The 288,358-nt window shown below is 44.1% G+C and overlaps 4 protein-coding genes across 5 annotated transcripts; 2 read left to right on the top strand and 2 right to left on the bottom strand.

Annotated features, from left to right (window-relative positions):
* Positions 1–101,185: 101,185 nt before the first annotated feature.
* On the bottom strand, positions 101,186–243,466 carry snd1 (staphylococcal nuclease and tudor domain containing 1). 2 transcript variants are annotated; one of them, XM_076111852.1, is made up of 24 exons: positions 243,195–243,461; positions 240,992–241,141; positions 240,488–240,608; positions 239,885–239,966; positions 236,434–236,594; positions 234,889–234,980; positions 234,000–234,158; positions 233,792–233,898; positions 233,136–233,226; positions 228,441–228,545; positions 219,752–219,853; positions 214,429–214,529; positions 213,245–213,355; positions 211,523–211,595; positions 208,220–208,361; positions 199,708–199,817; positions 154,938–155,126; positions 135,413–135,554; positions 122,849–122,972; positions 121,177–121,246; positions 119,174–119,287; positions 114,432–114,635; positions 103,739–103,783; positions 101,186–102,168 (listed from the first exon to the last, which is right to left on the bottom strand). In XM_076111852.1, the coding sequence occupies exons 1-24, from the start codon at positions 243,267–243,269 to the stop codon at positions 102,103–102,105; spliced, it is 2,736 nt and encodes a 911-aa protein (XP_075967967.1). In that variant the 5' UTR covers positions 243,270–243,461; the 3' UTR covers positions 101,186–102,102. The 2 variants fall into 2 exon arrangements, with proteins under 2 accessions (XP_075967967.1, XP_075967968.1); XM_076111853.1 differs by lacking the exons at positions 101,186–102,168; positions 103,739–103,783 and adding an exon at positions 114,905–114,940 and having other exon boundaries at positions 114,500–114,635; positions 243,195–243,466.
* lrrc4.1 (leucine rich repeat containing 4.1) lies at positions 178,304–181,254 on the top strand. The gene has a single exon (XM_076111851.1). The coding sequence runs from the start codon at positions 178,399–178,401 to the stop codon at positions 181,252–181,254; it is 2,856 nt and encodes a 951-aa protein (XP_075967966.1). The 5' UTR covers positions 178,304–178,398.
* A 4,725-nt stretch (positions 243,467–248,191) lies between the features above and the next one.
* pax4 (paired box 4) lies at positions 248,192–250,368 on the top strand. The gene is given in 8 exon segments (XM_076111913.1): positions 248,192–248,222; positions 248,414–248,544; positions 248,701–248,916; positions 249,011–249,101; positions 249,234–249,374; positions 249,466–249,548; positions 249,623–249,689; positions 249,692–250,368. Coding segments are annotated over 8 exon segments (1,179 nt in total). The 3' UTR covers positions 250,111–250,368.
* Positions 250,369–254,406: 4,038 nt separating this feature from the next.
* Positions 254,407–272,099, bottom strand: LOC142971246 (hepatocyte growth factor-like). The gene is made up of 18 exons (XM_076111912.1): positions 271,606–272,099; positions 267,229–267,388; positions 266,972–267,084; positions 266,185–266,299; positions 262,697–262,839; positions 262,472–262,592; positions 262,177–262,295; positions 260,118–260,289; positions 259,782–259,915; positions 258,753–258,846; positions 257,450–257,589; positions 256,576–256,608; positions 256,226–256,334; positions 256,060–256,134; positions 255,319–255,456; positions 254,981–255,087; positions 254,739–254,872; positions 254,407–254,583 (listed from the first exon to the last, which is right to left on the bottom strand). The coding sequence occupies exons 1-18, from the start codon at positions 271,667–271,669 to the stop codon at positions 254,407–254,409; spliced, it is 2,148 nt and encodes a 715-aa protein (XP_075968027.1). The 5' UTR covers positions 271,670–272,099.
* Between the last annotated feature and the right edge of the window lie 16,259 nt (positions 272,100–288,358).

The raw sequence follows: 288,358 nt of genomic DNA, 5'->3' as shown, positions 1-288,358 counted from the left end.
GCACATGACTCATCCTCTCCCCTCCAAAGCAGCATCTGATTAACACCAATACCGCAGCCATGGCATGTGTACGGATGCTGGCAATGAGAAGCGCCTGTAACTCTCACTGCCTTGGGCAGGCTTTCCACTTCCTAAAGTTAGATTTTTGGAGCTCTAGCCAAGCCTGCTTCTGTGGTATTTTATGGCAGAGCTTGGCCTCTTGATCATGGGCTGGGTGCAGCTGAGCAGCCTTGCCAAGGGCCCGAATACAACGCCCAGAGCTTGGAATCTGCGCACGGAGCTCCACTTGGCAGTATTTATTTTGAAAGCAGTAAGCATATTCTCCTGTGAGCCCCCTCGGCTGTCCGCAGGGGGTCCATTACTTCAGGACCATCTCCATTTCTTTCTGTAGACGGAATCTGAACTGAACCTGCGGACTGAAAACGGAGACTTGAGTGAGAGTGAAAATGTTGTTATTGTGTGTCTCTGCGGGGACGGGCAAGTCTTTCTCTGTATTCCACCTGGATATCCATTTGGTAATGACATTTTAATCCGTCATTTGAGAGGTATTACATGTAGCATTTTGACATCAATAAACCATTACCACATTCATTTTGATAAATTAGTATAATCACTGTGAACAAATGAGAACATCACTGAGAAGACTGGCTGTTGTTGTTGTCTGTTGCACTTTATTTGCATTCCACAAGACATCAGCTGGCTTGCTCAACAGCATGAAAGAGAAATCATTGATAATTTGCAAATAAAAACATCCTGCTAAGTGTACTTCTTGGCTTCTATCTGTCTACTTATTCATCAAAAGCACGACTCCACGAGCACGACTCCAGAGAGAGAGAGAGGACAAGCAGCTCCTCTTTTCAACAACACAGTTGAAAGGAAATGTAGTGTAGCGTTTTGAGAAAGAAAGTGCCACACTTGCCACCAGCAATGCAAATGGGAGCCCATCTAATCACAAGCCTCGCTACTCTTTCATGCTGCAGTCAGGTGTGCGCGTGGAGTGTGTGATGTCAACCAATTTGACGACGAGGTCAAAGGTTGACGCAGTACAAAGACAAGGCTGTCTCATTTTGGTCTGCGCGGCCCTATCTGTATCCTCATGTTTTATTCACCATGCAGGTGGTTCACCTCCATCTTTCCTCCATTCAAATAACAGTCATTCCAGTCACCACATCTGCAGTCCAATTTGGCTTCATGTCTTGTTTCGTGCTCTGTTCTTGTCACAACAGTGATTAAGACTGGAATATTCAGATCATCAAAGTTAAATTGACTTAGATAGTTTTATATCTGCAGGCTGGTTCCCTAAAGGTGGTTAAACCGTAGTAACATATGAGCAGATTTTGGCTTATCGCCACAGTTTCCTGGACATAAAACACTCCGGATCGGTCATCAAACTCCCTGACAGAAGAGGCGTTTTTATGGCAAAGAAGAGTTTATGGCAGAAGGTATCCATATGTGCTGCCCAGATACGAGTCCCAGCACATTCTGCTGCACCTTCCCCTGGCCCTCTACCATCCAAACCACCACGGTTGTAAACCTCAGTGTCCCAATTTACTTCCCCTTGATGAGCCATGACCATGTCACGTTGTATGCAAAAAAAAATTAAAAAAAAGCTTAAGTGGCTTACTCCCTTAATCTACGGCGCAAATATCTGCCTTCCTGCATGCCTGCCCACTCACCCAGCTTCTCTCGTATATAACACTGAGCACACAGTGGTTTCTTGACCAAAGCCAGTGTGCTGTACAAGTTTCATATCCTGACAGTCACAGAGAGGGCCCCAGACACGACGTGAGAAAGGAAAACACAGAGATAGAAATATACAAACTGATGTTTCACTTGGCCTGTAGAACTCACACAGGGGAGTGTTTACTTAAATGTGTCGTGTCTACCTTTTTCTGAGCTTAGCTTCTGAAAGCAGTTTTTTTTTGTTTTCTTTGGGCCATCAGCTTGCTTCTCCGTCATGCCTCCTTTCCTTTGCTGTGCTCAGAGACTGTGAATGGGCAGGTTATACAATCTGAACTGCATTGAATTGAACCTTTCTACGTAGACCTTTTTTGGCAGATGTAGCAGAGAGGTTATCTTTAAAGTACAGAAAACAACAAAAGGCACCTCTCACCTCTGTCTCCAATCTTCTAGCCTTAACTCGTAGCCAATTCTGCCTACGCGCAAGCTTCTGCCCGGCCTCAACCTCACCTCCAACACTTTTTTCTCCTTTTCTGTATTTTCTAGCTTTCTCTTGTTATTCTTTGTTTTTCAGCCCATCTTTTGTGTGGAGCCTAACTGCCTCTGCCATAGCTCGGGTCCACGCCTGCAATGACACGTACATCGATTTAATTATAATAAACAGGTAGGGGAGCTTGCCAGTGACTAATCTCAGTCAGCTGATTAATGATGTTTGTGTAGCCAGAGTCTGAAATTAGCAAGAGATCTAGAAGAATGGTTCTCTTTCTTTCCCTGTGCATTTGTGTGTATACATATGTGTTTGGTTTATTATAAGTGTTGTGTGTCAGAAATGGGTGCACTCCAGTTGAATGCACAGGGGCAACTCCCCTCCCTAATCACTGTGCAATCTGTGTGCATCACCGCTCTGGGAAAAACAATCCATGAATCATCATTAGTTATTATTTTACGCACATTCCCTACCAAAAATCAGTAATGGCTCTCCCAAAGCTGCATGAACCACTCAGCGTAGCAGAAGTGTTGATTTCAGAATATTTTCTTTATCTCCAGCACCTTCTCACCTCTGGTGCTACAGAGCTTGATAGGTGATGTTTAGGAAACATCCGTACATGTATGCAAATACATTTTTTCACTCCTCTACTGAATGAAAGATGATTGCGTCGCAATTACTGTTCATTACAGCAATTTCTCTGAAGCTTTCAATGCCGTCTGTAACCCTCACTGTTCGTATTCTACTGAGATTCTTAAATTACTTTGAAAGAGCATGACGCTGGAACAACCGAATCACAAGAAGTAGATACAAATAACTCTCATATACTAAACTACTAAATTATTACAGTGAAAATATTATTTTTTAAGTAGTGATCAAAGGGGATTCAGATTTGGAGGTGAGTTGGAGTTGGAGCTGCAAACCACCAGGGGGTGATCAATATGTTTTGGCGTCACCTTTGGGGAACTGCCATGTCGTCCTTCTTTATATACAGTCTATGGTATAACCACTTAACATTATGCAGACGATGTGGTGGTATGACTGTTCTGGTTATACATTATTTAGGCGCAATATGCAAATGTCAGCTTGTGTGGATATGGATGTAGTCATCCACGTGTTATTTGCATATATGCAAATGGCTGCACATAAGACTGCATGTATAAATAGAACAATGGTTACTCAATGGGTACACTCTTGCATTGTTGAATGGCTGCAAATTTGCTAATGCTCAGCAGTCTGCACACACCTGTTTCTGTGCACTTTTAGTAGCACTCAAATTATCCTTTCATGGCGGTTAATGGAGGAAGAAAGTCAAAGAGAGCACGACGCATCCCGTCTCACTCCCTCCCTTGTCCTACACACAGATAAGGAGATGCTGTACGCCAGGCTAATGTAAGCCCTCAAGATATACTCACCATTTCCCCCCTAATGTTCCACCTATTAGTTATTAATGGAGGAGCTACACACACTGAAAGTGAGCTGGCGAGCCCTGGGATTGGCCGCTCTGTCCTAGCCCTGGCTGTGTTTTCACTTCGTAAAGTGGCAGCAACAGATGATATCCCTGATAGTTATCCCTTAAATTAGTACAGCCTTTAAAAAGAAAAACATGTTCAGGCCGAGTTCATGTTTGGCGTTCTCTAAAAGGCTACATGATGAATACTTTATTCTGTACTCCAACAACACCACTACATCCCCTCCTTTGTTCGTGTTTGTTTCCGTCTTGCTGAAATAAAAGAAAAGCCTTACTGAGTAGGGAAAATAACAGCTATGTGGTTTGAACAGTCCTTTTTGTTTTGTTTTCGCATCCTGGTTGCATCGTGGTAGCACTATCTACAATATTGTGAACGAAGGTCAGTCTGGAGCCATGATAGACCTCCATATCTCTTTGCCACCACCTGCCCCGCCCCCTCACCCGTTGCCTCCTCTCTCAGCCTTCCTTCGTGCTTATCGGCAGCGCTCACACCTGTGGTGGGCTGGCTGCTCTCTTCAACTCTCGCCAGAGGCCCCAGACAGAATGGCAGCAGATAACCTTTAAATCCAAGAAAAAAAAGATGGTCGGGGACAGAGTAGGAGGGAGAAATCTCTCCATCCACTGCTTGGAATTGTGGGGCCTGCTGGCAGGTGGCCTGGCTGGGAATGTGCCCAGGCTCAGCTTCATCCCTAAGACTTGGGCCACGGGCCAGTTCTGTAGCTTGACCTAGCAGTAATAAGGGGGGCCATAAAATAAGGGGGCTAGACTCTGTCTTCTGGCTTTGTAGAGTGCAGTGTTAGCGCTGGCATAGGCTCATGCATCATGCGTATTAAGAGTGAGTTGTGAAGATGGGACTGTGTGTTCATCTCTGCTGGCCTTTCTTTTGGGACAGGGCGCCCCATGTGCAGCCTGTAACGATGTGTTTCAATTGACAGCAACCTCTTCATCCGTACCTGGCCACGCAGGGGGGAGAAAGACAAAGAGCAATAAGTAAAGAAAAGGGAATGCAAAGAGCAATTTCTGAGGCCCTTTGGTTCAGAATCACTTTGCTTTTGCAATACAGGCAGACCATAATAAATTTGAGGAGAAAGGGTTGCTGTGACGACAGCCCCGGGGTGAAATGTCCAATAGAAACAACAGCCCAGTGTGTGTATACTATACTTCCTCCGCCTCTTGATTCGGCGTCATTACTCATCCTTCGCAGCGTGTGCCTGCCAGCCTCACCACCTCCAAATGCAGATGCTCAGGAACTTTCCAGCCGGTGATTTATCGGGCCCTCCAGAAACATCTATAGACCACTGCTGTTATTTAACTCGAATGAGACAAATTGATCAGGATGTGTGCAGGACATAATCATACGTTATTGCAGAAGTGGTAGATGTAAACCCTACTGTGCTGTGAAGGTGCAATGTTTTGTCAGTTACTGAAATGTCTCTGTGTACAGCTGAACTCAGCGTAGACTGGACATTAAAGGTTACAGGCATCCACATACAGTAATGTGGGCAGTGGCTGAATGCCAGAAGAATGCTTCCTACTATTGATTGATTACAAACAAATCAAGTCAATGACAGCTCCTCATGTCTTGTATATATATATATGCGGCTTTTTAATAATCCTTTTAATTAAAAACCAATCCAAGATAAGCTCTTCAAAAATAATTTAAACATGTCTACTATTAACTAGCACACTCATCTCTGTCCATTCACAATCATATGCATACATATTATGTTATGCAGGCTTTTCTTGGCATGTGCCTTCCGTCACATTGATTATGGGTAATAAAGAAGCCTCTTTTTGACTGGCTGTATAAATGCAACATATTCAAAATTAATGTTTTCATTATTCTTGAATTGGTTGTCCTTCCCAAACTAATTACTATTATCCTGAACACTTAAGGTGTTAAGGGCAGTTCTCCAGACGCTGTGTTCTCCCCGTGTCCTTGCGCCAAGGTTTACAGGTGCTTGGACTGAGATATGACAGCTAATGGTTGCTCATTAGTATTGGAGTGTCAATATAGCAAGGGCTAAGTTCATCCCGGAACAGCGGAGAGGAATCCATGAGAAACCATGCGGCAGCCTCCGTCATGTAGCATCTATTTGCGCGGTGAAGTGAGGCCACCAGGTGATTGTGAATGGCTGATGAGGTCTGCGGTGGAACCTTGTAGCAAACATAACAAGTTACCCTAAGTTAACCCGAACCCTAACCAGACACACTTGGGGCTCAGCGGGCTGCCACTCACTGCCGGAGGAGGGATGAAAGAATCTGCAGGGAGAGCCAAGATTGCAGCACGGTCGCCGTGTACGAGTCCTAATGAATAGAAGAATACAGCGCTGCAATACATGATACAATATTGCATGATAGCTTTATGTCAGGGGTTCTTAAACCTTTTGGGGCTAGGGACCCCTTACAAGGGAAAACATTTTCCAAGGACCCCCTTTGTTCGCTAGCACCTGACGACACATGCCATATTTTGGTCTCCCGGCGCTATTCTCAATAGAACCAAACTCGAACTGTCGCCGTATTTTTTTCAATTCAGCTAGTTTGGGCTGATTAACTAAGCTTTGCAGCAGCAGGAATGATCCGTTGCACCCTGAGTGGAGTGACTGATTCATGACAGATTGATGTGATGAGTTTCTATTGGCCCAAAGCTAACGTGAGTAGGAGTAATGGTCACAGTTTGCTTGTTTTATTGGTGCAAATGGTCCCCATTTGTAGATATGTAATTATTAATGATACGGCACAATTTTGTTATTAATTGCAAGTGCCTGCGACCCCAGTTTTATAATCACTGCCATATGTAACAAAAAGCATGTTGCAATGTTTGGAATATAGATATAGGTCAGACCTGACCTTAGGCTTATACATATATTGTATTCAAAAGTAAATGTCTTTACACTGTTAATCAATCAAACTTTCATAAATCCACGCTCTAGATTTCCTTCCATCTACTGTAACTGGTTACATGGTCACTTTGGTCTTTTCTGGCACAGATTAAAAACAATTGTGAACCCAGCTCAAGCTGTCTTAAGAATAGAAGGAACAACTCGGAGGCCTTGGCACACAAGGAGGAAAAAGAAAATGGGATGTTCTAATGTACTCTGCAAACAAGGGGTTTAGCTGAATCATAACACCACTTTGGTCCTAAAACGAGCAGACAGTCCGATTAGCCCAACGGGTCACATAAATCACTCACCCACTTAACTAAAGTCAGTGGCAGCAACAATGCTATCTCGAAACAGGGAGAATCCCCTAAATGGACTGGTACAGCTCATGGGAGAGAGTCCCGAGCACAACGGAATAGACAGCTGGTGCGGATCTTCATGGGGATTCAGGAAAACCTGCGGGAATTGAATGTTCTGCTGTGAGGAGGATAGAATCCACTTCTGCTCGCCTGATTCATGTCAAGATCCAGCTCATCTAAGGTTGTTCTGCCTCTGAACACAACGCCATTACTGACCTAAGAGCCCGAAACCCCATGAGATTGCATCTCCCAGATTTGTCCACCACTCTAAAAAATCGCAGGAAACTGGTGAGTTTGAAGCTTTGACCTTTTGAGGCACCTGGCTTGCCTGTCACTGGCCTGGAGGCGCCTACAATCATAGGGTTGACCTCGGTGGAGAACGGGGCAGCAGCATAGGGAGGCTTTGTGTCGGACTGGAACACGTGACATGAGGATTATTTAAACTCAAGGGAGAGACTGCATTTGCAGAAGTGGAAGTCGGTTGATGTTGGACAAGGTTAGATGCCTAGAAAAAGTCATTCATGGATGGATAGCTGGACACTCACCAAATCAATTAGTACATATCGAGCCTTGTTTATCCATCGTTGTTTAGTCTCAGATGAGCTTGTTTTCAACACGACTACTCAATTTCCTGGCAATACCAACACAATGAGGAGGGAAAAAAGTGTGTGCCAAGCAATATGAATCCTCACAGGATTAATTTGCAGCTGATCATGTCTCGAGCTTGGCGAATCGTACCGTAAACTTCCAACTTCCAACTTCCAAATAAACAACAAACATAATTGACTTTGCTGACTTGGCAGGAGTAGAATATGTTGGATCATGCTTTGCATAAACAGGCTACGACGTCATTTAAAAGAGGGCAGGGAGAGGATCGTGAAACAGTCAACAGCAGCCACAAATAACACTCCAAACAGACAGCGGTTGTCAACCCGTAGTGACGGCTGTTAATGGACACTCTCGTGCACCATTGAGGCCGTTGGTTAATATTAATGAAAGGTGCATGCAAAAGGCCATATTTATTCTCATATTTGCTCAGTGAACCAGGCAACTGCGGACGGGCCTCCATCAATATCACTTTGCCCCACCCGCAGGGCTCCGCTCTCTTCTTATTGGATGTTAACGATGTATACACCTGCGCCTGTGGCGGCAGACCCCCACTTTGGACTGCGGCCATCGCTCATGATGGTGCTGGCCCACAGGCCCGGGACGCAACTGGCAGGCCAAACCAGCCGGCATCTGTTAGGGTTCGTCTGGGCCACGGCTCTGAAGGGCCCGGCTGCCTGCAGCGATTTATTACCGGACCCAAGTCGTTTCTTTCCCCCCCCGCCCAAGAACTCTATTCTACAGGCTGAGTGCAGGCTTAATCAGAGCTGACATGCAGTGTGTCCTTGGGTGGACTGACATAGCGATTGCAGGTGTGTGTGTGTGTGTGTGTGTGTGTGCAGGTTGCTGTGGCAGTCTGGAGGCAGTGAGAGACGCATTCTGTATTATAAGCAGCAGAGTGAAAGGATACAGCAACAAATGTCTTACGCAATCCTCCCAAAGTTCCTTGACTGGGCCAGGAGCACAGCCGGTTGAGCAGTGACAGGGAGATGATAACGTGATGCAAATGAGGCAGCTCTTTGTGTCTGCATTTGTGTGACAAACCCGTGTTTGCGCCCGTATATATATAAACGTATATGCAAATGTGTTTACATCTGCAAGCCAAATTAACATAAATGTGTGCACTTCATTGATAGCTGAGCTCTGCCTCCATTTGGGTATTTCCCGTGTGCGTCTGTTATTGTTGTTCTCTCTCTCTCTCTCTCTCTCTCTCTCTCTCTCTCTCTCTCTCTCTCTCTCTCTCTCTCTCTCTCTCCCTCTCTCTATCCTTCTCTGCTTGGTGTGACATAATCACACACTGCAGCAAAAGAGAATACTTTTGGGACATCTCCTAACATCTGCCTGCGTTTCTCTGACCTTCCCCTCAGTGCTCTAGGTCTTTCTCTCTTCCTCCATGTCTCTCATTCCTTCCCTCTATTTCTCTATTTCAACAGCAAAGAATTTGCATGTATCCCTTCAAATTATTAAAAATCAATTCCTCATTTTTTTTCCATCCAATTTAATTAGCAAATTATTATTATTATTATTATTTTATAATACAAACAAGTGGAAAAGTCTGATTCTTTTCAGAAAACTTTTATCCTCTCACATGAGATATCGTTTGAAATAAGTTTACACGGGTTTTGTGTCGGACGACCTTGGTCCCTGAGGAGTATGAGGTGCAGGTTGCTGTTGTGTACTATTCGTTAGCGGTATGCTGTGAGCAAGAGCATGCTGATTATGGGCACTGGGCAAGGGTGTGCCCCTTGTCACCTTTTATGTTTGCTAATGTTTATGCAGAGGATATCAAAATGCAGCCAAGGACTGGACAGTGTCCAGTCAGTGGACACTGTCCAGCTGGATGACATTAAAGTGTCATCTCGGTTGTTTCCCAATGATGTTGTCCTTCTGGCTTTGTCAGATCCTCACCTCGAATATGCACTGGGGTGATTTAAAGCCCGGGTGCGATGCAGTCAAGACAATAATCAGGCCGTGCAGGGCCAGGATCATGGTTCTCTCATCTGACAAAAGGTGGATTACTCTGTGCAGGTCAGAGCGAGGCAGCTTCCCCAACGGAAACTTGATTTCTTTTCTTTTTTTTCTTGTGTTCATCACCGTTTAAAAGATTGTATTTGCTTCCGTCCATTATTCCCTCTGTGAAACAAAGTTTTTTATAGCTCTGATGCCGGGCTTGTTATAAGCGAACATTGCATATTACCCAGGCAACACGCTCTTGTACTCCGAATGGTACAGTTCTGTTCTACCTCATTTTCTGAGAATTGAAATGTGACTGAATTAAAAATGGATGGATAAGAAAATGACCTCACTGCAGATTATATCTTATTTGAACCCCACTTTATTCTTCTTCCCCCTTTTCTGAATTCTCTTCAGTTCATCGCTTGTCTTCTATTCTTCCTGCCAATCTTTACATATGTTTTGTTTTTACAATTTGTTTCTACTCTCTCTTTTAAAAGCAGTCTTTGTTGCCTCTGCGTCCCCAACATATTTTCTCTCCATTGTCCCTCTGCTCTCTCTACACTATTGCAGCATTTTGCTGATGTTGCATGTGTTTCCTGCCAATATGAGGCATAGCTATCAGCACAGCTTGATCGCACTCATCTGTTGTTTTCTTACCAAGATCTCCAAAATGTGGCAGTGTGACAGAATATATATCCAGTGTTTTGTCGGAGGATCTGTATCGACACTTCATTACCAGCTGCTGCTTTGAATTGGTCAAGTCTCTCATATGATTGTTCCCTGATGACCTGAACGCAGCATTTGTTTTCTAAGTGGTGGCTTACTCCCTTCTTTCATTACGATAGATCAGCCTTCATTCGGAGGTTACTCTTTAGGGGTGTTACTCACCAACTCTGGGCAGGAAGGAGGGAGGCAAAGAGTAAGACACAGAGAGAAGGAGTAACTGAGAGGTATAGTGACAGAGGAGAGTGGGTGGCTTTGAGATTTTTGCCACATCAGCCCCCCCTGGTTGTTAGGTGCATGTTCTTGCTGTAATGAGGCAGCCGAAAACCTCAGTGGCCGTTAAACACCGCAATTAACATGTATGAGCACGCTGGTCCCGACGAGACGGCTGTCAAACTGAGGGACGCTAATTGGCTCTCTGGCGTAATAGAACAGCGTCCTGCAAGCAAATGGAGAAACACTCAAAGAGCGACACAACGGAGTAGCACACACATTCACGGACGCGTAACGGCCCAGATCTCATTTCACCTGTGGGTGACCCTTGGTACAGTCTCAGTCAAAGTAGGAGAATTATGGATGAACAATTATATTCATTCCGTATGTTGCATTGTTTATACCCGCAGCTTATTGAACCCTTTGTGTCTTTGTGTCTGTATCTGTGTGCACCAGGTCAGCGAGTCTCCCTCACCCACCTCCACTCATATGTACGGCACTGGGCAATCCTCCATTAATGAGAGAGAGTGTATCAGCAAGATTAATGCCGCTGATGAAGAAGTTACGAGTTGCTTCGGGTTAATGTGACGTTCTTTTAAGCCCGTGAAGAGAGACCTTGGGAACATCTTGGATTTTTGCATTAAAAAAAAAAAGATTTGGAAAGTTTCTAGAGTTTTCAGAACAGAACTCTGAAAAGTCACAGTCGGGCGTATACAGACCTGACCCTCTCTGTCTTTTTCTTCCATATTTGTTTTTATTTGGATTTGAATGTTTATCCTTTTGTCAAATGAGTTATTATCAGCCGTGCCAGAAGGTTAGGCTTTCAAACTACCGGTTCGTACTGGAGAATTTAATGGACAAGGCGGTATTGTGGTAAATTCAGTGTCTGGACGCACAGATTGGGGCTTACTATTTGCGTTTAGGGGCGGGAAGCAAAGGCAGAGCTAAATGCAATATCTGTGTCTGGTGTGCATGTGTGTGAGTGCTTGCACATCGATAAAAGAGACAGATGGCATGGTCAAGAGACCTGGGGAAATACCAAATGTTTCAGTCATAAATTTCCCAAATGCTGCACGCTCTGATGCCCCATCCCCGAAAAAGACAAAAATCCGACATTATCTTTTATGGAACGTATTACAAGTCGATACATTTTTGTGACTTAGCAAGGCAATAACTTGTCCTCCAAGATGCGCTGCTGTGATGTATTGTTTTATTTCCTATTGTTCTTTCTGTCGTACGCTGCCCAACAAGTCTGCACTTATCTGATCCTTACTCTCCTTCACATTTATCTCAGCCCCCCCCCCTTTTCCCTCCTGAAGCTGGGTGACCTCTCTTCTACTTCTATGTCTCTGTGGAGTTTTATACAGATAGCTAAGGAAAAGTTTAACGTGCCTTTAAGGGATAATTATCAAACAGTAAAACTCCCACACAGCTCTCGCTGGGTAATTACATTTCCCCCATCTCGCCTCTTTTTTTTCCTGAAATGAAACCATCAGTTTTTAAAGCCTTGACAATTGACAATTCCCCGACGTTGTAGCCGCTCAGACTTCTGAATGAAAACAGTGAGGAGTAAATGCTGCCCATTATGCTGCTGCTTCAAGATGTTTCCTTCTCTCTTTCTCTCTCTCTCTCTCTCTCAGAGCACTCTTCTCTTGCTTGATCTCACACAAAACACACAAATAACAGCCCAGACCATTTGCATTCTGGGCAATTACATTCAATTTGTAAACTGGCGCTGAACTTTAGTGGAATTATATTTTGCTAACAGGCCTAATGACATTTAATGGAGCATGATTTATTCATTTCTCTTTCATCAGGTCAAGATATGCCACAACTGGGAATTGAATAATAGCAGATGTTTTTGTTTGCATTTTTCCCTGATGTCAGATGCTCTGCCTGTTATTTGCGCACCAGTAAACTTGTTACCAAGATGTACCCAGGCTGCACCCTAATAACCTCCCTATATTTTTTGATTTAACAATCCAGTATGCAAGAACTTTGATTTTTTTTCAAGTGATGATTCTCAGTGTGTCATTATGCATATGCTTTGTGATCTATCATTCTCTCAGAAAATGTCTTCTCTTTCACATACTCTGATGTTTTTTGCAGAATTGCTCTATTACTCTTGCAAAGACAACTGGTACACTCAGCTGGCTACACGAGTATTAATCTCTACATCTCCATACTGCTTCCTTAAGCACATTTTACCTCAGTGGGGAGAAAGCTAACCAACAAAACAGTGTTGTTGTTTTAAAAAAAGAAAGAAAAGAAATTCCAGTAAAACAAAAAAACAAAACAGATTGGCAGTGTAGCTGGCTGATGGAGTGGAATCAAACAATGTGATCAGGACGGGGGGGGACTTGTGCTTGGCCGGCAGCAAGTGCCAGCCTGCTCGCTTGCCAGGCCAGCCGGCACCCGAATGCATTCAAATGATATTCTAGCATCTGTCTTTGAGATTTTCGGGCACAAATCAAGTATATTAAAGATGGATGTGCCTCCTTCACTTCCTCCGCTCACACACACACACGTTCTCCCTCTCTGGTGCTTTTGTGTACACATTCCAAGGCTCTTTTAGTTTCTTTTCTCCAAGCAGCGTCCCTGCTCCCCCGGCACCCCCCTTCATTTTCCAAGGTGTTGTCATTTAGGGAGATGATAGCGCTTTGGGATAGAGTCAGGGAGGCTGGCAGACGTACAGCAATGTGCTCGTCTTTTAATTTATGGAGACTCACACACCTACATTCATACTTTCTGTGCATCTGTATACATTCCCTCGTGTTGCACACTCATACACTCTGGAATTCTTCTCTTGAATTCTGTTTCCATGTTCCCTTTTTCTCCCTCTTTGTGCCCACACATACACTTACATGCACACTCCTAATGCACATACATTAATTCCCCTCAGACTTTTATCCTCATGCAGCAGTGCAGAACATTCATCTACATTGATCAAGGCAGTCTATCTGCACCTCTGTTCGTCCTTCCCCTCTCATGCTGCTTAATGAACTTGCTGGGGCTTAATGCAGCTGAACAGACCCCTATGCTCATACCAATGAGCCACTGCAGGCCCCTTCCCCATCAACTTTTGATGTAGTTACCCCCAGATATGCGCAGGCATACTCCTCCAGGCCGAGGATTGAGGGTCTTAAGGCGACGTGATTGCCAGACGGATTTAGAGCCTTTCATTAAGTCCACATCAACATTATTGGGACAGTTTAGCTCCGCTCAATTCTGCGGGATTCAGTAGACCTCCGTGGAGTGAATGCTCGATTGTGACTTAACTATTTTTTTTCCTCCACCTCTCTCTGCCTGATTGTTTCTGAAATGAGACAGATTGTGGGTTGCAGGTATGGATGGCACCTGCCTCCTGCCATCTGTGTTGCCGCCACAGACAAACGTGTGTACCTGTGTGCTTGCAAAGTATTCATGCAAAATGTGAAGACCAGTAGGGTTATATACATTTTGTGTCTATTTTCTATCGTTAAAAAATGTAATGTTGTTTGGGTTTTGGACTGTTGCTTGGGGGAAATTATCAACTTCAACATGTGACCTGCTCTGGGAATTTGTGTTTGGCATTTGACCTCCACCTACATCATTCATGCCAGCACGGGGCGATGTGTCTAACTGAGGACGTCGTGTTGGAAGGTGAATTAGGCCATAAACCTGTGACATAATTACAACACATCTCTATTGCTCCCAAGGCGATGGCAGTGTCCATTCACTCTCATTATGCAGTTGTCAGACCTCTTCATGAGTGGCGTTAACCAAGCATTTGTTATCGGTGAAGTATTGCAATTAGCCCTGTCCACCGCAAAGATATTGATGACTCATCCAGGTGGAGAGGGCTGTGCTCTTTCGTTACTCATCCACCTGCACTCGCAAAAAAACTGTACATGCGTGCGCCAAGACACAAATAACACACACAAAGCGTGCTGTCATTCTGTGGGCCGTAATTGCACTGGCTGATGGGTCTTCCTTTCTCCCACTGTCTGCCTCTCCATTTATATCACCCTCCAAGACCCAACGCATCCATCCGTCTCTGACCTCCCTCCTTACCGTCATCTACTCTGTCACTCTCCTCTCTCACGCAGTGTGCAATACGTGTATGGCAAATAAAATGTTCATGGAAGTATGTGTGTGTGTGCACATGGTGGGGTGGGGGAGTTAAAAGAGAGGGAGATTCATCCGGTTCCTTTTCTATTATCGCCTCATTACAAAAGTCTGGGCTTCTCTTGAGTGTACGGATGAACTGCGGGGAGTATTCCATTTGAAAATGGAACTAATGCCCCGATTCAGACTGCAAATTACTCTGCAGATTCTCATCACTGCTGCCTGGCTGCCAGACTTGAACCAGTGAACTCTGGCCTGTTGGACTAGTTCACATTCTTGTCTTGCTTCAAGATGCTCTGACATTTGGTACTTGCAGGAGAAAGTGGACAACCTACTTATAATGTCCCAGTGTAGTTGGGATACAACTGCATAGTTTAACGGAACAAGCTTTGTTGCAATTTTCTGATGCGGTCGGCCCTATTAAGATGATTTTTAGTGCAATATATGTTCAGTTATGTTTCTGTCCAAATGCATTCAGAGCTATGAGCCATTCACTTACTCACAAGTCGCATTGTTGGATAGACTATAATCGCATTATAGTCTTGATAGGTTTGCTGTCAATACAACATCAGGCAAATAGGGATTGTTGTCAGTATTGTGATGATTTGTATGTGAATGTATTTAGTCATTTATGTTGATGATGTTATGAACAGTATATTCTATTGGTTGCAGTTGTCAGCCAGATATTTCATGCCCTCTATTAGCTCTTTGCGTATTTATTTCCACCCTGTATCTATTCCATTCTCCAGTAAAGACCCAGTTTTTCCCCGAAGGGATCATTAGAGTTTAATCTAATCTCATCAAATACCGCCATTTAGAACCAAGGTATTTAGTCCCAAAGCATTTTGGGCTCATCACATGTTTTTCTATTGTAATAGGCCGTGTGGAATAAACACTGTGAACAAATTGCCGTCAAAGAAGAAAAAGCCCAATAAATAATCACGGATGGCAAATAGTGCTGCACATTTTCTCCTTAAACTTTAAGAATACAACCTTCCTCCATCTCAGGTGCGCTTGCTCACACCCAAAGTACCAGTTAGGTTTTGACACCGAGACTGCCTTCTTTGTTCATTTACACTCTCCGGTACAAGCAGCAGAAGGACCAGAACGTAGGAGGTGGAGTGGGAGAAATTCAAGGAATAGGCCAAAACTAAGACTGCGAGTTAAAGTGCACGGCTGCAAGAGAGAGCGAGAGGGAGATAGCTGCGAGATAAAGACAACTGAAAAGGGTTCTAGAGACGGACAGAGAGAGGAAGCGTAACGCTGCCAGAGTGGAGCAGAGATAAAGAAAGAGACAGACAGTGAGGGAGGCAGGAAAAATGGAGGGAAAAAGGGAGAGAGGGAGGGGCGAGGGGGAGCAACAGTGAAACTCTGGTTGGGTCAGAGACGTTTGACACAGGGGGGGGGGGGGGATTGCTGCGAGGAGTTAGCAAGTGATTTATAGGTAGGTGGCCGGGCGCTCACAGTCAAGAAGCCTTATTCATTCCTCCCCTAATTTAGCTCACCCCAGCCAGACGTGCTTAAGGTAATGGGCACAGCTAGCTGTCTGCAAGGCCACCGGCACCGGCTCAGCCGGGCGAGACCGCTGCATATCGAGGCAACCGGCGCAGAAATGAAACCCATATAAGAAATAAAAATACTCGTTTCAGGGTTGTTTCAAAATCAGAAGTGGCTGACAAATGTATAAACAATTCCACATAAATGTCATTTAAATGTACGAACGCTGTAAATCTCCCGCCACAGATCTTTAAAGGTATTCCGATGTGTATGTAGAATGTTTTGCGCAGTTGGGAGGTAACAGCTGGAAAGGAGAGAGAGAGAGTGATGAAGGAGAATGGCTCAGGTGAGAGCAAACTAATATGAAGAATGGGAGTTTAGATGGAGGAAGAAGAGGCAGAGGGAGTGATGGCAGGCAGGAGCGAGAGAGAAATTGAAGGCGGAGAGACAATCAGAGTTGGAGGAGGGTCATCATAGGAGGAAAAGGTATCGCTCAGAGATGAATGCAGTGTGAAAGGGATGCATGCACCGAGTAGAATGTCAGGGGCCTAACTCTGCAGCTGAGATCTCATAAGTGATGATTCTCTGGCTTTTTTTATTTGAGCCTTTCACTGTAGTTCTCTGCTTATCTCTTCACCTGATTGAAGAGGCTGGCAAAAGAAGTCCCACTGTTTTTCCTCTTTGTTCTCTCTGTTTTTCGCTTCTTGCTCTCCATTTGTCCTCTTGTTTGTTTGATTTGCTGCCTGCCAGAAGGAGAGACAATATTTTGGATGAGCCCAGCGCTGATAAATTGATGCCAGCGGCCGCCCTGTAGTGCAGACTCTTGTTCTGAGTGGCAGATCATTTTGTGCCACAGAGAGAGAGTGTGTGTGCGTGTGCATGTGTGTGTTTGTGTGTGTGTGAGAGAGAGACAGAGATGTTGGCTGTCTGTCTGTCCTTGCTTGTAGCATCTGTGATTGCAACAGCGAGCCATTTGCATCGATCCATTCCGGAGAAAGTCTGGCATCTGGGTGGTTATGTCGTCCAAATACGGCTGGGGAGACAGACCACATATGTTATACAGGCGTAGTGTTCGTAAACTGCAACACACGCACATTTTTTATGTCCCTTTTATGACAAAAACTTTCCTAAAACCAATTAATTCTTTTGATATTCGTATGAACCCAGCAGGGTGTTTTTTTCTTGGTGCGGTGGGAGACAATAATGGATCTGCAATTTAGGGCTCGCAGTCGGAGAGGAAGCTTGGTATTTCGATTAATTTGATTCCAGAAGGCCAGAACAATACCACTGGCTGAATATTATTTATTGCGCAGGAGTGCTCATTATACAGATTCTCAAGTCTTTTCACAACACTGGAGCCGCCGCCAAATTTGCACCTCCATTGTCTTCTTAATTATGATTTAACACAATTAACAACTAGAGATTGCATTAACAGGGTGCCACAGTGTAGAAACATTATTGAGCTTAATCATTTGTAGCTTTGTGTGATTCATATTTCACAATGTCTGACTTACACATTTGATAAAGCATGTGTGAAGACATATTTAAGTATTAATGAATTTGGATGCATTTTTAATTTGTGGATATCTTGTAAATTGCCTTGCAGACGTTTGTGTGAGGTCAGAAAAGATGGAGTTTGTATGTTAAGTCCAAATGTGTTCTTTTCAAATTTTTGTGACTGATAGATGAATACTATGAAATGTATTAAACTTGATGAAAAAAAACATCTCTGACTCAAATTGTCAGCTATGTAAGCAGTGCTCTTAAAGGAAGACTGTAAAAGAGACATTTTCATTGTCTTGAAAACCTGGCAGTTTCTTGAAGGGCTTCCTGCCTCTGTGTCATGCATTATTAAAAGCACATCTCACTGAATCTCATCCCTTAGGGTCCACTTATAAAGCTCCATGTCTTTAAGTATAACCAAGGAAGCCATCAAAAAATGTCGGGTTAACTTTTACAACCTGACTCAAAAATGACTTTTTAGGAACTCAATTCCCAATTTTTACAATATGATCTTGTTAAAGTAGGACTAGCAGGTGTGAGAGATTATTATTATTAGCAAAAATAAAGTTTATCATTGTAGGAGACTGTCTGAGTGAAAGGGGAAATGTTCTTCTCTGTTTATTGTATGTGAGAGATGAGATCTTCTTTGTTGTCCCAGTGCAGGACCAAGGTCTCCTGACCGTTCAGTTAATGTACTCTCCAATTTTCACATTATTTTGCTCGCTAGAATGACTTTAATGGGTTCCTGAGAGAGACGGGATAACAACAGAGATGAAGGGCAAGGTAATTATAAAGAGTTGAATCACAGGATTGAACCTAGAAATACGTTACAGATATAACTTAACATTTTTGATGTGACAGTACTTCAGTAGAGACCATTGTAAAGCTACTCTGCAATTATTGGTTGTGCTTCAACCATCCCCCCCCCCCCCCCAAAGGTTCTCCGGATTAACCGCAAAATGTTTTGTTTGTACATGCACTCTAGAATGACACACAAGCATGCTCTGATCTGTCCCTACCTGCAGGGACAACATGCGTTTGTGTCTTCCAAAACTGTTGCCAAACAAATCGCTGTCAAACAATCGGTTTTATGCTGTGTCACCACTATGGCGAAGGTGTGGTTGGGTTTAGCTTTAGGAAAACATACAAGTCTGGGCTGAAATTAGGGACTTTTGTCGCCAATAGTGATCATACTTTCAAAAAGACAACGCCGATTGCCGGTTCCAAACCGGAAACGCACACAGGTCTCCGGTGTTGCAGTCCAGTGTTGTGTTGACACGTTCACTGCAACCTCCTCCCATGCGGACGTTGTCTCTTAATCACATCCCCTCAGGGTATTGTTACTTTTCAGGGCACTTGCTGAAACAACTGATACTGTGGATCTTCTTGGGAAGACAGTGTCAGCATCCCTAAAGTTCACTTTGTTCAAACCGTGTATTGGCTTACTGGTTTACTGCCTGGACTGAACCACTGGAGTATCTGCCTTTGTCAGTCACAAACTGCTGCACAATAAAATCCATTGCAACAAAGGACCTGAGGCAATGTTCATTAAGTCAATCACTTCAGAGCAATAAGGATAGGAAGGTGTTCTCAAGCTTCACACTGTTTTGTAAGTGCTCGGGGAAGGAGCTGAAGTTCTTGTTTCTGTCGCATTGCTTTTGATAGTTTCAAATCTCAGACATTCTTGAGTGCTCGGAGTGAGACATTGACAGATTTTGTCTCAATAAGCTGTAGGAAAAAAAAAAAAGAGATCATCAAAAAAAATCATTGTTAAAGTAGTATTCAGAGTATGAAAAGCAGCACCATTCCTCTGTCACACACGTTTTTATCCAAAAATGGTGTCATGTTGAGTCCACGAGTGCTGGTTTTCACACCTCATGTAGATGGTGCACACATGCCTCCGTCCACACTCAGCGTCTCGTCTCCTCATCCCTCTCTGTGTGTGTGTGTGTGTGTGTGTGTGTGAGTGAGTGAAGACGTACCTCAAAGTCACGTCTGCAGGCCATCTCCCGCTAAATGGCGGCGTTATGAGGCTGCTGTGTCCGGGCATCGTGAATTGGTGTGAAACCACCTGGGAAGAGATGTCAAGACAGCAATCCATGTTGGTGTCAGTGGTGTTGTAGCATCTCTCTTCTGTTCAGGAGTGGCTCTTCCATTTTGGCATAGATGGCCTCCTTTGTTCCTTCAAACCATCTTTTTCTTTGTTGCTTTTGACGATGTGTATTACCTTTCAAAGGGTTGAGTTGATGTTGGTACTGGCGAGACCATTGAAGGTTATTGTAAGGGGATGTATTGCCTTTATTATAGCAGCTGAAGAATGACAGGAAATGTTGTAGAGAGGGGTTGACAGGGAATTCTTTCCACTAAGACACAGTACAGTAACTGCAGTATTTCTGCTTTTCCCTATTCGTTGTCATGCCAGTCTGCCTCTCTCTGGATACCCCCATAAGCGCACACGCAAGCGTTTAGTATCACTGGATTGAAAACAAAAAAGCTTTTATGTAGCCAATATTTAATGCATATATGATCTGTGTCTATGCCCATCAAATGTAAGCCGAGCTCATATCTCATCTGGAGAGTGATCGCTGTTGACATATTTCCTTAGCTATGAATAAATCCTTTCAAGCGTCGCCCATTGCCCATTCTAATCGGCATCTATACTTATAATAATACATAATACATTCTCTTCACTCAAATGACAGTTTGTAATATTCTGGAATGATATTAATATATAATATTTCCCTTCGAGGTGACCATTGTTTGTTCAACACTGGCAAACAATTGGCATGTCATCGAAGTGTCAGACTACTCCGTAGCCTCGTATCTCTCAGCGTGGGTTTCACCAATTGTTTCTAAATTAGTTTTTTTTTTTTTATATCTCATCTTTTTCCTCTGATATATTATTTGAAGAAAAGCTTTTGTTGTGAGGAACAAAAAAAACAAAACAATGTTGAGTAAGCTTTTGCAATGACGGCGCAAGGAATTTGAGATGTGATTTTGTTAATGAAACACTTTAGAGTAAAGGATGATTAGCGAGCACCCTGCGGAGAAAAAGCTGACAAACTAGACAAAAGCAAAGATGCATTAGGTTTATATCCAGACAAGTCGGCTGAGAAGCTTTTGTGTTTTTCTGCTTCATTATGAGAGACTCATTTTCTGTACTGCCGGGAAAGAGAGAGACTTGATGCTGAGGGGGCCTTGTTTGATAGTGAGCCATGAAGTCATTTCAAAACTTTATTTTTTTTTTTTTTTGCCTTCGCATCATTACCACAGGAAGACGAGGGAAGCAAAGTGTGATAGCAGAACAGGAGGAGGAAACTGAATAAGACTATGGATATGGATATCATAGACTTTAGGGTCATTTCGCTTCCTCAACAGACGGAGGACAATGTCACCTTTTCAAGAAAGTAAAAAGTCACGGTTTCCCGCTAAAAACATGTATATGCTACAGAGTGTTGGTGATGCTTACTTAGTTACAATGAATGTGCCCCAAGAATAGCTTTTATTCAGCATGTTTAGAAGTAAACTAACAATCAAGTTTGAATCTTAAAGATATGTTTCTGCTTTTACTGACAGGTCAGTCTTCTCACTTTTAACAAGCGCACAATTCGACAATGCTAATTTACATAATCATATCATTTACATCCTGGCTTGCATACACTGGCTTATTTTTAGCCATAGCATCTCCTCTCATCCTCTTCTCCACATTTTAGATGAGCAAGGGAAAAGCATTTCTCTGTATAAGCAGCTCTTTGTGGGTCATAGATGAGAAGTGATTGCGGCCAATTAAACAAGACATGATTCCAGGATTATTGCTTCTTCTATGCAAAACTGTTGAACATAACCATAAAAAAGATGTGACTAGAGAAATGGAGCAACGGAGACCGTTTCAGGTCTGGCTGAGTCGACGCTCCACATTTCGGAAGAAGTGATACAGTTTAATTAATTTGATTAATCTCATTACATTTTTACCTTAAGGGCTCTCTATCAGCTGGCCGCAAAACTGACTCCGACATCAGACTTATCAGGTGTGTCATTAGCGAGATCCTTTTGGAGGGAAATTATTAATCAGGGAAACATTACAAGAAAAGGGCACAGATGAAGATGTGTGTGTGAGCACGAGATTGGGGACAGAGCATCTTAAATACTTTGCTGCTGGAATAATCGTAAACATGCCCGTGGTCTACCACCGCTGAGGGTTGAGTGGGGCCGCGTTGCACCATGTCCTATTTCAAGCCACATAGCGAGTATTGTTATTGTTATCATCACAGCCCTGGCATCCTTCACAACCCAAGGGGCTCCCATTGTGTCACAGGTACACAGCACATTCCATTACCTCCCTCAGCGCTGGCACAAACACACCATCCGTGTTTCCCCATAGAGCACGCTGGCGCTGCGTTAGCCCGCCTGAGTGTAACCTAGCCGGCCCGCTATCGCTCGTCTCATCCGTTACACTCCGCTCCCATTCAATCAGAGCCACGCGCCTCGGAGGAGCTGCAGATAAAAATTCTCATTATCTTAGCTCACAGAATTAAAGGGACCAGGACTGAGGGGGGGGGGGCACGCACATGCATACAAACACATGCACTCACAATCCGAAGAAGGCAAATCTCACACAAAGAAGTACAGTAGACTGTTATCTCACTCCTGCACACACACACACACACACATGCTTCACACAGGGACTTCTAACTCATGCTGAGTCTCTTATCTAATTTGTGCACCAAGGGAGGCTTTATTGCAGCAGCAGTTTGTTTCCATCTCAATTCTCTCTCTCTTAAGGAAAGTCTGCTTCAAATAGATTGTTACAAAGATCTCTGCAGTGGTGTACTTGCAGGCTGTTTGTGTTCCTCTCCCTGTGTGTATTTGTGTGCAACACCATTATCTTAACTTTCACTGTGACACTGTAGTGTGCTGTGAGCAAGTAATTTTGTGCTCCCTATCACCACCGATAAAACTATGCGGTTGCCAAAGTCTGCGAGACAGCGCGCGTGTGTGTGTGTGTGTGTGTGTACGCTTGTAAAGTGTGTGTCAATGAAATCCAGCCAACTTTTTTTTTCTTCACTTTCTATGTGTCAGAGTATCTCTGTGAGGGGAAAGTTAGTGATTTGTGATATTGTGTGTGCACAGATGTCTCACATCGCGTCAGTGTTTATGCAACTAAATATCCGTATCAGTATCCGGAGCCTGTGTGTGACCCACAGAGCGAGCGCGAGTTCCACGTGTGTGCAAGTGTATCGTGTGTGAGTGAACGTCGCCAGGGGAAATTTCTTCAGCACATGGAAGCCCCATTGTTTATTCATGCTTTCTAAATTGAAGTGTGCATCCCTGTATTCTCCAGGCTGTGCTCTCTTGTGTATAACAGACAGTGAAGGAGAGAGAGAGAGAGAGAGAGAGAGAGAGAGAGAGAGAGAGAGAGAGAGAGAGAGAGAGAGAGAGAGAGAGAGAGAGAGAGAGAGAGAGAGGCAAAAGCGGGGAAGAGATACAGAGCCCTCTTGAATCAGATTTCCTTTCTTAAAGGCCTACTCCAGTAACTGCTATTCAATAGAGAAGAAGATAATGAGAGTCATTTGTCCATATTAGAGGTGATTCTGAGAAGTTCTTTCTACTTCAAATAAGAATCCAATCCAGGCTCAAATTTAGAGCTGCTGCTCCATATTTTTTTCTAAGTCCTCTATAGCCAGCAGGTATTGGATTGACACATACCTCAACAGCAATCTGAAATGGATTGCGCATCGGATTGCTTTCTCTCATTCCCTCTTCCCAGAATGTTACTGATATGGATTGTTTCCATTTACAATGGCATCGATGCATCGCCTCCCTTCCGTCATCTCTGAATTGTCAATATTCGTGCTGCGCCAAGCCCTTGATTTCAAGCCGGGCTTTTTTTTCCTCCACTTGAATGTTCAATCATTTGATGACGGCCGCACTCATCAGTGGTTCAGCGACAGAGCTTTCAGGAGGTGTTAAGTGATGAAAGTGTTCATCGGGATACCATAATATGATTAGGGTTATAAACGTCTTTTGGTGCGACAGAGGAGCAGACTCGTCTCGTTCGCTGTGCCGAATGCAAATCGAGGGCTTATGATGAATGCCTTTGTTACCGCAGCTGACGTGTGAATTGAATAAATCAGCAATCAGCATCAGCGTAATTTAAAAGCATTGCTTTCACTTGGGGGATACCGAGGGCTCTAAAATATTTGTACCACACTATAAACTGAAGGCACAGCAAGGACAAATGGCTCCTTTTGGCAAGGCAGCCTCAAATCCTCCTCACATCCTCCCGGTCTTCTATTCATTAAAACAGAAGTAGGTCACCTACAAAATGGCCGCCACTTGGCCACCCTCTCCGTCCCCCATCCTGTCAACATATGCTTCTCTTTGCCTCGGCCAACAAGAGCCTCCTGAATAATACACTCAAACAAAGCACCCTAAAGATCGACACGCAGGACATTTATTTGCCCATATTTGGGGCTCTATTCAATATGCATTTCTTGGTCAATTTATCTTTGCGCCGCCTTTAATTACCTGTCCTAATTGGATCCCTGTAAGAGTGGCGGGATGTCTTCACTAATGTCTACTTTAGAGCCGCGGGATAATTACACAGCCCTTTGCAGAGATGCCTTTCAAAAGTAAGAGACGCGGGGGAGGCGAGGGGTGTACAACGGCGACCGCTCCTCTTTTTTTTTTTTTGGTCCTCATAATTTGCATTGTCCAATTTACCGAGCGTAGCTTTTAATTAGGTTATTCATGTTGCCATTGTTTAGTTCTACGGTGCGAGTGCACTTGTGCATTTCTGTGTGAATTTGTAAGTCCATCGTTGTGTGTATGAGCAGCACCGGCATTTGCTTGTGTTTGTAAGTATTCCTGTTGTATATTTATATGTGCGAGTGTGTATGTGCGCTATTGAGGATCTCCTGTTGAAAGAGCCTTTCTCAGTTCTCCTCAAGCAGTAACCTAAATTCTGACTCCAACTAGCACAAACATGACACACAGGCCCTCATGTTTATTTATTAATTTTCGTTTTTGTTGATATTCACCTTTTGAACCCATGTTCATGCTCCTCTGTCATAAACCGCCCACACGTGGAAAACTGCAAAGACATGCTCAGAAGAACCGTGCAGTTATATTATTTGGACTTTATTTCTCATTCCTCACATGCAATGTGTCTTATTTATGAGCCCACACTCCACATGTAAATCTGATATAAACAGTCTTCAAATTTGACACTTTGAAGATGTATTAAAAGTAAAACATTGTGGTCCATGAAGACAGACCACCCCAGAGTGAAGTGTGCAGCACGGCAGCAGGGCTATGGTATGGTATGCAGGAAGACAGAGGCAGGCTGCTCTCCTCCTGACACATTTTGGTTTCTGTCACAAATCCCCTTGCCGGTGCGATCAGACCATGACAGGCCTGACCTCTGTCCAACTGCTCTTCCCACTGGCAGGCTGACTGACTGACAACCCGCCCTCTCACCCCCTGAAACTTACTTTACCTTTGTTTATTTACACTAGCACACAGCCAGTAACACGCCAGGTGTGTTTCCATCAATGCATATGAATATAGTGTCTAATTTATGCATTAGATTGAATGCAAATAAGGCATAGTGAGTCTTCAAATATATGAAAAAAAAGCCTGCTTGACCTGCACGGAAATATTTGCACCTACAGTAATACAAAATCAGGCATAAGAATGTTGCGCTGTTTCAATGCAAGTCATTTCTCTTTGAGTCTTACCCTTGAAAAAGCATCTCAGCTGCTTACGCATACTGTAATCATCCTGCCCTCTCTGCATACAGTATCTACATTAACGCAGATATTTAACGTAAACAGCCAGCCTGCAGACAGGTGCCATGTTTGTCCCGGAGCATAAATATGTATAAGACGCTGTTGCAGCACTCAAACAATTAGCATAAAAGATGATGGCCGTGTAACGTAAGCATGATTTGCAATGCAGGGGGAGTATATGAAGGTTGCGGGCCTCATCCCTCCTCAGCGCGCTCAACCGCACTCTCACATTCTCCTACGTTCTGCTTTCCTTCCCTCTCCCTTGTCCACTGTCGCTCCCTCTTTCTCCCTTCCTCGCTAACCTGACGAAACAGATTGACAGGATATTTAGCCTTGATATGCTTTGTCTCGTTTCCAATGTGCTACACCTTGCACTGTCATGACTCTCTCCTGGATAGTTGTGGGAGAAGGGAGTGTTTTTTTTTTTTGTTTGTTTTTTTTTCTCTCTAAACAAATCTGGAAGGAAGTGGTTTATAAATAAGGAGAAGTCAAGAGGATCACTTGCAGTGTTCAACGGGGCCGCTGGCGGGACAGCTGGTAATTCACAATAGATTGGTGTGCTGAAGAAAGCCAGCTGCCCTGCAGGGGATGGGGAAATGTGCGTGAGAAAGAGTGAATGGGAAAGCGCGTGTACACCTTTTATGTATGCATGTAAGTGTGCGTCTGCGGAGCTGACCAAAAGTCCTCACAGTCCTCCAGGGAAAGCGGCTAATCCGAGCGAGTATCGGGAGTGGATGCACACTGAGTTGGAAGTGTGTGAGCGTCTCAGTTTGCTGGGGTTTGATTTCTACTTCAGATGTATTGATTCTGTCAGTGCTCCAGAGGCATGCAGGGGCTTGCTAGGATCACACCTCAGCTTTACAGAACATTGGGCAACTGTGAAGCTCCCTGTTGAATGTATACACACAAATACCAATATACGTACATGTCGCGCTCTTGAAATGACTCGCACACTTTTTCACCCCAACCACAAACAAACAACTAAAGGAAAGACGAGATTATTAAATATATGTGATCGCAAGAGATGAGTATCTTTTGATGCCTCCGCACCAGCGACACCCGTGGCCAGATTCCACACAAATATCTATTAGGATAAAATGATGAAGTGATGACATTTTAGATAAACATGGATGTAAACTGCAACATGGCTGTTTGCTGGAGGCATAAAACGGTAAGGCTGTAATTCTAGTTTATTCTAATGTCCTTATCCCGCTACTCTTTATTATCATATTATATTTCCTATAATTATATAAAATATTACAATAAATGAGTACTTTCATTTTTGATACATTACGTACATTTTGCTTTTACTTATGTAGAATTTTGAATTCAGGACTGTAATTAATTACAAGAAAGAATAGTCTCTCTTTCTTTTTCTTATCAACATTCAAAGATGCAACATCGATTCATTCTAATGTTCTAGAACATGATTTGGATGCAGTGCGTTTGCAATAACAACAAATGTTATCGCTATTTTTCCCTCCCATCCTGACACAGGAAATCATTTGTCAGTGAGAAAATATGTCGAATCATTGTCTCCTTTTGGATCGTGGCCAGAAGGTTTTCCATGGTTCTCCTCAGCAGCAGATGAGCTCCCAGTGGGAAACTAATTTAGTGCTCACACCGTACGTAGACAGGCTCCCACCAGGCTGTCTTTATTATCGGGTGTATTTTCTCTCCCTCGCTCACTCTCTCTTCTCTTCAAATGCTTCGGCAGTCTCCAATCTGCCTCTTTCATTCTTCTCTTGCTTTTTGTCTTCTTTTGCAACTGTTCTCGTCACGGTGTGTTGCATTCATCGTGCTTTTTCAAAGCTATACTTATCAACACTCTTTTTCTCCTTTTTGTCAAACCACAGTATTTATGTCTTACTTCACTTATCTCGTCCCTTCTTTACATCTCTCTTCATCTCTCTGCTTCTTATTTTTCCATCCCGCAGTAGCTCCACCCACCATCTCTCTCCCCATTCCTCTCACTTACTCAGTAAGCAGCTTGGGTTTTTAAACTCTAGGTTATGGCAATAGCACACTGCCCATCTGTCACGGCAGAGAGTTGCCATGAAATGGCCAACTCCTCAGCATCGCTGTGTGATCTTCTTATGTGCTGTGAGCATGGCACTCGCCCATCTCCCTTTGGGAAGAGTGAAAAAAGAAAGAAATGTCCCCTCCTCACCCTGTAAGGCAAAGAGAGACTGTCAGATTTCGACTGAGCAGTGAAGGGATGGGCTTTCTCATCCTCTCAGACTCGTACTAGAGGGCACAGCTTAAGGGGAGCATGTGGCCCACGGTTATGGAATTATAAAAAAGACGCCCAGCACATCAGGTTAAGTCTTTGACAGAGGATTGTGGGTAAACCGGAAGTGTCCTTTTCCCACAACAAAAACCTAGTTTAATTTCCTAGCTGGCAGGCAAACTGAATAAACGGAACTGTAAACCATGAAGAACTGCACCCGTACATAAATCATTTCAAAGCACACCCAGATACACATTCAAACACAAAGACCCATCTCAATGTACGATGTGTCAAGTCTCACTGCAGATAAACTGCTGGGTTTGTCCCTGTGCGAAGAAATATTTCTGTTTACGTATCCAACAACACACGATTACCCTCTCATGCTTGACCGCAATGAATTGAAGTGCATGTGGATAAAATTATCCGGAAACAAAGTTAGTGCCCAAATTTTTCTCCATTGGTACAAACGTGATTCACAGCTGGAATTCTGCACCATTTAGCTGAGATGATTATTCGGTTCCTACTTGCTTTCGTTCACTTTGAGCGGGCACCCGGGGAAGAAAAAAAATCAGGTTTGTTTGATCGAAGAAGGAGGTGGAAATTGGTAAGAGTGAATTGCATGAAGTCAGAATGATCGGCAATGAGTCAAGACAATTGCCTCTTGGAGGCGGGGAGGCTTCCCTGAGTTCAAAGTTGGCATGTTTGCAAGGTCGCTTTCCATTTTCCATCTCTGTAACCGGTGGCTTATTCAAGGAGCCTAATCGAGTGTAAATTGTTTGTCCAGAGAAATTGGATATAAACACATTCAGTAAACTCTGAATCATGTTCAAATTACATTACATGCAGTAGTTTAGAGAGCTGGCTAACATGGAACGCTGATAATGTGGCTTCTGCAAAATTGCCACTTTGCTTTAGTATACTAGCAGCAGACAAATATCCACATTCTTTAATAAATTTATTCAAGCTGATATTTACACAAGGTCAATAGCATTCCAGCTCCATACTTTGGATGCCATTGACCTTTACATCAGTTTAAACTCTACATTGAATTTTATCACCAGGTACATTGCAAATATGCCCTGGAGATGCAGTCTTCATCTGTTAGCTGCTCCATAATTTATAATACTTGTCTTGCCGTGAACTGTGGCTGCATCTGGTGTGTAATCTAGGGAGGATCGATGTCTGACAGCTGACGTTGGGACAGAATACCTGTCCTGTCTACCCCTCAGAGGTCCGGTGGGAAATACGGAGGAGACATTTTGAAACGGCAAATAAAATTTGTTGGCACCTTAATCAAAATGTCAGCTTGTTCCTCTCTGCCCTTCTATCCCTCCCTCCAACTCTCTGCAATAAAATTCTCTGCAGTAAAGCTTGGCATACTGTAAGTGATGCTTAGCTTGTGCACCTGTGTGTTAGACACACTTCTGGCAGAAGTGTGCCTTTTATATGTTACAAGCATGCAGCTTAGAGAGGCATGAGAGCTGAAGGCACCACTCAAGGGCAGATGTATGCTTAAAGTATGGTGCCAGGCTATCAGCTTTAAAGAGGATAGTTCTACGTCAGACATGCAGTACAAACCTTGAGCAAATGCAGGGCCAGGAAGACACACTTCTCTGTGCTGTCTTACATTTTGGAAAGGAAAGAAAATATAACGAGGGCTTGGGAATTTCCTACCGTAGTCCTTCTGCGGCGTTTTCCCCTGTGACATAATTTGGTTCTGATGAAACACGAAAGGCCTTGTGCGCCCCCACGCTTTGTTAGCATTGTTCAAAAGCAAAGAATATCAGGTGGACTGGCAAGTTTGGGGAATTGGAGCTCTGCTTCTGCAGCTTCAAAACTCACGAAGAAAGCAGTACCTTGAAGCTAGAACCCATACGCTCAGCCGCGTTGCTTTGTTGACAGTTTCATATGTTAATCACATTTTTTCCCTTTTTTTACCTGTGCATTTGTGTGCTGATGCCCGGTTTAATTGATTTCCAAGGAAAAATTCTGGATGCTCCAAAAAAAAAATTCTGGTTTACTCCAACGAAAGTCAGAGCTGTGTATAGTAATGTCCTGCGAGTTGGTCCAGTTGGTGTTCTGTAATGCGTCCAAGCTTGGCAAGGTCATTTCTGTTGTCTTGGAAGAATACAGGATGCACAGTTGCAGAGCTAATGTTGTAAGATGTACGACATGTTTACCCTTATTAGAGTTGTGTCGTGTAATTTAGTGATAATATCCTTCTGTTCCTTTTTACTGTCCGCCTGGCAGTTCGGTCTGGCTTCATCAATTGAAAAAAATAGAAAAGCAAAAACATACTCCAACATAATCCATACTTACATGGCTGCTCAAGACTAAGCTGTGCCTTTGCCATAAATGGCTTCTTTCGACACAATAACAGATGAGAACGCTTTTCGTTTGTAGCCGGATTTCCTGAAACCAGATTTTCTATCTCTAAAGCCCCGTTAATGCTTCCTGCCATGTCTCTGTTTCAGCCCTTGTTGGCAAAGGGCTCGCACTTTTTAGCTGCAGGCCACACCACGGTGCAGCCGTTATCTTCATAGTTCCCTGATCAGGCCCAATTTCAAGCGCAGCCACATTATAAGATGCCATTTGTTTATTGCCAATTGTCTGTCCTGGATGCAGAGCTTTTAAAGTGATAAAAATGACAGGAGCATAGCCAGTAGGATGCTGAATATGTCTCCTGGTGCATATTGGGATATGTAATTACCACACTTATTACGTTGGCATCGTTTTTATTTATTTTATTGGTCTAAACTTTGGTCAGACTTTTATGCTCTGAACAAAAAAAATCTGGTGTCATTTTGGTGTTTAACAACCACCAGGGACAAAAGAAGCTTATTCATCCAGAGAGAACTGGACTCATCCGCATTACTTTCTTTTCGTCTCTCATCCCCTCGGTGTATATAACAGTCAAAGGTCGGGTGACATGAACATGCTGTGAGCTGATGTCACATTAAATATTTTCTGGGTCTTGAAATTCAAACTTAGCATTGGCAGCTCTTCAGTGACTTTTAAGCAGCCAATGTGCGCCTATGGGAGGCCAACTTGTTTTATTTGGCTCAGGGTTATCTTTTCGTCAGTGTAAGCCAGCATTTCTTTGGGTATGTGTTTAGTATGCTTGGAGTATTCCTTGTTGGTATGTCGTTCTGTAAACACTTGTAATCCAAGTTATTTAATGTAGAATTTGAGATCTATGTTTTATGACGGTCCCTGCCTGATAACCCTTCATAGCCCCTTGTTCTATACTTCTCTCTATAATTCTTCTTTTGAGATCTTATTTGTCCTCTTGTTGATCTGGGGATCTTTGAATAACAATGGATCAAACCTGATCTCTCTCAAAGCCCAATTTACTATGTAATGAAATTATATGATGTTGCTATTGGGTGCTCCCTGATTGCATATGTTTTTTGTCTCTATACACTGTGCTCCACTACACCTTTTTTCTGTTGTGTAAGTGTGGCATCCACTTGTAAACTTCTCATGACTACATTCAGCACTTTAAAGCTTTAGCAAACAGGAGGCGGAGCCTCTACCACCAGGGTGTGCACAGTTGCTCTGCATACAGTGATTGGGCTGTGATTTGTTTGTTTCTACACCTGCCATTCCAGCTGAACCATGTATGCTCTGGTGACGGTCCTTTGAACCCAAAGGTAAAGATAATGTGTTCTCTGCAGATTTAAGTGTGCGGACATCGATTCTACCTGTCTGTTCTTTAAACACCTACAATTAAATAATATTGTTGCAATCCAACTTTTTCCCTCCAGATTCCAATTCCTGTACTTAAACCTAATCTCCCCGTACTAAATACTGATCCGATACCAGTCATTTATTTGTGATTCAGTAACAACCATTCTCTCCAAGCAATACTGCTTTTTATTCTTCTTCTACCTGCCAACTTCTAGTGTGACTGTAGAGTAGCGGGGTAACCGACCATGCCCTAACATGTGGGCCTCCCTCTTGTCTCTTCCGTTTGCTCTGCTCTGCAGTGTTCCTTCCTCTCCCTCCAAACTAAATGTCCTCACCTCCCTGCTGTCTCTCTCCCTCTCTAACTCTCTCCTGTCTGCCATGCTTGGGTAGCTGCTTGCGTCCCCCATGGGGTGGTCCATCAGCCTGCGTTGCTGAGCCCTGACTGGGCATCAGTGCCTGGATTCCTCAGCAGTAGAGTTCAGGTATTATCTGTTAGCACAGAGTTGCCCCCCTAGTCCCACAGCTGCATGCCCAGTGAATCAATGAGGAGACTGTGTCCTGAATCTGCTTTACAGGGACAAGGAGCCAATACCAAACAGAGGTAGATGAAGTCCGAAATGATTGTTGTTTGGAGGTGCATTCGCTTTAGCAGTTAAATTGAGCTTTTATGAAATGATTATTGCACAGTGGATGATACTTTTATAGGGCTTTCAGTTAACAGACTGTCCCATGTTGAGATGTTGATGATCATGATGATGATGAGATCAACTAAAACAGCGTGTTGCATTTTCATTTTTTTTCCAAATCAAATATTCTCAATGGAAAGGACGTTGGCTTTAAAAATATGAAGAAAAAAAAAGCGATGTTATGAGGACACAAACTTAAACATTGTTTAGGATTAGGGTTCAGTCAAATAATCGTTGGTTCGATCCCCGGCTCCTCCAGTCCATGGACAAAACACTGAACCCCAATTTGCTCATGTAGGCTGTGTCTTTGCGATGTATGAATGGTTAGATAGTCCTAAGGGGCAGATGGCTTCTTGCATGATAGCCCCTACCAGTGAATGACATGTAGCGTAGAGCACTTTGAGTGGTCGGAAGACTAGAAAGGCGTTATACAAGTACAAGTCCTTTACCAATAGGGTTGGGTTCCATTTTCATGTTGTCCACTTGTGGGTACTCCAGATTGATGATTGGCGATCCGATTTCCAGTGGGGCGGTGGTCTGGCTCAGCGTCTGACGGAGATGTGGAATAATAGAACCTCTAAGCTATGCGAATAAGCATTTGTAAAAGAGTGTGACTATTTTATTTTCAATATCTAAACATAAAAAATAACAATATCTCCTCTATTCAAACAACGGCTCCCTTTTAAGTCTTTGTGTATGTGCTTGGTGCGACTTAATCACAGCATCGTTGGCCTTTGTAGTTTGAAGTTTCAAGGCTTCATTCATGACGTTGACATTTTAAATACTATTATCATCAATAACCTACAGAAACATTGCTTGCAATAGTCCACCTTCTCTTCCTCTCTCTCTGTCACAGTGAGCGGTGCGGCGCTTCTGGTCTCTGTAATTGTCTGTCCAAAAGTCGAGATTTGCTGAGAAAAGATAGATGTAATCATTTACAAAAAGTTCTCAATGTGTTTTTATCGAACAAGATATTCTGCTTTAGTCCATTTGTTGGTGTTAAGCCTTTCAAAAATCACATTTTTGCTGCTGTCAACAAACTGTGTGAGGTACACACCTAATCAAAAACCTCAATCAAAGCTTTGAATATTAAAGAAGGACATTTGATAGAAACCCTTTCCATAATGATAATTACTTATATGGAGCACAGATCAAAGTTTTGCTGAACATGCATATGGAGAACAGAGTTGCAGGGCATCAAATCAATGGAGAAGAGACGGCTAATTGGTTTGTAATTAACGATTTTTAATTCAATCATCACTTGTGATGTTTAACAGGGCTGAGCAGGCTGAAATGCCGCTCTACAACATCTCTAAATGCACAGTAGGGCACAGATTCCAGAGATCTCTTTTAGTTCTGATAGTAAGTTAGTTAAAACTGCCTTAATATGGGTCGATCGTCAATATACGATCTGATCGCCAATCGGCACAGGCATATAACAGAGTATATTGCAATTCATCTGCTGCTGCAACCTGCTCTTGACTCTAACAGCGTTGCCAACACTTACAACCTTGCTGTATTAAAGCAGCAGTGCAGTGGCAATTCCAAATAAGCAGTGTAGTAGAAAGGTCTTAATCAAAAGCTGCCCTTCCTCAGACCTTGTCTGGTACCTTGCACTCTTCCCACCGTGCTGATACCATCCCGCTGTGCCCAGCTCCCCTTGACCCACTAAATCCACAGAGGCAGCACTCGCACACATTTGAAGGACTCTTAGATGTCTTTCACACTATTTGGCTGTATTGAGCTGAGCTGAATGTATTGAATTTGCTTTTAGTTTAGAAAAAAAAAGGTTGATCAAAAAACAGCCAAATCTGGTAAAACATTTAATGGCCCATAAAATTAATTTATATTTACGTGATTTCACTAAACATCTCTGTCATTTTGACTAAACCACCACATGCCATTACTCTCAACATGGAAAAAGGTTGGAAATGATCCAAAGAAATGCCTTCCTCGCTCTTTTCTCTCCTCCTGCCATCCTGAAAAATTATATTTCATGCATGATAAGCCCCAGCAAATGATATTATGTTTGTATATCATCTGTTTGTGGTGTGTGCTCAGATCATAATGATGGATAGCTCCTTAGATATGCCAAGGCGCTCTCTCTGTTCGCCTATCCTCCAGGCTAAGGGATTTTTCTAACAGATTCATCTGCGGGTGTCAGTTTGTTGGCATTGATTGGGTCTAACGGGCTTTACGTGAAGATAGAAGTTAAAAAGATAAAATTGCGAATCCGCGCTGGCAGTTTATGTTTACTGCTTGCTGAGGAAGAGTGTGAAGTAGTTTCATTGGGGAAATGAAAACAGGAAGTACCACGGAGGGTGTAATTTTCTCAAAGTCATTTACATCATTTTAGACTTCACAAAACATGCATACGTCTCTATTTTTTTGGAGATTCTGCTTTAAAATGACACCCCTCATCATTCAGCAACGTGTATGTAGCTATATGCACATTCCAATCTTTAACCTCCTGAGTTGAAAATGCTTCTTCCTTCAAAAAAATCACCGGACTTAATGTGCAGAGCTCAGCTCAATTAAGGGTGCATCCCATTTACCACATTAACCACATAGTATACCTCCCTGCTTATGAGACGTCATTAAAACATTCACCTTCACAGGTCAATAAAGACTTTTAAGCCCTGTAAGAATGCTGAAGGCTGGTCTCCGTAGGCTCACCACTCATTGACCACTGGTTACACACATACACACACATTCATACTCAAACAACACACAATTATACTGGTCTATCTGGGATCAAACTCAACCGTTTTGGCTCCCAATGGGAGGCTGTCCATTAGGCAAACAGGTTGATCTCATTAATACAGCTTGGGTCAATGAAGTATACGATCGGTGGCTCTAATTACTTGACTTCTCATCTGCAATGCAGTACATGATGGCAGATCTGATTTAAAGGCACAGGCTGCAGACAATTTAGATTGACTCCCTCGCACTGACTCAGTGTGAAAAATGTAACGGAGCTCTCCCGCCTTCAAACGTCTCCTCCATAATTCACTCAAACAGTGTCGCGATGTATTTTTTATTTTTATTGCATTTATTCATAATCACTAACGCTGATGAACGGTGTCCCATAAACATATTTAAGATTATGAGAAAATCATTTGATGTATTACATTTTTTTTTTTTGATGACTTACAGTGCCGGGTTATCTTCTTGACAGTAATGCTCGTGTGCGTTTTTCATCATATTATTATATGCCAAATGATAAGCGGCTTCTGTCTAGTGCGATATTAAAATTCTCAATATTGGCAGCATGCAGGACTGCAGGTGTGTGTGTGTGTGTGTGTGTGTGTGTGTGTGTGTGTGTGTGTTTATTCACATTCAGACCTCCTATGATTATTTTTGTGCACTGATATAATATCAGACCAGGTATGCATGCAGGTAGTTTAAAAACCAACCAGTCTATCGTCCTCTCTCTGCACGATTGCTGCTTATATGCCAAGCTGGTTTGTGTGTAAGCATGTGTCCCACCGGGTTGTGACACCGGGGAATCCATCAAGCTTCTTTTCTTGTTTTGCGTGTCTGAGCACCGACTAATCAATCACCCCTACCTTTGATGTCTAACCTTGGTCCAATTGCTGCACTCCCCGTAGGAACCTCTAATTGATCTGAATATATCAAAGAGACATTGTGACAGCACTCCCCAGAAGGTCAAAGGTCATGAGCTTTGATCCCCGGACACATATGCAGATCACGTAGGGTGTTAAGTTGGGTCCATGATTCTGCGCTTGATATTCACCTCACATGCATCCTATGCTGACGTTTTAAGAATTCTCTCAACATCTGCGCGTGGCAACTATGGTATAGTTAAGATTAAGGGATGAGGGAAATTGTTATGGCAAATAAAGTATGCTCAGGGTTTAAGATCAGCCAACTCAAATATTTGGGTAGGGTTAGAAAACAACTGTAGTTCTGGTTAGCAAATACGCAAACTTCAATTGTATTAAAATCAGATATGCTACATAACCATCCTCCACACCGACCTCCAGATCCTTACTGTTTTCCTCGCTTCATAAAGGGAATAGGACCTCCTGCGTTGACATTGAACGCTGGCATTGGTAATACTGTACATTGTGAGGTGCCGAATTGTCCAATACAAATTGAATTCCTTGATATACTTCATATGTGGGTTCTGCCACTGTGTGTTAGGGACAGAAAATTTGACTGAAAATGAATTTTTGAACTTCAACTATGTGTTTTTGTCCAATTTATTTAGCATCTTATTTTTTTTACTATAGCGAGAAACCTTGGCATGTAACACATTTTCAAGATGACTCGATGACTCGATTTTGTGGCTCCTCCTACTCTTCTTCGAGCTCCCTTTCACACTTTTGATTCCTGTCCAATGGGCCTGACAAGCCCTGAAAAGAGACCCCGCTTATCTCTCCTCAAGCGTCAGCACCCTCCTCTGTTCTGCCTCTGAAAAGATGCTGTTTATCTGACCAAAGCTCTTCGCAGTGCCATTTACGCTGTGGGGTGCTTATCGACCATGAGATAATTCAAAAATCCCCTCAACTAGCTTCTTGTTCATTAAAAGTTTCCTCAGACTCCTCTTCAAAAGTGCATCCATCTGTCTGGTAAGAGAGACGATGGAGGGAGATGTGAAGAGCGATGTGTGTGTGCGGGGAGGGGGTGTGGACATTATCTCTCTATCTGAGTCCTTGTGTTGTTGCCTTTGATTTAATTTCCTTTGACGCTCCTCCTCTCGTCCTGTTCCTATCCCTGATGGATTGGGTCTAGGGCCTCGGTTTAAGATTTGTTACCCTTTTGCTTGAGTTGGCTCGTTATTTGATCAGCTTTGTTAACTTTGGCATCTTTGTCTGTGACCTAGATCTTCCACTAATTTGCTGCGGTAGACCTGACCAGCATTTACAGTCAAAACTTTGACTTTAAGGACGTTGTTTTGCATCAATTTCACTTAGATCCACTGTGTTGCATTTGATTCTAGTGAACCAAGACATCAAAGCGACCTGAACATTGCCTCTGAATTTAACTAGAAGTTCCAGTCCATATTCTAATGCCAAACTGATATTTGTAGCCAATAAAACAAACAGTCTGAGTAGCTTCCAAGCGGACAGTACTTCAAACCACCACTTCAGATTAGCTCTGAGTAATGCTCAAGGATGCAAAAAAAAGCGAGGAGAGGAGTTGAGAGATTTATGCTTTTCATGTGGCCATGTGTTTAATTTATCAATAAAGCTGTCAAGCCTCCACTAAACTGGGCGGGTGTGGCCTGGCATTAATCAACACCCCAGCATCAATCAGATGGTCCAGAGCTGCCGTAGCAAGGTTGTCCCTAAGCCAAAGTTTGATGACGGATGCCGATCCTTCTGAACAAGACACGATGAGAGAAACATACTAGGGCGACCCACAACTATCTATAGCAAGAGGAGAGACTGAAAAACATGTTCAAGTGGAGGGACTTCCTCCCCTGGTCCACTGTGTTCTCTCGCCTGTTAACAAGCAGGTAATTATGGATAGTGGTTTGGGCCATCCATCAGGGGCAGGCAGCGGGCAGATTGATACCAGCAGAGTCCCATCCTGTTTTCGTCTCCCTTGCTTTTAAGATCCTCAGGACGTGATTTGGGAAATGGCAAGCTCCGGCCCACTCATCCATCAATTTCCGACTTGTTTCCCCAGTGGAGAGAACCAACATAACCCTCCTTGGGAAGACTGTTTGTCAAGGGGTTCTGGGAGAAGTGGAGGAAATACACAGTTACAGTACAGAGACAGAAAGAAAGGATGCTGGTGGTGGTGGTGGTGATGACGATGATGATGCAAGAGGAGAGGGGGAGGTGAATATGGACTTAATTAGAAGACAAAAACCAGTTCCAATTCGGTTAGCTTAATTACTAGCAGAATAGTAGCAAGATAATGACTTCCTCTATCTTTCATAAGTGGATTTGGACCAAGCCTTCCAGTCAGTTGTAATCGATACAATGTCCAAGGCGCTGCTTTTAAACAATAATCGGGTTGTCACACGGCTGTAGACAGTGAATCGTAATGCAATGGCCAGTGTCAAGTTAGCGTTTGTATGACAGGATAAGCTTCTTACCTGTTAAAGCGTTCATGTGAAAAATAATTAAGTCTCAGTGAGTCAGAAAACAAACACAGCTTTGGCACAATTTTCAATTAAAAGAAAGCAAATGAAACATTGTCCATCTGCTTCGTACCACCTCAACGCTACTGTTTCGGAGCTCTACTGTCTCCAAGGCGACAGGTTGCAGCCTCACCATGGAGGCTGGAGGGACACAAGGGAGTAAGGGTTGATGAGCAAACGGCACTTGAAAGCCATGATTTGTTTGTGGATAATCGGCCACAATCGTTTGGAGGTTTTTGATTTATTTTCTGATCCAAAATTATCATTTTTGATTAGATACTTGTTTACCTAATTTATTCAGCATCCGTCATTGCGGTGTATTAATTTCCTCGTCAAATAATGCAGATACATTGTTTACTGGCACGGCTCGTTAGCTCAATGTGAGTCTTGGCATTCTCTCACATTTCACGCCTTTGTTGAATGTCCTTTTTGTCCTTGTCAGTGTTGCTCGATTGATGACCAAGACAATTATAAGCCAGTCAATCAACAGCTCGCACATGAAACCCATCTGAGGAGCTCCTGAGATCTATCTCATGAATATTGTATGTGCATTGCTGTCACCATGTTAAAGCTCCTTTGCACAAATAGTACCGCGGGTGAATTGTTTTGACACCGGCCTGTCATTTTTCTGACTGTTATTTTCTTTCTTTTCTTTTTGACATCTCTTTCATTCTGTAATCAGTCCTCGAGCAAGAAAGCTGGGGGAGGAGGACGAGCGAGTGAGAGAGAGAGAGTAAGGACGATGGACTCTGCTTTGCCACCCCATGAATCACCAGTGGGGAAAGAAGTTGAAAGACTGACGGCAATTTAATTAATCGCAATATCTGGAGCTCCATAAGCGAGTATTGGATTTTCAATTTAGGACAGAAGTCCGTGGTTGATAGATAGGAATGCATTGCAGCTCAAGCTGAGGCCCAGTTCCTCTGAAAGTGCTGGCAGGTATCGATCAGTTATCATTTACATATGCCCTTAACTTTGCCAGCCATCAAAACAAGTCAACAACACAGCACTGACATGGGAGAGTGAAAAGAAACCAAAAATGTGTGGATGTCACGACGGCCCCCGCATGTCTCGTTAACATCACACTCAATTTCACAGTTTTTCTCTCTGTGTGGGGCCCTCCTCTGCCAAATAGATGTGATGCACAGGCTCTGTAAACTTAACCAAGCCCAGACAGAAGTGTTGGCCAAGACCCAAGGGGAGCCATGTCCAATTTTGCACTTCATAGCCAATGAGCTTCACAGATAAGGCTGTATTCAGAATATCTAATAGTCTGTCATGAAATAACTTTGTACTTTATGCAGACAACAAGCTGTAAGTAAGAAAAGCAAAAATCGAGACAAATACCACATGGTGCAATCCAAATAAATATGCCAATAGCTATTGAGAAACAATTGACAGTTTTGTTTTAATTGAAGCTCAATCTGTTTGGTATAATGGACTATACTCCTTTTTAATCCCTTCGTTTTTTTTGTAGTTCAAGAAATGCACCATAAAAACTTTCTTCCCTCCCAAAAATAAACCAAGGGCTGATATGGAGTCCTCATAGCAGTGGCCAGTTTACCTGTCAAAGAGCTAAGTAGAACCGAAGGCCTCTTGTGTTTTTACTTGATTATATTTGAGGTGATTTCGAAACCAGCTAGTCCCCTTGCACTTGTCAAACGCTTCATGAAATCTGCATTTAGAGTGGATCTCAGAAGTATCTTCGCTGATGACAACAATCCTTATTCCAAGAACACAGCAGACCTCCTAATGGCCACCAAATAATTCACTCACCTTGGGGTATGGGAAGTGCTTGCTATACGAGTGCGGTGGCAGTGATGATGAGGCATGACAGCTAAGTTCAAAGCGGGAATCGTGTCAGAGGGCTCCAGTGTACCGAGCCTTGCCCTGCGATGACGTTGCCCGTGTGCACTGATTTTATTTTTACTCTTCATGATGGGTGACAGAAACGGAGATATTTCCGGGAATGTGACCACCGCATTAGTTTGTGGAGTCATTGTCCTAGGGGCATGTGATGATGAGTCTTGCATTGGTACAAATGACTGGACAGGAAACGCAACATTTCCCCCCAAAAATCAGAATAAATCGCTAGGGAATTGCTGTCAATCCTTTCCTGGGCTTCTTTTGTGGGGATGCCACTCACAGCTGGTGAGTCACTCTCAGATGTCAGTAGCTGGACAAAATGCCATCTTTAATTTGAGTGTAGAGTCCTTTTGCTCTTCACGAGCGTCGACCTTCTTGTTGCGGAGTCCGTCCCTTCAAACGTTTGCCCCAGTTTGATCCTTTTACAGCATACAACTCTAGTTATGCAAGACTACTGCAGAATGGGCTGACAACATAGATGATTGGCATGTTCTATTGCTTTCATAACCTGAGAAAGTAGAGTGAAAAATAATGATGTACTGCATTATAGAGTAGATAATGTGTTGCGTGGGTATCAGCGCCAGTCGCCCCATTAATGAAAGCCACATGAGCTCATGGGAGACGTATGTATAGCACAGAACAGCACTTAGCGCATGATTATGCAAATTTTTCATGATCCCTACATTGAAAAGACAACTTTATGTTAAGTATGTCCTAATCAATAACGGAGGCATCTTTTCCATTCACGATGCAGCCGAACTCGTCCATGCAAAGCCGCGTATTTTCAACACTCCTATGAACATGTGTAATGTAAAATGTCTGTCGTTCATATTCATTAACTCCTATAAATGAGGCTGACATCTGCTGTATTAAAAAACGTAATTATCAGAATACATAAATATGTAATTGCTGCCACCTGCATAATTGATGTACACTAACGCACAGTGTTGAAGGTATGAACCTCCACTTAGCGGGCGCATGCCACCTGAACAATACGTGGGCTCCTGAGTGATAATTGAACCCACAGACGATTCCCGGGCCTGGGAAAATGTTAATCACAGAAGATGGAGCCTTCATTAGTAGGCTCATCCATAAAAGCACCATTCATATCTGTGAAGTAGGGAGAAGTGGCCGGAGAGAGAGGGAAAGGAGAGACATTCCCAATATAAGAAGACGTGAGGGATAGCCCCTAACACTTCCCCAAGCTCACATTCCTGCTGGGGGATCGGTGGAGAGAGAGAGAGATGACCTCAAATTCACACCAAGAAGTGAAACATCAAATCATGCATGCACTAGGGGGAAAATCTAATTATATTTGAGTCATCTTTATGGTGATTAATATGTTAGCTAATGCATGATACATGACATTGCAACCAAAGGACAGACAGTTTGTACTGAAGAGATGTGGCTCTGTATCTAAATGCAACTAAGAAACGGGGCCACGGAATCTCTCCGGTTCTCAATTAATCATGCCTTGCATTAAACTAATGTCACTCCGTCTGCTTGATAGTTGTCCTGGTAAGCATTTCTGAGGCTTTTGCAGAAATCTGCAAGGAGCCCGAGGTTATGAATGTATGCATGCTTGCAAAGATATTATCATTGAGTGAGGAAGAAGGACTTGTACAGGGAAAGGAGACCAAGGTAAATGTGTGTCTACAGTGTTTTTTAAATATTTTAAGTACATTTTTGTGGACATGGATGTCGTAGAAGAGCCGCCACAGCCTAATCTCAGCTGGCCATTCCTGAAAACACGGATGTACACATTTGCGTTACCACAAACCCTATGCCACAATTACTTCGAGGCTTTTTATTGAAGAGATAAGGGGATGTGTGTAATGATTGTGCAGTAGTTGATGCCTGAAGGGAATGATGATTCAATGAAGGTTGGAGACTTGGAGTTGTGTGTTTATTCCCACAAGTGCTTTTGTTGCAGCGCACACACCTGAACTTGTTGACTATTTATTCCTGCAAAAACACTCTTAGATCATACGATGACCGAAAGGGAAGTAGTAAAGAAAAGGTACAGTTTGTGTGGATGCAGAAGACGAGATCTTGTCCAATTCTATCGTGGTAATGAAACCACGCTATCGCCTGCTGTTGATAAATGCTTTGTAGCGTAGTCTTGGCTGCTTGTCGACCTTAGTCTGAGGACGAACGTGGATAGGCTGCCTCCAGACACACTGCAGCCAATCAGAAACCTCCGCCATGACCAATCCCCCCTGTGAGCTCGCCGGCCCAATCAGAGCAGCCAGTCAGGGGGCCACTGAGCTGTGACTGTCGGACCGCATTACCCAAAATTCCCTGTTTATCCCCAAGGCTCTGCTGCGTTGGGAGTGTGTGGTGTCGTCTGAGGCCTGTCTGCTAGGATGCCTCATTTTTCATCTGGTGTTCTCCCCCCACCACCCCCCTCTCTTACTGTGACCTCTCAGCTTGCCTCTCTCTTTCTAAATTTGGCATATATCCCTTTTGTGTATGCCTTTGTGGCCCTGTGTATGTGTTTGTCTTTGGTCTGCTGTCCTTTCGCTTTCCCCTACAGTACCTTTCTCCTTTTTCCGTCTGACCCCCCAAAGGAAACCATTGTTGGGGTTTGTGCCCATGTGCTGTCCTCTCTGAGTAATTGAACATCTCTTTGAAATAAACATAGCCACACATACACATACACTGCCCCCCCCTTCCATTTCCCAATTATCTCTGTGTCTTAATTAGGCCCTCATACTGTGCGGAGACCCTGGTGACTGTGTGTAAGTCTGCGACTGTGAGTATGTTTGCAGGAGAAGCTAGTTGTTCTCACATGCCATGGGATGTTCTGTCAGGCTGACTAATTACCAACCGGTATATGTGTGTGTGTGTGTGTGTGTGTGTGTGTGTGTGTGTGTGTGTGTGTGTGTGTGTGTGTGTGTGTGTGTGTGTGTGTGTGTGTGTGTGTGTGTGTGTGTGTGTGTGTGTTCCTCTATCTTCGTGCATTCGCTGTGCATTAATGCAATTCAAGGCACCTACTCGGTAGTGAGCTCTGCTGTCACTGTAGCTCGGAACATCAATATCGATCACTGTCTTGTCAACACACCCAGGCGACTTGGCCACAGTCAATGATTTCTTATTTTTGAAGAATCAATGTGTGGAAGAGAGTGTGTGCCTGAGAGTGTGTGGGAGATTTTGTGACATGAAAGTTTGTCCGTGCACAGCGTGCAAATGCCAGCCTGTATGTATGTCCCTTTGTGGTTATTGCTCTTCGGATACAGCACTCCTTCAGGCAGCTGACTGACAGCAAGTCATATCCATGGCAGAAAATCCATGGCCTCCTCCCCTCACCTTTACTCCGACTGCTGTGTCTCTGCTGCTGATTTATTGTGATACTAATTTGATTTCAGCTCACTGGTCTACTATTCCCTTTTGCGATCACCTTCAGAAGGCTTGGCTCATGCTCCTTCGGCTGGTCTAGGTGTTATACTCATACAGGGCAGCCTGGGAGTTTTTGGAGTTGTTTTGTTGCTGTTATAACAACCCTGTTAAAGGTTTTTTTTTGCGGGAGTTATTCATGTACCGATGTGAGGGTCCCGGGACAGAGGATGTCGCATGTGTACAGATTGTAAAGCCCTCTGATTTGTGGTTTTGGGCTAGACAAAACAAATTGATTTATGATCCATTGATCTGCATCCATGTATCGATTCAATGATCAACAATAGAATATCATCGACCAGACCTCCAACAACAGGAGGTCCATTTATATTGTTGCTGATTGTGTTAAATCGGCATTTGATATTGAGTGATATTGATTGCATGCCCCTGAATTGAAACAAATCAAAAATCATATTATGTTGTACTAAAGTGCATTAGATTTGAAACGGAACAATGAATTTGAGGGTTCCAAATACAATTGTAGGCCTTTTATGCATGGTGACCAAGATTTGTCCAAAAGTAATTAGAATTAACATAAAATAAAGTCATAATTTCTTGGCATTTTATGGCTTTAATGGACAGACAAAAGAAGAAGATGGCAGGAATCGATTGGAGACTATTCATAGAAATGTCATTATGCCAATATGTGAACGACCTCTTACGCCCTCAAAGCTGAAAGTCAGCAGTTTAACCTCCATAATCATTGTTTCAAATACAGTGTGCTGGAGTAAATCCAAAACAATGAAAGGAAGACAAATGTTTCATTGTCCAAATACTTACAGACTGCACTGTATATCTGAGGAACGTATCAGAAAAAAACAAAATGGATTATGTTGTCAGTGGGCTGCAAAATCACGTTGTTGTGGTTGCTCTTGTGTTTTTATGGTTTCTTTTTTGGGTCAAGTGATATATAAAACTCCCCGCTTTGAAAACTTGCTGCGTCTTTGCCTCCGTGCAACGCCTGTTTGTTGCATCATGTCGCTCAAATCAAAAATCCCACCAGCTGATAGACCTGCATGGTATTTACCAATGATACATGTCCGTGCACATTTGTATTCTATGCCGTCTCAACCATGGTGGCATTGCCGTTTTCAGATAAGAGCATCTATGATGGGGGGGCCCAAGATAAGAGGCAACTACAGGGTTCCTCCTCTTCCTCTCCCTCTATGTCCCTCAATCTTTCTCCCACTCTCTTTGTCAGTCTCCCAGTGGTTTGATGGGTGTAGCTGACGGATGACAATCTCAATTCCATTCAGGCGTGGCTTCCTGCTATCTGGGGGCAAAGCCATGCAATAGCTATAAGTGTCACATTAAATCCCAGGCAGGGAGATGGGAATGGCAGAGTGACAGAGGAGCCATTCACAACCGCCATTATCTATGCGTCTATGGGGTGACACCCACAGATAGAAATGTGCAGCTGCGGTGTGCCTGTGCGGAAGCTAAGACATGTTTAGGTAGCCATGATCTTTACAATGTCCCAGAGCGATCTCCTACCTGACACTGACTGTGATTCACTTCACAAGTGATGCGAGTCCCACACTTGAAAGCGATGGTGACAGCGGTGATGATGACAGTGATTAGGATGGTCAATGATGATGATGATGATTGCAGTCAAAATTGTTTTTTTCTGATGAGTGGGACGGCAATGACAGTAACGGGTGAGGATCAATATTGGTAGCCATGTTGGGAGTGATGGTGATGATGACGCATGTTAATCATGATGGATTTGTCAAGAAATTACCCCAATTATCAGGGAAGAGAGAATAGATTTAAACATGTGTAAATGAAATCCATGACATTTACAGCAGGGTGTTATTTCCTTCGCTCAAATGCACAGATAGAGGAGGCCCCAAGAATTTGAATGTTCACACGGCGGGCAGCTCTGTTGTGAATTGCTATTAAATCCACCATTCAACTGAAGAACTATTATTAATTATTCCAACCAGTACACATGGGAATCCAAGTCCTATTGTTCATCCACTTACAGATTGCAAGCATTAGGTTTCAGACCTCTAATAGGCTCCATTATAGCCGAGGGCATAAATAGCATGACACTCTCGTTGTCTGGCACCCATACATACACTCAACAACCAAAAGCTCCTTTTCCCCCCCCCAAATTAATCAGCGCAAGAGAACAATACCACCTGGAAAAGGGCAGCAAAAACGTCACATGGCAGTCGAAGACAATTACTCCGAGAAGAATGCCGTCCTCTGCATTTAGCTGATGAGATTTTGGTGAGGTGCAAAAAGAAGAAGTGGAGGAGAAAGAAAAAAAGAAAAAAACAGTCCAATTACTGCGACCCTGAAGAGGATTCGGAGGCTCTCTCGATAGTGTGCGAGGGGTCGTTTGAATGGAACAGTGGCAGAAAAGGGGAAAATGAATTATCGATTCTAATTACACAGGACTGCAATTCTCTGCTCTCTGTGTGACGGGACTCTTTTTGGTTCAGTCATTGTAGACCCTGTTTATGGGAAAGGCTGAGACATTAACATTGTGCACTGATTGGGGTTGTTAAGTGACTGAAGTTGTTAGCATTGATTATTTGGTTAGCGTTTGAGTTGAATGGTGGTTCATGGTTTTTAGGGTTACCGTGCAGGGGCAGTCCTTAACTTTTCAGTGCCACATTTTAAATACTGTCCCAGTGGCTATTCTTTTTTTATATATATATTGTATTCCATTTTCAACACACAAAAAATATATAATTTTTCAAACAAAATTACAACCCACATCCAAAAACAGAACAGAAATTAAAAGAAAACTCCAAAATCTAGATTAGACAGAGATAACTACAATCATGTTTTGGCCTTTATCATTTTATAGAACAGCAAAACGGAAAACCAAGACCTTGAGACCAGTTCCCTTAATCATCTGGAGAAACAAGGAGCGCTGGTAGCCTTCCATTACATGAGTCATCCTCTTTGCTACTAACATACCGACCATTCACAACAAAGTGGCTATTTCAACCAGCGCTAAATACCGTTGGTACATTACGTTTTGCAGCACTTCTTTTATTAGTAAAAAAGAACAAGTTATAAAACCGGGTTGAATATCACTGCTCCCAGCTTTACAGCTGAGCTCAGCTGTGTCTGCCTTGCATATGTTAAGTGTACAACATATTTGCATGTAATGCTTTTTCAAAAAGTTCAGCAACGAACTGCAGGGGACTCTACCCGGGTTTGTGTTATGTAATCCTCAAATTCAATCTAGAGATTTAAATGCAGTAATCTACAGTTTTCACATCCATGCCATTAAAACTTAAATACAAGGTTTCTTTTGATTTTTAATTGCATAAAACAAATGTAATACACCCACTTTCTTAAATGTCTACGATTTTCGGTACAAATCTACATTTTTTTTTTTTTGCTTCATTACTCACTTCATCACATTGCAGTTTTTTTTTTTCCACTTGTCTCAAAGCTGACTTGTTAACACACACCATGCGTACGCATGCCTCTGCGCAGGGACACTATACGTGCTTTGCATCATCAGAGATCGGAGCTCGAGGGTGGGCACAAGCGTCTGATGGAAACAGGACACACTCAGTCAGAATACTGATGAGATGCGGTGCGGATTCCTCAGATGCGCAAGTCAAGACACACATACACGGTCATCTGCACGCATACACAACCTCCACCTTTGTGATCCCTGTCATGACTTGCTCTCCCTTTGCATTTATCACTAATATACTTTGACATGAAGTCCATTGTGTCATATGAATGCCAACTAAACTCAGAATGCCTGGAGTAGTTCTCTCCCACGCTTAGATAGCAGAGAAGAAGACTCAATTCACCCTCTATTCATTATAGAATAATGGAGCTTTCACCGCTCAAGTCTTGTTGGATGTGTCTTGAATGGGGGTGGTAATATTTTAGATAATAAATATAGAATATAGAAGTTATCCCCACTCAATATATTATATGTAAATCCTGATAATATTTCTTAGAGCAGGTGAATAATATAAAATTGTTCATAATATCTTATTTCACTTCCAAGAACTTGCACAGTAAATCTCAGGTCTCTTTTTCTTCCGTCCAAATGCTAAAGATTGAACCTAGTTTCAGTACTTGCTAGTTGCTACACAACCACAGTTGCTTCACATATCCAAGTTTCCTTCCTGTCACATTCAGAGTCCTTGATCTGGTCTATGTTGGTATCTATTTACTCTTTCACACAGGAGCTTTTTCAGGAAGGCAGGAACATTTTGGGGGATTCAGGAACTTTCTCTATTCATTCTTTTGGGATAAATATTGGTCCCTGCTGTTGGGGTGTAATTTGCACAGCCGTCACTAAACGGTCAAACACAAACTCTGGTTTTACAATTTGTGAACAGCATTCATACACAAACAAGCACTGGCTGCCAATACTATTGATATCAAGATGAGGAATGTGACTTTCTTTGCAATGTTTGATATAGCTGACTCCTGTAGAAGTTAATATGGAAATGCTGAGAGGAATGTTCCTGTTTAGTTCCCGATTCACTGCCTGACTAAAGACTATTTGGAAAAAGGGATAGCAGATTTGATGAATTTCCTTTCTTGTCCTGCCGATAGATGTGGTGATTGGGTCACTGTCATCAACTTGCTCAATGTTCAGACAAAGTGCCAGGGCGAGTGGAAAATAGTGTATGAAGATGTTGCATCCTAAAGACAAGACAAGACAAAGCAACCAAACCAGGAGATCCCATGCTAGCTGCGAGAGCTGAACCGGCCAGCTTTGTAGGCTCCCAAGCTCATCAGCCCAGGTGAGCCAGCTCACTAACAACCGGCACTGCCAGCCCCTCTACCTGCGAAGGGTGGAGAAAACACGAGCAAGCCAGGCAGAGCACACACAAAGGAGGGGTTGTCTCAGTCACGGGTGCACACTTGGTATGCGTGTGCTCTGATGTATGTACGAGTTCTGTGTAATTCTACTCGGTGCATGTAGGGAACCAGAGACCACACATTCAGCGCAGTATATGTGTGCAGCTGTGTTCAACTTAGACAAGGAGACATAATGGAGGACAACATGGCAATGATAGGGGACAAAATTGTGTGTGTGTGTGTCTGTGTGCATGTTCTGAACAGGGTATGTGACGAGATAGGGTGGATAAGATCTCATTTCTATTTCTTGGCAGAGCAATGTTAGAGATTGAGCAGAGCGAGCGTTGTGGGGATGTTGCAGGGGGGGGGGGGGTTGTGAGGTCGTGAGTGCACTACCAATCCCATATTTACTGTACCCACTGATTCATTACATCACATGCAGTACTGTATAATCCTAGAAAGAGGAAGGGGAGAGGAGAAGGAAGAAGTAAAAGGGAGATATCGCTGAGGAAACGCAGTCCCTCTGTGTCTCTATGGCGGCCCTTTGAAATGGGGAAAAGGAGATAATACTTTAAAAGCATTACAGAAATAGTGAATATCAGCCGTATGAGCTTCATGTTGTCAGATTGAATGTGTCCCTAATATTTCATTTTCTTTGTGTCACTTATTAATTCCCTTTAGAAATTTGCAGAAGAAGGGCATATAAAAAGAATTCAAACATCCGCTGAGCCAGTACGCTTGCATGCACAGATTTACTGATTTCATGACACCCCCCCCCCCACCCCCGCTTGCTCTCTCTCTCTCTCTCTCTCTCTCTCTCTCTCTCTCTCTCTCTCTCTCTCTCTCTCTCTCTCTCCCTCTCTCTCCATCTCTCCCAATCTTTCTATCTATCTCTCTCTCCCCTTCCCCTTCTCTCCCCCAAAATTCAATCTTGCATTTGCTAGTGATGGAGAGGAGCTCGGCAGTTTTATGCCAGGCGCAGTAGAATATATTAAACTGCAGGACAAATATAAATAAATAAAGGGGTGGACCTATCTGTCCCAGTTTCTTTTCATTGATTGAGCATGATTTGGTCTAGCATGCTGTTTGGTTTACTTATTTATTTGTTTTCTTTTCACCGAATGCAATGCGGTATTCAGTACAGTTTGTGCCTGAATATTGAAATTGACTGCCTGAAGCTTGTGTGGAAGGTGGTGATACGGGGGGGGGGGGGGGGGGGGGGAAAGGGTTCACTATGCCGTCGAGCAAGACAAGAGAACCTTAAATTATGTAACATAATCTGCACTGGACGGAAGCAGAGTAAGGTGTCTCGAAAGGGAATCGTTTTGGGTGTGACAGCTACCGTGACATCAGGTCAGGCAGTGGCAGACTGCAGCCAAGAGCTAAGACCAGGTCATTTAAAGAGAGATATCTTCTAACAACTTCTGTAAAGGGAGAAATGTTGGTGAAACATCTCCTTTTGCTAGAAGAAAAGCTAGGATCATAGTATGTTGAATTACCTTAAATTAACTTCTCTTAGTGCTTCTGTATGGAAAATAGACATAGACTGCTTCTGACTTGTAATAGAGCTGCGACTTACTATTTTCAAATACAATTATTTCAGTCATTTTTCCAGATTAATCAGTCAATCATTTCATCTGTGAAATCTGTAAAACAGTGTCCATCCCAATTTCACAAATAGCTTCTTTTTGCTTGTTAAAACCCCCAAAATATTATGTTTACAATGAGATAACACAGAAGAAAGCAGCAAGTCCTCACATTTAAGATGCTGGAACCAGTCAGTGTTCTGTACTTTTCTCATTGTCCACAAATCCCATGAAAAGACCAAAACCTACAATGAATGGATCTTAACAAGTATTTATTGTGTAACCAAAGCCTTATATAGCATATTCCTCTGTGCCAAAGACCTCCATTGTTGTTCAAAAACTATTAAAAACACGTCAATAAGCCGCATCGTTTCTCTGGCTGACATGTTCCTTTGTTACGATGAACATGGGCATCGTGGTTTATTTTGAGTCAATCCCACATACACCGTACTGCTGCCGTAAATACTCGCTAGAGCACCAAATCCTCGGCTGAAAATAATCCCCAACAAATGCCCTGTACTCCTGTTTAAGTTTGCATAAATACTACAGTGCCCAGGTGTTTTTCTTTTAATTAAAGTACATATTAGTGATTTGTTTTTAAAGATTAACATACTAGAAAAGAACACACACCAAACCAGTGTGTGTGTGGTGTTACCTAGCTTGCCATAGCGCCCACAGTATATCTTGTAACCGCACTTCTCAAGAAAAGAACCGTGACACGGCCACACTTCTGATGGGAGGGCTGTTAACCCTGAAATATCACCTTGAGTGGAGAATGTAGCAGGAAGCTTGTCTGTATGGGTTTGAGGCTTAAGTAGAATTTAGTTTGCACAATATGATGTTCTTCTCACTCTTTATTTGAAAAGCAGGAAATGAAGCATGAATGAATGGGTCACTTTTTTGCGTGGGCTGCTGACTCTCTGGCAACAAATACTGAGCCTCATAGAATCTTTTTTTTTTTTTTGATGCGGATTGGAGCAGCGGATGCAGTGATACAGCGATGAAAAGAGGAGGTGGGAGAGCGGAAGACAGAGAGATTGGATAAGGGTGTGAAAGCCAGGCAGCAACAAGAGATAAAAAAGAAGCCTCTGAAGCAAGAGAAGTGGCTGAAAATCAGGTTTGGGTGTCTTAAATGTGTTACAGAAGATGGAGAGAAAATGTGAAAGAAAGGGAGAAAGAGAAAAAAAGAGGGCAAGATAGAAAGACAAACACGAAAAACCACAAACTTGGCTGACAGAGCTGATTGATGGAGGAGAGCTAGAGGGAGATGGGTAGCGGTTATTGAAAGAGATTGCAGCCAATAACCTCCCGTGGGTCTGTTGTGTCAAGTCCATATCCACTGCCAGCAAGGCAGCAACTGTAATAGGAATTGCCTATTGACCGGTCAATGGGAGGCAGGTGGGAGGCCGTGGATCTATTCTCCTCTTCCTGGTGGGATGAGAGCACCAGCTGACACCGGCTGCATTTATCAAATCTTCCCATCTTGCTCTTCCTTTGTCGAGCCCTTTTCCTTGTTTCCCTTCCTTTGTTCCTCCTGACATCCTCATTCCTCCCCCGCCTGTCTCTTCCCCCCCTCACTCTTTCCGTTCCACCACACAGATGCAGCCATGTTGAGAGGCTGTGATCAATACCTCGTGTCACATCTTTGCAGCCTTGATATTGCTGTGAAATGGAGGAAGCAGCAAGAGAGCAAGAAGACAGACGACGGCTGACGGTTGTTTTAATTCAGGTGAAGGTTTGAGAGTAACGTAAAAGGTGTCACAGCTCGGAATAATGCTTTACTCAGTTTAAACTCCGTTTGACCCACCTCCATTCCTGGAATCCAAATCTTTTTTGTTGCACACCATCTGAACGTGTTATAAATCCCTCAAGTTGATTGTCAGTCAAATGTCAACCCATGCCCACTCACTTCCCCACTCTCAGATTTACACTTTGTTCTTCTCTGCCTGACACAAAACCCAACTTCTTGTCATTCGTCTTTTCTTATTTGTCGGATGCTCAAAAATTCCACCGAACTTCCGTCGCTGTCGACAGGGTAGATGCTTCGCTTCCCCGTCCCTCCCTGTTGCCGTGGTAGCCCAGACGCAGCCTAGAGATCGTTTGATTGACGCACTTGCGGTATCATGGCTGACATGACAAGACAAGTGACGGGTGACACTCTGACATCAAAGTCTCACGCCAGCGACGGCAGAGCATCACGGATGACAACACACTCTCACAAACTTCCTTTAACTCGCTGTGATGTGCACAAATGTACATTTTCTAAAGAATATTCATCATGTATCGATCACGTGTCATACACATACTGCCAGCACATACACAGAGTCCATTTCTCTGTTGAATAGGCTCTGATGCACAAGTTATCTCTCTCATACACTCTCTCTCACACACACACACACACAAACACCATCCCATCTTCTAAATCCGTCTTTTCCACGGCTCATTTCCTCCCTCCTCTTCTCTAAAAATGACAGTGGCAGATATTTCCACTCACTCGGAAGGAGAAAGAGCAGATATATCTAGTTGAGTCACAAAATTGGGTTCAAATTATATTGCTCTGTCAAGGCAGCCTTGACTTCTTCTTACCAGACCTGACATTTGGAGTGTATCCGCAGGATACCAATTTTGCTCTCTTCCTCCCATTCAACACTGGGCTGAGTCACTTTGTTATGAATTTGGGATGCACTCGTGGCCTATTAGATATTGTTTTGCTGGCAGGATGTTTTCTTTGAGGAGGAACTTGTTCACACCTCTCCTCAGGTCATGGATAGTACATTTGATAAACTGTTGCTGCAGCGCTAAACTATGCACTTTTGACTTCTGTCAGTCTGTTAAGAGTGTTGGTTTTGAAATGTGTTCACACCCGCTTGCTGAGGTGACGCTGAGCATTCTGTCCCCAATTCGCGCCGCATTTATTCAACATTGTTTTGACAGAGTATCTGGTCAGCACCGTTTAAAAATAAGCCAGTAAAAACGAATTCAATTGTTCCTACATGTCAGGGTTTAAGGCTGAGGGACAATGAAAGGGCTAAGAAATGGAGAGTTTTTGTGGGCTGAGGTCGTGAGAAACTTAACAATAGACCCGGATCAGCACATTTCATTGTTGCTGCGACTTCATATATTTGACCGCACTCCCTACTCCTGCTGACATAGTCAGTGTAGGCCTATTGTCTTAATTCGTCAGTGCTCATAGTGTAAGTTGTTATGAGCTGGTGATGTACTATTTCTGGTGCAATGAATATTGAACAGAAACTTGTTATATCACGCTGCAAATACATTCTTTCTAGGGGTTTATAATTGTGGTTTATCGCTTACTTTCAACACTTTAGCCGTTGTGAAATATACTGCCTGCCAACCTGCAGGGCCCGACCATGTCACCAACTTCCTTCCAGTTGAAACCACTGTTGAATGCTCTTTTCCCAAGCTAAGATTAACGTCAGTGACACTCCTGAGCCTGGTTGACATCACCTAAAGGAAGAAGCAGAGAGACGGCTTTATTGAGAAATAGCAGATCCCCCCCCTCAGGATAGGTTAATGCTAATTCTTGCGGTTGACATTAAAGAAGTGGTTCGTCCTTTCTTTTAGCCCGGCTACCACTCTTCTAGCTTCTACTGGACTGACTGTAATTCATGATGATGCTGAACTTTTTTTGTCAACTGTGTGAGATTGAAAAAGAGGGTAAAGGAAGCGGAGAGAACGTGTTTTTCAAATATCAACAGAATCACATTTTATTCCTGAACTTTTTATTGATAGAGGCTGAAAGAGAAAATGGGACACACACTCACACACACACACACTCACTGCTGCACATGCACACTTACAGAAAACAAGCTGCTGAAGTGGTGAAAACCACCTTATATACAATCCCCAGGCTTTGACCTGGTACTGAAAGGATGCAGGGACTTATAGTACCACAGCTGTAGGCTAAACCTTACAACCTTCTCTTTTGATTTTGGATCTCCTCCACATAAACACAAACTTAGAGTTAAATAGGTGAAGGGCTTAAACCGTTCTTCTCACTATTACCTTCAGATAAAATGGAAACGGACAGGGAGAGAAAGTCTCTGCATGTTTTTTCAGACTCCCAGTCCTCCTTCTGGAGGAAACAACCCTTCGCAATACAAGAGCAATTCAAATGTTCCTCCTGCAAGTCTCTAAGGCACAGAACAAAATACTGGTTGTGACTTCTGTGTAAAATTTCAACCCTGTTTAGTGTTTTGTGGCTCAGCAGACCGCTCCGCTGCATTGCCTTTTCAGATTCCTGAGGTCAACGCATTGAACACATGGTGCAACATTTAAACAGCTCTATTTGACTTTGAATGTTACTCTATTTTTTTTGCATCCCGCCGAGATGACAATATTTCGCCTGTCCGACACAGTTGTGCCTTTGAACTCTCTCTGGTACTGACTCCAGCTGGAGAGAAACTGCTGAGTTGTGGAGACCAGTAAACACTCTGTGTGTGCGTGTGTGTGTGTGTGTGTGTGTGTGAGAGAGATGTGTAAGTAATGTGTGCGTGACAGCAGAGGAGGCTGTTGGACAGCAAGGATGTGGCATAATGACAGCTCCATTAGTGGCCTCCCTGGGGCTCTATAGGGGCCCTCGGATCAATCTGGACCCTGCTTGGCCCTTGGCCTTGCTCGAAACATCCACAAAAGATGCAATATGTATGCATGCACTAACCTAAAGGCACCTGTATGCAGATGCAAACGTGTTGTGAATATGCACATAATGTATTTCCCTGGTAATTATTGCATTATTATGCAAATACAGGCTTTTACAGACACAAACATTGCACATATAGAAGCAAATAATGCACACACACACCTTTTACACCTGTCAGTATAAGACATTCACAAGTGATACTTTAGAAGGAGATATGTGTTTCTAAAACGTTACTTTCTACGTAACAACCTGTGGAACTAACATTAGTAGATTGTGTTAGCACATCATTAACTAGCTAGCCACTGAAGGTGTATGTTACTGAATGTGTGCTGCTTTTGCTTTTTAATGACAGTGCTTGGGCGGTGGGGATTGGCTCTCATAACAGGTTTGGTGGGTGCACCCCGTGCATCACTTTTTGTTAGGCTTTGAATTTTTGATCTAATAAAAACCGAAATGTTTTGTTTATGATATAAACTGCAGGCACATCTCCTTGCGATAGCTTTGGCGGCTTTTTGTAAGTCACATGATAATGGGAAAGGTTGGCTTTAGGTCTGTATTATTAAAGTTAAAATAATTAGTTTAAAAATAATTCAATATGCTACAAAAAGCTTTTTATATTTCTTTTTAATGTATTTTGGCTACCAGGTAGAGTGCACAGTGCACTCTGGCTATTTAGCAAATACAGAGTAATGTACAGATTTATTTTTCCCCATCATGATTGCTCGAAAGAGTAGGTAGAATTTCAGCCGACCAAGATGTTCTTTGGTTGACTACAGCCCCGGTAAAAGTGTGATCCCGGACAGCAACAACCGATGATCTACCAGCCTGTTTTCACCCTAGATTTGTCAAGCCACACTGTTGGATCATAGCAAGGTCAAAATGTACAGTCCACAGGTCAGCTGGATCAATAACTAAGTGGTTTCCTGTCCCTGTTTGATTGTTTGGCGGTGCACAGCTGCTCTGTGTGTGGCAGATTGATCTCCAGAAAATGTGAAGTTGTCAACTACTGCGTACCATCAAATTGCCTGTCGGGGCCATTTGTCTTGTTTATTCGTGTCAACAGGGGACACTTGTAGACAGGACAAACCCACAGTCTTTGAATTGCTCGAGTTCTGGGATTTCCTGTGGTGGACAGTTGTTTGCCGATGTCTTTGTATTGATCATTCCATTGGCCAGTGCATGTAAGTAGTATTGCTGAATCAATGACTAAACAGAAAGCATGCGGTTTACATGCAGAAAAGGTAAAATGCTCTCAGCAGGTATCTGCTTTCTCCGTTCCCACGTCTTTCCCAGGTTATGGGGCTAATTCCTCACGTCTCCTCTTATATCTCCAATCTCCTTCCTCAGGTGTTAAATTATGGATGAAACTTACCTGACAAGGCGCAGAGTTGCATAAGCCTCCCTCTGTCCTCTCACCTGGATCCCAGCGGCTTCATTATTCTGTGTGAGGATCATTTGGCTGTGAGTAAGCCCTGCCCCGCCACATGGGAGCTGACATTAATATTTATTAGAGAGGTTTTTTTGGGAGAGAGGAGATATCATGAAAAAGGGCGCATAGATGGGCAGAAAAGGATAATGTGTGCATGTTTGTGTGCACAACTGTGTGTTGCAAGTGCAGGCAATTGTGAAAATTTCAGGTCACAGACAAAGGTTGCGAGAGCTGGACAGACCTGACAAATAGAGGACGATGCAGCCATCTGTTTCAGGCTATGCTGAATAACAGGGTTGTTTTTTAAATTCTTTTTTTAAGCTAATAGTGTGTGTTTTATCCCCAAGCTAACAGCATGTTGGGTTATTTATTCATAATTTGATACAGTGTGCCAAGAGCGTACCCCATTTATTCTGCAGCAGGTGGTACTCTCTTGGCGTTTCTCCTTGAACTGAGCATATGGAATAATACAATTGGTGTCACAAGATTAAAATATAAAGTCACAGGAAATTAGAGTAAAATGAAATATGAAAGAAAGTAGAAATGAATTTCCCTCTCATAGGACCGCCTTGCAGAATGTATATTATTGTCCTATAAATCTTCTTTTAACTAAATTATTTAACCCAGCTAGCTCCTTTATATTTTATTGTATATAGATGTATTACAGTGAATACCATTCATTATATTATATTCATGCAAATGTCTTCATACAAGCGTTATATCGAAGCTGTGTCCAGGTATTAGAGCTTGTTTTTATCTTGTCTGAGCAGTTTTACATTTAGGTATTGGATGACAAGTTATCATTGACAATCACTTTAGCATCACTTGCCCCTGCTTCTCAATTATGTAGAACCACCTCGTGTTGGGATGCATAATCGTATGTCTAACTGCAACAGCATTGAGTCTTGCTCCGACCTGTTTGCAGTGGCTCCATACCGTGTAATCACATTTGTTGTTTGGGCCTATCGGCTTTCCGGCCAGCAGATATTCAGAACAGACATCCTTTAAGGCCTGTTTGGCTCCCTTTGCAATAACAAGATGCAATCAGAGAGCATGATTACATTTGAGTATGTTTGCAACCAGGTCCATGTGTTTATGAACTGTATTGTATATGCAATCAAGGTGTAGAGCAAAGCTACGGTAATCTTCATATAATCATCTTTTTCATATGTGGATGCACACTGGTAGTGATGATAATAAACAGATGTTAATGGTTCCTTTTTAAAAAAAGCAAGGAAAAATAGCAATCATACAAATCAATCAGTGACCAATTATAATTCCAACTTGATACCAATATGATTTTATTTGTAACAATATTTGTACTATTGCATTTTATTTTCATTGACATTTTCAGCTATTGAACATTAATATTGTAGCTCCCCAAATTTTGCCGATTCAACAGTTTGTATCCGCGGCAAAGAGATTTTTCTGCCTATCAAAAATAAATAACTAAATACTAAGGCTTAGAGCAGTTATTTAAAAGTTATAGCTCAAAGTGGCAACAGGGAACTTTTCAACTTTTCCCTACGCAGCGTTCCCAAATGTTATTATTGTTGGTGCTGCTGTCATTAAGACAACTGGATTGTCTATAACAGAATATAGTAAGCTCATTTTAAAAAGGCTGCCCAACAACTATTCTTTGTATACAATGTCAAGGGGGGTTGAGCACACAGCCCTGCGAGGCTCCGGTGTTCAACACTAGAATGGAGGAGGTGTGGCTGCCAATCAGATCTGCCTTCGGTCTGTTTGTGAGGAGGTCTAATTGCCTAGTTGCAGATTATTCAACAAGTCCAGAGTGCTACATTTACCAATCAGTTTCATGAGGGAGATTGTGTTGATTGTTGAGCTGAAATCAACCAGCAACATTCTGATCTAGGTGTTGTTGTTTTCCTGACGTGTGAGGTGGGCAGAAGAGACGACCTCCCCAAACCAGCTGGCAAACAAGTTTTAGTTTTATTTTTTTTCATTTTTATTTCTCATCAATTATAGCCTGGCTGAACAGATTCAAAAACACAATTATTCCCCACTTGTTTCACAAAGCCTCTGAACATACTATAAATGCAAGCGATGACTCATTGGAAAGCCAAAAGGGGAGCACAGCAGGACAGCTTTTAATTAAATGTAGTCTCTGGACCAAACTCTGGCAGCAGTATTGCAAAGAATGTAGAGTTTACCTACAATTTATACGGCACATCTGACCCTACTTGTGTAATATTTATAACAAAACAGCATCAAATGCTCAGGATATGTGACTTGGATGGTATGTGTTTAACAGCATCGTGGAATCATTCTGTTGAAAAATCTATCTGCAATGTATGTGAAAACATAAAAAAACTAAATTGTAAAAGAGCAAGCAATCTGTGTTGGTAAACATTGGTCATCGGGATTTATTTTGTCATTCAGAATAGTGTTCATCATCACTCACAGATGCTGAGGCATATGGGCGACCCAAGCAACAGCCATCTTTTCTCAAGAGTGATGCGTTTCCTCTTTCCCAGCTGCTTGGCGTATAGCACTCTCCCAAAAACTGCGCTTGGAGATGACAACAAATCAACACTGAAATCGGCTCTTACGGAGCGACCCTTGTCCCGCACCCCTCAAAGAGAATGCTGAAAAGCCATTTTTACCACTTTGCCTGTAATTCCAGGTGCATATAAACTCACCTTTTAAACTCTTGACACTCAAAAACAGATGATTTCATTTCAAAAGTTACTGTTGGTTAGATATTGAGTCATTTTTGTCTATTTTTTTTACTATGTGATATCATGTCACAAGAAGTGAACACATTGTTTTCGCCAGAATTTTAATTAGCAACATGCTAAAATGTAGGTTAACGGTAGCACACGCAATATTAGCTACTACTCATACCACATCAAATAAGACCATAGCAGCAAAACCCATGCAATGTTCTCAACCCTTAGAGTACCATATTAAAGTTGGTAAATAATTAATATGCTCAGTGCTTTAACAGTAATGCCTATATTATATAAAAGAGCTGTAACACCTTGAGAACCCATATATATGCAATATGATGTTGAGAAAAGATTATGGATTTGTCACAAACCTGACAGATTGAGGTTAGACCTGCAGCTATGGCTAAGCTAAAGTCCTGTGTAAAACGTGCAGTTCAATAGAATGACACTGTCACAGATGAAAATAGGATTGCCGAGAAGTGTTTACAATTCCGAATAGATTTCAGGCGTTTCCCTCTGCGCCACATGTTGATATAATGTATGCTGCATATTGAATAAAATCCCTGGAGCAAGTTGGGAGTAAATTCAATATGCACTCAAACACCTTTGCCAGGTTGAAATTAATATAAATGCGGTTTGTTAGTTCAAAGGTCCTCTGTTGATACCTCGTTGCTTGCGTCAGTGCACCTTCCAAAGCCTCTACTGTGCATATGTGAAGCTGGTCTCTGGAAAACGTCATCTCCTCTGGCCACATGCCTGGAGGCCTGCAGCACTGAGAGTCTCATTAAAAATATATAGTAGGTTCATGCCACGGGGTTTAGGGGAGCATTCTTTCCACTTTAAGCCTATAAACCTCCCTCTCTTCCCGGCGACTGCTCTGCTGATGCTTGAAGGTAGCCCGGGGACAGCTGTACCAGGCTTTGACCACGGTTACCTTCTGAAACACTGGCAAACACTAGCGAGCGGTTGTGTGGAAGGAAAAAAAAAAAAGAAGCAAAGTTAGTTCTCCAAAGGGACTCGAAACAATCATGAAATGAAACCACACACATGGTGAAACAAGCACACCCATGTCCATGTGTGCACTGCGCTCGCACACAAACACACACCCATAGTTCATGCATGCTGATGAGCTTACAAAGTGGTATTTTTTTTTAGGCTTTCTATTCCAGCTGCTCATCATAACACCTGTGGGTTTATTACAAAAGTACTTTCCTCTGTGAATACAGACTTCAGTCTTTTCTCTTCCTGTCAGATATCCCGTGCAGAAGCAAATGTTTAGCGATTTCTACCGAGGATAAATGAACTGGTAATTATTCCCATTTTCTTGCAGCAGCCTGTGGTACAAATGTTTAGGCATTGACCACTCCTGAGGCTGTAAACTAGTCTACAATGGTAATGAGGAAAGATCAATAGCAAAAGATCTAAACATGAGTATTCGAATGGAAAATGTGTAAATCAGTTTGCCTTCTATGCTTTTTTGTTTTCATTTTAAACAACTGACCATGAAAGCGTTATATACTTGACTGTGCCAAAACTAAAAAAAGCACCTTATTGTTGTTCATCAGCATGTAGATGAGAGGTAAATGTATTCATCTCCTACTGAGCAGAAGCCTGATCTGTATTCATATCTTTATTTGCATATTTCCCAATGATCTCTCTTCATCTACACACTCTCTCTCTCTCTCTCTCTCTCTCTCTCTCGCTCTCTCGCTCTCTCTCTCTCTCTCTATCAATGGAGCATGGGGGTTCTTTGATAGTATACATGTGAAATAAGGTAATAACATTTCCTTCCCAACACTGCTAGATAATATTGAGAAAGGAGGGTGTCACAGTTCTACCTTATGGCTTCAATATGCATGTAATATATACAGTATATATGTAGAAAATGTAACATGAAAAGCCAACTCAGGCATATTGATCTACATGCTTAGTTCTGATTAATCATTAGTTGCATATTTCCTTTATGTTCTCATTTTAGAAATTGGACTGAAGAAAGCCATTTCCTCTCAGTGGACCTGTTGAGATGACCTATTTACTCGCCACACTCGTTCCACCCCAGCCCTCCTCTTTAAGGTACAGTAAAGCCGTGTTATACATTCATTTAGGGCTCCTTATTTCAAATTTTTTACTTTTATACATTAAGGTGACAAAAACTCCCACAGCTCCCTCTCGCTTTTTTTTTTTTTTTTTTACATATCTGAGTCTCTGGCTTCACATCAAAGATTGCCACTGTGCCCGACTCTGGGAGCGCCACCGTTAAAGTGAATGTGTCTGATTCCAATACATTATTCAAGACTCACTCCTATACATATTCTCCAATCTGGAGTCAATTGAGCTGCAAGCCTGTAAAATTGCAGCGATGTTCCCAGTCAACCAAATAAAAGAACTCTTAGACAAGCTGCTGAGAATAGTCAAACACTGATAAAATTCAATGAGAACCTTTCCGTCAAATGCCATTCAGAAGAAGTTAGAGTGCTCTTTGTGTGGGTTTTCTTAAACCACTGACCATGAAAAATATTTCCGCTTACCAAAACTGTTAAACGTTACCTTATGAAGTCGTTAACGGCGTTCATAATTTGTCCTTGAAGGCATTTATCTACTGTACAGTTTTAGAGGGACATTTATTGCCGTGTACAACGCAAGGTACGACATGGTTTGGATGAATAGGCATGAAAGATTTCAGAGGAAAATGAATTGTCAGTTATGATCCTCTTTTTCATGACCGATGAGACCAGTAGTGCACTTTAAATGAAAAGTCCCAACGTTAAAAAGATCCAGCGAATGCTGTTTGTTCCCATTTTGCAACCTCTACCTCACACGTCGTTGTGTCGTTGCGTATGTGCGCTCCACTTCCCAGCATAAATCGATATACTTTGAGCCAAATGTCAACATTGGTGAGAGGGAAAGCGGCGGGCAGAGGAGACAAAAATACAGAGAAGGCGCATCGATTCCTTATATAAGGTGGTATGTGACATTATACAGCGTATCTCTGCTCAAAAGTGTAAGTCGCTAAAAGGGCATTCCAATTCATTTACCAACACGACAGGAAAACTTTTGGGCTACTTTGGTCTGGGTGTTTAATAAATCATATATCACATCCAGCTATTCATTTCAAAGTGGCTCCCTTTACTTATATCTTAAGAGATATTGGGCTCTGGCTTATTGATTGCTTCGTATTCAGCCGACTTCATTAGAGCAAGGCTTACTAGTGGCGCCATGTTTTGTTTGATCAGTCATTAGCAACTAATCACTAATGTGTCTGAACATTTTTCCTTTTATCTTTTGGAAAGCCTTATCTGGGGAGGCATTCATTCAGTTGATCCTGGCAAGGTTGAGGAATACATTTGTGCCTTTTGTGATCAAAACGTATTATCTTCCACGCTTGTGCATCTACCCGAGTGCGTTCTTGCTGTTGTTCTTTGATCTTGAGGAGGTTGAGATAGAGCAAAGTCAATGAAAAGGCGTTGTGACTCAAAGATTATTTATTTAGGAGAGGGAAAGACAGGTTCTTTCCGTCTCTTATCAGCAGTGGATGAAACCTTTTTAATGTGCCATCAGATTTTTCCAAATGGTACTTCTAAGCCAGACAATTGATTTGCATCAAAACCCTTTTCTTCCTTGTTGTACACAGGGTATCGCAGATCAGTTATGTTTGGCTTCTGCTTCATATGTGTTGAATGCTGAATTAATCAGTTTGCATGCACATGAGGTGAGGCAGACAGAGAGAACGACGTGGGGATAATTAATTGGATCTCAGTTGTAGTTGACATTGACGCACAGCATTAGTAATGTGATGTTTTACATCTGTAGTAGGATCATGCAAGCATTATTGCATGTTGACTACATCTCCCCTCACCTTAATTGGCTTATGTATCAAAATGACAGCATCTGGAGCACTGTGTTGTATCAAAGACATTCACAAATTGCTTCTTTTAATGATTTTTCTCTCAGGCTATTTCTGTCTTCTGTTCTTTTCACTGTTTCATTCTTCTCTCAAAACGTTTTCTTTCCTCTGCAAATCCTTCTTCCTGTCTTGCAGCTCTTTCCCCAACACCTAATTTTATCAATCTTCCTTTTCCTATTTTCATATATTTTCCAGATATTCACATCCCTTTTACCTGCCCATTTACTCGCATGCTTTCTTCAACACCTCTTCAACCTTTTTTAGAAAAGCACAGGCAGTCTAAGTGAGCAAAAGCTGCAGCCCTGAGACTCTGTGATTGATAAATCCCTCCTTGCCAGTGACAGGGGGCTCCTCAGCTCCAATCGCTGTACAAATTGGCTAAAATCCTGCTGGTGTTTATGTACAGCCACAGCTAGTAGGCTGCTCTCTGGTTTAATATAAAACAGAAATAATGAAAATCTGAGCCAGAAATGTCTGAAGTTGTCTTTTCCATCCGGTTAGATTCAGAAAAATAGCTATCTGTAATTGCATGGTTGACTTAGGGTTGAATGTTGATAAGGGTGCAATCATCGTGCGATTTGTTTGATGGGGCATCATTAATAAGGCCTCAGCAACACAAAGAGCTCACGCTTTCCATAGTGAGTGAGCCTCTACCAGAACAATTGCCACGCATCCATAAACTGGCATGTTAATAGAAAGCCCTCTGCTCTGCCACAAAATGATAGGCTTTATGGGAAATTTAATAAGCCCCTATCCGAGCGTTGGCCACATGCCTTATCGCAGCCAATACAGAAATATCTATTTGGCCTCTGACATCTTCTGAATTATGAGTCCTCGCCATTTATGAGCCCATCCCTATTTTTTTTTTACCCTACATCCTGCACTGCCCACCCGCCCATCTCACATCCTGACTTACTGCATCTGTGTCACCCTTTTTCCTCCGTCTCATCTCCTCCCTTATGTTTTGAGGGCCAGGGCAAGCATTAGCCGATCAGCCAGTTAAGCCGAGGGTCTCGAAGTGGTGGGGTGCCTCTGATCTGGATCCTCTGTAAATAATATCTTTGAGAATAGTCAGTAGCAACAGGACCTGGCACGGCCTTCTCCACTGATCAGTGTTGCGGGGGGGGGGGGGGGCGGGGTGAAATGGGCATAAGCACGGGCAGGGAAGCAGCATTTACATACTTCTTTGCCAAGAGCTGATATTTAATTACCAGCCTGCCAAGGCGGTGGGATCAGTTTGCGTGTTGTTCCCTTTCTGATCACTGCCATCTCATGAGACTGCTGCCTTGCAGGAAGGGCCGAGGACATTGGCAACAGAACACCACAGCGAGTTACTGGTGTGCACATGTGTGTGTGCCCAACACAGGGATTTGGTCGCATAGTTATATAATTATGAATCACACCAAACCCAAGCTTTCAGTTCTATTCCATTATTGGAGCGTGGTCTTTATTCCTTCTTCTTATGTGTCACTCAGTCCTGGAAAAAAAAAGTAATAAAAATAGTCTCTGGTATTTTGAATACAATTTCACAAGCTCTATGTCGTTGTCAGTTCATCAAATCAGGTCTCATTGTTCATATATGACAGCAGCAGCTTTGAGCCGTTGCCTTTAGGGCGGAGTCTCTTTGGATGAAAATATACACACTCATAGACACGCTCTCGCTCGCTCTACCCTCTGTCTTGCTCAGCTCCTTTGCTTGTGTAATGACGCACAGAGCAAAGTGCCAAGAATAGAACAGTTCAGTTGCATTCTCCCACAGTCCTTCCAGGATTAATGGACTCAATTGGGCAAAAACAATCATGTAATGCATGCAGGTCAGTTAGCAAGCTTTGTCTTTTTAAAAGGGAGGCACTAGTATTGGGCACAGGCTCAATTACTTCAAAGTAAATTCAAATAGCTCCGGTGTTGTGGTCATTTACTTAATTTTTTGGAGAAGCAATCAGTGTCTCAATGTGCATAGCTAGCGAGCAATGTAGCTACACACAAGAACAATAGCGGTAGAAAAGTCACCACAAAAAGTTTGTGGACTTTATATGCCCTCAGTATTGCCTCTGGCTGAATACAGGACTTGCTGAACATACTAAAAAGAAATCTCTGATAATTCATTTTTCTCTTGCATTAAGCCAGAGACGAGCCTCAATAATGTACGATTCATTTTTAGGCAGAACCTAATATATTTAGAAAGCCAGAGAATCGAGGTTCGTAATCCAGTAATGAAACCGCTCAAACATGACAAAGATGGAAGAGCACTAAGAAGGGTTGTATGGTTAAAAGGGTCCGGGGAAGGTGAGAGGAAGGCAAGCGCTCATTGACATCTTGAGTCTCATTATACAAAGTGTTGGGACATTAGTGGCTCTCCAAAGTCAAAATTTAAGTCATTTTAATTTTGCAATTAAATTAAGAGGTAAGCAGAACTTGATGTAATTTGACAGATTCAGTCCAGAACCTAAAGCATGACATTCAGGACTCAGAGGTTCAAACAGTACTTGATGGAAAATGCGGGGAATTGCCCATATTAAGCTACTTTCATTTTAATCACAGTGGAATGTCGTTAGTGTACCTAGTTGGATCTGTTGAGCTTTCATTTGTTTTCCATGACATCCTTTATTAACTTTTTTGTAAGTGAAATGTAGTGCCAATTAGTGGAAAAATATATGTAACCTGCAGAGTCCTTTACCTTTTTCCTCCACTTGACCAGCTACTTCCATCTTTTTCTCTTTTTTAACCAGACAAAACTAACTCTGTTGACCTGACCACAAGCATTTTTTCACATCACAGAGAAAATGAAATGTTTTTCATGCTTGAAACAGACATCTGAAATGTACAGGTTTTGGAAAGGGGGTCTGGTACTGCACCATCTCTTTGAAAGACTCTTCTGAAGTTTGTTTGTTTTTCTCGATCAAAGTACATGAAAGCACACGCCTTGAAGAAATAAATGAAGTGTCAACTTGTTTTGTTTGGTAGCCTTGGAACTTGTGAAGAGCACCCAATGCTTTCCTTAAAACGGGCAATTTAACACCTGCAATCACAAAGGCTAGATTACTGCTGCCACACTGCTTTCAGGGATTTTGAGCTTTCACGCATGTGGCGATGTCATAGCGCTTTTTGTTACCTTTTGACATATTAAGAAAAAAGCCTGCAATGACGTCATTGATTGGGGGGTGTGGCCATCACCATAACTTGCTTGCAAGTTTCAACCCTTAGAGAGCAGGGCATCAGCAGTTTTCCTGATCAAATTAATTTTCATTTTACACATGGTTAGCTTCATACTCTATATTGCTTTGCTGATCGTATTTCCCTTGGTGTGAAATAATGCATACTTGTTATGGTGGTAGAAACGGTTGGAAACTCCAGTCTAAAACTATTGGTATTGATTTCAGCAGCCCGAAACCCACATAGGTAGACCGCCACTGCTCATTGATTTTGTGTACGTTTGTTGCACCACATCCATCTTTTTTTATATTGGAATGTGTGTGTGCTCCTTCCTATGCATGCATCATGATGTTTGTGCATCACCACATCTCCTATTTATGTGCCATTTGCTGTCTTGGGCTGTTTCTGTTCTTTCTCCTGCACAAACGTGAGTAGGCAGATCTGACGGGGCCGGACAGAGCTGGCAGCCAGCCCGTGTATCTTAGTTAAAGGGCAGTGTGTGCATAATGCTGGCGCGGCGGAGTATCAGGGTCTATAATCTCTTCTGGAGCAGTGTCATCATGGCGGTGGGGTCAGAGTCCCCTCTCCCTGGCACGGTGGGGAGAAGGAGAGCGGAGTTGACAGCCTGGACACCGTAGGCCATGCTCAGTGGAGCTGCAGGCCAGCTAGGCACAAGGACAAATGACATATTGCAGCACACATTAGCATTTTTAGTCTGGCATAGCATTTAGTGTTAGAGTTGGGAAATAATGCAAATTTGCCTTATGCATGTGATTGGTGGGGAAGAATTAGCATATTAACTTTGTGTACGTAAGGGTAGCTGTTCCTGCTAACCCGTAACACATTGGCACTTTTCAAAGTATCGAAACAATCTGTGCATTTCTGCTCTCTGCAAAGTCTCAGTGGGGCTATTGTGAATGTTAAACCATTGCACTGCTTAGGGTTGCATAGAATAGGCTGCTGTTACACAGCTTACTCTAGCACTTACCTCAGCGCAACCATGAAAGCGCTCTGGAAATAGAAATGCAACAACTGCAGATGTTCTAACAATGTCGAGGTACCGGCCCCCAGTTGCCATATTTGTATTTTCTCTTCTTCAGATGATTACCCCAATAAGCTGATGGCGCACTCCACCAGGCAGGAGGAAATGTACACAGAGTCAGCCTTTAACAGATGCCGCCTGCTCATGTACTCCGAAAAACTCCTCTTTTTGCAAGTCAACAAATTGAACCATCGCTAGAGCTGCTTGTTTTTTATTCTTTCTCTTACTCGTCCCTCTCCTCCTTGAGAGAGCTTGCTTCTTTAAATATTCATCCCCTTTTTTCCCCTCTTACTTCTCAACTAACTTTTTGTCAGGAGAACAGTTTTAGAGCCTTTTTCCCCCTCTGTCTTTACAGCTCTCTCTCTCTCCCTCCTCTGCGTGGACTGTTTTGTTTGCCCCTCCAGACTTTCTGTTGTTGTTGTTATCTGGGTCAGTTGAGTTTCTCCTTAGCTTTTTCTTTATTTATTTCCCCGCCCCCCAAAAAAACAAAAGGGGGTTACATCTATTATTGGCGCTACACCAGTAACAGGGGTTGTCCTCCTTTCATTGTGCTAGGTGACATGAATATTGCAAACAAGAGGATTTACTGTGTAGGAAATGAATTTGTGCTATTTTTCCACATGAAAAGGGCCTGTCAGTCGCTGTCACACATGTGCGTCTGATTTTCTTGCGCTCCTTTTCTCACTCCCGCTCTCTGTTTCCCTTTTTCTTAAAGCTCAGCATTACATTATGAAAGATGAATGTTTTATTATATTATTTCCATGTTCCCATAGTTGCCAGGAGGTATACACAGGAGGCATTTCGACAGTGCCTTTGTGACATTCCCCCAGGGTTTGACAGAGGGTTGAAGCACAGCAGAGAAGATTAACGCTTGCATGTTTTGTATTATTCATCTAAACCCTGGAAGGTGAATGTGGAAGGTCACCATTGTATACTGTACAATATAAAGTACGCCTGCCATTGTCAAGGATCAGGGCCTGTCCAATGGAATTATAATAGCTACCATAGCGTAACATACTAGGAGCGGTTTGTGATGTCTTAAACACAGATAGCTATAAATCATGTCGCATTCTAAAATGCAAGTCAGCATTTATGCTACTTTTCATATATTGAAAGTAATAAATGCTTCACTGAAGCGTTCATTTCTTTACTTTATGTCATAATGGCATTTCAATCAAGGGAATCTGAATCTAATTTTAAAACCGTTTTAAAACCATCATCGTGCTACTTAAAACCTACGCAGAGCTCTAGGATTACCTTAATGAAAGGTCAAACAATTAGAGATAAATTCCACTCTATTTCAGTGTTTCACATGTACTGTAGTTGATCAAATTCAACTCTCATCCAGTGTCCTCACCTAAACTCGAGGTGACGTTGTCCGATTGATTGTGCTTATCTGCAATGCCTGGTTTTTTTTCTCCCTTCTTAACTCCAACTCCTCCCTTTTTACCTGATGTCTTCGCCTCACTTAGGAAGATTCTGTGTACCGTCGATATTTTTAGTCGGAGATTAATTTCACCTGCCGAATCTAGGCACTGGAAAGCTCTCAGCAATCAGATAACATTTATAAAGCCATGCTTGACCCTGACCGACGAGGATGAAGGGAGAGAGACGGAGAGGGCAGGAGATTTGGGGGGGGGGGGGGCATTATTGAGTCTCGCAGCTCATCACATTCACCTCAGACGTTTTCAAACTAATGGGATCCTCATCCTCTGGTTTGACAGAATGACCCCCACGTCCATGTTAACTCATTACAGATACATTTCCAACCTGTCTCGCCCCAAAGTTCTTGTCGAGCAGATTCCGTCCACCCTCCCTCAGTACTTCCTATTTCACCTCTGTTTCATACCTTTAAGCATACTGTTGACTTCTCTCATTTTCAGGCAGCATCACGTTAATCCTTTGCTAAGACTGCACGGTCAATCATATTAAATCCTAATACTTTCAAGGTGACCCTGGGCATGGATTCACTGGGCATATGGTCCCATTTTAAGCCTTAAAACAGCAACGTGCCTCAGAAGAGGGAGGGGGGACTTTTATTTTTACATTAAATTCACATCAACACAGTTTTTATCAGCTTAGAGCTGTAGATCATGGTGAATCACTTTTCTTTTCTCTTTTTTCCTCAGACTGAAAACCATGGCTCTAGTCCAGGGCTCTACTCCCTGTGATGTTGCCCTTTCTATACCTTTTGTTAGTTGTTTTTCCCAAATTATTTAGCAGATGGATTAACCGAAAGATCACACAATGCGTCAGTCGAGAAAAAAACAGTAAGCCAATAAACGAACACACCCTTAGAGCCACCACCATCATCAATTAGTTTGCTTTGAAATTGAGATTTTCCTCAATTAGGGCTTTATTTGTCAACCTGGAGTGGAATAAGTGGGATTTGAAAATGCCCTATTATGACAAGAGAGTGCATATCCAAACAGGCTACCAAAATATACCCCCATTACCGCTCATTTATTATGGCTACCAAGTGTTGCTGGTGCACTTAGCCCAACAAAAATGCTATATGGCACTACTAATAAATATTGATTGCACAGGCACCTATACATCGTTTCATTATCGATAATTTTGTTCAAGGAGAATGGTCCGTATTTGTGGAGTGTAAGGCCCAGTGTGGGGTCTTTATCCCATCACGGTGTGAATGATTGAGGAGTTTTTCTGTAAACAGTGCAGCAGCCCAAGGTTGCCTTCATTGGCTGTGACTAAGATGCTAAGGTGTCGCAGAACGCTCTGTGCCGTTGCTGTACTTATGGATTTCCGAACATGATTCATGCTCTTTCTGCCTGATGTAATCGTTAGGAGACACTTGAACATTCACAGCCTTTCGGGTCAATGAATTGGTTCTTCTGTCAGGAGCCAGCAAGCTGCAAGCTTGGTGTTATTCTCCTTTCACAATAGTTCAGTGTTAGTGTAGCTGGGCGAATTGTGTTCCAAGGGCACATTCGATACCACACAATTTTTCCATTGCATCTATCATCTACTTATGCAATGATGAACATAATTGTAGTTCATATAGGCTTTGCCCTCAAACAGGGCTTAGCCACTCAATGTCATATGTGCACTGAAAATGTGCATGTTATGGACATGCTCAACCAATGAGGAGGAGCTGCACCTATAAAAAAGCACTCCACAGATCCAGAAAGAGATAAAAACCTACTAGAAATAAACATCAATTCCTACGAAAGAGAAAAAAAAATGTTTTTACTGTGCGGCAGGCAGCACTGCAGTTGCAATGCGACATATCCAACAACATGAGCAGATATGGACAGTGGTAAATCAATAGTCAGTTGGACGCATCAGAATGCCGTCCCACTTAAAAATCAATCAATGACCGACAAAAGGCCATCGCAGAGTTCCACTGTATAACAATTCCCAGATAACTTTCAGATGACTGGCTGATCAATCAGATTCTTGAAAATGAAAGCAATGGCCATCGAGATGATGACATTTGTTTTCCCAACAAACCACACCAGAAGAATTGAGTGGAGAAGCTCAAAAATGCATTATTCCAAACTATCGATGCACAGCCCACGACTAGGCCAGAGGTTACGATTTCACACCATCTACCATCATACAGGTCTGGGGCTGGTGTATTGATCTCTTTTCATGTGCTGCCTGTTGTTAAATGTTAATACCTGCTGATGACAGCTGGGATAACTCATATCCTCGACGCCATTTAATAGCATTGAACTTGGCATAATTGGCAAAATAATGGAGTCAGCCTCTAGTCAGCTTGTGCTGCAGAAACACTCTCGCTCATTATATTTACTCTGCATCATCATCCTGTTTATCTGATTTCCCCTACCCACTTTCTCTTGAATGTCATTCAAACTTTACCCAATTTATTTACCTGATGAAATCAGCACTCGCTACTATTTCTTCAAAAATCAATAAAGATAAGACAGAGTTTTGATGTACTTTTGATATAACAGAAGGCCTACTTTTTGTTGCTTTTCCCAAAAATAAATTCTTCAGGAAATAACTGGTTGACGGACAGCCATCCGAAGCTAGTAGTCCGGTAATTCCGAAATTAAAAGACACTTCTGCCTCTAGAACCAATGCAGAATGGATACAGCATGAATGTTTAACAGTGGACAATTAAAAAGGCTAATTGTGCACCTAGTCCTGTCATTGTTTGAAAACGATCACAAGAATTACTGCAAAATGAATCGGTAATGAATGCATAGGTGCACTGAATCTCAGTCGCTGGGATTTTCATCATACCTTTTTAATCGTGTGCACACACTGAATAACCTACACCAGCAAGTAGATGACTGATTGGCCTTCCCATCTCCACATCAGGCTTTAACAACAGCACATAACTCAAAGATCTCACACACACACTGCCTAAACAGTGGATATGCATGTCCTTGATGCATTACAGTACCATTAACGATTACTGACCCACAGTGATTTAGATTACTGAAGGAGTGATGACTCATCTCAGTGTGGTATGATTGATGAACTAGATGCATTTAGTACATTGTTTGGCACTTAGCACACACACACACACACCATATGGTGGTCATTTTAAGGTGCTAAAATTGAAATTCAAAGCGTTAATATAGCAGGAAACAACTATTTGTTATTTAAATATATAGTGAAGTAATTTTTCATGTAGCTGGTGCGGCCGTGTGTGCATGTTCATGTGCGTGTGCCCCACTAAAAAGCTTTGCACTGCGCTCATACAGCGGTTACCGCTGATAACGCACCGTTATCTCCGGTTCCCCCCCCTCGGGTAAACACTGTTGGCTCTATCAGCACTGTTGCCTTTGTTTGCACTCTTCGGGCTGTTAGCACCGTTAGCTGCAAGCTACCGGCTCAGCCGTTTTCCATGTTGAGAGCCGTGTGAAGGCCATTCCTCAATCATAGATATTCTCTCTGAATTTGGAATTTAGCAACTTTAAGGAGGGAGTTATTTTCTTAATGCCTTGAGGATTTATCCATATGTTCGAAGAAGCCCAAAATTGTCTATGGAATAAAACTGATGCCATTAGCAGTTTATTACTGATATTGCCTCGTGTCTTTTACTCGGCAGTGTTATTTATGCTCCCAGATTTGAGTCATAATTGCCATCGCAACTGTCTTGAATGAATCACACAACAGCAAACTACGGCAATAAAGAACAGAAAGCTTTAGTATTGCACAGTTGGAAGGGAAACTACTACCACTGTGACTGTGCCGCCACTGCTCCCCTCTCACTCTCAAACGCCTAAGATTGATGTGTTCATTTAACATTAGCCTCCAGCACCACAAAGAGGATAAGCACCTGGGCTCTAAAAATACCTCCTTTTCAGATCATGCAAGGAAGAGAAAATCAGATGAGTGAAATTACACTTCAAATGGAACCACATTCATAGTGCGCCAGGCTCCTCGCCAGCATTCCACTGTGTTCACAGTAACGCCTGGCCTGCCACTGAAATATTGATATTCATATGGAAATGCTACCCTTTATTAACATAATAACATAAACAAATTGGGGATTTGATTTGGGTCCAAGGATTGAGGCGGTGGGGCCCTTTTGGCAAGCTTACTAATCAACAGCTGTGCATCTCATCCCAGCATGATGTATCCTTATGCAGCTGCAGTCAAGGAGCTTTTGGAGCTGAATTATTTGTTTAGAAGACAATGTGTGTGTGTGTGTGTATGTGTGTGTGTGTGTGTGTGTCGTTTCTTGAGGGGGTGAGTGGAGTGTGATTATATATCTATAAGCTTGTTGTCATAGTAACAGTGCCAGGCAGGGCTTACTTTTTTTTTCTTTTCAACATCCCCCGGTAATCAAAGGCCAACAATTAACTGAGCTACTTAGCCATTTAAGGCTTTTCAAAATTACATGTTAATGAAAATAGTATCACAGGGGGTAAAAAAAATGGCGACTGCTCCAAACTGACCTTTTTTCTTTAAAGGATTTTTACATGTATGCAGATAATCCTTCGCTAACATCTGTTCATTTACATTAAAAGTGCATGTGTTTGTGTACCCACATGCATGTGTGCGGTATTGTGGCACATACACAATTCAACAAGTGCACAAGTTGCTACTATTTTGCTCAATAACTCCTCAATTCCACTCGCTCCACTGGAGATGAGGTAGCCGGTAAAGGTCACACACTTAAAATAGATCCTACCTAGTATGGGCAAAAAAATGACGAAGACTAAGAAAAAACAAGTCTTTTGTCACTCCTCCAAACAGCATGTGTTTTATCTTTTTATGGAGATATTATTCAGCAGCCACGTCCCCTCTCCTCACTCAGTGCTTCTCTCCATGTAAGTGAGATGGAAAGATGGGGATGTGGTCAGTCAGTCATGTCTAAGAAGACCTTGGAGGACCAGGGAGCTTTGCCGCCGGGACTTGACAGCACGGAGCTGATAGATTGGTTCAACCAGCAAACAAGTTCAGGCAAAAAAATAAAAAAACCAAGACACCGTGACCACACCTGGGACTTTAAATCGCACTGGAACATCATTAGATTGATTCCTCTTGGGGACGGGCGCTAATAGGTCCATTTCACACTAAGACAACTTGGGGGGAGAGTATATCACATCAAGGTAAAATCAACGTGAATTGCAAGAGCATGCCATGTGAGTTGCTGAGGAAAAAGAGAATTGAAATGTAATCGCACTTGAAGATGCGCTCCAGGAGCAGCATATGCAGACAAAGCAACTGCATCAGACATGATAAATGTGCAGTACCACTGAAACTGGGAATAAATTAAAATAGAGCGGTGAGGTTTCAGACAAGTACTCTGTATTAAGGCTGCAAGAAACAATATTTTTCACGATGATTGAGCTGGCAATTATTTTCTTGATTAATCGTTTTTTTTCTGTAAAATGTCAGACCTTTGTGAAATATGTTAATAATAACTCAGAGTCCAGAGTGATGTCTTCGCACTGCTTGTTTCGTCCGCCGAACAGCCTGAAACCCAGACCAGCAAACCTATCAATATGTGTTATGCCATCAAACACCTGTAAAATCAACCAAAATAACAGCCTGGTTTTGAGTTTTTCGTAGAGAGATAATTTCTTTTGTTGCACATATGAAATGACACCAGTGACTTTGTAGTCACGCCACCCCGCAGCTTCCTCGGTGTTCCCATCATTCTTGCATTCAGCGGCCATCAAACAGGCTGCAACAGACGCAATTCCATCTGCCCGACGCGAAGGACAAATGACAGCGGTGCGTTTGATTCATGTGCCCTCTGGTGAGAGAAGCCCCATGCCGTTCCACCGTTTATCCTGAAATCTTATCTGTGTCATAAGCTCCAGGGGTACCACTACTTCTTCCGTACTCATCACTCCCTGTGGCATCTAATGGAAGGAAGAAAAGCAGGAGATCAGATTTGCTAATTAGGCTGATTTTAGCATGTTCACTCTCTGTTCGCTCGAACCAACAGCCAAATGACCTCTGTGGGGGTATTAATTGCAATCTCCTAGTTATACATCTTAATTAACCCCCACCTCACCCTGCAACACCACCAAAATACACCCTTTATTCTGATACGATACAATTTATAGCTGAAAGTGTCTCTTTTTTTGCTGTGAGTGAGAATTTTTTCCAATTAATTTGAAAATGCATAAAAGAGACACCTCGTCAAAAGTAATTCATGTAACAGCAGGGGGGGGGGGGGGGGTTAACTCAAGGATTATAATGAAATCATTACAAATGGGTTAAAAAATATATTTTGCTGGTACAACGATTTTGCTCTTACTTTGAAATATAGCATGGAACAGACTTTGTCTATCATACAAATGCTTATCTAAGCCTAGTAAAAATGTGGTTGCTGAAAGACGTTCTCCAGCACTGGTATATGTCATCAAATCTGTTTATAAATCTGTTTACTGCTACTCACTGTAGCAGTGTAGCGTCTGAATACTACTCGAGAAAGCACCATCAAAACTGACTAATCTGAGGAAATGTGTGCGCCAAAACTTGAATAATTACTCTAGTTAAGAGATAGAGCTTTGAATGATAAGAGCCAAAGAGATTAAAGATTCCTAACCTAATCTAATATTTCCCAGGCCCAGACAAGCAAGATGAAGCTTTAACATTTCCGAGCAACAGCATCTCTTTTACAATGCTGTGCCATTGTAAAAGAGATGTTTCCTCATGCAGCTGTGTGGACAGGTCAAGGCTCCTGTCAAAACACAACGAGAGGATTGGCATTCAGGCTGACAATATGAGGTCCTCTCGACATTTCTGATTGATCTATGTTGTGCCCTGAATATTTAATCACTCGCCCTCAGTGTGGCACAATTCTCATGGATAACAGTCTACATTTTTATTGAAGCCTCTGTTGTTACATAAAAGATTCGTTCAGGTATTGTGCTCGAAAATGATTACATTTGAAAGAAAACGACGTGGTGGGGCTGAATGACAAGCGCCGGAAAGAATCCTTTGTTCAACATGATGAATTATTAACACTTTTTCACCGCAGCTTTTTATATTGCCATGTTTTTCTATAGATGAGTGTTTTAAGTTCCTTACTTGTCTAGTAAGACATCCAGGGACTGCAGAAGGTTTAGGAGGCACAATTTATGATAAGTTCTGGCCAAGGTTTCATAAACAGCACTTTACTGAAACTACTCTTTTGAGGCTTTTTGACGATAGTCCTTTGACGCGAGTAATTGTTCTGTGTCAGTACTTTTTTTAAGCTCTATGCTGATAAGACAGAGGTTGTGGTTGTTGCTCCAGAAAAGGTTGTCCCCATGATCATGCAAAGTATTAGGGCACTTTTGACATACCTGTATAGACCGCTGTTCGTTTAACCTGCATGCACCACATCTGCATTTAAGTATTTATTATTATTATTTTGTGTGTGTGTGTGTAAAGCGTGGCTTCTCTGGTTTCTGATTTGTCTAATGCCCTTGTTAAGCGCTTTGGGAGTTCTGTACCTTATGTTTACTTACTTAGTCACTTAGGTGTTGAGTTTAGGAGGAGACGGCACAAAATGACAATGAAAATATTTTGTATGGGCAATTATGAAGAATGACAATTACTTAAGTGGATCAAGCTGTCAAAAAGCAAAACAATTGAGATAAGAGTGCCTTCCTTTTGCCAGAATGGGCTCAGCCTGTCGATGGGAGACAGTGAGAAACTCCAAACATTGCTGAGGGCAACATTCAGAGGCACCAACACAATATATTAAACCAACACTATATCACAGAATGGTAAAGTATGACGATCACTCTGCCGCTGTTAATTGACTTTGCTTTATTTTAGTTCCCTTTCCACTTACCCAGTACAGGAAGAGCTAATGACATCCTTAGCACCGTATCATATGTTTTCTTTGTGGAGTCTTATTTTGTTAAGTTTCCAGTAACTACAGCTGTCAAATAAATGTAGGGAAGTAAAAACTACAATATTTATCTCTGCATGCATACCTTTAGGAAGGATGAAGTTGAGGGAAATTGAAATATTCAAGTGAAGTACAAGTACCTCAAATGTGTACTTAAGTACAGGCCTTAAGTAAATGTACTTAGCTACAAAATGGGGCATTTCAAGGAATTACAAGAAGCACATAACACATGCAAAACAGGGACTTACAAAGTGCATGAGGCTGTTAATGTTAAACACGACTTGATACATATTATATTGTGTAAATCAGGCAACACAAATGGCGATGATATTTAAACACACATTGTTGTTGCAAGCACACAATAGGCGATAGTTGGAATTATTCAGAAGACTCCCCATTGGTGCAGCAGGGTGTTGTGGTTCAACCTCTGTTCCGCATGAATCACTGCTGCTTATGCGTTATCGAGCAAGACACCGAATCTCCTCCAGAGCTGCTTTTGTAAAGCTGAAGTGGAAAGAGACTTTCTTTGTGCGATCAATAAAGTATCACTTTATTTTTATGAAAGTTGCCCGGGGCTTTTACACTGGCAACTTGTTCTCAGCATCAGTCGTAATAGAATGTTTGCTTGGTCGCTCACAATTCTCTGGTGTAGCAGCAGCGTGCTCCTTAAAGCTCCACAGCATAAATGCTTTAATCAATTTGCTCTCTATTTCTGTAGAACGTAAAGAGTCCATAAACGCACTGTTGTCAGCCGGCGTTTAGCAAGTACATAATTATGAAAGATGTAGAAAAGTGGTGTCGAGGTTGTGGGCATATACTACAGGACTGTGTCTGTAGAACCGGATCGCTACTTGGGGATGGGAACAGTTTTCCAGAAATACAGCTAATATTAATACTCTTTATGTGTTTTATGGATGTTGACGTACAAATGAATGCACGGACCAGCGTAATTGTCTTAATTAACCTCATTAGCATTGGTGGTTATGTTTAATTGTGATTATGGCAGCGCAGAAGGCAGCTCACGCACACCCTGTCTCATTTTAAGTGAGTCATACCTTTTAAGATTCTGCATTGTAGAAAGCTTTTATTATTCGGGGCGGCTTAAACTATTAACATCTGACATCTGAAAACCGGAATAGATGGCAGTCGTGACAACTGTATTTTTTGAAAAAACAGAAAGAATAATTATGTTTTCTGCCGGTGAATAGCAGGCGTCTCTTTCTTCAAAAATAGTATTTATCTTCGGGCCACTTCTCTGTGTGATTTTGGGCACCGGTGTCATGTGCACAAATGTGTGGGTGGATGCACATGAGTGTGACTTTTTATTTTAGATTAATGAGATTTTTTGTTGTGAGTCTGCATATCATTCTGTAACTCAAGTTTGATTATTAATGGGAATTCTCTTTCAGACTTATTTCCTGTGTAGGCTCAGACTCTGTATGGGGGGGTACACATATGTGCGTGTAAAAGAAAAACACAGTTTGTTTTGTTGGTGTGTGCGTGTGTGTGTGTGTGTGTGTGTTGAAACATGGACTCCTTGTCCCCTCAGCAGAGTGTCGCTCCTGCTTAGAACCAATTTGAGCTCAATCCAAAGTGAGCAGTGCTGGCCCATTCTGCAGCCACAGTTCCTCTGGTAAATGGGTGGCTGAGTGGCGGTAATTGCCTTCCGCCCTGCCAGTTCACGCTTGGAGCATCCACAGAGAATGTAGCGCTGAGATTCGAACCCTTGCTCCCATTGGATTACACTAAGCAAGGTGGGGTGTCCTGGCCGCCACCACATACCTCGCTCTCCCAGCCTGAGACTCGGTGCCCTAATATGTGGAGACACAGGGCCGCAGACATTGAGCAAGGTCACTTTCCAATGAGACGCAGAGTTAGGAGAGAGATGTTTACTTATTTAAACAGAAAGGTCATTAGCAGGAGACATAAGAAGCTTTGACAAATGAAGTCAAGCCCAGTTAATGTTCCATTCTTGGAAAGAGAAGGAGGTAGCTGGAAGGAGGTGAAAACATGAAATGGGAAATTGCTCTAACTGTGCATCTCTATTCCCTCAGTAAGAGTGGAGCTCCTGAACCAGAGCAGGCATCTATAAATAAGCGAAAGTATATAGCATATATATATATGCACAGTATTTTTCTTTCATGCACCTCGATCCGCCAGCGTATCCCAAACAACCCTCCGGCAACAGCTCATTTGATTTCCAACCAATATTGTATTCTCAATATATATGATGGTGTGACGCTTCTTTCTTGCAATTCCAGCTCAGACATCTGTTTGTGTGGATGAACAGATGGGGGGGAGAGAATACTCGAGAGGGTCTTGGTATTGAGAAAAATGCTTGCGTGACTTCCCATCCCCCTAACACTTTTGCTTTCTCAGTACATCTTGCCCTGGAGGACACAAGTGCATAACTGCCACATGAGACTCTCCCACCTACAGTGTTACACTGTAACACACACACACACACACACACACTCATATATGCATATGCATACACATACGGGGTTATACGCATGGACGCGCATACACAGGCCACAGGCCCAACCCGCATGCTAGCTGGTGGGGCACGGTCACATGTGTCGGTCAAAGATATGTGAAAGCCCACGTGCATATTTCAGTGTGATTTCTTAATTAATGAGAAGAAGAGCAAATCTGAAAGTGTGTGTGTTTGTTTGACAGAGGGGAAAGACAAGGAAGTGTGTACAGGGAGATGAAGGAACAGGGCACCAGCACAAGGTTAATGTCCTGTTAATGTGCAGATCTGCAGTATAGAAATGGCTGCTAACCACACGTCTTAGTATATAAGAGAGCTGAGTCGAGATGGTGTGTGTATATGTGTGCGTGTGTGTGTGTGGAGCCAGTAGACTCCCCACCACCACCACCAGCTCATCAAAGTAGCATATTACAATGAGATGACTCAGACTGATGATGACGCTGTGAGACTCGCTGCACCAACAGTATAGCATGTTTGTCTCATTATTGTCTCGCTCTCTGCTGCTCTCATTTTTGGTCAAAGGAGGAAAAGACGTTGGTGATATGCCTTTATTATATAGCTTTCAATATCTATTTCTAATTTAGAGACAACATATACAACCATACATTGAGTTTGTTTGAAGCCACCTTTGATGGAGCCAATCTAGTTGTGTCCTGCTGCTCCCGGTTTTGTACTAAGCTAGACTAAGTGTGTCTAGGACCAATCTGTACTGGAGCCACAGCGTAATCTCTCATCTAACTTCTGTTAAGAAGGCAAACAAGCACCCCCCCCCCCCCCCTCCTCCCAATGTCCGGTTGTCCTTTAATCGTGTCTCCATATTAGAGTCTGTGCAGAACAAAGAGAGTAATCCATGATTAAGTAACAGCAGCTGCACGGCAGATGCTGTGACCCACTTTGTTGACTGGTATGGATTTAGAGTGATTATTCAATATTTAATCAGATTTGCATATGTGATCACAGACAGGTGTGAACGACGAACGGTCTGCCAACGGTGACCCTGATAGTGGTTCATATGATAGTAAAACCTGAATAGTGGCAGATTTACGGAGGATTTTTTGCGGAATGAGTCTCCTTTTGGAGAATAACATCGTGCAAAAAGACACTAAATTGTTTGACAGATGCTTGTTCAACTTTTGATGAGTCTGGGAAACGTCTAGCCATCACCAACCTGTCACGCTTTCTCTCGTTAAAATTGCATGCCTGGTAGCATCATGGCTTTTCTAAAAGCTAATCTGTGGCACGCTCGCATGCAAGAACGTGCACAAAAAGCAAGCAGAGAGGGAGAGCGTATTCAGGTCGACATCACTCCACTTTATCATTACTTAGCATATAGTTGTTTGCTGCTATATTAATGACTGTCCTATATTGCTCCTTTAATGACCTTTAGTGCTTAAAGAGGGCTCCTTACCACGGTTCGGGACCCAGGGCAACGGGCACTGAGCACCGGAATGAGTACAGCCGTTCCACGCTGATCGTGCTGAATATATATATATATGCCCTTGACATGACGAGGAGAGGTGGAAGGCTGAAAGTGGTCACATTGCATTAGCATTGAGCAGGCTTGACTGGCTGACAGGGCAGTCTGACTGGAGCCCAGTGGTGGTACAGGCGGTGTGGAGGAGGTGAGGGGCAGGGGGGGGGGGGGGGGGGGGGGGGGGGCTACCATCCTTGGGGCATTACTCGGACAGTCGGATGGGGTCAGTCTGCAAAACCAAGCAGCCACCCATCAATAATGAAATCAGTCACAGTCAATATATTTTGGCATGAGCACCTGAGCACTTTGATCGCAGAGGAACCCACAACTGGCATCAAAGGGGAGAAATGAAGCGGCTCGTTTGATAGAGAGCGAACTAGCTGCTACACGTGTATGGAGTCATCAGCACGCCTGCTTTAAGAAATGTGTGTGCATCTGTATACACAAGCAAGAAACCCTTCTCTAGCTGCCCCCACTTTTTTCCTGTTTCCAAAAAAGAGAGTCGTGCACAGCGAGTAGTCCATTGCTCTTTATAGAGCTTTTCACCATCGCCGTGGCCCTTCTGTCAAATTAGATTAAGAGCTGCTTACTCATTATTGACAGGAGGAGCCGCTTCCAGTAATGACCCATAGTGAGAGAGTCATTTACTTTGTCGGTAAGAACACAGGCTACACTGGACATTTCCAACAGCACGTCTCTTTAGGGGGAAAAGCACCCTTTGATGGCCATTCCATTTTTGTGAATTATCCCACATTTCAATGCTCGTTCTGCGTCTCGCCAACTTTGATCTAAAAAGCTTCTGTCTAGTACACTGTCCGCAGCTGTGTTTGTGCATGTGTGTGCATCCATGTATCATGTGTATGATTACATTATCTGTTTGCACACCTGCTTCAATGTGTGCTGTGCATTTCTGATTGTAGAGCATTCCAGAGCCCCGGAGCTGAACAGCCACCCTTGTACATTCAGCAGGGTGCCCCATCAGCTGCGAAAGAGGAAGCCTGATATTGTGTGATTAACACTAGCCGGACTGCCAGAGGTGGAGCTATTATACATCGAGAGCGCAGTCTAAAAACATACCAGTCCACCTTCTTTAGTAAAACAAGTGGTTAGTAATTTTCATCTTATCTTTTAACTCCTATTCAGATCGGATCTACGGAGAAAATATTGCAATATTGCTCCTGGCAGTTGGACAGAGGAAGAAGTTGCTAATCAAGGTCCAGCATCCAGAACTGACAGCATGCTTTACTACCAGTGACAGACTGATCTGTTGTATAGCCTTGGCACCGTACATCTCTGCAGCTGTAGATTTAAATGTGAGATTTGAAATGTCCTCCCTGTAAGCCGTTGGCCTGCCCAACCTGTCAGGATGACTTCAACTCTGAGACTTGAGTCATGTGCCATCTCTCCTCATCTCAGTGCATATGTTACCACTGACCTTTATAGGGCACGTGTGGTGGTAACATTTCTCATGACAGCATAGTCACACTTCATATGATTTATTTGTTTACCGATAAAGTCGATCTTTTTCGCACCTAAGGTGTACTGATAAAATCTAGCACGTACACTATAAGAATTTTCACCCATAGGAGTTTAAAATTGGGGATGGCACTATTTATGTCCCTGCCACCAAAGCATGGTAGAATACCATGGGCAGTGACAAAGGGGAAATAATAGATGCTTTCAGGATTATGCAATCATCTGCTCTACTGAGTGCTGCTGGGTGTGGCGTGTGCGGTTGCTGTAATCGCTGACCCACTTGCATATATTATCATGATAGTCATCATTTCAAGAAGTTGAAGTCAAAAAAGGAAATCATTTTTTCCACTTTGTGCAAACATGGCTGCTAGCAGTGTTTCTGTGTGTAGTCTGAGGCTGAATCAGATTCTGCAGAAAGATTTTTAAAAAAGCCGTTGATTTCAGCTATAGAACAAACAACCTCCCCCCCCCCCCCCCCCCCCCCCAGCCTCTATAGCCGTTTCCGGCTCCATGTGCACAGTTCAAAGCAATCTGACAGGTGGAGTTAGAAAAAACAACAATGTTGTCAAACAGAAATCAGATTTGCTCCACTCCCCATTAGCCTTAGCCCCTTCACTCTCCCCCCTGGAGATCACATTAAATGACATCTGCTATCATCAGGATAACCTGTGTCAGCTCCGTGACGAGACTACAGATGCCGGGTTGCAGATTGTGAGGGGATGGAAGACAGAGAATAGACGAAAAGGAGATACAGCAAGCTTAGGACTCCTCACACTTACATAAGAGCTTGTTAAATCTGTCCCGAGATATAATTAACATATAAATCGATGCTGTTTCATAAACCAGGCATGGCACAGTTGATAGCAGCTTCATACCACTGGGAGGATAGAAAAGAAGGACATATTCATGGTGGGTGGCTCCAGCTCCAGCTCATATCACCGTTCCAATAACGAACTGTAGGACATGGAAAATGTGATCAGAAATCATGCATGTTTCACGGGAGCATCTTTAGGAAATGTTGTGGGTTTCCGCTGCCAGGCTCAGCCCGATAAGGGAGTCCACTGAGTGACTGCAGACTGAGAGGTTGTCAAAAGTCGTAATTCGTGACCCTGCTCTGGAGCATCAGCCACAACCAAATAGCTCCCCTTATCTTCTGACAGCACCATTTGGAGAGCTCACACTCTTCTATCTGTCTCTCTTATTTCTCGCTCTTTCATTGCCATCGCCCCTCCCCGGTCCTCTTGGCAGTGCAAACAGGCCACTTCTGTTGACTGCGTAATGCGATGATGGGTCTCAGTTTCACATCACTTTAATGACTCATTTTTAAACATCTGTATCTTTGGTTTTCTGCCTCTCAAAGAGCTGTTTATCTCATGTCTCTTTAACGCCAATAGCTATCTTAGCCAAGCAGGTTTTTATCTCAATACCAGACTGTCATTGAAACGTGTATCCATTGTGTTACCGCTGAATCTTACAAGCTGCTGACCACTCTTTGCTGCTCTTTGAGCAGTCGTTCTTGCAAACGCTCCCTAATTGTATTTATTGTGCAATATAGTATGCACACTTTGTGGCTCTCCACTGCATACTACCTCCAGGCTTCTGTCCAAGATGCTCCCATTGAGTACTAATCATCTGGCAGAATGTGAATTCTGCTTTTCTTGAGGAAATCATTATAGAGCCTCATATAAAAAAAAAGCCGCCTCCAAATAGCCAGGGCCTAGACTTTGTTGGACTGAGGCATCTGCACAGGCGCCTGATTAAAAAAAGGAGCATGGGGCATTAATTGGCCAGCTGATGTTAGGTTGTCAGCAGTAGCTGATGGCTCATTATGCTGCTGGAAGAGAGTCGGGAGTCGGATGAGAGATGAGCGTGCCCTCTCGCATATTGCATTTTGGCTATGCTCAAACCAAGCCCACCCTGTAATTTCAGCATCAACACATCACTCAAAGGGTCTGGGGTATTGGATGAATAAAATATGCCATTCCCATGGATACAAGCTCGGTGTCGAGCTGCAACAGAGAGATGGATACGACGGTGCATGTGTGTCTGTTTGTTTGTGAAGCAGGGATTCATGGGGACAGTTTCCTTGGCTAATAGGGTTGGCGGGCAGCAGAGTACTCTCTCAGGCGAACAGCTAATTAGCAGGAGCAGATGAGAACATGGCGAGTGTGTGTCGAGGGTCCAAAGACACACTTCTCAACCAACCAGGAACACGCCGTTTCCTCTTTGCCCAATCAGAGGCCCTACGCTGATATTTCCCCTCTTTGTTTAGTGTCCGTCAAGCCAATCGCTGACATCTTAACCTGAAACGGACTCTCCCACTTTTTCCAGTGAAGCTTCCATTTACCATGGCAACGACGTGTCAAATGGCCACTTGGCCCTGAGGGAATCTCACGAAAACAGACTCCATCAAGTTCAGGGTCATTTAACGTTCACATTGCCCATTGCCGCTTGCTGCAGATGAACAATTGCGATGCGAGGAGGACTGTCCTTGAGATGGAATGGAGATTTGTCTCCAGTGAGAGAGAATCTAGGAGCACAATGGCTGAATCTCTATGGCAGCACATTTCGTTGACGCACACGAGACCTTGTAGCTCCCAGGAAGAAGTATTCTTCCAGCTATACCAATTGGTTTGTGCCTTATAAAGCAACGGGAAATAACAAGTCTGTGAAAAATATAAAATCTGCCAAAATCAGGTCTCTACACTCTGTGATCAGCCAAAATACAGTTTGAGTATTTTTAAAATGAGACTTCTAATACTACCACAGACGGTCAGTCGTGTCTCAGCTATCTTTCAGACAATGATTATAACACAAGAGCAAAAAAGGTGGAAGTATTATACTCTACATTTCTTGGGTAACCATGGCAATGACTGCTGTTTCTATGACAGACTGAACAGTTTGTACAGACGTGCACCGACTGCAGATATACATCATCATTTCACGGAGAGATGCTGCATCTGAATGATGCAGTTAAAAAAAAAAATTGTTATTAAGATATTCAGTGATAGCGGAGGAAATGAAAAGTTCTTATAATATAATATTATCGATATTATATTATATCGGATGCAGCTGCTCTTTGTACTTGCCGATGTTTGCTGCTGGAAGTTTTATTGGGGTTTTTTTCCTCTCTTTTTGAATCACAGCTATCCCGCGACCACACTGACAGTTATGATATGCGTGAGGATTGCACACAAGACCTCGGCTTTAACGGCTCATTTATCATTCATCCGAGGGTTGGCCCGAGCCAGCCAGAAAATATAGGGGAATGAGATTTCCTTGGCCTCCTTGGCATGCTATCTCACAGCATGCACAAGCCACAGTCAGCCTTGCAGCGTTAGCAACACCATTTATATCCCCTCGCAGATACGAGCAGTGCTCATCGCTTAACCTTTTATTGTGGAATTCACCTGGGCGTTGAGCCGGTATCCCCCAGTTTTAGTGTATTTTCAGACGAGCACACATTGAATTTGCAGTATAATCTCAAACAGGGATCTGACCATTTTCTATCCATTTGAAAGATAATGGATGACGGAGGGCTAGTGCGTGCTATGACTCACCGTGTTATTGAGGGTTCTACTGTTAAAAATAAGTTTGATGCGCTATCTTGCCTCGAAATAATAAAATATGTCCCAATATCCTATTCATCTTCACCCGCCCCTCTGTACAACACGCTCCTCTGGCCCATGGATAAAATCCCATCATTACATTCTCTCCTGTGGCTCGGCTCTTTTCTGTTTCCCCTCTCATCTTTTCCACCATCTCAGTAAAGAGAGCATAGTTGAGAAGTTTGGGCTACCCACTGTCCTGTGAAAATAACTTTGATTTAAAAAACATAAAATTGATTAATCTGTGTCTGTAGTTGCTCCCTTGCATTGCGAATACTCATAAGTTAATGAAAAAGCATTGTGTGTGAAGAAGTTCCAGCATAGATGGGAACTAGATCTAGAAATATATATATATTGGCGACTCACTTGTCCACTCATGCTTCTCGAAGGTGACAGATACTCAAAGTATAAAAGATGAGACCGACAGACTTATTTCAAGTCTATAGCTTACAAAGCACATATCAGACATTCCCCAACAGGGTAGAGGGACACTGTGGGGAAACACACACACACACACACAAAGTAAATACTGTCCTCACTCAGCATACATCTACATTGAACTGGCAGAGATCCTGATGTATATTTCAGCAGTGAGAGGTTCTTGATGGTAACTTTCACAGCACAGCGGTCAAAGCAGTTCAACGATGTATCACCCAGCATGTCATCCAGTCATGAAGCCAGGGTTTCGCTTCCCCCCCCTCCTGCTCACTCACTACAGGGTGAAAATCAGAGCTGCTTCGTCCGCCCTGAAGACAGACAGAAAGAGACGCACATTTATTATACATGGTATATGTGGCTGCGTGGAACGAACCGGCACTCGGTCCACTCTCTAGTTCCCCATTCAGTTAGCCCTACAGACACTCGCTGAAATCACCCATCCCCTGCATTCATTACCTGCTAATGACTCTCCGTCCCTCAGAGACCGTGGAGCGAGAGAGAGAGAATAGTACAGGGGGGAAAGAGGAGCAGGGCGGCTTTAGAGGCAAAAGAAGTATAGCTGGGGAAGGCCCATCATCACAGAAGATGGATGTGTCCCAGGAGCAGGTGATTTCCAGATTGGAACACTGAACATTGGTGACATGGAAATATCCGATACGGCTGGTTACTCCATGTCGACTGGTGGCTGAGGAGCGTCCAGAGGGAGCCTGGCGCTGAAAACTGAACTGCCCACACACCTGTGCTGACCTTCACCTTGAACGGAAAACACAGCGAGCAGGTGTTTAGTTTAATGTTTCGAATCAGAGAGCATTTTTTATGTATAATTAGAGAGAACATCCACGGAATATACGAACCAATTTGACCAATTTGGCAAAAAGAGACTGCTGCGATATAAAGCATCTATCAATAGTAGCTGTTTGCTTTAGCTGGACCTACAGCCTGCTATTCACACTCACAGTGAACCATTTCAGCCTCTTCTCAAAGTGATGATTGGGTCAAGCGCTTCACACTTTGGCGGCAGCAAATGGGACCCTCTAAAACACACGGAAAGACCTAAAGGTAAGCCATACTTATGTCTAATGATGTGGTTAATCCGGATGATGTGTATTCTATCATACCATTGCAAACGCTGAACGTTTGGAATATGACTTTCATAATGAGTGAGATTTACGACACTGAATAATCGATCGTCTGTCAATCAGTTTGTCTGCTGATCGTTTCAGCTGCATCTCAAACTAGTGACTCTAACCTTGAGTCGACGCACAGTTTTATGGATCGGGCTCCAGGTGGCGATGATGAATGTCGAGGCTAATACGCTGCAATATTATTATGTCATATTCTTTAGAGAATTGGATACGGATTGGATTTTGATTTTGCCATGCCTCTCCTTATCAAGCAGCATCATTTGAATAGAATTACACCTGTGTCTGTCAGCGTGTGGTGGGGCCATTGTTCTCTCCATTGTCGTTTTAGCAGTAAACTAAAAGGAAGCCAGCGAGTATTCAGTCTTGACAAATTGAAACACAGACTGCATTGTGAACTAAAATCCTGCCAGCTGTGTTTTTTTTCTACAGGAGTAGAAATGAAACGTGCAGATTCAAATTACTCTCCATTCCACACAAAGTATAAGCCACTTGCTGACAGTTATTGTTTAAGTACCCCCATAGAGGGCTAAATTATTGCCATAGATTTTCTGTACCATCAAATGAGTGTGTTTAGAGGGCAAAATGGTCTTATTTACGTGGGGTTGACTCACACCTTGTGCCAAACAGCAACAGATAAGGTGGGTGTTCGCTGCGACATGATGAAATGATTGTATCTTCTCTGTAAGAAGTCCACAGGGTGACTCAGAGAGACATACAAGCATTTATTCTAACTGTCTGACTACCTTTCTCTCTTTGTGTTTTCTGCATACACACACAGGCAGCCTGAGAAGATGTGACTATGTGAGCATGCACACAACAGAGAGAAAGTTTATCTCTAAATCACCCTGTGGATGATAATAATGTGTGTGTGTGTGTGTGTGTGTGTGTGTGCATCCCTGTGTGTGTGTGTGTATGTTGTGTAAAACTGTTACCATCTCCAGACTGGAAAGTTTGCCCCAGGGCCTCTCTCTGTCCACTGTCATTCACATAGCTCTAACCTCTAAGGACAGAGACTCTTCTGCCACAGGGGCCCTTCACGACAAAATCCTCAACTGATAAACTATGACTGCTTTCTTTGCGAGCCATTTCTCCGAGGACAACGGGACATCTTCCGTTTCTGTTTATTGCATCACAATATGTCCATTTCTTTCTTAAGCGCTTTCCAGACACTCGATGCACAACATTGCTGGCTTCATCTACGATTTAATGCGATGGCCTTTTGTCACTCAGACACAGGTCTGAATTAATGTTGGTTACAGCTTTATTCAGACAGAGCCACAAGGCTATCTGGCACATATTGCATGGGAGAGGTGGCAGGGAGTTAGAAAGCAATGACTTTCAAACTAAAGTTCTCACAGTGTATCTCCTCATACATTTTCCCTTCAATTTCATTCAGCATTTATTAGAAAGAAAATTCTGCTACCATGCATTCAGTTTTTCGCTGACAGTATTTAACAACTTCTACTGCCCAGTAGCATTTCTGATTTAGTTATAGCTCTTGATTATATTTAATACTGTTTAAAAGTAGGCTACTCTTCTCCCCAGGGGAGAGAGAAAGTGAGTGTGGGAATATGGAATATCGAGTTCGTGTAGACGTGATACAGAAACCTTCTTTGATCATGACGCCCGATGTTACAGTACACTTCTCAGGTTCATCACCTACGTGTACGAGCTACACTGCAGACTGGATTCTGGACTGGCAAAGTTACAACAGAGTGGCGGCTGACTCGTATGAACGGGTCCAACTTGACTGTCTGAGCGAGTGACTTACGACTCGCATGACCAGCGAGTGACAATCAAGTCTTCTTGACTGGCGACACGTGACTAAAGACACTAACGACTCGTGTGTCACATGGGACACAAAGCGGCAGCCTCCTGGCCCAAAGTGCTGTGTTTGAATTGCCATGGCGTTAACACATTTGGCCTTGCTAATTCCAGTATTTTCTTACACCGTCTTGACACAAAGCTTTCATAAGGTTTGCGGTGTGTGCGTCACTATGTGGTGCAGTTATGTAAAAGGAGTCCAACTTCTATGACACCACTGTAACGGCTCAAACCCATATCTGATGCTCAGGCAGAGAACATCTTTTATTCCCTTTTTAGTCTTTTCATCAAAGGAGCTGCAGCACCAGGTTCAGCAGCCAAGGTGAAACGGAGAGTGGACAGGAAGGAGGAATATCTTGCATCCTTTCCCTTACCTTGATAGATCAAGCCCATCTGTTTAAACAATATGCAATTACCAGCATTTAAACAGCTAAACTTGTTAAAGTGATTAGCTTGCGTTTACCGTAAGCAACATTTTGTACACAAGATAACAGCCTCCATTTGCATATGCTAATGCTTGGTAATTAGCTATGCTCCATCGGGTAATTCCTATTCAGGCCCAACCTACAGGCACATTTTTTTTTAAGCAGATTAAAAACGGCAAAATAATGTAATAATTCAATCAATCATGTAAAGGCTAATATATGCGTAACAAAATGGCAAGGGGACAGTTTTAATGTCAGGAATCAAGAGGCAAAGATCCTCAGAGTGAGGCATGAAAGGAGATGCAGCTGCCTCGGTAGATTTAATTGTACAAAGTCTAGTGTTTCTCTGACCATTTACAATAAAACAAACACCTTATTTTCCAGATAGTGGAATGGTGGTTGTAATACTCAGTATTCAGCGGGGAACAGTAAGACAGGCACTTTATTCAAAAAGCTTCTGAATAATCGCTTACCCACACAAACCTGTTGACAGCGTTGCTACAATAGAAGAAGAACAAAATGGGTTTTGTGTACTTTTGGAATTAAGGTAAACCTCATTCGCCCTCCAGGCAGACACGGCTTAGAAGTGGAGACAAGAGAGAGCGACGCTGATTTAATTTAAGCGTAATGTGTGTTTGTACTCCTAATTTCCTCTCTTCTCAGACATTGAAAGGCATGATAAACTCTGAGGCCGTTCGCTGCGAGGCGAGCAGACGGCACCTCTGCCATCTCTCTGGTCCCATTACCTCATACTGAGCAGGGGTACTACGGCGCCCTGTATTTCTCTTACCATCAAACCTAAGGCTAGATAGAGGGCAGTACGTATTTTACCCTGACAAACAAAAGCTAATACTATTAGGATAATTGAATGGATGTAAGCTGTGTTTTGTGAATATGTGCATGGCTTGAATTCAAAAGAGTTCTAGGATGTCCTACTGATAACGAGGGTAGTGGCATGAATGACATCACTGTTAGGTGCTGTTACAGGTGCAACAGAGCACACTTTTTTATCACACCCAATATGGCTGTAATGGTTCGTGCACAGTATGTCAATTAGCCGCATCATAAGCAACATGTGCTGAGCGGTGTATATAAGAAGTGGACATAGCTATTATGACATCACCCATTGGTTTGTGGACTGACGTTTTGAAGCCTCAAGTACGGCGTTCTGGCCGTCGCCATCTTTTGCTTGTGGTGTAGCCATCTTGTTTTTGCAACACGAGAGGGTTGTGCTATGTACAACCGAACAAGACATTTTTCGGCCACCGAAATGGTTAAGATTAACTTCCATGAACTCGAAACACACTGCGAAAGGGTTGACGTTGTAACCAGACTGGACAACGCCGTGGCCACGCCCTCAAGCATACGCTGCTTTATCATCTATTTTTCCTCTAAATGGGACCATAATTTACAAAGTGAACATCATTCTGCATTGAATAAAACTTGAAACTAGCGATTGAGACCATAAACTCATGTTTATAATGTTTACTGAGGTGTCAAATGAAATATCTCATATATACTTCTATCCAATCTGACTTATTTACGGCGATGGAGAGAGAGAGTTGTGTACAAGACAACAAGGACGGAGTGTCTGTCTCGGTACAACATTGTAAACTATATGGATGGCAACATTTGTGCTGAACCGTGACTTCTTTGTACCGTTACACTCCAACACCCAACCACATCTATCAGAGCTGCTTGATGTGACCAGAGGTGGAAAACACTTTCGACCAGAGAGGGTTGTATAACCTTACCTTTAGGCCCAGTGTTCAGTTGCTCTTTTAAAAAGAGAACAGCAATAATCTAATCTGCTGAGTAGGGCAAGCAATAGATCAGAGTGATAGTGCAGTTTACGAACGCTCCCTGCTGGAATACAAGGCATGGCCCTACAGCATACTAAGTGTGTAGCTGACCACAACAATAACAGACGTTGTCAGAGCTGGACCTGTTTTATTTCACTTTTATTTCCTTTTTTATTTCACTCCAAATACGATCAAACCACAATCAGGTTCATCTTTTTCATATCGGATTAGATCCACATAGACATTTGTTCCTCTTCCAGAGTGACAAATAGGCAAATATATCACTTCGTCAAATGTTAATTGAAGTTTCTAAATGACAGACAGACGGACAAGAAAAGGGACAAAGTTGCTTGTTGCAATGGATCGGCCAGAAGACGCATGAACACCATTTATTCTTCAATGCTTCTTTCTTGGAAATATGTCTTCGTAATGAACTTTACATCAAACCTCTCGAGTTTGAAATTCAATTTTACTTATCTTGTGTTCCTAAATGAAACTTTGTGCGCGTGTGTGTGTGTGTGTGTGTGTGTGTGATGGATATAATTCAGCAGAAGGATGCAGCAGACCTGCTCTGTGGGCGGAGGTTGCCTTGGAGAATCACCTGGTGTTACCCAGGAAACGGACAAGGTGGTGGAACGGCTATTAATGTAGATTCTTGATGGCCATGGGGTGTGCATGTCAACGCACGACTGACAGCGGAGCCTGTTGCTATGGTGAATACGAATTAAAAGTGGATAGAGAGGGGGATTATCGCAGCCGCACAGGACTAAAAAAAGAAAAAGAAAAAGTGACCAGCTGTGGTTCTTTAAGAAATGAGAAAGGGGAGAAATTCCTGATCCTTTTTTTTGCCAAACTGATTTGATTTGGATAAAAGTATCAAGGAAATGTACAAATGAGCGATTAAATCCTAATCACCAGTTGGTGCCTGGTACCTGGGTCTCAGTCTGTCATTGGTGTTAGCTCTCGGTATTCAATCATACATCCTGACGGCGCAGCTGGTGGCATTAGCACACGGCGACATTACGAGCAAGCCGCAATGACAAAGATAAATACAATAATGCTAATATACTCTTTGTCATATTCATGGCTGGCTAATGACTTCTGGAGGCTTCACCAGTAAACAGCAACTTCTTATTTCAAACAAATGGAGGGTTTGTCCTCACATTACTGCCAAGGCATGCTGAGTGATGGCTCAAATGGGAAACAGTAAAGAAAGTTGCAGTTTTGTTTCCAAAGTCTGCAGATTAGAACATGGCCAAACGGGTATTGGCATTTGCTGGTGAGGAAGTAATGCGGCATTTGGAAAATATGCAGTCGACACGTTTTAAGATCAGAGAGCACATACAAAAAAAAAAGAACTTGAAGCTACAGATCCGCTGTGTTCAGGCCACACTATCACAGAAACACGGTGTGAATCAGAGCGTTTCTGCTGACAAGTGTTGTGTAGAACCTGTTTGTGTGATTGTACCATGTCTGCACGCTACATTTCAACATGCAGACGTCCAACTAACAGGCTCACTTGAAGGCCTGTGATGTCCCCAACTGCCACCTGCCGCCGTAAGCGCCTTCTCTTGAGTTGCAGGGCATTAACATGGCACGAAGCTGGCACAGTTCAACAAGAACTCGCATACAACCCTCAAGGGGGGGGGGGAGAGAAGGGTGTTTTTTCTTCTTTTGATGGAGGGGGTTGGGTGTGTTCCTGGGCAGCAGGCAGCCCCAGAGCAGTAGGATGTACAACAGAGAACTTGCAAACCACAGCAGGCACCAAGGAGGACTGGCGTGCCACTTGATAATGCTGTATCCCTTGGGTGGCTTACGGAACTGGCAAGCACATGCAAGCTTGAAGCGATGGCCCCTCGGTGGAGGGATGTGGAGAAACAAGTGAGAGGAGGCACGCGTGTGTACACATATGGTACAGAACATGTGTGCGCAAGCTGGAGGGCAAGGAGGGAGGGCGTACGCGTCCTTGCGCTGCGATGTCATTTAGCGATATGCTTTTCTAATGTGTAGGCATGCGTGTCATGTACGCGTGCGTCCTGTGCTTTGATTGCGCTCGCTTGGCTTGCCAGTGTACAGGAAGTAGTGCGAGGCTCGGGGAAAGAGGTGGGCGGTGGGCGGCGTGCTCTGGCGACGAGGCTCACACCCTCTGGTGTGTGCTGTCACTTCAGTGGAGAGGTTCCTCCAGCAAGGTGCAAAAGGAGAAGACAGCAGAGGAGAACAGGCGCTGTTTTCACTCTGTGTGAGGGTGCATGGTTTGTGTGTGTGTGTGTGTGTGTGTGTGTGCGCGTGCTTATCAGGGATGGCTTCCTTTGTGCTTCCACCATGTCTGCTTCCTCCCCGTCCTTCCTCCTTTCTCACGTGTGTTTTAGCGTTCAACACAGAGCGCTTACTGCTCTCTAATCAAACACAGGTTACTTTGTGTTCTCAGGTCTGCATGTCTGTACAGGTGCAGCCATTTTGATTACGGAAGGTTTATTGTGTTTAATTATACACGAGGCCGGTAATTAAGCCTACTCGTGAGATGTCAGGGACACCGCTCTAATCAGATGTGTATTGACCTGTGGGCTGCTTTAACATCATCTCAATTCTGCAAAAGTGTTGCGCAAATAACATGCTTGATTCTTAATTGATTAATGTAACTTGTTTTCGTGTGTGTCTCTCATACAGTTGTGTGTGTGTGTCTCGACTCTGACTACAGTTGTGCTGTGGTTTGTGTGTGTTGCCATCACTGTCAATTAAATGTGATCAAATCACACCCACACAGTCCTGACGGGTTTTCAGGGCCTTTAACTGTTTGTTGAAATTGTGCTAAAAAAAAGTAAATGTCGGATTTTATACAGTATGTTTCAAAATAAATCCTGTAAAAAAAAAAATAGGGGAATTGGTTTCCCTGACGCTGGCAGAAAGTAAAAGTAGTAAGTGATGTTGAGTCGGGGCAGTTGCCAGACGGTCTCTGCATTTCACTGTTTGTCATAATTTGTTTCTGAAGGCTGCACAGTTTTCAAAAATTGCAGGACTTTAAGTCAACAGTTTTTTTTGCAACTGTGGTGTTTAGTTATGAAAGTACCACTGACCTAGCAAGGTGGTTCTTTCTTATTAGTCTCAGATGTAAGTATGCTTAGCGCTCCGTTGCTTCTCGCCAAACCATGACAACATTTTCTCTTCGTTCTTTCCTTTTCTCAAACCCTTTAATGTCTGCATGTAAATATATATATCATGGACACATACAAAGATACACACTGAACTCACATGCACAGGTATGAACACACAAAGGAGTTCAACCCGTGTTGTCTGAGAGCTGTAATCAGGGCCTCAGAGGAATATTTGCCCCGTTGATGCATTATTAATCTTTGAGCAAAAATCGCTCCGCATCCTCGGAGGCTTGTTTTTTATATTGCAGTGCGGTGTCCCTAATACAACACAAATCATTTATTCCAATGAGGCTTTCTTATTCACAATTATTTTCAGAATTGAGTTGCTCTCACCCACTGAAGACCTTCGGTGTTTACAGAAATAACAGAAGCGGCTGCTGTCTCAATCACACTGACGGCTGAAGGTACATAAGTGGATTATGTAATGTCCAAACAACAGACAAGTGCGTTCATGTCACATCCATGCAGTGATAGACTGCTGTACTTTACATGCAAGTGGATCAGTGTGTCTACGTGGATCAACACGTAGTTGCTTGGTGAAGACTAATAATAAAGATCTAAATGATGCAGGGTGGGTGGACATGACAGTGACAGCGGCTTTTTAAATCACAGTTTTTTTTCTTTTTCTTCTTCCTCTTCTTCCCCCTCTGTCACTCACAAGGTTGTGGTGATGTGCCGACACACTGAGTCGGCCAATTATATGTGTGCCGGATAGAAAATATTGTTGTAAAATGTAACATTGAGCTATTTCTTCTGTTTATTTTTCATTATCTTGCCAACAATCTCGTTTGCTGGTGTCATACTGAAATGCTTTTTTTAGTGCAGAATCTTTGCACTTAAGTATCAAACGCTACTGAAAGCTGGCATCAAATGTCTCTTTAGAGTCTTGTTTACTTATTGTTTAAAAAGATAACTCCTAATTTCTGTACTTTACTTTCTCTATCACCATCAGGGGGCTTCTCTTCTGGTTGCAAACAGAAGTCGGATTGTACCCTAATTCATACTTGACAACCAAAATAGCGAAATCGAGGTTATTATAACCTGACACTAAAACCTGACGTATTTGTTGCAACAGCTGTTTTTGTTACCACAGCCCCTTCTCTGTTTTCTATATTTTCAGTATTGTTTATTTCACGTCCATGAAAAATGTTCCCTCTTTTTCTTCTGCTGCTCGGATCCTTTGAGAGCTCCCTCGGAGTGCGGCGCCTCTTCAGGCAAATCTCACTGTAGAACCATTTGCTATGAATTGTCAATTCATTGACATGAGTGTTTCTGACAGAACAGAGTATTTGCATCTGAAAAGCCTTCAAACTGGACTTCCAGTCCCAAAAAAAAACATGCCCACATCAACACTCACACAGCCCCTTGACATTGTTTTGATTCTGTGATGTTGTTGGTCTGAAGATGGCCTCACGACGGGTCGATTTACTGATTGCGCGCAGTTCACATGTTGGCATCGTACTGGGCATCTGTGACCCTATTTTTGTGAGCCTCACAAAAACAAAATACAGAAATATTGGTTTGACAAATATCCATTTTATTGGTTGCATTTAGTTTTGATAATTCTAAGGACAAATCCCAAACTTTGCTCCATGATCACCTTTGAATATAATGCACACAAGCCTCAGCCAAAAGGCCTTAATTCAATTTGACTGCAGGACGAAATCCCCCATTTCTGTGCCCACTAACAATAACTTCATCTCTATCTGGGACCTACAATGGAATGGACCCGCAGTTGTAATAGGAGCTTACAGAAAGAAAAAACAATACCCTGGGGTGTGGAAATGTTAAGAAGCAGGATTACACTGAAAACTGAAAAGGAATTACATGTAAATCTATATATTCTGGACAATGTCTACCTAATTATACTTGAGTTCTGGCTCTCGGGAGGTGTCTTCGTACAAATTCTTCAAGTGAGTTGTGTTATTGCACAGTGTTTTTAAGGATTATTTGAAGGCTTAATCAGCTTCTCACTCCCTCCTTTGTGTATTTAAAACAGTAAATTAACATTATAATAGAATAATGAGCGAGTAGAGAAGAGTAGACTGCAAGAAAAAAGGTGTCATATTAATAGATCCAATTCCATGAGCAGCAGTTAAGACTACTGTGGGTGTATTTCAATATGATGAATGACGAGGGATAAGACGAGCTGTAGAGCTCTCTGGACACATGTGGACAGTACTGGCCCTCTGGGAGCATTAATAGTGGACTCAGACCCCAGAGCCTAAGTCCAGTACCTTGTACTCTATTAACATTTTGGGTGTGAGGATGTTCACATATAATGGCTGGCATAGAAAGGCTCGCAGATGGCTCACTGCAATAATACTGATGATATTGGAAAGGCAAACACACTGAGTATCATGAATTAGAATCCAATATTTGCATTATTTAAGCCAGTTTAATTAAAATATATATTTGAAAAAGATTAACAACAACCATGAGAACCTGCCAGCTTGAAGCGTCAAGTCCTCCAACACTAGATAAGTTCATAATTCCGTAGCTTAGTGGTTAGCTCAGTGGGTTAAAGCTGCAAAGAATTGTGACAAAGAGCACTTTCAAAACTAAATGTCCCGTCACAACAACCTCTGTGCCTAATTGCCCTCCATAAAACCGAGGGCAAGTTGAGAGCTGCAGACCTCTCATTTTTTAGATTTAAAAAATCTGTATCAACATTTATTTTGAGAGTTAGCCAAATACAGCAATGAAATTGTTGGTTGTAAACATCTCAAACCGGTGTTTGTGCACTTAAAGAGGCTTTCAGGGAGTGGAATGCCGCCATGTTGTGTTGAGTTTGTTTCTCAAAGACCAACAGATTGACGGGTCTGTCGGTCAATAAACAATCTAGCGTTAAATGTCTGCTCGCATAATTTTTCCTGCTAGACAGCAAGCAGTAGTCGTACATCACATTAACACTTTTATCATCTTGATTGGGATCTTTGGACATTCAGAACTGAGCAGCAGCTCATCCTGTCAGGATGTGAAACGATATCGTAAACTCGGCATCTATTAAGAGGGCATCTCGTAACTTCAGCTTCATTCGTCAGACGTCTGTCATTAGCGACAAAAGTGCAGAGCTACACAGTAGTTAGCACTAAATGCATTGCCACTTTGGAATGTAATAGAATTTAAAAAAAATAATTTTAGGCATTCCAATAGGTCATTATCACCAAGGGCCTTACATTGGCGTTGGTGTTTTCCTACGGCACCGAGAGGTTACATCCTCAACTGCACCGGTTCGGTGTCTTGATGAAGTCTCTTCAAAATTGGAGTGATATTGCACACTATCAAGGCCCAATTACGCATGGCAGATCTATACATTTTATGCAACCGGCACCAGACAGAAACCTCGGCGCTTATGTGCACAGCAGACTTGTTGTGATAAATGATTCTATAGTTTCTACTGCAAATCAACAGGCTCTAGGAGAGTGTGTTCCTGCCAATCGTCTCTCGCAGTCTCCATCCAAAACAGCCTCATTTGATGATAAAGACACTATTTCTTTGCATATGAAAAAAGTCAAATCTAGCTAAATTATATAAGATATTCTAAAGAAATACATAAAAATAGCACATGCATAGAACTAGATCCATTTTTAAAATCCATTTTCATTTTGGCAGTACGGACGTATTAAACTGCATATGATTATTTGTTTGTGATATGTAATATACCCGAGGGCCAGTGTGTCACAAAATGACACACTGGCCCAAGTGCACTCTAAGGTGATTAAAACACAATGATTCTTAGTTTCAGGTGATTAATACACTAATGAAAACATAGTTATGATTATCATATTCAATATCGTCGCATAAGTCGCCCTAAATCCCACAAACCGTTGCTATAAAGCAGTACTTTTCTCTCCATTCAGCCTCCCATTAGACGTGTTTTCATCGTATTTTGGTTATTGACAGTTAAACTACAGGGTGTTTGGTGATTCACATGTCAGATGCTAAAAGCTCTTTGTTGCCGGTACTTACAGTCAATAACTATTATGACAAATATGTGTCGTGCTGAGGTTTTATGGTGTTCAACAACCCTGACAGATACAGACCGTGCGCCGCGCAGCAAGATGCTGGTTTGAATCCCACTGCCATCTAAAGAACTGCCATCCGCAATTTAATCTAAAGACGCTGCGCTGTTCATGCAGGTAGGAGAAAAGAAACACGAGAGAAACACTAAAGAGGCACTTGAAGGTAGCTCAGTGGCATGCTGGACTGGGGAAGTGGTTTGAATATTCTCCGATCTGTACATTTGTATGTCATTGTTGTTGGTTTTATATTATGGTGAGTCTAATGCTCTTGAAATCACTCAGAGACGAAGTGGCTGGCGTCTCCTATTAAAAGCTTTTTCAGGGTAGATTTCATCCCTAATGGTGGGAAAGTTATGTTGCTAAAACCATAGTGTACTGCACTCAACAAAATGACACGTAATATGTTATTGCACTGCTTTAAAAACATACATACAAACAATATGCTCTAAATATAGTAGAGCTAAGAGCTGCTACATTAGACGTATTGGCTCCTTTAGTCACTCTATGGAGCTCATTTTGAAATAAACGGGCCTTTTGATGCCTTTTCTATTTCATTGCAATATTTGCAAATGCTTTCATGCCGCTTCTGTGAAAGCTGCCCGGCTTTCAGTCTCATAACCTGGACACCACATCAGAGCCCATTCATACCGAGTCTGCACACGCCAGAGCGTTCTCACTCAACTAAATCTTCTCTTTTCCTCTTGATGTGTTGAGTGATATGTACTTAGCCTGTAGTCCGTTCAATTGTTATTGCTATTACTATGTTACTGTTATTAACTACAGTAAGTAACACTTCAATACATGCTGTAGGAGACATTAAATGTGTAATCCACAACGCATTTTAAAACCGTACGAAATGCAAAAATTGAAATTCATTGTTGGCGTCATGCAGATGAAAACTGTAGACACACAAACTATGTCACTGAAATCTATCCTACGTTTGGATCAACCCCCCCCAAATGTGTTTAAAAGCATATTCTCTCTTTCTTCTCAGGTTTGTGAATTATTCAGACGGGTTTCATTTTTCTCTTCAAACCCCTGAGAGGGGACATATGCCTCGGGTTCATGAAAAAAAAGACATTTCCTCATACGGTTGGTTTCTTGTTGGTAACAAATTATTGATCACTTTTATTTCCTCTTTGTTGCGGTCTTGCAGCTGCAGAGGTAGTAACATGTAAACACACGGATAGATCACAGAGAAACGCCATTTGACTAATTGAGAAAAAGGACCCGGGCGATGGGTGCTGTCGACTTACAAAGTCCTCACGACACGGGAACATTTAATGGTTTAATTGTTGACACATTTTTGATTTGGCTGCCAGCAAATGCTGTGGAAGGCATCAAATAATCGTCATTTTTAAGCAAGCAATTTGCTGACAACAGCTCTCGTTACGTCTGCTGGGCGTCGTTTCAACTGTGACAGCTTTACGAACACAGAGGAGATGAAACCAGAACGCTTCGCTCGCAACTCCAACGGACGACCGCGTTTCATACCTCTCACGTTCACTTTCTTTTTATTCCCTTTTGGTCTTCGGTAAGTAGACCTATAGTAGCTGCGATCTCATCAGCTCAGAGAGGAAAAGCAACGAGGCAAATAGGGAGAAATGTGGGAGGAGGGCAGAGAGACAATGGTTTGTGACAGAAAAAGGACATGGATGTAAAAGATCCATGTCCATGAGTCATCTGTCAGGACAGACAGGATTGTTAATTGCCATCAGAGCATATATCTCATCCCAAAATCTGGTTATTGGACGTGAACGCCGGTGATAAATTACTCGGACCATCTTTGAAATAGTGGCTCCTGACTTGGAATTAAGGCTGGCATCCAGTGGGGCGGGGGGGGGGGGGGATGATGGCAACACTTTCATTTTTTTAAAAACCTGTCCAACTTTTAATTCCACACGTACATTTTAAATCATTTTCTGACACCTATTTTTGTTACACCTTAGTATGAGCTTTTAAAACAGAAATAATACAAAGCCCAGGCAGGAATAATAATCTATGCCTTTGGTTCTTCACTGTGATCATGCAAAACCTACAGCGCTGCGTGTCATCTATCAACCACAGAGAAAATATTAAATGACTCCTGCCATGTGTAATTGAAAAACATGTCTTCGAGGCAGAGGCTGCGTTTTCAAAATTACATTTTGAATTTTAGCAGGTAGATTGATCTTGGGCGCCCCGTTGCAGGGCAGTTTGCAATAACAACCTCTGGTCACTCCTTCAGAGTGTTTATTTTGAAGACGAAAACAATCAGGTGTGCTTTTGTTCCCAACTGCAGTTGCTTTTCATATTAAAGTCAAACCAAAACGAAATAGCACGCTTTGATTTGCTTCTTTTTTTTTCTACTACAGCTTACATTCTCTGTAAATCCTGTGTCATGGGTTCTCCTTTTGGGAAAAATCTACACCCAAAAGGGAGAAATGTATGTTTCATATGTTGTAACCCATGTAGCATATTGCTTCTAGTGTAAATACTTCTACACACTGCTTATTAGATGCTTTGGTGTCTTGATCAGCACAGCTTTGCTACACTAGTGCCCTCCTCTATTAGTATAGTTCACTGATGGGTCAAACGGGCATGTCATAGTTAAGTGAACTTAGGTGAATTTTAAGAGTGCCCTCCGTCAACAAAACCCTAACTAGCCTTTGCTTTAAGCTACAGTTTCCAGTGCAAATGTGTTTCTCTTCGTCAATCACACACTGACACCAACACGCCCCTTCATATGTTCAGAAGAAAAGGACCCTTTCTGGTTTCCCAAAGACCACATTTGTGCTTTTTATTGGACAAATGTAGTTACATTGTTGAATTGTAAGGCAGTGAGCCAGTGTGATTTGTGAATAGCTTTTTAGAGATCTATTTTTTGAGATAAAAAAAAAAAGTCATAAACATTCATAGTATAGCATGTCGGTGCAGAATATCTCTGCGGAGAAAACCATGCTTTGAGCGCAAGGGGCGTCCCCTAGCGCTCACTACTATCACTGCTCACTAAACTTTCACAGGTTTGTATCAAACAAGTCGCCCTTCGTACTACTCGGTACCCTTTAAGTAGCTCTCCGTTTCAAAAAGGTTGGTGACCCCTGGTATAATAAGTCATATTGAAAAGATTTTAGTTTTCATGTGTGCACTTTTTCTGTGCGGCCCTCAATCATATGCAGGCTCCCTTATTTTGTCATTAGTCATCAAAACTTTGAGAACCCCTGCTTTCAATCATTAAAGTGATGAATGTGGTTTATGTCATATTTGGCAAAGCACAGTTGCTTTATACTCATTTATTTGTATAGCAGGCAATATTAAATATTTATGAGAACTTCATTATATCCCTATTTTTATAACTGTAGCATAGAGCATTTGAAGCATATGAACCAGAAAATAAATCAAAACTAGGGCTATAGTACATAGAAATATATGCTAAAATCCCAAGAAATCCCTCAGGCAGTGAGTGTACCAAGGGCCGTCTATTCATTTGTGAAAAAAAATAAACAAAACCCTTTGTTTGCTTTTTATTTAGGAGAATGCAAAGGTCCATTATGTGGAAACAAATTCAAACACGCTTTCTGCTGTGGCATACAGAGACAGAAAGAGAAGAGACTGCCAAAGACAGGATCATAACCATTTCTTTAGAATGTAAACTTTACAGAAGGAGAAAGAGAGATGATGAAACGCCAAATGATGGCATCCGCTGTTACTGGTCATAAAAGTGTGACAGTGAATAAACGACAAAACACTCCCCACAAAAACATCCGCAAATGTCATCACACAGATATACATCCAAGACAAAAATAAACTCCTCCCTTTTTTTTTTTTTTGTCTGTGTGGCTCCACCTACAGCATTTCTCTAAAATAAATCAATTTACACTTTTCAACATATCCTCACATTTACATGAAATTCATTAGGGAAGCATTTATTTGCAAAAAAAAACCAAGCGTCTCCCCCCCCCCCCCCCCCCCCAAACACCCAGTCCCTTTCCTGAAGAAAGCAGGGGTCAGAGAGCAAAGAACACGATTGGCTGAAACACGTACGTAAGTATCAGATTTATTGTCAGTCACACAGGAATTCTGCAGAAAAGGTAACATGGTAAACAACACAGATTGGCAAGAGTGCAGGCTGCTTAAGAAAAGAAAGGATGAATGGAAAGTGATTCCTGCATGATTATGTATCCATTTAGCATTGATAGCATGCTCTATTTGGAGCTAGGAGGGGGGGGGGGGGCTAGCTGGAGAAAATAAAATATGAGCAGAAAAGAAGTCTGGACTGGAGGGATGAAGTGTCAAATAAAAAGGAAGATCGAGTCAATGCTTGTCGTTTAGTTTTTTCGTCATCTGTCTTCTGTCCAATGCGTCACTCGCCGTCCATGGTGGTCTTTGGAATGGTGTTGATTGGATGGTCGGTTTCGTATTCTTTTTAACGTCTGTAACCAAACTCATCGGCATCGTCCGCACGGAAGTCTCCGTAGCGCCAAATATTGAGCTGAAGGGAAGAAAGAGAGAAATAATCACAAAAAGCCGTTATGTCCACACTTGCTTTGAATGGGTTCGGCAATAACCTCTCTTGCACGTTGCATGATAAATGGTCAGGAGAGAGAAAAGAAGAAGAAAAACAGAGTAGGCGGTAGAAGAAAAGCCAGCATGCAATGTCGAAAGGTTAGGTCTCTGCTTCCACAGCCCAGTGTGAAGGCCGCTGCATCATCACCACCATTTAATCAGATTCTTTGTGCCCGACCGTCCGAGCTGGAGGCCCACAGCGCCTCAAACACCACCCAGTCTATTGCTTCTCCTACTCCATTACATTCACACATCTGCAGCGCCTCATAAACCAGCACATGGACTTCCCAGCTAAATATTGCCTGCATTACAATGCAAATGGCAAAGTGTGTGTGCGCAGTTTGGATCGGTATCCAGTACGCTATTAGTTATTTAAATGTGGTAGAAAATGTGCAGTCTGAGGGGTGTGTGTGTGTGTGTGTGTGTGTGTGTGTGTGTGTGTGTGTGTGTGTGTGGGATGTTTCGTTTTTGGCTCTCACAAGCCTGCGCGCTCAGCTGTTAATGATGTGATTCATGGCTAATTAGCGACTGTGCTAATTAGAATTAGTTATTAGGATGAATGAATGAATGGAGCCATTTCTACATATTGCCATTCCCCCCCCCCCCCCGTCTCTCACTCCACCACCTTCTTTTCCCTCCTCCTCCTCCCCGACACCCCGACAACATGGTAGTAACTGCAATTGTGACGAGAGCCAATTCCACCTCCGACTGGCTCATTGTCTGCGCAGGCTGCACAACCACGGGGTGACTGTTAGAGACATTTACACGAGTAAAAACTAAAACAGGACGGGGCTCTGACACTTTGGACATACGGCATCTGAGAAGCTCATGCTAATAGACATCTATTGTTATTTATTTAGTTGTCTGTTGAAGGAGGAAAAAATACATCGACTTGCAAAGTAATCGCACAAGAATAAACACCCCCTATAGTTTTGCTTTTGTACAATGGAAATGTATTCATTCCTCACGACCTCCATTATTTCCATGCATTCATGAACTCCATTCCATTATTTTGCTGCCAATTTAAAGTGAACAGGCCGTTTCCTGGCCTCAAATAAAGTCATTTCCACCGGACAGTGTTCTGTCAAAGCTCTGTGGCTCGCCTCGTCTCAACACTGTGTGCCATGTGCTGCCATTTGTCCCTGCTCTCTTTCTACCCCCACTGCACACGTTTGCACACATCCGCCACCCCCACTTTCACAGTATGGACCTGCAACAGACTGTGGGCGACAATCCATACGGGACAATGGTGTCTGCCAGCGTAATGTGTCGCATCTTGAGCGAGAGATAGACAAAAGCAGCAAAGAGAAACGAGAGCGTCTCTCCGGTAGTTTGTACGGACAAGTAATTAGTGTCGTAACGTATTCTTGTTTTGGCAACATTAGGTTTCTCACCGAGAGGCCGAAAAACAACAACACAATTATTAGGAAGAGGAAGCGACAGAGGAGCTGGTGTAAAGAGAGAGGGAAAGACAATGAGTGGAGGACGTGACTTACCCTGGCACTCTTGGCAGATTCTTGACTGTTCAGGTACTCTGTCACCTAGTGCAGAGAGAGAAGAGTCATTAGCATGTCGCATCACTGCGTCACAGGTCGGGGTTTAAAGGATTAAGGTGCATAAATGCATCCTTTTGCCCTGCTCTGCTCCTGAAGGGCACTTGCTCACCCCCTCTCACCAACACTGGAGTCTCGGATCAAGATAACACGCACACACACACACACACACACACAGCCACAGAGTGGTGGTGACACAGCACGGGACGCTGATCGTACCAACGTGTGAAGGAAGCGCAAGGCGTGCAGACCGCTACATTGCGGCTCACTGTTTGGGGGGGTCATTGCTTTAACCACCGCGTGCAGGGCATCACTTCGCACTTCATGCGACAACTCACACTAGCAAAGCCACTGGAGATGAGAGGCTCTCGTACCCCCTCGTGTATGCTCGCCTCAGGCCAACACCTCACTGGTTTGTAGTGATTTATAACCAAGTGCATTCAAAGGACGTCTCACTACGCTACGAGCTGAGTCCCAAGTTCTACCTGCGGTTCATGTATCAAAGCTCTCTTGGACAGTAAGTCTAAGACTTTCCTATAAAAAAGTACAGTTATTCATAGTATCAACTGACAGTGGAAACACTGGTGGCTAATGCTAGCATATCGACCATATAGACATGTGACACACACACATGCAAGTTGCTCAGTAGGAGCATCAAATGATCTAGCGCTGGTTACATATTAATGCATTTGTTTACAGGGACACAGAGAAGTGGACAAACGTAATATGGACATTATGCTGTAAGTACAGAGAGGAAGAGAGAGGAGGGAGGCAATGTGCAGAGTTGAGCATATTGACCGCTTCTGCTAGAACCGCCATTTAACCTCAATGAATGAACCAGTGATGAGTCATAGGGCAAAGGGGTGGGGGCTGGCTGGGGCTGAGAGAGAGAGAGAGAGAGAGAGAGAGAGAGAGAGAGAGAGAGTGTGTGTGTGTGTGTGTGTTTGGTCAGATGGGTGCAGTGTAAGTGGATGTATGGGACCTTGGAAAGCCCGACGGCAGACACTCTGAGTGGAGCTGTCCTCCACCATTACAATGTCAGCGATGATACAGTAATAAAGCCCTACACACACACACACACACACACACACACACACACACACACACACACACAGTTCACCTCACCTCCACCACGTTCACCCCTGGCCACTCACATTCCGTCTGAATGTACAATGTATATAAAGTATAATTAATAAAAAGAAAGAACTCAAAGAAAGCAAAAAAAAGATGAGGACAGAAAAGATGAGTCATCGAGTTGTTGTGATGGATTCAATTGTGCACCATGTTTCGTAGCTTATTATAGTAGCAGATGAGCTGGATTTCACACTCAGACGATCACACACACACACACACACACACACCAGAACAAGATGCCAGATGCCAAACTGTCAAGTGTGGATGGGGCCCTGGAGTTTAATTGCTTAGCTAGCTTGTGCACGTAGGTTGATTTGATAGCGACGCTGCACATGGCACCGCCAAGATAACAGACCTGCAGCTGGATTGTACAGCCACTCTGTGGAAGGGAGTGCATGCGTGAGTGTGTGGCTTGGGAAAGTGCAGTGGCTGCACAAGTCATCCATCAAAGCCAACTAAAGGAGAGATTTTTTTGGAAGGCGTTGGGATATGGCATCTCGGTCCCATCGGGCAGATGTCCCCGTATGGAGGACCCAGCGGAAGATATTTCACCGACACAAAAGGCAAAGCGATGCCATTTGGGCTTTGGAGGGCGCCCGTAGCGGTTCTAGCCGTCTTTCCCAGTGCTGCACTTTGACAGCTAGGGCCCGACTAAAAGGATGTGGAAGAGGGTTTTCATATCTGCCAAAGTGGATCCAGCAATATTTGAACACAGAAAAGAGAGACTTTACACGAGAAAAACGGCTCGCAATATAAACCCCAGCTCAACATAGAAATCATGTTCACGCCTCACTTTTGCCAAACTCCACGTAGCCGAGAATCAGCATCCAAAGAATTCTGTGAAAGACGCTTAGTCGAGAGCACTACAGCACAATACGCACAGATGACATGCCGCCATATTGGCGCTAGCGCGGTGAGCCTCTTTGTGCTCCGGTCGGGAGGGTGCCTTTCCTGGCTCGCCCTCATCTTTCACTGTTCTGCTCACTTCAGCTCAGCGCAACACAACGGCCAATCAGTGTGTGCAGCTGAACACCGATGATGACAGCCCCACGTATCCTGTCCCGGATCCTTCTTTCACAGCCTTTCTATTGGCTCCAGTAGGGAGGCATAATAGTTCATTCAGACGCAAACAGAAGCAAAAACCCATGTGGAGATGACTTAATAAAGGACTTTTTTTTTTTTTGTCGCCTTTGGGAAACAAGTGCAACGTTAAACACGGGAGGATGGAAAAGGAGGAATGATGGGAGGGTTGTCGGAAACAAAAATAAATGATGCTCCGGCAAAGCGAAGGCGAGAGGCCGACGAGGAAGAAGCTCAAAGTTGATTATGTGTTCCGGGTGAGGAGGAGAATATGAAACGCAACAAAGAAAAGAGGATAATCAATGAGGGGGGAAGGAAAACGTAGCGTTTTGAAAGGGGATTGGGTGGCAGAAGGCGGCGGGTGACAGCGAGCTTGTCGGGATGACCCTACAGAGCTCCCATATGCCAGACAGATGCCATGTTTGGTGAGCAGCGGCCATGGACACTGGCAGTAGCGGAGGATATGCCGCTTGGCTGAGTCGGATGCTGCGTATGTTGGAGTGCCCCCGAACATGTGCGATTTAAGTCCTCGCGTGCATTGAACTCGGAGTCCGCAACACAACAAGTCTCTGAAAGTTTAGCTGAAGTCAATTTGTTATCATTTCACGCCAACAGTTCACTTTTGGGTGACTTTGTCAGCCTTCTGAGACTAGAAAACCATCTGTTTTTGCATGCAGGTAACGTTCTAGCTGCAGACTTGGTGGGGAGACTTTGTGTAAGTGTGATGCTTTTCGTAAGACGAGCGACAGGTGGTGCGGGTCTGGTGTTTTGGCACTTGTCTGCCTGGCTGTGAATCTCTCTCTGCCTGAGAGCGAGCCGGCGCATTTGCCCGCGCTGGCCGGCATGCCATGCCCAGGTGGTGTTCTGGTAAGCATGGTGTGAAAGTGATGGATCTGAGCAACCGCTAACGTGGCAGCTTTCCGACAGGTTGTGCGCGTCTGGTGCGTAGGTGAGCTGCCTCGATTTTTTTTTTTATTTGTAATTTCACAGCACGCAAAAAGTGCGAAGTGAAACCAGGTTTTGGATCGGGTGCATGTGAATGGCAAGTGACTGATCAAAGTTCCAGCATCGGGGTGTGCTCTCTTGGTCCTTGCTGCTGAGATGGGATGTCACGCGATGTAAAAAAAAAAAAACACTCGAGTGGAAAAGGGAACAATGAGGCTCGTCCTCCACGCAGGTTGAGCTTTTCTCATTAACAGCAATGACGATCAGACGCACAGCCTCCCAGACAAGAGCAGTCAAACTCCAACCACAAAAAAAACAAAACAAGGAGAAGCTACTCACTCCAATTTGTCAGTTTCTTAGTTGCTGCATTGTTCGTTCTTTCCTACTGCTCTCTCAATCCTCATTACATCGCCGTCTCCTTTTGACTCAAAGCAGCCAACTCTGCACACGGCAGGTTGTAGTCGGAACCGTTTGCCGGAACATAACTTTTTATGTCTGCAACTCACACTGTTTCAAGTGGAGTGCGCTTGGCTGAGCTGTGGATTGTAGTCCTAAGAGATGCCTCTCATTTAAACATGCCAAGTGCATGAATACTGCATGGCAAGCAGGGAGCAGGGGAAAGTCTCCTCAGACTGTTCATTGTACAAGTGGTTTGATAGTGAAAAGGCTCATAAGCAGCAGATAACCGGGGAGAGAATCCTGGTGTATGCGTGAGGGGATGTTGGTTTGTTTAAATAGATTTAGGATGAAAAGATCGCCTTTGACTTTGCTCATTTTTACAGATGTGCCTTTTTGTCCCATACAAATAAGAGAAATTCCATGAATGACTCTAAAAAGGCAAAAAAACACATTAAATACAAAAAATTGTCAATGATGCAAGAGAACCTGCAGTCTTCTTTTTGCAGAAAATAACTGTTAGATAGACTCTTAGTTAGCTTACATCAGTTTACTACTTTATGAACAATTCTGGGTGTTTCTTGTGAAAAGCTGAGCCTTATATGTACATCATCATGTGTATGAGTGTCATTGTCCTTATCCGGGGTAAACTGGGAATACACCATGTTGCATGCTGGTCCCCCCCCCAGCATGGCTGTCGGAGATCAGGCGCTTTGGCGGGAACGTGGCATGACAAGCCCACCAGCATGGGTTCATAGAGTTAAGAAGGACACACACATGTGAAACACGTGCACGCACACACAACAAATGCAAGGACTAACAACAGATATCACAAAGAACATTTTCCAACGCTCTCCCAGGGGCACTGGAGAGAAAACAAGTCTTACGTAAACACTAATGCATTATAGAGATATGTCACACACGCATGCAAACACACACTAACTTTTATAGAGGCTGCGTAAGGAGTTTGCTCTTTCTTTTCTCCAATATCTATTTTCCATCTCCCACGAGGTCACAGAACTCAAAACAATATAAGATTTTGAACTATGTGGCGCCTCCACCCCCCTCCTGACAATCCTCCACTCACCCCTCAGGGCGTGTGGGAGGGAGGATATAGTGTGCGACTGTGTGTATAGATCTGCAGAAGATGGAATGGCGCTCGGGAAGTGGCGCGTGTCAGCTAGGACATGTCAAGAGGGCCCTCAGAGCAGTGGCAGCAGGGGGAGGCAACTGCCTGTGAAAGTGAGTGTGTGTGTGTGCAGCCAATAACAGGGGAGCAGAAAATGTCCATTAAAAGGCCTCATCTCTAACTCTACTTGTAAATTAGGTATTGAGTCATTGGTGGGGAGCAGTCATGCTGTCACATACCCATGAAGCTCAGTGGGTGTGTGTTTATATGTGCCCTGTGGTGTTTTTTTGGCGTGTGTGTGTGTGTGTGTGTGTGTGTGTGGTGGGGGGGGGGGGGGGGGGGTTCTTGATGGGTGTCGGGGTTGAACAGAGAGGGCAGCAGTCTGAAAGTCAGTCAATTGGTGATCTGGATTCGGCTCAAAGCTATTTATAGACGACACGCTGAAGAATCTTTGGGTTGGGGTGGAGGCGTGGGGGACCTGACCATGGCAGGATCCATGGGGCTGGTTACTGGTTCTCCTTGGAAACATACATTTTAACCCCCTATTTTTATTCTGTTACTCATTTAGAGTGAGGGGGGGGGGGGTGCTATGTTCGTCCACTCTGCTTGGACAACAGCGGCGCTACGACATGAAACGCTGTTTGCCCGTGAGGCCTCATTTTTGTTACAGCGAGATTACTGGATAGTATCAGTGCCTCAACAATACGGCAGCAGCACACTACATCACACGAGAGCCCCCTTACTGCCGGGTATGTGTACCACACGACACAATAGGTCTTTGATAAATGGAACAGCCCATCCCTGGGGGCATCCTGTGTATGTGTGACTACACTTCTTAGCACACCATTTCATCTTCATCTACAGTTTCAACCCCCATTAACACAATTACTGCGCAATGCAACCGCTGCGCTGTTAACTTCACCGGGGGGAAAAAAACACACACACACTACCCATGAGGCAGTTTATGTGACAAGACAGGGATGAATAAAAAAGAGATAGCTGCATCGCATGTGAGCCACAACTTAAAGGCTGCCCTTCTGGCCCCTCAAAGCTACTTGAACGCTCAACATTCATACATGAAGAGCAAGGCCTCCGAGTGAATACAGCAACAATAGAGGGAAAGAAGATAAAAGGAAATAAATAAATAAAAACTGCATTCCCCAGGGGGCTGCTGGGTAATTAAAGATTCCAGGACTCTCATCTGCAGCTTTCACTCTTAGGGAGCCACCTCACAGCTGTCTTTCCCCACAATCTTCCTTCTGCTGACACACACACACAACTCTGTAACATTTCAATAAAGATCTGAAGCAAGTCTTTACAAACATGCGTCTATACATTCATCTCTGCAGTAGGGAAAGCAATGGAAGTTAGGTCTAGGTCGATATATAGGCTCCGTCGCTATTGGTGATTGATAATAATTGGGCTCGCTAGGTAGCGACAGACACGTCCGTGTTTGTAATTGACTTGTAATTGGCAAACGGGAGATTATTAGCTTGTAACGCTAATGAAGTTTGGGGGGGGGCTAGCAGCGATCTCAGTTCGCTGAGGTGACTGGGCGACGCGCAAAAACCACCGGTGAAAAGCAGCAGAGCACAAAATATAGTGCTTCTAACCACACAGTCACCTTCCAAATGAGTCATTTCAGCTATTTCTGCAACAACAAAAAAATGCTAAATCTGAGTGTGAGTCAAAGATAGCAGCTGCAGGCACTTATTACCCGTGTACCCAATCAGGTAGAAAGGGAAAAATACATTTATAGTGTATGTAGTTATCCGTTGAGCCCACTTTCTTTCTCTTGTTCTTTTTTAAATATTAGCCCCGAGGCACGCACACACACAGTTCTTGTCTCCCTACTGTACGCCTTCACTTAAAACTATAAAAGAGAGGCATAACTGTCAACTCAGTGTGAGCTCACAGGGCAGAGCCGGCTGATGCAAGTTGCAAATAATTGCAGATAACAGCATTTCAAAAAAGAAAAATCACAGCTCATTATGAGGCCAACGCCAGATCTGATCCGAGTGCCTCTCCACTTGAATTCCTGGAGGTTATTGTTCATCATGACATAGTATGGAAAGAAAAACAAAAAGAAGCAAATTAGCACCTCCGTTCCTCAAGCTCACCGGGAGGAAGAGTGGGGAAAGTACCGGGAGTTGAGGGAGTGACGTGCAGAAGGTGGAGGAAGTAAGAGGAACGGAGAGTAGGAAAAAGTGAGTGATGTTGTGGAACTTTGGAACGAGGGGGAGAAAGGAATGGAAGAAACCAGACTGAACAATGAGTGGAGGAACACATTAAGAAGGGTGACGAAAGAGAGAGAAGTGTTTTAGTGAGGGAGTGCGTGCCAGTGTGGCAACTTGCCATTCCGAGCGGTGGTTAGTTGATGGTGCCAGGACAATTTAAGGACGGCTTAGTATATCTACTGTGCCTGAGGTGGAGACGGCATGGAGTCAGTGCGAGTGTCAGGCCAGAGAAAGAGAACTCTAAATATGTCGTTTGTACACACACACACACACAGGGCGGTTCTTGTGCATGTTGAGGCCCTTTTGATGAAACTTTACACTTTTGTGGCGGATAAAATCGATGCACTCACATCCACTAGATTTCATACTAAAGGGGAGAAATAGCGAGTGCCGTTCAACTCCACTCAAGAATTACTGAGTGGTTGACGCCGCTCTAACTATGGCTGCCAAGAGGAACCATTACCTTCGAGAGTTGCTAACAGCTCATTTACGACACCAATAGCAAGAGAGCACGTACAATTGGCTGCCACTTTGCATCGCAGCCATTTGCTCCTGACAATGTACAGCAGTGCTGTGCCTGAGGCAACAATACAAGTTGATTTCTATAGAAGCCTATTCTCAAGGTCTATATCTGGATTTAAAATGTCTTGAGTGGCGACAAAGAGGAAGAGCAGGTGGAGAAACAAATAGACGGGTAGTGTGATGCAGGAAGGCAACAGAGCTGTATTCTTTGAGAGAAAATATTTGAAACTAGCATGACAGTTCCTGGCCCCTGATGTACCTACTGTATGTAATGTGAGGTACATTAATGCCCCTTCTGTTTCCTGTGCTGGTGATAAAGCAATGATATCACTCACTGACGATAATCTAAATATCAATCTCTCATAAATAACACGTGCGCTAACGGACTACACATGATGTGCCAGATGTATGGCTTTAAATCTGCTTGATTGTGAGCGTCGGATAGATTATACATATACGAGGGCTCCCATTACATTTTGGGTCAGTTCATCGTATATAGGACAATGTCAGTTGCACTTATCTTCCATCGGCACCTCTGGGTCACTCTGTCAATTCCCCCCCCCTCAATAAGTACAGATTATCAATCACAATTTGGCTTACGGATTCCTCCTCTTAATATCCCACTTCCCTCCAATCAGACACCAGCAGCTGGCATGCATATGATCATCTTTTCACAATGACTGTGCCATGAACGTGTTGTATAGCTGCAACAAAAGCCATCCATATGGTGTACATAGCGGGCATCCGCCAATGTAGGGCTTAAGGCAGAAATGCACTCGAAAAAAAGAAGAAAGAAAAAGACATAAAACCCCAAATGGATGAATATCCCTCTCTCTTCCCCCTCTCTTGGGACAATGCCATCCTCAAAGACTGGTATTAACCTTCAGTGCACTTACGACCGACTATTGATAGACACTGAAGTGCCAGTGAACATTACAGCCCATCTGTTACGCAATGCTTAGCGCGAGAGAGTACAGATTACAATGACCATGTTCCAATCCCCCCGGAATGGATAATGAATATAGAATAGAGCCAAAATGGAACAGATAGGAAGGACAAAAGTCACTTTTACAAGGGGGGGCCGATGAGTCCGGATGAGTGAGAGCAGAGAAAGGAGGACGGAGCTCAGGGTGAGCTGGCTCGGATCCGACAAAACTCGAGGGCGAGTTCCTATAAAAGAGGGGGAAGCATGGGGGGGGGGGGGGGGGGCACGGATCCGGAGCTCAACGAAAGGTTGTGTCTTGGAACATTTATGGGCGACACTGCCGTGCACGATAACGTTATCTGTCGTCGCACCAGCATCAGCTGCACTGCTGCTCGTGAATCTTTGAGCCAGAAAGTCAACAGATTACAAAAATAGTAGACTACTCAGCAGATTAACAGACTGAATGCCTTCATCCAAAGCAGCATGCGAGTCCAAGATGGCTTACACAATAGGGATAGGTGAAACTGACAATTCAATTAACCCATTGCAATTTCCCTTCGTCCAAGGTGAGGTCTTTAAATGTCTTGTTTTATCCGAACAGCCCAAAACCCAATCATCTTAAAATGGCTCAAAGCCCTTTTCTGTCGTGGACTAATCTATATCTAGTTGAAACATGATGAATTGTTCCAGCCCTTGTACATCGAGTTCAAAAGGTTGTATGACATCTAATAAAGCCTTAAAGGCCAGAGAGGGAATCATTCACGCAACATCACTGGTCGTCGTATATCGAGTCTGATATAGTCGACATTACTCAGTTTGGATAAAGAACTGACACAAGAACTGACACACACCGACTTCTTCGTCTTTTGAGTTTGGAAGCGGCCTTAATGGGTGGAATTATCAAAAAGAAATGCCGTCCAGCTTACTTTAACACTCACTTGTAAGTACATCGCGCAACACCGCTGCTTGTTAAGCTTTCTCCGGATCAAACTATTGGTCTGTAGCCAGCGAGGAGACGCTGGAGATGCAGCCGTTGAATACTAAAGAGAAAGCATTTGATTTAACGGAACCTAAATCAGTGCAGTCTATAAACCCATTAGTCCGATGGCTGAAAGGTTTAAATCATTCTCCTTTGTCTATCGGGTCCATTGCCCAGAGGCTGCGTTACGGTTCCCGGCTACTCCTCAGAGGTCAGGGGTCAATACACTGATACACAGTGCGTTATTGACTGACCGAGGCGGGAAGTGCTTCTATCTGTGATCTACAAGAATGAGTTATTAACCGCGTCTCCGCGTGCGAGCGAAACAATGTCTTCGCATACGTTTTCTTCCCACCACCCTCTAAATTTGCATAAATGTATACGTTGATTGCCACCAATTACACTCTCGTGGACACGTTTCCCCATTCCTGTGTGATTTACAATTGTAAAACAAATAGCAGAGTGACTAATGTTGGGTTTATGCGGAAGCAGTCATTGGCGACGGGAATAAATATCCTACATTCTCCTTTATCTTTGATGGACAGAGTGGCTTTGAGTCTGCCGGGCAAATTAGCATAATGAGAGGAAAGTAAATGAGCGACGCTTCGCCGTTTGACAAAATGGCTGCCATCTGGGGCAAATAGCAGAGGTGGGTGTTTATTGTGTGAGAGAGACGCATTCTACCAGTGATACCTGCTTTAATTTATATTCTAAACAAATTCATACATCACAAACTGAGACGGAAACGACCGGGCAGATGAATGTGCGCATGAAAATGTGGTAATTATTGGATCGTTAGAGAGCTGTAGGCAGGATTTAGACCTTTTAACATTCAATAATACACAAGGGGCCCATTTCACAATGAGCGAGACATATTTAGTGTGTTTAAAAAATAAGCCTAGTCTATTTAGAACAGCGCTGATACAAATATTGATCCATACTGTGCACTTTGACAGCACTGTGAGCCACTAAATAACAAGAAGTAGAGAAAAACAAGTCATATTCTGAAAAATGGAAACTCGTAATTGCTTTTTTAAACACAAATAACAAAAGTAGGGCTGAGAAATCAATAGAAAATGTATAGAAATTGACATTATGAATTTCTCTAATAACTCTTTAACTGACCTGTTTAATCATATCAGTCTTTTCCACAAACAAGTGCAAGACCGGAGATAGGAAAAACAACAACTAATGACGCGAGGGAGAGAAACAGCACAAGAGAACCACACATCAGCCTTAAGTAACACCGCCGTCCCATCCCCGAGAGCATATCCCATCTTTTCACTCACAATCTTCTGCAGGTGCTTCTCCTTGCGGACGTCCACCATGACCAAGCCTTCCTTGACCAGGCCGAGGCCCGCGTCGTCCTTGGTGTCCCCAAACTGTATTGTGACATGTGGGCAGGTGGCACCCTGGAACTCCACGTTCATCAGGCACTGGCTGTTCTGGATGTCCCGCACAATGCAGTCCACCACGTCCGCACGACCATCCTCCTAAAAGAGGTGAGGGATGGGATCAGGAATAAAGAGGAGGCGACAGAAGAACAGGAAATGGGGCATGTTGGGATGGAGGCAGTGAAGAAAAGTAGATTGAGGAGATGATGGAAGGGAAGGAGAAGGGGAAAGAGAGGGGGGGGAGATGAGGAAAAAGGGTGAAAGTGCTAATTAGTATATTATCTCCAATGGCACCCAAACAGATTAGCATACACACACAAATGCATGCTATGCAGAGGCTGATAAATACGCTCTACATATGTACGAACCTAACTGTGACATCTGCATCCTGTCAGGTGGAAAAACTGTTCAGAAAACGGAAGAAGAAACAAAAAACCTGTCCACACGCACTTTGTAACGTGGTCAGTAGGAACACATTCAATCACGTCATTCTTCAATCGATTACAATTACATGATCACTCACACGGTCAGTCATGTAGCACAGCAATTATCTACTCAAGCAGTTAAAGAGATTTTAGTTTGGCTGAACTACACAATGGTCTGATTCTCACCCACCCTCATCCTCCACCTCATCCTGTCCCTTTCTTCTCATCCTTTAGTTAGTCGCCTCACTGTCTCTTATTCCTAACCTTCTTGAATGTGAAAGGGCAGCATTTGATTGAACACATGGTGGAGAAGGAGGTGGAACAGCTGCAATGCAATACTGTCTGCACGTCCTCCAGCAGGCTGGGGCGAAAGCGACAAAAACAAGGGAGCTGTATCTTCAGAGGCAGGATGAAACTTAAAAACTAAAAAAAAAATCAGTCCCTGGCCATCATCCATCCCTCCCCTACACCATCCATCTCTTTGCTTCCCTTCTTTCTCGCCCTGGTCTTGTCTCCATGGCAACCCCCTTCAAGTTAGCCACCCTTGGGTATGTGTGTGTCTGGTGTTATGTGTGTGTGTGTGTGTGTGTGGGCAGGGAAGCTTGTTCAAGGCACAAAACCACGAGGCCTATTTTGTCCCCGCTCTCCCCCTGGTCAACTTGTTACAGAACAAGAATACTTTGACGCTCGTGTGGGGGCGATACAACATTGATGAGGGCCTTCTAGTGAACCTCTCTTGTCCACCACATATGACCTGCTTATAGCACTAAAAACACACCACATATGACCTGCTTATAACACTAAAACACACCACATATGACCTGCTTATAGCACTAAAAACACACCACATATGACCTGCTTATAGCACTAAAAACACACCACATATGACCTGCTTATAGCACTAAAAACACACCACATATGACCTGCTTATAGCACTAAAAACACACCGCATATGACCTGCTTATAGCACTAAAAACACACCGCATATGACCTGCTTATAGCACTAAAAACACACCACATATGACCTGCTTATAACACTAAAACACACCACATATGACCTGCTTATAGCACTAAAAACACACCACATATGACCTGCTTATAGCACTAAAAACACACCACATATGACCTGCTTATAGCACTAAAAACACACCACATATGACCTGCTTATAGCACTAAAAACACACCGCATATGACCTGCTTATAGCACTAAAAACACACCACATATGACCTGCTTATAACACTAAAACACACCACATATGACCTGCTTATAGCACTAAAAACACACCACATATGACCTGCTTATAGCACTAAAAACACACCACATATGACCTGCTTATAGCACTAAAAACACACCACATATGACCTGCTTATAGCACTAAAAACACACCGCATATGACCTGCTTATAGCACTAAAAACACACCACATATGACCTGCTTATAACACTAAAACACACCACATATGACCTGCTTATAGCACTAAAAACACACCACATATGACCTGCTTATAGCACTAAAAACACACCACATATGACCTGCTTATAGCACTAAAAACACACCACATATGACCTGCTTATAGCACTAAAAACACACCACATATGACCTGCTTATAGCACTAAAAACACACCGCATATGACCTGCTTATAGCACTAAAAACACACCACATATGACCTGCTTATAGCACTAAAAACACACCTCATATGACCTGCTTATAGCACTAAAAACACACCACATATGACCTGCTTATAGCACTAAAAACACACCACATATGACCTGCTTATAGCACTAAAAACACACCACATATGACCTGTTTATAGCACTAAAAACACACCACATATGACCTGCTCGGTGTCGAAAGGTACTTTTCAGCCTTTTCTAGTTTGGCATTTTTAGCAAACAATCAAGACCTCTTGCTGCAAGTGGATTGTTTTGCATGACTGTTAATGAGAAAAGGTAGATGCTGGTGCATTCAAGTGCATGAAATGCAAATTAATTAATGGATTTTTGATGCATAAACTCAAGCAACCCTTTGAAATACAGATGAATACAGACCACTGCCATTAAGGAGTGGCTATTGTGCGGTTGGACTTATTGTGTGTGGCATTTATTAGAATTTATTTTGCTTTACATCTTTTGTTTTTACATAAGTGCACTCCAGGCATACACTACTTTCTCTAATTAGCTGTCGGGGCATAATAAAGACGTGTCCCGAGTGCAGTCAGCTGGGAGTTCACAACATCTGTAATGAAATTGGATTGAATAGTGAAACAATGTGTGTAGTAGCTGTTGCTCAGACAGAGGTATCTTCTGCAGTCAAACGTCATGGAGATAACGCGTGCATTGTGTCCTCGTACGTAATCAAGTTACAAGCACACAATTCAGGTACGGTGCCGTTTTTCCTTCAGCAAAACCGTGACAGTGCATTCACCATTCAGACGTTTTTGGAAGATATTGTCACTAAATGGAACATTTTGTGAAAAATGCAGTGGAAAGCAGCAGCGTGATCTCGTCTCACTGGCGGGGTTTTGGCGTTAAGAAAAGAACGATTTTAAGACAGACTATGAAGCTCCATAACTCGCGAAGACAGACACCTTTTGTGCAGGGCATCGGGTAGATGGTTGCGAGACAAAAGGCAACAACCTCTCCTATGTGCACGCAGCGACGTCGGAGCACAAGTGGGGCAGTTGTGTCAGTGTCAGCAAAAAGCTTCAGATAAAGCAGACGGCAAACACATGAAAGGAAACCCAAGAGAAAATAGGAAGAACAGGAAAAAGGTTCGACGGATGTAGAGTGACAGACAAAAAGTGAGAAGGAGAGGTGGAAGGTGGAAGTCAAGCTTCCAACATGTGGTAAAGCTTTGTGCGAATGTGTGTGTGTGTGTGTTTGTGTGTCTGGAGGCTAGAAAGTGTAGGTGATGCCTTTGTCCCCTGGGCTGGAACAACAGATGGGCCACTTCATCCTTCAGAATACACTGACTCATGAGACAGGTGTCAGCATGCATGCAGGCACTACCAGCTCTCACACAGACGCACACACACGACTTCCACTGTGACAGTAAAGCTTTGACACGCCTGTCCAACAAGAGGCCAATGGGTCCATGTTTTAGATGTATGTCCTTTCTGGTTCTTAACCGAACGCAGCTCAGTAAAAAAAAAAAAAAGTTAATAAAACTGGCCCATATTTCAGACAACAGCCTCTAAACTAACCATTAAGTTGAATTAACACAGCTCGAAGACAGTTTCAACAAAAACTGCACATGATAACCTTTATGAAAGTAGGATTTATAGCAGGACTGCATTCGACTGCACCAACTTCAGCTAGATCTCCGTCATAAACTGGAAAGCAGCAAGCAAACGTGTCCATGTCAAATGTAGTTATCTAGGCTGTGGGACAAACACCCTTTAAAGTAACACACACACACACACACACACACACACACACACACACACACACACACACACACACACACACACACACACACACACACACACACACACACACACACACACACACACACACACACACACACACACACACACACACACCTAATTAAAAACAGGGCTTAGCACTGTGCCAATCAGGCACATACCAAAAGAAAACATTGTATATCTGCACAAACTATTCGGGATGCTGCCGGCTCAGGAGGCTATGAATGAGTTGACCCCCCCTGTGACACACACAAAACACAGTCCCTCACACTCACAAGTGGTCAGCTGAGGTTGAGTAAACAAACTCGGATGTAAACAAGAAGATTAGGACTGAAGAAAAAAACAGTAGCTGCTGTTCGGCTATCAGATGGAGATTTATATGCAGAAACAAATACCCACCGAGTACCTGGATGGTTTATCTATCTGCAGGATGTGTGGGTTTCTGGGTGTCTGTCTGCCACTATGTCAATTATTGTATAGTTTTTTGCACCCATGTAAATCAATGGCCTAGTGTATTTGATCGCTCTGTCTGTTTGTACCACATGCATTATGTATGAGCAGAATCCTTCGCAAACACTTGCTTTGAATGAAAACTCGACCCCCCCGTCTGTCAGTTACAAACTTATCACCTCGTGCGATAAGTGAAACTCAAACAGATTTTATGTATTGCCAGAAAAGTCAACTTTCAAAAGCTGGCAATAAATGAGACCGATGAAGTCGATATCTCAAAAGTTAATTTTGGAAGCTTTCGGCTGCGACACATATCTCTGCTCGTCCGCGCACTTACGTCCTGTGGGACCTGGATGAAGGCGAAGGCATGCTCGGTGGCCTGTGCTGGCAGGGTCCTGGTGCCGAAGGCAGGGGGCATGGCAGCCAGACGAATGGACGACACGACTTCTCTCTGAGGGAGGACGAATGGAGGACAGAAATCAGAGTCAATGTAGAAGCTGTTTTTTCCCCAGACAGTGTTAATCTATGCAATCCTACACATCAATACCAAATACTGGAGCTGTAAAAGCATTTACTCCTGGGAAATGATTTGGTTTGTGAGTTGGAGGTTTTGAGAATGTAAAACAATTGGAGTAATTCTTTGTAATGATGACGAAGCAAACATGGCTTCCATCTCCTGCTACAACCAACGACAGTAAAAGGAATCCAACGGAGATTTAACCCTGTAGCCCGTCACGTCTTTCTTATTTTTCCTTGGTTCTGAATCAATTATGAAATCTGCAAGTCACTTTAACAATGATAGTTTATAACCGAGAATGAAGGACAGATGCCATTTTGTTGCTTAAGGGCTGCATTCGTGTCACCTTACCAATCATTTCACAGCTGTTTCTACAGCAGCACGGAGGCCCCGCTCACTAAGCTCCATCTGCTCTCTAGCTCAGCTACAAGCTGAGTGTAAAGACGCCGATAGACGTCAAGTCGGTAGTCAGACATGTCAGATTAGAAAACACCACAATCTGTAAAACCTTAAAAAAATAAGGGCAACACTGAATAAAGTAACATTTTCTAAAGAGTTCATTTTGAGCAATTTTGATCGTTAGTGCCGATCGCAAGGTCAGAACTCTAGTCTGCACATTGCTATATACCAAAAGTAAGTACTTCAACTCATTGATGTGAAGCATAAATAAGCAATTAAGGTCGACACATGATGACAGGTATGGGCCAATGTGAGCAATGGCCAATCACTAATCACCACCGGCTTCCTAAAGAAGAACATGCTGGTGGGAAGTCAGACAAACACAGCCGTTAGAAATGGGAAGTTAATTTAATGATGTATCTTAGGTTAATGTGTTCATTGGACTGTACAGTCTAGACAGAATGCCTTGAACGTTCATCATGGATTATGATGTTAAAGTGTATCAGTGCCATCTTAGATTTTGACAGCACTGTAAATGTGGGCCTTAAAAATGAAAGACAAAAGTGCTCGGCTGTCTTTGTTGATGATCGCGTACTAATTCAGGGACTGACCTATACCTGAGACAGGTGGCAATATCAACAACTAATAGCTCATGACACGGAGGCATGAAACCAAGGCCAGAGTGACTCGACCTTCAATGACGCAAAACTACAGAATGAGGTAGATATCAGCTCTGTGTTTTTTTTTTTTCTCGGTGCGCCAGGTCGGCCTCGGAGAATCACACTTTCAGCAGAATGCCAGGACGCATCGCGTCTGCCAGCCAAACCTCGAGCTGCCCCCCCCCCCACTCTGGGGTCAGTCGCACACTGTGCCGCTCCACTGCATCATGGGAAATGTCCCGCAGGCCGGGGGTTGGCTGCATTAGCCACTTGGTGATGCAAGCATGTGTACGCAAGTGGGTAGAAACACACAATAACGTACTCGCAAGCATATGGTGCCTCCGTCATCACAGAGGAAGAAAAAAAAAACAAAAAAAAAAAAGAGTGGGCGAGTTCTGCTTTTGTTATTGTTATGAAAAGGAATAAAACTACACACTCAGTTGCACTCTTTGCTTCAGTCGTAAACAATAAAAGGGAAAACAAATAAGCCTGTGTCATATTTGTCCTGAAAACTCCAGCTGGAAGGACACATAATAGCTGTTAGGTTGCTTTGAATGTGGAGATAAGCAAACAACTGGTGTCTGAATAGATGCAAGAAATCCCTCCTCAGATACTAGATTCCCTCTGGCTGTGGGTTTGGCTTTAACAAAACATTCATTATTTTTCATTTTGAGCCCCAAACAATAGGACTATGTTTAAATGATAAGCACGCTACACATCCAACACTTTTATCAGATAGTCAAATGCACGGTCGCAGTTACTCACATTGCCGTAGTCAATGTAGAAGACATGAACCTTTGCTGGCGACTCAACTTTCTCCACTCTGGCTCTGTACCTGCAGCAGCAAATGAGAGAGATGGAGGGAGAGAGAAAGAGAGAGAGAAAGAGACAGAGGGAGAATAGAGCAGAGGGAAACAGAGATGGAGACAGAGGGCACAAGAGGAAAAGGAGATGAGTAAATGATTTCGTGCTTATTTCCCTGGGGAGAAGGTGTTGGAGGATCTGTCTGTTGCGATCGGGGGAGAGGAACGGGAGAGGATGAGTAGGCCGGGGGAGTGAGAGGGGACAGAAGGGATCTATCAGGACACGGCAGGGCTGTGAAAATTGCACAGAGGCCTCTTCGCAATAAAGGACTAGAAATTCAGACCTATTTTCTGCCTTGTAGCAAATAGCTTCGGTGCATTAGTGCTAATCACAGAAGAGCACGTTGTCCTCAGACTCAGTTCGAGAAGCATCTGCTCATCTGACCATCACTTGTCAGACTCTCAACTCCGACGAGAGACGAGCCAAAAGACAAACTGACTGAGAACCAAGGGAAGCGAGACAAAGACAAACAATTACGGCCACATGGGCAAAGAAAGAGACAAGAGAACAAAGTTAAAACCAAATAAGTGATTAACAGGAAGACATAAAGAAGAGCAGTGAGCGAGAGACAAAGTGTGAGTGACTGATGAACAGAGGTTTCTCCTCTCTATTTACTCTCACTCTGTGGTGTTCTAAGAGGACTTGAAAGGCAACGAGTTTTTTTAATTAGCCCCCCAATGAAACACGCCGACATTCCACACGCATCACAGAATACAAAGATACAGACAAAGAACAATGCGAACATGAACATAATTAGCTTGCTAAATAATATATTACTGGTAAAAAAAAAAAGAAGAGAAATCTCAGACGTTGTTGTGTAATCAAGGAGACAGACTTTTCTATACAAACAAGGCTGAAGAAAGTGAAGGATTAGGACAGATGGCCTGCTTTAAAATGCTCATTGACCTGCATTGTTGGCGGGACAAAGGAATAACTTTAGTTGTTCCCCGTAAAACCCCGGAGAGGAAGATGGAGAGAAGGATGGAGGAAGGAGAGCACCTGTGTCGAGGGAACATTTGTTGTTTTTAATCAGTTCTGTGATCTTTTTTTTCCGCCGTTGCCATCTTGACACAGACACTCTCTCTCCCTCCCTCCCTCCCTCCATCGCTGTGACTTTTATCTGTCCCCATGACCATCTGTAAAGTTCCAACATCCGGTGAGGAGAGGTGTGTGTGTGTGTGTGTGTGTGTGTGTGTGTGTGTGTGTGTGTGTGTGTGTGTGTGTGTGTCACTGTCAAGCAACTGCCGATTCTGAAAGACCAAAGAAGAGGCAGACGGCTAATTACACCCTGTGGGTGTCTGCAGTTAACGCACCACAGGCTTAAAGCGAGACAAGGTAAAAAATGAAATGTCAGGTATTCTTGAGAAGAAAAGAAACACAAATATAATGTATACGTCTCACGGAAATGTAGCTCATCAAATGGTAAAATGTCTCAACTGTTACAGATTTATTCATCTGCAGAGTAATTAACGTCTCCTAGGATTCAGGGTTGAGTTTAGAGCATCTTGCTGACGGGCTGAGATCAGTGTAAGGCTTTATGAATATCATCCCAAGTACCGAGACGTTCGCTTACCATTCGCCATCAGCGAACGTGGCTAAGCAGATGTCCCCTCGGCGCGGGGCGTAGGATCCTTCCACCGGCGGCTGGGCGGCAATCTCTGCCCTCATGGTCTCCATCAGATTCTCCAACTGGGCCCCTGACAAAGACACAGACGTGAGCGAGCTGGAGACAAACTCCAGTGAACAGTTCCAAAGCAATTAAGAGTTGTTGTTTTTTTTGGGTAATTTCTTTAGGGTTGCATTTCATTTCATCACTACGTGGCTGTTTCCGCTTTACTTTGACATTGATGTGTTTCCCGTTCCGTCTCATCGTCTAACCACATTTAGAATACGAGTTCACACTCCCAACAGAGGAAGAAGTTGAATATTTTAAGATGCGATGGGACTCAAATTATATTTAATTCTCTCAGCCACAGCGGTGCAGGCACGTTGCTTTGATTGATGTTGGCTTGACTGGGTGTGATTGAAAGAAAGCGCTTCAAAAAGGCATCGGCAGAAAGGGAACACGCTGGCGTGCTAACCCTGCCGAGCTCCTTAACAAATTGCAGTATATAAAAATCTGTATAACGTTTAAGAAGTCTGATGTAACTTTGATAAGTACGAGAGTGTGCTCCTATGCACAGACGCTGAGGATTCTTATGAGGGCTGTTTGTGCCTTTTGTTGTGAAAACAGGGAGATTGATTATTGTATTGCATGCTGGAGCATGGTTTATTATCCAACACCTACAGCAAAAAAAGCATACTGCTCTAAGGCACCTCAAACCTTGATTCATATGAACAAATGAATAGTACAAATCCATCTTGGTGGAGCATGCAGCCTCTCATTCAAACAAAAAAAAACCTCTGTAGACGAGACTTATTTAAGGGTTAAAAACCTCAGCTCTAATGAACCCAAGTTAACACCACTGCTCTGAGGAGACCGACACCAAAAATATGCTACGGCAAAAAACAAATAGCTGTTAGCCCATTAGCACCACGCAGCTAATGCTGGTTTGACCCCGTTGGAGACACGCAGCTTAGAGTAAAGTGAGCCAGCCTTTATGGCCTAATCAAGCCATTATATGACACACAGCAGACCTGTTGTGGTGGATGCAGGGCGAGAACGCGGCCGTCAGTATGGAGGGAATTGGGGAAATCAGAAAGCGAGTCGGTGCTCCGTGACTGTGGTAAGTGGCAGCCCGATTTAAACCCATCAGTTGCAATTGGGGAGCTCATTGTGGCGCCACTCAGCATGTGCATCTCCAACTGAATCACTTCCTGGTGTTTTCGTGTAATATTTACAGTAGATTTTGTTTGTGTATGGCACACGTTTATGCACGCATGTCTATTAGTGTTCACCAAAAAGTTTGTGTGTGTGTGTGTGTGTGGGGGGGGGGGGGGGGGGCAATTACAGCCGCTAGTTTAGGAAAAAGGCCCCCCGTGAAATTTGATGGGGTACTTTTAGAGGCCATTTTCACTGATCTGCCACCTGGAGGCGGTTTTGTGGGAAGCCACGGTCATCATAAGTAATGGAGCATTTTTAACCACACACATTCATACAATGGGAGGCAAAAATAAAAATCAGGCACACAGTCCACCGGCTCACTAACCGACCATCACCGTGTGTAGTGACAGCTGTCTGCAGTAAACACATTTCATAAACCTAAAGTAAAAACACTTTCTCTGAGGAACGTGAGGGAGATTCACACCAGAAATGTACTTTCGAATGCAAACAATATATATATATTCATATCCGAATGTGAATGAATCTAAAGAAAGTATTACGACAGTAGAGTAAGAAATGAATACCCTACTTGGCTCTCGTTCCGTTTTCTTTGTAAAATATCAGCTACACATAAAAATGACCCAAAGAACCCAAGATGTAGGAGTCTAAACGAGTCTGTTTCCACAGCTGAGCAGTAGAATATTTGTAAAATGGAGTATGAGCAGATAGTGGGGACACACTGTGCTCTCACACACAGTCTGTCCCCTCACTGTGCCATCAGTGCCAATGCTTCAAGCTGCAGCTTCATGTATCACTAATACACTTTGAATATGCCAGCCTTTTTATAAGAACAAGACGGGGGAGAAATGTGATTACTGACCATCTGTACGTAAACTCGGGTTCTACAGTAACCAGGTTACGTCGGCTCAGGTAAACACATTCTCAGATTTCCCGTCTTAACAGGATTTATTCCACTAACCTGGTTTCCTGTGCGCGTAAATGCAGTCAGTGTGTGTGTGTGTAAAATTGTTAAATTCTGCTTACTATGCATTTTACTGTACTAGCAAACAAACAGCTTGGAGGCAGGGCAGCGCACCACTACACCTCCGAATACACGCCATTCTTTACGGCTGCGGTGACTTGTCGTTAACACCTAATATTAATTCGCCTATTGGAAAACAAGAGAATATAAATAACGACGCCGTTAATCTGAGCCGAGACAGCCGAGCAGCTGCCAACCAACTGCAGACGGGCAACCTTCATTAGCGTGTCGAACACCAGGACGAGGAGCGAGGAGGGATCTGGAGTGTGAAGGGAAAGCTGGGAGCTCGGTGGGAATGTGGAGGGGGTCAGGGCAGGGGGTGGGGTGTCCAAACACCTCATTGGCCACCCACTGCTACACCAACTGCTGATGAATGCAGTGAGGGGAACAGGAGCATAAACACACACACACATCATCCTCAGCATTTTGTAGAGTAAGCAATTTTTGGAAAACATGTCAGATGAATTGCTTCCCGAACCCCTCGCCTCATACACATATACACACACACACACACACACACACACACACACACAGACGGTGTAGTTACATCATTACGCTCCGGCTTGATGCAGACTTCACTGGAATGGCATTGGGCTCCAGCCGTCACAGCCAGCCACGTCCTTGATTTATTAATCTAATTAAAAAAAGTTAGTGTGTGCCTTCACTTCCTGCTCAGACTGTGCTAGTGTGCGCTTCTGTGTGTGTATTTACACACAGACTTATATATTTATTTCCATTCCTGGGCCATGTTCCACTTTGGGCCCGGAGAGAACTGAATAAATGACACATGAGCGTTAAGAGGGTTTCTACCTGCTATATATTTATTATATATATATATAAAAATACATTCACATACATGAAGCATTAATGGATGGAGCCTCTTGGCCCGACCTAATTAAAAATGCTTTATTCATGCGAGTGGTGAAGCAAAGTTGAGCTACAGTATGGAGCTTTAGTTCTAATATTTGATGCATAAAATGGGGAATGAACTCATAACCTGCCGCGTCATGCTTAGCGCCCTGATGATCCGATACGAGTCTCAGCTCGTCACAAGTCAAATCAGACGGTCTGCTGAAATGCTTTACTACGCCACCGTGCTGCGAGCTTTGAATTCAACTTTCAATTCAGTCACGCTGCCGCTCCCGATCACGCTCCTCGCTTCTACTTGCACCGTGGAAAAGTGCCGTTACAGCTCGTGCCAGACGGAGACTCGCTGAAGGAAACAATGAATGAGACGTCCGTCGGTGTTTGTGAGGTGAATCAGCTTCCCAGTAGGAACTTGCTCTATCGGCCCTATTGGATGTGGACGATCGCTGGAAGATCCAGTTTTTGTATTTTTTATCCTTGCAAGTCGAACTCTTTTAGGCTTCATGCACCACTGAGACATGTATACTGTTCTCTACATGCATCCATTGGTGCAGCTTTTGCTTTGTGTCTAAATTCCACCATGTGTCACTGCAGACTGATTGAATGAGTTGGACTTTTCTATAGGTTGACTTCGTGGTTCTGGAAATACACACTGGACTCTATCTGGGCTGTGTGCAGTCAAAGGGCGCAGATGGTAAAGTGTTACGGATCACTAAGTTTAACGAGCTGATTTACGATCTGCAGACAAGGTGGGATATGGATGTTTGGGACTTTGAAGAATCACTAATATGATGAAATGTAAGACCTCCTTATTCGGATACCTTTCTAGCAGCACACTCGCATCTTTAGTCCTTCCTCGTCTTAGGCAGTATCCTCAGAGTAGTATCCTTACTGCTGTTAATTCATACACCTTCCTCCCCGTGTGCTACTGAGCATTTTATAATGTGCACGTCCACGTTTGCAAAGTGCGTTTGATTTAGTATGCAGTCTGTGCCTCGTGCATTATCATCATTCTCTGTTGGGATTTTCAGATCCAATTTGCAGGTTTCTTGGACAAAAAGGTGTACCGGCTTTGGGATTATGAATTTATCAGGAACACATCGTCCATGTGTGCAAGTTTTGAGTCCACGTCAGTGCACGTCTGCAGACGCACAGTCAAGACAATTATTTCTGTAAATATGCATATCGCAACACAAAAGAAATAGAGACAAAGCAGGCATGTGGAATCACATACAGATGGCCATAATAAAAGACAACACCCTGCCTGGAAGAAGACTGAAATGAGCTTTACGTGCTGCAGGTGGGCACGGAGAGAAAATCTAGACCCTCAGGGGTCAATTGAACAAACTCCAAAGCGTGCGGCGTCCCAGTGAAATTCTGAATGAATGTGAGCAGTCGCATTAGGAAAGGTAGTGCAGCGAGGCCAGCTCTGTATTACAGAGGCAGACTCCTATTTACTGCTGGCATAAAGACGGCTAAATATCGGCGTGCAGGAGGGGTAAACCATGTCGTGCGTGAGTGCTCACTTTGTGTTGAAGGGAGAGCCAAAGCGATGATCCAAAAAAACAGCCAAAACCCACCGACTGCGTCTGATGCTAGCCAGATTCTCTCGGTGTTCATCTCTTTAATCCTCCGTTTGTTTTTTCCTCCCTCGTTCTGCAATTTCTTTATACACCATTATGGCTGCAGCTGTTTGTAAATCATATATAATTACATCGTGAATGCCCAGTACGGAGTGAGAGAGCGATTAGGCTTAAAAACAAGAAAACAATGGGAGAAGGAGAGAGACAGTTTTACTGGTCGGTTATGATCGGATTTGATTATATTGTGGCACACAGTGTGTGAGCAGAGACAAGGGGGGGGGGGGGGGGGGGGGGGCACAAAAAGCCAATGAAAACAGTGAATCATGTGCCCTTTCGCTACGCATCCCAAGGCCGTGCTGAATTATATTAAGCTGTTTACCAAAGCCATTAAACCGCAGAAGGGTAAATAATCATATGACAGAGGCAGAGGCCAAGAGAGCGATGGTTTGCTCATGGAAGCATTCTCACTTCCTGGTTTATAACAATGAAGGAATTAGGAGTCAAAGTGGAGTGCATCTCTGAAAAGGACTCCTGCCGGGGGAACAATCGACTGGAGAGGATCCAGAAACATAAACATGGCTATAATTGACTTAAGTTGTTTTTAAAAAGGAAGGCAGGCAACATCTCGAGTAATGAGACAGTTGAACTGAAGCCGACACACAAATATTTATTGCATCAACTTTCCCGATTATCTTAGAAATACTGCAGAGTTTCTGCTCGGTGCACCGGCCGGCCGGTCAAAGCCTTTTGTGGACATGTGGACGGTGCTTCATCTACCACCACAGCTGCTGAACACAAGCTTTGCGCTTTGGTTCACCTGCTAGTTCGGAGTGTTAAACACGTAGCAGGTTTGGAACGGGCTTTATCCTCTGATGGAGCGGAATGGCTGCATTTCTGGACACGCGGGCGACACTTCAAAAAAAAAAGAAGGTAAAAAGTCGCACTGACTGACAAACAACAACAACAAAAAAACACCCGAGGATATTTGTTCACTTTCTGAAGACAAAGTGTGACAAGAATGGAGCTAAGACAAGAGAAAAGGCCATTTACACCGCTTCCTGAGTGATGTTTAAAGTGGTGTCAGCATCTGCAGAGCGTTGAGGGAGGACGCGGTAAAAAACAAATGATCCCCCCTGCTTGACTAATGCTGCTCCACTCCCACTGGAGAGTGATATGGATTACATCTCATGCGATACACACCCCCCACCTCCTCCACCACCACCACCAATTACCCCGTTCCATCCTACCCTTCCCGGCAGTGTGGAGCCTTTTACAGCAAATTACCGCTTCTGTAATTGGAAAAACCATCACCGAAAATCTAAACAGAGACGGCATCTGTGGCTCTCTTTTTTGCACCAGTCTCCGCTGCTCCGCTCTCTGCCACCTGTCGAGCCTCATTGACTGCAGCTAATGCCCTGCTTTGATTGCGAGGAGTCCAAATATATTCAGAAGATGGCCCCGTGCATCGTTTGGAGGAAGAGGACCGGGGAGTTTTGAGCCTCAGCCAATTTTGAAGAGAACCCCATTTGGACCTGTAAAGTGGATCACCACTGCGAAAAGTGCCATTCAGCCATTTAGCTTCAGGTAATAGACCCAGAAGTTGACATTAATGCAAATCATGCTCGCTACGAGGGCGAAGAACAAGGAGGAAGACGCCGGAAATCAAAGCAACCCCGTCTTAAACAGACAGGTGAGCTGACCTTTTAGAAGATAAGTTGTGTATCTGATTAAATAATGAATGCCTTAGGGGGGGGGGTGACCTCTAAATATGGCTTCGGATAGAAAGTGGAAAAACAGCAGTGGCTGCTGCATCTACTGCAACTTGAATTCCCCTGCTCTATTATTTTGTTCACTGTACGTATATATAAATGCCACGGCTACAAGGCCTCGTACACCCTTCAACTGAATAAAACACAAGGTGTACAAGACAGATGGACAAAGACGCATGGGCCACAATTCTGGGTAAATTCTTCACAGAAAGAAGCACATTTGAGTGCGCTCTAATGGATTAAACGGCAACACATTTTACTTTTTAAAATGAAAACTATGATGGTGTTGCAGAGAAGCAGCTTTAGCGTTAACATGACCGCAATACATTGAGAGAACGGTATTACAATTACAGCCATTCTCCCTTAATTTGATGGAGTCGTTTAACATAATCATTAACACAGATTAAGCACGTTGTTGCAATTCTTTTGTCCGTTTTCTGAAATTCATGCCTTTTTCTTCATATCACAATCCGTTCCTTTACTTCATTCTTTAATTAGACTGTTCGACAAAGAACTCGCATGATTAAGAAGAAGAAAAATACTTCCTCAAATGCGTCTGAAAAAAGAAGTAATTTCATAACGCCGTGGTGTAGGAGTTAATTATCTCAACCCCTGACTGACTTGCCACGGGAAGATATTTCACCCAGAATGAAATAAAAATATAGCAAAAATATAGCAATTATAAACGTGCACCCTTGTTTTTTATAAAAAGTAATCATCACTTGGCTGCCTTGACATGACATCCAATTAGCGGGCCACTCATCCTGATCAATATGAAATGCTACAGTAACTCGCATGTCCTCTTATTGAAATAGACACTGGGACTACCAGTGTTACTGTGGCAACTTGCCTCCGCTCAATATAGAAGTTGGACTTGAAAAGAAAGATGCTGATGCTGCGAGACTGCTGTAGGGAGGACATGTCGGCCGGAGACGTCGTGCGGGAAAACATACACTAAAACGGGGGGGAACCGACACAAAGAGGAGACGAGTAAATAAGCCAGTATGAAAAACGACAATTGGCAGTAAAGAAAATGAATAAGATTGAAACTTAACATTTTCAAAAGTGATGGAATTAAACTTCAAAAGACAGAAATAGGCCTGGTTTGAAGTGTAGCCAGAGAGAACAGCTCCCTGCCTGCCTTGCTCAATCAGTAGCCGGGTCCAGCATCATTAGGTGATGAACAGCTGCTGTGTGTAAAAGGTAGAAGTGTGAATAATGTGGACGGAGTGGCACCTGGTTGGGGGGGGGGGGGGACGACTCTACTCATTATGATGAGTCTGTATGGGTGCCAGGAACCGAGCACCAGACAGGATGTACCGCCAACTGTGCGCCGCAGCTGAGGCTTGAGGTGGGTAGAAATGTGAGCGTGTGTGTGTGTGTGTGTGTGTGTGTGTGTGTGTGTGTGTGTTTCGGTCAGGGCCCGGGCGGGCCTGCAATCCAGCCCCATGGACGTGACAATTGGAGTGGCTAAGACTCCGAATGAGGCTGCTAACTTGGCAAAGAAACCTCTGTAAGAATGTCGCCCAGTGATGGAGTCTGTGGGCCAGGAAGGCCACGCAGGCCTGAGTGTTGTATCTTACTTACACACAGAAATCAGGTGTGTATGCAACATACAGAGCAGGGGATAGGCAAGCACAAGTTACACACATGGACCACACATCGTGCACAGGATTACGCATCTGCACTAAGCATCCGATTCATCCCTCTAGCTCTAATCGAAACCTCCCTACAGTCGTACTCTCGGTGGAATTGGAGCACAGCTTATGAGTTTTTTGGGAAACGAATACTCCTGTACTTTATGTCTTTGATTAAAAAAAAGAATAATTTAAAAGTCGCAGAGCATCCAATGCTCAGGATGCAGCCATTACGGCTACACAGCCATTAACTTCAGGGCTATATTTAGCGAGTTTTTTTTTTTTTTTTAATTACGTCGACTCCCCTAGCATAGCGGCAGAGCAACAGCCATGTACGGCACAGAGTCACTTATTCCCCCCTGTGCCTGGAGAGGCCTCCGTCTTCTAGTGTCCAAGGTCACACAGATCTATGATGGCCCCCCTCCGACAGTAATTACACATCGCCTCCAGAGAGAGAGAGAGAGAGAGAGAGCAACACACAGAAGGAAAACAGGGGAGAGAAAAGAGAGAAAGCATTACCGGGCAAGAGACAATGTGTGCGAGGAGGAAAGTGAGACAATGAGAGATCAACGCACACAGAAACAGATAAAGACCCTTAAAACCTTAAAATAAACTGAGGATTAAAGAGCGCAATCCCTCAAGCTTCTCAGCGACTTGGAAAAAAACCATTCCTGATGTGAAATGAAATCACTTATCGAGCTTAAAGATATCCATATGGGGGGGGGGGGGGGGGGGGGGGGGGGGGGGGCAGCACTTAAGAGTAATTAAATGGGAATAATAAAAATGGGAAAAACACAGAGCGCTTTAGGACCCCCGGAGAATGAAAGATATTATATGAGAATCATTTAGAAGACAACAGCACAGAGATCATTTCACGGGCCGACGTGTGTTCATTTACACGCAACAACAGTTGTGTAGCCTTCACCCACGACCGCGATAAATAAATAAATAGATATCCTGGCGTAGAAAACAGCCCACGTGGTTAATGGTCTGGATACGGCTTTTACATACATATATGTTGTTGTTGTTTTTTTGCATTTATCTTCTTTATTGATCTGGAACAGATGTACTTCCCACTTACTGTATGCTATTTACAACATCTGGTATCTTGCCCTCCTGGAATGCCATTATCTGCTGTCATCTGCATCATTATTTTTTTTTCTACCTTTTGGTCTTCCGTATATGGCGCTCTCTACTCTACCATATCCCATTCTTACTGGGTTGGAATATGCATTTATTTGTCTCTTCATGTTTGAAACGCTGGTTTCTACCTCCTGCTCCGTATTGTTAGCATTATCATGCTACCTGGAATATGTTTTTTGTTGTCTACTCGCTGCGGTGAGGGTGTAATTCCCCCACGTCGAATCAATAAAGCTCATCTTATCTTATTGAAGCAACGGTTGAAACAAAATGGGTTCTTAACTGCAGACAGAAAAATGACTCTATCAGTCCCAGCTGCATTTTAAATCATTTTTTGTTTCTATAAATACCGTTAACGCCCATGATTGGTTTTACACGCACGATAAAAGCTGTGGATTGTTGAAGTTAAGGAAATGGGCTCGCATCAACGGCAAAACGGTTTCATTCTCTCCTTCAAGTTACTCTCAATGAGGCTTGTTGCTGGCTTCCACACTGAACATCAGGCGAGACCTCAAGACCTCAAGGACAGTCAAGGAGTACTCTATGAGAGGGTTTAGTATTTGAACGCTACATGCACTGAGGGCAAGTGTTAACACAACCTCCAGAGCCGCATTGGTGCGTTGTATTTTGTTAAACTGCGGTGATGGTCACAGTATTGTATCCTTCTCTTGCCGCGTTCAAATTTGAAGTGTAAGCATTTGTTCTTTGTTCTGAATCCGTTACTTAAACATGACTTGTTAGAGGTTAATTGGTCTTGCCAAAGGGCTGCACACGCGGGATGAGAAAACTCATGACTAACACATACATAAAATCCTATTTCTCATGGTGTGGAACATCAACTGCGGCACACATTTGAACCCTTCTATCGTTTACAAGAAGTGTTGTGTCGTAATCAGTTGCAGTCACAAGCGAATATATGAAAGTCAGACTCTGCTTCCGAGCTTATGAGAGTATATCAATTCCTTCACTTCAGATATCGAGGGAAGAGAGGGAGAGAGAGAGAGAGGGGGGGGGGGGGGGGTGGAACATGTAATGATATTGCAAAGCACTCAGCTTGTATGATTTTACAGGCCCTAACACTTTGATATGCTCTTCAAGGGGTTGGTATGACTTAATGTAGCTTTGAGGAAGCATCAGCGAAAATGAAAGAGACCAAGGGAGAAAAAGAGATGGAGGGAGGGGGGGGGGGGGGGGGGGGGGGCAAATAACGTGATATGGAGGGAGATGAGGAGAAGGAGGCAGGGGTGAGGACTGGTCAGGTTGCCTCCCTGCTGAGGAGAACACTTTTTTCTTTCTTTTTTTTTAACTAGCATGTAAGCCTCTTGGTGGAAGAACACCAATTAAAGGGGAAAATAAAAAAAGGCCCCAGCATTGCTGGATCATCTAAAACAAAATCAAGCCTTTATAGGAGAAAATATTACATAACTCACAGCTTTCCTGTCAAAATACACAGAGCAGCAGTATAAAAAAATGCAGTTTGTGTACAATTTATTTAAATGCAACACTTAGGTTCCTGGTGAGAAAAGAAGTAGGAAATAACAAGTGCCGTTTCCCTTATAGATACCACGAGATATGCTAAAGAATCAATAAAGCTCTTTAAATTCATACCATAGGGGAAATCCAACACGTTCCGGCTTTATATATTTCCTGCTGACAGTTAGTGATGCTGGAGGCCGTAGGTTAACATGCCATGTACTGTACATTTCAGCCTCTTCCCAGTGATAACACCTTGCACATAACCTCAACATCACACTCCTGACTTGCAGGGGAGTGAGGCTGACGTAGCCAGAGGAGGTGTAAAAGGCTTTAAATTTAAATCTACAGCTCATGGCAAGAAGATGGAGAGCAGATTGGGGGGGGGGGGGGCATTCAAAAGTACAATTGAGGGCCAAATGTTTTTAACACTCACGTGTGTGACTGGATTAGTATGGTGCGAGTGATAATTAGGCTCAGATTGGCAGTAAATGAAGGCTAATTAATTAATTAATTACAGCAAACTAAGAGGTGGCCAAAGTCAATTTCATGGCCTCCGACAGTCGACTGCCAGTGAAGCCAGATGTGCGGGGCGGCAGTGAGAGGAAGGCCTCCGCATCCTATACCGCTCCCCGCGCACAAACTGGCAGCCGATGAAGGGATAGTGAGCGGCATGTAGGCTTCAGATCTGTTCCAGCTAGTTTGTGAGCTCGGGGTTTTTGGTGTAATCGTGACAATGATTAAGTCACAAAATCAGAGGTGTCAAGGACGGGTTGGTTCAAACCCTAAAACTCCTCCAAGGATCATAAATGAAACACTTCTTTTTTCTTTTCTTTTTTTTATAGCTGAGCCACATTTCTCTGAATATTACTCTGAAAAGAGAAATGATGCAGACCTTAAAATATTGACTAGTGTTGCTTTGTTACTGGTGTTTCCTTGGACAACTTGCTGACAACAAACTGCTGTGTGTGTGCACTTGTAATTAAACACAGAGACACGTGTATATACACACACACACACACACACACACACACACACACACACACACACACACACACACACACACACACACACACACACACACACACACACACACACACACACACACACACACACACACACACACACCTTGATTTTGATATCGCAGAGGACGGCCCATTAAGTATACTACTTAAAAGACGGACCGTTACCCAGAACAAAACAGAATAGAGGGAGGCATTATGTGTGCGTTCATTCATGTACATACACACACACATACATATGTATTATCTGCGTCTGTGTGTGTGTATATATATATATATATATATATACACACACAGACGCAGACAAAGCTTGTCAGAGGGAGCAGCCATGTGAGAATACTAGGGATTGTTAGTTTTCCCATCTCCGAACTTTTCTCTCCCCCCCCCCCCCCCCCCGTCATTGGTGACAAGAGGGGCCGGTGTGATTTATTCCTGTCATTCAGTAGTAATAACAAGTAGGACGTCCTTTGTTTGGTCTCTGATGGTGGGAGAGATGCTGCAGCAAGGGATGAGGTGAATGTCAGAGGCAGAGATAATTGCCATTTCTAAAGTCAGCGTGGTGTTAAAAAAAGGAATAAAGGGAGTGAGCGGGGCCTTGGCGTTGATGGCGGTATTTTGTGTCGGATTGTATAGGATGATGAAATGCTCATAGTAGGATGGAGTAATACAACATGTTTACTAATTCCCATTTCAATTACACACTTAATCCTGTGTCGAATTTTGTCTATCTGACAAATATCATTCACGCATTCTTTCACACACGCACGCACGCACGCACGCCCACACCCACACACACACACACACACACACACACACACACACACACACATATTAACATACCTGTCTCTACGTCCTGGGTGTAGAAGTGCAGGGTGTCGCAGATTTCGGTGACGTATACGGCTCTGTAGTTGGCCACTCGCTCCTTCTCTTCCTTTACGTACACAACCTCCTCTACTGGTTTCTCCTCATAATTGGCCCAGACCTACAACACACACACACACAAGGGACACAGACAGGTCAGTGACAAATACCAGATCAATCGAGACACAACAGTGATCGACACTTTTCTGACTCATGACTTCTTCGGTCACATCTTTCTGAAGTAGAAAAACACGGATCGAGGCATTCAGGAATAAAACGGAAACACACGATGTCCCAGCACGTCTCCGTGAGTTTCAATGCACGGGACTCAACTTTGGACACCGGACAAGTCCGGCCATTAGCTCCACTTTGTCCTCAATGTGTGTGTTCCTGTACTTGCATCTATTTTTAAGAGGCAACTTGAGATTTAGACCTTTAGAATGACAGCAGTTATGTAACACGAGGACATTTGAGCTAGTCTTTACTCCTTTAAGTGGCCTTTTTTTAGGGTTCAGTCTTGGGTTAAAGTAAGAATTGGGCAAATACCAAACTAGAGGTTAGCCATGTAGTGTTAGTGATAATAGGTTTGGGAACTAATATAGTCAATGAGGTTCCTCACAAGCATAGCTGTGTGTGTGTGTTTAGCTGCATCCTTTCTATGCTGCATCAAGGTTACTTCTCTTTCAGCTCCCCAGGAGAAACAGAGGGCAGGAGTCTCATTAGGGAGAAGTGCTTTGCCTTGGGCCACATATCAAACTGCATGGATGTCAGTGCGCGTGTGTGTGTGTGTGTGTGTGTGTTTACAGAGTGCAAGGGATGCAGCAGAAAGAGAGGCTGGTTGTCAAGACTGCATACAGGCTGTTTGTATACAGCTTCAAGTTCAGAAATTGTACTGCACACGTGCACCAACACAGGACGGGTCAGGATGAAAGCGAGCTAATCAACTCCCTGCAGATGAAGGGGAGTAAAGGCGATGTACAGGAGGAGACGGGGAGCGAAGATGGGCGGGGAACTCAAAAGTCAAAAAGTGCAACCAAGCTTCACAGTGCTCCAACTTCTTGTGCTGCAGCAGCAGCAGCAGCAGCACAGCTTGTTACCGTTCCTTTCTGCAGGCTATTTGGGAAGTGTTTACTTTTAAAGGTTATAGAAGGAGGGGGGGAAAGCGGCAGACTGAGTTTATTTTTTAATTTTTTTTTTAACAGCGCAGTGATATTAGCCAATTAGGTTCTGGCTAATTATTTAACTGCATGGTATCATCAAGCTAATTAGATTAGCTAGTTTTAATGTTGTCATTTTTCACTCTGCCTTAGCTCATCCGCAGAGCTACGCTTGTGTTAAGGCTTAGTTAATCACACCCAAGGCTTTTCTTTTTTTTATATGCTTCAGCATGCTAAGATTATCCTTTTACCCCATTGATGTGGTGATGTACAGTGGCAAGGGAGTTACAGTAGCAAACTGTGTGTGTGTGTGTGTGTGTGTGTGTGTGTGTGTGTGTGTGTGCTAGCGACAGAAATTGTTCAATTCGATTTGAAGGAATAAAGAAAACAACAATAGTCACCATGGAAGAACCGCTTCCAACTGTTACCCATGAAACATGTGACAGAAGAAGTGAGTGCTGCTGCCCTGCCTACCCCCCCCTAACAAAAGACAGGGTCATACTACCCAATTACATTCAATTATTCATCCCACAAACGCTGCAAAAAGTAAGAGTAAAAGAGCTGGAGAAAAGGGAATAAGGACGGAAGGAGAAGGGGAAAAAAAGCAGGTAGAATTTCTGGGGATTGAGGGCGAGCAAGGTTAATGAAGACCGAAAACGCATCCACGCTCCGTAAACCCCGAGATCAACCAGGATTATTTTCTTATTTTGTACGGCATTAGACGGGCGTGTGCATTATTAACACACTTAACATACAGCCATATGCACACATTATATGCGCAGGCACAAATGCTGGAGTATAAACATGCTTTCCCATTTATTGTAATGGAGCTGACATGGCTTGGCTTTTAATCAAACCTGCAGCACCGATTAGGGAAGGCAAAGATTAGTGTGTCACCTTGTATTAGACCGGCGGCCATCAGTGTGGCACCTTTAGGGTAGCGGCAAGTGGGTGGGCTTACGGTGGGATTGGAAACCAAGCACAGCCACGAGGCTTCATGTTGACCTCTGGCCTTGTGTGTCGAGTGTGGATGTCATTGTGACAAGAGGCGGGCACAAAGACCGGCGGGAAAAACACGTTTGCCTCCTCGTTGAAAGTTCTACTTTCTTGCTCTAAGAAGCACTGCATGTGCTGAAAACACAACGAGGCTGCTCGATTGGAATTTAGAGGTTGCACAACGACATGCAAAGTCAATGAAAAGACACAAACGGAGGCGAACTGATGCAGATTTGTTCCAACAGTACGTTCACGGGCACAAAGGCGAAAAAAAAAAAAAAAAGGCAGGCAGTCTCTTGCCTCCCATTCAATCTGGAATATCTTTGAGGTTCCTCTTGCTCCGAGTGTGTTATTTACATATATTTACTCCGACTCGGTGGACTGGCGGCTGCAAACTGCTGTGTATTTGTTCTCTGTTACAGTCAAGGAAAAGGCAAAAAATGTCTGCAACTGGAAATTTGCAAATAGTGAAACCTTTTATTGCCATTTGGCAACTTTGAACCTCTGACATTGCTCCTTGTATAGCTGTAGAGCTGCTTCCTCTAATCTCTTCGTATCTGCATGTGTGAATTGGGGCAAATGTTACACGGGAGGCGTAGCGTTAGCAGCATGTTAGCATAGCAGCAGCTTCAGTCTTCTGTCTGCTTTGGGTCGCGTTTATGTGCGTAAGCGCTGCCTGGATTGATCAAAACATGAAGGCAGATTGAGCTGAAGTTGTGTAAGTCTGAGATGAAAATTCACAAACAATTCACACAAGCGGCACGTAAACATTGACATAGTCAATTGACTATTGGCCTTTTTTTCTCTCCGCAATATTAGCATCTCTGTAGAGCTTCATCTCTTGTTAAAAGCACAAATACGTGCACAGATACACGCGCGCACACACACACATAACCGCCGCGCCCGGGGCTGATGACCTTCCGTGAGCAGCCAACCATCCTGTTTGTTCCACTTGAATGCAGGTATGTGACTGCTGCTCCTGCTCTGCAACTGCAGCCAGACGCTAGAGCCACCAAGCTGCCAGAGACAATGAGACACACAGAGAGCGAGAGAGAGAGCGAGAGAGAGAGAGAGAGAGAGCGAGAGAGAGAGAGAGAGAGAGAGAGAGAGAGGGGGGAAGAGGAGAGAGCGATAGAAAAATGTGAAAAATGTGAAAAAGGGAAAAGCGGCAGGCCATTAAGCTCGGGCTGAAAGGACAACAAGTCCTAATAATGGAGGCCGAGCTGAGAGAGATGGTAGGTTAGGCTGACCTTCACAACTCCTGAATGACAAAACACACTTACAGCAAAGAGATGACGGGGCAACGCGGCTATCGACGCACATTGGTGACTATCGGAACCACATGGAAGACATGTTCAGTCACGTGTGGTCCGGTTTAGGCCTGTTCCCATTTCTAGTTTAACAATCTGTTGACCTTTAAGTGTTTCCCTGCTTCTTTTATCTTGCTATATCTACAGCACAGCTTTCTCATCCGATTCTTCTTATAGTAGAAAATGAGAATTTTACAACTTAAAAAACATGTTATTTTTATAGAAATGATGACATTCTAAGAAACCAGCCACTGTACCTTTTAACAGCCAACACGGCCTCTTACACGAGTGAAACCTGGATGCCAAATGTCAAGCGTTCCCGAAGGAGAAATACCTCGTTATACCCAAATCCTCACAGCGCTGCACTGGTGGAGAGAGTCTTAATTTCCCTGCCTGGCACACCGGATACCTCGCTGACGGAGGAGAAGCTCTTTGACGAGTGCAGCTCTGCTTCGCAGCGTTAAGTAGGCTGCTGATTAGCTTAGTGATGATTTGTCAGAGTATTTTTTTCGTAATTTGATGAACGGTGAACGACTAAGCAAGTGTTTCTACGTTCGTACAGTAGATTCGTACAAGCACAGGTGGGTGAATACACAGACAGATGGATGACTGAACACACACACACACACACACACACAGTGCCAGAACAAGAGGGTGAGGGCTGGTTTGAACACCGATTAAAGGTGGCAGTGTGTCAATTCTAGTAGTGTGTGTTGTTCGAAAAATATCGCCACTGCTCCCTAAAGTACATGCTATGCACTTTGTTAGCATGCAAGTGCCCCACTTAGTATAATAAAAAGATAATAAAGGGTTTGGTTTAAACTTCTAACTTTTAAGAGAAACATTTGTACGGTAGTTCAAAATTAAAATACTCAAATCTTTTGCTTACAAGATGTTTTGAACTGAATCTTTAAAAGTGTAAAATTAATTGAGAACCCACACTCCAATTAAGAACGTGTGACACCCTTCTTCTAATTAAACTGACACTCCGAAGAGAGCGCTCCTCGAAATAAAAGAGCGTGATGAGCACTATTCTAAACAGTCTTTAACCGCTGCACTCGCACATGTGAAGCCCTGGACAGCTGCAGTATGCACATGTCGCTGCCCAGTGATTCAGGCACACCTCAGCGGACAGCGCTGCTCAGCCCTCGCAACCCGTGACAAACTTCTTTTTTTTTTTTTTTCTGACACAATGCAGCTGTCGCAAACTAGCAGTAACACGGAGTAATATGAGGGAGATAATACAGAGTGGTCTCTCTCTCGCTCTTCTTACATAATGCCATTGTTAATTCATTACCCAATCACACTCGGAGAACAATTGAAATCAATAGGAGCATGTTAGTCATAAGAGCGCACTTTGTTAATCAATTTAGCCTCCATTATAGCCCCTTTTAGAGAGAATGGTTAATTAATTCAACCGAGGGCACGTTCCGCTCTTCTGGTCTCTCCGCCCTCACTTGTCGCATTTTTTTTTTCTTTAGAAGCTCACATTAAAAGGCTTAAAGCTTCACGTGAGAACAGAAAGGGGATCACATTGACTTACTGCACCATTCATTTGATCCTTTTCAGACACTAGCAGGGTGAGCTTCCCTCAGACAACAACACAACAATCAAAGACACGTATTGGGGGGGGGGAGTGAGTAAAGGCTGCATATTCAAGTGAAGAGTTATACACGACCTGAACTCGTGCTCCGGTGCTCCGTGTAGTAAAACACTCAGTGCTTAAATCTATCCAAAGAGTGCCGCTTTATAACTCTGCCTTTATGTTCTATTTCAGTATGCAGGGTATTCCCTCCATGATATGGTGTAGAGAGGTTAACCCTGTAATTTACAACTAGCGCTGGTGTTATTGGTATACAAAGTGAGAAAGAGCTCATTAGAAATCTGCATTGGAGGCACGTTCAGGTTGGTGTGGCAGAAAAGGTGGAAGACCCTGGATTTCCTGTTGCTCCGTGGTGTCGTCTGTATCGACGAAGCCATTAGAGGTGGAAAATGATCAACGAGACAGACAATTGCTTCACTGAGGGGGCAATCTGCCATATCACAGCTGCTGGGATTACGTTGCCGCCTCTTATTAAAGTCACAGGAACCGTATCAGTAATGATTTCAAGTGTATCTGCTGCGTGTACAGTACAAACATATGCCAAAAATATGACGTTTATAATTGTATCTAACTCACCATATTTAGGGTGCATGGGCAGTAGCTTGTCATCAGTAATTAATATTACCACCAGAGGTGAAAGGTTAATGGCTGCAATACAGTAAGTGCTGTTATTGTTGACAAAATGTGATGTGATGGGGACAAAAAAACTCAACCTGTACAATAAAAAAAAAAGCTAATAAATATTCCGCATCGAGCCATTTTACTATAAATATGCATCTAAATGTGGAGAAGAACTCCACACATCTTGCCTGAGTGACAGGCGGACGATACCAGGGTGCTCCACTCTGATTTATTGACGGTTTAAGAGTTCGTCTGAGGTACAGAGATCACAATGTACGGGACACAGCAGACAAGTTGTCATTATTGATCTTGATTGGACAGTGAGTTGAATGACAGGTGTCAGGGTGGCCCATTCGCATCTTGCGCTGTAAAGAGGAAAGACGTTAACCCGACGCAACAGCCTGGCCCCGAAGAGGCCCGCCTCCAAGGTTAGGAGGGGTTCTTGGTACATTAACCCTGATCGCTCACCTTGTCGTGGCGCGATAAGTGCAAGAAGTAAGAGAGGGCCGGCCAGGACGAGGATTGATTTACAGGAAGGCGGCGTTTTATTGTATGCAAGCTTCTTTGTCATGTCATGTCCTCATATCCAGACATAATGCATGGCAGCCTTGCGTCATAAAGCATACGGGCTGGGCTAAGCACACACAAACACGTGTATGCGCACAGAGGCACGGCCGTGGCCTTGGGAAGAATTGGTCCAGGTTGAGCTACGACGTGGTGGCGACATCGTTCCCGCCGCAGCGGGCTAATGCGGTGCGACTGCTTACGGGCCTGCAAGGCCACGCGGCGCAGACGCGGTAACGTAAAACGACGGCTGCACACGGAGCCTATTTCACAAGCTGTAAAAACCTGAAATCGCACAAGTATATCATGTTTGAGGAGGCAATTGGTTTCAACACATCGAGTACACACGAGGAATTCTAAAGGCAAGGTATGAGACATGAAGAACAATCTGGAGAGGTGAATCTGATATAGTAAAATATTTCAATAAGGAAGTAACTACACAGTAAATACACCGACCACCACAGGAACTCAATCAATCCTAATCTTCTTAAAGAACAATATCACAAAATAACTGTCCACTTTCACATTCCGAGCCAAACACAGAGAGGGGAGAGCAGGAGAGGAGCCGAGGGATGAGTCTCTCGGATGTGGTTACTTAGCAGATAAATTATGCATTAAAACTGCACAGGTGGCGCGGGACGGGGTTTGTAGGTGAAAGGGAGGGAGCCGAGCAGCTGGGGGGGGGGATTCATGACAGGAACGAAGGAGCGAGCTAGGAAGAGAGGGAAGAAGAAGAGATACTGCCTAGCTTCATATCACAGCCAACAGATGTTCTCCCATCACACAGGCAGCAGGCAGGCGACGGGGCTGCTCAACCCCGGCTTACACGGCTAATGTGACCCCCTCTCGTGGTGCCGCCACACACAACAGTCGAGGGCTCGCAAACGACCGAAGGATGCTAACTTGTTACACTTTTTTTTTTTTTTTTTTTAAATATCCAATTACACATGTTGGGATAACTGTCGGCCCGTTGACAATGAAATATCGGCAAGAAGAACGCAAGTAGGTCCGTTTATTAATATCGTGCTGCTCAGAAGCAGACGTAACGAAGTGCTTCACAATAAAGGACCAAAAAAAAAAAAAAGCAATTAAAATACAACAATGAGACAACTGGCCACTGATGGAGATTGGTGATATGTGCACGTGAATTTAGGGGGCTTTTTTTGTTTTTACTGGAGCAGCCATTAACAGATGATCAAGCCAAACAAGATGTCGCCAGAGCAAAACAAAAGCAGCGCTGGGGAATAATCGCGCAATTAAAGCCGGCCAGCTGCAAGTGCGAGGGCACATCATACAGACACTCAATCTTCAAATGGCGTAGATAGAGAGGCAGAAAGAAAAGAGAGAGAGAGACAAAAATAATTAAGCTGCAGCCAAACAAACACTTTGTCTGATTGTGTATCATGATAACCTTGGTATAAAAGAGAGGTGCTGCTCGAAGGAGAGAGGGAGGCGAGCACTTAGAGCTTTGCTTGATTTCTGTTTGATAACTAGGTTTGCTTGCCCTGCGCTGATTTTGCATTTGTTTTTGCATTATACGTGTTGTGCCAGACGCCTTCCCCACGCCATGCGCTTGTCCTTCACTTTTATTCTGTGTTGATTGTGTGAAGTTCCGCCCCTTTCTATGAACACGCCAACCTGGAACAACTGCATACGGGATGAAAGTGGGCGAATACACAACATTTGAGCCCACCGAGTGTCACGTCCACCCTCCGTCGTTCCTCTCATCCTTCCTCTGTAAGAGATGTTGATCAACTAAAGCCGATTATCATCGATTATTGTTTTTGATCTCTGGAAATTATACAACTTAAAGTGAGACAGAGAGGAAGAGAAAAAAGTGTACAAGAATGCAATTAATACGCAAATTAATCAACTTTTTAATTAGCAGGCGAGTCTGTCCAAGCATGCCAAAAGTGTTGCCATGACGACTGGTGTTCCAGAGTTATCCTTCCTCTCTGTGGAGGACTTCTGATCACAGCCTCCACTACGTCGTTCTTCCACTTCCCAGAGAGGTTAATATGGATCTGGCGTTGGAAAGTGAAAGCAGGAGGGAAGAGAGGAAAATAGAAGGGGGGCTGGGGGTGGGGTGGGGGGCAATATCACATCACAGGTAGAGCTCCTTGAAGTCTCTGAATCGCTTCGCACATCTCGCAATTTGTGAAGCGATTCAAAGGGTCTGCCGCCGCTCTCGTGAAGAGATGCTCTCCCGGGTTCGAGAAACAACGGAGCCAATCAGCATCCTCGCAGGACTGAGGCAGAGACCGTCGCGTACGTGTCCAAACTAATCTGGTGACGCGGGCTTGAAATCAACACAGCTACAACAGCTCAAGATGGGGTTTCTGAATCATTCTAAATAATTATACGACTCAACCGTCTCAATTTTCTCCACCCAAGAAACGCATTGGATCCACGCTGACACACAGATGAAGGAGCAGAAATAAGCAGGAATGGAACGTTAAAGAGGGAAAAAGACAGAAACAAACGAGGGGCGAAGAGAGACTGGTACAACAGGGGGAATGGGAAGTGCAGTGATGACGAGAGCCGGTTTATGTAACTGTCTATCCCTGAGGCATGAGAGAGAGAGAGAGAGAGAGAGAGAGAGAGAGAGAGAGAGAGAGAGAGAGAGAGAGAGAGAGAGAGAGAGAGAGAGAGAGAGAGAGAGAGAGACTCTGTAGAATGCACAGAAACACAAAACTAGCAGAGTGGTCCCATTCTCTAGATTTATAGTGTTTACTGCAGGCTAACCGTCCAGGAGGCTGAACACAGTAGCGCTGGACTGACCTAAATTACTAGTGGAACATTCAAGGATTCATCAAGAACTATCTCAAACCCGAAAAAAAAAAAAGTGTCATGTTGGTGACAAAGAGGCGACAGAGGAGGACAGGCGCCGAGTTATTTCAGGTAGCTTGTCCGCCCCGTTAATAAACCCTTCCGCCCTCTTAGTTTGACTGATGAGTTGGATTAAGCCAGCCACACCTCTAATGGTCAGCCGAAGACAAACACACAAAGGGAACACAACAACAGCAACACACGTGCTCTCGCAAACTATTTATTTAAATATTAGGGTAATACGAATTGGCTAAATTAATTAAAAATAGAATGTATGGGTTTGAAATTATATACGAGAGTTCAGAGTATTTAGAAACATTAAAACTGTATGAAAGGTGCTTCAGAAATTCCCACATCTCTCCCTGCTTCCTTTTTATTCATCCATCTATTCCCTCTTTCCGCATGTCAACGCGCTCCAAGGTTGACGGCCCATGAAAAAGGACCCATCTATTTTCTATTAAGGGCCCGGCGTTTTCTTCCGAGCTTTAACAAACATGTTGAATGCCTTTCCACGAACCCGCAAATGCAGTGCACTGGCATTTTATGACTTAACTGGGGGGGGGCACGAGAACATATTTCATTGTGTCGGACAGTGTGACAATCCCTGAAAGGCCACTAAAAGAAACTAAAATATGAGTCGCCCAGATAAAACCTCCGCTGACGGGTATGGCCTTCTCGCAGTTGGCAGGAATGTGGCTCGTATCGTCCCCCGTGCTGGTGGAGCGTGACGCGCAAACAATACAGGAAAACCGCAAGAATGTAGGGTAACAAACAAGAGCCATTGTTACCCAGAGAGCATCTTTAAACATCCACTATGAGACAAATGAGCAGGAGAAGTTTGGTCTGGTGCTCGTGGACAGTAGAAGAAGAAAAGAAAAGAATTGCATCAATGAATCAATGCACTTAGCATTCTCCGTACAGAGAAAAAGGCATTAGAGAGCAGGTGAGGTAAAGGGGGGAATAATAAATAGGACGCCTAATTCAGGGCTTAGATTGGGAAAGTGTGAAAAGGAGGAAGGACCTAAAAGGGAGCCAGAGAGAGGTTGAATTAAAGAAAAGAGAAGGATGGGAATGACAGTGGGTACTCCAGGTGCTGGAGCAAAAACACATGAAAAGAAGTGAGAGAAATGCAGAAGAATGAGAGCCAGTGGAGAAGCTGTCATGAGGCGAACAGAGGAAGAAAAATAAAATAAGCAAATGCGTTTAGGAGTGGAATTGGCTGCTCAACCAAGACCGGTCTGCCAATGTGTGGAGGACTCTGTCTGTGAGCAGGTAATAAAGAGGAGTGATGAGGCTCTAAGCTTCTTTTCCCCAGTCTGGCTTTAGGGTAGACTGATCTGCCTCAACCGAAGATGAATCTAGAAGACGGCGCGTTTATTAGTCTTAGAGTAACAAGACTAAATAATAATGCATATTTAGCGAGGCCACAGGTGTCAGAGGCAGCTAGCACATGTCGGAGTCCTTTTAGGTGACAACAGGCCGGCGGGGGGCGATGTCAACAAGGTCTGATCGTAATGCCGTGGAACGCCTAAATGCGGAGCTCATTAAATAGGGCAAGGTTTGAAGATCCCGACCGGCAGAGCGAGCATTTAAATGGTGCCCTCAAGAAACAAATATTTAGCATTTCATTACACAGCAGAGAAAAGCGAGGGGAGCAAGGGAGGGGTGTTTCACTGCCGACCCGTATTAAATGTAGTTAACTGTGGCTCCGAGCAGGGGCCCTAAAAAAAATGTCAAAGTGTGGTTAAATGACTATAACTTGTGCATCTTTTTTTCTTTTTTGGAGACACCGTTTTCCTTCCTTCCCCTGATTAAACAAGGACGATTACAGAGGACACCTGAAGCAGGGAGGAAAACGTGCCGACTCGATGTTTTCACAGCATCTGTCTGATGATTCCAAAAATAAATAAACGTCAGTTATCTGTGGGGGGGAGAATGTCATCACGGCTTGTGTCCGTAATGGATGTTCACACGAGCGGCGCGGCCGATACATCATGGCGGGGGTTGTCTGTACAAACTGCTGCAAGGTTACAGGAATGTCACCAGCACAGGCTCATTCAGTGATTGGTCAAATGCATTTTACAGCTTCACAAATATTACAATGAATAGATCAATAGAATACTGAATCAAGTAAACCTTTGCAGTGGCGGACTAATCAAAGCGCTGCAGTCTGTACGCTTGTGTTAAGATACAAGGCTCGCTGCCTGTATTCCGTGCGTTCTAGTTGAGGAAGGAAGCAGTCGGCCACAACCAGTCCTCAGCAAACCGAGTGGAAACGTGTCTCCTTACAGTGTCCCAGGAGGGACCGACCAGAAAGAAGGAGAACAAATAATCCCAACTCCAGTCAGTGTGTGTCCTTCACACTCGCGTTCATCAGCAGAGACGGTGGAGAAATTGGGGCAGAGCAGAGAGAGAGAGAGAGAGAGAAAGAGAGAGAGAGAAAAAAAAAAAAGGGAAGCCCCAAGATATAAGAGGCAAGGGGACGGGGAGACCTGGGGGTTTGTGTTTGTCTAGTGCGGGTGGCAGAGCCGAGCATGTGTTAATCAGCCATAATGCAACGCACTATGTCATATTACATTATGCTCTCTGCCAGCGTTTCACCTCCTCGCACTCTTTTTCAGCCCTCTCGCTCCTCCTGTGGCCTCAGCCCTTCCTCCCGAGAGCTGAGGGATTGGGTGGGGTTTTGCAGTTGGGTGTGGGTGGGTGGGGGGGGAGGTGGCTGAGTTTTTCCTGCAGTGATGAACCAGAGGCAGCCGCAAACTTGCCCCCCCGAGGACCTCTGCTAAGAGCCCGCAAGAATCCCGTGCATGACTGGAGAAGGGAAAGCACGAGGCCAAGGACATACAGACGGAATGCAAACAAACACGCGCGGGATCATATGCATAACGGAGAACGCACGCCCAACTTAAAGCAAATAGACAAACAGAGCGAGGACAGTAAGGACCATATGCACACTGCTGCAACGACGAAGCAGCACGAGTGCACACATAAGACGAAACGCTGCTTAACAAAAAGGCCTACTTCCTGTTCATATGCTTCATCGAGTAGAATATTTCATCCGATTGTGTGTGCGTGTTGCTCAGGATTGTCCTTACGTCCTTGAGGCGGGACGCTTTTTTCAGATGACATTTTCAAAGTCAGCGTGTAATCCTGCAACTCATGTAAATGTATAATTTAGCATGCAGAAGGTGAGACTGCCGAGACGGACGCGCTTCGTTGAGCGCGTCACATAGCGGGTTTTTTTTTTTAAAGGCTTCTTGCTCATCAAAACGAGTTTGTACGCGTCAGTTTGCAGGTGACTGCCATGCGCACGGATGCACAGCTCGGTTTGTCGAGGGAAGAGAACGAGGCCGATGAAGATGGGAAGAAGAATGTTTGCATGTGTATTCACAAGACTGCAAGTGGAGCCGACAGACTGCTGAATTTGCAACTTGGAACTGGAGGGGGGGGGGGTAAAGAGGATGAAGACGGGGGAGGTTGGGGGGAGAGAGAGAAAAAGAGAGAAAGAGAAAGAGGACTGGGGGTTGGGGTGTAAATAACATACACATCACTGGGTCCACTGATCTCTTTCTGTCTCTCTGCCTCAGGGCACCGAGGGTCCAGCTCGCCGTCTACAGTGGGGGGGGGGGGGGGGGGTGTCACCGAAGTGTGTGTGTGCGTACGTCTGTGTCTGCACATGCTCAGTCTGCCCGAGACACTTAGAGTATGGTGTGTGTGTGTGTGCAGGTGTGTGTGCAGGTGCGGCGCCTCCCTCCATCGGCAACAGAGTTCGTTCGTTTGTGTGCAGACGTGTACACATTGTGTAATCTTATAGCCGTATGAAAAGGGCCTCCGTCAGCTCTTTGCTGTAGCGTGGTAGGTGGCTCATTTTGGGCGCGCGGTGCCGAGAGGAAAGATGAGAGCAGGAGTAAACTCACACACCAAGATTATGGCATAGTAAACAAACGGGAAAAGATAAATGGTATGCAGCACACGCGTCTGCACACACTGGGAGTTGTGTGGTATATAACAGGGCGTTACAGTCCTCTCCATCTTTTCCAGAGATGCGAGGTCTCACACGGGTCACCTCTCCCATTGTGGCCACCCTGCAGGGGATGATGTCCCCTCGCTGTGATCCTGCTGTCCTTTCACACTTGCCAACAAACCCTGCAACCTTCGTCGTGCCCGCGTATTGACACGCTGGCAACGGGGTCAAACGTTCACGCACCCAATGTGTTGATGGTTTCCAGGATGGGCTCCCCTGAGCCACTGATAGTAGTGTTAGGCTGTGGTTAAAGGGCGTCGCTCGGTACCGTCAAGCGTCACTTTAAATAACTCGGAATCTTCATCGGGAGAAATGGTATTCTGCTCAATGTCTAAAAAAACTAGAAGACAGAAATAGCTGCTACAAATGATGACTTGCCCTGTGAGTCATGGAACTGTACCAGCCTGTTCTTTGCTACTTACAGTTACAAACACTGTGTTCCAGTGTGTCAAAAAGATAATGCTGACCCTCCATCTTTGAGATGGCGGAGCTAAATGCTGCTACTGATACCATTTTATTCTCCCATTAGTTGTTCTGGTATTTTAAAAAGGGCCTGTGCACATGGTTGACACTTTAATACAGTGTAGAACTAAACCCCGTCATTAAAGAAACACTACTCGTAAAGACTGAAGTAGAGCTACGGGCATTTATATACATTAATATGTGTAGAGCGTTTATTATTCTGCCCTGTAATTCACAGGTACATAACATGGGTCATGTGACTCGAATCAGCAGTTTTAAATTCAACACCTGCATTGTGCACGGTCTGCGTGTGTTTGCTGGAAGTCTTCAGAATACATTTTAGGCTTCTTCACTGGAGGAAACAAAAAAATCCTTTTGGTCAGACAAAAAAATAAATAAAAAATCCTCAAAACCCTTGTTGGCAGAAGTCCAAGTTTACCAAATCAAGACGAGGGAGTTTGCTCGAGTTGGAGCTTCTTTTCTTTTATCCAAAGTTTACTCATTTAAAGCCCAACAACAGACTGTTCTGAATCTTTTCCACAAAGGAATCGAGGGAACGCAAACAAGCTGAGCTCGCTGTGACCCTGAAAACACAACCAAAGCTGCAAAGATATATTACATTATGCTAAGTTAAGCATTTCTCATTATCCAGTTCCAACCTACGAGGCACAGTGTACAAGAAGCAAAGAGAAGCAAATAGAGATTTCAGTTCTTAGGTATCAAAGACACATTCTGAATAAGGAGGTAGCTTTCATCTACCGATAGCCCTTATAATATCAATATTCAAAAGTGACCAAGTCTCTCCTCAATCCTTTCAGAAGGAGCTGGGACATTTCATTACCGTTTCCTCTCAAAGAGATCGGACAAGTATCCCGCCTGGTCATTAATTGAATATCACTTCCCATCATGGATGTTGTTGAATCACAGGGCAACAGTGACTGCAGTAAGCAATAGATGACGATGGAATGGTAATACAGGTGCAATCTTCCCGTTTACCCCACAAAACGCCATTAGGGCGCAATTCTTTCGCGAGGCCTAATGCAATTTGTGTGAGAAAAGTAATAACGGTAATGATTCCACGTTCGCCAAAAAGTCTCTCTGCGGAGCGAGCACAGCCAGGGACCAAACACCGAAACGGTTGAGATAAGATCATTTGCAGGAGCAAAAGAGATTCTAAATGGGAGAAAGTGGGTAGAGTCAGAGAACAGAGTGAAATATACTCCATTTCATTTGAAGCTACTTTAATAATAATCCACAGTATTTTTTCGTCCACGATATTGCCTTAGTGACTGCCACCTGCTTATTTCACTACGGGAGGCCGAGAAAAAAATCGGAAGGAAAAGAGAACGAACAAAAAAAAAAAAAAAAAAGATTGCAACCCAGAAAGCATTTCAATGGCTTCGGGGCTTAGGAAAGCACTGAGCATGGTATTAATAGCGAAGGGACCGTCATCCGTGGGAAACAAGAAAGGCCGCTTGGGTTGACTATTTACAGAAGACGGAGAACAGGCCTATGTAGCAGAAAATGGCCTCCGATTGCATGAATCACGTTTCTCGGGATAGAATGCCAACCACGGCTAATCCAAACTTCCTACTGCCTGAACTCAAAGACACGAGCCGATCAGCTTTGCTTAGAAGCCCAATTATCTCGACTCACCCACAGCGTGTTCCTGTTTGGCCAGGTGTGGGATGTGCTGACTGGTGAGAAGAAACACTTTAGATGGGAGGACAGGGAGATGTTTTTTTTTTTTACGCACACTCTTTGGTTAGATGGCGAGGTGTTTGGCTTACAAGGCAAGCTGCGTGGCCCTCGAGAGAGCGGGCCAGAGGCAACTGAAGTGAATTAAAGGGAAACAAAAAAATTGCAACGTACTGATAATCGGACTTGCTTACAAAGCTAGTCGGCCAATCAACGGCAAATCAAAGTGCTGCGATTTGCTTTCGGAGCACAAAAAAAAACGCTAGGCCGTGCGTTGATGTATACTTGTGATCAGGCCCTCGGGCGAAGTGACAGTCAAGTCGGCTGAACTTGCAACTCTGGATTCCACCAAAAAAAAAAAAGCTGAAACACGATTATGTACTTCAATCATGCTCCGCCAAGGACACGTCACCCGGATCAATGCCACAACGATGCTGCTTCCAGGACTTTGACGAGTGTCTTTGATGGACGGGTGCAGTATAAGGAACAGCAGCGCCGGCTCCTCCTGGCTTTATGCTTCAGAGGGATTTTTCTTCTTTTTTTTTTTTCCTCTCAAAAAGGGTACAAGTCATTCAGCTGCCTAACTCACACCGACCACAATCCAGGCCAAAGAAGGAACCGTCCTCCACGATACAAAAAAAACAAAACTGGAAGGCAGCTGAGGGGAACAAGGGCATGACACAGGGCATCTGAGAAGACATTAATCCGGTTAATAAGGAGGCATTCAAAGATGATTAATTGAACGAGCAGTGGAAGAAAAAGAAAAGAGAAGGAGGAGGGGGGGAGTGAAGAGGGTGAGCATATGCGAGTGCACTGAAGAGGTTAAAAAGAGACAGTGGGCTGAGCAGGGCTGAAAGGAAGAGAGTCCTGTGACATGAGATGTCTTAAACAGGGGTTGTCATATCCTCTTTCTTTCGCCATTCACTCTCTTTTCCATCTTCCTCTCTCCCACTCCGAAACCCATCGGAGTGCGTTGATCTCCTTCAAGGTTGGGTAATTACAGGGTAAAAAAAACCCAAAAAAAACCTTGCTCAACAGAAAAGCACAGTCTGGTTATTATTGAGGGCCCATTGTTGACTCCCCTGTTCATAATTGGGCCATTGCAATTACGAGCATGTTTCCTTCTTCTGCCTGGTAACAGCTATTAGGTTATCGGAGGATGGATAAAAGCTCCGACTTGCAGAAGACTTCCCTCTCGTCACACCACCGCCTCATTCCATTTCGTTGTTTTGCGTCCTTTTGAGGCACAACCGAATATTGACAGGCTACACCTGATCGGAACATAAATGAAAGCTACGGGCGAGAGTCTCCGCAGTCAAAAAAAAACAAAACGCTCCCAACCCACTTTGAGCCAAACTGCTGCCATCTTGTCAAAATGTACTTTACTCAGCTGCAGCATGGGAATACTGGAACATCATACGAGTCGCTGCAATGAGTCGTCTCGTATCACAAAGACAGAATGCAGTGGTTGTTTTTTTTTTGCAACAACTCGTGTTTGCAGAGTTGCCTGGTAAGCAAGAATTTGATTCTCTACCCCTAGGAGCATCCACGTATATACACAAGAACGCTTTGCAAAGAACAGCCAGGAGATTTAAGAAGAGGGCATGAGCAGCGCTTGGCAACAACCTACTCATTGTGAAGAGAACTTGAAATAAGTTAATGCGCCGTCTGTCAGGTTCTGTGTTGTAGCGGAATCGTGTTAACTTCGGCGCCGAGAGCGCAACAATGTGTTCTGACAGGGCGACACACTTTAGAGAGATTTATGTAAACAATAGCTTAGCTATAAATAAACGTAATGGGGGAGCAGAATTAGGAACGCGCCCGGGCCTACAACTTGAGCCTTCAGCATGCGTTTGCTGTGAGGACCGTTACTAAATATCACTAAATATTCTTGCTGATGCGCGAGATTAAAATCTGCTGAGCGCTGGAAAAAGGCTCCTTCCTCAAACCCTTTGGAATGCTTCATTTAGAACACAATCACTTTGTCCCATTGGTCTCATTGTAGCAGAAGCTCATATTCACTTAAGTCACTCGACCTAAGCAGTTTTGGTTCAGGATGCTCCTGCAGAAAGGCCCGATCCCCGTTGTTGCCCTGGCTCCCTGCTGGACCACCGACGCAAACTTTTCTTTAATGAGTGCGTGCGTGTGCGTGCGTGCGTGCGTACACACACACACCCTCTGAGTCCACTTCATTGCGACAACCTTGTTTTGTTGTAGGGACGCCTGACACAGCAGTACCACTGATGTCTTCCATATCCACAGCCGTAGGGCCAGTAAAGAGAGGGAGGGGGGGGAGGAGATGCAATCTGCCCTACCTAGCCTCAGCATCCCACACACAGACAAAGACCAACCGGCGACTTCAAAAGAGAAAGACAGGGGGGGAAACATTTTTTTCCAAGCGCTCAGCTTTTCTCGAGATGGTCTCTACGGGTTAATTAGAACAGCGAGTCCCACCTCATCTGCCTTCAAGTTGCATACGATGCATTCACGCGCACATACAAGCAAGTTGCCTGTGCTCCGTTAGCACAACACACTCTCTCCACTGCACCACACACATGTCGGGCTGCGGTTGATCTGCGCACCGGGTGCCCGTGGACGAACTGGCATCAAACATAATCAGCGTCCGTCTGGTGCCCCCGCACCTCAAGTCAGAACCTCGTGGTGGAAGTCCGTCTGCCTCGACGACGGTAGAGGGGGTGGGAAACCGGGGGGGGGGTGGAATTGGCATCAGATGCGTCAGGAACGTGGCGTCTCGCTACGGTCGGATTTAACACGGCGGGGTCGGTGTAAATATAGATGGAGGGCAGTTTTGAGAAAAATAGCAAGAAAGGCGAGTATGAACTAGTGTTATGAAAAGTATTGATTAAGCATCGAGTCTAAATATTTGGAACACTTCCCGGGAATTTTTTGATGCGTCATCAACATTTAAACTCTACAACCAATGTGTTTATCATTAAATTGTTTACTAGAGCACACAGTTACTAATAGAAATAGCCTCTTAATTCTGCTCTCAAAGTGCACCAGATTGATACATTTAACTTTTAAAAGGAGGAGCATCCACAAACTCCCGTGGGAAACACTGGCCTTGTTACGGTTACCCTTCATTAAAAATCTAACATGTTATGCCCTCAATGTCACGTTGGTTTTCCTCTGCGGGACCCAAAAATCTATATTTTTCAAGGTATTATATCAAAGTTAGATATTGCAGTATGGTGACAACACTAGTAGGAAACACACTAACTATGAACATGACAGATTAAAGAGAAGGGGAAAAAAAGAACACGGCCCCATCTTGGCTCTGGCAATACATCACGTTTATGTGGGTGGAAGAGGCATTTGTGTCTCCGTAAGGACCCAAACAGGTAGAAGTGAGTGGACGAGAGAGCGAATGGGAGAGAGGGTAAAATAAATATGTTACAGAGATAGAGAGAAAGAGGACAGGGGATGACAGCTGGCCGGGCACTTCATGCATCTGGCAGGGGTGACTCGTGGAGCCATAATGCAAATTCGGGGCGAGATCAGGATCAGTGCGAGAGATGCGTCCATCCATCAAAAGGACTCCCATTGAGGGAAGGAAGCTGCAATGATAACGGGGGGAAATGTGGCTATTCTCACCCCCCGATGGAGCGTCTCCACATTACTGTGGCTTTAACTAAAAGGTATTGCCTGCATGATATTAATGCAGAAGCTGTTTATATCTAACGATTGATTGGGGGTGTCGTGCTAGATATTTAACCTTCATATGGATAAAAAAAAAAAAAGCTCAGTTTTGTCTTAATGGAAGCCAAAGGTCGCAGCACCACCTGTCTTAATTGTCTGTCAGGCTGATGAGAGGGGGGGGGGGGGGGGGGGGGGGCTTTGCCTTTGACAAGGGCAGTGTGTGGAAGTTTCCAAGCGATAGTGAAGTTGCTGTCAAGGGAAGAGTTGGTTGTTGCCAAAGGAAGCATCTTGTTGCCGACCCCTGGAAGAATGTGTTTGTTTGTTCACGTATTGGAACAGAGAGCTTTACGTTTCCTCCCCTCGGCTCTGATCCTCATTCCCGTTGGCTGCATCTTTACCTCTACTAAAGAACCGCTAACACACACACTGATGGCTAGTCGTGTAGCTTGCAATACGTTGGAACGCACTCTTGACAGGAGACGGTTTAATGCAGCGCAGACTCAAATACGTCTTGGGAGTGTGGTCATCACGTTGATAAAGAGGATGCACAGTAGCTGCAGCTCTTGCAGACGAGTCTTACCTTCTCTTTCCTCTCTCGGCACGCCTCCTCTGCTGAGACCAAGGTTTTGTAGTAGGCGCTGCGCTCTGCCGTGAAGTGGACCTTGGACAGAGCGCTTTCCACCAGCGCCACCGACAGATTCAGGCCCTCGATGTGCAGCCAGCCAATGAAGTTCCCCGCTTTGTCCATGCTCTCCACTTCAACCTCCACCTGGAACAGAGCAGAGGAAGAGGAGGGGCCAAGTTAGTGTTCTGTGCTCCAAGATTAGGTTGGAGATTCAATTACAGCAATGGAGTGACGGGGGGGGGGGGGACACCACTGATTTTCAATAGACACATCAATGGAGACCCGTGAGCTCTGTATTGATTGGGTAGCACACACACACACACACACACACACAGATCTTGTCCCGTTCCTTTGTTGTGGATCAGAGTTTTCAATCGGAGCAACTTCTGTGTCAACACTAAAATGCTCAACTGTAGAAACCCCAAAGGTCTGCACAAACAGTACGAGTGGCTTTAAATTAGAGTAGTAAAAAAAAAAAAGTAGGATGGCAATATTTCTTTAATTAATGTTGGTCATGTAAATCATTTGCAATTAGTGACAGCAAAGTTGCAATTCCCTGAAGTTAACAAATGAGGGCAGTGAAAGAGCCTAACCCTGCTGACAGAGTCGGAAAGATCTCCCAACATCTCCCACGATGGACTAGAACCAAATTCTGCCTATTCAGGCTAATTATCTATTCATTACATTTTGTTTCATAAGTGATGGACGACCGGGGGAAAGAAGAGAGAGAGAGAGAAAAAATCAATCGATTTATTTTTCTCCTACTCTAAAGCCTCAGTCAGCGAGAAAGTGAGAGGGCAGGTGTGCGGGAGAGATTGGGGGAAGTCAAGCGATTAAGACTCGGGCTGCTTAGCCCTTCAGCCACCAGGGAAATCTGAGGGGAATTAAGTTTGTAAACTGCTCGGCCTTGTTCTCAACTAAAGTAAAACGCTTCCATTAATGAATGCATAATCTGCTCTTTTATTAAGCTCAAAACTGACAACCTAGGCATATAGCAGCGGCGTACGTATATTTCCACTTTCTACTTGGCAGAGTGGAAAATGACCACAAGGTGTGACAACAGTGGCACATCAATGCAACAATGCCTCAAAGAATACAACAAATGTCTCTTATTTGTATCCAAAAGTATATATCATGTACAAAATAAGTTGTTTTCTTATTATATAATAACATTAATTATAGGTAATGTGCTGTAAAGACTCCCTGAATTACAAAAGAGCAGCCAGGACATTCGTCTACCCTCTCAGGTCCCGACCGCGATACAATCTAAGTTCACTCATACCTCATCTGCCTTCCGTTTAATCTGCTTCTTACCCTCCTTCTCCGCTATCTCAGATACTCACCCCATCTGTATCTCTCTTTGTCTGCAAGTGCAGAACCAGTTACGTAACGAGGCTATTACAGCAGCACTGGTCCTCCGAGCGCCCGAATGTCAAAATGGGCGAGTGCTGGAGAAAAAAAAAAAAAAAAAAAAGGGCTAGAACCTACTTAACTGTCACCAACTGCCACGAAGGCAGCAAATCGTAAAAAACTAAAACAAAACACCGACGGCCAAACAGAACGCTCACACGCTCGCTGGGGGAAAAATGGCAATATGGAGTGGAAACTAAAAAAAGCTCCACCGCCGGAATAAAACAAGGTGTTCGAAAAGAATCTTTGAATCCTTGAGAAGAATAAAGCCTGCACACTGAACGCTCCTATAACCATTATCACCATGAAAGACAAAAGGGGGAGGCACAAACATTCCAGCTGCCGCTGTAGAACGAGTGGAAGACGGTTGACCTCTGCTCGGCAGGTGAGGTCTAACAAACGCTCATCAGCTGAAGTAGTTTAATCACGGTTCAGAGGGGGAAATTACACACTCAAACGTCCCATTTGCTTTCCATATGTCTGATGATTTACAGTCCTCATGTGAAAGCTCTCCACATCATTCCACAGAGAGTTCGGTGAGGATGCAGGAAGCTATCTCGAGGTCAAGGAGATATTCTCTCTCTCTCTCTCTCTCTCTCTCCTGTGCACCCATACGTTTGGCTCGAGGAAAACAGAAGTGTCCTGTAACAACTAGATAAATGCGATGACTGTAACGACCGTGCGGAGAAATCACACAGCAGGACAAGGCGCATCAATCACGCTTTCAACGGGGTCAGATGTAAACATGCGACATGCAGAGATGACAAGAGAGACGAGGTAAAGATACGCTGAGGGGAGGGAACGGGTTAAGTTACATTATTGGCGACAAAGATATGTTTCGATCATTATAAAACTTAGAAGTCTTAGTTCTACCCAGACCACTTGTCACTTACATACTGCCAACCTTAAAGACAGAAAATGAGCCTATGCCTGGAGGTCTGGCGAGAGTGTACACAGTATTTATAATACACACACACACACACACACTGTGTCGCATTACACTACAAGCAGACATTTCAGCGAAACTAATTAGTCATTCGATCCAAAACAAGTCGCATCTGTTGTCGTATTTATCTTCACAGCATAGAGCCATACACAGACTGAAGTCAGAAAAATGATATGTAAATGATAACCCTTGGGTGGCCAATATCTTGAAAGTGTCATTAAATAAAATGAAGCTGGCGTCCCACCAGGCAGTGGGGAAGAGATGAGACGCGCTAATAGAAGGGTCAAATGGGAAATTGAGGAGGAACACATGAATTCATAAAAGAAAGAAAGTGGAGGCCCAATTTCCCGCTGGCAGATTAAGATCAATTTGGAGCGGCTGTAGACTCATGGCAGGATTGCAGAGTGTCGGTCCGATATGTTGCACTTAATTGGAAAAATGGATCGACAACAGCTCGTTTAGCCAGCGAGCAACCATTGCCAATAATGACAACTTAATGATTCCTAATCTGCTTTAAGGCGGTTGAATTATTTGTTTTTTACATATTAAAATAAAAAATAAAAAATACTTTTATTAATTACTCTGCCGTTCTTGAGCTTTGTCTGTGTTAAAGTTGTAGTATTTCTAGTTTTTTTAGATAAAGGATACATTACTTTTAAATACTGCTGAGATCTGTTAAGTCATTACTTGCGTTTTTTTAATATTTTTACATTAAATGATTACTCAAGCAAATAATCAAAAGAACCATCTATAATTAAAAAAATACATAAATAATAGAAATATATATTAAAAGAAAATCATTTAAGGATTATAGCAACCCATGAAGAACTGCTACAGTGCAAACATCACTCCCATATGCTTCCCTACTTTGCGTGAAGACGGAGTGCCGCAGCAGAGCTCAGGAGCCAGATCTGTAGTTTTACACTTACACACACACACAATGTTGAGTTGCTTATCCATTTAAAGTAAATAGCTTGGGTTACAACGTGGAGAGGACAGGTGAGGCGGAGTGGAAACTGCTTTGAGTAGAGCCCAGATGGTTCCCAGCGGAGGCTTCCTCCGAGCCAAAATGGCTCCCGCCGGAGCACAAATGGGCTCTGGTAATCTCATAAACGCTGGGATTGTGTCGACACAGTGGACGGGATAGAGGAAAAGGCAAAATAGCGCACGCGCACACGCACACACACACACACACAGAGCCATGCACGTGTGCGTGTGGGCACATACACATGTGCAGTCATTCTCAACTACAAAAGACAAAGCCATTGAAGGGAAACCTGGCCCGAGGGCACGTTTGAAAACTGCAGCAGATTTAATTCACTTAGCCGTTTGAAAGTGGGAAAAAAAAAAAAAAAAAATATATATATATATATATATATATATATATATAAAAATAAAATTAAAAAAAAGACTGTGGTAGGTGACACATCATGTCAGAGCCAAAACCTGCACTAAAAGAAAATGAAAGAACATCGATGGGTTGGCAAGCGATAGGATTTTGTTTTTTTTATCACCACATTCAAACAAAACAAATTTTGAATACCTGGAGGAGAAAAGAAAAGCTAATGGATAATAAGCAGAAGGTTAAGGAGAGCAGGGTGTGTCTAAGAATCCATGAGGTCGAACGTGGCACACAGGTCAGAAGCTCAATTCAAGTATTGCTCTATGCATACATCATGCACGATGCATTCTCTCACCGGAGAAAAGGGAGCAGGGTATATACATAATGCAAGGCACAGAGGAGATTAATCTGTCAGTCAGCGCTTTCAATCATCACTCACGGTAACTCTTTGCACTATTTAAATCAGAGTTTTACTGCATATTCCAATTACTGAGATCACAGCTATCACCGTCGAGATTTAAGTCCGCATGAGTCAAATTACGAGCCCTGGTCGTAAAAGTTTAAAGGCAGAGACGAGGGGGGGGAGGGGGAGGGGCAAACATCGCATTTGCTATGCGAGTTTACTCCAGGCTGCCGGCGTGAGAAAAAAGTGTGTGTGTGTGTGTGTGTATGTGTGTATTTGCTTGTCAAAGAGGGCCCTGCAACGTGCAGATGCAAGCGGCGAACAACCAGGAAAAACAGACGTTTTGGCACGTCTTCATTCATTCTCATTAAGCAACACGGAGTCGGCCGCTTTTACGGCTACTCTACTCTGCCACTTAGCTTTGGCTCTCTCAAATCTTTGTGCGTCCGCGTGTAGAAAATCAAGGCGGAAAGAAAAAAGAATCAATAGCTTTTAAGGAGCAAGTCAAATGATGTCGGGCATAATATTTATGTGGGGGAGTATTTGAGTATTACGGGATTCAGCGTTCATCACATTCAGGGTGCGTGTGAGTATAAATGTACCGTATGTCAGTACTCGAGCCGATATGAGAAGGTGAGGCCAAAATAACTGACTGTAACCGAGAGTGCCGTCATCAGTGTTTTTAGTCCTCTCCATCATCTCCCTCGTCACCGTGACTCAGAGAAAACAAATGCGACAGGCGGGACAGACGGAAAGTCAAGACACAGAAAAATGAAAGAAAAAGAAAGAAGGACTCGAGTCACTCCCACCTACAGCCCTTTGCTCATCCAGCAGAATAAGCCATTCATCAAACTGAGCCTTGGCGAAGATTGAGGGAGTGTGATGTGGAAGTGTGTGTGTGTGTGTGTGTGTGTGTGTGTGTGTGTGTTGGGGCAAAGGGATCAAACCTCCTCTAAGCAATGAGCGATACTAAGCCCTAGATTGGAGGTGCAAAGTAGGGAGAAAGAGGAAAAATGGCGAACAATCAGATAATCACTTTACCTTAATTCATATGCAAAAAAATAACTATCAATGGCTCTGGACACTTAGTTCAGTTAGTCATGAATGTTGCATGAAGAAGACAGTCTGTCCTCATCATGGGCACATGTGGATTTAAGCAGAAAAAGCTGAGCACCGACGGCTCCGCCTCACTGCCTTAAGACCAGTCTTGTGTGAAAACTCCATTTAGGGGTATGAACGGCCCCCATCCTACAAAAGAGCAACATCTCTCAATGCTGCCCCTCATGCTGGCTTATATGGATTTTTTCTTTTTCTAAGTGGACACAGAGCTCCTTCTAAATGATACATCTGAACCCTCAAGCAAGACGTACATCCACAACTCAGATTTCAACCAAATATCAATACATCTGGAAGGTGTTTCCTGTTGGGCGGCGATAATTAATCACAGTTCAATTGAAAAACTGAATGAAACTGTCCAGGGCGACATAGGAGGGGGGGGGGGGGGGGGGGGGGGGGGGAGCAAAATAAATAAACAGATAACTACTACGAAGCAAGTGTGAGAGAGCTACGAGCCATGACAGCTACGTAAAAGGGACGTCTGTGTGTGTAATTGTTTGCCAGAGAGCAGGAATAACATCTCAGTAGCGCTGTCACTGTTTTGTGAGGGCACTGATGGTGTGGACGGCGCTAACCAGAGAGAAACAGCGTCCTAATGTGTGTGTTTGGTAATCCTTGCCCGCAGAAAAAGGGGGAAAGATAAGAAAAATGACAAGCTGCTGAAAGTCGGTGTTCTAACGCCCTGAAGCTGTTTACATAGAAGCGCTGTCATTCGGTTAAAAGACGCGCAGCGTGTCACCCTCTAAAAATCTTCCCACAGTCCATTATCTATAATGCATGTCCATTACTAAGGTCCATAAACTGCTGTTAATGGAACATATTAGTAGTCAGGAAACGGGGTCGCATGCTAAGTCCCTCAAAATAAACAGCAGCGATTCAAATATATGCACTTTTTCTTTTTTTAGGTGTTACCCTGAAGTCCTCCTGATAAAGAGTCCTAAAACTAAGAAAAGGCCGGTCTTTCTTAAGTGCTACACTTCCTAAGTACATATCGCATGAGTACGACATGGCTAAATGTGTAGGCATGTCGTTGTGGTAAAAATCGACAGAGGAAAGGGCCGATAAGTTCCGGAAAGGAATCTATGAGTATAGATTCCTTTTCTTTAAAGAAAGAGAGAACGGGATGGGGAGACACAGACGAATAAATTAATGAATTGAACAAACCGCTATTGATCCCTTAATGGCACGGATCAGCCAGGGATGTAAATAGCGTGTTAATGGGGCCTGTAATTAAAAAAAGAAAATCCTCAGACGGAGAGAACAGACGCAGCCAGTAAAGAAAGGTGGGCTGGGGATCCGATGACTCGTGAAGCCCCCACTGCTAAAACAAAAAAGGGGGAATTACGACCAGAGAGGGTGAAAGAGGTCACTAACCATCGAACCGTGGGCATTGAGAGCCGTCCTGTTTCTATTGACAGCAGTTAAAATGATTGACCTATTTTAACTTTCAAACACACAAAATAAAATAACATATCCATTGAAAGACACTGAGGGAATCAGAGGTAAAAAAGGAAGAGAATAGTCTCCTGGCATCAAAATGTTTGGTTAGCGATGAGATTTCCATTTATCACTATGTCCACACAAAACATATTCTAAAAACCTGGAGGATATGGACTACAATATCAGCAACCCAAGGCCGGTGGGACCTTTAGAATGAAATGAGGTTGGATGAGGTGAAGCTTCCCTGTTTGCCGTCCTAAGCCGGTAGGACTCCTGTGTGTGCGTGCGCGGGTTATTGACCGTCCCAGCTTTGGCAATCTAGCAGTGCAGCTAAGCTCCAGGCCAAGAGCCAAACCTCTGGCACCGATTCCAAACTGGGTTGGTTCATTAACCGTCGGACAGACCACTATTTGTCAGATGTTGATCAAGCTAAGCCTGGGAACGGGAGGTTGTGAAATATGCTGGTAAAATCATGCAAAATTATTTCCAAGCAAGTGTCTCTAAATGTCCAAAAAAGAAAAGAGGGATAAGCGGTTAAAGTTGTCAAAACTAAAAGGAGTAAAACTGAGAGGGTTTGTGTGAACCAGAGCATCAAACAACTGTTAATACTATACTTTACAATCAGCAAGTTAGTATTAATAAGCAGCATTCAAAATGTCATAGATGATTAACACTATTATGTAACTGTAAGCAGATATAAGGACACTGTTCATCTATCAATGCATGTTCAAAAATACACTGAAAAACACATATCTGCTTACAACTACATTATAGTGTGTAATAAAGGGTTTATATGCTGCTCATAAATGCTTAATAGGGGGACTTGTTGCCAAACAACATTCCAATGTGCAAGAGCAACACACAGGTGGAAATAAAAGGCAATTCACGTTAAAAGTGAAAGAAACTGTCCATTTACAGCATGGTGGAAGGTAAGCATTGGCCTCAGCTCAGCAGGATGCTGCCGTTCACAGTGCTGACTGCAGAGCCGAAGTGCGTCTCAATCTGGCTGTTGAAACAACTTGGTGGCAGAGGGACACTTCCTCACACACAAACGGTCTACAGTCATAGCAGCAGTCGCATCGAGGAAAACAAATCTTTCACTGGCGCTGCAGCAAACAGTGCCCTCCAGTCCCGCAGAATTTGAGTGCTTTATCCCCATCTGTCCACCTCTTCCTGGAGTAAACAGTCCATCTTTTTAAATTTGAGGAGAGGAAGTTAAACTTGTCTTGCTTGGCTGTGACACAAAAGACAAGCTTCGTTCTGGGAAAAGCTTCAATATCATGTTGGATTCTGACCTGCTGATTCCAATTTTCTTTCTGTCTAAGAACTATTATTGCCAGATACAAACATTTTCTTTCATGGAAAATTTACATTCAATTGTATGTTCATAATAACAAATTGAATAACATTTTCTCCAAAACTGCACCAAGTTACAGGACCTCTCTCACTCAAACAAATCTTAGGTTGTTCCTCCGTGGCTTATTTTGGACTTGCAGGTGTTACAAATTGCGAGCTTTCCGTCTTCTTCACTCATGAGGAAGAACTTCTACACCAATGGCATGATGTGTGTGTGTGTGTGTCTTTAACGTGTGCTTTAAGTCGGCGGAGAGGGTTAAAGGAAAGAGATGGAGACACGAGCTGAATAAGCCAGATGTGCCTCCAGTTAATGCAGGTGGTAGACAACATGATCTGGCGTTGTTACCCGCTAGTCCTATTGAATCTGTTAGAGCCTGGCCTCACTCGCCTTTCAAGCTGAGATCAAACTACGTCCGCTCCATGCGTCACAGCGGGAATTGTTGAGAAAATGGGAAAAGAAATGCCAACAGCAGAAGTTGAGAAGATATTAGCTGTTCTTTTTCCTTGTAGTCCTCCTTAGTAAGAGTTAATGTGTTGACACGGGGTACATTAGGCCATCTCCAACTAAGAAAAAATGAGTCTACATGATCTGAATTCAGGTTATACAGGATTTTTATCAAATTCAAGAGGTAAGACCGGTTGTCTGATTTTACACCCAACATAAAACTCTCAATCTCAGTTGTCACTGCAATATTTGGAGCCAATCATCCTTACCTCAGAAAAAGAGAAAAAATACTTAATTCAAGCTATAATCATACAAGTAAGGAGAGCCAATAGCGAAAGGGGTACATAGGGAGAGCTTTCATTCAAAAGAGGGCTTTGAAAGACGTATGAAGCCTTCACAGAAAAGCAGTCGGAGCAAAGATGTAGAGAGAGGAAAAGCAGAGGTCAATAGTGAGTCGATCAGAGCGGTTGTCCTCTGCGAATGACCTCCAGTAGACTACCAAACTGAAGCAATAAATTATGGAGAGATCTCCTGCCGGGGGGGGGGGGGGGGGTTCAGGCCGGCGCCAGGCATTTTAAGTGGCATATTGTCAAAACAAATTTGTCCCTTTGCAAGTGACACACAATCTGAAACAACTGAATGACTTCGCATCCTTTTATCATCTGCTGGCTGTTTGTTTCGGGAGGTACGTAGAGTGCGAGGGCTATCCATTAAAGTCAATGAGCTAGTGAATGTAACCATCATCCTCTCGGATTGCAGTTTGAAATGTATTTTTCGGCATTGATCAGACACAGTTGTAGCCCATTAAAGAGTACACACAAAACAAGGTCACGTTGAATCGTATAAAAAGGAAATTGACTCGGGTTGGAACCTGCAGGCCTGTATGATGCTCACTGACCTTTACTAAGAGAGGAGCGACATGGCATGCCGGTCAATGAATATTGAGCTACATTTGTAATATTACTAATATCATATAATTCCCCTTAACTGGGCGCAGAGAAGGGTGCAGGTGGGAAAACACAAATTGAACTGGGCTGTAAGTTATTGAACGGTGGTTGAAAACAAATGCCACGCAGCGCTGTGAGTTATTACTTTGGAACCGTTTTCATATTGCGTCCACGCCACCTGGCTTCTACCGATCTAAATGGAAACAAAGGGTGGGGGGGACTCAAAATTAATTGCAGCTCTGGACATGTTGGACACTGTAATTAGATTTTTAAGCATTTTTTTCACACAGTTCCCAGAGATGCATTGTGTTCTGGGTTGAGACGCCCAGCGTCTTGAGGCCCTCGGGTATTGGGAAGCAATGAGAGTTAAGAGTCCAAATCCTCAAATCGCTGCCTGGAGCAGTGAATGCTCGGTGGGAAGCAGTCAAGCCACATTGAGCACATTTAGGGGTGGTCCAAATGATTGGAGGGGGCATTAAGCCACATTACCTCCCAAAAATGACAGCGTTGCTTTCCTTCAGATCCATTCAAAAATATACCTTGGAGTGCATAACCAATAAAGCCTGGCCATTATTTTGCAATCAGTGAGCAGTACAGCAGCAAGGAGGAGGAAATAACAATGACATGCCTTCGCTGAGCACTGCTTTAGCGTATATAGTCTCCTGAAAACAGAGGTGGCGACGTGTAGAAATGCTTTGTTAAACCCTCTGTTCAGTGATATCCACCACACGAGCAGCTGTGTCTTCACTCACTTGCCAGAGCTTTATTAATCAATTCAAGATTTTTTATAATGGAATTTTAAATATTCATGATTCTGTGGCTGCGATGACCAAACCACGGTGAGGGCGCCATAGACGGCCCTACGTAGAGAAAACAGTGGGGTGACATGATGCTTCCATTTCAGTGCACCGGCTGCTGTAGCTGATGAGGGCATTAAAGAACCTTCAAGGCTTGTATTGCAGATGATGGGGGGGGAAAAGAAAACCGTAGCAGTGTGAAAAATATTTCTACACCTTCTGGCATTGTGGCTGTGTTATTTGGACTTCAATGACCTCGAGAGGAGAGGGGGGAAGATGGCGGGTGAAAGCGAGAAGGGCGTGGGACAATCATGGCCGGGCCATCATCATTTGTCTTCACCTCCTTTTCTATCCTCTTTCACCGGTTGACACGGCAAATGGCAGAGCCAGCCCGTGTCACTCAAAAAGCCATTTCTGTCCTCCCAGACCCAGCCTGTGCTGACAGAGTGAGAGAATGAGGAAGAGGGGGAGAGAAAAAAAAAAAAAAAAGGGGGGTGGCGAGGAAAAGAGCCGACAGGGGCATTTTTCAACATGGCTTTTTGTCAATTTCTGCGTGCTTGTCAAAATTAGAGAGGCAGTGCCCGGTTGCTAGGCCAGTTGTTAGGCAGGGGTAGAAGTTTGAGTGCGGGAAAAGTGGTGGAGACGAGCTACTGAAGAGGTGCTCCATGTTTCTATAAACTAGTAGTGAAGAGTCGACATCGCAAACTGGAGGCTGCCAGGAGTCCTATAGACAGGAGGACATTGCAACTCCATCTAACCACATTTAGTCTCGTTCAAAAGGAGAAAAGAACAGATCCAGGAGTGTAGAAGTATACGCCTCCTAGTTTGAAGATTTGTCACTGTGAGGTATTCTAAGAGAGCATATTATAGCCCGGCAAAATGAATCCGTCATGTCAACAGGCAGTCAGAGATCATATAACCCTGTGACGAATCGTCCTATAATCATCCTTCCATTTTGGCAATCCAATTCAACCTCCCTGCAAGTTCAGTCACATAAATGGCAAACCGATGATCAACAAATGAGATTGCGGATTGAGATGGATGGTGTGTGGTTGTGTGTGTGAGAAAGATGGGAGGGGGGGTGGAGACGGATTGAATCAAGTCATGCCTAGTTAGGAGTCGAGCAGGTAAGTCGGTTGCTGGACTGCAAATTGCGATTCAATGGCAAATATGATTTGCCCATTTTCTTTCCAGTCTGACTGCAATAGTTCCTGCCCATGTTTTTTTTTTAGGGACATGATACATTACTGAACCACACTCTTGAACATACTAGACAAGTATCAGAAGATTCCCTGCGTTGCATTCGGCTTAAGAAAAGATCCATCTCTATGGAAAGGCAAGTTTTTTCTTTTCTATCCTTTATTGTTAATAGTTGGCATGAGCCTTCAACTCACAACACCTTCAGCTTGTTATCACTTTTTTTTCTGTCACTTTGTTCCCATCATCCCATTCCTCTCGTTTTCTCCTTCGATTTGGGGGAAGGAAAACAAGCCCGGGCCTCCAAACACCTCCATAATGAGGAGACGAGGGAGAGAAATAGGGGCTAACACTTGTGGAAGGAGATTGAGAGGAAGAGAGAGAGAGAGAGAGAGAGAGAGAGTGAGAAGGGAAAGTAGAAAAGCAAGGGGTGGGAAGAGGAAGGCGGAGAAAACTCACATGAGGCCACAAGTGACGAAAGAGTGTTGAAGGCGCCATTTATTTATTTTTCCGGCCCCACAAGACTACGGAAACGCAGAAGCTGTTAATCAGCGCGACCTCAGAGAGGACATGCACCGACTAGGAAATCAGCTCAGAGGTAGAGATGCAGGACAAACAATGAAAGAAGCAGAAGTTTAATTTAGCTTTTCATTCATCACACATAGGACGGCTGGGCTGTACGACCCAAAATTCATATCGAGGTATAATTGAAATTTCACACAGTCACAATATATATACATTATTGTACTTAAATGTTCCCTCTATCGACAGGATTGAAATGCATTTTGTATCTCCGGGACACAAACGGAAACATAACGCGTGAACGTGATTGAAATCACTTCAAGTAAAAGCTTTTAAACTACACTTATTACACCAGATTAATTTCCTACACAGCTGGGTTCACTGAGGATAAGGAGAGCAATGAGTGAGTCATGAATCAGTCAACAATGTCAGTATTGCAGGTTTCTTTCCCCTTTAAAAGCATCTTCAAGGCTGAGGCTCGTGTCAAAGCTGCAGCACAATTAACCGCTCCTTCCTTTTACTCGTGAAACACCTCGAGCAGGATTGTGAAGCGTGTGCGCAAAACAACATGGCTCATTCACAGCTCGACACGTTATAATGCGATCCAATACAATGGGAGCAGGATGCAGGAAGGCTGAGTCATTCGCCAACAAAAAGGGTATCGAACACTTCCTTAAGCCAAGTGATGTCACCAGTCACTAGGTTTGTCACAGTGTGCTGAAGACATTTGTTGCCTTTTGCCATTTATAGTTCAGGTAAAAAGTTTCTCAAGCTACTGCAGCCCCCCATCTTTGGCAAGTACTGTCACTATGCGTCAGATAAAATCGGTTTAACAGACGCACATCCACAGCAGGAACACACAAACGGCGTGCGATTGTTTCCTGATACATTTGGCTTAGAAAGCAGCCTCGTCTGGAGGAGAGCTTTTTTAAAACCACCAGGTGTGCGATGTGACAGTTGTGATCCAAACAGGATGGATAACGGTCACTTCAAAACAGGCAGCGGTGCACACACACACACACACACACACTCTTCAAATTCAATTTCAACAATGTGGCCACAGGCGACGGCAGACTCGCCGCTACTATGGAGTAACAAGCCACAACAATCTGGTGGCCAGCTCAACCCTCGACTTACTGCTTGAATACCCAACGAGGAACTAAAGCCACATGGCCAATACGTGTCCAATGGCTGTTGTCTCGCGGTGCTTCTGCTGAATGAATGAGGCGGGTGCTCAATCGTTTCCTCGGAAGAACATTTGAACCAATGTGTCTCAGTGGTTTCATCAATTTTCAGTCTTTTATTGCAGCGCACAGCTGAGCAACGAACAAATGGATGGCAGAACGGTGATAGGCAAATAAAGAAACAAAACTAATTGCAGCTCTTGAAGAAGAGCGTCTAGACGGTGACGTCAGCAAAGCCAGTTTGTTAAACTAAAAACAGTCAAACTTTAGCTGCAATAGTTATCATCACGACTACAGATGCAAACTTCTTTTAAAGGTGACCTGCTGATTCCGAATTGTCTCTGTTTTTTTCAACAGGTTGCTGAATGATCGGTGTATTTCTAATCTTGGCCATTATGAGTAAGTATTATAGAGGCAAAAAACACACCCGCTGTATATCCAAATAATATCAGCACTATTTGGAAAAATGACCTCTCAACACAATCCCTCAATTTGGTTCCCCCATTGTTAGTTATTGTCCGGGCCACTTGAAATGAAAAATGAGCAAAACGAGCTCTGAAATACAGCGATAGGTTTCAAGTCAAAACTATAATTTTCCGCCGGATGTCAGACAATGAGCGTCAGGAAAATGAAAGTGAAATCAATGCCCGCCTTGGGAAATTGCCAATGTCCAGCTACAGTGCAAGTGACTCAGACTGATGCCATCAGTGGCGGAGAGAATAGAGACAGAGTACCAGTGGGAGGACTGTAGTCAGTGGCCTGTCTGCAACATCGGAACAAAAGCACAAGAGACATGATGCAGATGAAACATATGGGTTGCACTTAATGTAGCTGCTAAATGAAGATGACAGCTTTGAATGCGTTGTGGAAATAAAGTGGAATTTGTCTACGTGCATTTCTAAAAAAAAGTCAGAGAGCCCTGTGGATGGCTTCGTGCCTCATTTAGCCCTTGGTATCATGTAGAATGTAAACATTTCCCTGCATTATAAAACCACAGACATGCATCTGAGTATGAACACATGTGACTGTGGGCAATTCTTTTCTCCAGATACGGGGGAGTGAGCAGAAACAATCCGACATTGGGGAAGAGTGCACGACGGTTATGAATCCATCGTGAGGACGATCTGCCGCTAAGTTATTCTCTCGCACAAAAAAAGTGGCATTTATATTCAGGCGCTTAAAATCCTGCCATCTTCGAGAAGTGAAGCATGGCCGTAAATGGGTTTTTATCATAAAATTGCATTTTCCTGTGAAAAGCACAATGCGCATAAGCCTGTCCGAACACTACTGGGAACACGGAGTATCAAAACTGCAGCCGATTGGCTTTTTTTCTTTTTTTTTTTTTGCGTTCTGCTCAGCAAAAAGGAAAAAAGTGCTAGCTCCCAAACAAATCACGCCTGTTCCATGCTGTGCGGATGTACCAGTAACCGTTACATCGTCGTCATCAGAATGCAAAGCGTGTGAGCTCACAGCACATGCATCGACACACAAACTCACGTCAGCCGGATGTCTACCCTCCGCCAGTCACTAATTTCCTCTCCCCTCTCCCACCATTGCTCAGGGCAGGCCGACCACACCGGTTTTAATCCCCAAAGCTACACAGAAGTGCTAACATGCAAAAGGGGATTATAGGCAAAGTACGACCATGTGTGGAAGTGTGTCTCGGACTGGCCTGCATTGGCGAGCTTTCACACAACAGCTAGATGTAGAATAAAGGCACTTCCATGTAGCAGGCTCAGGAGGTTTCCCCCCCCCCCCCAATCTAGATCACTTCTACGACTTAATATTCAATATAGTCGCGTTACTGTCAGGTGTACGGCGCTGGCGCCGCGCCTCTCTTTCACCGACGCCCCCGTTTCCCCTCTCGTGTCTTCACGCACACCGACACATGTCGGCGTGCGTGGCGGTGCTTTGGAGAACTCGATCGACATCCTACCCTCAGCTGTCCTTAGTGACTGTAAGCGGACTGCCTCTGAGAGAATGGACTGCTGTGTTATTGACTTCAATTTAGAAAGTGCTGCATGCTGCTTCTCCCCCCTTCCTTCCTTTCATAGCCTGGGACCCTGCTGGCCCTCAGTTGCAGTCTACGATAGCCGTGATTGGGAAAAAAACAACACATTTAAGCAAGGTCACAGGGCTAGGAGTTATGGAGGGGGCTTTTTTAGTTGACCCATATCCCCTTTCCTTAGCCTATACTTTGTGTCTCACATTACTTCCTACCTTCAGTCCACGGTGGCCTAGCAATAATGTAGACATCCACTCGGGTGTCTGTTTCTCACCCTTCAGCCCTCCCTCTCCTGCACTGTCACCTGCCTGCTTGGCTGGACAGCTGCCGGAGTGTCGTGTAGTCGGGAGTCTGCAGGTACGTCTGCGCCGAACATTTGACGCTGTGCTGGCTGCGCTCGTAGATTAGACACACTTAGCTTGGCTTTCCCAAATCCCCCGGTGTGTGGGGAGAGTGACGGAGGCAGAGAGACGGCGGATATTACACAGGAAAAAAATAACTGGCTGGGGAGGTGTATACTCGCATTAGAGGAATGGACACACAAAAAAGCATCTCCAGTACACACACACACACGTAGAAACTCCCACCGCTTCCCAAGTGAAATGTTGATGTCACAACAAAGACCCGTCACAACTTCTGCAAGTTTACTCGACTACAGTGCGCGTCTCCTTATTATGCTCACATTGGGGAGAAGACGGTTCCTTTGAACACAGATGAGGTAGACGGGCAACTATTGGTTACGAAATCCAAATTGTAAGCATATTAGAAAAAAAACGCTCATATTAGAAAAAGCAGTTCTCAAAACGGTGTGGCGTCCACTAAAGATATCTGGGCACGCGGCAAAATACACAGCGAGATAGACGAAATGACTCACAAAACATGCCAGTGGAAGACAAAGATTGTTGGCGTGCACACACAGAACCTCTATCTGCTTGGACAGGTGGATTTGAAAAGATGAAAAGCCGTTTCATTCTTCTCTCCCATCCCTGGGTGTGTGTGTGTGTGTGTGCAGTAACGGGCCTCTCAGCGTGGCTAATCCTCCCCCTACATGGAGCATGATGGAGATTCTGGGATTAACAGCTTCAGAGAAATAACACGGTTAAGAAGGTAATTGTGGCTGGGATTTTTAGGGAGGACATCTGAAGGTCAGGCCATCATAGTGGGGGACGAAAGAAAGGTTGGCCACTTTGGAGTGTGACAAATGACCTGGGAGGAGGTCGAGTCAATGCACCGCTCCGGAGGTGGCATGGTGGTTAAAGATAGCCTAGCTAAGGAGATATGTAGTTAACAAGCAAACAGAGCGTTTTGTAGAGTTGTCATTGAATAAAGCCTACAGGAAAAGCTAGACAACAGCACCATTATCAAGGAAAGACAAGAAAAAGCATTTGTTAGTATGCACAATAGATCACAGTTCTGAATCCCATTTGGTCCTATCAAAACTAAGTGAACCGAGAGAAGTAGAGGCCATGGAAAAGCCCAAAATGGGACTAATGACACATGATGTCGCAGAGTAACAACTCACTAGTTAAGCATTTTGTTTTTGACCAAGCCAGGGGTACATGAAAGCAAAAGAAGGAAAGGGATGAAGACGGCATCTTTGCGCCGAAGGAGCTAAAAGTCGAGAAGATTTAGCTGCTCTCTCAGCGGTGAATTACTATGTTTTTACCTTCACATTGCTCCGAGGAAAGAGACATCCATTCCCTATGGCCTGGCAGTTGGCAAGGCAACATTGTGATGAACGCACATACAGGGATGCTCCGTGAATCCCAATGAGGCCAGCTGACCAATGACGAGGCCAGCTGACCAATGACGTGGCCAGGGCCAGACGTGGGGAGCATTAGCATATGCCGAGTTAAGTATAAATCACTATATCGCAGGCTCGGCACAATGATATACAGTATACTGTATTCTCAATGAAAAATCCCATCCTTTAAAAATAAATGTGGGCGTAATTGGCGAAAGCGAGGTTTAAAACGTGAGTTTATCAGGCCAAATCCAAAATGGCATGAAGTATCTCCTCCTATCGAGCTATCGTGGCTCATGCTGATTGGGTTAACAGTGCTAACCTAGTTGTATCTTTCTTCTGCTTCCAGCTAACACGGCGCTAGGGCTAATCCCCGCTCTGGCAGCCAGTATGAACACAGCTCGACATAATAAAGCCCATTAGTCTGGAGACAATGGCTGCTAGCGGAGCTCAAATACTAAAAAAACACAGGATAAAAAAAAAAAACACTCATCTTTTTACTGTGTGCCTGCAGTTGTCTTGACCCGATACCGACCCTTTATTTGAGAGCGCGCACACTGTCGCACGAACAAAAACATATGCTGTATGAGCAAAGACTATTAACTTGAGACTGCCTGCAAATGTTGGAGCAGAGGAACACTGTAAGAAGTAGAAATTAAGAGTGCGGGAAATAAAACAAAGGGGAGGACAGAGTTAGACAAAAAGGAGCGAAAGAGGGACACAACACAGCCAGAAAGAGTTGTAACAAAAATACAAAGGAGGAGGAGAGGGAAAGAAAAAACAAAGAAATGGGGCAAGGGACAAGTTGAGACTAGGGAGAGTTTAAGAAAAGACTAAAAAGAAAAACCGACAACTAGACATTGATTGAAATTAATGTCCAATGTAGGGCAATGCTGAAAATGTTATCAATATATGTATGCTGTACTGAGCGGCGGCCGAACAAGGTCAGTGAAAGCAGACGAGCAGGACTGAGCAGGTAACAGGATGAAAGGAAACAACCTGGGCATACGGAGGCCACTAATAAACCCTAGTGGCTATTATAATCTCTTGATACGCTGGCATATGATTGGTGTGTGTGTATGTGTGCCAGCGTACGTGTGTGTGCGCCAGTGTGTGTGATGAGAAATGTGATAAACAGAAAAAAAAAATCCCCACCGAGCAGTTTAAGCCTTTACTGGGACACTGATAGTGAGTGTGTGTGTGTGTGTGTGTGTGTGTGTGTGTGTGAGAGAGACAGAGAGAGAGAGAGAGAGTGTGTGTGTGTGTGTGATACATAATCTCTTGCAGAATTAATTCCTGGAAATTGAAATGAAAATGGGAAAGGAAGTGTCTAGAAGCGGGTCGATTACCTCAAGGTCAGCATCGTAGAGATTTGGGGTGTGTGTGTGTGTGTGTGTGTGTTGCCGTGTGTACACATGTTTAAGTACGGTGGCCTGGAAGAATCGTTTGACGTTAACATTGCATCAGGGTGAACACTGATAGGCATTCGGCCACCGGGACATTACTGGACACTTAGAGGACACGCTCGCACGTATGCAAAAAAAAGAATGTGTAATAGCTCTCAAAGCACAAGACAAGCCCAAAAATAGTGTGCCTCCTGTCTCCTTGAAAACAAAATCTCTCTCTGTGTGTGTGTGTGTGTTTCTCACAAACACACACAAACAGAAAAACCATATGTGGATCGCCGAAGGGCCTATACTGTAAATCCTTGATCCCGGCATTGGCAGAGGCAATGACATTATCATTAGATCCATCATTCAACTGCACACTCCTAAACTCTGATCATCACTGCTGTTATGCTATATACTGCAGGGCCATTCATCCCAATGGAACTACCGACACACACACGCACACGCAAGCAGACCCAGGCTGCTGACCTACATGTGACTGGCCGCAGCCCAGATTCGCCAGCACTCACCCCAGGGGGATGGGCTCTGTAATGTTTGCACATACCCCTCGAACACGCACCGAAGTAGGTCTTGCGGTACCCCATGCACCAGGCCAGAAGGGCACTGGGTGTAGTTCGGGGAGGGGGGGGGGGGAGGCTCCGTAGAGCCCTCGGTGAAAGACAGGGGGTCACACAACAGGAGCATGTGGCTGGCATGAAAGCGTGAAGGTCCCACATTTCTGACAGCTCATCAGGCCAATAGCGGTCAGCGAGTCCTGGAAGTGAGGCCCGACAACACTCTTCATGTCGAGCCAGTGTGTGCTTGTACTGGCAGAATTTAAACCTCGAAAGACACTCAAAGTTTATCCGTTTAGCCCGCGTTCAACATTTCTTTGCGTTGACCTGAATCCCCAAATCAGATTCAGCTCTGAACAAAGAAAAAAAAAAAAAAAAAAAAGGCCAGTAGTTTGGCGAAGGCTTTTCTGGTTTCCACCTCTTTGGCAGTTTCAGGAATACCATGCTGGACCTTGGGAAACCCTTCCTCTGATCACAGAGTTTGGCTGACCACCAAGCAATGACGGCCATTCCGGGCCAGGATCAAACTATAAAGCGAGCGGTTGACCACTTTTGGTCAGTGGAGCATCACAGAGCTTGGCGGGCCATGACCCGGTGCTCCATCAGCAGTGAGAAAGCCGAGTGTCCACTGAGAAGAGGGGGAAAAAAATAGAGAGAGAGAATAGAAAAGATGGGAAAGAGAGAGAAATGGACGGGGCGAGAGCCAAGAGGAGAGAGCTGTCCCGGCAGCGTTGGTCAGGTTACGGGTCAACGGATGATTTTTGGTGAGATGGTTGTCTGGGATGTACTGTGCTTGGGCGGGTAAAAACACAACCTGCACTCATTCTGGGTCACTTGCTCATCAAATGGTGGCACACCACACCTACAGACACAGTGTAGGCACCATCTGACACACACACACACACACACACACACGCACACAGTAAAGCCAGCAGTGCCAGTACGCGCACCGCTCTGCGTTGTGTCATTAATAATCGCACAGACAACAACAAGCCCTCATTTGCAGTTGGCTCAACCGACAACAGATCAATGAAATGTTGATATTTGAGCGGCGCATTTGTCGCACACCCTGCGTTAGTGTTGTAACCTGCTTATGAACGCCCGCTTGAATCTGCGCCTGCATTAGCTCACGTTTCGGAGAGAACGCAGCGGTGCAGCACACCTCTGATGGCCGCGGTGCTAGGGAATCCCTGCGGTAAGGAAAGGAAATAGCCTTTCCGTCTTGACAAAGGAAAATCCCCCCGCCCCCCCCCCCCCCTACTCCTGTGGCTGCTACCTCACCGTTGTCTCACACGTGCTTCATTGAAGCCCATTCGTATTCAACTGCAGTGAAGTTAAGGAGAAAGTGTGTGTGTGTGTGTACGTATAATATAGGAGTTGGCTCTATACTCCTGTGCCGGTGGGAATAACGTACTGCGCTACAGGCAGTGTGACCTTTTTGAGCTGGCGTGCTCTCTCTCTCTCTCTCTCTCTCTCTCTCTCTCTTTCACACTCTTACTCTATAGCTCAGACACACACACACACACACACACACACACACACGTGCAACTAGCAGCACTGTCACAGCTAGCTTTACCAAGCATCAATTACCCACACTGCTTTCTGGTTTTATGGACATGAGGCTGGTACAAATCATTGGCGATAGAGGGGGTGATGGGACAGTAGGGTGCGTAGGTTTTCACCTCTTCTCCTGCGGCATGAGAGGTAAAGCACGTCTTGTTTTCTCCCGTTCGCCTTCCTGAACATGACCTTTATGGCTTCAGGAAGCACGCGGGAGTTTGTGCTCAAATTGAGGGTTAAGACACGGCCTGTTTAGAGCGCTCTAACTACCTGCAAAGGCATGCGTGGTGAAAGGATCACGCTGCACTTCCTTTCCGTCACAGCTTGAGTGTCTGTCTCTCTCTCTCTCTCTCTCTCTCTCTCTCTCTAATATACGGTGTTAATCAAGTAACCTAATCAAATTCTTAGAATAGAATCTAAACTATGAGTTCCATTGCACCGAGGAGATAGATCGAAAACAGATACGGCTTAAATCTCACTTAATGCCCTGACAACTTGTAGGAGATTGTATGTAAAGAGATGAAGCAGAGTGATGGCTGAAGAGTGAGCAGTGAGAAGGACAGACAGTGAGGAGGGTGGAGTGGGTGGATGGGGGGAGTTAATGCACAAAACACACTGCATCAAACCAAAGCACTACTTCCAAGCAGGATGCGTCAGCAGTCCATTCATGTTGCTTTATTTTACACTGAAGAAAAAAAAAACTGAAAAAAGAGGAAGAGCGCAAAGGGAGGTAAAGAGAGTCAAAGAGAGAGAGAGAGCAGAGACAGGAGGCGTCATGAGAGAGACAGGGAGGGAGAGGGAGAGAAACCGTGTCCCATCTGCCTGCTGTTGCCACCACAGCAATACTGGAAATATTTGCCAGACTTTGTTGGAATGGCTGAATTAGTGCCGGGGAGGAGTGGGTTAAAAATATGGTTGCTGTGGGGACGCCACTGTCCATCTCTGCCTTTTGCTCGGACAGCCCGTCTATTCCTCTGAGCCACACAAAGCCCCCAGAAAGCCACAGAACAAGAGACTGTGAGCATTAACAAAAAAAAAAAAAAAAAAAGGAGAACAGCAGGAGCAAACTGGTTTTTGAAGAGGTAGATCTCTAAAAAGGTCTGAGTGCTTTGAGCTCATCCAACTACCTCAGGACACTGCAGAGAGAGCAGGAGGGAGGCAGGGAGAGAGAGAGAGAGAAAGAGAGAGAGGGTGTAAGAGAGAGCGAGAGCGATATCCAAGCCGGCGCAAGCTCTCTCTTTTGCTGCTACAGCGGATCCTTTCCACATCGACGCTACCGTTAACGTCACGCCTGTAAGCCGCGCACTCACCCGGCGCTCGCCTTACCCCGGTCCTGCTCCTCTCTCCCCAGCCAGACGCTGCATCAGAGAGGGGGTGCTGATCACCACGAGGAGAGGAGGGAGAGAGAGAAAAAAAAAAGAACTGGAGAAAACAAGAAGGAAAAAGAAACAAGCCGGAGAGAGAGGAAGGAGAAACTGCGCACCAACCCCTCCTCCCTCTAACCCAACCTCGATCAACCCAGCTACAACACCCCCACTCCTCCCGGCACCCCCTTCCCCCCCCCCCCTCTCTGAAGAAATTGACGGATTATTGGGAAGTGCAAGGGAGGCAGGCTGCAGCTGCTGCTGTGGGTGCTCACTACTGCTGCTGTGTGCTTCGCGGGGATGGTGTGTGTGTGCACGCGTTTGCTGCTTTCCGCCACTGCTGCTGCTGCCGAGGCTAGAGCGTGTGGCTAGTTAAGAGGAGGGGAGAAGAAGCTAATGAAGCCCGTGTGAGTCGCGGTATTATTTTCAACCCCCGCCGAGCACTCCTGGAGGAAGGAGAAAGAAAAAAAAAGAGAAAGAAAAATCAAGTGGACACGACGCCACATTGAAAGGGGGAGCAAAGGCAAAGAGAGAGCGAGAGAGAGAGAGAGAGAGAGAGACAGAACGGCTGTCAGACTGACCAACCGACCAACTGATTGACCACTAAAAAGTGAACAGAGGAATACAGAGAGGAGGGGGGTCTGCTTTTTTTTCTCTTCCCCTTGGCTTGTCAACCTCACCTCCAAACCATCGCAAAACAAAAAAGGCACAGAACATTTGAGAGGACTGTGGAATTTTCATTCAACCTTCTTCAATCCTACCCCCCAACCTACATCCCTCTTTTCTTGGTCCCTTTCCGTCTTGGCTTTTTTGGTGCACAAAAACAAAATTGCGCGTGTGTTTTGCGTTGTCGCCTGTGCTATGGAGACCTGGGTAAAGTGTCTAGCAGGGGGATCAACTGTCGGATTCCAAGGACAAGCGAGAGAAGAGGAGCCGACAGCGAGAAGCGAGCAAGGGAGCACTGCTGCTTTCGGAGCCTGACTGGATTCCTAGCTGCAGTTTTTTTTTTTTTTTTTTCTTTTTTTTTCTTCTTAACAACAAACAAAGGGAGGGGAAAAAAAACTCACAAAAGGGCCTTTTCGAACCTTTCTCTTTGGACGTGTGGATTTACAAAAGGGCTCGTCGTGGTTAAGCTCTTTGGCATTGGTACCCTTTTTGACAGAGCAAACATAAAAAAGGCTTTATTTGCTGCTCTTGGGATATACATACACCTGGTGTGAATACCACTGCTCTTTCTGATTGCAAACAGGAGGGAAACTATATATCACAGTTCAAGGACCTGTAATAATAACTTGAGGTAGGTGTCTAGTGTTTCAACCCCTCTTTGCATCGATTTGTAACCCTCCCTTCTGTCTTGTAATACGGCTTTTTGGTTGGTTAATTTATCATCATGTCTTACTCATACACACGTTTCAGAAAAGCCAGCCCTCTCTGCCGTCCCTCCTTCTACCCATGAGCACACTTAAAAACATTGCTTCATCGAGGATAGGTCAAGCCCCAAAATCCACATCCTCCCCTTGGTCCTCTTCAGTTCCCTTGACTTCTTTGCTCTGGTCACCGTAAACACGACAACCAGCCAACCAGCTACTTTCTCTGATCCCCCAAAGCCCCCCCCCCAAACATCCCCATCCCCCCCTCCCCCCCAGATGATGCTGAATTATGAACGTGCCACATCATGAGTCTCCTGGGGCGGGTAGCTGTGCATCGTGCCAGGAAAGCCGCCCTGCTCTGTGTAGTCTTCCTGATGGCGCAAGCGTGGAGCAGTGCCTCCCCAGCCTTGGCGGGGGCGGCGGTGTCTCCGGGACCCCAGGGCTGTCCACCGCAATGTTCCTGTAGTAATCAGCAGGGGAAGGTGGTGTGCACTCGACGTGGCCTCACCCGCGTGCCCCCCGGCATTCCTGCAAACACGCGACACCTCAATCTGATGGAAAACGCCATCGAGGCGGTGCAGGCTGACTCCTTCCGCCACCTGCACCACCTTGAGGTGCTCCAGCTGGGGCGAAATGCCATACGGCAGATTGAGGTGGGCGCGTTTAATGGACTCACCAGCCTCAACACACTGGAGCTGTTTGACAACCGGTTGACGGTGGTGCCCAGTGGGGCCTTTGAGTACCTGTCCAAACTAAGAGAACTGTGGCTGAGGAACAACCCCATTGAAAGTATCCCCTCCTACGCCTTCAATCGGGTGCCCTCCCTCATGCGACTGGACCTGGGAGAGTTACGGAAACTGGAGTACATCTCTGAAGGAGCTTTTGAGGGCCTACAAAACCTCAAGTACCTCAATCTGGGCATGTGCAACATAAGGGGTGAAATGCCAAACCTAAGTCCCCTCAAGGGCCTGGAGGAGCTGGAGATCTCTGAAAATCACTTCCCAGAGATAAAGCCAGGCTCTTTCAAAGGCCTGCGCTCACTGAAAAAGCTATGGGTGATGAACTCTCAAATCACAGTGATAGAGCGCAACGGTTTCGATGACCTATCTTCATTGGTGGAGCTTAATCTGGCCCATAACAACCTGAGCGCTGTGCCACATGATCTGTTCTCCCCGCTCAGGTACCTGGTGGAGCTCCATCTCCACCATAACCCTTGGAACTGTGGCTGTGAGGCTGTATGGTTAGCCCGCTGGCTAAGGGAGTACATCCCTACTAACTCAACTTGCTGTGGACGTTGTCACTCACCTGTCAGCATGAGAGGGCGACAGCTGGTTGAGGTGGCCCGAGGAGAGGGTGCTGCAACCCAATGTTCTGCACCATTCATTGCCGATGCACCAAGGGACCTGAACATTTCAGCAGGGAGGGTGGCTGAGATTCGTTGCCGCACGGCCTCAATGTCTTCAGTGCGCTGGCTCCTGCCCAATGGGACTATCCTGACACATGCCTCCAGTCACCCGAGAATATCAATCCTGAATGACGGTGCCCTTAATTTCTCAAATGTCTTGGCTGTAGACACGGGCACTTATACCTGCATGGTGTCCAATGCAGCGGGGAACTCCAACGCCTCGGCCTACCTCAATGTGAGTGCAGCCGAGCTCAACACGTCCAACTTGAGTTACTTCACTACAGTGACAGTGGAGGTCTTGGGGCCAACCACTGAGATGCCCAAACCAAGAACCACCTCGACTACAGCAGCAGGGGCTGGGGGGGCTGGAGGAGGAGGGGTAGGCCTAGGGACAACGACTACAACGGCCTCCCCTTCTGTCTTTCAGCCGGTCTTCATCTCCACACCGACTGTGCTGCTGCAAAGCACCAACAGCCCTGCAGGTGCAGCCAAGACATCTGTGGCGCCAGGACTCCAAGGTGCCACTGGCAAACCAGGGAGGGCCGGCCCTAGCCTGGATGAAGTGATGAAGACCACTAAGATCATAATTGGTTGCTTTGTAGCAGTGACACTGATGGCTGCGGTCATGCTCATCGCCTTCTACAAGTTGAGAAAGCGCCACCAGCAGAGGAGCACAGTGGCGGCTGCTCGCACTGTGGAGATTATCCAGGTGGACGAGGAAGACCTTCCTCCACCGGCGTCTGCGGCTCAAGAGACGGCGCTCACGTTGCCTGAAATCCGGGACCACAACAGCCACAAACTGGACTTTATCAGCCACAAGACTGACTATAGCTTTCACAAACCCAAGGTCGAATACAGACCCCAGCCTGACTTCACCCTTCATAAGCCGAAGGCCGAGTATACCACATACAAGCCAAATATGGACTACAGCGGCCACAAATACATCCCAGATTACAACACTCACAAATCGACACCAGATTTTAGCCTTCATAGACCAAAGCCTGACTATAGCCCATTTAGGCCGGACTACAGCACTCACAAACCTAAAGCAGAGTACAGCCAATTCAAACCAGATTTTGGCACTAACCCAAAAATAAAACCAGACTACAGCCCGTTCAAACCAGACTATGGCACTCATCCGAGGCAGAAAACGGACCTCAGCCCATTTAAACGAGATTACAGCACCCAACCAAAACCTAAACATGACTACAGCCCATTAAAACCGGACTACAACACACAGCATAAACCTAAGGCTGAATACAGTCCATTCAAGCCAGACTTTGGCACTCATCCAAGACCTAAACCTGAATACAGCCCATTTAAGCCCGACTACAGCACTCAACCCAAACCCAAAACAGACTACAATGCCCAGAGATCGAAAACGGACAGTACCTACAAACCCAGGGACCCTTACTCCTCCCACATGACTGGAACCGATTACAGCGCCTTCGATCCCGACTTCAGTCCCCACAAAGCGGATTACAGCGCCTTCAAGTCTGACTTCAGTCCACACACTCAGAGACCTAAACTTGATTACAGCCCCCATAAAGCGGACTACAGCCCCCATAAAATGGACTACAGCACTACGAAGCCTAAATATAACACCTATAAACCGACCGGCCATGGGGCTAAATGGACAGACAACAATGTTGGGAACTCTTTGCCTCGAACCTTGCCCAGCACCATCACAGCAATGGCTGAGCCCTTTGTCATAAAAACTCACACCAAGGAGAAGGTGCAGGAGACTCAGATTTAAAAAGACCCCCCCCCCCCCCCCCCAAAAGGCTCCCACTCCTTCCCCTAGGTTCCTACCTCCCACTCACCCCTTTTCCCTTCGCCATTTCCTCATAAACTCATGCAATAGAATGCACAACGAAAAAAAGGACAGGAACTACTTTTTTGTACAGAGTGCAAACCTAAAAAGACTGATGATTTCTTGTTGTACATGCTTATAAATAAATATATATATGGACAAATTGAAACTACCATGGGCTGGTGATAGAGAAACATATATTAAAAAGAAATTGAAACTATTTTCTAACTTGTAACTTCTATTTAAAACAATGAGTTGTTTAAGATGCTGTCTTGACTTTGACAAATGAGGGTAGTGTTGTTTTAAAAAGGGGGCATTCTGTGTGATTTTTACACCATGCTACAGAGAATGCAGTGATGAGAAGAAAAAAAAAAATATTTATACCGAGAAGACTTTCTTTAACAAAAAACCCGAAAAAAAGGTCAGTGTCGATCTTTACAGGTTTATCTTGTAAAAGCACCAAGAATTTGTACTGTGCCAAATGTTATAAATGCAATAAAAAGGATTTTTGGAAGAAAAAAAAAAAAAAAAGAAGTTATTAGAGAGAGATGTTTTTTTCCCTTCTTCATTTCTTCTTCTGGTGTATACTGTAGCGATCAGCCAAATGCTTTAGACACTGCAGCAAGACGCTGCAGCTATACTTTAACCCTGCGAGTGCTGAATGACTCACAATGCAGAAGTGGATGGTGTTTGTTTTTTTAATCTCCCTCTCAACACCTATTATCATATTCTTTATATGTAACAAAAGAGCGCGTTCCGTTTCTATGTTACACCAATGAGTGTCACGGTGCTTCATCAAGGTGTGGCTGAAGAAAAAGTGTCATTTTTCTTAAGTTCTATGATGTTAAAAGATGAAGCAATGGTGTGTCCACAGACGAGTACAGCAGCACTACTAGAACATCTAATGTTAACTGAAATGCTCATTACATAATGCTGTTCAACGATGCAAACCGATTGTGTTACCCGTCTCTATCCGACACTACAAAGTGCTGTTATTAATCATGTAACTAATGAGTGAAAACCGTGATAAATGAAGGTGAAGTACTGTTCGGGTGTTAAGACTGTCTTGCACTTTGCCAAAAAATATAGATCCTCATTTCACTTTCCATTGCCAGCTGTTGTGCCTTCATCAATCAGTACGGGGGCCTTTTTATGGTGACAAATGCATTTGGGTCTTGCTGTTAACTGCATTTTTCTTCTTCAAGAATATCACCCCTCTCAATCATAATACAGCAAGACGACGCTCTGCCTGACAAAGAAGGATGGTGTGCAACACACAGGGTTGTTAGTACGCACGTATTAGACGGGTGAGCCGGTTGGTTTTTCGGAAACCACGGCGAGACAAAGCTGTGTTTGTAGCGACTGTAACTGTTTACTGGGGTTCGGGTTAAAAAACAAGATTGAATGATAGAAAAACATAAAATAAAAGATGATGTGAACTACCATGGGAGCACATATCAGTTAAAAACAGAACAACATGTTGTGAGTGGGCAACATGTGGGTGAGGGATGACAACGAATACTTTTGCAAGCTCTGTGGACCATAATCATCACATCCAACACAGATACTACCTTCTCAGTAAGCCTTATGAAGCTGTACAGTTTTAAAGTAAATCAACATGAATTTAAAAAAACGCAAGAAGTAGCCTCTAGGGATGTGTGACGTTATCAGATCTACAGTCTTTAGTTAACCGCACCAGTTCACGTAGCAGACAAGAAATGGTGTAAAAAGAGAGCTCGTTAGAGAGAGTACCTGAGAGAGAGCCACAATAACAATATCAGGGTTTTAACATTGGCGATGGAGAAACTGAAGAAAGACAATGTTTCAATATGAGAGAGGTCGACACGGCACATCACAAAAACAGCGCAGCCGTTAAACTGAGAGCTTGTGATGTACTTAACCTGTAGTAGAGGCTGTCAGAAGAGGCGAATGATGTGTATGTGTTTGTGGGGGCAGCAGTCCAGCAGAAAAGAGGGAGTGTGTGAGATAGATAGAGTAAGAGATGGAGGCTGAAGAGGGCGAGAGAGCATTTCGCGTAAGGTTTTTTATTTTTTTTTTTATTTTACATTTAGTTGTTGGCTTGGAAACGCAGGACATGTTGTGGCATTTGTTGTAAATGTGTAATTTAAATGTCATCTAACATTGTGCTGCATGACGAGGCCGGGATGGATACGATGATCCCAATGAGGAGAGATGACGTTTTGGAGTAAGAATAAATAAAAATGGGTGCCAAAAGTGTGCAGTGCAGCAGAAAAATATATTGCTTGGAGAAGAAAATGGGATCATATCAAAAAAGGAGCGCACAGAATGTTCTTCTTGAAAACATATTAAGGGGCTGTTTGGGATCTCAGGGGCCAAGGAGATCTGGCACAGACAGACTGAAGAAAAGTTAAAATGTCTATTCCCGAACCAGCAACACAACAGTTTCAGGTCCAGGTGTGGCTACATACAGAGTGGTCACAGCTGCATCAGTGTTTTGTCATTATCCCAAAGAGAGGATTGTATTTTCCTCTACCAACCGTCATCAAACTGGGGTGAAAATAAGCTGCTGCAGTGAACACAGGGCTGTCAAAATCAGACCAGATCAGCTACAGCTCTCCTCTGCCCGCGATGCCTGTTGATGACTCAGCCTGCATTTTAGATATTGACCAACTTTCTGCAGGTGCAAGAATGAGCCAGATAGATCAGACGTGTGTGTCCATGTAAATGTGTCTATTACACCAGCTGTGTGTTGTGTGTTTGGCGACATCCAACAGGGAGCAAGGAAACAATAAGAGCTGCACAGTGACATCAAACGTGGGAAAAGGGAATGGAGAGAGAGAGAGAGCAGGATGATATATCTAAACTTAACATTAAACCAGACGCAAACACACCCATTTCATACACGGACACACTTTCATACTGACCGTTTGTCCCTGTGCCGACTCATCCGTCACATCCTCTCCCACTCCTGTGGTTTACTTCTAATCGCTTTGTAATATCAAAGCTACGCAAAGCCAAAGCAGCAGGTTTTCCCAATCGTCTCTAATGTGAAACATGCGAGAGGGAAGTTTAAACACCAACAATGGATCAGTGTGTTGCATCTCGATGGACAGTGTAAATGGGTTAGATGGATTGTGAGCAGTTGTGTGAACAGATGCAAGCACTGTATCAAGCATTAAGCCGTGTGTGTGCCTCAGTATGCTATAGCAAGGGGCTTATGCCACACCATATTGTTTAATGCCGTGCTATGTGGTCACATATTAAGCTGCACTGTGCTATAAAAAGGCTCCGTCATACTAATCTGCCAACACGACTACAGAGTCATCAATCAGCCAATCAGCCACCGAAGGGCTCGTCTCCATGGGAAACACTCGCTCCCTCCGTCCCTTCCTCCTCCGAGTCATTCTCTCTCTCTTTCTTCCTTTCCGTCTGTGTGCTTCATTAGCAATCATGAAGCCATTTGAAAGAGGAAGCAAGGCAAGATGCACCTATTTACCCACAGCTCACAGAGCCAGGGGGAGATTAGAGTCAGAGGAGGAAGAAGACAAAGTGGTTTGGAAATGGAGACGGAGGAAAGAACATTTAAATAGGAAGGGAGGGCATGACAGATTGCGCGAGAGAAGTTATATGGGGAGCGAGCGAAAGTGGGAAATTTAGCCAAAAAACAGAAAGCGGGGTTAGAAAAAGGGAGCGGGTCTAAGAAGCAGAGCGCAGACAGCCCCGGGAAAACACGAGATATACACAGAGAAATACTGCGAGGCTGGATGAGGTGATTGATTGTACATCGCAGCACTACTGGGAGACTAAAAGAAATAGACATGAGAAGGAGACGTGAGAGGTGAAGGGAAAGGGTACCGAGGGAGAATCAGGACACAGGGATAGGATATAGGGAAGGAACAACAGACAGCAAGGTAATATAAAGGACATAATAGTAAGATTTGATAAAAATGAAAATGAGAGGAAAAAGAGGTGGTGGAGCGACGATAAGAGGGGAAAGCAAAGCAGCGAGCGAGGGAGAGAGAGAGAGCAAAGGCACTCTGGGAAAGGAGCACGCAGAGCAAATGTGATGCAAGAGTGCCAGCTACAGATGGAACGGGGGATATGTAGCGCGGCCATCGCAGCCAAGGGCCCGGACTGCACCACACGAGGGGGGGTGGTGGATAGCGTGTGATGTTACCACAGCACAGTGCAGCAGATAAGAAGTGCTGATAGCGTTAATGGACTTGACCGCTGGGGGGTACTTGAGGAAGGGAGAGAGAGCGGTGGAGGGGATGGAGAGGATCAAGAGGTCAGAGGCAAATTAAACTGTGGGGGGGGGGGGGGGGGACCGCCAGAGTGCAACCGTGTGCACGCGAACGGGTTTTTTTTCAGGGAGATGAAGAATTTAACGGGTCAAAGCCCTTAAACCAGCAGCATTCAGTAGCAGGAAGGAGCTCATTCTCAACTTAAAAGGGTTTGCAGGGAATTTTTAAAAACCCAATTATTTTGATGCAATCTCTTAATTAGATTTTTTTTGCCCCCTCATTGTGTAATTATTACGCACTGAGACGCAGAGGCCGGCTCTAAGAACGTGTTTTCCCATTAAAATGACCAAAACCAACAGGGCGTGATAATCTCAACTGCATCAGTCATTTATCAACTAAAGCGTGCACGTCAGTGGAGCAACAAGAATGGACATATTTGGGACTTAATATACTTATATTTTGTTCTAGGCAAAAAAACAGCTGAAATTGTATTTGATCAAGACTAAATGATAATTCTTGAGCTTTATAGCTGAGATTCACTTACACACACTCAGGATCACTACAGGAACACAAAGGTCCTTTATACAGGAAGGATGACATGTGCTTCTTAGCCTATTTCCTGCTCGATACATGCATTATTATTATTAGGATTCTCATTCCATTCATAGATAAAAGTACTTGTATGTTGACTTTCATGTGGCAAAAATAGCCCTCGTCAGTCGTTTTCATGGCTTTGTATTTTAAAAGCTTGTATTGATTGCTTATTGATATTTAAAACACACTGTAGCGAGCGGTCGATTACAGGAGCTGCGTGGCTAGATCATGCTAGGAGCGTGTGCTGCACTGTTGTGTGAGCACTAGCCAGTGTGCTAGTGGAGCAGACAGGAGGCTATTCTCAGCAGGCCTGGGAGCGCGCTGCTGCTGTGAGTCAACATGTGAGTCAGGGCGCGAGAGTTGTTCGGTCCTAATGTCAAAGAAAAAAAGGGGACCGGACGCAGAGGCAAAACGGTAGAGACGGCACATCATCTATGCAGGCGTCACGGTGCTCATTGTGTCCGGTTTAGAGGAGTACCAACTCGCCCTGCTTTGAATGTTTGGTTTAATCACGTCGTCTTTGCTAATGAAACAAAACATCTTTTCCATACTGAAAACAGAGATCGCAAGGAGGTTACGGTGTGAAAGCTGTTGGTGCACTGGAGGCAAGTTGATGTTTTGCTGGCGCTGTGTGAAAACTGATGTAAACAGCCATATTCAGTGGCCAGCTGGTGGGAGGATTTGCTGTAACTAAGGTCAGCAGAAGAATTTCTTCCATCCCGGTGTACTGTTGGCACTGAGCCCGGCGCTGTCGAGGCTGCGCTGTTGAATACTGTAGGTGTGTGTGCCAACAGATTGTATTGGTTACACACCGTGGTCAAATTGACACTGATTCTGTTGCTTTAACTGCGACTGAATGGCGGGTGAAGGGTGAGGGGAGGGGGGAGGGGGGAGGGGGTTGTGCCGCGTAGAGGACTCCAGTGTGCCACTCCCTGTGAGAGAGTTTTATTGCCCTTTTGGCGGGTGAAAAACATCCCTGTGTTTTCTTAGCGGACAGCGACCAGGAAGCCTTACATTTATGATCCCATCCAGTAGTTGAGGCGGAGGTGTGTGTGTGCGTGCATGTGTGTGCGTGTGTGTGTGTGTGCATGTGTGTGTGTGTGTAATGAATCATGTCTACTGAGAGCAGCAAACGGGGGACCAAGATATATACGAGAAGGGGTTTTGTTGAGGTTCGTTTGTGTGAACACATACAGAAACAAACACACACACACACACACACACACACACTCTCAGAGTAACAAAAAAAAAATGGAGCCATTGACCATTAATTTCACTGCTTTTGTTGAGATTTACAGCGCGGAGAGAAATCATGATCACAGGCGCGGCATCACCAAGGATACTGGGCTCAGGATCACGTAAACACAGGCCGTTAACTCACACTGTGTTCACACGTTGTTCCTAGTGAACTAAGCGCAAGCTCGTCGATTCTGCTCATCTCTAGTAAAACCTCTGAGGCAGGTTTTAACAGAGAGAAACTGTGCACATACATACAGTGTGTATGTGCGTCTATAGAAAGAGGAGAAAAGGCACATGAAGAGGGTGATGATGAGAACACGTGTGCCTTTACGCTGCAGGTACAGTCTGAGGAAAGAAGCGAGGATAAAGGATGCTTTCTTAAAAACGAGGAGACCGATGTTAGATGAAAAAAGTAAGTAGTTTCGGGGTTACAGGGAGCTTTCTGGGATTTCATCTTTTTCTAGGACGGAGAATGTGCATCTGGGTGTTGACATTTTGGTGACAAAATGGCCTCCCGCATTGCTCGAGACATTCGAGTAAGGAGGCAGCGAGGAAAGACAGACAAGCGGAAGAGAATTAACCGAGGTTGATGGCGAGGGCTCCACATTATCTATGACACCCTGATTTAAGATGGCAGAGGATGGCAGAGCTAGATTGGGAAGAAGGACGCGTAAAGAGGGAAGTGGGCAAAAAAAAAAGAAAAAGAAAGGGGGCGAGGATGGGGAACAAGCAAAGAGGAGAATTGAAAAGGTGATTGCAATAGATAAGAAGCTCTATCTGACACATTAAGGGGAGGGGGGGGGGGGGCGCTCTTTAGTAACTGTGGGCTCATGAATTTACACTGATGCGGACTCCAAGATGACAAGCGGTGTGCTAATGTCAAAGACTTGCTGAGGGGGAAACGTGCGCTGAACGGCACATGAAAGCAACGTCGAGATGAAAAGCGCCGACGAGCTGCGGAGAGCATCCACGGGCTGGAACAAGGTTCTCACGCGGCGGCAGAATTATTCAGCCGCTGCAGCAAACCGCCGTGTGTGTGTGTCAGCAGCGATCTTTAAAAGATCAAACGAATCAATAGCCGACCCCGGTTAGCAGTGGACTAGTAAAGCCTCACTGCATTGTGGGTGGTGAAGTCGTTTGTACCATTTAGCAAAAAGGGGCATTTTGGAATGTATCAGGCTTTTGTTTGATTACTTCATCTAAGCGGAATAAGATGCGGATGTCCAGCCGCTGATCCCAGACACACGTTTTAAAGGATTCTAAATGAATGAAAAGTGCTTTGTACAGCACAGCTCTTACTTTAAAAGAAAAGGATGCCGGGTGGCAGATCTGAGACAGCAGCGGAACAGTCGGACTGTTTGTAAACATTTAGCTCATTCCTTTTTTTTCCCTTTAATTCAGACTTCAAACGTATTTCGGTTAGACTTCAGAATAAAGAGGAGAAGAAGAGTACGTGCTGTGAAGTGGTCTGTGTGTGTGTGTGTGTGGTGGAGATACATTTGTTTTAAAATCATGGTAATTTGCATACACACTGCAGTTGAGTTACTGTCCGATGTCTGAGTAGGTTTTTTTGGTCACGTCTTCAGATGGGACAACACCCGAAGTACAGATGTGTTACTGCCAGTACAGATGTGTTACTGCGAGCCGTCTATGTGAGAGCTGGTGTGGGAGTCACTGCAGGTGAACCTGTGCCAGGCTAACTATGCCACCTCCGCATAGAAAATGATCAAAGCGTACGCCACGCTGGGGAAAAAAACAAAATAAAAGCGCAAAGAGAATTTTAATCCAGTAGCTGCTTTTCATGTCAGACAACTAGACAACACTTTTTAAACTTTGTGATCCTGGAGAGCTGCACTGGGACGAACTTGAGTATAATTCATTGAAGACAGAGAATAGAAATGACAAATACAAAGAACTTTTAATTAAACTGTGCACATGTATACATACGGGGAAGGACTTAAGGGCAACCGAAGAAAAGAAAACGACATTACATGAAACCAATGATGGCCAGCATGTCTAAAGCTAAGATCACGTGCAGTGGTTTGGGCATCAGGGATGATTTATTCGACACACTTTATTCTTATTTTTTAAAAAAAGCTCAATTGCTCTACGAGCAATAATGGTTCCAGGAGCTGTGTTTGGCCTTTCAGAACCAAGAACTTTCTGACGAGGGGTGAATCAGAGCTGCTGTGCGGCCCCAGGCTGAGCGCGACCTCGTCGGGCCGGCTGATATCAGAGTACCTGCCCAACGGGGGAGCCAATAATTAAGACATGGAGTTCTACTGCTCTTCCTCCCCTCGACACTCCGGTCCTGTTTCATTAGCTGGAGTGAGGGACAAGACGCATCAGAGACGCGTCTGTCTGTCCATCAATTACAGTTTTGTTGTTGCTGCAAAATGACTTCAAACCAAGTTGCGAGCCATAGCTGGAGATGTACTGTAAGAGTGTAAACACGAGGGATTAGTGCCAACAAGTGAGAGGAAAACTAATACAAGTAAGTGGTATCATGCAACAGTGATAGGAGGAGCAGGAACCCTACAGAGTTACTGCTCTAGTGGGAGATTAATACTACGAAGTACGCCGCTCATGGGACGAGTATTGAGAGTAAGCAGGAGAGGGAAGAAAGCACAGAAAAGGGGAGGAGACAAGGAAAGGTGGCTCAAGTTTAATGACTGGAGGAACAGAGGAGGCTCGGGGTAGAGGAGACTTGGCAAGCAGTCGCCCTCCCACTCTGTTGGCAGCGGAGGCACAAACTGTTTGCTCACAGCAGTACATGCATCTATTAGTATTGTTCCAGGAGATAATAACTGTGTGTGTGAGATTGTGTGTGTGTGTGTGTGCGATTGGGTGTCAATTCTTAGCCAAAAGTGGAACACGAGTTGCTACGGGGTGTCAGACGAAACAATATGGCGCAGCAACAGAAAACGTTTGTCCGACTGTGGGTGTGTCAGACGGTGGTGCTAAATGTCAGCAAAAAATGGAGACGCCGGAGGACACGGCGCTGACGACGACGCAGCTCCCGAAAAACTACAGCTCCCATGAGTTCAAGCGAAGAGAGGACAGGTTGTCAAAATCAGACCTGTAGTTGTTGGATGCGGGAAAAAAAAAAAAGTGTTATCCTGGTTAGAATTGCGAGGCGTTCACATCAGTGAAGGCCCCTCAAGAAAATGAAATGTACTGTAGGAAGTTATTGATCACCACGAGCCCGTCTGAACACACTCACACAGCAGCAGGCTGGAATGAAGCTGGCACCGAGAGCGCTTTAAGAAACTGCAGCCTTTTCTTGGAACTTCCCTCTGCATACACCCCTGCACAGTCAGAGAGCGCTTCAGCCAGCAAAGGGGTTTAAAAGAAACTACATTTCTATAGCTGGCCTCATTTGAAGCTATGCTCGTACACACTCGTACACACTCGTACACACTCGTACACACTCGTACACACACACACACACACACACACACACACACACACACACACACACACACACACACACACACACACACACACACACACACACACACACACACACACACACACACACACACACACACACACACACACACACACACACACACACACGTCGCCCACTTCTGCCATTAGCTTTATCTGGCGGAATTCAAAGCTGAGAGCCGAATCCCCGTTGGTATTTTTTTGAAAAGATTTTGCCAGGCTTGTTCTTCCCTTTATGCCCCCCCTGACTCTCCTCTGGGAAAACATAGAAAAAGAGGGAGGTGGGGGGGGATGCTGATCGCTGACACAGCCGCTGAGATAGCCTCTCTCTTGTCGGTAAGGGATATAAAGAGATGGGATGACAGAAAAGGTGGATGGAAGGAGGATGCTGAGACGGGAATAAGGGTGCAGGCGTGAGGACGGAGTGCTGGGGTAAGCTGCCGACGGATTACCGCTTCAAATCCCACCTCCGTTTGGCCTTTATTTGGTCGCTTATTCATTCACATCTTTGAGGATACATTCCTTCTCTCTCTCTCTCTCTCTCTCTCTCACACTCTCACTCACACACACACACAGGAGCGTCTTGTGAAAGCAGAGGGGGGAGGGAAAAAAAAGGGAAAAAGAAGGACAAGACGAGAGGAGATGGGGAGGGTTAGGTAGGTGTGCCCTCTACGCAGCTGGGGCCAGACGTTGACAGCTAAAATCAGCGAGCTGAGGACTGAAATGAAAACCAGAGAAGATATGAGGAAGGGTGACGGTGTGCTGGTCTGCATGGACCACATTGTAAAGCATGAAAATAGTGGAAAGCGGAGAATGACCGGCTCTTTTTATCATGCCAGCTGACTTCAGTGTGTGTGTGTGTGTGTGTGTGTGTGTGTGTGTGTGTGGTATGCTTTTAAACCCTACAGCCAACTCTATGTCGATGTGTAGCAACCGCTGTGTTGTCAAGGGAACCATTAGAAAGACTGAAAGCTTGGTATCTGCTCTGCGCTTGCCTACACACACACACACACACACTCTTTCATGCATGTTAGAGATGACTGAGAAAGTAATTCCTCCGCATATTCCCTCTACATATGTCCCAGGGTGGAAGAAGCTACAAGTAGATACAGTTAACGTCACTTTATTACATCTAACGCGTCTATGTTTGTATCTGATGTGAGCACGGTGGAGACACACACACACACACACACACACACACACACACACACACACACACACACACACACACACACACAGATGAATGTGTTTTTGTCCGTCCAAAGCTGTCTGTGTGTCACGATCAGCAACGGAATTCGGATCAATCCAAGCATCAATAAAGCTCGGAGGCCGAGAGCCTCACACAGGAGATTCCACGGACATATGGTGAAGGACATGGACCATTTATAGTACTGAGCTCTATGTAGGTCAGACTGCGACGCAAGTTATGGTCGTGCATGTCAATAAGCACACTCATTTTAAGCAAATTTTTTACACAAAGAAATAAAACGTTTTCAGATAAGAAAAGGATTTATTTGCTTGCAATGAAGTTCAACACACTCTTGCTTTTGCCTCTGAAGCCGATCGCACGGCATTTTTGTAACGGCGTCCATTGTTTAGGTAACAAACACCTCAGAAGGTGATGAAGCGGGGAGGGTGGGGGGTGTTTGGGTGTTCGTTCGTGTGCGAGTGAGTATTTTCCTTGTGCGTCGGGGCTGACGGAGGGGCACACCGGAGGAAAAGGTTAATGAAAGTAAATGGTGCACGCAAAAAAATAAATCACTGAAAGGGTGCATGTCGGGGGAATGAGAGACAACGGTGACAAAACAAAAAGGAGAATTGAAGTGTGTGTGTGTGTGTGTGTGTGTGTGCAAATGCTAACATTCATTTAGTGAGGAACATAAAATGCCAGTCAAGTGAAGAGAATGGTGAGGCGAGACCACAATAATAGTAAATTAAGAGAGAAGCAATAAAAATGAAGCTGCCTCACGGGGCAGAATCAGCTGACCGAAGGAGGATGAACAAGACGACGCTGGGAAAATACTAAACATAATAACTTTTTCACACATTGTTTCCATCTAATATCTAATTATTAAAGAGAAACGCATTCGATTTAAAGTAGACCTTTACGTAAATACCAGGGACATTTATATAACCTCCTCGTTTGTGGTAAAAAAGCCAAAACAAGGCTTAAATGGGTCCAACTGTCAGCTGACTATTGAGTTATTGAGTGTGCCCAACTAGACTGGCCTCATTCAATAAACTCGTCGATATTGCAACTCTCATTTCAACATATTACTTTCTTTTATATATTAACCATTTTCCTCAGTTCGTCATTCCTGGCAAAGCTGTTCGAACAATAAACGGGGAGAGAGAGAAGGCGAAGACAATAAAGAAGAAAGAAGTACAGACGCTGAATAATGAGACAGGTAATGGCGTGTTTATTGAAACAGCCACTGGCTATCTGGCCGGCGCCTGCAGTACTCTCAGATGGACCAGAATTCAATATGGAGTTTGGCTATTTTTTTTTTTTTTTTTAAGGGGAAAGAGACCAGAGTACGACCGAGCAAAGGCCAAAAAAAACAAAACGAGAAAAGACAATGGAAGTCTTTTCTCGTTCTCCAGCTGCTTCAAATACGAAACATTCAGTCTTCTGGCCTTCGGTTCAACAATCATTTCAGAAATCTTTGTCTAGGATGGTGAGCACACACACACACACACACACACACACACACACACACACACACACACACACACACACACACACACACACACACACACACACACACACACACACACACACACACACACACACACACACACACACACACACACACACACACACACACACACACACACACACACACACACACACAATGCTCTCTAACAGCAAGTCATGTCCTCAAAATCAAACAGAAAAGCGGCTGAAATGTAGACCAACGTCGGAGGGGGAAAAAAACAGTAGAGAACAAAAGAAAGGGAAAACGCAGGAAAAGAAAGAGAATTAAAGATGAGATGAACACACTGAGTGATACAGTGTGAGACAGTACAGTGCAAGTGTATGAGAGCATTATACCACCGCCCTCATTGATGTGGAAGAGTGCTGCAGTGTCCTTCATGTAGAGGGAAAGGCTAAGAGGATTCGGCTGGTCCCCGAGCACAGTGTGTGCCTGTGTGTCTCTGCACTGTTTCCAGGGTATGCTTATCAGGGTGGACAGTGAAGTCGCAATCCCATCTCTCTCTCTCTCTCTCACACACACACACACACACACACACGTTAAGCACAAGGTCGCCCTCGTAAACGAGTTGGGGCGATAAAGCAGCGAGCGTGGTTCCTCCCTTCCTCTCATCTCTCCATCTCTATTCAGGCCCATCTATCTCTCCCGTCAGCGCGATGGTGTGAATGTGTGTACGCGGGGCCGCTCCGCTCACCTTCAGGCTTTAATCCGCCATTTTCAAGGAACACACACACACACACAAACGGGCCGAGCAGCGCTACGTTTGCAACCTTTCCCCCGCCACACCAATTAAGACGCTTGCAGTGCACGCGGTCTTTCTGTGAGCATCAGAATTAATGGTCATAAGTCAATAATAAAGAAGTGCTTTTAATGACATTAGGCTCGACGGGGGGGGGAATGATGATTCATTTTGGTGCAACGTGGTCATATCACTCATATGATACCCATAAACATAGCACTACACAACAGTATGGTGCTGTCGGTAACACTAGTAGAATGAGCTATTATTTGATGGTAAAAAGGGTTCGATATTTGTGGTGTGGATGGAGTCCAGGCTGCTGCGGTTATGAATGGACGGGGGCCGATGCCAGTCATCTGGATGTGGGGCCGGCTTCTGCACACGTGGTTTAACTACAGTGTGTGGTGGAGGGAAAGGGACCCGAGGGGCTGTTCACCGTCTCCACCGTCCGTCTGTCTCGCTGACCAGGAAACCACACCATGCATTATTCATTCTGTGTACTCATATTCTCCCTCTCACACACAGTCACACACACACATCCATGCATGCTTACGCAAAACAAAAAAATGAAAAAAAAAAAAATGGAAAAACAAGTCAAAAATAGACGCAAAAGGCGCATATGGACGTCGAAACAAAACGGGCCGGGGGGGGGCAGGAGGAGACATAGTCAAAGCAGCACTTGTGTAATCGGCCTCATGCCAAAATAATTCAAGCGTGATCGGAAATCAATGCGAGAGCATGGAGGCTGTGGAGAAATCCGATGCTCTCCTGCAGCCCTGAAAGACAAAATAAGACGTAGAAAAGAGGCTCAACTGCATGAAGGATGCATTCTGTGCGCCTGTGTGTGTGTGTGTGTGTGTGTGTGTGTGTGTGTGTGTGTGTGTGTGTGTGTGTGTGTGAAGAATGCAAAATGAATTGATTGGAGTTGCATTGACCACAGAGATGGAAGAAAAGACAACTCGATAACACTTCAATTATCCAATTGCTACGTGCTGCTTATTTATAAGAATGTCCCCAAAACCATCTTTAAAGGGCTTTGGAGCTTCCGTAGTCGTTTCTTTCCGTTTTTAAAATAGCTACCTAGCGAATTAATACTTAAATATTCGGGTCCAGCCCTACCTATTTATACGTGTGACAGTGGTACTTGAAGAATCACCACGCAGGGAACAGAAAGCACAATCCTCTGGAAATTACAAAAGGTGTTGGACGTATTAACGTTTAATTAAAACGCTCACCAAGAGCAGTTATTAAAGCGGAGAGCTCCGAGATCTGTCGAGGCAGGCATTAGCACGGTGACTCACAACAACGCCTCCCGCAGGTCTGCAGGCAGCCTGCCCCCCCCCACCCACATATACGGCGGGGGGCACGTTTTTTTAAAAGCGCGTCCAGGCAGGGTTCGGGACGTGAGGGAGACACCGAAAACTGACATTCTGCACAGAGACAGAGGTAGGTGCCCGTCAGTGTTTGTGCGTGTTGGGACGAAGGCAATTATGTTAGAAAGCAAATGAAATGTTTTTTCTGGGGTTTTTCTTGCCTGATTACTGCAATTAACATGTGTTATCATTACCGTGCCATTTCTTTTCAACTGCAGCTGAAAAGTGAGGTGTTTTTAAAGTATGATGAAGTACACTACTGTCAAACTTTAAAGAAGTAACTCCACCATGGCTACTCATACATCGATTGAAAATATAATTTCATACTAAATAGACAAGTTTGCAGGGACTGGAGGACTTGGAACGATAATAACGACTACGACTTTGGGTTTCAAACAAAAACAACGCACCATGGACGCTTCATATGCTGTACGTGCACGTTTGTCTTCACGTGCCAAGAGGTGAGTGACAGAATGGAAGCTGCGCGAGCATCTCTGCGTGTGGATTGGATAAATAGTCGGAGAGTGGGCAGTAGATGAGGGACCACCCAGACTGAATGAGGTCAACAGGACTGATGGTGGACGTAGGTGGATCAGTCCGTCGCACATTACTGTCCACTTAGCCGGCTCTCGTACCTGCATCTCTAATTCAGCCTCTTTCCTTATTCCTGCTTCCTCTCCTGCCTGCATCTGTATATTTTCCAACCGGAAACTCCAAAATAAAATATCACAAACACAACTATGCAACTGGTTACTGGAATAGAAAAATATGAAATTATGCAAATGCAGCAGAAGCTGAAATTTAATATATATAAAAAACAATATTCATCCCCCTTGAGAGTATCAACTATGTTTTTTATGCACAGGTCTTTGAAGTATGACGCGCCTTACTTTGACGCCGGCATCACATTTCTGAAATGGCAGCCCTCTCAGCTCGGAATGAGACTTATTAAACATACACTGTTTTAATGAGACGCTGGGAAACCGTTTAAATATTGTCTCGCCGACGTGTTTATTTTATTAACCATCGCTACGCCATTAATTATGTCCCGTCTCTGGCTGACTCATCCCAGATAAAAGCGTCAATGCGGTAAAAGTCTTCCGTCCTCCTCCCTTCCTGGTGAGGCTCAGCGTTTGAAGTTGCCACCCAAAAGCTAAGAAGAGAGAGAGTGAGTGAGAGAGAGAGAGAGAGAGAGTCTGAATGGATGCTTTTGCTTATTTTTGTCAATGGAAGGTAGGAGGTGAGAGAAATTAAATGGAAGACATTAAAATAAAAGGGAAGTGTCTGGGGAGTGGTGTTTACCAATGTGTTTTCAGAATGCTGTGCCGCTGTTTCAGTTCCATACTGGGAACGGGAGCGCTGTCTGTCAGAGATTAACAAGGCAGCGAGAGCAGGGAGGGGGAGAGAGAGAGAGAGAGAGACAGGGAAGGAGAGGAAGAAGGAAGGGAGGGAGGCATAAAAGAAGACACGAGCAGATAAACACAAAAGCGATTTTTTGAAAGTGAGAGAAATCCTAAAACGTGGCAGAGACGGCGGTGGTGGGGTAAATAGAGGAGACAGAAAACCAGGGTCTCTCCCTTCACTGGCTGCCACATCAATTATGCGTTCCGGCATCAGGAGAAATTAAGACACGCCTGTGTGGCAGTTTAGAGAGAGAGAGAAATGGAGGAAGGAGGGGATGGGGCCGAATGGCAGGCGAGGAGGGAGGGAGCTGAGAGCGAATGTCAGTCAGAGATTTTAAAACTGGGGAGGCAAGAACGAGGCACATATGAGTGGGAAAAGAGAAAGCGGGAACGAAAAGAGGAAAAACGTGCTCATGCCTGCACTTAAACCCACTTTCAACAGCTCGAAGTGTGACATACATTGAGCCATCAGATCAACAAAGCCCCACACAACTCAAAAATGGTTGTCGAGCGGCGCGAGCGAGAGAAATATGTGATGAACGCAAAATAAACCCGAATCAAATGTCATTCACGCGAGGCCATCTTTCCGAAAGGCGTCCGCAATCAGTCGCTATTCAGAGCAGAATCTTACGCTAATGAAATCAAATGATGCGCGTTCACGCTGACACACACATTAATGACCCGTTTGACGAGAGGAGAGGAGAGAAGGAGACGAGGAGGGATCGCGCCCTTTTTATTCTGCCGCTGCTCGCTCGTCTCTCGTTGAGAGCTTCTGCACTTCCTCTCACCTTTTTCACTCCATCGATGCCACGCTCTCCTGTTTCAGTGTCGGGCATTGTGTAGAACATCGCACTCATCGTTTTCCTCTGTTCCAGCTAGATGGGTCCTTTTCAACGAGGGGATTCTTAACAGGGATTTTCAACCGGTAACTTCTAGATAATGATTTCGCCTTCTTCTTTTTTCCTTTATTTTTTTGGAAAAGTGACAGGTCTCATGTGTGAAAGCTTAACTGTGTTGTTCTCTACTTGAACGTGTCCGTTTGAGAGCGAGTGTGTTTGTGTTCGTATTAGCCCGTAACAGCAGGTCAGTGCAGCCAGCCAACCAGCCCCCGCACTCATTAGATGACTCAGTCCTGCTAGCTGCCTGCTATCTGCGAAAAAAAAAACTTGCTGACACCACTGATGACTGGCAAGGGAGAAAATGTGTGAGAAAGTGCGTGCGTGTGTACGGACGGAGGAGGCTATGCGCATAACTTCATTTCGCATTCGAAAAAGGCCGAGCAGAGTATGGCCAGGCATGTGTACAAAGTCTTATAAATCTGATTAATTATGCATCTGCGCTTATATATGTGCATCCGTGAGAATAATAACAATTCATAGCAACATGTCAGTGCTGGAGAAACCTCTGCACTGCACTGACTCATGGAGGGTGTCAATCAAAAATCCCCTGTTGCTTGCATTAATGATTTGTTTGATCCAAGCGATACCACTGGCTCGCCGATCACACACACAAAAACCAGACACACGAACTGCAGTCCACCGCCAACGCCGGGCCGAGGCTACATTTCCATGACAATTAAACAGCGGAGGAACAGGGGAGTCAGCCGCCCTACGCAAAAAAAAATAGCCCTTCAAAAACGGCGATAGGAGGAGAGTGGGAGTCAAAGCGAGCGAAAGAGAGGGAGTGTGTGGCACCGGATAAGTGGTGGCAGGATTATTGTTGGTTCCATTATGGTTCTGGTCCGTTCACCGCTTCTTATAAAAACCTATTAGCATGAGAATGAACAGGCACACAGTGGAGGTTTCTAAAGCCCAGGAGCTCTGATCCACTATCAGGTGAGCTTTCCATAAACTGGGAGTAAGCGGGGGAGGAATGTCTGTGTCTGTGTGTGTGTGTGTGTGTGTGTGTCTACTTGATTGTGGTCACTTTCGGGGGTTGGCTTTTATTGAGATTCTACAGCACTCAAGGTACATGTGCTGTAAATGTTGTAATAAAGATCATTTGGGAGTAAACAATTTAATGAGCGTGTTAAAGTCAGTGGACCGACCCCTGTGCTGCCTGTTTCTGATGTCGGGCTTCAAAACAAATGTCAGACTGTCGAAGGCAAAAGGAAAAACATGAATTACGGTCCTGGATGTTTGTGTAAAAATTGTCCAAACAAGATCCATCCTGTCTTTAAAGAACGTCTCCTAAATAGTGTGTTTACTTGACAAATTGCTTGGACAACCAAATAATTCCATATTTTTTCACTTACTTCTTGCTTTTTTTTTTTTTTTTAAGTACAAAAATGAAATTAAAGAAGTTTTAAAATGTGTTGCTCAAAATAAATGGTCTTGGAACAATGTGGCGATCGCACGAACACAAAGCCAGAACGCCTGATGGAGAAGTGTTTCCAAGCCAAAGCAGCTACTGTGGTTTTCAGTGTAATAATTTAAAGTTTAATAGACATTATTCTTCTCACACATCTGAACAAAAGTGAGCCTTGTGCTCAAAAGCAGACTAAACTTGACACTGGGAGTGTGAAAATAAAATGCAGCCACGTGGGCGCCAAAACAGCAGAACACCCGAGAGTGAGCGAACACGGGAACGGGCACTGAAACAGCAGGGAATCGACGAGACCGGGAGCAGAATATGGCGCTGCACCGCTTCGCTTACCTCCCTCTGCAGCACCAGCTCTTTGGTGAACAGCATGGCCTCGTCACTGAAGGGCTCCGCCACCTGCACCCCTCCGGGCATATTCCTGGAACTGCGTGGACATTCGATACCTGGCCAGAGACAACACAATTACGTTAAGAGTTAAAAAGGTCAACGTGGCAGCTAATCACAAGAACAGCACGATGTCCCGAGGTTAACATTGATGTGGCTTGATAAGTGCTGAAACACCAAGAGACATAACTGGATTTGTACCAAAAAAAAGATTCTGAAATACTGTGGGCATTAATATGAATATCTGTTTGTCAGTTGCTAGAATATTATCCAGGTTTCAGGACCTGTGGCACTTTGAACAACTGATGCCGCATCACGCATCCGTCTCATCCCTCTTAACAGGTCGAGGTCACAATCACTTAGCAATAGTATTTCACAAAAGGTGCGTACGTGGCACATATCAACCAGCCACACTATATCATCAGCACTCAATGCATAATTGGTCACCAAGGGTTCAATCCGGAGTACACAAAGGGCTTCCGAGCCTGTATTGTTACATGTTCGCCCCGTGTGAAAGAATACACCGCGATAAAGGGAGGATTATGCAAGAAAAGGGTATACGCATAGGAGAGAGTTTGTGTCTGAAGATGAATGCGACTGTAAGGCAGAGAGAGGCTTTCCCTTACAGGAAGTTTAAGTTTTGTCCAAAGTCTTCACACACTAGGAGTCGTGCATGCACAGCCTCTACTGCAGGAGCACACCTAGCTTAAAGTGACACTCGCTCCTTGTCCCTTAGGACGTACTATACGTTACACTGCATGTGTATAGAGGGGGAAAAGCGATGCGTTCGGGCCATGGTCACCAAGCCATGAATTATTTTCCATGCAGGTCTGGCATGTTCTCCCCGTGCTCCCCTGGGTTTCCATTGACTGATGATGAATTCATATGAAGGGAGTTTCCACTTCTCACTCCAGAGAACGCCGCTGAGCTCCTGCTCCAATGTGACGGTGACGGGGAAAAAAAAATGAAAGCACTTGGCATAGCCGTGTGTGCTTAAGAATATATTAGATGATGCGTTTCTTAGATTGGGGGATGGCAACCGTACACAGAATTTAAGATTGTATGATTCCCCCCCCCCCCCTTAAATAAGAACACCCATTTGACGTTGGTACTTTCATCTTAAAATCAGTGAATGCAACGGTGCTCGACAGTGACGTTAATCTGGGACACTGTGTACCAGGTGTTTCTAAGTCTTGGCTGCTCTTCTCTCTGTTAATACGAGCAGAGGAAATATCTTAAGCTATGTTATACAAGCCACATTTGAATTATTATTCCTTTTTTTTTTTTTTTTTTTTTCTTTTACTGAATTGCAGAACTGTGGTAGAGGTTTTATGGCAGGCCCCCATTGGCTGATTTTAGAACGAGATAGAAGAACTTTCTGTTCCCTACAGAAACCTCTGCCCATGTCTGTCCCAGTTATGAGCACAAGAACAGGACACATCAGCGTATTCACACCGGCAGAGGACGGGAAAATGACCCGGGATTGGCGAAATGAGTCAGCGCCAAATGAAGAACTGCCGAGTCAACTTTTTGAAAGACGTAATGTCTTCAGTTTACAGCAGGGAGCATTAAAAACAATTAGACATGCAAATTGGAGTTTTGCATTAAAACATTTGCATCTTTTCACTAAAATGATTTATTGTATCCTACTATATTCAAATATTTAATTAAATTAAATTAAAAAGCTTTCTGAAGAGCGGAGGAGGAGGAGGAGGAGGAGGAGGAGGAGGCACTGATAGCCAAGATCATCTGAAAGTATTTATAGAAGTGGACCAGGACAGGGCTTCCACGTGGGACACTGTGGCTACAACAGTGCCAGAATAAAGAGAAGAGGACAGAGGAGGGATGCAGAATAAAGAGAAGAGGAGGGATGCAGAATAAAGAGAAGAGGGATGCAGAATAAAGAGAGAGGACAGAGGAGGGATGCAGAATAAAGAGAAGAGGAGGGATGCAGAATAAAGAGAAGAGGGATGCAGAATAAAGAGAGAGGACAGAGGAGGGATGCAGAATAAAGAGAAGAGGAGGGATGCAGAATAAAGAGAAGAGGGATGCAGAATAAAGAGAAGAGGACAGAGGAGGGATGCAGAATAAAGAGAAGAGGAGGGATGCAGAATAAAGAGAAGAGGGATGCAGAATAAAGAGAGAGGACAGAGGAGGGATGCAGAATAAAGAGAAGAGGAGGGATGCAGAATAAAGAGAAGAGGAGGGATGCAGAATAAAGAGAAGAGGACAGAGGAGGGATGCAGAATAAAGAGAAGAGGACAGAGGAGGGATGCAGAATAAAGAGAAGAGGAGGGATGCAGAATAAAGAGAAGAGGACAGAGGAGGGATGCAGAATAAAGAGAAGAGGAGGGATGCAGAATAAAGAGAAGAGGAGGGATGCAGAATAAAGAGAAGAGGACAGAGGAGGGATGCAGAATAAAGAGAAGAGGAGGGATGCAGAATAAAGAGAAGAGGGATGCAGAATAAAGAGAAGAGGAGGGATGCAGAATAAAGAGAAGAGGAGGGATGCAGAATAAAGAGAAGAGGAAAAAGAGAGGAAAGACAATGGCAGGGTGAATACTGCACACGCTTGCAAAAAATAAGGTGTATGAAGTAATTGCGAGAGAGGGAGGTGGGTTGGCCGGAGCCACGATAAGAGCTGGAGCGGTGTTTTTCCGAACATAATCCATAGAAAAGACTACATTACATTGTGTTAATTTAGCTGAAGCTTTTATGCAAAGTCACTTAAAATAAGTGCGTTCAACCGTGTGAATGGAGCGCGGAAGGCGAAGGAATGGTGACTGCTTGGGATTGTAATACACAGAAGTAGTGTTTAATGTTGTAGCATAATGACTCAAAGGGCTTTCCGGGCACACACAAGGAACAATTGTTAAATCAGCCCAAGCGAAAACAACCCAAACAAACATTACAAAGAAAAAAATAATGGGATTATTAATCAAAAAATGAATGTAGTGATCCCATGTATGAAGTCCATTAAAATATGTCTGAGACATAAATCCATATCTGCAGTCAAATACACACACAGGCTCTCCTAAAAAGACACTTTTTTTTAACTCTACTCAATATCTACGACTCTCTCTCACACTCACACACACACACACACTCCCTGCAGCATTTAGACCAAGCCAGGGAGTCACTTAGCACAGCCAATTCCAACCTGCACCCTGATACATAACTCAGGCCCGTCACCGGGATAAACATCTGGGTCAAACGACAGGATGTCCATCTTATCTGATCTCGAAGACTGACGAGACATACCGACGTCACACTACACGGATAAGCAAACACACACACACACACACACACACACAGGACGCTGGTGTGCAGCATGTTTTCCATGTATACCAATATAATACCGTGAATGTATATCTCCCCATTAACTGTTCTTTCCTAATCCCACTGCCATACTATTCAACCGGAGTACTTGTAAGAGTAGTGTAATACTACAACTGTAACACTGACACGTACAGGCTGCGTTGTTTCCAGCGAGGAATGGTCTTCATTCCGGTTCCCGGAAACCAAAACTAATTGGATGAAATGACACGCATTCATTTCTGCCAAGCAGTTTCCTTTCTAATATATTTCCATGCGCCCGTAAATGAATGTGTTTTCAGTTGACCCGGCATACAGCGGGAACAGCATCGAGTCGACCTCTCTTCCGCTACTGAGCCAGGCGAGATAATGAGCTTCATCTTGTGGAGATGTGTCTGGGGGGGGGGGGGGGGACGGGGGGGACGGGGGGGAATATAGTGATGTGCGGCTGCTGTGCCATTAGTGTCATCACTGCAATTTACACACGCATGCATCATGTCACAATTTCCCTACAACAATAATGTAAATATTGATCTACCGACTTTTTGCTCATAACCTGCCGGATGCGTCGAGCTCTCACCGTGGCACCGTGTGCAGCTACAAATGGATACTCGCAGGACGCGGTCGGCTCAGCATGAAACCCATTAGCGTCCATCTTTTAAATGTTATTAAGTTACCATCTCTCGATTTTTTTTTTTTGACAAGCTGTTGACGGGACATAATTAGCACAGCGACAGGCAAACAAACTAAGACCTAAAAAGCTGCGGAGGTGTGCCTCCATCACCCGTACGACATGCCATTTAAATGTGCTTGCCGTGTTATTAATCTTCCCTGTATGAGTAGCCCCCCCTCCCTCCTTGTCATGAGTCATGAGTCCCGAGCAGGAAGTTCACCAGTGAGTGAAAGATGCAGGGAGGCAGGAGATAGAGGAGATAGAGGGTGAATGAGGGGCTCGTTGGACTATCTCTCTCTTTTATCCTCACCATCCATCGCTCCGTCTTACCGTTATCTCACCACGGCTCTCTCTGATGTATGAATGTGTTCTAAACATTGCACGTGTAATATTTGGTTTGTCAGAATAAACGGGGGAATGTTGAGAAGTTCAGCATCTTTTCAAGGACGTGATCCTTTCAATCAAAAGCGTCCGTTGTGCAGAAGCAGGCTGGATAACGCAACCCGGGTGAGGAGTGGGCTGTAAAATGTTACTTATTAGAAATTACGGTTATACACTGGAGCACAAATCAGATGTCACCTTCACTAGACAGAGGCATAATCATCTATAATGAAATTCACATTTAATTATTTCTCATGCATAGCAAACGCAATTTGTTATTTATTAGGGTTAAGCAGTAGTTGGGGTGAGACGTGAGCGTCGGCGGTGGCGGATGATTGATTTGTTGTCGGCCGATGCGGCTCTTTATGTTCAAGATCACAGCTTATAGCTTTACAGTGAAGCGTTATTAGGACCTGATTATTTCCTGCTTACCAGCAACTGTATTATGTGGCGGACCTTAAAACATCTGGATGAGATGCAGCGCTGCCGTCACACTTCTATGTCGAGGTCATGGAAGAGCACAGGAACATTTTAATTTGCTACTGTGCTAAACTTTTCTGTTTTTAAGGGTATAAGTCTACAGATTCTCTGCTCCACTTCTCCATCTCCTGCACTCACACACTGCAGGAAGTGTACCACTATACAGGTGTGTGCACACACACACACACACACGGCTAATGCTTCTTGCTGACACTGGAGATCTTTGTGTCCGAGTGATGGGTGCTCCATCTTTTTGACAGACTGCTGCTCGACATACCTTTTCTGAGTAACTTTGAAAGTACGCTTCACCTGCCGCGGCCTCCGCTGGAAACTCGAAAGCCATTGAAGCTAGTAAACTTTTTATGGCCCTTCTTCCCCGCTTGGTCTCCCTTAGCTTCAACAGGCCTCTATACCCACGTACTCTACATCAATTGTACTTTCTTTTTGTCAGCCCTTTACTAAACCCACTTCTCTTTGCCCTCCCCTGTCCGTTCTGCCTCCACAGCTCTTACTTCACCTCTTCCTCCTTTCATCATGTTTCTCCTTCATCCCCCCCTCCATATTCTCAAATCCCTTTCCTGCGTAGAAGCCATCCTTTCCCTTTCGGAGACAGGATGACTCCTTTACCCTTTATCAAACTTGGATACAGAAGTGGCACCACGCGGGCCAGGAGGAGAAGAAAGGAAAGGTGACGTGGGAGGAGAGGAAAGGGAACTTCCCTTCATCTCCCGAAGCACACCTCCGGCCCTCTTTGAAGCATGGGCATCTCTCTCTCTCTCTCTCTCTCTCTCTCTCTCTCCCCTTTGTCCCCCCTCCCTCACATATTCTTTCTTAAAGCACTGTCTTTACCAATCAAGGAAAAGGAAGGAGACTATGTGCGAGGAAGATACCGAGGCGTTGAGGCACCTCGGTGGAAAACAAACTGTGAATGGGGTTCAGTATTAAACCAGGACAAATAATATGGCTGAAAGAGGGAGAAAAGACGCCGGCGGCTATAAGCAAGCTGGTAGTTCACATTCAAAGATCAATGTTCTGTGTGTTTGCCATTATAATTTGTGACTGGCTTTGTTACATCACTTACTGCCTTGGGATCATTTCATTCGCAGCTTTTCTGTAAACAGTTTGTTCTTCAATGGCCTCCCACGACATTGTTAAAGGATAAAAATGTGGCCTTGATGAATACAGTACGAAGACAACGGGGCTAATGAAGCAGATGACTAATGCAAGACTTGTTTTGACAGCAGCGTCCTCAGAATATATTCTCCACGTGTCCGCATGTAGTCATTATTTACTCAAAGCGACTTACAATTACGGAGCTCAGCTTACGACCTAATATCGAATGAAAGTGATAATTAGAAATAATTGTGATACTTGATCTCGTAAAAGTACTACGGTCATACCTTACGACATTGTTTAAAAGTATATACCCCGTGCATATATAACGCAACAGAAGAGTTGAGTTTAATACAAACGTCACAAGACATTCTCCATTCTTTCAATTGACTTTTGAACAAATGTTTTTTTGTATTCTCTTCAATATGTACATCACTATATCCAGCCGGGTAAGACACGGCTACGATGAGAGGCCTATTGAAGTTTAAAACACGGAGGAAAAGAAACGCATGACTGAGATCAGCTCTCAACGCGACTCATTATCTGACGGGGATACGCGGTAGTTGAAAGAGAAGAGGTCAAAAGGGCGTCTGGCGCTTTCGTACACAGACAAACACGAGAGGCTCGTGGCAGCCAATTTATCAGCGGTGTGTCATTTCAGAAACGCAGCCCGTGGTGCAGACGGGTGAATAAAACATGGGAAAGATAACTTCGACGGGGAGAGTGGAAGGAGACAGGAAGCGCTGGGAGATTAGAGGTAGAGATGGCGATGAGGGGCTGTATTTCATGTATGGCTTCACATCAGTTAGCAGGATAAAGGAGAACCGTGCATACAGCAACATACATGCACAGAAACAGCGAGGCCACGGCCCACCAGACATAACGTTAGATCTCATCTCTGAAAGGAAAAAGAAAAACAAGATGACGGAGGGAAAAAAGGGGACAATGAGGATGACACGAAACATAACTCGCACCGAAGTCTCTAACTGGAATAGAGGTTAAAATTACACAAAATAAGACGGGATTGTTTGCATCCATCAGGGCTAATGTGGCCTTCTGTGTGTATTAATGACGATACGCGTCGTCTCATGTTCAGCAGATGAATCTTTTCTTCTGGGGACGACTTTAATCAAATAAGCTCAGGGGGCGATGGGCTCTGATGTGCTTCTCCTGGTTTTTCTAATAACCTTTGATTTAATAAAAGGGTTCCATAAGTAGACCGCCTATGTAAACACCCACCTGACATTCACTAAGCACTCCCATTAAGGGCAAATTGTTGCAAACCAGTGCTAAAAAATAAATAATCTCACAGGGTCCGTATATCGAAGCCGGCTTATTGGCCGGGGTCACGTCATTACAAAAAAAACTTGTAGCGTCAGTAAGAAAAAAAAAAAAAAATGCAATTACGAAAAGCATCAGTGGATCGCAAAGACAATCAGAAGCAAATTACAAAATGAATTAATGCATCGACGATTCAGCCACGCACAATTAAACCGAGTGCCAGAAACGCACGGCGTTGGTCCGACTGGAAACGTGCGGCTGCAGAACGTGTGACAGAAATGGAGATGGATTGAAACGGCTTTTTACTGCGCCTATAACAAAGAGCATCATTCCTTGTGCAAGGGATAAGCATTCGCGCCATTCCCATGATCTGGAAGGATGTGCAAATCATTGTTGGCTGCCAAAGATACAGTCTCAGTGTTTTTATTACTCGCGCAAACTGTCAAGGCGGTCGAGGAGCCAAAATAAACGACTAGACCTCCTATCAAACAGTCTGTATATCACACCATCTACATCTCGCTCGGAACCAACGTCCGTTTCTCACACGGACAAATGGAGAGGAAATGCTAAAATAATTTATTTTTATTATCATCATTTATTCAAATGTGAGGAAATAGTGGAATACATCTCCCCGGGTTATTGGATATTATATTTCCCGCTGACTAATCGATTCATTGTGAAGAAATAGAGCTGCAGCGGTTTGTTGATTATCTGGCTCTTTACCTCGCGTCAGGTAGCGGACAAGCGAAAACGATCTCAGGTAAGAAGGACAAACTAACTGTTGTTGAGCGCCAGAAGGCACAACTTCATTTTCAGACACTTGGAGTAAGAGAAGGACAGTCACACCGAGCTTCGACCGCTTTAAAAACCTGCCAACACCTGCCCAGCCACTGGAGTTTAAACACGCGGTGGTCATGACTCTTTTTCTAACTTGGCAGAGAGACAGAGGGGGGGGGGAGGGGGATCAGAGGGGACACGTGCTTCATGCCAACCCTGGTGTTATGAACGAGGGCGGACTGTGGTACCCCTTGCCCCCGTCAGGATGGCCTGCTGGGAGGTGTGGCCGCAGCCTGAACTCTGCACTCCCGAGTTGGCAGAAGTCTCAATGTGTATGTATTTGCTCCAATACACACAAACTTTCACATGGCAGCAAATAGTGCATGCAAAGACATTAGCGAGTAGGTTAGATGACCCGCGCAGAGAAAGAGCTCTACCCACCGGCGAGGAGGAACGTGATGAGGCAGGTTTCTTTGGGCATGTACAGCTTGAGGCGGGATCCGCTGAAGACGTACTCCACCACAGCTTCTGACCGGCCGGCCCTCTGCAGGAAGGGCAAAAACTGCTTGGCTTTCTGCGAATCCTAATGGACAAAGGAAAGGAAAGAGAGGTGAGCTTAGATAATACTTGAGGCGACACCCTTTTTATGAAGTATGCAACTTTCCTGTAAGATACTTATTTTTTTTAATATTAGAATACCACATTTTTAGATTTGGCTCTTTTAATTAACTGTGAAACAGTTAATTAATCAATCCTTAAAACAATCCTATTAAACAATCCTGTGAACACCTGTTGATATCTGATGCATTAAATGTGCATCAATATTTCAAGTTATTAGAAAATAGAACATTGAAAGTATTTGATACAGTGTGACAAAGATCATCCCAAAGACAGACTACGTGGATTAATTGTCGCCAGAATCTTTGGGCTTTTTATGAATATCCCGAAATCGTGGTCAGGCCTGATGAAGTCCGCTCGTGCAATCAGAAATAATCCTCTCCCCTCCTGCCTCCATCTCCGTCTGCAAGGGCGAGTCACGAGCTCATTGTTGTGCCTGCGCCAAAATTACACGCGGAGCTAAATCCTGCGTATTCAAGGCAGGGCTGGTGATGCAGTGGCAGATTCATATACGATAAAAAAAATTAAAAAAACAAGGCACAACAATCGGTCACTGTGTGTTTAGTGCTTTAGCCGCGAGATGCACCACCTGAACTCCACCCACTCCGGTCCAAAATAGCCCCTCGAGTGGGAGGACGACAGAACCAAACACTCCGCCGTTTACACAAACACATTCTCGGCACCTGCAGCGAGTGGGATGTGCGGTCTAAGTTGGTTCAGAAAAAAAAAGGAAGAGCCATGAGAGAGGAGAGGACCTCATTATGCAACCTTTGGAGGTACGAGGTGAGTCAAGTGCTTCATCCACCCTCCTCCCCCTGTTCATCTCCTACACTATACGTTTATAAACCTATCGGGGCTCTATTTGTGACCGCATCCCACTCAATGTACATAATCCCTTTCAGCAAACCTTTACCGCCGAGCTAAAGGAACGCAGACGTTATAAGAGTGTGTATTTCCCACGTGGGGGAGCGCCTGTGCACGTGCACGGCTGTGTGTGGGCGTGTGGCAACACCGGAGAAAAGGGAAAAGAAAAGAGGGGAAGGGAAGGGAGGGGAAGGATGTGCTATTTTGGTCCTTTAGAACGCTCATTACATTAGCCTAGCTAGCTAAACAACTGTGTGCACGCGCACATGCACGCGGCTACAGGCACCGGCTGGCAACGATCCTGGACTGTGCTGCAAATCCTGTGCGCGTCCGATTGGAAATGCTAAGAGAGGGGGAGGAGTTGCAGCTGCATATAATGGCAGTGACTTAAACCACTGACGGGGTCGGCGCTAATAAGGGAGAGTTCAGGAGGGCTCCGCGGTGCACAAACGCATGACGCAGCACAATCGCTGTGCAACGTAAAGCCAGCCACAGCCTGCGCTGGGTCACTGGGACAGCTTTTAATGAGTGAGATGTGCGAAACCCCCGGTTGGAAGTAGGATGTGGCATATATTGCTTTTTCTTTGTTATTAAAGTAAATTAATTATTGAACACCTCCCTCTTGAAACTACTCCCAAGTCATTGCCGCACATAGAATGTGATCAATTTAGCCAGTTAAGTTCAGGGGGGGGGGGGGGGGGTTTATAAGTATAAAATGCACTAAACCCCTGATGAAATAGCACAGGGCTGCTCAGTCAGCACAACAATTCCCCGTCATAATTATTTTTTACAGGGTCCAGTAATTCATCTGTCCTGCTGACACGAGAAGACACCGGGAGGTTACGATGATGACAACGTCCACCATCACGCCTGAGAGCGGTTATGCGGAGCAATGTGCACTTATTAGCCAGACACTAAAGTCCTGTTGGTGTAAAAGAGCTTTAATAACTTGGCTGAATGCCTCTGTTCAAATGCAAGCGATGGCGCGTTAAACAGTACATGACCAACAAACCTGGTGGACAACTGAGCTAAAATTTAAAAAAAAGGACAAGTGCAGAAAAAGAGGGCCTGATTAAATTAACCGAATGTCTCTCTAGAGCCTACGAGTGTGAGTACTACAAGAGAGCTCAACTGAGAGAGACAATGAGATGCTAATGTTTCTGAAGTTCAATTTTCAGTCCATTCACTGTCGACCGTGAAGCGGCTTATCAAACTGTAGGAGATAGCTAGTCGACGAGTACAGAGATACATAAAAGCCACTTGAACGGCTACAGCTTTTGCATATTTCTTTGGTGTTTGATAGCATTTTGAGTTGTGAGATATAAAAAACAACAAGGTGTGAGGGTGATGGCTGCAAGAACAGTAGCGAGCCAGCGACAATGACCCATTACAGTGCCGCATTTAACGTCTGTGTGAGTGCCATCAGTCCGCTCTCCGCTGCTCCGCTCTCCATGTGAGCTCATCTAACCCAGCCACTCAGTTTGACAACTTTGGACGGCCGCAGCGTATAGCGACCTAATGAAGACGGCACTTTGGTACAGAAGTGCACATCGACAGCCCCGAGCCATGTAGGACTAAATCCCTTGTGAAAACTTAAAAAAAAAAAGAAAAGCAAATGTCCCTTTAGAAATAAACAGTGTCAGCGGTGTCTCTAGAATTAATAACGGAGCTAAAACATGTCACACAGATTGAAGAGGAGAGCGAGAGTGGGGGGGGGTGAACAGAAAACATACAGGGATCAAATTTAAAAACCACCGTCCAGGGTCTCCTGCGAACAGAAGACACGCGCTTAAAAGCATTGTGTACCAATCGCCCATTACTTGTTAGTGAGAGATTTTATGGGTTTCCCGCACTAATGTTCATTTGGTGAGCATTCCCAATCAGGCTTCATTAGCCAAATGATGTCTCCATCAAGCCCCTGGGCACACGTAAACAAGCCAGGACCGAGCACCGCTGATGGTTTTATTAATGGCTCCGATTATTTTTAGAGGCCGCTTAGTTTCCTTAAGATGAGAAAACTGGCTGCGAGTATCAGGGATTGGGGGGGGGCGAGGATTATGGATCGACCTTCTGAGAACGACTGCGTGGTGGTGGAGCAAGTCAGTAACTTTTGGGGCATCGGTGATCTTTGCAAATGAGCACACAGTTTAAAATATCAAAATGATACGAGTGCATTTCGAGAGATGCTCGTCGCATCATACGTGGGAACGTTTCGTATTCCCTTGTGTACAATAACAACATGTGTATATAAAAGACGCATACCCCAGAGATATCCGCCACTCTGTGGATGGGAACCTCCTTCTTGCTGTGCAGCCCTTTGCCGTTCTTGATGGCCCTGCAGTCATTCAAAACACAAACACAAACATAGATCAAGCACCATCACAACACATTGAGAGAGCAGAAGGCTGGAGGCCTAACAGACCTGGGGAAATAGGAGCGTTTTGAGTAATCAGTGCAGATACAAAGAGGGGGCGGGGGGGGCCATTGTGGCTTTGTGAAGAAGGATGCAATTCACACCGGTGGATTTTCCCTGAAATGCCATAAAGATTTTCTTTGCCCAGTGGCAGAGAAATTCTAATGGAAGAGAGATTATTGTTGGAATGGAAGGAAGGCGGAGACATGCAGAAACAAGGGTTTGTTTCTTGAGTGCCAGCTAGGGCTTCAGTGATGATGATGATGATGATGATGATGATGATGGGTGCTAGCGATCGCCGCTTTAAAAAGCCTCAAGGGCCGAATGAGATGAAGAGGGCCGCTGTGGTTGCCGGGTGGAATAATGCCACCTATGGGTCACTGCGAAGCAGGCCATTGCCACTATAATGGAGCGAGGGCATTTATGCGAGCATGTATTTAATAGCCCGGAGGTTCCTTGAAGGCTGCGGGCCATTGGCCTTGTGCAGTGGGAACTAAAAATAAAACCTAGGCTATACACAGAAACCTGTCATCAACTCTAATAAGACCCCACCAGGGACAAAGAGAGAGAGAGAGAGAGAGAGAGAGAGAGAGAGAGAGAGAGAGCAAGAAAGAGAGAAGGGGGAGGATGAGAGGACACAGACGAGCAAGGCCAAAGAAGGACACATTTTAAAAACGGCTAAGGTGGAAAAAATAAGGACAAAATGTGCAAAAGAAACAGGAAAGCAGGAGCAGGGAGAGAGCAGGAAAGGAGGGCGGTTGGGCAGTGACACTGCATATATATATGAGAGAGAGAGAGCGAGCGAGCGAGCGAGGAGTGAAGGAGTTAGTCCTATAAAAAGGAGGCTGTGGCTTCATCTGCTCTACCTATAGCCAGCAGATCTTAATCTATAGCAGAGCAATAAAGCTCGCACTAAATCTCTCCACTGCACCTCCATATAATTATATTCATAGGGCCTGTGTAAAGAGAGCCTCGGATTTAACGGCCAGCGCTCGGGAAAATGTACATTTGTACAAAGCATGTATGTACCGGTATATAGACAAATTTAAAAAAAAAGATAAACAGTATTTATGAGTGAATATGTGAGACCAATGACGTGTTTTCTGGGGGAAATGTAGTAACAATTGTGATGGGCTGGGACTTCTAATGGTGGCTTTGCAAAAATAAAAATGCTGAAACAATAATAAGTGAATTGCTTCACCTGCGCCATGTTAGGTAACGGCACATGTAAAAGCAATTTGAAGAAAGAAAAAAAAATGTCTTCCCCTTCCCAAGAGCTACATTTGTCAAGGTCACACACAACTCGTGGATATGAGAGCGAGCGAGAGAGAGAGAGAGAGAGATTTGTGTCGCGTGTGCGCATGCATGTTTTTATTAGGAGCAGAGAATAAAAGGGCGCTTTTATGAGAACGAACACCCGTTGTATCAAGCGTGCAGGCTCAGGTAAGAGGGAGGTGGCAGGAGCGAGTGTGAAGGTGTTTTGTTTGAAAGTGTGTGTGTGTGTGTGTGTGTGTGTGTGTGTGTGTGTGTGTGTGTGTGTGTGTGTGTGTGTGTGTGTCGTGCTCCTTTACCGAGCCTCTGCGGCAAGCAGCTCGTCGTAGTGGGAGGAGCGCTGGTCGTCGTCCTGTCTGTATCGGATGCATGTGGCCAGGCCCTTACTGACCAGAGCCTCCGCTATGTTACTACAGGAAAGAGAGAGAGAGATTACTTTAATAAAAAAAAAACAGGCAAAACCCTCTTGGCATTATATGAAAAAGAAATAAGGTCATGATGAATCCCAGAGGTGGCACCGCAGAGGAACAAAGGTCACTTAAATGTTGACATTGCACACATGACTAAGCACTTCCTCGCCGGGTTACAGATGCACCGAGGAGAGGACGAAGGTGAGTATTGTTGGACGCAATGCAGCACTTAGTGGCTTCCAGCCCTTGGACATCGGTGTTCTGGTCGAAGTGTTGGAGAAAGGAACGACGGGCACAGAGAAGTAAACTCTTCAGCTTCGACTGAGCTCGTGTCATTGAGTGCACCAAGCGGTTGAGTTGTGAATAATTAAATACAAGTTCATAAAAAGGTTGAATGACAAGGTCACACAAGGTTGGAAACATTTGAACCACTGACCCCCCCCCCTGACCTCAGCTTTCATGGGGCGGCCATGCCAACTGTTATCCGCGGAGCAGCTGGTGCAGTTTGCTAATTCTGGCTTGTAATTGGCTGGTCGTGAGCTCGGATCCTGACCTCTGTATACACACCCGGATACAAGACTGTTGGGTTGATGATGAAACGGGATCGTTTATGCCATGTGTGCATGTAACTGTGCTTTGTGTCAGCGCAGACTTCTGATGGTGAATTTCAAAATCATATGGCATTAAAGCTCCTCCATCCGGTTCTCATTCAATTTGAACCTCTAAGTAGTTTAATAACACATATATCCGCGGTTAATGTATAAAATGCATGCTTCAAACAGATAAGACCATTTTTCCTCAAAGCAGTGTTTGTAGATAGAAAGTAATTGCTTGCACCGAGGCGACCCCGAAAATTTAAATACAAAAGGCGCACTTTCAGGTTACTTTGTGATTGACGGTGAGATTACAAGTTCTAAGCATAACAAATGACTGGTGAAATAAAATTATATTTTTTTAGTGAAGTCCCTTATGATGGGGGGGGGGGGGGGTTCATTGTGCGCTGCAGCTGGAGTAAGTGGCCGTCGGAGGGCTCCTTCACGTTAGCGCTGCAGCAGCAGTTCGTGAGTACTTACATGCCACCAATTGTGACTGTGGCGCAGGTGCGTTCTGAGAATGCAGGGGTGCTTTCTCCCGGACCGGTAGCTGCTCTGATGTAGTCAACCATCACATTGACCTGAAGGGGAGAAGCAGGAGAAGAAATTAACAGAACAAAAAAAACACCAAGAGCAGCGAGAAAAACTGAACGCAACACCAGTTACAGTAACAATTACTGTAGGGAGTGTTCTGACTCGTGTGTGTCTCAATTCTCAAGGTCACCCCCAGTCAGTGTGAATCACATCAGCAAGCACTGTAGATCTCCCCAGAGGGGCAGTATTAAAACACTGTGGGTGTTTGGGACAACACACACACACAAAGTTGTGGAACCCAAATGACCCGACATTGTGTGTTCTCAAAACAGCTCCCTCGGGACGGATTCCAATCCACCCACCCTGAAAATTCAATTTCGTCACTCAGCTGTGTGTGTGTTTGTGTGCGTGTGTGTGCGCGCGCATATATCCACAGGCGTATGACGGGGAAAGCCTGCTTCGCGGCCCAGACACAGGCAGACAGAGCTGACGGCGGAAGATGCTGCCGTACCGCCGCACAAAGTCGACAGTTTAAGAGCCACGTGTCGACGAATCTGGCTCTGCGGCACACCGTCGCAGCGTAGACACCGAGTCGAGATGGAGACCATGTAGACAGGCCCATTACGGGGACACGAAAGAGACGACACGGAACGACGTGGGCTCGTCATTACATGGACAGGACGAGAGCGTGGCGAGGTGAGCAAGGGAAGAGAAACGGCTTCTGTCAGGGCAGAGTGCATCTGTTAAGAGTCACGGTGGAGATTGCTGACGTTGTATTTGTGAGGGAAGAAATGGAGATGAACTTCGCCCTCATTTTGGTCTCAACTTAACGCCTTTACAGTGTGTTGTTGACGCAAACACCACATATTCTATTTCACCTTAATGAGACTTTTTTTTTTCCCAGCTGTAGCACCAGTTGAAAAATAGACATCCCCCTTTTTTAAAAACACCCCCAATTTCATTACTTTTGTCACCATGCAAATAACCCATTGTCTTTGTCTTGAAGGAAAGTATTTTGTCCTCACTCCCACGTCGCCGCTCTCCGTTTCCTCGTAGCCAGAACATGGCAGCGTTTCATGTCTAATTCGGAGACGTTGGAAAAAAAGATGCCATTCAAGTGAAGTGTGCTGTTCTTGGTTACATTTCTGTTCAATGGCGCAGCATCGCCAGGCCTGGGTAGCTGTAGATTAGAGGACGAACAAAGCAATGAAGAACAGGAAGGATTCAAGTTGACTTTTGAGGAGGAAATTGAAACGCAAGCATAATATAATGCATGCGCGTGTCAAGGTTTATGTATGCATACGTTACAACTAATGGCAAACAGATGTTTTTACGAATGGTGGGGGAGAGAAAGCTCAACACATAACAAATGATCATTTTGTGATAAAAGCACCATATTTATAGAACGAAACTGGATACTGGGCCATAACAAACTCGCAACCTGGTGGCCGTGGCGGCCATTTTTCAAAATGTCCACCAGCCGTTAGTCAAACTTTCATATCCCACTGTACCCACATGTGATAATGGACATAATCTAGACCCTAGTATGGACTTTTACAAAGTAATTGGTCATTTCAATATATTATTATCTTATTATATCGTGCCCAGAATCAGCAACAGTTATTTTACTAATTTGTCAGATTGTGGATAAAAGAGCAAACGTTTTATTTGTTTATTCTGCATTTATAAGTACAGAAGCAGGTAGGTGACAAACCTACAGTCAGGTAGAATGTTGATAATATAGTTACTTTAGTAGTAGTATTTGTAGGAAGTAGGAGTATTAATACTGGTAAAAGTACTATACCAGAATAAGTAGTACTAGTTGTTCCAGTGTGTCCTTAGAGCCTTTAGACATACACACAGGTGTTGCAGCAGAGGAGCACGGCACAGTGGGCATAAACCAGTCACAGTTGGCTTGAATAAAACAAAAACAAACCGTGGGGCCCGGTGACTGAGATCTACACGCTTTCCGTCTGCTCGAACACACACACACACACACACACACCTGAAGCTTTCCCCCAAATACACACCACAACAAATACTACATTGCACACGCGGCATGCACAGCAATGAGAGGGGAAGACTCCGGCGCTAACAGTACTACACGAGCAGCTGCGTAACAGGAGCCACTCCGAGCACGCGGGATTATCCGAATGTGCTCAACCCTGATAAGTGGCTTAATGCAACATTTCTATTGGACTTTCTCTTTTTTCTTCTTCTTCTTCTGCTGAGGCTGAGACCCGGGCGCACAAGAAGCACTACTTATAAAGTTAGCCAAATCGAGCTTTTTGGGATTATGTCACTGTGCAAACGCTGCCATTTCAATGGTGGGGGTTTGGGATACATATTAGAAAGAGACGGGGGGGGGGGGGGGAGAGACGGACGGACGGACGTACAGTGACGGAGAGAAAGGAGAAGACGGAGAAATGCCTCGGAGCACATTTAGCTAACATTAAACGGATAGTTCAGAAGTCTTTTGACATAAGATCCGATGAACGCAATGACGCGAAAAAGGGCGCTCTTTTGAATATGGATATGAGATATGTTTTATAAAAGACACCTTATAGAGATGAGGAATAGGGGGTATTAGGGCTTTGAGCTTTCGCTCAGCACGCTGAGTCTCGTGGTTAATGTTTAGTCACGTCCTAGACGGGTTAGTCAGGGAGGAAATCGGCTCGTTTCCCAATTCATGCAATGCATCGCACTCCTTGGCAGTGTCTGAGCTTTGAAAGGGGGAATACCGTCAGGTCAATGTGATAACCCAACCTTGCGAACAATTAGCTTCGGCCACGTCCAGTTCGAGCTTAGGTGATGCTAAGACACACCCTTCTGAGATCTGGTAATAAATCAGCAGACACACCTCTGTATGCGACCAGAGGATCCCCTTTTAAATCCAACAGGTCAAGGCCCCATTACCCCTCTGTTAAGGTCAACTCTTGTCTCGGTTTGTGTCGGAAAGGAAAAAGAAAGGAGGAGCTCTCTGGAGCAGAAATTCAAGGAAAGCAGTGGTCTTAGACTCTCTACTAATGCTTACTGCTCCAAATGTGTCTCTATAGAGCTTAGTGTTTCGCAGACAGGATGACAGTAAGTGGGTCGACTAAACTCCGCTCCTCGTCGGAGGGCAGCACGCATCTGTGCACTTGTGCACCTACCTGCATCCAACTCGACAACTCGAGTAAGCCAAGGTAGCGCAGATTAACGCTCGGAGCTCGGAGGGTTAAGTATGGCGCTCGCAAAATAAACATTCACCCACAGAGAGCCTGTGATCATTTCCTCCCAAAAAAACATTCCTTCCGTGTTGGCAAGGCAGCTAAAAGAGTCATGCTTGTACATTTTTTAAAAAACAAGCGGTATTTTAGGACCTCTAATTATTTGTAAAACCATGATATACGTTGAGAGATGGTTTGAGTCAGAGCTTTAGCCTCGTGTCTTAGCGACGATATAGGAACGAGAGGGACTCGACGTTCCAGAGCTCTTCTGCTATTGATCTTGCCGATTGAGGAAGGAGGATGCTGTATGGGTGGGCAAGAGCTCTCCACTTAAACGTAACCCACTTCTGAGAGCTTAAACGCACAGCCTAGGGACACACAACTTCAATACGAATGAACTGTAGAGGAATACAGAGGCGTATACTGCATGTATGTATGTCTCTGTCTCTAAACGACCACATACATGTATAGTGACTTTATCTACATGCATGGTCACACCACACAGACACTTGCCATGTGTTTTAATACAGGAATTCACTTCCACAAATAAGCCCAAAATGGTACATCACACACGTTATACGGCTTGGATTTCATCACCATGCTAATGGCGTATTTCGCATGGTATCTTTTACACCTTGAAAAGGCTGTGGTCGCCCGATGCCCATCACACACACACACACACACACACTCATTATCTCCAAACACAAACACCACAAATAAAAACAGCGGAATCATTACTCTCGCTTCACTCGGCAAAAGCCGGCTCACGGCTGAATTTTCTGTCATTAAAAAAACATTAATGAGGATGATTAAAATGAGTGTGATGAGAGGCTGGGACAGGGAGATGAATCTCGCTCCTGTGCTCAGTGCCAAAAGGAGCTCTCTCTCTTGGGGCTTTTGGCTTTGAGTGGGTGCATGTTTTGGTGTTCATGGAGCTATACTGCAAATGTTGTTTTTTTCAACATGGTAGAGATATTAAAAACACACCGATAATTGATTTGTGTACGTTGTAACCGATATCTGATACTTAGAAGTTATCTTATGAACTCAATACAGTTTTTTGCAGCTTCCGACTCTGGAAGTCACTTTGTCAGTGTGATTGCAGCAGAAGTGCATCGTCGGTTTTCCATCAATCTGCACCTTCAACTGCATTTCCTCGTTTCTTTTTGCAAAGAAAGATTGCAATCTTTTCCAGCACGGCTCACATTATAACGTGGCCCCTCGGAGTCTGACGACTGTTAAGAGTTAGCGATTTGGAAAAAATATAAACATGAGCCATCATTGGGTTCGGGCAGTGGACAACAGCTCTAGGCGTGCCTGTGAGCAACAGCCGCCTTCTCTCCCTGTGCCATTACTGCCACTATACGTTCAGTGACAGCAATGTGGGCGTCATTTCCCTAATTTACTGAGGGGACTCTGGTGTAAAAGCAATCTACTGTGTGCACTAAACTCTCTACTTCTACTTTTGAAATGTGAGGAAAAGTTGGCAAACTTCCTCACAACAGCCTCAAACATTTAACCTAATTCTAGTAAGTTCAAGGGTTTATTCTTCTCTCAATCAACTTCAATTCATCTCATACAATTTGAAGAAGGGGCAGATGTTCCTGCAGTGGTGTGTGTCTTGAGTGCTCTCCAGCTCAGTGCCGGGTCCTGCTGGGTCAGATGTGTGTAAATCATAGCGGCCTCTTAGGTGTCAGGACTCGGTAGATCAATAGACACGAGGGGGGGAAATCAACACGGCTTGTTTAAAGGGTGCGACCGGGCCAATCCCGAGCCCCAGGGCATCTCTGGAGAGTACTTGGTATTCAAACAGAGAGGGAGAGAAAATAGATATCCAGCTAAGGGCTTCAGAAATGTGTGTTCCCTTCCGGTGAAGAGGGCGGGAGAGAAGGGTGTTGGAGCTTATGTACCGCCACCGGGGGAATCCCTGTTTAGAGCTATTGTTTAATCTATCAAAAGCTGATTAGAGACAAATCTAGTTGATCCACACACACACACACACACGCACACCGAGTCAAAAAGGGATTGGGAAGGTTTCAATTTCTGTCGCTGGTTCTTACCTTTTTACCGATGAGCTTCTTCCTCAGGAACTCGCGAGCCTCGAACATGTAGGGGATGTCGTAGAGCGGACGGAAACGTTTGTCTTTGTCCTTGTTCTTCTCCTGACGGGGTCAGAGAGAGGACGGAGGGGGAGAGAGAGAAGACAAAAAGGAAAGAATTATTCGCATCGCACTTTCAAAAGCAGTGTGACATGAACACAGATTCGCACACTTTCAGATGTTTGTTCCTTCTTTTGTTCCTCTACTTTCAGTCCCGCGTCAGGCAGGATCTGGACTCGCCGAATGTTTTTTTGAATGTGTACGGCAGCATTTCGAAACATGCACAGTCGCACAAACAGCTTCCTCAAACACTGTTGTCGTCAATCCTCAAAAATCAAAAGCACACAAGTTACCAAGGGCACGGATGCAACCAGCCAAGGCAAATACACTTTGTGCTAAACGGATGTACAAAGGCGAGCTGACACTATGTGCATACACGGTGGTGCGCACACAGATGTATGCACCACCGTGCACACTCACACAGCAGCACACAAAAACCTACGCCCACCCACTCGGTGACAGGAGCAGGCCACAAATAGACCGTATTTGCATTTTCAAGAAGGAGGCTGAGGTTTTGCGTTGTTCCCGGTGCAAAGAGACAAACACACACACACAGACACAGACACACAGACACAGACGTGCAGTTTTTGTAGGGTCGGGATGAAGAAGAAGAAAAAACATAATACAGCAAATGACAATGACACAGCGGGAAAATAAACGACAGGCGCCAACAGGAGGAGTAACGCTATGAATGACAATACCGGTGCGCTCGCCGTCCCGGCCCCTCCCACCCTCCTCCTTTGAATGCCATCATTATCCGTCATACAAACAGAAGGAACACTCTTCTGAATCAACACACAGGGTTGGATTAATTCCTCATTTCCGCTTCCCTTCAATGGTTTTCATTCATTTTTAATGCCTCTCAAGTTGTTCGGCGCTGCCAGGTGTGGCACACAGCTGGGCTGATGGATGTGGCGAGGAACACATGGGGAGCGACGGGGCTGCGAGCGTGTGTTTGTATGTTGGAGCATGTGTGCTTGTGAGGACAAACTCCACCGGTAAAACAGAGAAACAAGCGCCATAGTTCCAGTGACAATGCCTCTGCACAGAAGGCCTGCTGTATTGGCCCCGGTAGAGGAGCTACGGAAACTGCCAAACCTGCCAGCCAGCTCCTTTTAACCTTGGCAGAAATGTAATAACCTTTGAGTTTAACAGCTTCCCATCCTTCTTCTCTTACTCCCTCACTCGCGTCCTTCTCCTCTTTTCACTAGCGGAGTCAGCAGCCCCCACGTGGAACCTTGGAGGTGAGTTAATCTCACACATGGCCAGCGGAAATCCCCCCCCCTCCAGCGCTCCGCCAAGAGCCGATGTCCTCCATTTTGTGTCAGTCGAGGCTTATTGTCGGGGTCTTTCATCCCTACCGAGTCAGTGGCGGTGGGATGATGACGGGGGCCCTTTAGGAGCACTGCCAGCCAGGAATCCTGAGTTCTGTGCCTGAGCTGCGGGCTTAGCCGTCCACTGCTGGGGGATGAGGATAACTTTTACCCAGCTGGCATCGCTCGGGTGAAATCCTTCTTTTGGACCAGACTTTTGTAATGTCATACATTAAGACAATTCCCAGACACTGAATGTTGGTGTTTGCATTCTGAAGGGCTATTACACACGGCAGCACTCAATTGTGGAGGCCTTTAATGGAGTAAAGAATGAAAGAGGAGAGGGAAAGGCAAAGAATAGGGGGAAAAAATCTTTTTTTTAACTAATAAGCCGTTTCACGGTAGAAATGGAGTCACTTAGGGCAACGAGTGTAAATGTCAGCACTCTATGCCAATTAGACACAAGGAGTGGAGAAGCAGACGACGAGGACAAAAGGTACGTCGCCATCTTTTAGAAGGTCCGCGAGGAAACTGAGCGAGGGCCGAGGTGAAGGAGTCAGGAAGCAAGAAAATGAGACGGTGAGAGGAAACGTTACAACTTCAAAACACAGGAATCAATGGCGACAATTGATTGCAACTGCTTAATATGTCACAATGGACCCGGTCCCCTTTAAGCTCCAAAAGAGTCCACATTAGTCGCAGTGCTATAAATGTGCTGTTCCACCTTGATGAGCAAAAACATAGATTGTGACAAGTCTAATTATTCGACTAAGGAGGCGATTTCCGGACCAAGACAAACTGACATTAGCATAATTTAATTACTCAGACAAGACGAGCGGTGTACGCCATCCTTACAATGTTGTTATGCAGTAGCAGGAAGGATACAGAGAGGAGAAAAAAAAGGAGAGTCACTGCGATGTCTCAGCCGTGACCCAGTAACAACAGTTTGCTCTCACTATCCTCGGGGGGAGTTCTGTTCTATTTGGGGTAAATTCCCTTCGTTCCAAATTACCAGCTAAAGCTCAGGAATCATCTTTGACCATTGCAGAGGCATGACGCTAGCTGGATTGTACAGTGTCGCAGGGCTGCAGGGGCCGGGCTGCAGAATGCGCCGATGCTACTGCTGCAAGCATTCTGCAGCTTCTGGAACTTCCAAGGGTGAAATCGTGACTCAGGAGCACGTCATGCTTTCTGATGTGTGTGTGGGGGGGGGCGGGGGTGTACAGTATCGGACCTTGCTTTCCCGCTGAACCGATCGGTGTTCTGTTGTGCGTAAACTAGCTTTTGAGTAGAACTACGCTGCCGAGTGCGTGTGTCCCGGACAAAGTGGACATTATTTTTTGATTAAGCAGTGCACCGGAAGCCCTAAACAGTCAACATTTACTACTGTAAGCCCAACAACATTACTCAATTGTGCGTGCATAAACATGGAATGGCTGCTGCGGAGGGCTGTGGTGGAGAGGGGGGGGGGGGAGACAATGCAAGGAGAGAGAGAAAGACGGAGAGAGAGAGAGAGAAGGCGTACCCTTCCTGAAGCGAAGAGCATGAAGGATGTAGCTGGTTGTGATACTACGACACAAAATCTAATATATCTAATCTAATAACCATATATTCACAGTATTATCGTCCATACGCCAGAATACAAAGAAGTGATTAAACTAAACTGACTTAAACTGATGCCACACTCTACTCTAGAGAGACAACCTGGATTCCAGAATGAAATTACCTGTAGTACCGTAACAGCTAACAGCCACTCAATTCACGATAAGCTGCTACCAGGACGGGTGCAGGTGAATTTATTGGGACAGCTGTGACGGGTCGCAGCCCATGTTCCACGGTGCACGGTCATAAATAAGGATGTCATACGATAAACAGCGAGCTGAAAGCAGCGAGAGAGGCGGCCGCACTATTCAACGTGTGCAGTGTTGTTCTGCTGAATATGTTCAACTGTCGAAAGCACTTAGCGGATTTGAATAGCTTTAGACCGGGTAAGGTCGCACATATTCTCAAACACAAAGCCCCCCTTTTATAAATGGCTGACATCAAAACATAATTATATCCAAAAATGAATACTGTAGCCCTCAAAAGCAACAGTCATGTCATCCTCTAATTGTAACCAACACAAGCCAAGTCCTGGCTTTATCAACAGCGTCAGCCAAATAGTGCAACCGGGCAAAAAATATATTCACCCAGTGGTGAGGAGGGATACCGGCTACCAATCTGCCTCGCCCAGCCAACAGTGCACAAATGAATCACTAAGTGGACAACCCTCCTCCCCTCATCATCGCCCTCCTCCCCTCATCATCGCCCTCCTCCCCTCATCATCGCCCTCCTCCCCAAACTTGAGGTGAAAGCATGCGATGCCCGGCTAGGGGCCTGCCGAGGGCGCACACACACACACACACACACACACACACACGGCTAGATGGAAGATGTGGAGGACGGGGACGGAAGTGAGGAGGGAGGCGAAAAACGAGCAAGCCACCGTCGCAAATGGAGAGTAGGGAGCAGACGGGTTCGCCTGCTTAAATACCGGCTACCACAAATAGGCATACCTTGAAATCAAACTTCAAGGATTACTTTCCCGCGTGATAAAAGTGGGCCGATTGTGTTCTGAAGAGCCACTGATATCATCTTATTGCATTACTGTAATGCAGTAGGTTTTTTTTTTTTTTTTGCTTGGAATAGTGTCAGATTTATATTTGACAGCATTTGGATGATTTCTTTATCTGCCGTCATCGTATTATCATGCGCTACACTACAGTCGATCATTTTTGTATTTCCATATTCTACCACGCGTTTCTGACCTTGATGTCTTGGCTGCAGTTGTAGCTGTGAAATAGAATTTAATAGCAAGTCACACACACACACACGTAATAAAAACATAGCACTGTATGACAATTGTTCAAATAACAACGTGCGAAACAACAGCAGCCAGTGCGACAACAAAAAAGGAAAATATGGAGTCGACACATTCCGATGCACTTCGTAGTTATGAAGATACTTTGCCAGACTTTTCAGACCTGCCGGATTCACAGATATGCTAATAAGAGTGCGGCGTCGCGGTATAAAAATAAACCTAATAGTGGGAACGTAAAAAAAGAAGGAGTCAGAAGAAAAGGGAGAGAGAGAGAGGGGGGGGAGGGGGGGGGGGGGAGAGGCAGAGAGACAGGCGGTTTGTGGGAGGCAGCGGCAGACAGGACTACAAAGTCAACACACACTAAAGGCGGACTGTTGAGAGGTTAGGTGGGGAGCATAGTCACTGTATTGGCTTATATAAGGACAGGGAGTCGACCTCCCTCCCTATGTGCTCCATCAGCACCGTCCTTAACCCTACTTAAACCACGTAAGCACACAGATGCATTACAATGCATGAGGGCACACACACACACACACACACACACACACTCGAGACATCGTCAAAGCAGACACGCACACACACGCCGATTGTGAGTGAGTGGGTGTAACAGTGAGTCACTGAGTGGCAGAGACATCTCTCCCCACTCGTGTTTACGCTGGGCTTGTCCTGCTGCACATGTGAGAGGAAAAAAAAAAAAGTCAGGGGAGAAGAGGAAAGAGGGAGGAGGAGGAGAGAGAAGAAGAAAAAGCTGACTTCAACTCCTGAGCTCAAAATAACTCCCATCTGAAGATGTGCCACAGCAGTAACGCTGGGGAGGAGTGGAGTCAAACGAGAGGGAGAGCAAAGAAGTGAGGAAATCTGTGTCCTATGTTTCGCTGCAGCCAGACACCATTGGTCTACCGATCTGTCAGTCTGAGCACAATTAGTATAGTCACGAGAGGGGGGGGGGGGGTGTTAGGGGACTAACGGGAACCAGAGGAGATGGGAGGAGGAGATGGGGATGGCAGGAGCGGTCACAGTTCATCAGTCCACTGGTACGTCGCATCTGGCCTTGGTTCCCCTTGAACGGTACACACACCCGGACACACGCAGACATAAATGGCCTCGCTTGCAGAACGCACGGTCAAACAGTGCACAAACGCATCCGGACGGACAGGGATAGTAACGACAACTGGCAGGAGAAAATCCCCACAGACCTCTAGAGAATGCAACACACACACACACACTTCAGAATACCAAATTCCTGAGTTTGTTTTTCCTCTGGAGATGTCCTGGGTTCATAGATACTGCAATGGTAGCATGCACACATCTGGAGTGGCTCTATATACACACGCATGCATATATATGGCACATGTGTGTGTCATCCATGTTTGTGCACATGCCGACAGCAATTTCCAAGACGTTTCCCGACACAGGCTAATGCAGCTTAACCAAGCATGTCGCTGTGCGTTTGCGTGCGTCAGCCGCGCCGCAGAACCGTGACGGCGCCTTTGTGTCCGTCGGCCGCGTCGCGAGCTCACTCGTGACGGTGTCGGCAGACAGGAATGCGTGGAGCTGGAGGCTGAGAGATACCTGCTGTGACCTCGGAGGTAGCAGTGCTGCTTACAAGCTCGCAACAAAAAATCAGTCACCGCACGTAAATGCTTCGTACATGTGCACTAACAGGATGTTTTTCTTTACGCATGATGGAGGAAAAAAAAAATAAACAATCCTACCAACAGCTGTTAGTCACGGCTGGCAAGTGTCTCTCCTTCACGAATACTTTTGCAACTAGGGCCGGGCAACTCGGAGGAAATCAAACACCACAATATCGATATTGTAGGTTTGACCATTTCACAAAATATTTACACAATGAGATCCTCTCTTAAAAAATAGTTCAAGCGATAGCAATGAAAGGAAACTAACTGGTCACAATGTGCAAAATGACACTAAATAAAATTATATATATATATATATATATATATATAAAATACTATATCTGCAGAGGAGTGTAGACAGGGCATGAAATTAAGTTCCCCTGCTCGCCTAAAGTAACAGCTCAATTGTTCTAATTTAGTGGTCAGACAGAAGCCCGGCTGGCAAATGAGACCGGACATAAAATCCTCCATTCCATGGATGAATGGGGCTGGAATGGTTCTGAAGCGTCCCCCGTATTGGGTCGTGGTTCAGTCCTCCGTGTCATGGTTTCTTTTTTAATTTCTATTTTCTTATTCGAGAGCCTCGACTGTTACGAACGATGGTCAATGAGCCATAAACATTATTCAGCATTATTTTTGGTTTCCCTGCCGTACCGAAGACCCGCAAAACCGAGGCACAGACCGGATTCACAGAACTGTTCTTCTGTCCGTCGTCTTGATTCTACCGCGTGAGTCCAAGGGCCCTTCACAGCCTCAGCAAATCTATCGCAACTCCGCATCGCTGCCATAGCGACAACACTCAGAGCTGAGCCAGCAGCAGGACAGACAGACAGGCAGCTCCTCAGCTCACAGACAGAAATAACTAGCTAACGAACAGCACCAGCAGCACCACCAACAACCATTATCAAAACTCTACTAGCCCAGTGAGCTGGTACCCAGACAGACAGGGTATTTACACACAAAAGAAAATTACAAAGGCAACCACACAGGAGCAATTAAATATGCATGAAGCGCAAGAAATGGCAATACAACACTGTGCCAATATAACACCAATCCAACACACACAAACATTCACATCTGGGCTCCCTGTGACACATGACCGCGTAATGAAGCACAAAACACAGTGCTGAAGCATCTGGTGCAGGCAAAGACAGAAAGAGATGAAGAGGAGAGCGAGAGAGACATTAAGGATGAGGAACCTAGAGGAGGAAAGGAAGTAGTAAAATCAATCAGGAACAGTAACGTGGGAGAAGGAAAGAATCTCCAGAAGAACATGTAAGAAAAGAAAAGAATATGGAATGCAAGGAACAGAAGAAAAAAGAAAAAGGGCAGAGAGACAGAATGGAGAGATGGTTTTTGCCCAGGAGCTTATTACGACCACAGAGCGCTAAAGAGAATAAAACGCACACAAAGAGCAACGGTGCAGGTCAACAATCTGACCACAGCGTGCACACCCGGAGGGGAAAGGAAAGGACAGGAGGAAGTGACTGTGGAGGAGAAGGAGGAGAGAACAGAGGGAGAGAGAGAGAGAGCAGTCTCTCAATGATGCAAGGCACTAACGACGCCGGGGAAGAGAAGGAGACGAGGATGGAGGGAGAGGATAAAACTAGACAGCAGTAAAGTGGGGAAGATAAACCATAAAATGAAGGAGAGAGGAGTCAGTAAAACAAAAACAATCAAGACAGAAATAATAAAGGGCTGATGCAGACATTCCTACATCTGACTTTTACAACTCCTTCAGAGATATGTCTCCTACCTCCTTGAACAGGGAAATGAGACGCGACTCGCTCATAAACGGATGTTACGGTAAACAATGTGTTGGCTTGAGGAATGGTTGTCAGTGTTGAGGGGAAAGGGAAGAAAAAAAGAAATCGACCTGCCTCCCTCTCTCTGCAGTGCTGCAACCACTGGGTGTGTGCAAGTGTCTCGCTGCGTTTGCATGTGCCCCAACTGCGGGGGCGCCACCAAGTGGTCAAAGTTGTTCCCACGGTCATTTTGTGTGTGTGTGTGAGAGTGAGAGTGAGAGTGAGAGAGAGAGAGACTGATGCTTAAAGGGAAGAGAAGAGGGCATGAGCGAGAGACAAGCACGGGGAGGTGGATCGATATTCGGGAATTTGTGGAGGGAGATATAAACGGCTTGTGTTCGACTTTAAATGAAAATAAACCAACTCTGTCAAGACGTCGGAGACATCAGGGACGAGTCGTCTCCGTGGAGCGTCTAATTAATTGGCTGACCACGCAAGGCCACAAGCCCTCCCACATGAGACCACATTCAGTCACTTATTCATACACAAGCAGCCGCTCGCTCTGTGCGAAGGCTGCGTACACGTCGTAGAAATGGAACACGAGTAGAACTGACATTCCCATTTAAAATCAACATAGCGGGATGGTCAGAGCGGTTGGCATTTTTATAGATACTGTTGACGTCGTAAAGAAAGCAGCGGGATACTTCCATTTAAACTGACTCAGACTCACTCGTGTGTGTGTGTGTGTGTGTGTGTGTGTGTGTGTGTGTGTGTGTGTGTGTGTGTGTGTGTAGTCCCGCCATGGTTGCCTCTTCTACACAGACGAAGGCTGCGTCTCAATTCAGCGGCCCATTCGGCCCAGTGACAGAGCAACAGTATGTGTCACACTTTACGGCCCGTGACATGTGTTGTCACCATAAAAACTGACGACGACAGCCAATTACTTTTGACGTAGTAAAACGACCGCGGTGAACTTCTATGCTACACACACACACACACAGACGACAGCAGACAGACGGACAGGTTTAGTTGTACCTCTCCCTCGATTCTAGGGGGCCGAATGCTGGACAGGTGGATGGTCTTGAGTTCTCCGGAGTTCATCTTCACCAACATGGCATCAGCGTTGACCACCTGCATCACCTAGGAGGGACAAGAGAAGAGAGGAGAGGAATTGAGTAAAATAAATACAGAAGGACAAACACTGCTGGGTGAACAAAGCGCCAAAAGGAAGACAACAAACTCAATTGGAAATGAATCTAAGGGTACAAACAACAGGTAAATCCCTCAGAAAAAAAGACTAAAGAAAGAAAATCCCACCCCTGCCGGATGGAGGAGTGTCGCAGCCGAAAGACTAGCATTGCATTTTGGTGAGCGAGCAGATAGACTGAAAGAAAGATGGGAAGTGAAGGAGCAGGTAAAAAGATAAATGGAGGGGAAGAGATCTATTCAAAGGCAGAAGGAGAGTGACAGTGCAGATCGTGCGCTGTCACGAGTAGAAGGCACTGAGAGCGAGGTAAGAAAGAGTGATTCCTTGAGTGACTGAGTAAGTAAGCGAGCTAAGGCCAGCAGGCCAAAGCAAGGTTTGGAGGACAGAGCGAGGACGCTTGGCTATCTGGGGGATTGGCACCGGGAGGAAGGGAGGGAGGGAAGGAGACAGAGTACAAGAGAAAGGGCTTTAAAACACAAACATCCTGTTAAAGATAGACTGGTGGAGCATTAACGCAGCCCTCTGCCCAACAAATGGCTGGCAGGCACTGTATTCTGGAGACCTTTACAAGTGTAACTAAAACCACAGACTAATTTATGTTTGGCATTTAGATGTTATTTCTCTCCGTCCCAAAAAGGTAGCAACCTCAATTTATGGGTACGGGTTTCAGAAGAATATGTGCGGATATTCAAAGCTACACCTGCAAAATTGCAGTTCGCAAGAGTCTAGTATGAAGGAGAAAATGAAGAAAAGCCCCGGCGAATATATTTGGAACTCAGCCCAATCTTGTGTGTCGCAGCCCTTCCAAGCACACTGACAGATTGGGGGTGTAATGTGACCGAGCTGGAGGAGGCATCCAAACCCAAGGCCTTTAAGTAGGCCGCTTGCGAGAGACATGGGAAATCAATCGCCCTACACATGTTGCCACCCACATGTGCATTAAATGGCCTCATCATCACTCCAGCCGCGGTTCATATGTAGGCTGTGCTCAAGCTGAAGTCCCCAAAGAGAGAGAGAGAGATAGAGAGAGAGAGAGCTGTGTTTCAAGCACAATTTGGACTGTGTGGGTGTTTGTGTGGTGGAAAAACAAAATAACCAAAAAAATAAATCCTTTTGAGTTATCGAGATAAAGTTGAATGTTGTTTTTGAAAGTGCGGCAGGCACAAATCCAGGTGTTTTAGGCTGTTTGGGAGACTCGTTATTCCATGAAAACAAAAATCAGACTGCGGTTGCATTTGTCACCAGAGAAAAATAAATTAGACCGGCCCACTTGCTAAACAGGCTGCCCACCACAGCAGCCGAAATACATCATATACTAATCACCGAGCCGAGTGGGAGAGATATACAGAGACATAGGGAGCAGGAGGGAGAGGTAAGCACGGGAATGAATGCACACGGCGACGTGCACGCGGCCTCCACACATTCGCACTGTAACAAGGTCATTTTGTGGCCTGCCCATGTAAATAAAGTGCAAGAGAGAGAGAGAGAGAGAGAGAGAGAGAGAGAGAGAGGCTAATTATCAGCCGGAGGAGGCGAGACGTGAGAGGCGAAGGAAGGAGGACAGATCAACGCGCCGAGATAGAGGGGAACAGAAAAGATGGAGCGAGCCGGAGAGACGGAGTGTAATCTCTCGGCAAATATCACAAGAACAGAGGCAGAAGGAAAAAGATGGAGGAGAGGTAGGGAAAATAGAGCGGAGGAAAAAAAAAAAAAAAAAGGCTTTGCAAAGTAGCTGCCATGAGGGTCGCGCGAGCAGGCAGAGAAGACAAATGGGCGGGCAGCGTGACTCACTGGGCTAATCCGACACTCCAGAGGTGGGGATCTACTGCCACCTTCTGCCCGCGGCCGACACCACATCTGCAGTGGCCAACATCAGTCACGGAGGAAAGGAGGATCTTGGCTACTGCCGGGGACTGTGTCGGGTTGTCAGTCCGATCCATTACGTTGGCTTTAACCACAGGGCCGGGACTTACTCATTACTCGTGTCAGAGCATCTCTCTCCCTCCAAAAAAAAAAAAAAAACACCTATGTGTCTTCCCAGTGCTGCTGCCAGTGGAGATGATTTGTCACCCAAATTGCATGGTTTCAAGTTAACTACTGGTGTTTGTGATGCCGTCATTAACACTTTTAGCTGACATCTAGCCCCGGGGGTGCTGCTGATGAGCATGTAATACTTTGTGAGGACATCATCCGGGGACAGGTACCAATACAGACTTTCTGACCCGATCGCTTGACTGATTTTTTTAACTGGGGCAAAAACCAATACACCCCTTTTTCTCATCATCTTCCCCCCCAACGAGACTTCCTGATTTCTTAAAGAAGCCGTCTGACCTTGTAACCATTCTGTCTGGCTTATCTTAAGTGGAGCATACAGTGTAGCCAAGAGGCCCTCGTGCCATCTCTTTCCCTTTTAACCCTTTTAAAGTGTACTATTCTCTCTTCCCATCACAAATACACACTAGCTTTGCATTTTAACTTCCATATTCTTCTGGATATGGTCCTCCGAAAGCAACAGTGACCGTCTTCCTGACAAGCCGGTGATGAGCGGCTGGTAAAAGGGGGTTTACACCACGTCACCTTTTATCCATCACCTCTCAGGTCGATGGCGACCCAGGGGAGAGGAGGGGAAGGGAAGAGGAGAGGAGATGAGGGGAGAGGAAGCCTATTGGGGCATGGCCTACATCCACTTCACTGGTCCCAGCAGAGGTGGGAGGAGAGAGAGGGGCGAGACAGTCCCAAAAAAAAAGAAGGGAAGATTTGTCAGCAGCATTGACTTGTGGGGATTGGACCCGCTCAGCCTCCTCCACTCTATCCATCACTCAGATAATAAGAAGTGAAAAGGAGAGTGGACGAGAAGAGGAGCAGAGTGCATGATGATGGGATTGATGGATAGATGTGTCCCTGGGAGAGCCGGAGCATTGCAGTATTAGGTGCCGACAAATGTCACAGGGACAAGCATGGGGGGGGGGGGGGGGCCTGTCCAATATGTACTCATCTTTGAAATGGCTCAAGCTAGTTGCAGGGTCAGCGTGACGTTTTCCATCACAACTGTCTCACACTTTTAACAAAAAGTTTTGGGAGTCACATGGTCATCATACCACAACTTTTTAAGCTACCTCAGATCATAGACGTGTTAAAAAGGGGTCTAGATGTAATGTATGGTGCAGGAGCAAGACTCCTCTGTGGCTATTTTTGGGGGGTAGAGCATGGGAAAGAGGACGGAGAAAACTCTTCCAGAGATCAAAAAGTGCCCCAAGGTTTAAGGGGGGAGGGCAGGGGGGGGGGGGGGGGGGGGGGGGGGCATCAGCTGTGCAGTACCGTAGCAGTAACCAGAGAGAGGACACCCAGTGTCCCAGGGATCTTGATAATTCACTGACTTTCACTTCTCATGTCTTTTCATCCTTCTTCCCTTAAGTCTCTCTAAACCTCTCCACAAAAAAAAAAAGAAAAATCACACTTTCAATTTCTTCTTCAACCCTCTTCCTTCCTTTCTTTCTGCCTCCCCCCCCCCCCCCCCCCCCCCCCACCCAAACCTCTTTCATTGAGAGGGTTCAGAGAGATCTGAGAGCAGCTCACACTGATAACATTAATGTTTTATCCTTTCTCTAGCCTCTTCCTTCTGACTCAGGAAAAAATATATACATACACATAGTTTCTTTATTGCGCCTGCTTTATGGCGTGTGCAGTTTATCAAATTCATTCTGTAAGCAGATTTCCAAAGCAATACCTTTTATGTAACCCTCAGGCTAGCCATGCATTTTTCAGGGTCTTAAAAGTTCAGGGTCTGGAGGGAGCAAACAGACAAAAGCCAAACTTTGGGAGGTATTAAAGTTTGGGTTTTTTTTTTTTTCCCCCATTCCTAGAGAAAAAGATATCAACTGAAGGGAAGGCTGCATGTCATCATCAAAACAGATTTAAAGCTGATGTTTTGAGACCAGAGTTGCTTTACTACGTTAAAAGCCACAACTTGGACACTATAATGCGTCAGCTCGCAGTTAAACAGTGTTACTGCGATGCATCAAAGACTCCTGCTCACTTGATTTGAAGTAATGTGTGATGAAAACCAGGAGAGAGTGCACTCATGTGTACTTGACATTAAGGACACTTCTTTCCTCACGAGGCTGTGGCCAATAACCTACGAAGCCAACATCTCTCCGTTCTCGGCTGTTGGGGCTCGTTCGGCGCCTCTCCAGCGTACGCCAGCGATTTGGCCCTAATTTGACCGGGGAGTGCTTAAAGGTAGCCGTTAAGCACTCCTTCCTAGCGCCTTAAGTGAAGGATTTTTATTATTTTTATTCAGTGGGGTGGAGCAAATGTGACAGAGGTACACAATTTGTTGGAAGCATCAAAGTGGCTCCGCTTCTGCTGCAGCGCCGGGAGAAAAGTGGAAACGCCGCAGTAGTAGTGGGAGCGAGGGGAAACAAGCAACCTTTGAAGCCAAGTCATTTGAAAAAGTGGCAATTAAGAGACGCACACCGTCACCTGGCGAGACGCAGCTTATAAAAGCTACTCCAGGACCTCACCTTGGCTACGAACTGCCTGTCCTTCAGGTCCAAGTTGGCTGTGGGTGCCACGTAGTCCTTCCAGATGCGGACCTTGCGCTCTTTGGCAGATCTGTCCAAGAACAAGGTCACATCATCATCATCAGTGTTAGTCCTCAACATCAGCCAGAAACACACAGGATACAAAAAGGGCTTCATCAAGTGAATAACAATTATCCATTTGGCTGGGGAAAAAAAGCTCTAAAAGCTCATTATAGTGCAAACATTCCAGGATGATTGGCCCGTAGTCAGCACTGCGGTGATTGATCGTAGGGAATGAATATCATTGCAGCAGAGAGTGGGCTTGTTCATCTCGAGGAGTGCTGGCATACATTCGCATAACATTTAGCTCACACAATTTATTTTATTTTATTTCTGCATGTAGTTGATTTATTTTGTCGTGCATCCAATCAGTGAATTTCCACAACCAATTATATTTCTGAGCAGCAGCTGAATTTAATAATGTATGACATGACTTGTCTGTCATTGAATAAAATGCTTCGTGATGCGTTTATTAGGAACTATTTAATAAATGCCCTAACTTTTCCTGTGTAGCTCCTAGTATCTTGGAGACCTGAGCCCTATCGTACGGCTTTAAAACAGACGGAATGTTTTCTGCGTGTGCAGTAGTGGCGTACCGTTCAGCAGCTCTGAGGTTCTCGGCTCCCTGGGTGTAGACAGCCATGGACCAGTCAACACAGCGGGCAAAGCCTTCCTTCAGCAGGAGTTCTGTTATGTTACCGTTCTAAAAGACAACGAGAAACGGGAACAGTCAAAAGAACGATTTAAATGAGACAGAAAGCCTGAATTTTTTTTAACGGCACTTTCCACCGCCGGGTGCCTCACCGGGTGAAGGATGGAGCCCAGGATGATCTGGTTGGGGCAGCTCTCCAGGATGATCTGAACGTCTCTCTGCAGGAGACGGGACTCGGTGAAGAATTTGGCCTCTGCTGCGAACGCCTCGGGCGACTCTGTACCGTCCGCTTCTCGCTTGAACGTGGGACACTGGCGAGAAGGAGAACACACATTAAGACAATAATAATCACACCTCAATCAATAGGTATTGTGTGAGGAAGCTCCAATGCGATTTAGATTGCGTCGCCATTGGAAGAGAAGCGCGCACTGTGTCTGCTGAAAATCCCAGCAGTCAACCAGCGCCTCTAGGAGTTTATTCTTGTGTCCACATTCTGTTGATACAATCTGGTTTTTTGTTTTTTTTCCCCTCTTTCTGTGAACGACTGTTATCCACTTTTAACCAGTGTCACCTTGCTGCACACGCTATCTGTGTTGTCCTTTGAGCGTGGCAAAACACCAGATAAATAAAACACAACAGGAGCGACGGGCAGACAAGACAAAGAACACCTCGATACCGATGCAATATCTTTGAGTGTGAAAAAATAATCGCTATCTCGAGTGGTCCATCGTCAATTCTGGGCTTTATGAAAGAGACTGATGGGAAAATTTAGGATAAGACACCGGTAGAACAAACACAGACAGGCTTTTCTTGTTCATAGTAAGACCGGACTGTCTACCTTCAAACACTTTAGTAGTTGTTGTGACAGTAGAAGTGAAGAAAGAGGGTGTGGAGGAAACCGTTTTAGCTACACCTGGACAGCTATTTCTGCTGCTTGCCATTTATTAAGTTGCTTACTACTGTTGTGAATGTATTCGTTAAATCAGCGGCACAGTAACTTTCCACCACATCGGTAAGGTGCAGCAGGTGAGTGGTGGTTACCTTCACTCCAGAAAGCATGACCGTGACCAGGTAGTGGTCGGGGAGCAGCAAGGCACGAACAACGCTGCCGTCTCGCACGTGCTCGATGATGGCTGGAGGGAGGACGACAGAGTGTTAATGTGTTTGCAGAATTCAGGGTCATTATAAACCAAACACATTTGCGGTGAAAGTTTTTTTTTTAACTATGATGTATCACTACCAAAAAAAAAGAAGACGGCATGAATTTTCATCTCTATATTTCATACTGAAAAATGTAAGGCGGGGGCTGAATCAGTTATTAGGCCTCCAGGGTGAAACCTAATATCTGATACTTCCATGTAAGCTGTCCCAAGGTAGTCGGGCCAGATCAATACCTAAAAAAAACAACAACAAAAAAATAGAAATAGATTTCATTAATATCAATCTTCCTTCACCCTGGGGAGACCGTCGAAGCATGTATTCTCTTCTTCCCCACCATGCCCTGCGTGACACTCGTTGGAACTCAAAACTCTAATACCTGTGATCTGCCCGAAATAACCACTGTGTTTTATAGAGCAGCGGAATTGGGATGTCTCGCTGACGGATTGCTCTCCGGTACTTCTCAAAAGGGGAGAAAGTTACGGCCTCCTTGGCAGACTGTGTGTGTGTGCACTTAAAGCGATACTCCATCCAAGAGCTTCATGAAACACTCACTACTGCAGGTCTACAAAGGTGGCTGAAAAAAAAAAAAAAAAAAAGAAAAAAAAAAAAAAAGCTCGATGGTCAGCTTGAATGAATTTGCATGACTGCTGTCAGAGTGCTCAATATTTAGAATCCAAAAATATAGCCAACACACTCCTTCAGTGTTGCTACTGCGGTCAATACTCTTACAGTCAGACGTAAGTAGCCATTTGAGCTGTGTAAACTCAAGGTACATCGTATTTGTTTCTAAAATCATATCACTCAACTGTTGCTCCTGACCTCTGAGGTACTTTAAGAAATGGACAGGATGTGAGTGAAAGGCATTTCACGCATAAATGGTATTCCGGTGATGGGTTCTCTCTCTACACACCTTCTTTCTGTGTATAACTTGCTGTGTATAACTTGTGTGCCTGTATTCGTGTGTGTGTGTCCGCCTGAGACAGAAAGTGGTATTCCGTTTCACAGCAACTCGACGCACATTTAAAAGCGCTTCGGCTGAATTGTTGCTTCCAATTTAAAAAACAACCCCGACCGCCTCTCATGAATAGTAAGAACAAGAAATCAAAGCGTTCCCCTGTTCATTTCACCATTCAATTAAAGTGTAGTGAAATGAGCTGAGTCGCCGCTAACGGCGGTCACCTGGAAATGAATGGAGTGGAACATTACACCTCCAGGAAGGGTCAGAGAGGAGAGACGGGAGAGGAATGAGCCGGTGATGGCTGATAAAGCGTTGTGCCATTAAATGCCCTGAAGCAGATATTAAGAACAAAGAAGTCTTCAACCAAACCAACCAAAAATAAACATGGTTGATGTCTGACAAACGCCTTTCTCCGAGTGTGTCAGTGTGGAGGTTTGCATGCCCCCCCCCCCCCCCGAACCCATTACCGTTGATGGGTTTCTGGTGCAAGGAGTCGACGAAGTTGCGGGGATTCTCTATGGTGTACTTGAGGTCGCGGATGGTGTGTGCGCCGCCACCCTCGCTCCACAAGCCCTTCTTGGAAGCTTTGGACTGGTCCTCCAAATCACAGAGTCTGGCCTGGTCTGGACTGCACGCACGCACACACACACACACACACACACACACAAACACACACACACACAAACAAAGGAAAGTTTAAGACACAATAAAAGGAACACCCGCAAAACACATCAAGCTCTGGACGGCTGTTAACGTGATAAAGTCAGTACGTTGCTTTGCATGTAGTGAGTTAAAGTGTGTTCTCACAACATGATTGTTTGACTTTAACCACTGGCACTTTTCAAAATTACCTTCAGTGCGTAAAATAGGAAACCGAAATAAAATCTTTTATTAACTTTCCTTTAATGGATTGGTTCAGTAGCATGAAACTTGGACTGCTAATAAAACTTGCAGCTGCGTGAAGCAGATATTGAAACTCTCAGATGGCTTCTCACCAGCTTTGAAAAATGAAAATGACGTTTCAGAACACTGCTGCTGCACCAACGCTTTGATAGAGTTGCACTTCTCGCCATTACAAGAACGACAACAACTTGTAGCCAATGCAAAAACGGTATTTTCAACCTCCATCATGTTGGGTTCATTACAGCAACAATGTTTAGCTGCAACTCAACATTGGTTGTTAGCCTCAACATGTACAGGTGCACATTAAAGGCATAGGACTGCATGGGTCTGGGTCTGGGTCTGGGTCTGGTGAGGCGCCAGCTTTGTTGGAGTAAGCGCCGGAGAAAGTGCCGTTCCCGACAAGCTGCACTGCTGTTTTAGTGGCAACCAGCTGATGACCAGAACGTAACCGCTTCAAAAAAAAAATAAAAAATGGATCCAAGCATTTTGTGAAGAGACAATAACAGTGTTTGACGGCTCCTTCAAAAAGCTACCACGCAGCTGGCTACAAACGCCACAATTAACTCCACGCTGGCTCTCCAAATTGTGCAGCCTAATGCTTTTTTTAGGGCCATTGTACAACTTTAATTATATTCATTACTTCAAATGGCCAAACAGGCTTTTGTTTAGAATCAAAGGCTGCCCCATTGATATGAGAGAAGCACTGGTGACTAGAGCTTTTCTTTAAAAACTGAAGCAACCAAGTGGGTCACAATTAGAACACCACACACAGCCCAAATAGCCCAAAATCTGTACAACTCACATGTAGCCTGTTCTCCCGATTGGGCTTTTGGACTCGCGCCCAAAAGCCGCCGTAGAGTTCCCCTCGACCTCGACACCGACTTCGCTACCAACTTCAAAATTCAATCGAAACGGTTTCTTGCCGACTGAGCAACAATGGCGAAACTTTCTGCGAGGAGTCAATCGTGTTTAAGCTACTTAGAATTAAAGAGAGTCGACGGGAACAGAGAGCGACAAAGATAGAGTGAGGAAAAGCAACAATGAAATCAAGGAGAGCAGACGTTGTTAAAGCCACGGAAATGAATGGAAAGCACAAAAACAAGGAGGTTAAGATGTAGAAAGAGCTGCCGTGTGTGGAGGCAGACGATAGTGAACTTATCCACGTCTCTAAATAAACCAAATTATTTTTAGGTCAGCGACGCCTTCCAACCAATGCTTGAAATCAAAACGGATATTGACGGGTAAGAAAGTGCAACGCTGAGCAAAGCTACTGGAGGAACAACGGCCAAGAAAGAAAAATGAACTTTTCAATCCCCCGATATTTGAACACACTGTAGGCTATGTCTTTCATCTCCATGTGGCTCCCTTGTGCAAACCACAAATACTTTAAATAGATACAAAATGTTGAACTTCAGCGAGTGGTTTTACAGCTCCCTGTTGTCTCAGAGTTTCGAGAAGGTGTAGGATGTCTGGTTCCCTTGTGAACCGGACTGGAGGGGGTTCCAGTCCTTGTGAGCAGCGAGGCCCAAATGAGCACGGTTCATTCCCCTCAGACGGTTTACAGCCGACAAACAAGCACTCCTCCGGGGCTCCAGTTTAAAAAAGGAGCAATGGAGGATTATAAAACATAGTTGATCTCCATGTTTATGTGGCAACCTTCTGCTCTGTCGGGTGGGCGTTACATAAACCAATCAGTCAAACTCCCCCCCCCCCCCCGCCTTCGGATTTCATTTTTCAAAAGGTAAGTGTACAGCCAAGGATTCTGACCAAATGTCCGTCTCTAGCCACCTCCGTGAATGGATGAAGCATTTTTAAAAGAAAAGCAGTCCGACTAAGTGACGGAGACGGAGATGAAAGACCAAGGACAGCATCTATTTATGCTCTGATCAGGTTCAAGTGAAACTCAGTCAGATGATGACGCCTCCAACAGCAAACCAAAAAAAACAATCCATGTGATTGAAATGAACACATATCTGCCTGACAGTGACAGCTGCAATATGTAGCACGAAGCTAAAGCTGACAGAGAAAAAACAACTGTTCTGGCAGGTGTGTGTGTGTGTGTGTGTGTGTGTGTGTTCTGGCGTGCTGCTGAGCACTCGCCCCAGCCCTTAAAACTGAATCAGCCGACTGTTTTCAGAAGCCAAAGTCAACTTGTGAACACGTTTATCTGCAGTGTCCGGAGCCATCATCGTTATAATCACCCCCCTTCCATAATCATGATCACATCCTAGTTAGTGTGATCAACGTAGCCCGTCCCGACGGGTAATGATATTGGAGGCCAGCGCACTGAGGGGAACAACAAAGGCCTTAAGTCCTCACTGAGTAATGGGCCTCCCCCTTTGGCCAAATGATGTCCGCTTACACTTAAAGCACCATATACATTAGCGCTCGTTCTGGGCCATTGCACAGAAGGCTTGAAATGGGTCATTAGCGGCGGAATATTCACATCAACTCTGTTCATGTTGGAGGATACAAATGTAGCAGCATGAGTCAAATTGCTTGTAATGTGTGTAATGTGCAAATACTGCCACTGGGGGGGATACACGGTACTTTGTCATAGCGCTGGGTGTGCAAAGTTTATCTAGGGGATTACTGTGCGAGGGTTTCAGAGGGACATCGCTGTAGCAGCAGGGCAATACTGCCACCATCTGGGACACCACGGCTCCATCTCAATCCTCCACAGTCTGCTAGTTGACGACTTATGCACAACTCCCCACAGATTTACCCGTGTTGTGCTGCTAAATGAAGCCATCGTGTGCCAGAAAAGATTTACTTCTCATTGTGTGTGGAGCTGCAGACTGAAACCAGCTTTGAGGTCATTACTTCATAACTACGCTGAACGAGCAAACAGTTTTGGAGGGAAAGCATTTATGGTAAGCAGTGTCTTGTATAAAGGCATCCTTTAGGCCAACATGATCACGGCATCATAGCAGATACAAGACATGCCACAGAATCGGATATGTAAGAACGTCAACGCACAGGTAGCTACAGGTGGCGTAGAGGCAAACATCTTACTTGTTCCCCCTGATTCCTTCCCTGCGGACTGTGGCCAGGCCCTCATTCACCAAAGTGTCAGCAAGGTTCTCGCCTGTCGTGTCTGAAATGAGAGGACAGAGAAAAGAACTTGATTTTGTTTTTAGCCGAGTGTTTATCAGGACCGGTACAGCAGTTGGTTCAGGTCGGGTATTTTGTTTGGACCAGAGGCGATCATGAGTGTTGACATTCAGGATAACGGGGACATTTAGCTTTACAAAATCACTCTTTACAGGTGTGCTGATTAGACCGTACGTGCAGCTGATGAGCTAGCAGCAGGTACAACTTCCATTAGAAGTACTCTGCATTACTGTACCACCGTCAAACTATTTAAAAAAACAAGGTTTTTAAAAAAAATCTAATTTTGATAGCTCAATCATAACCCACAATTTTGGGGAGATGCCCGAGTTGCAATAATAACTGTGTAACTGTTTGATTTCCACATCACATGTATGTCGAATTCATATGACTTTGTTTTATTCTTAAAAAAAGTAAACTGCTTAAAAATAAAAAGAGAAAAGGAACATTTATGCAGTGAGTATTTTTACCAATGTGGACATTGTTCAGACCAGTTTGTCCACTCACCTCTCCCCAGGTAGACCATGCCGTACTCACGGCCCAAAGCCGTCTTGATTTCCACAGTGAAGCACACTTCTTTGCCGATTAGCTTCTTCCGCAGGAACTCTCTGGCTTGAAAGGACCACGGCTGCAACACAGACGGGAATGTTAAAGTACTCTTCCACGGGGCGATCAAATCAAAAGTTAAATAAACTAAATTATGGACTTTTCAAAGGCGTGAAAAGGAAATCACACCGGTGGCATCTTAAAGTCTTAAGTCTGATTGAGCATTGACATGTTGGCATCTCTCGGCTTCGTCGTCACTTACAATCAGGCCGATTCATACATAATTATAACCGCTCGATGGGAATGAGGAGAGCAAAGTCGTGTGACAAATATTCGAAAGCAAAATCTTCTCCCCACAGTGAAAAACAAAGACCCCCAAATTGGAATATCATCGTGAGTGGTGCAGGACTACCTTTGCCAAACACGCAGATACATATAAACAAACAACGGGATAGGGCTGCTCACCTCATCGGGGGTGTCCTTGGACTCGGTCTGGCCCTGGGCGGCTCGACGGGCCATGGCCCCCGCTCGGATATTACTGAGATTAATCTGACGCTCCGGGGGAGGGCCACCTCGAGGCTGGCCCCGAACAATGATGGCGCAGCCTGACAAGACCTGGAGAGACAAAAAATATATATATATATTTAGTCGGCAAATGCAGATACCATCTTCAAATCTATTCATCACAAATAAAGACACAAACACCTGGAACAAATACCAGAACACCCGCATGGAAAGAAGAAATTAGTGGCAACTTTCAGTTTCTATTTCCTCTCAGACGATACACGCACTCAGTAAACCCTGTTATTTGTATTTGCATTGTGGCAAGTGTCAACCTAATAAGCCCTATGGGCGGGTCATGAAGCATTCATTTGAAAACAGCGTAACATAAACAGGTAGACAAATAGAGAAATCATCATTTTTGTGAATTAGATCTGGTTTCACGTGTTAAGCACGCTGAGTGGATGTGCATCAATTTCCAATTCACAAAATCACAATAGCTATAAAATAGCAAAAATCTTAAAAGACGTTGAAAGCTAATGTGGAGCTGGAAAGCAACGTCCCGTTGCCATGTAGACAGTCTGTCATTCAAACGCAAGGTGAGATCACGGCATCTGATAACGAAACTAAATACAAAAAAAAAAGACAACCGACTCTTGGGTTTGACAACCATGGCATTTACACGAATCTGAGCAAACACCTTTTATCTGTGGACTCTCCAGTGTGTCTGCAGGGAGCATCGCTCGGGGCTGTTGATCTAAGATGTGGGTTAGATAAAGTCTTTCATCGAATCCCCACTATCGGACCCACTCGTTCCAAGTAAGAGGCGAAGCAGAAGAGGAGTTGTGATTTTTATACACTGACCAGGCATGGAAAAAATAAAAAAAAAGGCACTAAATCTCTCAATTCCTTTGGTAATAACACACAAGAGTGTCACCGACTCACTCTTCCTTCTCAAGGGAGTGCTTACCCGTTTACGGTAGTTACCACAGTTATAAAAACGCCTGGAGACGAGTGTGTTAGTGTGTTGATTACGCTCTCTGTGATAAAGCAGCATGAGATGCAACTTTTCTTACCAATACTAACATCTAAAACTACAGACTGGAGCAGTCAGACTGTGGTTCTACTGGGCACCGACCTCAGACCTCAAACTACACAGCTATGCAAGGCACTTATATAGAAAATCTGTTAACTTTATCTTCAAGGTTATCTTTTATCTGTTTGAAGATAGTGCCAAAAAAAAAAAAAATCAACGGTGAAGTAACACCGGACGAACAGAGATCATGCACGAGCCGGATGAATGGGAGATTGTAGGGGCAAGAAAGTTGTAGCTACGTGTCAGTTTCCAGTGGCTGGTTTGTAAACCAGCACACTGGGGAAATGCTCCGTCTGTGACTTGAAGTGTCGTAACACATTAACCAGCGCGTGTAATCCTAGATTTCCTCACATTAATAACGGGAACTTCAATCGCTGAAAGATGACAAATCAGCATTTATAGGAAATGTTGTGAGGGACAATAATGAGACGCTATAAGGAGAGGCTTTGGGGGTTAGCTTACACGCTACTTGGCTAAGTACTACTTTACAAATGGCCAATAACATGAATGAACTCAACTCGCGTAAACGCTGTCAACAGCGTGGTCCAGTAGCAGTGCAGACCACCAACTTTGTTCATAAATCCACACTTGCTGGACAGTAAACGATAATAGCTAACAGTTAGCTAATAGCTGGGAAGATGAACATCTGTTAACGTGACAGATAATTTACAAAATGTCAGATTTTTAAATGCAAGTTAAATCCACTTTATCTCATTGCAGTTTATTTTTCACAGCGCAATGTTTTGTCTGTACACTTAAGTTGTTAAATGCAACTATAGCTAACTAGCAAGATAGCAAACATGTGCTAACGTCAGTTAGCTTCAGCTTATTAGCAGGCTAGCAAGTGTTGTAGCAAACCAGCTAACGTTAGCTGGCAGGCTGCCGCAGATATGTGAGCTGGATGTTAGTGACAGTGGTCAGTGACACGTTGCATTTATATCGTAAAAAAGTTAAATTTAAGTTGTATGGCAAGCGATAGTAAGGGACACGTTATAGCCATTGGCTCAGTTAGCACGCTAACTTAACTAGCTATATTCCTAGGCTCACATATTCGCATGATAGGATTCCTACCATTTTCACAATTCCTCTTTGCAGGGAAGCAGCCGGAGAAGGGGCTGCCTGAGCTGGTGCCGAAACAGATGCCATGTCCACCGGTTAGAGATATAACGCCGTTAAAGGGGTGACCAGGTAAGGGAGCTGGGACTCTCAAGTGAGTGACTCTTCTACTGAAAGCCAAGAGAAAAAAGGCTGAACAACGATCAACACACACGTTATACCGGAAACACACTTTGCCATGCATACACACACGTCAAAATCGTTCCGGGTCTGAGGGGCACAATGAATGGGAGCGAATGGAGCCGCCTCTCGACCGCGTAGGCAAATTGAAATAAAGTCTTCCGGAGCAAGAGGTTCGACACGTCAGCATAGCGTTAACGCAGCTAATGCGGCCTTCGAGGTGCGTCGGAAATTGTACGCTTCGATCTGAACTTCACACAAACTCCTCTACAACAAATGAAGCAGACTACAGTCTAGATATTGTAGCCCAACAGTTGTCAGAAAGAAACAGTCATTAGAGATTTGAGAGTAAAGAAGATATGTCAATAATCTCTGTCTAAAAAATGGTGTACTTTGCATGAAATGTTATTGTCTAATCTATTAAAAAATGATTACAAAACAGTTTTCACTCTTTGTGGTTGATTTCTGTTTTTGATAAATAGATTTACCCCAAACTCCTGCATGTCTTCTCTTCATTCTGGCTCCACAGCTTTGTTCCACAAGATTTCAAGACTGAAATAACATAAACTAAAAAAAGGTATTATAATATAATAGTTATGTGATTCTTTTTAATGTCATTTCTGACGTCACAAACACACACACACACACACACACACACACACACACACACACACACACACACACACACACACACACACACACACACACACACACACATAAGCTAGTATGCATGAGGTTTACCAAATATAATGAAATATTTAATGCAAAAGAACAGGACAGTTCATTAAGCTATGAACCCTTCTCACATCAGACATTTTTCTGTTTTGCTGCGGCTCAGTTGTGCCAGGCAGCTCATAGATGTGATTGCGAGTAACTGTGAGTGGGAAGCAGAGCATTGCTGGAAAATAACGTTAATACTCATGGGACCTACTCTAAATATTCACAGGCTAAATACCTTGAGATGTTTTTATGATGCTTTTAATGCTCTGACATTAATTCCCAAAGGGAGTAACTTGTGACTATGAACTCTCTGTGACAGCGAGAGACAGGCAGACGGCATAGATTCTAACTCTCTAGAGGTCCAAAATATCTCCCGTTGGTGTTTAGATGGTTTTAGATTTAGAAAGTGTGAAGGCCACAGCATGCTTCACCTCAAGTTTCATATCCTATACATCTATTTTTGTATTTAAGTATACATCTAATACATTTGTGTTGTTACAAATAGCCCCTATGTAATTACCATATTAAGCTTGGGCAATTAAAGCCAGCGCATCTTCCATTTTTATTACTCAGTTAGCTGACTCATTCATATAAGTCATTTTTATTTCTATACATATAAAACACTCGTAATTTACATCAGTGTTGAATTCGCAACATACTTATTTCAGAAGAAAGAAAAGAAAAAAGTGACACATGAAAAATGATGAATATACAAATACAGAATATAATGACAACATGTTTTTTACATGGCATGATTTAAAAGTGATTGGGCACTGGTTCTCATATTTATAGATACATGAAAAGGTGTTTATACTCATAATGCAATATTTACATGAAGGAAAGCAAACCATGAATATGGCATCAAAATGCATGCAACATTAACCTCCACATTGGATTGAAAGGGCCCACTGTGTTCCTGTTCAGATCAATCTGTCACTATTTTTGCGACTAGAAGCGCCTCTGCGTTATTGAACAGCAGGTAAAGATTAACTAGCTGCACATGTTTGGTGTACAGTAAGCTTTGCATACAACATTAACACTCTTTGGCTAATGCGCACTGAGGACCTCTTCATTGATGGAGGTTTAGAAAAAGTGTACTGGATGCTCTGTTCTCCAATGGGATGTTATTATTCAGAAGACGCTTATAGCCAACTGTTGGAGCGCATCGTTAATGTAGTTTATTCAAATAACATGCGGATTTAGTAATACCGTGTTGCGCAAGGTTTGAAAAAAATAATAAAAAAATTCTACATTTTACCAAATCTTTGTCACGAACAAATCTGACGATAGTTTAGTAAAACAGGAATATTGCTGCTCTGTTTGGCATTTGATGTAATTTAGCCTGTTTGTTATCATTGTTCTGCGTAACCGAGTTGCACGACACCACAAATACTATCCTCAAAGGAGTGACGCTAATTTTCAGTAAAAAAAAAAAAAAAAAATGTTAAAAGTGGATTTGGATCAGAAACAAGAGCAATGGTCTCCACCGTGGGCATACTATTTCACCTGTTATATAAGGAGATTTGATGATGAATTACACGATTTTAAGACAATTTTACAATAAAAAGAATGTATTTTCAATGTATCTTCAAAAAAATATATAAAATTAGTTCAAGACAACGGTGGAAGAATTAGTAATGTGGAATATTTAAAGTATTGTGAACATAGGTTACATACAATGTGTAACTAACACGGTATTTATCCAATTTTGAGCCTTTAAATATTTAGAAATAAAACAAGTTTAAAATGTCTAATAACCTTAAGGTCACATCATCCTGCTTGTTTAGAAAAGAAAGCATTACGACACAGTTAAAATTGAATAGCATATTACGATAGACGATTTTTGTGTTGAAGCCTTTATGCTGAAAAACGGCACATTTGGCCACGGACATGAAACGTCATTAATAATGAAGGACTAAAACAAGCGTCTGCGTTCACAGGATGGAAAAAAACATTCACCAAAGTAAGAATAAGAAAAACATGGAAAATACACAAATGTCATAACAGGGTGAAGACAACTGCTAGACAAGCGACCAGGGAGGCAGCATCGTTGTGCACACGGCACCTTAGTGCGCTCTGGAGAGGTTTTGGTAACCTTTTTACGCGGATGAATAAACCACATTTCTCAACGCTTCAGGGCGCAGCAAAGCAACAATATAGATGTTCCATGCACTCGACAAACACCTGGGACGTGTTGGTAAAATCTATACGTATTTTGTGGCGTGATTTAGACACTTAAACTCTCGCTCCCTCCTTTGGCGAGCCCAGATTAGAATTTACGCACCACGATTATGTGGCACTGTTTTAACAACACGACCTAAGTACTTTAATCAACCTCGTTTGGCACACGCTGTACGTGCAATAAAGTACTATAAATCAATAACTACATCAACTCCCCGGTAATAAACAAAAAGGCTTGCCTTATTTGTCCTTTGTCTCCGTTGGCAAGGAGATGATGGTGTCCAAAAAAATGGCTGTCCTCTATGTAACCTGGCTGATTGTGCTAAGTATTATTGTCCTCTAACTCATGGTTAATGTATAATTTGGGCCATATGGCATTTTAAAATCTGAGCCTTTATTTCGGTGGCACTTCGATCTGTGTGGACCTAACTAATGATATTCAATTAGTCATTAAACAGGCCAAAAGACGAGCCTTGTGTGGGTTTTCACATAGGCTAATATTTGCTCGTCAAATATTTCCCTTTGAAACGTTTACAACGCATTTTTATCTGCTGGCTGCCCAAGGAACATCTGTGAGGGTTATTTTAGCCTCCCTCTTCTGGATAAACGAGGTCCCCCAATTGGCCCTTTCCTTGCGCCCATACGACTATATTTGTTCACGTTTCGAAAGAAAATGTAATAAAGAGAGACTGGGTGATGGATTTATGATTTATTAAAAGCACTTTACCATATGTTAGTCGTCATTGGGGCAGATTTTCAAATGTTTGTTTTATGAAAAAAGACCAGAGATCCTTTTAATCTCGGCCACTTAAAAAGGATGCTCATGTCACGTGACTATATATATCCCCCCCTGAAAGGATGGGAAACATACCAGTGTTGATCGTTTAGCTTCTTTGAAAGATGGAATTTGTGCATTCATTTGTGTAGGATGACACGCACCGAAGCAGAATGTTTAAAGGCTAAATTGTGTTGCAGTGAAAAATTGGTTTGTTTGATCGAGACTGTACAGCAGCCACTGCGCAAAAGAAAAGCAGTCAGAATTCCCAAACTTGCATAAGCTGTTACAATGTTGATTTTCCGGTTACAGGAATACAAATACGTGTTGAATTGAAAACACAATTTATAAGGATCCAAAAGTGGAAATATTTGTTTAAGGTGCCGATGAAGGTAAAGCCAATCCATGTAGTAAACTCTCTTCAAAATGCACTGTTCTGGTACTGCAAGTGGGCTTTCAAATAATATGGCACCAAAACAAGACAGTGCAAAGATGATGATTTTAGTAGTTTTATATCTTATTTGACTAAGTTTATCAAGCACATGCAACTCGTGTTTTATTATTTCTCTTTTTCTCTGTTAATAAATGTTTGATGTGCATAATCCTGTATAAGGAGACTGTAAGACTGTGAGCACAATCACGAGATCGAGCTCAAATCTAGACGTAGGCTGCTTAATTTAAATAACAACTCGGAAGGCTCTTTGGAGGGATCTTCCTGAATCATGAATTTCCATGACTCAATCCTTCCTCTATATATTTAATTAAATCAAACTACTGGACGTTTTTTTTTTTGGTAAAAAAATACAAGTGGAATGAAAATCACAATGTTGTTATATGTCACGTTTAAAGACGTACCAACCTAAAGCCCACTTTAAGCCCATAATGCCCACATTCACTTCCAGGCAATATTGACATTTCAGGTAACAGGCTCCACGTCATGTTGAGGTCAGCAGGCCTATAAATGTCTGCTGAAGGGCGTCATTCCCCTCATTGTTCATTCAGCAGAGATACGAGGAGTTACCCGGACAAGTTGATTTTCCTACGGGCGACGTGGTGTCGTTGCGCGTTTCATACCGTAAGGTGTTTTTATTTCTGGGAGCATTACGCATTTTGTTTTTGTGACCAGTTTCATCACTAAGCCTGGGATCAAGCGGAGATGTGCGGAACAAACGATCTGCCGAATGAAGGTTAATTTTTATATTTTAATATACAGAAAAAAAGGGCTTTAATTATATTCTAAGACATCTAAACAGTTGTTGAGAGTTTGCAGTACAACTAGGCCTATAGTAAATGTGATTTCAGATTGAATAAGCAATTTCAACCACTTACATGCCATTCTAAAGACAGATTTCATAAGTGCAGGCTGTGTTACAATAAGGTGGTGGAAGTGTCAACCAGCTGGGAGGGATGTTTCTCAACGGCAGACCTCTCCCAGAATCCAAGAGGAGGAAAATGATTGAACTGGCCATGATGGGAGTCCGACCGAACCAGATCTCCAGGATACTTCGGGTACGCAAACCAACAGAGTTGCACACATTACCACATTTGTTGAAAAGAAGCTGGTTGAAGCGTCTTGTTGCGTTAATATTCACACGCACAGGTCACGGTTAGTACATAACTTCCTCATCACTTCCTATGTAAAGTTGAACCCTCTGCGCATTTCAGGTGTCCAGCGGGTGCGTCAGTAAGATCTTGAGTCGCTACCGCCGCACTGGACTCCTGGAGCCCAAAACCATTGGAGGCAGCCGGCCTCGGCTTCTCACCCCCGGTGTCATCTCCACAATCATCCAGTGCAGGAGGGAAAACCCAACCATTTTTGCTTGGGAAATCCGAAAGCGCCTCGCAGCAGCACGGATATGCAAAGCCTCCAAAGTTCCCAGCGTAAGTGAGCTTGAAATTATTTTTTTTAGTTTCACGAAACTTATAATGATCCACCATATGACATGGTGCCTTTTGGCACACTGTGTTCTACAAGGTGTCGTCCATTAATCGGATTCTCAGAAGGATTCACTTGGACCACGGGCCGATGTGCATGGAGATCAATGCGCACATCAGGACTGAGCAGGGTAGGTCACCTGTAAAGGTCACCGGAACAATGAAAATAGTCAGTGTGAGGATCACAGTCACTTGTAGTACCCAACAAGGAGATATGGGTTATGATTTATAGCGAGCTGATGTAATATGTGTATATCCTGCAGATTGTGATTCTCTGATTCAAGAAGAAGTGAAAGAGAGAAAGATGTCCGAGACGGCATGTCGTATTGACCAGAAGCCTGAAGGCGTCCAGCACCGAAACCGCACCACCTTCACCCCGGAGCAGAGCACAGCACTGGAGCAAGGTGACTTAAGATCTTTAAATGTCCTCGCACGTCTCGAGCAATAACTTACTCAGAAGCCCAGTTACATACACGTTTCTGTCTCCTGGATCAGAATTCTCTCACAGCCAGTATGCGGATATGTACACGAGAGAGAAACTGTCGGCTGAGATCAAACTTCCTGAGGACACCATCAAGGTAGAGTCGTCATTTTGAATCACCAGTGTGTCGATATGGGATCAAAAAACCTCATCTTTTCTTGTGTCTCTCAGGTCTGGTTTTCAAACAGACGGGCTAAATTGAGGAGGGAAGCCAAACACAGGAGTGACACACAGAGTAAGTGGGTGTGATTTCACAAAAATAAAAAAATAAAACACCTGATTTTGCAGAACCCCTTTGAAAGTAAAGTAACTATTGATTTCCTTCAATGTGACATACAGGTATGAGCAGTTCTGCAAACCTGACATCCATCTCAGTCCAGCCCTCATTCCTCCATCAGCCTCATGACATGATGGCCCAGACCATGCCAGACAAGACTCCACTGGATCACCACAGAGAAAGATTCACTCTCCCTTTGGTTCACCATCACACAGACACGAGGACATCCCTCCCTTTGGCAACCGAGTCCATGAGAACAGAGCGCCCTGTGACTCAGTGCTGGAACCAGCAGGGGATTTCTTTTACCTGGGGCCAGCTTCAAACCCATGAGAGGTTCGTATTTGCTCAGCAGCCCTGGGATGTGAATCGCTACCTGGACTAAACGTGTGGCCACGTTGCTAACATGTATGAGCATGTCTGTACAATTAGAGTGCAGCTCAATTTCAGGACTGGAGGGACACAATCTAACCAGAAGGGGGCGACAGAGGACTGGAGCTCCAACCTTGTCCCGAATACCTTTTTTTTTTTCAAATGCACTGCAGATTCACTCATTACTTTTACTTCAATAATTAAGATCCAACATACAACTTAGCATCTTAAGTATTATTCTAAATTCATTGGTTACGTCAGACAATCCAGACGGATCTTATTCCACTGAACTGACTTGTAAAGAAGACAAAGTTAAGACACGAAGTGCTGAATAAAGTTTCTTTTTAGAAGTGATGATTGGTTTTATTTATGCGAGTTTCCAGGAAATAAAGTAGGCTATTATAAGGAGCGATTAAGCCAATGCACACAGGTTCTGCTTGGAAGGGTGTGGATTTAAAAAGGGGTCCATTTACTGCTAATAGAGTATATCAAAACAGAAATGATATTCGGATATTTGAGCATAACTTTAACTGGATGCCCTACAGCGTTGTGACATAAATCATGACTCCATGGATCATTTAAGGTCAGCACTGGATTATGTGGATGTTATCTCTTTTATATAGTCTTGGGCTTGCTGTGTGTTTCAGTTGCAGGAGGAGGTAAAGGCTCTCATCCAAGATTTCCTTCCAGGGAAGGCCAGTGGGAAAATCTATAAAAGTATAGCTTCAAAAAGTCTAAACATGACCCGATATCTGCTCCGCTCCGTATCAGCTTTTATGACTGCAACAGGGCAGAGGCATCGCGTTCCTTTATATCCCTTTACTGCAGCAAAGAGACGGCGAGACTCGGAGTTTCTCGATAATTGGGCACCCGGGGAAAGGTTGAGCTCAGGAGGCAAACAACTTGGTCAGCAGCATGGAAGTGTACTTGTACTTGAGTATTGCGTCTCTGGATTTCTACTCCCCAACCTCTCAGAGGCAGATATAGCACTTTCAATTTTTTTTTTTTTACTTCACTACTACTTTATTGGACATCAATAGTTACTAGTAGCTTTACAGATTAAAATACATCAAAAAATCATATGCTAAGCTATTAAATGACTTATTTTGTGACCCACTGCGAACAACTGGACTAAACTATAAAGCAACGAATATCGAGCAGCTCCAACAGTGAAACGCTGCTAAAGCATCGACGCATCAGTCTTCAAAATCTATTAAATGTTAATGTCAACACAGGGCCCATTTTATCTGCAGAAGAGCACTTTTACTTTTGATACTTTAGTACAATTTGCTTTTAATAGTTCTGCATTTAAGTTTCTTTAAATTACGGAATATATCCGAGTTCCTCTTGAACCACTGGTTTAAGTTTTAACCTCAATATAATCTCTCGACACAAACATTAATCTTACATTTCGAGCATTAACTATATCTAATCTCACATTGAGCAACTCAAAGTTTCCGAGCCGCTGAAAAGTTTCATTTGTATCTCACTGAAGTATGGGGTGTCCAAAATGTGTAATCTAAATGTTCCTTCCGACACGTTATCATTCATCTCCTTCAGCGGCTGTATTGATGACCCTTGTTGCTTTCAGCCACTTTGGAATATTTATCATGCACTAGAATCTGCTGCTGTGAGTGACAGAGAGTGTAAACTGCCAAAACAGTAAGTGTGCGCTTCTGGCATATTCCTTTCAGCATACTGCACACGGGAAGAAGGGAGAAGGGTGCAGAATAAAGCGAAGTGTAATGTCAAGTCGTTTATTAAAATAGTAATAATACAAAGGCTAGAAAATTCAGAAACGGTCATCGATATAGAAAACAACTCACTAACACAAAATAGCAGCTGTTATATTTAAAGTTTACAGTATACAAACATATAAACAGAATGATCATGAAGTAAAAATAGTTAAGTATATCATTTACAAAAATTACAAAGTGTAATTTACAGAATGCACTGGGCTATTTACATGAAGGTCAATTAAATAACAGTTACAATGCCTGACAATCAATTTACAATATAACTATAAGATCCGCCACATTGACCAAGAATATAGATTTGGTTTCACTCATCTTAGTCCGTTGCCTTTAAATGAAACAGTCTTTGTTTAAACTGGTACTTGAGAGGCTTTCCCCTTTGGTTTCAACCTGTGCAAGATGATTAAGGCCAGAGTTATAGTTTAATTGTGTACAGTTATGGTCTTTGAAACCAACCAACGGCAAAATGACTCAAAAGGCTGATGGGAAAAGCCCCTAATATTAATATTTGTTCCTTTATTGCTATGTAACGTTTTTCCATGTGATATTCAGAACATTCATCTCAGAGCTGACAATAGTATACATTGTTCTTTTGAGTAGGAGCCACACAAACGTGAGTAAAATACACTGCTTTTAATACTAACTGAGCTGGCAATCATCGGGTCGTTTTGGTTTAATTAAAGGGAATAAAGGACGACAGGCCAATCAGAAATGATCACTGATGGAGAAATTTGAAAGAAAAACATTCTTTTTTTAGTCTAACTAACTAAACATCCCACATATTAATATTCAGTTATAATGTACTCCTCTGCCATCACCTGCATTGATTCACTTAATCGGCTTTATTTTGACGATGCTAATTGCAAGAAACGTCACGTAAGATCTTTTTTTTTCATCGTTTTTGTTTTGTTTTGTATAAAACTTGCATTTCAATGTCTTCATCTTCTATCTAATGCCTATATTCATCTGTGCATTTAACGTGGAAGTACAACATTGTGCGATACGCATCTATAATGCACAGTAAATGCATGTTAAACTCTGGGCAGAACAATACAAATTTAGCCAACAAGCACCAATGAATTAAAAGGTTCAACCAAATGAAGCACACAATGGAACCTAGCAAGTCATTTCATGTTTGTGTGGCTTTTACCGGCGAGTCAATAATGCAGCCGTTAGTCTGGGGGGGGTCATGATTACTCTCAGAACAAAGAAACTAATATCTCAATATCACACCAACATCTGGATTCCTTTCAAAAGAGGACTTCTGCTTAGAAAAATAAATATACCTAAATACTACTTACAAGCTACCAGTCTCTTTAAATATCAAACACAATCAAAAGGCAAGAAGAAGCCAATCTGACATTACTCAGTGAACCAAACATATTCCAGATCTATAAGACCTATAATATCTTACAGCACAGCAGAAACAGTAAATCTGCGGCTATGTACAACAACAACAACATATAAAACATCCTACTGACCACACACACAGCCCACCAGGGGCCAAAGTTCCCTCCAAACCGGAGACCAAATAGCCATGTTTTTTTTGGCACGGCTCTTCGCTCTCTCATGCTACAAATATCAGCGCAAGATTTTGGAGCAGTTCGCTCAGTCCTTCATCGACCCTCTCACAGGGAATCGTAACAGTTACAGCTAACTGGGGAAAAGGTAGTCCAGCTACTGCACACAATTAGCGCTGCATGGGTTTGCCAAGGCTGCTGCAGTAAGCTTTTCAAGCAGCAATAGTGTATTTTACATACGTAACTACTGGTATACCTCAAGCCAAACGTTAACCTTTGCTGGACTTCGAGGCTTTTTTTTTTCTTTGGGACTTTTACCGCCTGTACTACCGAACTTATAATATTATTTTCATGCTTATATTTGTTCTCCCTTTTAGTATTAACATAGTATTTTGTTGGATCATTTCAGAAACCAAATATAATTTTTTTCTGTGATATCTGTAGAGTATGCTAAAATGTATGACCAGATTAGGAACATAACAATTCATCCACCACTCATTGGTGTTGGAAGTATTAAGACCTGGTTTGCAGTCCAGCTTAACACAGAAGAAAACAGGAAGTCCCAGTCACAGGAGGGTACTTCATGCGGTAACCTCCAGATAACTGTCTTCTGTCCATATTCAAGTAAATTCCAGGTAGATCATATTAAGTCACGCGTGTCATTCTCATTGTCTTTGTTTGGGTCGCTTCAGAAAATCGGATTATGTTAAAGTACAATTAGTATGTCGTCCATGTGCTCGAGGCTTTGTTTGTAAAAAAAAGGATATTAATGCTAACAACCGGGATGTCTTGGAAGTGGAAGAATGGATGAGATTCCATTTCCTTCATCCGGTCTTCACTCACTAATCTGTCATCTCCGTAAAATGACAAATTCAGCCATTAAATCCCGAAATGAGCACTTTCTATAAGGTGTTCCTCCTCGTTTCTCCCCCGTGGTCCATGCTGGAGACGCCTTTGAATTAGTTGGCCCCAAAGCCGCCCCTCCTCTCACAGGCTGCGGTGAAGTCGTGTGCACGTGGGTTGATTTTCACACCATCATTTCCTCTCCAAACTGGGGTAAAGTTTGAACACCTTGTATATCCACTCGGAGTAGAAGGCAACGTTAACAAAAAGCGCAGGCTGTGACGAGGCACACTTTGTCCTTTGGATGCTCACGCCGATGATGACTTTGCGCTCATGCTCCTGGCAAACCAATGGACCGCCGTTGTCTTTCTGCGAGAAACAGGAAGAGGAGGACACTTCAGAGAGACAGCACGCTAACGAGGACACTATACAGCATTGCATATGTTCAATTCAGCTATCTAGATGTTGCCATGTTAATAAACTGAGATGTACTTTTGTTGCAATCTGGCTGTTTCTGTTCTTACATCACACACGCCCTCTCCTCTCTTGCCGCCGGCACATATTCTGCTTTCCCCGGTGTCCCCTTTGATTTGTGAGCACATGTCGTTGGTGACCATGGGCATGGTCAAAGCGTTCAGCGCCTCATCGTATCCGGTGGCTGAAAGATATGCAGCGTAATTGTTAAATGTTACAGGCATTCGTTTTTTGTTTGAATGACGGTTAAAAAGCAAACGTGGCATGGAATATGGTTGAAAGAAGGCAGTACTTTTGGTTTCCCCCCATCCATACATGGTGCAGTTGGTGCCCTCGGGGATGTGACACTCTTTTACTGGAAGATGAATAGTGGAGGCACCTTCAGACACAGGGGCGGGACTAGAACAAACATAGCAATAGTCATAAATCACAGTCAAAATAAAACGCAACATATGCACACAAATAAGAGGCATGTCTGGCAAATAAGTTATGTCATTTTGTTTTTAGATCAATAACAATCTATTAAGTTAAATGATGATAAAAATAGATGACATTGTTTTCCATATCACTAGTTGTGTTCAAACTTTAGGATGTTAAATTAGTGGAAACCGTGAGTCGTTGAGGACTTACTCTTCTAGTTTCAGCATAACCAGGTTGGATCCTTCCGGGCCACAGATCAGGCGAGAGATGCGTAGTCTCGGGTGGCTTGAGGATTCATTGAGGTGGCGCAGACCAACCTGCACACTGTAATCCTTCAGATCTGGAACACTGATGACCACAAGGACCAGGATGTAAGTTGTAAACTTACGGCATTGTTACTCAAAGAGCCATTTCCACATCATTTTATATAATCTTGAATATGTAAACCAGCCATTTCAGGCTCCCTCATGTGGTTTAAATATGCACTGCAGATATAAATGTTAAAAGACTAAAGGAATTAATTCGGCAAATTTATTCGGCGAACCTAATAAAATCCTCTGCGACCCAATTCAGACTTTGGGAATGACTGCTTTACAGAAAAAATTACTTCTAATGTTCATTTTTGCAAAACGCAGCGACATGACTAATGTAAGCAAGACATAAAGCAAAGTTTCAAAGCAGACCATGTTTTTCCACGACACACACAGGGCCTCTATCAGCTGAAAGCTACTGGTGTACACCACATGCTATACGTACAGAACTGTACATAGCTACAGAGATAGGGACACTTTCTTTAAAGCCACTACTTCAGATGAAGAGACACTAAATGTATATGATTGGCTCTGACACAGACAACTGCAGGAGTTAAACAGATCTGCAGACCGAACCATTCTGTTCCATATCTCAGATCCGGCATGTCTGGGGAGTAACTATGAAAAGGTGGAGTATTACCAGGAGGTGAAGCACTGTTGGTCTGTCAAAATCCAATCCTCTCTGATCAAGGAGCCCCCGCACAAATGAACCTTCCTGAGAAAGATTTAAGAAGAATATTTTCGCCATTACATTGATGAATGGATTGATACATTTTGTAAAAGCACACAGATGTAAAATGACTTACTCTCTTTGGATGCTGACAACCCAGCTGCCATCTGTACCTCGCACTTGGTGTCCGCCTACAATTCTGGTGTTTATATGCACAAAGCACGATATCTTGGGCCCAGTTAAAGCTAAAAGAGAAGACATTTTTTATGCTGCACGTTAGATGGATGTATCATTTACATTTCAATGGGGAAAATGTTTATTAAAACTTCAAAAAGGGAAACCATAAAATATGATTTGTTTAGTCAGGCACATGACACAGACGGATTTGATACAAAGAGTAAAAAGGAAAAGGGACGAGATTAGAGATAAGAGGAAGAGGAAGAGGACTAGACGGGTAAAAGCCAGATAAGCCAAAGCGATACTCACTGTTCGGTTGAGGAGCCGCTGTAGCTGATTCACCTGATAGAGGTAAAGAAAAGCACAACAGTAAGGAGAGACCCCCACAGCAGCGGGAAATAACTTAGACCACTGACCATATATTGACACAGAAAGCATGAAACCTCATTGAAAAAGACACCCTTCTTTACTTTATAAAGACTTCTCTGAATCGTTGTTGGAGGCTATAACGGTCAGCGACGGCAGCAAAGGAATTTGCTCAAGAACTCAACAACTTCACGGACGATATGTTTTACATTATGGAAATGATTCCGCGGCCAAGAGGCTCTTCAATGAGGCCATATTGAAACCAGGCCACGAAAATGTTGTGTCCGGCCACTTGAGTGCATGTTTTCTCCAATAAAAAGGATTGCAGCAGAAACCTGCATCTGTTTGATGTTTGTGCAACGTGTACTCACTGCCAATTGAATAAAACCACGGCTAATAGATTGTGTGAACCACCAGCCAAGCTGTATAAAAAGACAACAAAGGCTGCAATCAAATGAATGGATAGTGCTAGTTTTGGGAATTTCCAAATTCACTTGTATCAATACTTCCACTTTATCATTAACCTGCCTTTTCACTTTGACATCAAGCTCCTAGCTCTAAATTCAAAGGCAGCGTTTTTTTGCGATCGTCAACGATGCGGCCATTTTTTAGCTTAGCTTAGCACAGTGACTGGAAACAGGGGGGGGGGGGGACAGCTAGCCTTGCTCTGTTCAAATGTAACACAGACATGAGATTGATATTGATTTTCTTATCCAACTCTTGGTAAGAAAGTGAATCATATCAAACTCTATTAGGTGTCTGACATAACACAGATGTATCTACTGTTAGAAGCGACTAGGTTAATTATGTCACTCACAGCGCTTCAGTTTGCAGTAGTCCCAGGCCAAACGGTTATTTGGATTGGTGTAACACCAGGGGCCATGTTTGTCCCGGTCGGGGTTCCGGCAGTAGTTCTTCCCCAGCCCTACATGGGATTCTGTAGAGTGAGAATCCCCACTGTAAAACAAACAAATACAGATTCTCATATTCCATTTGTTATTACACACACAGTGTAGCAGAACTAACACTGGGCCTCATGAAGACTCATAGGCACTCTGAAAACACATGAGCACATGCATGCATGGAGTAGCACACACACACACATCATCATACACATACAGTACATACACACCGTAGGTTACCATGTTATGCCTGGAAAGTTTGACTCTTTCATATAGTGCAATGAATCCTCTGCATTTGCTCCACAGAGCCCGTAGAAGGAAACGCAGAGTTTTGTGAAGGGTACACATGGGAGTATGAAAGTATGCACTCTAAGCATTCGGCAGGGCTCAGACCAGCAGGAGCCGCATCCTCTACGGAACGATTCGGTTGTGCTCCGGATTTGTAGGAATTCACAATTTAATTGAGAGTCTTTTTGCAACGTTACACTTGGCTCTGAGAGAATTAAGCGTAATCTTCTCAGAAATCCAACATCTCACTAAAAAGTAATTACTCCGGAAGAATTTGGACACACGCACACAGCAATAATACTAAGCGATGGGCGACAATTTGTCAGGAGGTGAAGATAATTCTACTTCCCAGGAGATTGTTAAACAAGCTGTGGCTCTCGGCAGTTTTTCCTGGGATGACCCTTGACCTTGAGTGGGGCAGACTCGCTGGCTGCAATCTATGTGAGGGAGCTGATTGGCTTTGATCTACTTTCCTCAGAAAGCACTTCCTGGGGTCAGGGGTCGGCTCTGGAACATGTCCATCTGTCTGTGCCGTTTTGGCTTTTAAAATTCCTGTAAATTAAGTAATTCCAACAGCCTGACTTAAGCATGAAGCAACAACACACTGGAGTGGGGCAACCTTTCCGTCAGGATGGGTCACTTGGAGAGCACCCCAGGGTTTCCTCTCGTCAGTTAGATGAATAATAATTGGGCCTGGTGTTGACCCCTGAGGAACCCCTGATTTCCTCTTGCTGTTTGTTTTCACTGCCGAGCTTCATTCATATGAGAGGGATTTTCGTCATCAACAAACACTCATCAAGTGAGCTGAAAAGAATACCAGCCTCTCTAGGAAACATCCCCAATGTTTCCCACTACAGCTTAAGCTTGACTGGGAGTTAGAAGAAGGAGCAAAGCAACACATTTACTAAGCAGAATAAACAACCGTGTTACCTGTTAATGTGATGTGACCAGTCTGCACAGGGAATACCGGATCGAGTTACGGATAAAGTGCCCCGATACGTCTCTCCGTTGTCTTCAAAACACTCTGAGGAAGAAACAGATATTATTATTTCAGACCATCTTGTTAAATATTCCCAGGAGAGCATTGAATTACTCAGCCCAGCAGTTCTCTCAAACACTTAAATGCAATCAGTGAGCGAGCAATACCCAAAGAACTACATATATGATTTGGGTGGTGGCTGACTTTGTCATTGATGCAAACATAACATAATTAAGATTTTTTTACTTCCCTTTGTGGTTTCGATGAATTTAATGTCAATGGCCCCTGTTTTAGGAATCTTTAAACCTCACTATGTCTGTCATTTAGCAGAATGAAAACAGTGGCTTTAGTAACTAAAAGACTAGCTGAAGTTTAACATGTGTGGACATCTTTCTGTAAATGTAAAGCAGAGAAACATGGGAAATGACAGAACACTATTGCCAAAGTTGGGTCGTTTTTGTTCTGCCATGAAATTGAACTAATTGGGCAGCACGCTGCCAAGTGGCCCAGTCCTATGGGAGCAAGACGGTGTCTGTGTAACTCCACTTTGCAAAAACATGATATGGCTTTAGAAGCATTTGTTGTTCTATGTGTCAATCATATTATTTAAAAAAAGCTAATATTGAGATTATTAGACTAGCTGTTTGCTATTCTTTTGAAATCGTTTGTTTAGAAAACACTGGTAGTCTTATATGAATAGTTTGACGTTTGGGGAAATTAGATGAAAAAATCGTTACCACTCTCATATCTGTATGGTAAATATGTTGCTACACCCACCAGTTGGCGTAGCTTAGCATAAAGACTGGGAACAGGGGGTAACAACTAGCCCAGTTCTGCCTAAAGGTAACGTAATCTGTCAACCAGCACCTCTGAAGCTCATCAATGAACACATTAAATATTGTCAGGACAAAAATGGAAATAAAAATATTTCCCCAGATGTTGAACTGTTCCTTTAAAATTGAAATTGAACAGTAATTTACCTATTTTTTGTGTGGCCTCAGCATCACACCTGGGGATGTGGGTGCAGTTGGCTATCCTTTGATTAGGGTCTGTAGTGAAGCACCATGGGTAATCTGCACCATCAGGGTTACGGCAGTAGTTCTCTCTGAGGTCTCTATAACACATACACAAACTACAATTTAAATGATGGTGCTGATGTATTTTCTGTACAGCAAAGCTATCATTTTATGTTTCATGCTCATTTACTTTTTGGCATTTCAACAGTCAAATGCACAAAATGAACAAATAAACTTCCTTGACACAGCAGAGATAATTGAACGCAAGCTGCCAGGGGCCATGAGACATAATTTACTCACTTCCATTTGAAGTTCTGAGGAAGAAAGTAATGGTTATGGGGCAACTGGGAGTCCCATCGCTGACATGTCACACCCTCTGGAGTGACATTCATTGTGCCTCGGTAATCCGTGCCCTTTCCCTGGAAACAGGATGTTGTTACATTGACATCTGCGTCCTCACACGAGTCAGAATCTAACAAAGAAAGAAAAAGACATAGAAACTGTAATTGTGAGTGTTGGCACGAGAGAAGACATTCGCTTTAGTGAATGAGATTTAGGAGGGAGGGAAGGAGGGAGACATTAATCCCCAGAAGAATGTGTGATGTTTAACCTGGAGAAAGATGATCAAAAACAGTAGCACCCCCCCTTGTCTCAACTGCGATAGGAAACTTTCTGTGTATTCATAACACCGGTGCACCACATTCTTGCACGTAGGGACATCCACAATAATATGCAGTTATTTAACTTGCTGACGGCACACCATGTCACAGGTTGTTTTAATAAAAACACAGACATTTATGATATTAAGGAATACATCATTGCCTAAACACAAACATTACAATTCTGTTCCTGTTTATTGCAGCCCAACCAAAGATATCACATCCAACCCGGTCTGGCCGGGGCAACTTTATCCACCGGAGAACTATTCCAAACATCTTCAGATGGAATTCTGCTTTTCAGCAGTGCAGGGATAGCAGCGCATGGGGAGCGACTTCTCCCCTCTGGATTTCTGTCTCTGTTTCTTTAGCCTTTGACAAATGAGATGGGAGGAATTGAGGAGGAAAGAGAATGTTTTGAGGCAGAAACGAGAAGGCGGATGGAAAAGAGAGATTCTTTGGCTTGATGTAATGCATGCCAGTGTCCGTGTGCACTGCGTCGTACAGGTCAGTGGTTTTTATCTTTCTGAGGGCAGGCATTGAGGGATGCGCACATCTGGACAAATGCAGATCCCCAATCCCTCGCTGTAAATCATAACATGTAGTGTAGAGTACATGTGTGTATGTGTCTGACAGAGACAAAGAGAGACGCTCCGCGTGTTTGTGCATGTGGGGATATTTCATTGTGCTTTCAAAGACAAATAATATTAATAAATTCTCCAATGGTGTAACCTCTTTTTGGCATCCAGTCTTTATCTTTTCCCTCTGTCTTTTGGAAGACAGATGAAGGCAAAAGCTATCTAAACTACGACTCTGTCAAACTCTGCCAAATGTGATATGACTCAAGTGAGGTTATACTGTTAATCCCTCCAACACATTTCTCTAAAATGTTTTTACATACAGTACCATATCAAAAACAGGGCTGCAGTTAGTGATCTTTTTTTTACGATTAACCTTTAAGTTTTTCTTTTGTCTAAAAACTTTGTGATGGTTCACAGTGATTTTTTGTTGATATTGATAAAAAAAATAGAGGTTGGAGACAAAGAAACAAAGTTTCTAAAACAACTATTCGGTCTTCTGATGGCCATGTGTCACATCTCTGTATAATAGCCTCTGTTGTAACACTCCATTTTAGTGGCCCTTGTCATCTGTGAGTGGTCTCAGCAAAGCACTTCTGACTCTCTGAAGTCAGGCCCTCCCCTGTACAAACAACCTATTTACTCTTGCTTGTTGAGGGAAAAGGATTCGAAGCCAAGCACCACATGAAACACCTAGCCGGGTAAACAAAAACCTTAGGAGACTCTGGGAGGGCAGAAGAGGAACTTTCTTGCTCTGTTCACAGCAACCACCAAAGTCCTGTATGTAACAACCCCCCTGGAGCTCTCAAACCACTGGCAGTACCGACTCTGAGTCTGTCTGTCCAAAAACCAAGCAAGAGACCCTGAAACCGTTACTGAGAAATGTCGTTGACGAGAATGAGACCTACGTGAGGTCACAGGGACCCTTGACCACCAAAATCTAATCCAGGTGGACGTTTGTGCCAAATTTGAAGAACCTCCCTGCAGGCGACCCTCTGACCATGGCTGTCGCTGGAGCATAAACGTCAGTAAAACAATAATTTGGTTTTAAATTAATCTGTTGAAGACTTTGTCCACAAAACCCAAGCCCCAGACTAGGAGTCTGCACAGTACATATACCCTTACCACACACGGTGATGTTGCAATACTCCCACAGAGTTGTGGGGTCCATAGTGTAGCACCAGGGACGAAGACGATTATCTGGGTTACGACAGTAGTTGTCCCTTAAATCTTTGTGACGATACCTGAGAGAGGAGAAAGAGAGGAAGGAAAACATTTCAAGGGATGGAAGTAAGTCATAACAACCGGTTAGGTCTACCTCTCCTGAGTATTAGCGTCAGTTATCTAAGCATCTGTCATGGCTGTGTGCAGCATTGTCCGCGGGAAAGGTTAGCACGTGATTAGCAGCTTCGCAGCTTACTTTTTGGGCTGGAAGTGGTGTTTGTTAGGCCTGGTTGAGTCCCACCTCTGGCACTCCTTGCCACTCTCCGTATGGTCAAGTTTGCCCCGGTAATCTTCCCCATTACACGTCATACACACTTCTGTCAAAAAGAAAACAGCATTTATCAAGAACTCTTTCCTCTAGTGATCAAAGCAAACAAAACGTATGAATTCAAGGAAATAAAGTGGCGTTTCTTTGCCTTACCCTCTGAACACTGTGGTGTGCCACACTCCTCGGCTCGTACATTGGGGTCTGTGGTGTAGCACCACGGACCACCAGGATCGTTGTTGGGATTCCGACAGAAGTTCTCCCTCAGGTCTTGCGTTGGGTACCTATCAGGATAAAACCTACAGGGGAGCAGACAGACGTTATTCAAAGTGTTAACTGATACTGTAAGCTGTGTAAATACATTTTAGGGAGTACTTGCACACTCGGCTGCTCCAGTGGTGTATACAGCACCGTACCTACCTGCTAAGCGCTCTCGGTAACAAACCAAATAAAAGGCATTTACATTCCGTTCATTCTGAGAAATGCTAGTGCCGACAGTGTTACCAGCTTGTATTTCAAATCCTTAAGTAACCAGTCACCTAAATCATATGCAAAGTAAGTCATCAATATCTCTTCAGGTTTGCACCTTTTGCATGATCGCCTTACCGATTCCTACCATATCCCAGCTCCCTCATGTGTGAAGCAGCCAGACTCTGTCACAGCACAGTAACCTCCAGCAGCACAGAGCAATGCTACGAACCACTTGGAGCAGACCAAGCAGGTCTTTTGCTGGCAGCCTTTGAACACGTTTAAACCTAATCCTTCTCTGTCATCTGCAGCCTCACCTCAGTGTGAACAAGCGACTGTAAGTAAAAGAACCTGGCGAGTCCAAACATATGGGATGTAACAATGACGAGCGCCATGGGAAACCCCATACTAAATGAACAGTGTGTGAAATTCGTCTTCTGTCAGGGCAGGATGATGAAAAGCTGGCATGTCAGCACCCCCTGATCCATGCCGACCACATTCCCCCTCCCACCAAGAGAGACAGAGAGGGAAGACAGGAGGAAAAGCTGTGGTCGTAGGAGAAAGGTGAAAAGAAACAAGTGCTTAAAAAAGAAAAAGTGAGCATAATGGAGTGAGCAAAAAGTCCAGAGCTCAGTGGATAGTTGATGATGTAAAAACAAAACATGTGCAGGTAGAGAAATAAAAAATAAAAAAAGACCAGTCCACCCTCCCTCCAGCAGCTTGTCTGAACACACTACCCCAGACAATGACTCTTTTCGTGGGGGAGTCTGCTCTGCTCTCCCCTCCGTGCCCTGGGGCTCACGCAAGGCTCCTACACTAATGCACAACATCATTCAACCCAGAACTACAAGACGACAGTCCCGACTAAAGAAAACTATGATAGGGTTAAGTCCAACAGCGGCATTTCACATGTGCTTGTAACTACAACAAAACACTTGTTCCCCTTTGTTACAGCAGTCTGCCAAGAGCCAAATCTCACATCTGTTGCGTGTAACTCATAAACACAATATATTGCTATCATAATACAGTATTCTTAATTTATAAATGGGATTACAAGGACCCTCACTTTACAAAAAAAAAAAAAAAAAACAGTTTGCACCTGGTGAGAGTCCGTAAAAGCCACTGCATTGGGAGCAAGTTAGCCATAATGATGTTGCACTAACAGATGTTAGCCAGTTATTCATCTCCTTGCCAAAGTCTGTTCCCATCGGAGCACAGACACACATGCTTTGCTCCCTGGGCCGGCTAAACTTGGCGAGATTTTGAATATCACTAAAGATGAAATCTAGGCCCGAAGTAACTGCCGCAAAATGTCTCATGCACCTGGAACAAAAGCAGTCATGCTTCAATGCAACAGCTTTTTAAAAGGAACAAAGTGTTTAGAGATTAGAGCAAGCAAGCGTTTTAAAGAGATAAATAATGATTTTGGAAGCCGGGTGCGAACGACAGCAATTTGAAATTTGGGGAAATGCACTAATTCACTTTCTTGCGAAGCGTTAGAGCAGCGAAAAGGTGAGAAGGTCAGTAGCACTCTCATTTTTGTCTGTTAAATATGAAGCTACAGCCAGGAGATGGTTAGCCTAGCTTAGCTCAGTGTAAAGACTGGAAACAGCTAGCCTGGCTCTGTCCAAAGGTTTGCAAAGATCTTACTTACTGCTCTCTAATTAACAAGTTACCGTCGGATGAGCCATGCTAGCTGTGTTCTCAGTCTCTCTGCTGAACTGAGCCAACGGGCCTTCGGTGGTACATGGTGGTCATATTCACTGTCGTCCACAGACACGAGAGTGGTATCAATCGTTTCGTCTAACTCTCGGCAAGAAGCTGTGTGTTTCTGTAGCTGAGCTTTCTCACTGCTTCCCCAGAGGAAACGTGGAGAAAAATAAAAGAAAGTCCCGCTGGGAATAAATAAATGATTGCAATGTTATCCTTTATTATTAATATGAACAGGAATTTTCCATTCCAGTCCTCTCTCCATGCATGGAGCATGGAGAGAGGACATGGGCATCAATACACACTTTTTATTTTTCAGAGCCTTGGTTCAAAAACTAAATATAGACAACAGGTGGAAGTCCCTTTCCTGGAAGGGAACCTCCTGAGAAATCACCCCTGGTCCACGGTGACCGGTCAAGCATGAAAATAATAGTTACCTGAAGCTCAAATGGTGCGTGGTTCATTATGGTGGTAATTCTCAAACAGCGGGACAGTCCCATGTTAGGTAACCCACAGTGGCACTAAATCTCCCTTAAGTAAAGCTCCCTTTGACCCTATGAAAGTTAAAGGTTGCTGACAAGCCAGAGCGATGTTACATTTGCCATCTGGGACGAGGACTGGAACCGTGTGTCAAATAAACAATGACAAAGGATTCCTAATGTGAAGAGCTGGAGAAGGAGCGCATGGGGATCAACGCTGTAGTAATTACGGGGGATCACTGAACTTGTATTTCTCTCAGTATGTCTGTGGCTTTGTGAGCTCAGCTGGACAACAGACAAAAACATGACTTCAGTCCATAAATCGCCGCGCTTTCTTTCATTCTACCTCCTTTGTGTCTACTCTTCACTCTGCCCTTTTTCAAACTCTTATTACTCTGTGTCTCAAAACCCCCCTCCCTGCCGCAGTTAAAATATCTCGTAACTAATGAGCCCTGCTAATGAGATGTTGGCACAGAATCCATCGTCAAAAATTCACAGATCTCGCCTGGCTTGTAGCCGAGGGAAAACATCTTTGGGACACACCTGATGGCCTGCGGCGCAGTGGAAAAACAAGCTCGGTGGAGAGGACATCCCTGCATGTGTTGAAAGAAATCGGACTTATTTCTGGCTAAACGCTCACCCGTCTCCGAGCCTCCGCCTTCCCTTAACCCCTGAGGTGCAAAGGGATGATCCGAGCATCTATAAATCAGTGGCTGAGGTCTGTTCAATATCAGACACAGAGAAATAGAGAAGGAGCATCCATGAAGGTTGCGGAAGCCTCAAGATTAGAGAAGCAGACTTTGAAGGCTGCTGGTTCAAATCTACAGAAACCTGGTGGTGGTGGTGATTAACACCTTCCACTTCTTGTCATCAAGCAAGGCACTGCAGCCTCAAGGCAACATGTCTGTGACCTCTCATGAGTAGCCCCAATTCCCAACAAAAATGTGCTTTTCATACTCTTTCTTGGTCAAAAATGAGAGGACTTACGTGTGTTCATTGATGTTATTATCGGACCAAGCTTGGCAAGTGATGTTTGACTTCGTCCAAGACCTCCTCCCTCTGTAGTTGTCCTTGGTGCCGACGATACACTCCCTTATATAATCTAAGTACAAAAAAAAAAAAAAAAAAGCATGTGAAAGCATCCATTCATGTTCTCACTTCTACAAGTTGTCTCTGTGTACTCTTTGTGTGCCAGTTTATACACCGTTTAGTCAATTAAAAGTTGATTTGCGTCCCCTGCCTTGACCACCTGGAATATATTTTCCCCATGTATGGTCAATTAGACCTTTTTACAGCGAGTGTTTTAGTACGTACCAGCTTGTGTGTTATTCCCAAAACAGACAACTCCCTGAAGTTCATTAAATGTCACCGGGGGGGGGGGGGGGGGGTTTCCGTAAATGTTGCAGTAAATTCTAAAGTGCTAGATTCCACAGCCTGCACCGGAGAAAGCCTTTGCGTACCGACTGTAAACAATGAATTTTGTTGTTTACACTTCAGTCTGCTACATGTTTATGCGTGCGACTCTCCCCACTGGCGTGACTAAACAGCAGGGGGGGGGGGGGGGGGGGGGTAAGGAAGGGTTGGCTGCTTTTATTGTGTCAACAAGGAAAAAACCCGAAGACCTTATAACGCGGGGAGCCGACGCAAGAAGCACAACCTGCAATCAGCCACAAACAATCCGCCTGTGTACATCAGTCTGCACCGGAATGCTCTCATGAGAAAAACACCCGAGCGCGTACAACTCAACCTGAAGTGTAAATAGGACGGCGTTTACCTTTTTTTTCATACAAGGTAAAGTTGACGCTGGCCTGCTTCTGCACACCGTGGGTGAAGCGGTCAAAAGGAAGCAAGTGGCATTTCCCGTTGTGCCGATGAAAGTTGAAAGCCCTGTAGAAACACGCGGGAAGTAGTTGAGAGATGGACAAACGATAAACAACAAAAATATGTAAATACTGTGTCAACACGGGAGGAGAGGAGGAGTGAGGGAGGGAAACGGCCACGTTTCGGCGAAATACACAGAGTGTAACTGACCTGCAGTTGAAGCTTTTCTTGACCTTCTTGCACTTGCGGGCGCAGTGTTCCTGCGATCGGCTTTTCCTTACCAAAGGAGGCTGAGGGCAGTCTGTGCAAACCAGCATGCGACTTTCACTCTTTTCATACTTCTGTAACGACTGATGAGCCCTACAACATCCTGCAAGAACACAAGGGCACAACATGTTCAATGTGTGCGTTTTGGTGCAGTCATTAGGTTGGCTGTGAGGTTGGAAGGAGATAGGACCTGCTAATGCCAGGTCCATCTCATATGGGAGTAGCTGTTTCTAATAAATTCCATTCACATGAACATCAAAGGTGTAAGCATGGCTGGGAAACTCGGTAAAGGGAATTGGCTAGAAACAAAAATGGATGACCCAAGTTTTATTCATGGAGTGATTTACTGTCAAGGAATCGATTTATATGACCAGGTTTTCAACGATACAACTATCTACAGTTGCCAAAATGACATCGTCACATATCTTGCGTGAAGCGCAAAGGCCCCCGAAAGGTGCCGCGGCGCGTGTTCCGTGAGACTCCAACATTTCTTTTGAACTAAGCGACTACACTTTTCAGACATGACCGCAACAGATACTGATGAAGGCGAATAACTTAAATTAAAAAGTAACATTTTTTTTATATTCTCAGGATGCTTTTAAAAACGACATCTTTTTTTTGCCAGCTAAATCAAATTAATTTACAGGATAATTCAACCTTTTCAACCTTTGTTTCATTTGAATACATTTCTCCCTCTAAATATTGGACGTTTTTCTTGAGCATTAAAACCTTTGTGTGTGCACGTCTGTCTATAGACAAGTACAAACAAGGTTTCAGGTGGCAGAACTCGAGTTCTCACTCCACCCAGAGAACAGGTTGTGAGTTCACCCGTCTCCATTGTTCTTTATATTTTCTGATTGATCTGCCCAGGGTTGCTTAATTATTTCCCTTGCAGTTTACTCCTTCTCCTCCCTTGTTTACTGTGTGTATCTACAGTGTCAGCTTTTAAGTAAAGGACAAATGCAAAAAACAAATCGAAGAAACCGTGATTCTTTTCTTTTGTCTCCTCCTCGTTGACAACGCATCAAACATTACTCAAACACTGAGAGACATGGCCAAACATTTCCCTGCTGTCAAGGCGCTGGGGTGGAGAAGAAGAACTTGTCAAAATGAGAGTATTTCCTTTAGTTGCTTCACGGTGGTTTGACTATATGAACAACAGGAGGCATGAACACCGGTTCCAGAGTCTTGGCATTGGAGGAAGTGGAGCAAAGATGAAATGATTTCACCGTCGTATATATATTTAACTGGGCGGCCAGGAGTCCATGAAAGCGTCCAACTACAGTTTACTTACAGCCCCCTATGCTTGTTATGAGCATCCGCCACTGCATCACACTTGAAACATCATTGTGCAACTCCTGAACCCGTGAACACTTGAGAAAACCGTTCCTTTAGAAGGTGCTTCAGCTGTGCTGGGCAAACCGAGGTATAGCGGACGAGTTCACGCGTCGGGAAATTAGGAAAGAAGTGCGTCCAGGATCAAAACTCAGCTCCAAAATGCTCCCAAAGCACTCCTGCTTCAAACCGGGGGCAGCTGCCTGAGAAATGCAGAATGAACTGTGAAGACACCCAAGAGAACCGAATGACGCGCTCCAGTGTCTCGTTTGGAGATTTAATGCTCGTGAAAGCATAGCTCATGTTTAACTGCTTTCAGAGACAGCCACACATCTCCAAGAACATTTGAACACTAACTGGCTGGGCAATATATTGATATAATATCGATTTTGGGAAAAGAGACAAACAAGTGTCTTAGATTTTGATATGTTAATATCCTAATGTGGTATAAGTGTCGTCTTTTCCTGGTTTTAAAGGCTTCATTACAGTAAAGCGAAACATTTCCATCATGTAAATAGTTTGCGAAACGGTCATCCCCGTTGCAATATCGATATGGAGGCAAAAATAACATGATCTCATTAGGCCTCATGCTGTTTAACGTAATGTGACATAATTAATTAATTTTGAGTAACAAAGGTGACGTTTAATTTATAGGGAACAAAACAGGAATCCCTTTTTCCAGGAAAGCTCCGATGTCAAGCACTAATTAAGTTTTATGTGTACGTTTTGTCTCAGTTATTGGCATCCAACATGTACTAGACAGCTTACAGTATTTGGAGAAATGGAAAACTGTCAGTCGGATGAAGACCACAATGAATTATTTTTTTTCATTTTTTGTTATAGGCCTTTCTTGAGAGCCATTTCTTTGGGAAGAAGCACATCAAAAGAGAATTATATCATTGCAGAGACATGCACCTGGGTTCAAAAGCAGGACAAAACCATATTTTAAGTCAAAAACCTCTGCGATACAAATCATACACTTCTACCTATATTGGGAAAACAAAGGTTAAGAGCCCCATCCTTCAGGAGAATGGAGCTCTACTGTAAATGCTGCTTCTCCGGGCCACAGCAACATCGCTAAATGCATTATGCGATTAGTTACAATAGTTTCCCCGTTTATAATTTGGGGCAAGTGCGATATAAATCACAGAGGAAAATCTCATGCTACCGAGTTACAGCGACGTGCTCCTGTGCCAGCATCCGTCACAAGGCGCGGTGTGTGTACTTAGGATATTGTAAACTGTGTAGCGTTTAGAGGCTCCTCGTGGCTGAAAATGTTTTTTTTTTTGGGGAGGACTTGTTATTAATGTTTGGGCTCCACTGGACCACATCTGGCACTCATCACAGTGTTGTTACAGCCCTGATGTCTGGCCAGGCTGCTCAATTAGATTTCACTTAGTCTCTTCCTCTGCTCGCGGTCGGACTCCTGCTATCGCCAGATCCCAAACATTCGCAGAAGTCGGAGATTATAATAAAAACGCGCTCAATGGGCGAGTGTGAGAGAGGCGAGATTTAATGAGAAGAGGCAGCTGTCGCTTACAGGGACGAGTTTCGAGTCTCCAGTTTAGCTTTGGAAAATGTAGATAGGAGAGGTGAATGACCGACACTCTGACCTTTCTCAGAAAACTTCCTCTTCGGTGCCCTTGAGCAAAGAAAGAAGTGTCAGCTGGATACGATTTTTTTAGTCACCATGTAAAAATTTCAAGGCAGCGTTGATGAAAAACTCTATTACATGAACAACAGGAAAGTGGCAGGTTAAAGGTGTGCCTCTGTCTGGGAATTAAGCAGACATTACATCTGCTGCAGAACGCGCAAAATGTGGAACTGGCTCAGCAGCCAGATGTTAACCCCCCCACCCCAACCCTTACACACACACCCCATGCACACACACCCCCCCTTTTCTATCTCTCTACAGTCAGGGGCGCGCAATTTACTTTCCCCAAACTGAACGGCGGTCAGGGGTCAGGGTCGGCACCCCTGGAGGTGGCAACTATGGATTCAGTGCTTTACTTTATAGCGACATGTCAACGGGGCGGATGTAAACCGGGACAGCATCAGTCACAGATAGTCTGCGCTTCACGAAAGGAGCGGCACTTTTGGACGCGTTTCATGCGTGTGCGCTCCGGGCTGTGACGCAATATCACACTAAGACATTGAGCGCCTATTAGTGCAATGGAAAGAAAAAAAGTTTAAGAACAAAGCAGTGACATCAGCAGATGCACTTCAACCAAACGCTTTTTGGCATGGTGGTCGTCCTTAATCTGGAGGAGGAAACGTTCTGATTACCAAATATTATTGCACAAAACTATTTAAGTGCGTGGATGATGCGGGCCTTTAGATCGATTTGCAAATTAGACCCAATTGGATAACTGGACTAATGGGAGCTCAGCGGCAGCAATTGATTTGTAAAAGGAGGATCAGTTTGATAAGATGCCAAATTGTTTCATTCAAAATGTTGTTGTCGTTACATGTTTGGAGATCTTCATAATTAGTCCGACCTAGTTCTTTCTACAAAGCTCAGTAAATGACAAGCCGCCGTAATTAATCAAAGGGCGTGTTGAATCAACAGTGCAGGACGGGGCTTGTGATCAAGTTCAAGCAACGTCACTCAACTTCCTTATCTATAATTAAAACATGCAAATTTTAAAAAGACAAGTGCTGACTGGCAAACACAATATGACAAATGGCAGCCTAATTCTATTTTTGCCCACTTTTCTAACTTTTTTCATATATATATATATATATATATATATATATATATATATATTTATTTAATTAATTATTTATTTATTTAATTATTTATTTTTTTTATTTTTTTATTTTTTATTTTTTTGACATTTTCTTATGAGTGTTTCTCGTTTTAATGCATGGACAAAGTGCAGAAAATAAGGAATCAAATTATATTTTGATATTGAAATTAACTACAAGCAGACATTGCCCATGCAATAACTCCACATCTCACAGACACAGCTCTTCATATCTTACCTGTATTTAATATAGTGACCACAACACACACCACAGCTTGGTAAATCCATACGTTTGTCCTCATGGTTAGGAAGTTGAAAGCAGGTTAGAATCCGGATTTGTTCCGCGACAGACTCGGTGGCTGAATAAAGTCCAGAGAGGCTGAGGACCAGCACGAGACTTGCCTTCCTCACGCAGTTGCCACTTTTCCAAGAAACCGCACGTCCTCGGTTCAACCCCCTTATACTTGGGTTTGTGCTCCTCTCTATCAGCGTCTCTCCACACCAGTGTCAAATCCTGCGGTAACTTCCGGTTGTTCTTTTCAAAGTAAAATCGGATCACAAGCCAAAAGTTCTGGATGTCAAAGTTTTGATGATGTTTCAAATTTTTCATATAGTGTCGAAAAACTCCAAAAAAAAAAAAAAGAATAAATATTGTCTGTGCAGCCCAAGATAGCCAATTTAGTTCATTAACTTACTTTAAGTCCAGCCCACATACATTCAGAATCAGTTGCCATAAATACTTACTGGGGCACTGATGGTGTATTAATCCACATCTGAAAATAGTCCCTAATTGACTTTTAACTAAAAACTAGAGTCAATCTATTTTTGACCTATTTTAACATCTTATTAGGAGCGCCAGCCTTATTATTTAACGGTACTGAGAGATAATCTGTAGTAAACCAAAACACAAATTGGTTTTATTTAAAATTCGACCAGTTATCAAAAGCATTTTTAGCATACTTCTAAAAGCATGCAGGATTAAGTGAGATTTCATTCATCAAACAAGTCAGCCAGAATAAGCCAACAGCGATAGAATAATGGTGCGGTTGTTCTGTACAACCCCCCTGAATGTGCGCAGCTTTAAAATGATCTAAAATAATGAAGTGATTTTGCTTTTATTTTGAAAGTAATAAATCACACTGTTTTTTTGTCTGAATAGACTGGACTGAAGAGGACTTCATTATAGTGTATCCTATATGTCAGGCATTTCAACTTCACCATGGTGTATCGACAGGCACACATGGTACCACTTTCTAGTAAGGCATGCTTTATAAAATGTTTATGAGTTGCAAATGACTTATGAGAAGTAATAAGAACAAATTATAGGTTGCCAGGTTTTGGTTGACTGGTGTTTATCCTCTTGAGTCGTCTTTTCAGCTTTTAATTTGACCACTCTGATGATCTATCTGGTTAACATTTATCATTAAATACTTGACAGCTTGTTGTGACCTACCGACTTTTGGTGTCGGCTTATTTGCACTTGTGAAACCTGTGACCTCGACCATTAAGTTAATGACCTACCATTTAAAACCGCACGTTTGATTGCTTATTAGAAAGCCTTTACTAATGACTGTATCAATGACTTCACTTTTAATGACTCCCTAGCCCGACACGTTTTTCACAACATGGCAACCCAAAAGTTGTTTTAATTAATGTTTTTCAACCTTTCTATGAAGCATTAGATGATTTGATAATCATTAATGAGGTAATTAATTTTCACAAGACCTGTCTCTCCTCACTGACGTCACTTTGGCTCAACTGGAAAGGCAGATGGGATTCTTTACATGGTGCACCAAAAGAACACTGCACAAAGCAGTGATTGCGTCCCCCAAGGATTAGCCAGTTGCAAAATGTCTAATACTGTACCAGACAAAGTGCACAAGCATGATACAAACAGGGTGCCCTGGTAGCTCCCTTGATAGAGTCCATGCCTGAGGGCCCTTTGCTGCATGTCATCCTCATGTCCTGCATGTTTCTCTCTCTATCAAAACAAAGCAGAAATTCCAACAAAGAAAAACCTGTTTAAAAGCATAAGGTCTACTGAAGTGTCCTTAGGCAATACACTGACACCGCACTAAATCATCTTCACATTGAACAATCGAACAATCAAACCTGTTGACTTTAAGCTCTACGCATGTCAGGACAAAATTTGAATATTCTCAATGTGTGTCACAACTGACGAGTGGTAACAGGTTAAGCTGCCACTTACTGTGATCAATGTGCTCAATAAAGTGACAATCTGGAGAGTGAATCGCACCCTACCCGATGTAGTAAAGCCATGCCACATCACGAGACTGCATCACAGGGTCAGCTGTCCTCACGAGGGTCACATCATGACGAAGAAGAAATATATCTATCAGGGACTGAGAAAATATTTGTCCCGTCATTCAAACAATTCCCTCAAGAGAAAGAGGTATGGGGGGGGGGGGACACAGTTAAAGAGTCTATTCATGGCTTAATCTAGTGCCACATTTAAGACTGACCTTGCTCTGCCCCCATAAAGAACTATTGTGTTTATATTATGTGAGGATACTATTGGACAGAGTACAATACAGTATGCAACTTTATTATGTCTTATATCTTTATTACAGGAATATTACATTGATTATTGGGGTTTAAAAATACCATAGGCATTATTACAAGGCACAATAAGGTCACTATAAAGACAGAATTGAGCACCACAGACACAGTTTAAATCCCTAAAGGGACATTATAAGACATGATGTGTGTGTGTGAGAGTGTGTGTGTGTGTGTTTAGGTGAGGCAGCTGGAAGTAATCCCATTTAGGTACCAGCGTACAGGACTTTTGTTGGGCCCTAACCCTTATTTGACAGGAAATCCACACTTCAGCCGTTAACGGGCGGCGGACTTAAAGCCCTCCAGAGAGAGCAGCAGGGGGAAGAAATGGTTTGAGGTAAATGCCAGACGCCCGGCCCTCCCTCATTAAGACGCGTGCAGCTCATTTAATTTTTCTTTGGTCACTTTCTCTCCCTTTGGTCTGTCTGTGTGTGTGTGTGTGTGTGTGCAGGAACGTACCAGCAGGTGTAGAGGTGTGTGTGTGTGTGTGTGTGCTCAGCGGTTCTAGGTCTTGGCAGCAGGCACGGAGGTGCACAGCGCACCCTACACACATCACACCCGCAACGTCAATCAGTGTCAGTGCAAAGAAGGAATCCAGACGCTCAGAAAATCTGTCTTGGAGCAACTTTTTGTACCCTTTGAACTACAGCTAGTCTCCTTGTGCCTCGCAAGCATCAGGTAAATAAATTATGGCTTGACAGCTGATTATGCATCGAGGGAGAAGATGTTGGAAGTGGGAGTGCTCTTTCATAACTGAACAAAGCAATGGGAATATTAACTTCCATGATTTATTTTTTCATTCAAAGCCCCAGGCCTATTCCCGAGGATTCCAAAAATATTATTAATAATTCCGCAGAATGACTGAGAGCATGGAAAGTATAGATATATAGATATACAAGACTCATGAGCAACTTTATTTCACTAGCTTAAGACGCAGATGCAGTGTCTTAAACTTATTCTTTCTAATGGCCAGCAGGGGGCGACTCTTTTGGTTGCAAAAATAAACCAAATTGTATAGAAGTCAATAAGATAATTACCCTACTTTTCACTAAAGTTATACAAACATTTCAACATGACTTTATGGTCTCACTAGCGAATTTATAGTTTTCAATCCAGCATGATGTTCATTTCGTAAATGATGGTCCCATTTAGAGTAAAACAGACAATTGAGCACTTGAGCATGGTCACTTTGTGATTGACAGGTCGCGACCACGGCATTGTTTGGTCTGGGAGTTGTGCACGTGTTTGTCGCAGAACTCAGTTCATAAATGTTAATTGTAACGTTAAAAAAAAACAAGATGGAGGCAGCCGAAATGCCGAACTCAAGGTTTAGTCCAAAAGACAATGAGTGACGTCCCGTTGACTACCTCCGCTTCTTACATACGGCCTATGTTTAGAAAGTGTGTCCATTTGGAGCGGCCAACGGAAGTGCTGTAAAGGTCCCCTGCGGACGACATGCTCCACTCATTCCACGGAGCCCTGATACCCATTGATATTGAACAAGCAGCATGCCCAAACTACACCAACCTCGATGGTGCACGTCATATGGTCTCAAGCAAAACGCTCGCCAAGAGTAAAGTAGATCGGATGAAAGGTTCTCGAGATATGCAAAGGACACACAGACACAGATTCTGTGCTTTACAGATAGATGCCCACATAAACACACGCCTATTTCATGGCCTGCTGAACTACATAAAGAGGTGTGGACAGGGGAAGTGAGGGGGCGGAGGAGGGAGACCCAGAGATATGAGTAGTGTTCGTCATAGGGGAGAGCTGGGAGGTTTGTCAGCTCCCAAGGCCAGAACATGTATGCCAACATGTGTAATTCTAAGATGAACTCGAAGCGTTCAAAATTTGAGTTCTCTTCTTTTTTGGGCAAATCTTGATTTTGAGAGATTTTATGGGTGTTACCTGGACTTACCTTATCAGGGTCCAGGTGTCCATGCCTTGACCTGGGCCAATATCTCTAACAATGCTGGCCATCCCACGTGAATGATTTTACCCCAATCTCTCTAATTACTTTACACCCCAGCTGCCCAACAAACACTCCCTGTCCACACTTCCCTCCATTCCTGCAGATGGAGGCTAATCACCGGTGTGATCTCCCCCTTTTCACCTCTGACCCCCCCCCCGACACTAGAATAACAACCTCCATACCAGCCCCCCAAACTCTCGACGCCCCCCCACCCCCCAATTAGGAGGGTGCTTTTTCCTTTGCAGATGACAGATGAGGGGTCAGAGGGTTGTCAGACCCCCTTGCTAGTCTCTCCTCGTGCCCGCCGAGGGATGAAACAGGAGGACGTCCTTGCCTTGGGGAGTGACAAGGAAAAAGGTTTAGAGATGGAAGTTGTATTGACATAGATGAATGACTGTCGGACAACTGGGCACAGGAGCACAAAGAGTGGGGAAGTTGGGGTGGGAAGCAGATGGGAAGTTAGACCTGTTGGATGGAGTTTAAGTTAAAGAAGAAAAAGGTATTCAAGGAAAAGAGAAACTATGAACAACTGCTGCGGCAAGACTGAAAAATGTGACAGAGAATCAGAGGTCAGCGAAAGAGATTGTGAGTATATTGAAGGATTGAATGACCGGAGTAAAAACGAATGAAATTGAGAACAGGGGAGGAAAAAGACAGAGAGAGATAAGGCATCGCTTGCTGTGCTGAAACGCTACAGCGAGCCGCTGCAATAAAAGCAGAGGTGCAGTCCAATGAATCAAGGCGTTGGGGGCTTTCCTCTCTCTGTTGTGTGTTATGTCCACTGCTAATGGTCAGCAGATGTGGAGGTATTTCACAAGTGCGGCTTTGGAAAACATTCCCGCACATAAATCCAATTAGGTCGGACCCTGCACACGAGCTAGCTAGCCAGCAGTTGAGTGCGCTCGCGACCGCCCAAATGCTCCACAGACACAGTTGACTTAAATAATCTGATTTTTTCACAGCAGGTAGAGGAAGATGTAGACTTAGTATTTCTTAAATTACTTTTTAAGCTTAAGTAAACCAATGTTCTAATTCGGGATTTTGACTATTTGACTTTTGTCTGGTATTGATTTTGTGTTGGGTGATCAGCTTTCTTTTTTTGTATAGGTGGTCCAACAAAACATATTGGAAAGAGGGGATTCTTGTGACAATGACACAGAGTGCATTTCAGGCCAGAGTTGTATCATCTATTGGAAATGCTCCTTGTCCTCATATCACCCCTCAAAACACCCAGATTAAAAAACTATGTACGAACTCTGTGCCAAACTCTGTCCCAAGCTAATATACCTCGAGGCCGCAACAAAAAACATCCCTTTCCCGCAATCAGTTAGTACAAAGCCTTCTTTTTCACAAGAGACTTATAGCCAGATGACCTCTGGTTTATATCTGTTGTTCTAATATGAATTTAATTTCATGGGGTGAGGTCATCAGGCCATCAGTATTCAACAAAATAATGAAATCACAGATGTGCTAATGTTACATGTTGGTCATTAAGTCCTCAAATTACAAAGCTTGCAAAGTTGCAAAGTGGCGCATTACGCAAAAAAAGATGGACTTTCGAGTATAAAATTCAGATAAAACGACACGGATCTGCCGGTGGTGACCTTCTGCATCCATGGGCCCATAGAGCAAGCGCACTAGCGTTTCTTTTAACCCTGCCTCCCAGCCCTCGGTCCAGCCTCGGCCTATAAGTTCATTTTACAACTTTTAGGACTTAATGCTTTAAATAAGGGCTTTTCAAGTATTCGTACAGAGAACGTAAATCTATGGGAGAAAGTATTTTTGGGCCCCGTGGCCTTATGTCACGGATCCAGGAAATCGTAATTCCACCGTTCGGCCTTCATGTGAAATTTGCTTCAAAGCCTGACGCTCTACCTTAAATAAAATGCTTTATTTGCAAGCTTTGGAAGTTAAGCGTGCACAAACTTTTCTTTTTTTATCTTAAGGCATATTTTCCTTTACTGGACAAATGAAGAGTGTTGTAGCAGACTGGAAAGGGGGAGAGAGAGAGATTGGCACGATGTGCAACAAAGATCCCACGGTTGAAATCGAACGAGGGACGTTGTGGTTACGCGGCACTCCACACAACATTTTCTTATCTTATCTTTTCGACACCTGTCAATTAAAACAGCATGCCAAGTAACCACACCGTCCGTGGTTCGATTTCAACCGCACAAGACAGCTTTTGACGCAAAGCCTGCAAATAAAAGGAATATTATATATTTTGTCCTCATTTGGGCTTGAACTAAATAACTGACCACAGTCAACAAAACTAACATCATCTAAGCAATTACAGCAGTACATATGATCTGACCTAGAGTCAGCGCGCAGCAGTGACTGCAGCCTACTGTGTCTGGATCATAAGCTATTGTTTCTAGTGTGGCAGCTGCTGCAGGCTTGTCTGGCACCTCATTCGCCGCTAACTGGCTCCACGTGTGTATAAGGACAGGTCCGCATACAATTCACGTACTTTCTGCACACACATGAGGTCCACACATACAGGCATAAATACACACCTCGCCACACGCCACAGACAGACACACGTGCACACACGCACGCTCACTAATCCCCTGGCTTTAGCGGCACAGCGGGTGTGTGGTGGTCTTGTGTGGCTTTATTAACTGGGGTGGGGCAGGAAGAGGTGAGATGGCAGAGCGAGGGATGGAGGGAGGGAGGGAGTGGGAGGACAGAATAGGGGGACGGGGGACGGGGGGGGAGTCCCACCAGGTGCTAATAGATTTCCTGCAGCTTTGAAACATTTGCTTGCGCTGGTCTCCTGGAATGGAGTCGGGTTTCATCTGAGGCAAATTACCCAGACCGAGGATTGACCTCCCTTCAACACACACCCCCAGACACACGCCAGCGACACACATTCTGACACACACTTACCAAGCGGGACAGACGTATGCACACACCCACAGTTATGCCTACAAAGCACTAACATGCATCCTCAGTGTTGAAATGCCTTCACAAACTCACATACTGTTTTCTGTCATGAAAGGAATAGCTTGTTTTGTTTTTGTTCTGAAAGTTAGATGTGAGTGTTGATGTCCATCTCATGTCTGGAGCTGGGATTACAACTATTTAAGAATAAAGACTGGAAGCAGGGAGAAACACGCCCAACAACGTTGTATTTCTTTTGATTAAGTCGATCAAAAAGAGCTGTCGGGTCATTTTTTGCACTTTAGTTTCTGTGCTTAAATAACAAACAAGATTTAATGTATTAATCATCAGTGAGTTTCGAGGTGTTGGTAGGCATTCCTTCATACTGTATATCCTTCCAGACATTTGAACGGGGTGTCAACCTTCATAGCCCTTGGCAAAAAAGTGAAGTTGATTAATTTCCAAACTGTCACACTGTTATGTTGGGACACATGCCCCGACTACAAGCGATTGAGATTGACATTAACATTCTTAACTTTCAGAGAGAAAGAAAAAGGGCGTGTATCCCAAAGTGTTCTTTTAACATGTCGTATATTTTTACAACACATTTGTACTTAACCATATCTAATTCTCCCTGAGTGCCACACACATGCAGGTTGCCTTTGATATACTTGTGGTGGGAGAGGTGCTGCACTTGTTTGCATGCTTGTAATTCCTACTTCTCTGCATGTGTGTGGGTGTGTGTGTGGGTGTGTGTGTGGGTGTGGGTGTGTGTGCGCGCAGGTGCTGAATGTTTATACATTCGGCCTGAAAATTGAGGTTTGGATTTATGTAGGGTGAGTGTATGTGTGGGGGTGTAATGGTTTACAAGTTTGTTTATCTGTTGTGTGGCCATGTTTTTTGTATCCATATATGTGTGTGTGCATTGGCTTGAAAGCATGTGCACATCTGCATCCATCTCCAGTTGTTAGATGCAGCTGTAGGTTCATTTAGCCACAGTAAACGGGGCTTGGCGTGTCAGAGGATCCTTAAGCGAGTAGACTTTCCGTGTGGACCAGATGGTGCTTAATCACACACATTATTACTAAACAAGGTTGAAATGCTGACTTGCTGTCCTGATCAGACACCCGTGGCTCACAGCAGAGGAAATAACTCACTCTACCAGAATAAAAGCTGCCCGACTTGTGCCTGTTATGTAATTGGCTTGGCTCTGATCTATCTGATCTGTCTCTTTAACAGGATATTCTGTTCGACTCATCATAGCTGTTTGCCTGGCGGTGTTAGTCATCGTTTGTGACTCTGAGCATGAATGCATTTGTTTGATCCTATGATCTGTCAAGCAAGTTAGCCAATCAGTCAGTTAAAAATGTGTCTGCCAGAAGGAACAATGGTCACAGCAGGGGGGGGGCCAGATGCTGACATATCTTTGACAATCTAATTTGCTTTTACCAGTTTCTCAATTTGCATGAGTGATTCATTCCGTTTCACTGCTGTGTCAACAGATTACTCTTACCAATGTTCATTTCCTTTAAATTGTCAGCTCATCCACTTTACTTTGGTGGCATTTAACCATGCAGTTCTGGTGTCATTTGTCCTGGTTTTAAGATATTAGCAATTGAGATACAGTATCTGCCCCTGTCCAAATGCAATAGAGGTGAATGGCATTTTGTTTGGGGTTTTAATAATCTTGATCTTAATCTTAATTTGCAACTTGTACAAGACAAGAACACCTTAGTTATGCTGCATGCCGTACTTGCCTCAAATTTTGGAACGTCCACGTAGATTGACTTCCTGGAGTCTTTGCTGATTACATGGCAACCATTCAGTGATGTCAAGACTTTACATTCGCCGTTTTTTTGTTTGGATTAAACAAATGTGATATAAAATGTTAATTAGCGAGTGTTAGGGTGTTGGTAGGCAGCAAGAACGTGAAAAAACTCCTTTCGCAAAATGTTGAACTACTCCTTTAAACTCTTGGTTTCCAAAATACATATTTTTTGCAGAATCAATAAAAGTCACTCGTAAGATTCATGTAGATGAATCTCTTTCCATGGGTAGCTCAACATTTTTTCCCTTTCCTGTTCGGACACCATCGTTTGAAGACAAACGTTTGACAGCTTGTTTCTTTTTTTTTTTTTTACCTCGGGCCTGTCTGCAAATCTATGCAAGTGCTCCTCTGTTTTCTCTTTTCCTCTGCTCTCCTCTCCCTTGACTTAAGGACCACTCATATTTCCAGTCAAGGAGAGCCGATACAAAACCGTGGGTGATGCTGATGATTCTAAAACAGCATCAAAACCTCCGGTACTGATCGCTGCACTGCTCTGGGTATTTTTCTGTATACCCAATACAGCCGGAGCCATCCACTTTCTCTGTGGCCAAAAAACATGAAAGGAACATGAAAAGCCAGACTGCAGCAATTACAAACAAGTGAGTACACAAATGACCAGCAGATGAGTCACAAAGTCAGAGCTCCCAACAGGGATCCAAAGTGGTGCAGGGAGCAGGTGAAGGAAATTTAGAATTTAAGCTGTTTTGGAAAGAGGAGGAAAGGCTTCTACTTGGCCATTCCAAACGTCCGGTTTTCATCAAGCTTTTTTCTGAGCTTTCGGGTGGTTGAAGTTGCTCAGGGCTGTGTAAATAATATATTTTGAGACTTTAAGAATTGCACCATTGCAGAGTTGTTTGTAATAATACACATCATCGACATGCCATCACTTTAATCACGCCAAACACATTTGTTAACATGAACACTCATATCTTTGAGAAGACATCTCCTTGTAATCTCCTTCATCGTAATCTAATATCTAAAACAACATTGCAATGTAAAGAGTTGCATGCAGTTGACTGCTGACCCTCAGGGTACAGACTCTCTGAATAGGAGGGGCACAATCCATTCATCCACCCAAAAGCTATACCGGCTGGGGGGCTGGAGCCAATCCCTGATTACATTGGGTACACACTGGACAGGTCACTAGTCTGTACACATAGAGACAGACAACCAATTGCTAATTAACTGTGTGGTAGGAAAACAGACAACTCGGAGAAAACCCAAGCAGACGGGGAGTACGAGCAAACGTCCTAGGGGTCCGGCCGGCAGAAGTACAATATGCTAAACGCATCAATTTCAGCTTCCCTGAAATGAGATCCCATTGTGCCTTATAGGTATCACAACATATCTATTACAGCAGTTGTGATTGGGTTCTGAGCCTGGGCCAAAAACGCCTTTATGAGGTGTTTGAAATTTAAATGAAGGGGTACGAACTTCATTTGGGATTCGGGGTGGTTACAGTTAAAAGAGACGGGAGATGTGGAGACAAACCAAAACTTCAACAATGCCTTGGTGGTCCTATTCTCACTCTTTGTTGTTGGTTAAGGTTCTGAACATTGTTTCCCAACCACAACCCTCAAAGTTGTTCTTTCTTCCCAACAAACATGTGCCTACTGAATGCTTTGTGGCCTGCATCTGTGCAAAACAAAAAGGTTCTGTGGTGGTCAGCTGGTTTTGTTCGTGGGCATAATCGGGACAATTACTTCTCAGTAATCCAAAACTGTCCCAACTGAAGGATCGCTTCCAACGGAATAGGAAGGGAGAATGCAGAAACCATATCTTCTTCATCTCACACGGTCAGGAATGCAAGCGCAAGCATTATCTGAGAGGAGGGGGAGAGAGGGTTTGAGAGCAGAACACGCATATAAATGAATAGTGAGCTTTAGTGTGTAACCGTTCCTGGTCAAGCACATTGGATCCCATTTTATAAAGTACTTAAAGGTTACTACCTCTGGTGCACAAACAAAATGTGATACCTTCTCCATACTCCTTGGAAAACCCATTTAATAAAAACAAATATGTCAGTGTAATGAAGGAACTGTTAATACTACCAAATGTAATGACTTATATAATAAACTTTTCATACTCACTCTAGAGGCCTGAAGTACCGTAAACGGTACTTCAGACCAGATATCAATCAGTGACAGAGGGACACAAGCACAGAGACTTAGGATAACAATCAAAAACACAACAAGAGTGACCTCTCAGTGTAAACCGACTGGGTCATCTTGTTGCCAGACGTGAAATCCAAGGCCCCTGGCAGGAAATCCAGCGTGTGCTGTTGACATCACAACTCATCCGTGACGGACAAGGAATAACACTTGTGGAGAGGAAGAGTTTCAGGAAAAAAAAAAGAAAGAAGTGAAATCCAAGAAAGACAGGGTGCTGTCACTGGAAAACATTTAGTTTTAGCATGACATTAAATCTTTCATACAATTTTCACGCAAGGAAAGGTAATACATTAAATACAGAGATTACAGATAGTGAAAAATATGCTATGGTTACAAAATCCAAGAGGGTTTATAACTGTACTGTCACTACAATGTTGATAAATCACATTTTGAATTGGTATTCAGTTTCTTCACTGATTGCAGAGTCCCTCAAATCATACCTATTTAAAATGTCCCATAGTCTTAGTTGATGCTGTTATAATCAATTTCTGTCACCTTTGTAAAATATGTAATTTCATATTATTGGTCTCTTTATAGTCATTCACCAGCTGTACTACCAACAATAAAGGCCATTTTTTATTAAAAATAAATAGTAAAGATATTGTAATTGGTCGCAGTTAAAATGTCCCCAAGCACCTGAAGGATTATAGTTTTTCTTCGTGGCTAGCAGTGTACCATACAGAACTAGGGTTAGTTTTTAACGTCCATTATAAAGAGTAAAATGAGCCTGTAGTTTGTCTTTGGGGGGCAGTGAGGAATAGTGGCTCAAAGAATCTGGGCTTGAGCACAGCTGGTTTCAGGTTCAAGTGTAAAGCGGACTGCGCTAACGAGAAAGTCACTTACCATTTGATCAACGTGCAAAAGGGAAAACAGGAATTACTTTAAATTTATGACCAGAGAACATTACGGGTCGTTGTTAATGGACGCGTCCTTCAGCCAAATTCAATGTTGCAGAGAGATGTGGCTGAACCTACACCTCCAATCCTTTCTTTTCCAGGACATTGTTGATTTTGGCTGGACGTCAGTTTCTGATGTTGGCTAGACACTGGGAGAGCTGACTCAGGGTGCTTCCTTCTCATTTTCACACACATTTGGATGGGGAATGTGTGTTGGCAATGTGACAGAAGTTAGTAGCAGAAATCTGATCCACTGTGGAAAAAAACTGAGATATTTTGAAAGAAAAGGACATGATCCAGAACTCGACACGCAATGCAACAGATAGTAATCATAAACTTTTATTCTGAATGTACCTTATTTGCACATGAATAAACACGTTTTTTCCTCCCCAAGATTATAAACATTGTTCTTTTTTTCTTTTTGTTGAGAACATCAGTTTTGTACAAATGTTTACATGACTGATTCTGGAGAATCAAGTTCCACTAAAGTGTAACATGTTAAAGCACAATCAAGGGAGACTGACAAAGAGGCCCACCAAGACCCTCCCAAAGATTCTGGCGAGGGGCGACTTGATGGACGCCTCCATCAAGAGCCTGCCTTAAAACTGAAGGCAGAGAAAGATTGACTGACAGGCCCGTCAGTCGTCTGCCAAAAGAGTGGCAGCAAGGTAACATACACAAAAAAACACACATTAAGCAATCCTCAAGATTCCAGAAATAAAAAGGCCAACCCACACAATCCATACAGACAAGCACCAACAGAGAGTCAAAAACACTTCATATCACATCGAGAGTATATTATTCCTGAAGTGACAGCATCTGATTTTAGCACTTAAGAGTAGAATGAATCTGGACAACTATATGGAGCTCATCTTCATTCTCCAATGTTTTCTGTGCATCTCTAAAAGCAGCCAGTTGGGGCATTTTAGGTGGTGTGTATTTTCTGACTTAAAAGACCATACCAGTATTTTTTGCAAGTTTAACCACGACACGTTACAATAGTCTACAATTAATGTATATTTAGCCTATTACTACTGACCATATCCACTTTTTCCCCCACATTTGAAGGTATTTTCTTACATTTCAGGCAGACATTTTTTTCTGTTAATTTCTGTACAGCTCTCTGTACAACTCTGTTAAGGCTCTTACAAGTTCGAATGAGAAGCTTCTAGCGTGAATGGAAGCGCACAAAATGTAGTAGGAAATAAACAAGACTAGAGCACCTATTTTGCTTGTAATCAGCTGATTGAATCGGCATTATCAATGGTTATCACAACCATTCTAATGCTTCATATGGCCAAACTGCACAGCGCAAAGTTAACGATGTGAATTCACTCTTCACGGAGCCCACACTGTCACTAACTGCACTCCCTGAATAAATATGTATTTGTAAAAACAAAAAAGCAGACTGAAGGGTCTACAGTATGTGTTTGAAGGATATATGCAGGTGTCAAACTGAGCCAGCAGCGAAAACAGGTTAAAAAGATAAAGATAGAAGCTAACAAAGGCCTGCAGATCACCTGGCGATCAAGACGGAAGACGATGAAATTAAGGAACAACACTGTTCCCGTATAGCCGGGAAGGTCTTTATTCACTGTTGCAATCATTAAAAAGCAAAGTAGCATGTGTATACACTTAGCATACCAGTAGCTTCAGTGGAACAGTAAGTTATTGATGTGCCGACTTAGCGAAGGGTCAATTGAAACAAAACATTTAGTCTACAGCCATGCTAGCAGCCGTGTTGGGCTGTAACAGTGGCGCTTGAGCTAAATGCTCGTCGGCAGCGCCAACCTGCATATTTTCAGTAATGTTCACTTCTTTTTACTTTTAGAGCACTAAACAGCATGAGGCCGAGGCTGATGGGAATGTCGTTAGTTTTTAAAGGTATTAAACCAAATTATTGAACAATTTGAACTTTTGTCTTGATGATGGCGCGAGATGAACAGTCGAGGGATCACAGTAGCGATTACAATTCATACTAATTGAATGGCAATGAATCAAATAGCTGTTGAGACGTTTCACTCAATGCCACAACCTGAGACGAGGTAATGGTGGCGCTAGAGTGAGGGGACCAATATCATAAAGATTCATCCGGAATTGGTCAAACAAAGTGGTAGACCAACTAGAGCCCACACCGCTAGCTTAACTGAAAATCGGACACATTAGCAGACATTATTCACGATTTGCAGTGATTGGTCTAAAACTTGCTAAACCACCGGTATGGTCCTGAAACAATAGCGATTCATAAATGGCTTGAACCAATCCGACAGATTGAGTAGTGCATTCAAACATCACGCTGGCCAATCAGATTCTCTTTCCCCAGCTGACTCAGAGCAGGGCGGAGCCAAATGCTGTCCCCCCCACCCCCCAAGAGAAAGGCAGTAATTGTAGCTGATCATACTTCATCACATCATGAACAAATGCCTGACACGCAGAATATTATGCTTCCCAACATTACACACTAAAGCAGGAGCACACTGGATATGTTTTTTCAATTAAATTGTAAGCCACTACCATGCAGCACAGGGAAACGATTCATGAGACTTACGTGTTGCCTTGGTAAATTGCATAAATGTTATATTACGATAATAGGTTTCTCCACAAGAGAATAAGAGAGTCCCATATGGCACTTGATATTCTTGAGTATGTTAGTAAATGAAGAGCATTAATACCATTGTTAGTATAACCACATTGATTTTGTTGGATGGTTACAGTATAAGATAGAGGAGAAGAGTAAAAAGTGCACCCAGACCACTTTAAAGTTGAAAGTCTGAAAATGATGATGGTGGAGCTTTGCCATAAAAGAAAATGGACAAACCAGCACTCCTTGATCTGACTTGGAGGAATGCGTACACACACAGCTTAATTTGTGGTTTTTCACTTCCCCACTAAATTAAGTAGTCTCCTACAAACATGCTCCAGTGTTAAACACTACTACACAAAGTTGCACTCCTTGGTTTTATTTTAGTCGCATAGGCATTCCCAAAATCCCCAAATTAGTTCCTCTGTTGATGTTTTGATTCTGAAAATGTTATGATTTGGGGTTCCTAGTAGGCAGTAAAACCATAAAGTGTATACTAACATATATGATATCACTAAACAGGTGTAAAAGTTTACTGTTGTTTCCTGCGATTGTCAATTCTTACACCTAAACAACGATCGAATTGTGGGATTATTCATCGACAGCAGCAAACAAACCATCAACTGCAGCTGGTTCAAGTAAAAATCATATTTTTATAGTCAGGATTTAAAACTTGTTATTTTCTCTTATCCTCTTTGACGTTATTAGTGCTGCATTGGCGTTTAGCTGCTTTAAGATTCCTGATTTGGTCCTGTGAAATGATTTGCTTTTTATTATTTTGTCAGATTTCCTTTGCTCTGCAGCAGTGGTTTGGCTGATTAATAAATCGAACTGCACTCTGGCAAACAAGATGACGCTATTTCAATAAAAGGATCTACAGTAAATCATCTGTAATTTCTCACTGTATGTTTTGTATAAGTAACCAATGGAAAACAAGGCACACATAATGTAACAAGATGTCCCTCTATTGGAGAAAGCAAAATAAAATACAGCAGTAAATAGGACCACAAGCATGGACTGACTGCAGTGATTTCTCTAACACCACAGTATAAGAAGTTGCAAGAGGAAACCTCACTACTACATAGAGATAAAGGTTGTTCTCCAGTAAGGATCAAATTGTAAAGACAAAATAACAGCTGCACTTTGAACTGAAGTGCAGATAGTAGTCATTTGATTTAAAAAGTGACAGCAGTGAATACAAACATACCTTTTTCCTTTTTTTGTTGACCAAAATGTCAAATACAAACTCTCACATCCCCTTCATTCATCTTCTTTAGTGGTGGCAACAAAAGGAAAAAGTAACACGCTGTCCTGACGCTTCATTTAAATAAAAATTAAAACAAATAAATACGACCGGTCTTTCCGCTCGGTAGCCACAGTCGACAAAGCTGAAGGGATCATCTGAGTCACACAGTCCACATGGCACTAGAGATGTTGTCCACTGAGCATGCATAGGACACCAGCCAGGCTCACCCTGATTGGTTAATGCGCAGGAGAAATCGAATACCACCAAGGCGGCAAATCCAGATAGTTTCCTACTCTCGATCAGGGCTGATGGACTAGATGCTCAGCTATTAAAATCCGTACACTTAGAAGCAGGCCCTGTGGCAGTTGAAGGGTTGGTTTCTGTGCATGAACATAAACAATGAACAATGATATCCACACTGCAAATACAGTATCTACATGAAAGAACACCGAGGGGGAAGTAAAGACGATGCATCTTTCGATACCCTCAGGGACACTGTGAAAATGTTCCGCGTAGTGCCATCTAAAAAAAATCAGTCGAAGACGACGTTATTTTCAGCAACCCAACGGAGGCAAATGAAGGGCACGAGGTTGTGATGTAAAGATTTGGCATCTCTTACTGCAATTTGGCCGAATTCTCAATCACAAAACAATAAATACCGAATAACTAGTCACTGCAAATTGATTCAAAATAAATTACACGCTTGCAAAAAGCAGCGCTGATCCTGAACTGCTCAACGTCTTTCATAAACAGTCAGACCCCCCCCCCCCCCCCCCAATCATGATTTAAAACCCTCTGATAATATAAGGCAGTCTGATTTCTAACATCAATGAC

The sequence above is a fragment of the Anarhichas minor genome, unplaced genomic scaffold (assembly GCF_050575085.1).
Source record: "Anarhichas minor isolate MPS153535 unplaced genomic scaffold, ASM5057508v1 ptg000045l, whole genome shotgun sequence".
In the NCBI taxonomy this organism is placed as follows: Eukaryota; Metazoa; Chordata; class Actinopteri; order Perciformes; family Anarhichadidae; genus Anarhichas; species Anarhichas minor.
This window is presented reverse-complemented; position numbering and strand designations above follow the sequence as displayed.

What these genes read in the sequence shown, in the direction of transcription:
- lrrc4.1 (XM_076111851.1), top strand. Translation starts at nt 178,399, where the DNA reads ATGAGTCTCCTGGGGCGGGTAGCTGTGCATCGTGCCAGGAAAGCCGCC.
- snd1 (XM_076111852.1), bottom strand. Translation starts at nt 243,269, where the DNA reads ATGGCATCTGTTTCGGCACCAGCTCAGGCAGCCCCTTCTCCGGCTGCT. An exon ending in GAGTGGCGGATATCTCTGGG is followed by an intron (nt 208,362 to 211,522) that starts GTATGCGTCTTT and finishes TTTGTCCATTAG; the next exon opens with GATTCGCAGAAAGCCAAGCA. An exon ending in GCCGAGAGAGGAAAGAGAAG is followed by an intron (nt 135,555 to 154,937) that starts GTAAGACTCGTC and finishes TGTGTGTTGTAG; the next exon opens with GTCTGGGCCAATTATGAGGA.
- LOC142971246 (XM_076111912.1), bottom strand. Translation starts at nt 271,669, where the DNA reads ATGAGGACAAACGTATGGATTTACCAAGCTGTGGTGTGTGTTGTGGTC. An exon ending in AATAACATCAATGAACACAC is followed by an intron (nt 262,840 to 266,184) that starts GTAAGTCCTCTC and finishes GCTCCCCTGTAG; the next exon opens with GTTTTATCCTGATAGGTACC. An exon ending in TGGATGGGGGGAAACCAAAA is followed by an intron (nt 254,873 to 254,980) that starts GTACTGCCTTCT and finishes CATATCTTTCAG; the next exon opens with CCACCGGATACGATGAGGCG.